At 38.7% G+C, this 288,358-nt stretch overlaps 5 protein-coding genes and 3 pseudogenes across 13 annotated transcripts; 4 read left to right on the plus strand and 4 right to left on the minus strand.

The window, feature by feature from the left end:
* Positions 1-19,586: 19,586 nt before the first annotated feature.
* On the minus strand, positions 19,587-20,095 carry LOC119542912 (annotated as a pseudogene).
* A 6,152-nt stretch (positions 20,096-26,247) lies between these two features.
* On the plus strand, positions 26,248-65,984 carry LOC119542452 (alpha-2-macroglobulin-like). Its single transcript, XM_037847214.1, has 36 exons — positions 26,248-26,392; positions 28,596-28,779; positions 29,593-29,752; positions 29,902-29,954; positions 31,280-31,300; positions 31,582-31,750; positions 32,207-32,291; positions 33,629-33,749; positions 34,544-34,658; positions 34,807-34,916; positions 36,665-36,826; positions 38,697-38,924; positions 39,170-39,233; positions 40,302-40,444; positions 42,085-42,234; positions 44,081-44,245; positions 44,698-44,806; positions 48,399-48,513; positions 49,168-49,396; positions 50,129-50,255; positions 50,567-50,688; positions 51,055-51,106; positions 53,552-53,635; positions 55,016-55,192; positions 55,475-55,562; positions 56,325-56,481; positions 56,762-56,836; positions 57,267-57,447; positions 59,728-59,951; positions 61,849-62,067; positions 62,232-62,359; positions 63,238-63,328; positions 63,999-64,067; positions 64,949-65,051; positions 65,454-65,495; positions 65,851-65,984. The coding sequence occupies exons 1-36, from the start codon at positions 26,307-26,309 to the stop codon at positions 65,865-65,867; spliced, it is 4,425 nt and encodes a 1,474-aa protein (XP_037703142.1). The 5' UTR covers positions 26,248-26,306; the 3' UTR covers positions 65,868-65,984.
* KLRG1 (killer cell lectin like receptor G1) lies at positions 41,891-155,921 on the minus strand. 2 transcript variants are annotated; one of them, XM_037847226.1, is made up of 9 exons: positions 155,647-155,921; positions 152,001-152,102; positions 148,918-149,087; positions 129,827-129,927; positions 129,383-129,482; positions 89,063-89,165; positions 88,267-88,308; positions 87,805-87,922; positions 41,891-42,275 (listed from the first exon to the last, which is right to left on the minus strand). In XM_037847226.1, exons 1-8 carry the CDS (start codon positions 155,726-155,728, stop codon positions 87,888-87,890), a joined length of 735 nt encoding a protein of 244 aa, XP_037703154.1. In that variant the 5' UTR covers positions 155,729-155,921; the 3' UTR covers positions 41,891-42,275; positions 87,805-87,887. The 2 variants fall into 2 exon arrangements, with proteins under 2 accessions (XP_037703154.1, XP_037703155.1); XM_037847227.1 differs by lacking the exons at positions 41,891-42,275; positions 87,805-87,922; positions 88,267-88,308; positions 89,063-89,165 and adding an exon at positions 127,528-128,928 and having other exon boundaries at positions 155,647-155,849.
* On the plus strand, positions 84,614-85,732 carry LOC119542913 (annotated as a pseudogene).
* A 26,846-nt stretch (positions 155,922-182,767) lies between the features above and the next one.
* Positions 182,768-192,714, plus strand: M6PR (mannose-6-phosphate receptor, cation dependent). 4 transcript variants are annotated; one of them, XM_037847223.1, is made up of 8 exons: positions 182,768-183,041; positions 183,884-184,006; positions 186,502-186,892; positions 187,607-187,773; positions 188,917-189,026; positions 189,305-189,435; positions 190,599-190,725; positions 191,190-192,714. In XM_037847223.1, exons 3-8 carry the CDS (start codon positions 186,651-186,653, stop codon positions 191,310-191,312), a joined length of 900 nt encoding a protein of 299 aa, XP_037703151.1. In that variant the 5' UTR covers positions 182,768-183,041; positions 183,884-184,006; positions 186,502-186,650; the 3' UTR covers positions 191,313-192,714. The 4 variants fall into 4 exon arrangements, with proteins under 4 accessions (XP_037703151.1, XP_037703153.1, XP_037703150.1 ...); XM_037847225.1 differs by having other exon boundaries at positions 182,771-183,041; positions 186,713-186,892; XM_037847222.1 differs by lacking the exon at positions 182,768-183,041 and adding an exon at positions 183,118-183,410.
* On the minus strand, positions 192,594-225,276 carry PHC1 (polyhomeotic homolog 1). Of its 5 annotated transcripts, none has more exons than XM_037847220.1 (15): positions 225,102-225,276; positions 211,371-211,528; positions 209,913-210,023; positions 209,005-209,085; positions 208,305-208,454; positions 207,549-207,704; positions 200,535-201,027; positions 198,352-199,154; positions 197,679-197,826; positions 197,230-197,441; positions 196,509-196,623; positions 195,689-195,794; positions 195,323-195,473; positions 194,641-194,872; positions 192,594-193,802 (listed from the first exon to the last, which is right to left on the minus strand). In XM_037847220.1, exons 2-15 carry the CDS (start codon positions 211,482-211,484, stop codon positions 193,648-193,650), a joined length of 3,027 nt encoding a protein of 1,008 aa, XP_037703148.1. In that variant the 5' UTR covers positions 211,485-211,528; positions 225,102-225,276; the 3' UTR covers positions 192,594-193,647. The 5 variants fall into 5 exon arrangements, with proteins under 5 accessions (XP_037703148.1, XP_037703147.1, XP_037703149.1 ...); XM_037847219.1 differs by lacking the exon at positions 225,102-225,276 and adding an exon at positions 214,879-215,235; XM_037847221.1 differs by lacking the exon at positions 225,102-225,276 and adding an exon at positions 213,600-214,849 and having other exon boundaries at positions 207,549-207,680; positions 208,404-208,454.
* LOC119542914 lies at positions 221,220-223,939 on the plus strand (annotated as a pseudogene).
* A 14,974-nt stretch (positions 225,277-240,250) lies between the features above and the next one.
* On the minus strand, positions 240,251-282,934 carry A2ML1 (alpha-2-macroglobulin like 1). The gene is given in 36 exon segments (XM_037847215.1): positions 240,251-240,345; positions 240,848-240,889; positions 241,378-241,480; positions 246,621-246,689; positions 246,987-247,077; positions 247,233-247,360; positions 247,534-247,749; positions 257,244-257,458; positions 258,909-259,071; positions 259,692-259,766; positions 261,465-261,621; positions 261,984-262,065; positions 262,248-262,423; positions 263,866-263,950; positions 264,317-264,368; positions 264,953-264,985; positions 264,987-265,075; positions 266,957-267,083; positions 267,281-267,509; positions 268,061-268,175; positions 268,559-268,652; positions 269,276-269,470; positions 269,882-270,031; positions 270,580-270,725; positions 271,090-271,150; positions 272,612-272,839; positions 274,083-274,250; positions 275,297-275,406; positions 275,741-275,855; positions 276,310-276,436; positions 276,932-277,016; positions 277,279-277,438; positions 278,250-278,270; positions 281,626-281,678; positions 282,246-282,408; positions 282,790-282,934. Coding segments are annotated over 35 exon segments (4,134 nt in total). The 5' UTR covers positions 282,802-282,934; the 3' UTR covers positions 240,251-240,345; position 240,848.
* Positions 282,935-288,358: the final 5,424 nt, after the last annotated feature.

Raw genomic sequence — 288,358 nt, forward strand, 5'->3', positions numbered from 1 at the left:
GCTTTCCATTTTTACTTGACAGAAATCTATCTACCTTTCATAACCCAGTTATCAATTGTGCCTCTGATCTCCCATAAACTTCAGTTTATTTCTCTATGATACCACATCATGTTATATTTAATTCCTGTTTTCCAAGTGCACCTCCCATGCAGGACTGAGTTCCTTGAGATGTTGTGTGACGGTTAGGTTCATGTGTCAATGTGGCCAGGTGATGGTGTCCAGGTGTCTGGTCAAGCAAGCACTGGCCTAACTGTTACTGCAAGGACGTTTGTGGCTGGGCAATTAACCAGAAGGCTGGTTTATTAAATCATCAGTCAATTGACTGCAGCTGTGACTGATTACATCAACAATCCACAATGAGAGAATTCAGTCAGTTGGATTTAATCCAATCAGTTGAAGACTTTTAACAGAGAAGAGAGAGAAATTTCACTTCTCCAGCTAGCCAGCCTCTCCTAGGGAGTTCATCAAGGAAATTCATTGGAGTTGCCAGCTTGCTGCCTGCCCTATGGAATTTGGACTTGTGCATCCTGCCCTACAGAATTTAGACTCACGTATCCCCACAGTTGCATAAGACACTTTTATAAAATCTCGTATTTACAGATATCTCCTGTTCATTCTGTTTCCCTAGAGAACCCTAACTAATACAGATTGTTTTTGGGATTTGTTATAAACAAACCTGCAATAAACATTCTTGGATATACAAAAAAAAAAAAAAAAAAAAAAAAAAGGCAAAGCAGGAGAGAACTGGCTTGTGGAGAACAGATGGCTCGTGGACGCCACCTGCTGGTTAGTTAAAGTGTACTCCACAAAGCTGTAGATCTGACAAATTAGAGATAAGGACTTCAAATGGTCTACAAATCCCAAAAGAACCCTATCAAGTTAAGCAAATGCCAAGAGGCCAAAAACAACAGAAAATTATAAAGCATGTGAAAAAACCAGACGATATGGATAACCCAAGCCCAACCACCCAAATCAAAAGACCAGAAGAGACACAGCACCTAGAGCAACTACTCAAACAACTAAAGATGAACAGTGAGACCATAGTACGGGATACAAAGGAAATCAAGAAGACCCTAGAAGAGCATAAAGAAGACATTGCAAGACTAAATAAAAAATAGATGATCTTATGGAAATTAAAGAAACTGTTGACCAAATTAAAAAGATTCTGGACACTCATAGTACAAGACTAGAGGAAGTTGAACAATGAATCAGTGACCTGGAAGATGACAAAATGGAAAATGAAAGCACGAAAGAAAGAATGGGGAAAAAAATCAAAACAATCGAAATGGACCTCAGGAATATGATAGATAATATAAAACGTCCAAATATAAGACTCATTGGTGTTCCAGAAGGGGAAGAAAAGGGTAAAGGTCTAGGAAGAGTATTCAAAGAAATTGTTGGGGTAAACTTTCCAAATCTTCTAAACACCATAAATACACAAATCATAAATGCCCAGTGAACTCCAAATAGAGTATATCCAAATAAACCCACTCCGAGACATATTCTGATCACACTGCCAAACACGGAAGGGAAGGAGCAAGTTCTGAAAGCAGCAAGAGAAAAGCAATTCACCACATACAAAGGAAACAGCGTAAGACTAAGTAGTGATTACTCAGCAGACACCATGGAGGTGAGAAGGCAGTGGCACAATATATTTAAAATTGTGAGCAAAAAAAATTTCCAACCAAGAATACTTTATCCAGCAAAGCTCTCCTTCAAATTTGAGGGAGAGCTTAAATTTTTCACAAACAAATGCTGAGAGAATTTGCTAACAAGAGACCCGCCCTACTGGAGATACTAAAGGGAGCCCTACAGACAGAGAAACAAAGAAAGGAGAGAGAGACTTGGAGAAAGGTTCAGTACTAAAGAGATTCAGTATGGGTACATTAAAGGATATTAATAGAGAGAGGGGAAAAATATATATGACAAACATAAACCAAAGGATAAGATGGCTGATTCAAGAAATGCCTTCACGGTTATAACATTGAATGTAAATGGATTAAACTCCCCAATTAAAAGATATAGATTCACAGAATGGATTTAAAAAAATGAACCATCAATATGTTGCATAAAAGAGACTCATCTTAGACGCAGGGACACAAAGAAATTGAAAGTGAAAGGATGGAAAAAAATATTTCATGCAAGCTACAGCCAAAAGAAAGCAGGTGTAGCAATATTAATCTCAGATAAAAAAGACTTTAAATGCAGGGATGTTTTGAGAGACAAAGAAGGCCACTACATACTAATAAAAGGGGGCAATTCAACAAGAAGAAATAACAATCATAAATGTTTATGCACCCAATCAAGGTGCCACAAAATACATGAGAGAAACACTGGCAAAACTAAAGGAAGCAATTGATGTTTCCACAATAATTGTGGGAGACTTCAACACATCACTCTCTCCTATAGATAGATCAACCAGACAGAAGACCAATAAGGAAATTGAAAACCTAAACAATCTGATAAATGAATTGGATTTAACAGACATATACAGAACATTACATCCCAAATCACCAGGATACACATACTTCTCTAGTGCTCATGGAACTTTCTCCAGAATAGATCATATGCTGGAACATAAAACAAGGCTCAATACATTTAAAAAGATTGAAATTATTCAAAGCACATTCTCTGACCACAATGGAATGCAATTAGAAGTCAATAACCATCAGAGACTTAGAAAATTCACAAATACCTGGAGGTTAAACAACACACTCCTAAACAATCAGTGGGTTAAAGAAGAAACAGCAAGAGAAATCGCTAAATATATAGAGACGAATGAAAATGAGAACACAACATACCAAAACCTATGGGATGCAGCAAAAGTGGTACTGAGGGGGAAATTTATAGCACTAAATGCATATATTAAAAAGGAAGAAAGAGCCAAAATCAAAGAACTAATGGATCAACTGAAGAAGCTAGAAAATGAACAGCAAACCAATCCTAAACCAAGTAGAAGAAAAGAGATAACAAGGATTAAAGCAGAAATAAATGACATAGAGAACAAAAAAACAATAGAAAGGATAAATATCACCAAAAGTTGGTTCTTTGAGAAGATCAACAAGATTGACAAGCCCCTAGCTAGACTGACAAAATCAAAAAGAGAGAAGACCCATATAAACAAAATAATGAATGAAAAAGGTGACATAACTGCAGATCCTGAAGAAATTAAAAAAATTATAAGAGGATACTATGAACAACTGTATGGCAACAAACTGGATAATGTAGAGGAAATGGACAATTTCCTGGAAACATATGAACAACCTAGACTGACCAGAGAAGAAATAGAGGACCTCAATCAACCCATCACAAGCAAAGAGATCCAATCAGTCATCAAAAATCTTCCCACAAATAAATGCCCAGGGCCAGATGGCTTCACAGGGGAATTCTACCAAACTTTCCAGAAAGAACTGACACCAATCTTACTCAAACTCTTTCAAAATATTGAAGAAAAGGGAACACTACCTAACTCATTTTATGAAGCTAACATCAATCTAATACCAAAACCAGGCAAAGATGCTACAAACAAGGAAAACTACTGGCCAATCTCCCTAATGAATATTGATGCAGAAATCCTCAACAAAATACTTGCAAATCGAATCCAAAGACAAATTAAAAAAATAAAACACCATGATCAAGTGGGGCTCATTCAAGGCATGCAAGGATGGTTCAACAGAAGAAAATCAATCAATGTATTATGACTCATTAACAATTTGAAAGGGAAAAATCAAATGATCATCTAAATAGATGCTGAAAAAGCATTTGACAAAATCCAACATCCGTTTTTGATAAAAACACTTCAAAAGATAGGAATTGAAGGAAACTTCCTCAATATGATAAAGACTATATATGAAAAACCCACAGCCAGCATAGTACTCAATAGTGAGAGACTGAAAGCCTTCCCTCTAAGATCAGGAACAAGACATGATGCCCGCTGTCACCACTGTTATTCAACATTGTGCTGGAAGTGCTAGCCAGGGCAATCCAGGAAGACAAAGAAATAAAAGGCATCCAAATCAAAAAAGAAGAAGTAAAACTGTCATTGTTTGCAGATGATATGATCTTATATCTGGAAAACCCTGAGAAATAGATGATACAACTACGAGAGCTAATAAAGAAATTTAGCAAAGTAGCGGGATACAAGATTAATGCACATAAGTCACTAATGTTTCTATATGCTAGAAATGAACAAAGTGAAGAGACACTCAAGAAAAAGATACCATTTTCAATAGCAACTAAAAAAATCAAGTACCTAGGAATAAACTTAACCAAAGATGTAAAAGACCTATACAAAGAAAACTGCATAACTCTACTAAAAGAAATAGAAGGGGACCTTAAAAGATGGAAAAATATTCCATGTTCATGGATAGGAAGGCTAAATGTCATTAAGATGTCAATTCTCCCCAAACTCATCTACAGATTCAATGCAATCCCAACCAAAATTCCAACAACCTACTTTGCAGACTTGGAAAAGCTAGTTATCAAATTTATTTGGAAAGCGAAGATGCCTCAAATTGCTAAAGACACTCTAAAAAAGAGAAACGAAGTGGGAGGACTTACACTCCCTGACTTTGAAGCTTATTATAAAGCCACAGTTGTCAAAACAGCATGGTACTGGCACAAAGACAGACATATAGGTCAATGGAATCGAATTGAGATTTTGGAGATAGGCTTCCAGATCTATGGCCGACTGATCTTTGATAAGGCCCCCAAAGCCACTGAACTGGGTCATAATGGTCTTTTCAACAAATGGGGCTGGGAGAGTTGGATATCCATATCCAAAAGAATGAAAGAGGATCCCTACCTCACACCCTACACAAAAATTAACTCAAAATGGACCAAAGATCTCAATATAAAAGAAAGTACCATAAAACTCCTAGAAGATAATGTAGGAAAACGTCTTCAAGACCTTGTATTAGGCGGAAACTTCCTAGACTTTACACCCAAAGCACAAGCAACAAAAGAAAAAATAGATAAATGGAAACTCCTCAAGCTTAGAAGTTTCTGTACCTCAAAGGAATTTCTCAAAAAGGTGAAGAGGCAGCCAACTCAATGGGAAAAAATTTTTGGAAACCATGTATCTGAGAAAAGACTGATATCTTGCATATATAAAGAAATCCTACAACTCAATGACAATAGTACAGACAGCCCAATTATAAAATGGGAAAAAGATATGAAAAGACAGTTCTCTGAAGAGGAAATACAAATGGCCAAGAAACACATGAAAAAATGTTCAGCTTCACTAGCTATTAGAGAGATGCAAATTAAGACCACAATGAGATACCATCTCACATCTATTAGAATGGCTGCCATTAAACAAGCAGGAAACTACAAATGCTGGAGAGGATGTGGAGAAATTGGAACTCTTATTCATTGTTGGTGGGACTGTATAATGTTTCAGCCACTCTGGAAGTCAGTCTGGCAGTTCCTTAGAAAACTAGATATAGAGTTACCATTCCATCCAGCAATTGCACCTCTCAGTATATACCCGGAAGATCGGGAAGCAGTGACATGAACAGATACCTGCACGCCAATGTTCATAGCAGCATTATCACAATTGCCAAGAGATGGAAACAACCCAAATGTCCTTCAACAGATGAGTGGATAAATAAAATGTGGTATATACACACGATGGAATACTACACGGCAGTAAGAAGGAACGATCTCGTGAAACATATGACAACATGGATAAACCTTGAAGACATAATGCTGAGCGAAATAAGCCAGGCAGAAAAAGAGAAATATTATATGCTGCCACTAATGTGAACTTTGAAAAATGTAAAACAAATGGTTTATAATGTAAAATGTAGGGGAACTAGCAATAAAGAGCAATTAAGGAAGGGGGAACAATAATCGAAGAACAGATAAGCTATTTAACATTCTGGGAATGCCCAGGAATGACTATGGTCTGTTAACTTCTGATGGGTATAGTAGGAACAAGTTCACAGAAATGTTGTTATATTAGGTAACTTTCTTGGGTTAGAGTAGGAACATGTTGGAAGTAAAGCAGTTATCTTAGGTTAGTTGTCTTTTTCTTGCTCCCTTGTTGTGGTCTCTTTGAAATGTTCTTTTATTGTATGTTTTTTTTTAACTATTTTTTTTATTTTTTTTTTTATTTTTCATACAGTTGATTTAAAAAAAAAAAAAGTTAAAAAAAAAAACAAGGAAAAAAATATGTAGAGCCCCCTTGAGGAGCCTGTGGAGAATGCAGGGGTATTGGCCTACCCCACCTCGATGGTTGCTAACATGACCACAGACATAGGGGACTGGTGGTTTGATGGGTTGAGCCCGCTACCACAGGATTTACCCTTGGGAAGACTGTTGCAGCAAAGGAGAGGCTAGGCCTCCCTATAATTGTGCCTAGAGCCTCCTCCCAAGTGCCTCTTTGCTGCTCAGATGTGGCCCTCTCTCTCTAGCTAAGCCAACTTGAAAGGTGAAATCACTGCCCTCCCCACTACGTGGGATCTGACACCCAAGGGAGTGAATCTCCCTAGCAACATGGAATATGACTCCCGGGGAGGAATGTAGACCCAGCATCATGGGATGGAGAACATCTTCTTGACCAAAAGGGGGATGTGAAAGGAAATGAAATAAGCTTCAGTGGCAGAGAGATTCCAAAAGAAGCCGAGAGGTCACTCTGGTGGGCACTCTTACATACAATTTAGACAACCCTTTTCAGGTTCTAAAGAATTGGGGTAGCTGGTGGTAGATACCTGAAACTATCAAACTACAACCCAGAACCCATGAATCTCAAAGACAATTGTATAAAAATGTAGCTTATGAGGGGTGACAATGGGATTGGGAAAGCCATAAGGACCACACGCCCCTTTGTCTAGTTTATGGATGGATGAGTAGAAAAATAGGGGAAGTAAACAAACAAACAAACAAACAGACAAAGGTATCCAGTGTTCTTTTTTACTTCAATTGCTCTTTTTCACTTTAATTATTATTCTTGTTATTTTTGTGTGTGTGCTAATGAAGGTGTCAGGGATTGATTTAGGTGATGAATGTACAACTATGTAATGGTACTGTGAACAATCGAATGTACGATTTGTTTTGTATGACTGCGTGGTATGTGAATATATCTCAATAAAATGAAGATTAAAAAAAAAAAGAAAAGATTCAAAGGTTCTGGGTTGTAATTTGATAGTTTCAGGTATTTACTGCTAGCTATTACAATCTATCAGAACCTAAAAAGGGTTGTCTGTTATATGTAAGAGTGCCCACCAGAGTGACCTCTCGGCCACTGACGCTTATTTCATTCCCTTTCACATCCCCCTTTTGGTCTAGAAGATGTTCTCTATCCCACAATGCCGAGTATACACTCTTCCCCGGGAGTCATATTCCATGTTGCTAGGGAGATTTACCCCTGGGTGTCAGATCCCATGTAGTGGGGAGGGCAGTGATTTCGCCTGCCAAGTTGGCTTAGCTGGAGACAGAGGGCTACATCTGAGCAAAGAAGAGGCATTCGGGAGGAGGCTCTTACGCACAATTACAGGGAGGCCTAGCCTCTCCTTTGCAGCAAGTCTTGACAAGGGCGAGTCCCATGGTAGACAGTTCAGCCCATCAAATTGCCAGTCCCCTATGTCTGTGAGCACATCAGCAACCATCAAGGTGGGGAAACCCAAAACCCCTACATTCTGTACCAGCTCCTCAGGGGGTCTCTGCATATTTTTTTCATTGTTTTTGTTTTTATTTTTTAAATTAATTCTTTTTTTTAATTAACTACATCAAAAAAATTTTTAAAACATACACTAAAAAAAATTTCAAACAAACCATAACAAGGGAGTAAGAAAAAGACAACTAACCTAAAATAACTACTTTACTTCCAATATGTTCCTATTCTACCCCAAGAAAATAACCTAATAAAGCAACATTTCTGTGAACTTGTTCCTACCATACCTGCCAGAACTTAACAAACCATAGTCATTCCTGGGCATTCCCAGAAATTTAAATTTACCCACAATAGCTTATCTGTTCTAATTGGGTTATCGTTCCCCCTTCATTAATTGCTTTCTATTGCTAGTTCCCTTACATTCTACATTATAAGCCATTTATTTTACATTTTTTAATGTTCACATTAGTGGCAGCATATAATATTTCTCTTTTTGTGCCTGGCTTATTTTGCTCAGCATTATGTCTTCAAGATTCATCCATGTTGTCATATGTTTCACGAGATCGTTCCTTCTTACTGCCGTGTAGTATTCCATCGTGTGTATATACCACATTTTATTTATCCACTCATCTGTTGAAGGACATTTGAGTTGTTTCTATCTCTTGGCAATTGTGAATAATGCTGCTATGAACATTGGCATGCAGATATCTGTTCATGCCACTGCTTTCAGAACTTCCAGGTATATACCAAGAAATGCAATCGCAGGATCGAAGGGTAACTCTATATCTAGTTTTCTAAGGAAGTGCCAGACTGACTTACAGAGTGGCTGAACAATTAAGCAGTCCCACCAACAATGAATAAGAGTTCCAATTTCTCCACATCCTCTCCAGCATTTGTAGTTTCCTGTTTGTTTAATGGTAGCCATTCTAATTGGTGTGAGATGGTATCTCGTTGTGCTCTTAATTTGCATCTCTCCAATAGCTAGTGAAGCTGAACATTTTTTCATGTGTTTCTTGGTCATTTGTATTTCCTCTTCAGAGAACTGTCTTTTCCTATCTTTTGCCCATTTTATAATTGGGCTGTCTGTACTATTGTCGTTGAGTTGTAGGATTTCTTTATATATGCAAGATATCAATCTTCTGTCAGATACATGGTTTCCAAAAATTTTTTCCCATTGAGTTGGCTGCCTCTTCACCTTTTTGAGAAATTCCTTTGAGGTACAGAAACTTCTAAGCTTGAGGAGTTTCCATTTATCTATTTTTTCTTTTGTTGCTTGTGCTTTGGGTGTAAAGTCTAGGAAGTTTCCGCCTAATACAAGGTCTTGAAGACGTTTTCCTACATTATCTTCTAGGAGTTTTATGGTACTTTCTTTTATATTGAGATCTTTGGTCCATTTTGAGTTAATTTTTGTGTAGGGTGTGAGGTAGGGATCCTCTTTCATTCTTTTGGATATGGATATCCAACTCTCCCAGCCCCATTTGTTGAAAAGACCATTATGACCCAGTTCAGTGGCTTTGGGGGCCTTATCAAAGATCAGTCGGCCATAGATCTGGAAGCCTATCTCCAAAATCTCAATTCGATTCCATTGACCTATATGTCTGTCTTTGTGCCAGTACCATGCTGTTTTGACAACTGTGGCTTTATAATAAGCTTCAAAGTCAGGGAGTGTAAGTCCTCCCACTTCGTTTCTCTTTTTTAGAGTGTCTTTAGCAATTTGAGGCATCTTCGCTTTCCAAATAAATTTGATAACTAGCTTTTCCAAGTCTGCAAAGTAGGTTGTTGGAATTTTGGTTGGGATTGCATTGAATCTGTAGATGAGTTTGGGGAGAATTGACATCTTAATGACATTTAGCCTTCCTATCCATGAACATGGAATATTTTTCCATCTTTTAAGGTCCCCTTCTATTTCTTTTAGTAGAGTTATGCAGTTTTCTTTGTATAGGTCTTTTACATCTTTGGTTAAGTTTATTCCTAGGTACTTGATTTTTTTAGTTGCTATTGAAAATGGTATCTTTTTCTTGAGTGTCTCTTCACTTTGTTCATTTCTAGCATATAGAAAATTACTGACGTATGTGCATTAATCTTATATCCCACTACTTTGTTAATTTGTTTATTAGCTCTAGTAGCTGTATCATTGATTTCTCAGGGTTTTCCAGATATAAGATCATATCATCTGGAAATAATGACAGTTTTACTTCTTCCTTTCCAATTTAGATGCCTTTTATTTCTTTGTCTTGCTGGATTGCCCAGTCTAAGACTTCTAGCACAATGTTGAATAACAGTGGTGACAGCGGGCATCCTTGTCTTGTTCCTGATCCTGGAGGGAAGGCTTTGAGTCTCTCACCATTGAGTACTATGCTGGCTGTGGGTTTTTCATATATGCTCTTTATCATATTGAGGAAGTTTCCTTCAACTCCTACCTTTTGAAGTGTTTTTATCAAAAACGGATGTTGGATTTTGTTGAATGCTTTTTCAGGATCTATTGAGATGATCATTTGATTTTTCTCTTTTGATTTGTTAATGTGTTGTAGCACTTTGATTGATTTTCTTATGTTGAACCATCCTTGCATGCCTGGAATGAACTCCACTTGGTCATGGTGTATGATCTTTTTAATGTGTCTTTGGATTTGATTTGCAAGTATTTTGTTGAGAATTTTTTCATCTATATTCATAAGGGAGGTTGGCCTATTGTTTTCCTTTTTTATAGCATCTTTGCCTGGTTATGGTATTAGATTGATGTTAGCTTCATAAAATATGTTAGGTAGTATTCCATTTTCTTCAATGTTTTGAAGGAGTTTAAGTAAGATTTGTGTCAGTTCTTTTTGGAAACTTTGGTAGAATTCCCCTGAAAAGCCATCTGGCCCCTGGGCATTTATTTGCGGGAAGCTTTTTGATGACTGATTGGATCTCTTTGCTTGTGATTGGTTGGTTGAGGTCTTCTGTTTCTTCTCTGGTCAGTCTAGGTTGTTCATATGTTTCCAGGAAATTGTCCATTTCCTCTACATTATCCAGTTTGTTGCCATACAGTTATTCATAGTATCCTCTTATAATTTTTTAAATTTCTTTGGGATCTGCAGTAATGTCACCTTTCTCACTCATTATTTTGTTTATATGGGTCTTCTCTCCTTTTGATTTTGTCAGTCTAGCTAGGGGCTTGTCAATCTTGTTGATCTCCTCAAAGAACCAACTTTTGGTTTTATTTATTCTCTCTATTTTTTTTTTGTTCTCTATGTCATTTATTTCTGCTTTATTGCTTGTTATTTCTTTTCTTCTACTTGGCTTAGGATTGGTTTGCTGTTCATTTTCTAGCTTCTTCAGTTTCTTCATTAGTTCTTTGATTTTAGCTCTTTCTTCCTTTTTGATGTATGCATTTAGTGCTATAAATTTCCCCCTCAATACCACTTTTGCTGTATTCCATAGATTTGGATATGTTGTGTTCTTATTTTCATTTGTCTCTATATATTTAGCAATTTCTCTCGCTATTTCTTCTTTAACCCACTGATTGTTTAGGAGCCTGTTTTTTAACCTCCAGGTATTTGTGAATTTTCTAAGTCTCTGATGGTTATTGACTTCTAATTGCATTCCATTGTGGTCAGAAAATGTGCTTTGAATAATTTCAGTTTTTTTAAATTTATTGAGGCTTGTTTTATGTCCCAGCATATGATCTGTTCTTGAGCAAGTTCCATGAGCCCTAGAGAAGAATGTGCATCCTGGTGATTTGGGATGTAATGTTCTATATGTCTGTTAAATCCAATTCATTTATCAGATTGTTTAGGTTTTCAATTTCCTTATTGGTCTTCTGTCTGGTTGATGTATCTGTAGGAGAGGGTCTATTATGGAAACATCAGTTGCATCCTTTAGTTTTGCCAGTGTTTGTCTCATGCATTTTGTGGCACCTGGATTGGGTGCATAATTTATGATTGTTATTTCTTCTTGTTGAACTGCCCCTTTTATTAGTATGTAGTGACCTTCTTTGTCTCTCATAACATCCTTGCATTTAAAGTCTATATTATCTGAGATTAATATTGCTCCTCCTGCTTTATTTTGGCTGTAGCTTGTAGGAAATATTTTTTCCATCCTTTCACTTTCAATTTCCTTGTGTCCCTGTGTCTAAGATGAGTCTCTTGTATGCAACATATTAATGGTTCATATTTTTTTATCCATTCTGCCAATCTTTATCTTTTAATTGGCGAGTTTAATCCATTTATATTCAACATTATTACTATGGAGCCATTTCTTGAATCAGCCATCCTGTCCTTTGGTTTATGTTTGTCAGATATATTTTTTCCCTCTCTCTCTTGATGTCCTTTAATGTACCCATACTGAATCTCTTTAGTACTGAATGTTTCTCCATCTCTCTCCTCTCTTTGTTTCTCTGTTGGTAGGACTCCCTTTAGTATCTCAAGTAGGGCAGGTCTCTTGTTAGCAAATTCTGTCAGAATTTGTTTGTCTGTGAAAAATTTAAGCTCTCCCTCAAATTTGAAGGAGAGCTTTGCTGGATAAAGAATTCTTGGTTGGCAATTTTTCTCTCTCAGGATTTTAAATATGTCATGCCACTGCTTTCTCACCTCCTTGGTGGCTGCTGAGTAGTCACTACTTAGTCTTATGCTGTTTCCTTTGTAAGTGGTGATTTGCTTTTCTCTTGCTGCTTTCAGAACTTTCTCATTCTCTTCAGTATTTGACAATTTGATCAGAATATGTCTCAGACTGGGTTTATTTAGATTTATTCTATTTGGAGTTCGCTGGACATTTATGCTTTTTGTATTTATGGTGTTTAGAAGATTTGGGAAGTTTTCCCCAACAATTTCTTTGAATACTCTTCCTAGACCTTTACCCTTCTCTTCCCCTTCTGGAACAACAATGAGTCTTATATTTGGACATTTTATATTATCTATCATATCCCTCAGGTCTATTTTGATTTCTTTGATTTTTTTCCTCATTCTTTCATTTTTCCATTTGGTCATCCATGAGGTCACTGATTTGCTATTCAGCTTCCTCTAGTCTTGTACTATGAGTATCCAAAATCTTTTTAATTTGGTCTACAGTTTCTTTTATTTCCATAAGATCATCTATTTTTTTTATTTACTCTTGCAATTTCTTCTTTATGCTCTTCTAGGGTCTTCTTCATGTCCTTTATATCCTGTGCCATGTTCTTATTGTTTGTCTGTAGTTCTTTGATTAATTGCTCCAAGTACTGTGTCTCCTCTGATCCTTTGATTTGGGTGTTTGGATTTGGGTTATCCATATCATCTGGTTTCTTCATATGTTTTAAAAATTTTTGTTGTTTTTGGTCTATTGGCATTTTCTTAACTTGATAGGGTTCTTTTAGGATATGTAGGCTGATTCAAACAGTTATCTCTAATTTGTCAGGTCTACAGCTTGGTGGACTACATTTTCTCTAGCTAACCAGCAGATGGTGTCCACGAGCCACCTTTTCCCCTCAAGCCAGCTCTCCCCAACTTTGTCTTTGTGGTAAGTGGGGGCATGAGTCTTATGGGGGTCCTTTTAGTGCACCAAGTTTGCATGTGTAGTTGGTGCTGCCCGCTCTGAATGTTAGGCGTGTGTCTGAAGAGTTAGGGAGGGAGGGCAGCTTTAATAATCAAATCTCCCAGGAGTTCCCAGAGATTTAAAGCTGCTGCAATGGTCTAATCCTTCAGTTCAGTCTTGCCACAGTTTGTCTCTGCCACTGACCCACAAGTCCTTGGTATTGGCATATGGCCCCTGGGACTTGCGAGTGGGTCCCTCTTCCAAGCTGTGCCCTCCTAGGGCCTCTGCTGAGGGGAGACTGTGCTATATCCCCCAAGGGATATTCTGGGCCACAGGGCTATGTAGGGGCATTCCCTGCCTACTGAAAGGATAGTTGAATGGGGCATGTTAATTTCCCCCTTTTCACACAGCTCCACCTTCCCAACTCTGGGACAATTAGCTGCAGGTGGGTGAAAGGCTATTGTCCATGTCAGATATTGTGACATGTGCACATGTTATTGGAAACACTTCCTGTCATGCTGGGTTGTTTGGGGCAGCTCTGGGCTGTGGCGCTAGCACCAGACAGGAGTGTTCCCAGCCTGCCAGGAAGATGGCTGTAAGGGGACACCCCCTTTTCTTAGGATGTTATGGTGTTTAGCAAATTTTCTCAGCCACTAGACTTATTGCTTTGTCTCTCAGAGCTATCTTTGCTCTGCTCTTACCTAGGCCCAAATTGTAAGTCTTTGAGGCTTTGTGTAATGGGCTTCTTACGGTAATTGTTTTAGAAAAAGAGAAAAAGATTTAAAAAAAAAAAGAAAAAGAAGAAAGAAAAAGAAGGGCCCACCTTGCAGATCTAATGTGCTATTGAAATGCTAAGAGACAAGGAGATTAGGGCCATTAAGGAACAATCAAGTAGGCAGAGAAACTGGCTCTTCAGACAAGGGTCCTTGCACTCTGGATTTGCATTTGTGCCTGATTCTGTTTGAGCCTTGCCCTTCTCCATTTTATGTTCACCAGAACTCCAAAAAGTCTCTGTTTTTATTTTTGGGTTTCTTTTGCTGTTTTTGCTAGCTCTATCTCTTCTCCACCAGGCTGACTGCTCCTGAATGCTCCAGTGTCTGGTCTCAGTCTATTATGTTTGGAGTTTTGATCAGCAGTCTGAGTTTTCAATCAGAGCCATAACTGCAGTTCTCCCTCCTCTTTCCCAGCACCAACAGCCCCTCCTCCCATGGGACTGAACCTGGCAGGGAGGGAAATGGGTCCCCTGACCATGAGAACTTATGGATTTCACTGATCCAAGCTGTTCCACATGCTCATGAGTGCTGTATGAAGTATGCCCAAAGTCAAATTGCTCTGTGGTGTCCGGTCCATGCAGTTCCTGGCTTTCTACCTACTGCCCTGGAGGAGTAACTAAAACCCACACCTCACCACTCCGTTATCTTGTCCCACCTCAAAAATCTAATAGATTTTAAATTTTCAAAGTTTTCTGTTTTATGAAGTAATATATGTCACTAACATTTTTTGTTATAAAAGCAACATATTTTCATAAAAATTCAAATAGTAGAGACATATATATAGTGTTAAGTAAAATAAAATGGCTGCCTATTTTGGACATGGCACTGTTCTAGGCACTAAGGATACTGTAATAAAACAGACAAGTTTCCTGCTTTCATGGAAGGAGACAGAGAGAGAGAGAGAGGAAGTTACGTAGTTATAGAGTTATTTATAATCTGGATTATATATAATATCATATAGTCTTACATATATACATAATGTCATACAGCATCATATAGTGAAACAATATCCTATAGTGAAATATGCTATGAAGAAAAAAGCAGACAGATAAAGAAAGGGAGGATACTGGACCAGGGTGACTTTATTTTAGATAAGGTGGTAAGGAGAGACCTTTGTGAGGAGGCATTAATGAAAGAAACTAATGAAATGAGGGAGAAAGTCATGTGCATATCTGGAGTATTACAAGAAGAGAAAACAGGCAGTGAAAAGGCACTGAGGGAAAAGAGGGATTCATGCATTCTAGGAACTGCGGCAGAGTGAGTGGGATCGGGTGAACTGTAAGAGATGACCTCACACCACGGAGGTAGTGGGAAAATCCTATAGGGTCTATAGGCTTTGGTCAGACTCTTGGCTTTTGTTTTATGGATAATGGGCAGCTGTTGGCAAGTTTTTCTAAGACATTACATGATTAGATTTTCATTTTTAAAGGATTTATTTTGGCTTTTCTAAGGAGAATGGATTGTAAGGGAGCAGAGATGGAAACAAGGAGACCACTTCTCAGGCTATTGCATTAATGCAAGCAGGGGATGATGGTGCTTTAGACTAGGATGATGGTACTTGAGACAGAGAAAATTGAATAGATTAAGGATATAGTTTGATTTCCCATTGATCTTCAGGTGGGTAGTAGTAGAAAGGCAGAAAGTAGAAAGATTAATGTATGGATTTTTGACCTGAGAAATTAGTTAATTGGAGTTGCCTTTTAATAAGGGGGAAAACACTGGGGAAAGGGGTGGAATCAAAAGTTTAGTTTTGGACATGCTAAGTTTGAGATGCCTATCAAACTTCTTAGTGGGGAGTCAGAGTCTGCAGCCATTAATACAATTTTAAATTTGGGGGCACCAATCAGAACTGGATACTTTGCAATGAGACATTGCTTGGAAATCATTAGCAATACCATATTTGGAGCCCTAGAACAACGAAAGATCCCTGAAGGGAGAGTATAGCTTGAGAAGAGGTGAAGTCAGAGGACTGAACTTTGAGATACAACAACATATAAACGTGAGGAAGATAAAGAGTCAGCAATGGATTCAGAAAATGACTGGTCACGAGGCAGGAAGAAAACCAGAGCAGTGTGGGGTACTGCCATGCAAGTGAAGAAATTCCTTTAGGAAGGACTTAAGGACAGAATGAGCAACTATGTCAGGTGCTCTTGAGAAATGGAATAAGATGAGGGCTGTGAACTGAACACTGAAATTGGCAACCTTATATCCAACCACCTACTGATTAGCTTCACTCTGGATATCTCAACATGTATGAAACTCTACCTCCTATTTTACCTATGTCTGTTAATAGCAAGACCATGAAGACGTTTGCCCCACTGAAAAACCTAAAATCATCCTCTACTTATCATCTCTAAAAGGGAAAAGAAATATCCATACCTATTTCATACAGCTTTATAGGCATTAAGCGAGATAATCAAGGTAAAGTACTTAACACAATACCTGGCAATAATATCTATAAATCTTAGGTATTACTTGTTTTCACTGATTCTAAGACACACATCTTTTCAGATCTCTGAAATCAGGGCATGTATTACAATCAATAGTGTATCATAATTTAATTAGACATATTTTTTAAGTAGAGCATTAGATAATGGTGTGCTTCATATTGATGGTGTCCTAAAGGTGATAAAATATGGTACTATAACATCTCTCTCCAATATGTCCATTGAAACTAAACTACTAATTAAGTCATGTCAACTATGCCTCAAATCCAGATTTTTCTCCCTCTCCTCACTGTTGCAGGCTTACTTCAGGCCCTCATTTTCTCTCACCTGAACAATTAAAAGAGTCTCCTGAATGGTCTCCCTGCCTCCAGCATTGCCCTTTTCAATGTGATCATTTCTGATAAGTTCCTCCTAACTCACTTCATTGTCTACACAATTGCCTACAGAATGAAATCCAAATTCCTTCTTATGGCACACAGGCTCAGATTCTCTCCTGACTTATTCCTAAATTCCAGCCAAGCTGAACTCCTTCCAGTACTTGTTACACAGCACCCAATGTCTTCGCTTCCGTTGCCCTATCTACCTAGAATATATTTCACATCTGCCTGTGTATGAGCTAGGAATACCTCTGACAATAAATAACAGAAAAAAAAAAAAACTGGCAGTTGGTTAAACAAATAGAGAAGGAGTCCATAGGTTGACATTGCAAGGCTGATGCACTTGCCCAATAATTCTAACATGAGCCAAGGTCCTTTCTATCTAGGTCTTGGCATTGCAGATCTTCATTCTACTGCTTGCTGCTTCCCCATCTAAGACGGTGATTGAAACTTCAAGTGCCACATCCATTTCCCATGCAGGAATAAGGAAGAAGGGCATTCAGTGATATTCCTACTGAAACTTTCTCTTTTTATCAAGAAAGCAAGTTTCCCCTGAGTCCCACCCAACCCTTTTCCACAAATCTCATTGGCCAGACTGTATCATATAGTCACCCCTAGTTTGAAAATGGCTAGAGAAAAAGATGTTGTGTGTGATAGGGGTCCATGCTAAGCCAACAAGCAGTGTCTACCATAGTCTGATTGGCAAATATCTTCTCATTTTTTTTTGAGACTCAGCTTAAGAGTCATATCTTAGAAATTTAGAAATATAAATTGAACTTTGATCCTCTAGGTCAAGAATGTTCACTGAAGCAACAGCTAGATTATTTTGTTTGAGATTATTTTACTTTAGACACACTAGGAAAACTATTTCAGAATCTACTAATTCATAGCAAGCAGCTCTATACAGATAACAAAAAAAGCAATGTCTTGTTACAGCTCAGCACATAGCATCCAAAGCAAATAAGCATGAGGCAATGCATATTTGTGCAGCACTAAACTATATGAAAAATATATTGCAATGGGCTGTGAGTGGAGGGTAAGGATGGAAGAAAAAATGGGAATAAAAGACCAATCTTTCCCAATTCTATCAAATTTCTCATTTGTTAGCCCAAAATATAGTGCATTGCAGTGAGAATGGAAAAGACGGAAGTATCTGTATTCCTGTCTAATATTAAGTTTGGTCAAAACATGTTTTCATAGGACTAAGTGGTAAGCCAGTTTGAGCATCTTTTGAATTTATTGTTTAATGATGTTATCAACTCAGAATTTATACTCTCTAGATATAAGCAATGAATTATTTGGTACTTTTATATTTGTAATAAAATATTTTATTAAAAGTATAAACAATTATGATCAATATTAAAGGCTTTAAAACCCTGAAATATAAAACTACAGTTAACAAAATGTTAAGTACTTAAATAAAGACTTAAGTATATTATAAAACTGTAAATAACAAAATATAAGTATTCAGTTATTTGAATATTGAAATTTTGCTCATATAAATAAAATCAGTACTAACATTTTAAAAAGGTTACTCATTATTGAGCAACAAATACTGCAGAAGACACTTTTATGATATAGCTTTCTGATAATTCTTAAAGGGATTATTTGAGATTATTATATAGTACAAATGTGACACAATAAATGTAGCAATGCAAAATTCCTAAAAAGTTGGGAATGTTTTACCCTAAACTTTACCTACCTGTATTATTCCCATTTATACTTTTATGTGATATAATAGGACACATTAGCTCATATAGAATGTGATAGATTCATACCAAATATAGTTTTAATTTTTTAAAAATATGTCAACATTTGAAGGCAAAACTACACTACATATTTTGACACTGCCTGTTTTGACCTCAGATTCCAGCTATATATTTTTTGGTAAGCATTTTAACAATTGCAAGGTTTTTCTTTAGAAGATTAATCTCAGACAGTGCATTACTGATAACACATATGTGTTTAAGATGAAATATTGTTCCAGTTTGCTAATGCTGCCATTATGCAAGATACCAGAAATGGATTGGCTTTTATGAAAGGGGGTTTATTTGGTTACAGATTTACACCATGAAGGCCTTGGAAATGTACAAATAAAGGAATCAACATGAATACCTTCACTGAAGGAAGGCCAATGGCTGGCATCTGCTGATCCCGGGTTGTGTTCCAGCTCCTCTCTCAGCTCGTGTTCATTCTTCAAAATGTTGCTCTTGGGGAATTTTGTCCTCTCTTAGCTTTTCTGGAGCAAACTCTGGGCTAGCATCTTTGAAGCATTAGCAAAAGTCTGCTTTCAACGACCACCTCCAAAATGTCTCTCTCAGCTGCTTTCCAAAATGTCACTCTCAGCTGCTCTGAGGTCTTTCTTCTTATGAGCTCTTTTATAGGACTCCAGTGATTAAATCAAGACTCACCCTGAATGGGCAGGGTCCATAACTCCATGGAAATAATTGAATCAAATGTTTCATGCACAGTTGATTGAGTCACATCTCCATGGAAACACTCAATCAAAGGATTCCAACATAATCAATACTAGTAAGTCTGCCCCCACAAGATTGCACTAAAGAATATGGCTTTTGGCAGGACATAATATATCCAAACTATCACAAATATTACTCAAAAATGTTTAAAGGTCATATTTTTTTTTTTCAGGAAGAGATTAAATAATCAGCTGTGGACAGGGATAAGCTATATCAAGATCACACATGGAATCAAAATATGAAAAGGGTTAGAGAACAGGAAAAATACAATTATAAAAGTATTGGTTCTGAAATATTCTGTTACTGTTCTACAAGATAACCAGTATCACCAAAATGAGGATATTTTCTTTCGTAAGTAAATCTGCTCTTTATTTTCTCTTTGAAATTCAGAATACACAAGGAATAGTCACTTAGAACACAGGAACGTTGAAATATTCATGATGTGGCTCCTGCAGTAGATCTGCCTGCTCAATTGCCTTCAAGGAATTATTCTTGGATGTTTCCTAAACTTCCCCACACAAGAGAAAGTCATCCAAAATAAAATAAGCCCTCTCAAAATTAAAGGAGATATAAGGTTCACACACACCCCAGATACATGTTAAGTACCTTCCCTTAATGATGAATTATTTCCAGGATAATTAGCTCATTGTCCTGATTCTCAATAGCACAGCAAGAATACCAGCTTAGCCTATCTCTTATAAACAATCTTCAGGATCTTGTTACTCAAGAAAGCTGCACATTTTAGGTTTGTGTGCTAAAACAGTTGGAACAAGTTCCCTTGTGATATTTTCTCTTCTTTGTCTGACAGTGGAACAAACCATTTCTGCAATCGAAGCAGCATACGCCCAGTGCAACATAAACTGCATTGTGGCCATTTGGGAAAACAGCCAACAGGGAGCTCCCAATGGGGAACAGCCATTTCGCCACAGGGAGGGGACTGACTCCAGTAACTGGAGGTATAAAAAGCTGACTGTACTTTAGTGTGGGATTGATTAATTAGATTACATACATACAATGTATACATCATATATATATAAAACCTATATATATAACTTGTATATAAAATGCAATTTAATTATTCAAAGAATTATATTTCAAGGAATTGTATACTCACACAGAAAATTATTTTCAATATATTTTTAAATGAAACAAAAATTACAGAGCAGAACATATAGTAAAATCTCACTTTTAAAATAAAAATCTATATCTTCATTATATTATTAAATGCAATAATATTTTAAAATTTGGGGGCTGTTCATATCTTTTCTATTTTCTTCACACCTATATATTTTACAAAAAGTGTGTTTTACTTTTATAATCAGAGAAATAGTTTTAAAACTTGAAAAAAATTAAAAGTTACTTTTCTCTCTCAAACTTTCTTCTTAAATAGTAATGAGCATTCTCTTATTTGTGTTTGCACTGTCACCTATAGAATTTTTGTTTATTGAATGAATTAATGAATTAATTATCATCACTTAATAATAATGAATAATGCCTTCACCAACAACTTATATTGGTCACCAAATTAAGATTAAAATTTAATATGTTTCTTCATTTAATAGATACCTATTGTTATTAAACGCCTACTCTGTGCCAGACTATGTAGGTTTTGAGAAACTAAACATTGTCATTTCTCACATCTGTCTTTTTTTCTTTAATTGAGATTGTTCACATACCGTACAACTATCCAAAGATCGAAAGTATACAATCAATTGCCCATGGTACCATCATACAGCTGTGCATCCATCATCACAATTAATTTTTTTTTCAATTTTTAGAACATTTTCATTACTCCAGAAAAAAACAATGACAAAAAAAAGGAAACTCAAATCCTCCCATATCCCTAACCAATCCCTTCTGTTATTGATTCATAGTTTTGGTATAGTACATTTGTTACTGTTGATGAAAGAATGTTAAAATACTTCTATCTGTAGCATATAGTTTGCAATAGGTATATATTTTTTTCCTATATGCCTCTGTATTATTAACTTCTAGTTATAGTGTCATACATTTGTTCTAGTTTGTGAGAGAGATTTCTAATATTCATACAGTTAATCATGGACTTTGTCCACCACAAGATTCACCATTTTATACATTCCCATCTTTTAACCTCCAGCTTTCCTTCTGGTGACATATGTGACTCTGAGCTTACCTTTTCTACCACCTTCACACACCTTTCAGCACTGTTAGTTATTCTCACAACATGCTACATCACCTCTGTCCATTTCCAAATGTTTACGTTCACCCTAGTTGAACATGGTGCCAATAAGCAACCACTCCCCATTCTTTAGCTTCATTCTATACCCTGGTAACTTATATTTCATGTCCATGAGTTTATATATTTTAATTAGTTCATATCAGTGAGACCCTGCAGTATTCATCTTGATGTTTCTGTCTTATTTCACTCAATATAGTGCCCTCAAGTTTTCTTCATCAAACCCTTTTTTTAAGATGGTTTTGTTCACACCCCATACATTCCAACCTAGGTAAACAATCACTGGTTCCCTGTATAGTCATGTATTTATGTATTCAGTGCCATCACCAGTATCTGTATAAGGACATCTCCATTTCTTCCACAAAGAAGGAGGAAGAGTCAAAGAAGGCAGAGAGGCAAAGGAAAAAGAAAAAAGAGAGAAAAAAAGTATGACAGCTAGAAAGCAACAAAAGGAAAGATAGCATTAACCTAAACTAGAATAAAGAGCCAAACAACATCACCAATGCCAAGAGAGTCCCATATCCTTGACCTATCCCCCCACCCCCAATGCATTTAGCTTTGGTATATTGCCTCTGTTACATTAAAGGAAGCATAATACAATGTTTCTCTTAATTATAGTCTCTAGTTTGCATTGATTGTATTTTCCCCCTAATCCCACCCTATTTTTAACACCTTGTGATGTTGACATTCATTTGTTCTACCTCATGTAAAAACATATTTGTACCTTTTATTGCAACAGTTGAGCACCCTAGGTTTCCCTGAGTTATACAGTCCCAGTCTTTATCTTTTATCTTTTGTTGGTGTCCCACATGGTCCTAACCTTCCTCTTTCAACCATATTCACAGTCATCTTTGTTCAGTGTACTTACATTGTTGTGCTACTATCTCCCAAAATTGTTTTCAAAACCTCTCACTCCTGTCTTTTCCTTTATGTCTGCAGTGCTTCCTTTAGTGTCTCCTGTAGAGCAGGTATCTTGTTCACAAACTCTGTCATTGTCTGCTTGTCAGAGAATATTTTAAGCTCTCCCTCATATTTGAAGGACAGTTTTGCTGGATATAAGATTCTTGGTTGGTGGTTTTTCACTTTCAGTATCTTAAATATATCACCCCACTTCCTTCTTGCCTCCATGGTTTCTATTGAGAAATCCGCACATAGTCTTATGAAGCTTCCTTTGTATGTGATGGATCACTTTTCTCTTGCTGCTTTCAGGATTCTCTCTTTAACTTTGACATCTGATAATCTGATTAAGTGTCTTGGCGTAGGCCTATTCAGATCTATTCTGTTTGTGGTATGCTATGCTTCTTGGATCCGTAATTTTATGTCTGTCATAAGAGATGGGAAATTTTCATTGATTATTTCCTCTATTATTTCTTCTGCCCCCTTTCCCTTCTCTTCTCCTTCAGGGACACCAATGACATGTACATTCCTGGTTTTCATTTTGTCCTTAAGTTCCTGGAGATGTTGCTCATATTTTTCCATTCTTTTCTCTATCTGTTCTTTCATGTGTAAACTTTCAGGTGCCTTGTTCTCCAGTTCCTGAGTGTTTTCTTCTGCTTCTTGAGATCTGCTGTTGTATGTTTCCATTGTGCCTTTCATCTCTTGTGTTGTGTCTTTCATTTCCATAGATTCTGCCAGTTGGTCTTTTGAACTTTCAATTTCTACCTTATGTAGGCCCAGTGTTTTCATTATATTGTTCATCTCTTTTGCCATATCTTCCCTAAACTTTTTAAATTGATTTAGTATTAGTTGTTTAAATTCCTGTATCTCAGTTGAAGTGTAAGTTTGTTCCTTTGACTGGGCCATAACTTTGTTTTTCTTAGTGTAGATTGTAGTTTTCTTTTCTCTAGGCATGGTTTCCTTGATTCCCCCAATCAGGTTTTCCCAGACCAAAACAGGCTCTGGTCCCAGAAGGAAGAAATATTCAGTATCCGGTTTCCCTTAAGGTGTGTCTCAGAAAATTGTGAGGCCTCAAGTCACTGTGCTTTTCTGCCCAGCAGGTGGCGTGTGTCAGCCTATAACTCCAAACTGATGGAAGGAGGTGTGGCCCGTGGCTGTTTTTGCCAAGGCTCTGGGGTCTGGTCCTGAATGGAAGGCAGGTAGTAGAGTTGGGCCCCACTCTCTTTCCTCTTAGGGAAGACAGACCCACTAAGGGCAGGTCATTAGCATTTTAACGGTCTCTCTCTGCCTGTGCTATCACCACCCTTGTCTGGGATAGAATGCTGGGAACTGAAAATGGCTGAGGCTTTCTCCACTGAGCCAAAATAGGGACAGAAAGCCCCCTCAGGGCCAGTCTGCAGCCACCTTCTGGCTCTCCAAGGTCAGTCATCACCAAAAGCCTCTGTCTGCTTGTTAGGGATTCATAGCTTGTATTGAGCAGTCCACATTTGTTAATTAAAACCCCAGTTGGAGCTAAGCTGAGCTGTATTCACTTGCTCGGAGAGAGCTGCTCTCCTGCACTGCGGGACACTGATTACGTGCTTCAACTTGGCGGGCCTGGGCTGGGGGACCTGATCAGCCCCTGGGGAGGGTGGTGGGCACGGGCGACAGCGCCCTCTGCAGCCCCCCGGGCCTGGGAAAGTGAGGCCGGAGGCAGGCCCCATTTCCTCACCCAAAATAACACTGTTAGGGGAGGCTTGCCGGAGGGAACTGCCTTTTCCCCACCCCCTTATCTTGCCCGGACACTCCCCGTTGCCAGTGCAACTCCCATTACCACCAGTGCGCATACATTGTTGCCAGACACCGTTACCGGAGCAACTCTCGCCCCTTTTCAATCAACCTCCGCGCCCTCTCAGAACCAATCCAAGCCTTTAACCTCTACAGCTACCCCGCCCTCTAAACGCCCGATATAAGCTTGTACTCTCCCCTAATAAACTCTCTCTCTTGGCTTCTTCACCCTAAAAGAACCGTGTCCCGCCTGTTCCTTTCTCGCCGCCCTCCATACTTTGCACGCCACCCCGCCGGGGACCTGGCCAAGTCCCCCGCCTCGCCCTCGCCTCCGGGAAAGAGCCCCCGCCGCCGGTACCCTCCGAGCAATCCTGGGAGCCTAGGATTTAGCAACCGGCCGCCACCTCCCCCCCCCCAGACGAATCAACTGCGACCGCACTGCACCACGAGGTCTATGGTGTTCCATGTTGGAGACAAGAACAGATACTTAAGGGAATACTTAAGGAAAACGTCTGATATTTGAGTTATATAATCTTTCATAGACATCACCCCCTTCAGTCAAGCTTCTGATGGGAGCTAGATAGCAGACTTTTGAAGATACCCAATAAGAACCTAGAGTCCCAATATTCTGAATTGCTAGGTGGGATGGATCCAATATTTAGAAATCAGATGTACAATGAATTTAAGGAGCGTACCCAGGCCTCTCACCTGGTTTTTATGCAGATGAACCACAAGAGAAGCAGCAGACAAACTAAAATTTTTCTCTAAAAGTTCCTGTGTACATGAAGAGCTGCTTCACAGAATAGATTTTATCTTAAATATGAAATTAAAGTAGCTGTTACTGCTTTGAAATAAATTTTTAATGAAGTATCATGTTTTATATAACATTTCTTTTGCTAAGACAAAAATGAATTATAGTAAAAACTCTCAATCATCTTTACTTAAGCAACTCACCAAGTGAAATTGCACTCTCCATTTCAGAAAATGAAATTAATGGAATATTAAATGCCTTTGATCAGTGATATTATCTAATATCCCCAAACACTTTTGCTCCTAGCAGTTGAGTTATATGCTTACCCAGAATCATTGTAGTATATTCCCAAATCTGTTATGTCAATTACATTATTATTATAATTACAAATTTTAACAATAAATTGAAAGTCTTTGGAAAGAGTCAATGGAAATGATTAATTTTTAAAATGTCATTTGATAATTTTGCAAACTAAGGTATGGAGCAAATAACTATAAATTTTAGGGGAAAGTTTGTCTGTTTCACCTCCCACAAGAATCTAAGACATTTTACTGCAGATCTGTTTATACTTCTTTGATCATTTTATCCCCAGGACATTGCATGGCACCTATCTCTTAATAGGTTCAATGAATACCTACTCATAAAACAACCAAATGGATGAGTGGATGGATGAAATAATTTACATGGCTCAATGATTGGAAAGGAGCACATATTCAGAAGGCAGTAAGGAGATTTGTCTGTAGAGCAGTAGATGGTGAAGGCAATTGGATCTTCGTCAGGCACAGTAGGACAGAGCTTGCTTTTGAGGTCCTGCTACTTCTCCTTTCATCTTTCATTTCCTCAAAAGAGGAAAATGGTGTCTATTCCTATTCTTTTAAGGCCTGGTGCTTTATCAGCAATCCAGTAATATCCCTAAAGTAAAACCCATTAGCTTAAGATATTACCCCAATCCAGACTAATACTTCCATAGAGGGCTACTGAATTCTGAAGTACCTTCAATATTTAAAGTAGGTGTATCTAATGGACAACTCGCAGGCACAGTGACTTGTGGTAAAACATCTATTTTGAGCTTGCCCAGTGCTGCTTAATCTGCAGCTTTCCCTGCCAACTATTCATGCAGGAGATCTGGGGAGAACCATAAAAAGCATTGGGGTTGTGGAGGAGGGGAGGGAAACTGTTGAAAAGCGCTGATTAGCTGCTTTACGGTAAAACCCAGAGAAAGTGAATACTAACGGGAATGTGGGTTTTATCCTCCAGGAATTCTATTTAGCTAGCCCGGAATTAACCTTGACTGTAACTTGGCTGTCACTGAGAGCAATGACCCCTCCAGAGAATGTTTAGAGACCTCAACTTTGTTTACAGACCTTGTGTGGGTGGAACTTCCTGTTTACACAAAGTGCAGCATAAAACCCAGTTGCTCTGGGGTGGTTGGGGCCGGACCAAGTGCTTGGAGTAGGGTGCAATACAATCTGGTTTCTTCAGGTCCCTGCTCCCTGCATCATGGGGAAGAACAAATTCCTTCATGCAAGTCTTGTTCTCCTCCTCCTGGTCCTCCTGTCCACAGATGCCTCAGTCTCTGGAAAACCGTGAGTTCCAGACAGAGTTTGAACTTTCCTGTATTCCAAATTGTCCTTCATAGGATTCATTTTTCTTTCCTATGAAACTGTCCTCTTCTTTTCTCTAAGGTCCCTTCCAACCATTAGATTTTGTCAGTCTGATTTGTCCATTCATTTATTCTTAATAATTTTTCTCTGGCTTTCTAGATTTCAGAACCTCTGAATTCCCCGGGAATATGCAGAGCCCTTCTAAGGAGCATAGAAAACTGACCCTTTTAAAGGAATCAGTTTCCAGATTCTTACATTCATATTGATCTGCTTGAGACCATGTTGTTTATCCTTTCATAACCCGCCCCCCCTTTCTTAATTACCCATCTTCCACTTTTTAAAAGAAAGATGAACTTCCCCCTCGACCAGATCTTACAATGGCACATTGTGCCAAATACAGGAACCATTTGAAATACTTATGTTGATATTGAGAAACTGAGGGACTCTGATGACAAGAGAGAAAATCCTTTTATAGATCAGGCAGTGACTGATTCTTTATTTAAATAAAATTGAAGGACCTAAAGGAAATATCCTTGATGGACTGATCATAGGATATTGGTGATTTGGGGCATGTAACACGGAAGTTGCGAAACATGGGTAATGGTGATGCATTTGTTTTACCTGTTATTTATTTACTTAATAATGTGAACAGCTTTTCTCAGCACCTCCATCCACACAACCCAAAAACAGGAACTGAATCAATGTTAAACTTTGTTTTATCCTTACAGTAAGGCATATTCATTGATGGATACATAAATTGGGGAAAAAAACCAGCTTTCATTATCATTAAAGATGTTGTTTCAAAAGTATATCTTATATGTAAGAATCAGAATTTGTAATGTTTATTTTGTTTTGATCAGCTATATACTAATAATACTTCTGACAATAACTCAACCCAGAAGAAAAATTTTAACATTTAGAACTTTATGGTCTCATTAAAGTTAAAAGAAGAATTAAAACTAAATTAATATATCCTCATATAATATTGCATATCCTGTATATATACATATGTGCATTTTGAAGCATAAAATCTTAAGGTAAACTTCTATGTGGTAAGTGACATGGAAATTCAAGTGTAAGGAGGGAAAAAAGGGAAAGATGTTAAACTTATAACCATTAAAAAGAACTTTTTAATGTACTTTAAAAATAGACAATATTGGATATCTTACTATGGTATAAAAAATTGCATGGAAACCTTGTAAAAGAGTAATGTAAATTCTAATTTAATTTTAATTTAAAATGTAAATTTTAATTTAAAATGTCATCAGAAATTTAATATCTTTTTCTATTATTTAAAGTTCTATTATTTCCATTATTTAAAGTTCTATTATTTAAAATTGTAATGAAAAAAATAAGATTTTTTTTGAAAATATGTAAGGGCAAACAATGCCCAAAATTACTTTAGGAGTTCTGTGAGCAAAATGTTTGAAAAACTGTAGGGTCAGTCTTAAATTATATATAAGGGTATATGTGTGTGTGTGCGTGTGTGTGTGTGTGTGTGTGTGTCTACTATATATATACACACACACACACACGCACGCACACACACACATACACATACACACATTTAGTTACTCTTTCCCACCATGAGTTATTAAAATCCTGCAGCCATTGTCTAGGCATGAGTTGAAAGGCAAATATTTGAAATGCAAACACCGATGGTTAGATAACACACAAAGACTTTATTAGTTATTTAACACATAAAAGTTTTATTTAAAACTTTTAACTGTTGACTCACTCTCTTTGGTCCTCAGATGGCCATATCATTTTCACAGGGTAGTTGAATATTTATAAACAATTAAAGTTATGTAAATTGATTGGCACTTACAGTATCCGCACCCCATACCCCAGCAATCTTCATGCAAAATAAATTTACAACATGAATAAATATAACTAACATTTTTTACTGGAATTCAGATGGTCCCATATTGGGGTTCCTTAAAGTGAGGTACATTTATGAAATGTGAGTAGGTTTAAGACCCACCTTAAGTAAAGTGCTCACTGCCATGGCACTGCTGGTGGGAGAGGGACATAATTCTCATGTGTGCTACTCAACAGAAGAGATCAATTTCATGCTTATCAGTCAGTCTTCTCTTGGTATAGAACTAATGATGGTAATAATTGCGATGGAAAACGGTGCTGTTATAACAATGCTGCTGCTCTTGCTGGACATCCCCCTTTCCAGGCAGTATATGGTGCTGGTGCCCTCCCTGCTCCACACCGAGACCCCTGAGAATGGCTGCCTCCTTCTGAGCCACCTGAACGAGACAGTGACTGTCAGTGCTTCCCTGGAGTCCGTCATGGGAAACCGAACGCTCTTCGCTGACCTCGTGGTGGACAAGGACTTATTTCGCTGTGTCTCCTTCACTGTGAGTATGGCTGCTTAACTTAATATACTGGATTCTACTGGTCAGTCAAGAAAAGGCTCTAGGAGGCTGGTAAAGACTTCGTGAAGGAATCTAAATGTGGCAACTGAGGGTAGCAATTAAAGAACTATGTGTGTATTTCCAATCATGTGGGACAGAAATATTTATAGGCATGTTAAAAACCATCTTAATGATCAAAGAAAAATCCTTTGACTGAAGGGGGAAAAAAAAACCACTGTGTGTACTAGACAAAAAGAGAATGTGACTTCTCCTTAAAATAAAAATGGAGAAATCATTAATAAAACAAACTAGGCCAAAGCTAAACATTTACAGGGGTGAGCTGACAGGAATATACTATCCCCTACTCTTTTCAAGGGTAAAAATTGTAGAAATTACTCTGAGCAAATGTCCAATATCTCCTCAAAGTTGCCCATACATGGGATATTTACAGCCTAGTGCTAATAAAATATTTGTAGTTTGCTTTTTCACAGCCTTAAGAGATGCTTCTATCCTGCCCTTTTAGCATATGTCAACTTGGTAAGTTTCAGGGTGTAACTGAATCAATAATACTCTATTGTCTGAGCTATATGGAGATGTGAGGCTCATTTGTGACCCCTCCTACTAAAGTATTTCCCTTCACCCTGTGTCCCATTTGTAAAATGGGAGAAGTAATTCCTGTCCCACCAAATTTCCCTGGTAAGAATGAGGAAGAGAAATTAAGTAAAAAGGGCAAGATCTCCAGGGAGAGGTGCACAGGGGATGAGGAAGGAGACTTGGAAGATTGAGTGGGTTCACACAATCTCTCTTATATTTGAGGTCCCAAGATCTTCATCTAATGAGGAAGTAATGTTCCTCACCATCCGAGTGAAAGGACCAACCCAAGATTTCAAGAGGAGAACCACTGTGCTGATTAAAAACGAAGAGAGTCTGGTCTTTATGCAGACTGACAAACCCGTCTACAAACCAAGTCAGACAGGTATGACAACTTCACAAAGGAAAGCTCTCCCTTCCCTCGTATTCCCCAGCCAAAATCCCTGTAATCCTGGTGGGTTAATATCTTGTCTTACTGGCTGTTTGGCCTGATTTAGGATTTGTGGGGACTCATGGAAATTATTTCTGTTTTAGTGAAGTTTCGTATTGTCTCATTGGATGAAAACTTTCACCCCCTGAATGAGTTGGTGAGTCTCCTGTTCACTACATAAATCATTATTATCTATATAAACAGATAGGAACCTGTTCTGGATGTTGGGGAGGAACTGGGAGAGGAAGAATCTGGTATCATTGATAGTAATTTCTGGCATCACAAGATCCTCATATAAAATATTATCCAGGGGTCAAGAAAGGAATTAATTCTGTCTTGGTACTGGTACTCAGTAAGCTGTCACACAATTAAACTTACTTTTTAGCTCTCAATTAGGCACATTATAAAGAGATACATTAAATAATGGTCTTGGTTAAAACCACCAAAGAATTTATGTTCAAATAACTCTTCAAAGATTTAGGCTTTTTGTAAATGACTTACCAAAACCTCTGCTGTAAGTGAGATGAGGTTAATCAATGTTTGTTCCTCAAGATTGATATTTACAATAAGAGATAACTCTTTATATTGTATTGCAGACATCAAACCGAAGTCTTAATTTTTATCTCCTAAATCTGGTCATTTCTTATCACAATGAGACAAAATTCTTCTCTTATAGTTCCTTAGGCAAAAAATTATGGCATGATCCTTGTTTCTTCTCTTTCATTCACACTCATATCCACTTCATCAGAAAATCATGTTGGCATTGCTACCAACTTGTGCTGGTCAGTTTCATCTCTAAATAAGACTACTGCAATAACCTTAAAACTGGTCTCCTTCCTTCTACTTTTACTCCTTGTTTAAGATAGAACACTTCATTCCTCACTCTATCCCCCTTAACTCTGCTTTATTTTCCTTTGTGGCACTTACTACTTCCTGATACATACATTCATGTTTTTTCTTGTCTGTGCATCTCTCCCTATTAGAATGTAAGCTCCTTTAGGGCAGAAATATTGTTCTTTTGTGTACTGCCATATTCCCAGTACCTAGAATGATATAAAGCACAAGGTAGGCACTTAGTAAATATTAGTTTTAAAAATTGAATAAATGAACATTGATAGCAGAGGAGCTATTCCTCCTCATTCTTAGAACTACCTAAGAATTCTTTGACCCATGTTGGATCTGAAGACGGTTACTTACACTCCAGTTAGTGTTAATTTCTCAATTTGTAAATTGCATTGCAAAAAGAAATGTTCTTCATTGGGATGCTATAAGCACTTAAGTAATGTTAGTATATTCCATTCCTAATAAATGGCATTCTTAACATTATTAATTGCTTAAAATGGATTAATTAAAATTTCTGTAAATTTAACCAGAAATGTCTGTGCTTTACTGCAGATAAGTTTATTCTACTTAAAGCTGTTTTGCTTATAAATCAGAGTTGGGAATATTTGAGAATATTTTTTCTTCTCTTTTGTCTTTCAGTTTCCACTAGTATACCTCGAGGTAAGCAACACAAAATATTCCATTATTGGAAGGAAAGCAATATATTTAAGGAAAATGTTCTTATTTGGGAGGCTCTTACAATATTTCAGAAACTTGTCATTAAGGGAAAAGCTGTCAAACTGTCACATAAGACTGGGTGATTATAACTCATCTCCCGCTCCCACCACCCTCCCCCATCCCATTTGTCCTCTTTGTGGATAACATAGGAGTTTTCACAGATTTATTTTATCACTACTAATGATTCTAGATCCTTTTGTAAATTATGACTAATTTATCCATAGGACCCCAAAGGAAATCGCATCGCACAATGGCAGAATATCAAGTTAAAGAATGGGCTCGAGCAGTTGTCCTTCCCCCTGTCATCAGAGCCTTTTCTGGGCTCCTACAAGGTGGTGGCAGAGAAGGAGTCAAAAACAAAAATACAGCGTGACTTCACTGTGGAGGAATCTGGTATGGCTTATGGAAAATCAAGGAACATACCTTCTTCATGTTTAAACTTCTAGGGCATAGAATTTGAACTCATTTGTAGTCCTTCTATTTCCCACAGGTGAGGTTGGGCTTGGAGTAGAACCAATTATATCTAACTCCTATGAGGAACATAAATGTTTTGTGAACAGAACTTCATATAGCTTGGTAATTTTGTGGCAATTTCTAATCTGCAAAAAAAAAAAATGTAAAACACCCTTACTTTAGTGGAGTCTGTCACAATTCATTAAGATTACAATGATCTGCCATAGTCCCTTAACCAGCGCCACCATTTGAGAGTAAAGTGGATATGTTGGCTAGTAGAGCTAACTTTTCAGAGCCCTAATGTATCATTATGGAATTGTTACAGAAAATCTGAAAATATTAATGCCCCCCCCAAACTGAAAATCATTCACCAACTTCCTTTATCTCCATCAACAGTGCTTCCCAAGTTTGAAGTTAAAGTAACAATGCCCAGGATAATCACTATCTTAGAAGAAGAGGTGAATGTGTCAGTGTGTGGCCTGTGAGTTCATCTTTTTTTAATCTGGAGGAGGAGGGTATTTAAAGGATACTCATAATTTGGATATTTTTGTTGGTTTCCCTGAGAGCAGAGACCTTTAAGTACATGGGGGCACCTTCACTTCCAGAACTTTCTTCTGATGCTTTTCTATATTTCCTTCCTTTTTTTCTTTCATGTCCTCATCAGCTAAATTACAATTATTATTGTGGGGTAGGGGAACTCTTCCTAAAGAGGCTATGCTACTAGGATGGATTCTGAAAGTGACAAACCTGCACAAAAATATGACACAGTACTGAAGGGTACATATTTTCCCTTCACCAAAAGTAATCAAACATATATTTGGTAGATAAGTAACACATGACTGTAGAGGAAATTCAGTCATCAAACAGATCCTTATTTGACCTAGAACTCACAGTGGAAAGATAACTTAGATTTGAAATTTGTAGAGATTGTCATATAATCCAAATCTCATCTAACTCATTGGTCTACCTAAAGCATATCACATACCTCTCTGTGCTGCCATTTTTACTGAGGAGATTGGACATAATCTCTCAGTATGATCCCTTCCAGCTTTGAAAATTCATGTTTCCAGGATCTTATGCTCCCATTCCCACAGCCCAGCAGTAGCACTAGCAGAAAGAGCAATCAGGGAAAAGAAACCAGTCCTGCCAAGAACCACATACTAAGGCACCTGCCTACTCAGCTAAGCCCCTACCCCAGCAATGTCTCACAGTGATGGCCACCAAGTTCTTGGTCTGTGTAACTGGTGAGCCAGTGCTCTTGCAAATGGAGACATAGAGGACATATCAAATAGGGAAGGGAAAAAATGCCCTTGAAATACACAGCAATCATCAGTAACACATGTATGGTGAAATCACATTTTTCTAGAGAGTAATTGAGTGAAACGGTATAAAGCTGGTTATTCATGGGGAAAGGGTGACAGAAGAAGAGGTACCATGGTATTAATAGTTTGTATTCCTAGGTAGAACTGATGGTGTTTGCTAATTCTTTTTTTGTATCATTTTTTCTTTTGATAACAGGTTTATCTTTTTAAATAAAAAAGGTATCATTTAAAGATGAAATTGAAAAGAAAGAAATTAAGGGAAAAAGACGTGATAAAGAAAGTGATGTCGTAAATTTTAGTACATGTCACTGGAGATTGCTAAAGGGTCATTGCTCAGTTCACTGTGCCCTCAAAACTGGGTGAGCCTAAACACTGTAGAGCTGAGAGGGAAGTACAGAAAAATAAATATATTATAGATAAAGGGGGAATACTAATAGGTAGAAAACAAGGACATTCAATGTCTGCATTGAGTCATTTGGCAACATTTTCATGACAGATACACATATGGAAAGCCAGTCCCAGGACATCTGACTGTGACCATTTGCAGAAAGTATAGCAACCCTTCTGACTGCTTTAAGGAAGAGTCACAGGCTCTCTGTGAGAAATTCAGTCAACAGGTAGGTGGAAAACTGTTCCTCCTAGGGGCTAACAATAGAGGAGTTGTTGATAAGCAGTGAGTTGCAACATGGTGCTAACACAGGAATAGGAACCATCTGAAAGAGAATTCTATGCTAGCTATTCAATTTTTTAAAAAAACAGTCAGATACTTTACGCAGTAGGAATTATTTATTTATTGTCACTATCCGTTGTGAGTGTTCTTGGTCCACCAAGCTCCAGAATGGTAGAAGCTCAGCGATCTCCAACACCTGGCATCCAAAGCCTCCTTGGATGTCCAATTCTTTGGAGGAAGGAAAAGAAACATTCACCTCTTAACCACTTTGGCGGGGAGGGGTGTAAGTTCTGCTCTCTTTCTATGAGCAAGAACCTGTCACATGGCCTCACCTAGATGCCAGGGAGCTAGATCACACAGTCCCTGGCTGGGCAGCCATTTCCCAGCCCCAGCTGTATACTGTGGGAGTGGGAGTCAAACCAGGGTGAAGAATTAGCTGCATGCTACGGTAAACTATTTTTTAAAGGCATTTCCATCTCACTTACTCTAGGGAATTTCAGGTATTGAGAAATATGCATGTCAACTATCAACTAGATATTGTTGTGAAATGAAATAATAATTAGTCCCTGGAGAATAGTTATTGTGTCCTCCTCATAGAAAAAAATCCTTAAGAGATGTTGTCCCCCCACCACAACACACACACACACGCACACACACACAAGCAAACAAAAAACCAGATTAACCACTGAGCTGTCCTATAATATGCGTTATGTTTTTGCTTTTTATTTTCTCCCATCTCAGCTAAACAGCAATGGCTGCTTCTCTCAGCAAGTAAGAACTAAGGTCTTCCAGATGAAGAGACAAGGGTATGAAATGAAACTTCGAGTAGAAGCCAAGATACGAGAAGAAGGAACAGGTTTGTGTACTGCGTGGGTATAGAGGAAAAACAATGGACAGTGTCTTACTTCCTTCACCAAATTATGAATTAAAATGGAGGAGTTAGTAAAGGAAGTTCAAGGAGATGATCCTTCCCAAAAAGAGGTAATTTTTTTCTTCTTTTTCAGAGGTAGAATTAACTGGAGAGGGATCCAGTGAAATCACAACAACCATAACCAAGCTCTCATTTGTGAAAGTGGATTCAAACTTTAGACGAGGGATCCCCTTCTTTGGTCAGGTGGAGTATTTCACAATTCACAGGTCAAACCATGGACCCGATAAGCTCAACGTATTCCGCCGGTACCATACCTGGTTGTTATCTGGTGGTTAATATAGCCAAAGGTATAAAATCACATAGAAATAAATCTGTCCCTCTCTAAATTTATATATTAAATCTATAAAAATCATTCTAAAGCACTATCAAAATTAGGTTTTTCGGAACAGTGTTGTGTGATGTCACCCAGTCTCCTTTTTTCATGGTTTACCAGGCAGGCTCAGATTTTCATGACATTTTCTCACAGGAATCTCAAAATTCATGGTGGTTGTTTGCACATTTTGATGTATTAAAGATTTTACTGTACCTAGTCTGTTTTTTGTAGATATGTTTATATTATTTTTTATAAAATAACAAATATATTTTTAAAAAAACTGTAAACAGAGGAGTAAAATACTGCTATTTAAGGTTCCCAGATTTAAAAATTAAAAATTATCTCACAGATCTGCCAAGAAATCTTCTATTGTGATTTTTCTATTGTAAGCAGATATACAAACATATCTTGCAGACTCCACAATTCTGAAATGGTAGTTGTACATACCTCAGTTTGTAATTACTGTGTATCATGTTCTTAATGAAAATGCTATAGGATTTCAGCTATGAAGAGTGTAAAAGACAGAGGGACTAGACTAGACTCAGGTGCGGTGGAGTAAACTTTAGAGTGTTTTGATTGTCTTACAACAGCAAAAGTGCCCAGAAATTTTGGCCACTTCCTGAAATGAAAGTGTAGTCCATTTTTAATTTCTCTGAGGTATATTGTACTTCTCTGATATTTTATTGCTGCCAAATAACTATCATATTAATCACAAAACTCTTTCATCAGAAGAGGAAGAATCAGAATTTTGCATCTGTCCTTGTTTTTGTACGTGCAGCCTACGTTTCATTGGCAAACAGATTTTTTTTAAGCAATTACAAATGCTGAGCCAAGTCTGCTTGCTGTGCTTCCTTCTACCAGAAGTAGCTTATACTGAAAAAGAATCACCATCTGCTGCGATCTGAATTGGACTGCTCATCTGCTGAGTTCAAATACTAGCAGTAATTTGGCTTTAGATCCTTATTTAGTATTGAATGTCTCTATAATTTGGCATTTTTCACATGGGAACTGCCCCATAAGATCTGTCTGCCTTCCAAAGGGTTGATATCTAGGTTAAGAAGTGGATGTCAAATATAAAACATCTAGACACGCACATGGGACAATGTATTAGCAACTGCTTACTTGTACATTTATTATACTTCATAACACAGCTCCGTAGGAAGTTAATGGTTTGCCTCAAAATAAGTGTCGGGGGCTCAAATAAATATCACTAATGGCTTACATAGTTTTCATTTCTATATGACTGTATGTTCTGTTACTCTCTAAGAGTTATTCATATTACACAGTGTTTCCAAAATATCCACAGAAATTGTTTTTCAAGCCACCCTTGTTATCATCACCATCACTTCCAATCTTTGCACTGCTTTGTTCTCCTTCATAGGATGGGTCACTACTAAATAAGTACATATTGTTTATAAGCTTATGTAGCATGTATATCTTTTTTGAGGCTGTAAGCTCTATGATGGCAGGGACTCTGTTTTTTTCACTGCTCTAGCCCTGGTGCCTGGAACTCTGACTGACATCTAAGAGGCACTCAAAAAATAGTATGGTAGAATGAGCGTGTTCTATCCCTTTTGGGTATTACCTATACAACTAATCCAAAGCTTTAAATCTGCAGGTACGCTTAGAGGATTGGAAAGGTGTCCCCATGCCAAATGAACTCATCTTCATCCAAGCAAATGAAGCCAACCATCAATCAAATGCAACCACGGATGAGCATGGCCTGGTGCAGTTTTCCATCAACACCGCCAATGTGATAGAGAACTTCCTCAATGTCAGAGTAAGTTCGGAAAGAAGTTACCAAGGACATGAATAACCTTGGAAAAAGGTTGCAACGTAAAAGTGATGACATTTCTAAATTGTGTTTTGTCCTAAGGAGAGAAAAATCTAGAAATTAGAAACCTATTTGAGGGCAACTTTGAAAAATAGGTTATAAGATGGAGGCCATATAGTGCAGTGGCTAGAAGTGTGGGTTCCAGAACCAGATAAACTGAATAAAAATCTGAGTCCAACCTCATATTAAGGGCAAATAACTAAAATTTTCTATGCTTCAGTTTACTATTCTGTAAAATAGGTGCAGTATTAGTACCTACCTCCTTACTGCTTGGGGTTGTTATGAGAATTAAATGAGATAGTGCATGTTAAAACTTCCTTTAACTATTAAATATTGCTACTATAAAAGCGCTTTTCACATCATTTAGGAATTAGTTTCAAAAAATATAAACACCATAAATTAGTATTCTTGCTTCATTTTTGTCCTGCTATTTTAATTATCTCCAAACAGTCTTTCCACATCCATAAAACTTGCTTTGTATAACATACAGCCCTCTACATATTGTTAATGATGTAGATATACATATACAGATATGTAGCTACACTGAATAGATATTAGGTAATAACAATGATGAAAAACTTCTGCTTTAGGAGGTTTCATGGTGGTATAAAGAAAAGATAAAGATTATATTTTATTGATCCAGTTTTAAATAGTTGGCCTAAAAGTCCATCCCTCTAAGACTTAAAATTGAATGTTCACTCATTTATGTCTTGAATGCGTTCTGTGTTCTGGGTGCTGTGCTAGTCTTGACAATCAAAATATCATTTTTAAATGCTCCCTCTTCTTTATGATGATGTATTTTTATCTGTGTCTATATCAATATCGATATTCATATTACATGTATAGAGATATAACAGGCATGTTTTGCTGGCACAGAAAGGACACATTCACGCTACTTGGGGATGATAGGGGAAGCCTGAAAAGTGTGAAGTAACAACTTCTACATGGGGAAAAGATGGGAATACAACCCAAATAGGACCTTTGAGGCTTAACAGTCCAGAACTGCAGGAAACATTAAAAATAATCGGCCCTGGAGAGGCACAATAAAATTAAAGAATTATTAATGGAATAATTTACAATTTGCTGATACATATGTAATTTGGATAACTTAATATAGAAAGGTCTGTCAGTATTAAATTCCATACATTGGTAATAATTGCCACCAAATTGTCATGCAACACATATAGTTAAAAAAAAATCTGTTGAAACTTTGTTTACAAATATATGAGAAAATGCCTCTTGTTAATATAACTAATTCTTTAATTAATTTATTAACATAAAAAAAAAACAGGATAGCCCAGGTTAGATAGACTTCAGCTTATTCAACAACTCAACACTTTGAATCAATTTTATAGAAAGTTTCTGTAGCCCCAAAAGTGCAATATTACATTTATTCATAATACACATTTGAAACCCATCAGAAAATTGGCAGCTATTTTCTGGAGATCAAATCTTTTATTTCTACAGATTATTTACTCTTCTCAATGAGGTTTCATAGCTCCAGTGTCTCTGTCTGCGTGGGTAGTGTTGCCAAAGAAACATTGAACAAGCCAGTCAGAGCAAAGAATGCCTCCTTTTATGCTCTTCAGAAATATAAACACCAACCCCAGGAGCCTCTGCAGTATAAAGGCACAAACCATTACTTTGTCTGATATTAATCAAAAATAAGGCACCCTTCTCCCTCACTTTTTACTCTGGAGCAAAAGATTTCTAGCTACTCATTAAGGTAGGACAGTAAACTGATGCTGTTTTCTGAGAACGTTGATTCTTTATGAAATACAATCCATAAAATAATATTGTTTTTCTAATTCATTAGGTCAAATACAAGGATCAAAGTCACTGTTATGGCTACCAGTGGCTGAAACAAGAAAACCTAGAAGCACATCACACTGCTAATCATGTATTCTCCTTAAGCAAGAGCTTTGTCCACCTTGAGCCGGTAGCTGGTGAACTGCCCTGTGGCCAAACTCAGACCATCCAGGCACATTATATTCTGAGTGAACAGGCAGTTGGGGAGCTGAAGGAGCTGGCTTTCCATTACCTGGTGAGAACCGGACCCACTGCATTGACTCATCTGTAGACTAAAGCTTTCTATGGAGCAAAGAATTATACAGCTCTTTAGACAGCACTGCTTTGATTTCTTATCCATGATCTTCTGGAAAGTTCGACTTCCCCTGGGGCTAATTATTGCCAGCAGGGGCTCAATAACAAGCATATCACATGGAGGGCAAATTTGGGGGTAAGACCTCTATCAGCAAATTAATTGCCTTTTTATATCCTTTTTTGCAGATAATGGCAAAGGGAGGCATTGTCCGGAATGGGACTCATAAACTGCCTGTGGAGCGGGGAGACAGTGAGTGTTTCCATAATCTCCACATTTCTGCCCTACCTTGACACATTCAATCTTACACTCCAGAAATACCAGGGATATTTTCAAATTTTTCTTTTTTTCTCTTCACATTTTCTGTTTCATTATTTAGATCATTAATGTTTTTTTTTAAATCTATGCTTATTCCAAATTTTCAAACAATAAATACTCATGGACCATCTCTTTCTCAGAATGAGAGAGATTTAAGAATTATTTTAGAGAATGGAGAGAAGAAAAAGTAAAATTGTGAGGTGCCTTCCATGTACTAGGTCTTGTGCTGAGTCAAATATATCTTTATATCTTATCTCCCATTTAAAGATAATTACAATTTAAGATAGTTAAATTGGGTATTTCCACCTTTGAACTGGACTCTCCCCATGAACAAGTATGGAACGCTATAAACATTTGACAGTTTCTCCTATTCTAATACTCTCTAAAAGATCACTTACTAGAAAACTATCAGAGAATTACTTTTTTTTTGCCCCGTCATAGCAACATGCAGGCACCAGAGTAGACTTACAAAAGTTGAATGAAACTCTAAAGAATCTGTGTAGGCATCAAAATAACTTCCAAAGAGCATAGTATTCCTCTCAGGGAGAAAAGAATGGAACATTTGGTTCATAGAAAATTGAAGAAGATATATACATAAATACAATGTTTTAAAGTCTTACTTTTATATTTCACAACTTCAGGATCTATTTCCCTTCTCCAGTATGAGATCTAGATGGAAAAACAGCTAAGTGAATGTCTCCATACTCTTAGATAGCATCAGAACCTTATGGATGAACTAAAGCTTAAAGTGGGTGAGAAATCAGTATATGATTAATGAAAAGAGAGAGTGCTTTGATAAAATTTTTCAAAAGCTAGCTTAGAGGTAGTAATCCTTTTATTACATCTATTGTTTACTGTATCTACTATTCTCATCCACTAACGGCAATAGTCATTGACCACAGCAGGCTTCTAAAATGGCTTTGTTCAGTAGACTAATTTTATTTCAGCCCTGGGGAATTCTCTAACCTACGATCACTTCCTCTCATTCTCCCTGTGTTCCAGTGAAAGGCCATTTTTCTGTGTCAATTCCTGTGAAGTCAGATATTGCTCCCATTGCCCGCTTGCTCATCTATGCCATTTTACCTGATGGGGAAGTAGTTGGGGATACTGCAACATACAAGGTTGAAAACTGTCTGGTCAACAAGGTGAGTGTTTCATATAATAAAATTTTCAACATTTCAAAATAGAAGTTACTATCAATATCAATTATTTTATACACGAGGGCACTGAGACCAAAAGGGTTAATAGAATTCCCCAGAGACAGTCAGCATGGTAATGGTGGAATCACACTGAGAATCCATGCCACTGGACTCCTAGTGCAAAATTCTCATGTATATAGCATTGTGCTCCTACTGTATGATCCAGTTCAGAGTAACTTGCTCCCTTTGCTATGATGAAGTGTTGGAAACGATGTAAGCAAGATTATTTAACACATTTTTTATTGTGGACTTGAGCAAGTGTACATAACAGCAATAACTTTTAAAGTACAATTTAACAAGTAGTTAGAGAGCAAATTTCAAAGAATGTCATGAGTCACAGTTCCACAACTTCAGCCATTACCATTATTGTAAAATATAACATACATACAGAAAGGTGTTAGCTTTCGATATACAGCTCAACAAGTAGTTATATAGGTAATTTCAAAAATTGTTATGGGTTACAGTTCCACAGTTTCAGTTCTTTCCTTATTATGTAATATAGGGTATATACAAAAAGGAAAAGACTTTCAAAGCAAATTCAACGAGTAGCTATAGAGTAAACTTCAAAGGATGTTATAGGTTACAGTTCCACCATGCCATTTACCTCCTTCCAGCTATTTCAACACCCCAGCGTCTAATATATATATATATATATGTAAAGTTTCAGTATTCATAGACCTTTGTTAAATTGTATTTGGTTTGTTGCTGCCCCTTCCTCTCACTTAATCTCCTTCTCCATCTTCAGGGGTGTCCAGGCAGTGAGCACCCTGACCTGTTCACATTGAAAGGGGGTGTCGACAGTATGGGAAGGGGGCTGCATCTGATTGTTGTTCTTAAAGAGGCTGTTGCCTCTGGGTTTTAGGACTTGTCTGGCATAGGAACACTCTGGTGGATTTAAGTTTCTGAGAGAGAAAACTTCATGAGTGAATCTCTTATAGAATCTCGGGTAGGGACCTAGGTATTTGGGGACTACCGTTGGTAAGGGCATGGCAGGCTGTGGCCATTTGGGATGTCTAGCTGGAGCTTGCATAAGAGAAACCTCCAGGATAGGCTCTAGACTCTATTTAGGATCTCTCAGCCACTGTGCCCTCAGCTAGTTACATTTCTTTCTTCCTCCTTTTGGTCAAGCAGGCATTTTCAATCCCTCATTCCTAGGAGTCTTGTCCCACATCGCCAGGGAGATTCATTCCCCTGAGAGTCAAGTCCCTCATGGTGGGAAGGTTAATGAATTTATTTGTTAGCAAGATTTTAAGACTGCTAAAGAGCCAAAAGAAAAAAAGCACGTAGAGCCATTTGCATTCCACCTGCAGCTAAATAGCACCTCACCCAGTATCAAAGGCATCTCAAAACTAAACATTTATAAAAATAACTAGATATCATTGAAAATAAGGCTCAACCGATTGTTGAAAATCAGAGTGAAATGTTGCATTTTGCCTGCTCTAGAAAACTTGATAGAGGGAAGTGGACAAAAGCCTCAGCACTGATACGAAGTCAAATGCATTCAATGTGAGGAACACTCAGGAAATGCGGGTGAATGCATCACGAAATCAGATTTATTTTTCCGCCCTTTTCTCCCAATTCCACAGGTGGATTTGAGCTTCAGCCCAGCACGAAGTCTTCCGGCCTCGCACGCCCACCTGAGAGTCGCAGCTTCCCCTGCGTCTCTCTGCGCCCTCCGCGCCGTGGACCAAAGCGTGCTGCTCCTGAAGCCCGAGGCTGAGCTCTCCGCGTCCTCGGTGAGTTCCCGTCAGCCTCGGGAGGCAGCAAGGAGAAAGGCCTATCAGAGTAGGGTAGAAGCTATTGAAATTTTGTTTATCCAAGAGTTAATAGGTTTGAGCCTTTTTGTGTACACTTTTTTTTAATGAGGGAGATATTACATATGAATATATATATTTACATTTATGTATATAAATATAGACAGGTAATGTAAAGGCCCAGAAATCCTAGAGCTCTACAAAACAATTAATAGTTTTCAAATTAGTTTGAATGTTTCAAAAGCCTAACAAAAAAGGTACATTTACCTACACAAAGACTGCGTAGGCTAAATAGAATATCAAATTTCAGGTTTTTATAAGAATTATATCAACACAGTACAGAAACACTGGAACATAATTTCTAAAGGAAGATATATGTTGTCTCTGATGAATAAGAATTGGGAAAAATTAATCACTATATAAATCTTTAAAATATTAGGTGTGCTGGAGTAGAACAAAGAGAAACTACTTAGCAACATGTACTAATACTATATGCTCATATCTTCAAATTCTCAGTGATTCCAATTGGAGTAACTTTTTATTGAAGTTGCACTATTAAAATTTTACATTGGCCAATTTTATATTTATATTTCCCTAAAATAGAAACTTAAAAGAAGGGTTTTATTATTTGTCAGGCCTGCTAAGACTAAAAAGTAGTAGTTTGTACATTCCAATGATGGGAGCAAGGGGATCTGTGAAAAACTAACATTAATTTTTATATTTGTATAACATAATTTTATAGTCCCCAAGGTTTTGTTTTGTTTTGTTTTTTCAGTGATCTTCTAACAACCCTAGTGGATCAATAAGGAAGGAAAACTGATTTAATTTGCTAATACTAAAACAGAAGCTTTCAGGTATTTAGTAGTAGACCTGGGTTAGAACACTAGTTCCTTTCAATTCTCGTCAGTATTTCACTAATGAAACACTTTGCTGGGAATCTAGTAGTGAGCTACTGGAAAAGACAAAATCTATGCTGTCTTGAAACTTTCAGTTTACTAGCTGAAGTTGAAACAGACAGTAAATGTGCAATACATGTTGGAGAAAACTAAAGCAGAGAGGGGAAATGGGGAAGGTTAAGAGGGAATTGCCTTTGAGAAAGTGTCTAATATCATCACACAACTAAATTTTGCTAATCTATTCTGTCAATAGATTTTAATTGTAGGCTTTTATGAATCCATTACAGTGCACTTGTCAGTATTTTTATGTCTGTCTTACTCTCCTCCTTCAAATGTATTTGAAAGCATCATTTCCAGTATTTTACAGTTAAAATTTTATGTATTCAGTGAAGATTTAGTGCATTCTCTTCTCATAAATAATTCCTAAGAACAAACTATTCTATCCCATACAGAGGGACATGGACCTGTTTAGAACATTGTGTCCAATAGTTTATTATACACTGAGTCAGTTGCTACCTGTGAGATGGAATTGAAACTATTATTTCATTCTATGGTGACAAAACTTTGTACAATGTTTCTAATAAAGCAGACCTCAATTTCTCAATTAACAAAGCTTTATTTCATTCTAGTATGGAGTCTGTTGTCTGCCTCTGAACCGTGTAACAAAGTGTTATGACCCTTGAGGACCTAGATGTGTGTATTGTTATCGTTTTGTTACTACAATTGTTAAACATCTGCAAAATGAAAACACTGTTCAGAGAAAATGTTCCATATAAATGTTCTATATAAAATGTTCTGTAGCTTCTCTATAAATCATCATGGCAAAGAGAGCACTCAAGAAAAGACTGATGGTGATTATCATTCTTCTTTTCTATTTGTGCTTAAGAAAAATAAACTACAAGTTGGTCCTTTTGTCCTTTGCATTTGTCCAGGTGTATGACCTGCTACCAATAAAGGACCTCTCTGGCTTCCCAGAGAGCTTGAATGAAGAGGAGGAAGACAACATCTGTGTCAAGCCACACAATGTCTATATTAATGGAATCACGTATTCCCCAGTACCAAATACAAATGAAAAAGATATGTATAGCTTCCTACAGGTAAATTCCTTATATTATAGATGATCAGTTCTTAAAGTTAGTAAAATATTATATATAGAATGCTTTATTTATTTTAATACCTTCATATCATTATAATATAGTTGAAGGTAACAAGACATGGAGAGGTCAAGTGATTTTTCCAAGGCCAGGCAAAGTAGCATGTCTATTAATAATGACAGAGCCAGGACTGGATCTTTTTGGACTATTAATCAAGTTCTTTTAAATTGAGATTCATTTCTTTGTGATATCAAAATAATTACTGTTGTAAGACTTTAAAGAACATAATGAAATTTTCTTTATAAGTATGCTAATATCCCTTCAACAGATGTAAACATTCAATGTTTAATATTAAGCCAATTGAATGGTGTATGTTAAATTCAATGAAAAGAATTATATGTTGATATATATTTTATAATATCTATGTACTGATTAGGTGATTATTCCCTTTACAGGACATGAGCTTAAAGGCATTCACTAACTCAAAGATTCATAAACCCAAAGTATGTTTACAGCCTCGAAAGTATGAAGTACAGGAATCCCACATGCGATTAGCTCCATCAGGTAAAAATTAATAAAATTTAATTGCCTAATATATTGAATCAAAAAAAAAGTGTTTTTTTTTTTGTGTTAAAGGAGATGACATACAGTAAGATTTTTTTAAAAAGGACTTGTGATTCAGGTTCTTGATCAAGGTCACACAGCAATACAAACCCAAGTCTTTTGATTGCATTGAGCAAACACTCACTTATGCAAAGATGGAGGGAATACAGAATAAATTATGAAAAGTACTACAAAAAAAGTGCAAATATGCAGAATAAAAGAAAGGATTAATTCTCATCATGGAACCAGGGTAGTCATTCATAAAGAATCTATATCTGGTAGATGAGATGAAAAGGGAAGGTAAAATTTCCAGGCATAAGATCATTGTGAACAAAAATAGAAATTTTCACAAATCAGGACTACAATCTTACCAGTCAAGTAAAGAAGTTCTTGAAATTCCCTTTATACTTATAGTCTTGCTCCCATCAAGATATATTAAGAGCTCACCAGTAAACATATTTGTTCCATGGCTTGACCTCCTGGTAAAGATGGTTTTGTTAGGGCCCATGATTGGAAACCATAAAGGAATAACAGTGCTGAGTCCAGCCAAGGTCCAAAGATGTTTGTATTAGTCAGTGATTGAAAAGTTCATAACATTGAATGGACATAACATTGAATGAAGAAGCAGCTTCAGATATGAGAAATATCATAAAGGAAGAAGAGCAGAATGCAGCTATTTTTTTCTATAAATAGAAAGCAATGGGCAAAAAAGTCATACAATGAAAGCAAAATGAATGGCTCATCTGCATATCCAAAGTATCAAATTGATACTGTATTGTAGATGGCACGTAACTGAACTTACGTAAGTAATTTTGGAAAGCAAACTTTTAAAATTTAGTTTAATTTTTATTTAAATTTAATGAGTGGAAAAGAAGCAAAGAAATCTCCTTATGGGGAAAAGGATTAAAAATCATTATTATGTGAGTTTGTTTATATAGTAAAAGAATTAAGGAAGATATGATTACAGTCTAGAAGTGGCAGAAGTATTATATCAAATGGTCAAAAGGATATTGATAGTGGAGAAAGGGAAAGAAGAGACATTAGTCACCAATGAAGGAAAATTGTTTGATTGCAGAAGAGTTCTAAGAGAGGGTGAAGTGAAGATGTATTACAATATGATTAAAAACAGCCATCTGGAAGAGTTAGAGTATAGTTAAAGGGATGACAGGTAGAAATGGTAAATGACCTCATTGGATGTGTGATCCTAGCAAATGCTTAATTTGCTGAGAACAAGGTCAGGGAATTGAACAACTATCCAATGAGGAATTTTTAAGTCAGAGGTGCAACTGGAGATTGAGTTATAAAGCAGAACGAAAGACATGTAAAAATTGAGCTACATGACTCCCGGGGAGGAATGTAGACCTGGCATCGTGGGACGGAGAACATCTTCTTGACCAAAAGGGGGATGTGAAAGGAAATGAAATAAGCTTCAGTGGCAGAGAGATTCCAAAAGGAGCCGAGAGGTCACTCTGGTGGGCACTCTTATGCACACTTTAGACAACCCTTTTTAGGTTCTAAAGAATTGGGGTAGCTGGTGGTGGATACCTGAAACTATCAAACTACAACCCAGAACCCATGAATCTCGAAGACAGTTGTATAAAAATGTAGCTTATGAGGGGTGACAATGGGATTGGGAAAGCCATAAGGACCACACTCCACTTTGTCTAGTTTATGGATGGATGAGTAGAAAAATAGGGGAAGGAAACAAACAGACAAAGGTACCCAGTGTTCTTTTTTACTTCAATTGCTCTTTTTCACTCTAATTATTATTCTTGTTATTTTTGTGTGTGTGCTAATGAAGGTGTCAGGGATTGATTTGGGTGATGAATGTACCACTATGTAATGGTACTGTAAACAATCAAAAGTACAATTTGTTTTGTATGACTGCGTGGTATGTGAATATATCTCAATAAAATGAAGATTAAAAAAATGATACAGGAGAATAAAAAAAATCAAATTAATTAGGGGAAAAAGACAAGTTGGTAGCCCTCCTTAAAAAAAAAAAAAAAATTGAGCTGCAGGACATAATTCCCATCCTCCACCCCCTAAACACAGAAGACACCTCGTTTGAAAGAGGTGTAGAAGAAGGATTTACAGAAATGTGGCCCTACTAGCACATTTTTTGCAAGATATTTCTTAAATTGAGTAAAGAAGATTGGGGTGTTCTAGAACTGGTTAATGCAGGCTCATAAAAGCCAATTGTTAAATTTACAGGAATTTTGCAAACCAGTTATTAAACACAGCCATCATTTAAAACCAAATTATGTAAAGTAACAAGTAAATAAGTTATATTAAAAACAAGGGCAATAATTACCCCCAAACTCTTCACTTCCTAATTATTTTACTGTAACCATTGTTCATATTTATTAACATCACATCAGTAGTTTGAAGTATGTCATGATTGGAGTATTTATAACACGAAATCAGCAAATGTTACAAAATCAGGACTTGATTTATTGGTGATTGTTTAAACTTAATGATTAAGTGAATATTAATGCAGATTAAACTTAATAGTGTGTCGTCAGTCACCTTTACATTGTCAATAGCAAAAAAAATTGAGAGAATATTCTTTCCAGTATTCAAAAACTATAAATCAATTCAGCAAAGAAGTCATTCACACCATTGATGAACTAATGAAGTTCTGAAATACATCTTCATTGTTTCAGTTTCTTTTTAGCCATTAAGACAAAAAAAAAAAAAAACAAACAATATCCATGTTGGAACTGCACTCATTCATCAGTGAGGCATGCTTCTTTGATGAATCAGATACCAATCAAGCATTTATTTATAGTCTGATTTTGTCAAGTCATGATTGAAAGACAACAAGAGGTTGTTTATGGACAAGAGTTTGTTAAGAATCGAGGAACTCATTCAGTGAGATTTAATTGGCTATATGGACTTCACTATAAAAATGTATGGTATATTTTTATTACTATTTGTACATTATGTTCTGAAAATTATCTATTTCAGTAATAGTTATAGTAAACTTACTTAAGCATATATATATACATAATTTTTTTCTGTTGTAAATCATTTACCAGCGCACCCTAACAGAAAATAGGGTGAGAAATCCTAACTCTGATCTCCTGACACAATATGGAATAAAGAGCCTTCTTTGTATCCTAGATCCTTTCACTACTATCAACTGTTTCTCAAAGCCTCTATTATAAAGGCTGTGGCCAGGATTTTTCCTTGCTCCCACAAAGGAACACACAAATGGAAATACCGACTCCTGCCTACCTCCCTACCCCATGTCAAAGCCCTCTCCTCTCACCAGTGTTCAGTGACCACATCCAATGTCTTTCTGCTCCACAGACAATCCAAGTCCCATTCTGCGTCTGGGTCTCTACAGTCTCTCCTAGTGATTCCCTTTCCTCCTCGGCCCCCATCCCCACCCCAGCTTATTAAAATGCTTCAGGGTTCTGCTAAGCTATCATCTCCTTGAAGAAACTTTCCCTGGCCACCCTGCCCAAGTTCCTTCCCCTGGATCCTCTCTTAATCTCTAATTAGCTTTATTTTTATATTTTATGTCCCTTCCCTCCCCCATTCATAGGAGTACGACTACACCATGCTTTGTCACATGATACGGTAGATCATTCAGAGCCTCCCACAGAAACTGTGAGACACTACTTCCCTGAGACATGGATCTGGGACATTGTGGCGGTGGAGTAAGTAACTTCCTTTATAGAAGATGTAAATTTAATTGTTAGCTAACATTCAAGTATTTCTTTTAAACATTCTCTGTTCTCAGGAAAGGTTTAGCATAAATATATCTGTGACAAAGTTTCACTGATCTAGTTATATCAGAGCTAAGAAAAAATTTGCTCAGATTCATTCTAAGACTTCCAGAAAAAGGATACAAGGACTAAATGCAACCAAGCATTGCACAGATTAACAACTGTAAGAGATCCTTCATTGATCAGCAGTCTTGGGTTAAGCACAGAATCAATCAGACCAACTGTACACAGTAGGAGTAGAATTAAAATTTATTAACCTGCCTTCAGTGGAAATGCAATTTAGAGAGAGGAATTTCAGGAGAATCTTAAATTACGTATTTAGTTTATAATTACATTGTTTATAATAGTTTGTAACTGCACCTACTCATCTACAGATTTTGAAACAGACTAGAATTGAAAACAATCAAAGTTGGAAGAAACAGACTTACATTTTCTCATCTCAAGGCTTGGTTTTACTCTCCATTATTGGCATTTCTAGTGAGCACATTCAAGGCATGACATTAGGATAATGTGTAGGGGTTCTCTTTCTAAAAAGGATTTATTTAGCTGCTTACTTCCTCCTTTTCACATTGCCATCCTCCCCAGCAAATCAGGTGTGGCCGAAGTAGGAGTAATTGTCCCTGATACCATCACTGAGTGGAAGGCGGGGGCCTTCTGCCTGTCTGAGGACACTGGACTTGGTCTCTCTCCAACTGCCTCTCTCCAAGCCTTCCAGCCGTTCTTTGTGGAGCTCACAATGCCCTACTCTGTGATCCGTGGAGAGGACTTCACACTCAAGGCCACTGTCATAAACTACCTTCCCACATGCATCCGGGTAAGGACCTCTCCCAACTTAAATACAAGGTAATAAGTCAAGTAAATTAAAAGTCGCATTCCCAGGAGTACTAACCAACTCCTATCTATAGTATGCTCACCACAGGAAGAGTACTATCAGAGATAGATAGTCATATGTTCTAGCAGTTATAGCTGCTGATGTCTCCAAATACCAAGTAGCAACTTTAAAAAAGTTTCTGACCCTTATCAGAACACTTTATAATGATGTAGTTTGTGTATTACGAAGATTTCTGACATGCACAACAAAATTCAGGACTCGTTAGTCACATGTCCTGGATTCCCAAAATTTTAACCACTACATTCCCATTGTTTAACTTCCCTTTTAGCATTCGTTATATTAAGCCTTATTTTAAAAGTTGTTCGTGCACATCTTACCTATGCTGAAATGATAACTGTTTATACATCTTGTACACTCCACTGTGAGCGCTAGAAGAACAGTCAAAATCCCAGGCCAAGCAAGTAGAGCTCCTACAGGCAACATGTCATCGTTACCTTTCCTCTCCTTTGGTCCCATGAAAGAGCACATTACCACAAAATGCTGAGATTTAGATGTTAGATTGACCTCTAAGATACTCAGTCTTCATTTATATCTTCAATGTTAAACAAACCAAAATCTAACCAGTCCCACAACATGCTTTATTTCAAATTCATTCTCCCTCCAGCCTCCTTCTCCCTCTGATCCCTCTGTTCTTTGTCTCCTGCATGGTTTCAGGCCAGAGTGCAGCTGGAAGCCTCTTCTGCATTCCTAACTGATCCACTGGAGAAAAACCAAGATTCTCATTGCATCTTTGGGAATGGGCGGCAAACCGTGTCCTGGGCAATAACGCCGAAGACATTAGGTGAGGGACAGTCTCCTAGAGACAATTCTTTACTCAAGGATTATATACATCAGTGGGATCCTTGTATCCAATGCTACTCATTGCTTCCTCCAGGCAGAAACCACACATGGTATGATTTTTTTTTCTTTGTCTTTCATTCTACAATGTCTAGAAGAACATCCCCACCTCCTTCAGGTTTATGCTTCTTCCATCCCTGCTCCTGTGTTCTTTTAGATAAAAAGGTTACAGAGCATTGAACCTTTATAAATCTTAATGTTTAGAGATGGATGCAGAGGGAGATGGTACTCATTCATCTCTTTGGCTCTGTTCAGGGAAGGTGAACTTCACCGTGAGTGCAGAGGCAATTGAGTCTCAAGAGCTGTGTGGGACTGAGAGGGCTGTGGTGCCTGAATTTGGAAAGAAAGACACAATCATCAAGCACTTGTTGGTTGAAGTAAGTAAGCCTGTGCATTTGATAGGTCACACTGAATTGAGAAAAGCAATGGCCAATTGGACTGAGGTTCCTTTTAGGGCTAAATAATAAATGGTCATTAGCTATTTCATGGACCTGCTCCTGCCTCATGGTGTTATTCTTTCATTTGTGCTCTCTCTTTCTCTCTCAATTTGTTTTCTGAACTTTCTTCTCCCTTTCTCCTTTGTCAGCCTGTCTCCTTCTTAGTTCTTACACTTGTAAAATTTGTTAATATTATAGATTTGAAAATCATTTCAAATCCTTCTCTTCACTATGAAGATATCAACACACATGCCCTGAATGTTCAATCCATTCTCATCCCTAATTTTTCCTTCTTTCCCTCTAAAGCCTGAAGGACTAGAGAAGGAAGTGACGTTCAACTACCTGTTCTGTCCATCAGGTAGGAGTCAGCCATAATAATTAAAATAACAAATAATAAATAAAATAATAAATATTTTGCTTAACATTTGAAGTTCAAAGTACTTTTATATATTATTCCTGCACCCTCCCTATGAGTTAAGACCAGAAGTACCATCAACACATTTGACAAATGAGAAAACCAGTTCTCACAGAGGCCGATTAATTTGATCAGGAAAATAACCCTGACCCATGCATTCTGAGCCTTTATCTCTTGAAGCACTTATGCAAACACCAGAGTGTCTTTCTGATGAGTGCATGACATGGGTATAAGTAGAAATTGGATAGAATCAACATAAATATGTACTAAAGAAGTATTTCCTTGAACATATAGCATATAATATGGATATCTGAATTCAGGCCATTCCAACACTGAGTTTTGCATAGCTAACAGCATTTGATAATGGGACTGTGCTATTTCCTGAAGAAAGAGTTGTCATGGCCTTTATCATTACTGTCCTAAGAATATTTGTTTGATGCCAGTCCTATACCTAATGCCTTAGCAGTCATTTGAGAGGTGACTAAACAAGCTTGTAGTAAAAGACAACTTTATGTTGGTGATTTTCTAGACTAAAGCCAAAACATTTACAGAAATTTAGCGCACTAAGAAATTTTTCAACACAATGTGTTCTCATCCAAAACCAATGTCAAACAAACATCGTTCTTTATCTTTCTCTACCTTCTAATTTATGTTTATTGTTTTTTTATATTATCAAGGTTTAAAATTTGTAAAATGCATTCTAAAACTATAATTGCCCATTTGTTTAGACTTATTTCCACATTTAAGTGAACTTAGTGTTTATCACTCAGCCCTTCCTGAATTCTTCAATTTGATGTATCTTATAGGTTCTTAGGACTATTCACCAAGTCATTTCATTAAATTAATTTTAATTACCCATGTAATACAAAAGCACATTCTCCTTTAAAAACCAAAGCAGAACATTCCATTAAAGGCTAAAGTAACTCTCCTACAATCTTTTTCCATACTTCAATGATCATCCATGTAGCTTTAGAAATTAAATGATGTAGGTAAATGTATCTAATATATGTGATTTACATATAGGATTATTTTACTTTTTTTCTATAGCTTCCTATTTTCTGCTCAGCAACCTATCTTAGAGATCTAGCCATGCTATATTGTAGATCTAGTTCTTTGCTTTCAATTGCTGAGTGGTATTCCACGCTATCAATATACCACAGTTTTTTACTTTGTTTTTAAGCCATCCTTACATTGGCTTTTCCAAATATTTGCTAGTAAAACCATCGTTATCATCATCATAATTAACAATAATAATAATAGCCTCTTGGAAACATATGCAGGTATAATTAGGGTGACACCATACGGCAAAATTGCTGAGTCAATGGCAGTATGCATGGCCTTAGTTGTAATAGAACTAAAATGTCCCTCTCCTTATTTACCTAAACAAATTTATACTTTCACCAATATAACCAATATACATTTCTCTGTACACATCATTTGCTACCATCAAAGCTTTTAATTTTTGCCAAAAATTTGGATGAAAAATATATTGTTTTAATTTGTATTTCCCTAATCACAAAATAAGGATGAGCTTATTTTTGTATGTTTATGAATTGCCTTCGTATCCTTTGCTCATTCATTTTATGGTATTTTTTCTTCCTTTACTGAGTTGTATGATGCTGTTTCTTTATCTGTGAAATATGTTGCAATATTTTCTTTCACTTGGTCATTTGTCTTTGCTTCAACTTTGCTTGTGCCATCAGTTTTCTTATAAAGATTTTAATATTAATCTTATGAGAGAGGCGTGCAGTATGAAGATATATATTACATTTCTCTCTTTTTCATCTTCATGTAATTCACCAAGATTAAAAGGGCAGTAAATGTGTGTTCAGCAGCAATTATTTTATTTTCTACATGTCAGCTACTGCCCATCTTCACCTGCCACCACTATAGCTAAAGCTTTCATAAAAATACTTTTTTTCATATCTGGTGAAATTTGATAGAAAGGAAGACATCGCATTATTACAGAATTCAGGACCTTTTTGGAGATTTTTCATCTGCTTATTCTTACATTCAGATTTTTGTTCCTGCATCTGTTGAGTAAGGAGATTGGTGATGGGCACTAAATGGATCATCTTGTGATAGTGATCTGGTGACAGCCATAGCGTGACTGCAACAGAATCACATTATGGGCCTTGTCAATTTGTAGTCTTCTTTTGGAGCATAACTCTACATACAGGGGGAAGAATGGTTGGGGAAGGAGATGTGGTTCCGGAAGTAACAGAATCACAATCATCCAAGTTTAAGATGCAAAAAGCTGAAATAAGGGACAAATTTTCAGGAGAAATTTAGTTCTAAAGCATATCTTAGCTTCTGGGTCTTGGAGCTCTTCAGGAAGAAAAATAGCAGAAATAATTTTCATTATGACTGATTTGTTCCTTTCTCAAGATGCTGAGGTGTCTGAAAAATTGTCCCTGAAACTGCCACCAAATGTGGTAGAAGGATCTGCCCGAGCCTCTGTCTCAGTTTTGGGTGAGTCTCTAGGGGAGACTTGGGCATTAACAGCTTCCACTGTGTCTTTTCTATAAATATTCAAAATAACAACTGCACCTTTAACTTTCTTCATTCCTACTTGGGCTTGTTTATTGTTTCTAATCATACTTCTGTTACTAGAAGACTTACCCTACCTAAAAATCCTCATTTTTTTACTTCAGTTTATTATTCATTTATTCTGTTTTTAATGCAATTTTATTGAGATATATTCACAAACCAGATAATCACCCAAAGTGCACAATTAATGGTTCACAGTATCATCATATAGTTGTGCATTCATTACCATAATCAATTTTTGAACATTTTCATTACTCAAAAAAAAATAAAAATAAAAATTTTTTAAAAACACCCAAAATATCCCATACCCCTTATCCCCCGCCCCCATTATCTATTTATTTTTTGTCTTTGTTTTCTTACTTATCAGTCCACACAGTAGATAAAGGGAGTGTCAGTCACAAGGTTTTCACAATTACACAGTCACCTTAAGAGCTATATAACTATACAGTCATCTTCAAGAATCAAGGCTACTGGGCTGCAGTTTGACAGTTTCAGGTATTTCCTTCTAGCTATTCCAAAACACTAAAAGCCAAAAAAGAACATCTGTATAATGCATAAGAATAGCCTCCAGAATGACCTCTTGACACCATTTGAAATCTCTCAGTCATCGTAACTTTATTTTGTTTCATTTCTCTTCCCACTTTTGGTCAAGAAGGCTTTCTCAATCTCACAATGCCGGGTCCAGGCTCATCCCTGCGAGTTATCTCCCATGTTGCCAGAAGATTTACACTCCTGGGGGGAGTCATGTCCCACATAGCGGGGAGGGCAGTGAGTTTACCTGCCGAGCTGACTTACAGAGAGAGAGACCACATCTGAGCAACAAAAGAGGTTACTGGGGGGTGACTTTTAGGCATAATTATAAGTAAACTTAGCTTCTCCTTTGCAGGAATAAGTTTAATAAGGGCAAGCCCAAAAATGGAGGGCTTGGCCTATTAAATTGGTAGTTCCCAGGGCTTGTGAGAATATCAGGAAATCCCCAAGTGGGTAAGTTTAATATTTCCACATTTTTCCCCAGTATCTCAAGGGGGCTTTGCAAATACTTTTTTCATTCTTTTCCCAAATTACTCTTGGATGTATAGGTGCATCACATGAACCTGTACAAACCAACAAAACCTCACTCCCTATTCAAGGTTCCATGTAATTTTAGGGCTTAAAGAAACTAACCTTACAAGTTAAATTAGATAGTGTGCCACAGAAGATATAAATTTTGCTCCAAATAAACATCTCTATTCATTTATTCTTAATGATTCTGATAGGTTATAAACTCTACATTTTATTACTTCCTTTCTCTCTCATTTCTAGGAGACATATTAGGCTCTGCCATGCAGAACATACAGAATCTCCTCCGGATGCCCTTTGGCTGTGGAGAGCAGAATATGGTTCTCTTTGCGCCTAATATCTATGTTCTGGATTATCTGAATAAAACACAGCAGCTGACTGAGGAGACCAAGTCCAAGGCCATTAACTACCTCAACACTGGTGAGTGACTGAATGAGTGAGTGGAAACTTCACAGTGATATTTTAACTAGATTTTCCAAAAGGCTTGAGTTAATTATCCTTCACTAACATTACTATGACAGTTAATTTCATGGTCATTATTCACTGTCCAGCCTCCAATAACCTGTTTACAACTCAGAACCTTCTAACTTATGAAAGCAAAATATAGAAAAGGTCACAAGAGAGGCTGAGGCATTTCAGTATTATCTCCAGCCTTAGCACACACTGATTTGCCATGTTCTTTCCATTAACCCTCCATTCCAGGTTACCAGAGAGAGCTAAACTACAAGCACCACGATGGCTCCTACAGCACCTTTGGGGAGCAACGTGGCAGGAGTCAGGGCAACACCTGGTAAGGGAATGGCAGTTTTTTATCTTATTTTTGTACCAATTCTTTTACATACATTAAAAACAATTATACTCACAGTAACCATATTAGATATACATTATAAGACTTATAGTTTATTATACTAGATAAATATTCCACAATTAATGAAGTAACAAGCAGAAAATTTGAGATTCGAATACATATATGTCAGCCTTCTTCCAAAATAATAATAATTATGTTAATAATACACCAAGCTATTCTTTCTAAAATAGCTCCCATAACCATGTTTTTGTTTTTGTTTTTTTTTTTTATGATATGGCAGTGAGTATATGGTCAACTTCTAGATAAGTCAGAAGAGTAACTTCAGCTTTTATGCTTTTTAGATCATGCACATCTTTATTGAGAATAGATAAAAGGTTATAGATGAAGCTATTAGAAGAAGCTATTTCATGTAAGAACAGTATATGGGATGATTCTATCATCTACAGAAGCAAATCTCTCTTTGGAGATGTAAAACATTGCTAAAAAACTGAGGAAACTAAGTAAAATTAGAAGTACTTAGACTCCCTATAGCAGTGAGAAAGTGAGTCAGAAATAAAATACTAGAGCTAGTGGATTAAGCAAATGTTCTAAGGGAGTTGCAAACTCTTAAGTACAAAAGAATTCCTGTTAGGTAACTCACATCAGTGTAAGAAACATCATACGAAGCCTGTTGCTGTGAAGTGGTTAGAGAACCATTGTAGCAATGTAAATATCATCATCACCTCACTTTTCCTCCCTGCTCAGGCTCACGGCCTTTGTACTGAAGACCTTCGCCCAGGCTCGAGCCTACATCTTCATCGACGAAGCACACATTAAGAAAGCCCTCACCTGGCTCTCCCAGAAGCAGAAGGACAATGGCTGCTTCAGGAGCTCTGGGTCACTGATCAACAATGCCATTAAGGTGAACTCCTGAAGCTAGTTCTGATTTATTCATGGTGATGTCTACAAGAATGAGGGGAAGAAGTAATGACATAAAATTCCTAAGGGAAGATATCAAGGGAAAATCAAACCTGGATAGCATCAAGAAGGGGGGGATGGATTTAGTTTGGTTGTGATATCTTGCCCCATGAGGAAGGATATGGGTATGGACAAATTCCATAACCCAGCAGAATAGAAAGACCGGGTTAAGAGCATTTTTAGAAGTTGAATTACTCAAATATTTCCCTCTTTCATATTTACAGGGTGGAGTAGAAGACGAATTGACCCTTTCTGCCTATATCGCCATTGCCCTTCTGGAGATTCCTCTCTCAGTTGCAGTAGGTACCAACTCATTCCCCCTCCGGAAGCACAGTTCTGGATGCTGTCTGAAATGCCACCCTACTAAAAAAACCAAGTGTCAGCTTCCCTCCTGTGCAAATACAGTGCTTCCTCGATGGATAGAGAGTTCCATCAATCCATCAGGAAAAGATGTACACTTTCCCAGTGATGCCCTGAGGGTAGTTCTCCACCCCACCCCCATCCTCAAAAAGAAAATGACTCCTAAAAACGTGGCCTCTATCGTGGCCTTTCAAATGTAAAAATAGCATATTAAAAAATGCTATTCTCTGTATGCATAAGGATGAGGCTAAGAGGACAAATGCCTTTGAAAAGCATCCTTCCCTCATGTGCTGTGATCTGAGTGTTTACCTAGGAATGCCAGCATCCCTATTCACATGGCCTGTTTCCCTCCTCGTTCCCCCTTCACAGCACCCCGTTGTCAGCAGTGCCCTGTTCTGCCTGGAGTCAGCCTGGAAACAAGCAAAGGACGGAGCCCATGGCAGCCATGTCTACACCAAGGCTTTGTTGGCTTACGCTTTTGCCCTGGCGGACAAGCAGGACAAGAAGGGAGAAGTACTCAAGTCACTTAATGAAGAAGCTGTGAAGGAAGGTGAGAACGGAAGCTGAGATCTTTCTCCCATCCCACATCCTCTGTATTAAGAACTGCACAGCAAAAATCCCTTACTCCTACCTCCTGTGATCACTTTTGCCCTCTTCTTTTGGTTATATCATTATAAGATTTAGAATTTCTTAATTGAATCACATCAAGATACGAGGTATGAGAGGTAGTGTAGTATAGTAGTTGGGAGCTCAGTCTCTGGACAGTCCCTGGGTATGAAGCCTATCTCCAAAACTTAGCTACTTACATGACCTTGAGCAAGTCACTTAATTTGTCTGTCGGTGTCTCAATTCCTTTAATCAGTAAAATGGGGATAATAGTATTTTTTCATAAGGTTGCTATAATAAATGATACATGTAAGGCACTAAAAGATATATATATAGTAAATGCTTAAAAGTACTAGTTGTTACTACTAAGTACCAGTACCAAATTACTAGTACTAAAAGTACTAGTTGTTATTACTAAGATATCAGGCCTTAATCCAACCCTTACCTGATAATATCATATCATCTTAAAAAAAGGAAGGATTGATGGGAGTAACCTCATGGATGAAATCTAGTATTTTATACTCATTTCACAAGACCAATAATGTTGACAAATCTGTTCATACTCATATAATACTTCTCTTATACCATGGTCACTATAAGGGATCAGAGAAATAGAAAATAAAATGTAAATGATAATATGCCCAATAAAACATATTTCTACCTATCTTCTTTTGCCAGTACCATTAGTTACTCATTTTTAAAATTTATTGGGAAATATTTCAAATAATCAAAGAGCTATAAAGAATCAATTAGCAAACACTAGTATATCTCTCTCTCAGATTAAGAATTAAAATATTACCAAGGCAGTACAAGTTCCCTGTGTTCTCCTCCCATCCCAGAAGTAACCATTATCCTGAATTTGTCATTATTATTTCCATGGGTTTCTTTATATTTTTACTACCTATGTATCCCTAAATAATATTCAGAATTTATGTGTTCTTAATGTTTAGATAAGCAGTATCATACTTTTGATACTCTGCATCTTGTTTTTTTGTTTGTTTGTTTGCCATTTGTTTTTTAAGTTCAACAATATAGGGGACTCATAAGAGTTCCCTGTAATACAGATGCCTGTAGCTCTGGTTCATTCATTTTCACTTCTGGACAGTGTAATATTATAGTGTGTAAATATGTCATCATTTATATATTGATTCTCTCCTCATGGATCTTTTCTTATTTCCAATTTTTTGCCATTGCAAACAGTCCTATAGTGAATACATATACATGTCTCCTTGTGCATGAATGTGAGTCCCTCTAAGTTGACTTCTAGAAGTGTAATTGCTGATTAGTAGGCTAAGCACATCTTCATCTTAGGCTATCTTAGTTTGCCAAGGCCGCTATGACATATACCACACAATGAGTCGGCTTAAGCAACAGGAATTTACTTGCCCAAAGTTGCAGAGGCAAACATCCAAAACCAGGATGTAAGAAAGGCCATGCTTTCTCCTGGAATCGTTAGTGTCTGGTGATGGCGGATCTTTGCCACATAGCAAGCTCTGTCTGCCCTTGGTCTCTTCCCGTGGCTTTCTCTGACTGACTGCATCTAAATTTCCTTTTTTTATAAGGCCTTTAGTAATGGAGATTAAGACCCATCCTGATTCAATTTGGCAACAACAGAACTAATAATAACATCTTCAAAAGGTCCTATTTACAAATGGGTTCACCCCCCACCCCACCCCCCAGGATCACAGATTAAGATTTGAGCATGTCTTTTGTGGGATACACAATTCAATCCCCAATACTAGCTATTGCCAAATTATTCTCCAAAGAGCAATTCACTAACCAATACGGGATATAGGATTCCCCATTGTTTCACACCATTGTCATCCATTATCTAATGTGATCAGTGATCCTTGCAAGAAACCACTTGATGACAGGTTTTATAGGAAATTTAACAAACCCCAGATAAGGTCTGGATAACATTAGAAATAGGAAATATCCACAACCAGTGAGAGCAGTTTCTCACCGTTTCTCTCTTTCATCAGCCCCACTATAGCTATCATTTGAAAACACAGATGAGTTATAGGTTTCTGACTCCACCAACATTACCTACCTGCCTTATCCTGGAAACACACCAAGATCAGATGTACATAGAAGGAAAAGTATCTATATAAGGTCCAAGAGATTATAATTAGAATGTGACCCTCACTTTAGCTCTAGCTTTGGCACTTTCACCTTAAATTAATGACTATGTAGCTACTTAGTAGTCTCTTTTTCTTACCCCCAGATAATTCTGTGCACTGGACACGACCTCAGAAACCCAGGGCACCAGTGGGGCTTCTTTACCAGCCCCAGGCTCCCTCTGCGGAGGTGGAGATGACATCCTATGTGCTCCTGGCTTACCTCACGGCCCAGCCTGCCCCATCCCCAGATGACCTGACTACTGCATCGCACATCGTGAAGTGGATCATAAAGCAACAGAATTCCCAGGGCGGGTTCTCCTCCACCCAGGTCCGCGGTTTGCCAGATACTTTTATTTCACTGTCAGATAGAAAAGGGCTTGAACGATTTATAAACACAACTTGGAATTGGGAAGAGGTTATGACTATTCAGATACAGAGAGAAATAATGGAAAATGAAAGTCAGCAAGGGCAAAAAAAAGAAAATGCCTAGAATTTTGGTACTCTGTCTGTCCTAGTTTGTTGGGTCTGCTATGACAAATAACACACACTGGTTGGCTTAACAACAGGAATTAATTGTCTCATGGTTTCAGAGGCCAGGAATCTAATACCTAGGCATAGGCACAGCAGTGCTTGCTCTGCAAAATCTGTAGCATTCTGGTGCCGGCTTGCCAAAAACTTGGGGCACTGTGGCTTTTATCTCTGCCTCCCATGGCATGGCAAACTCTCTCTCCTTAGGTCTGTTCTTCTGGTTTCCACCGACTTCCGGCCTCTTCCTTTGGCTTTCTCTTTGTAAGGCCTCAGTAACATGGATTAAGGCCTACCCTCTTCAGTTTGGCTACACCTAAGTAGGATCTTAGGAGATCCTATTCACAAATGAGTCCACACCTTAACTGATAACACACCTTCAAAGGGTCCTATGTACAAACAGGTCCAAATTCACAGAAATGCAGATGAAGACTAAGAACACACCTTTTACTGGGAGCACAATTCCATCTACCACACTGTCCCTGCATTATTACCATAGTCTCCTATTTCCAGTAAGAACTCTACCTGCCTAAAGCATATTGGGGCACCAGGACCTTATGCTCAGTGGCCACAGCAGAGTGAATAAGAAAACCTCCTACATTCTTTTGGAAGTTCTAAGAGTTGCTTTCCAACTGTTTCCTGGAAATCCATGCCAAACCTAACAAGCTCTCCTTGCAAATCTCTCCATTCTTGGGTCCCCTTTAACTGGCTTCTTTTAAAGCTGACACATTGCATGCTTCCCCTGTCCACTTCTTAATATACAACCATTTGTTCATCCAGAACATAAAAAAAAACTGTCTATTTATCCAGCCTCCCAAGCATAACTATATAATCCTGTATCTAAAAACTTAATCAGTTTCCATAAGTACATGACAGGAATTTAATTGTAAGCATATATACCCTAAAAGGGAAAAAAAATTTTGGCAAAATGTCCACAAATCCTCTTTTAGCTGCATTTAATCTCTCTTTTTTCCATATGAATGGAAGAAATTGAATAGTTCTTTTAAAACAGCTACCGTTCATTTCTTAGGAATCTGCTATGTGGAGGCTGTCATTCAGACTCAGTGTTGAGGCGAACTGAGAATAAGACATAAGACAGAGCAAATCCACTGAGCACAGGAAGTATTCCAATAAAAAGGGAGAGCCAAACTTAAAATGTCAATAAATCAAAAGGACAATTATAATTACTCATCTTGTATTCCCTTTGGAGAAACTGAAGCATGACTCTGATCAAGGATGCAAAGAATCCTAGATTTTCTTGAGGCACTAACATCAGCAGCAAAAGAGTCTAATTTGGGGGGACAGCCAGACCCAACTTTAGTTGGGTAATGACAGATATTACCATAGTTGTTAAGTAAGACATTGTAGGCAAGTAGCTAATGCCAGAAAATGATCCTCATTCACATGTATTTCCCACATTCCATATCCCATATATATTTATAGAGGGCAGAAGGTCAATTTTCTGAGAAATAAAATTAACTTCTAGGGCATATAGTCTGAAGTAGATATGTGAATGTTATGTTCTGCCATTTGTCTAAAGATTATAATCAGTCTTGAAATTAGAACTCCAAAATTTAAGTAGCGATGGAAAAAGGAAATCAAAGCTCCTGTGTATGGCAGCTAACCTGGGCCTTTGGAAAACAGTCTTAGCCTCAAAGGTTTATCACACCTGAGCGGGTTCCCTTACTTGTCTCCTTCAGGACACAGTGGTGGCTCTTCAGGCCCTGTCCAGGTACGGAGCAGCCACTTTCGCCAGAACTGAGAAAACCGCACAGGTGGTCATTAAGGATTCGGAGAGCTTTTCCACAGATTTCCAAGTGAGCAACACCAACCGCCTGTTGCTAAAGCAGGTCTCATTGCCCAAGGTGCCTGGGGAGTATACCATCAGTGCATCTGGAGACAGATGTGTGTATATTCAGGTAAGAATCTTAAGCCAGGTGAGAACAAAAGACCCACAATAACTATTCTTAGTGAAAAGTCCTACTGGGCAAATGATGGGTCAAATCAGAAAAAAGAGTTAACAAAGTTGAAAAGAATTCTGCAGAAAGGAGAAAAACAAATTTTTGTCTTTGATGTTCCACAGACATCCTTGAAATACAATATTTTCCCAAAGAAGGAGGTGTTCCCCTTTGCCTTGGAGGTGCAGACTCTGCCCCAAACTTGTGATGGACCCAAAGCCCACACCAGCTTCCAGATCACACTGCGTGTCAGGTAAGACCTTCTAACTGCATCACCTAATTCTGAGAAAAGCAGCTACCTACTAGAATTCCTCAGGACGTAGAGCAGTGTGGCAGTAAACATTTGCTCCGTATTTATTGAGAAGCAATGTCTTCTCTTATGTTGATGCAATAGAATTTCTCAGTGATGGGGTTTACATTGTTCATCCACTGCCTCCAAGATCGATTCCTGTCCCTCCTCATTATTTAAAGGTTAGTGATTCCCCTCAGTAATAACTAAATAAAGAACAGTATCTACTACCTTTGACCTGGATATCTTCTAATGTAATGAAATCCTCTATTATTCTTGCTCTGTCCAGGACATGGAAAATCATTGAAAAGCTTGGCTAGAAGGAAATAGTCTCTGGTTATAACTCCCATTGGCAATAAATATATCTCAGATTATATATAAAATATTCATATTTGGGGAGAAATACATATATAAACAGCAATATTCAAGTAGCTACAGGGTTTACAAAAAATTATCTGCCCACCAAGGGTAGTATAACTTGGTTATGGGTAATATTCAGGAACTATGTTAAAATATAGTACAAGTAAAACCTAACCGGCAGAGATTAGAGGTCTCAAGCCCAGGATGTGCCTCACTGGTAAAGCTTTCTTAAAATAAAATTGCTCAGCATTCATACGCTTGAAATACTGATTTAATTGGTCCAGAAAATGGCTTGGTCTCTGAGCTGTAACAAGCTTCCTGACAATTCTGATGTACAGTCAGATTTCTGAACTACCATGGTAGGGTATCTAAGAAGACTTTTATGTAGTCTTCAGAGCTTTTGAGTGCTTACTGTGGATATAGAAAAAGAGAATGTTTAGTAAAACTGAAAACCCCAATTCCTTTTGTCCTTGGCTCTTCAGTTACACAGGGATCCGGCCTGTCTCCAACATGGCGATTGTTGATGTGAAGATGGTATCGGGCTTCATTCCCCTGAAACCAACAGTGAAGACGGTAGGAGATCCTATGTTAATTAATGTTTTATGTATCCCCAGACTAAGACTATACTAATATTAATACCCTTAAATCAATCTCAGTCATGGACTTATAATTTCTTCAAACTCATAAATATTATTTAAGATGTTTGTATGGCCATCCACCTTGTGCATAGCACTCTGCTAGGAGCTGTGACTACTGGAAAAAATATTAAAATGCTTTCACAAAGCTTAGAATCTTGTGACAAAGGTAAAGTATATGCACATTGACCGGTGAAAACACAAATATGACAGTAACAGATTGGCATAAACTATGAATATTACAGAAGTTCAGAGGAAAATGAGATCATTGTAAGTTAAAGCAGGTAAAGAAAAAAATTCCTTCAAAAGAATAGAATGTGAATTAAACTTTGAAATATGGGCAATTCCCAAGTTTAGGATATTTAGTTCCCTTTTTTTCAGATAAATCAACTTTATGAATAGCCCATGTGTTATGCTAATATTAAACCCTGAATCGAAATTACAGTTATCTTAAATTTTATCACATTACTGACTTCACTTATAAAAAAAAATTGAAAAAAAAATTCTACCCTCGTGCTTATTTTGGGAATAAAAAACTCTTTTTTCCCCTGGGTCCCCCAGAGATTTCATTTGTTTAATAACATTTGTGACTTATTAATTTTCTTCAGCTTGAAAAAACTAAACATGTGAACCGGACAGAAGTTAGCACCAACCATGTCCTGATTTATCTGGATAAGGTGAGAGCCCTGCCAGCAAAAAAGTGTAAATAATAAATGCTCTAGCGGATGGGGGAAGTAAGCAGGATGGTGAAAACAATCATGAAAAATGCATTTTGGCGAACACTTCCATACTAGAAACTTGAGTATTCTAATGTTAATTCCAGTGAGTGTTCTCCTCTCTTATATTTCACATGGAACTATAGGTAGAAGTGGTTTTCATAATATTGGGGTATGAATATTTCTGTGACTCCATAAGCAAGAAATTCTCCACAAAATGTGTTTATGTCCACAAGTATTGTAGGAAAGGAACCATTGGGATTAGTCAATTATTATATCAACATCACCATAACAATCCATATAAGAAGGGAAAATGCTGTCAATCTGAGAAAGGACTTAGACCATAAAATAATGAGACTAGCCCCACCAATAAACCCATCTGATTTTATAGCTATATGTTCTAGCCTAGTTTATTCATTCCTATGTTGATGGATATTATAGTTTACATAGTATATGAAACATAAGGCTGCAGTGATCAATCCTTTACATGCCTCGTTAAGTTAGCACAAGTATTTCTATAAGATAAAGTGAAACTGTACCATATCTCTTAAAAATGAACTTAGCTAGTCAACCAATAAAAACAGATTTTCATTTACGCCCTACAAACAGAGCCATGTTCTGGCATCCATGGATGTTTTCAAGTGGTTTTAGTTATTTAAGAAATAATTTGGGCAATTTCACATTCACTCACAGGGCTCTCTGCAAAATTTAAGGACCCTCTAGTGTGTTCCTAGTTGATAAAAAGGGTTTTTCCCTCCTAAAATAGATGAGTGCTTAAACTTATCCAAAGAATGGAGTAGAAACTTCTCTGGAAAGTGGTTTAATTTCCGTTTTCTTTCTAGGTAACAAATCAGACACTGAGCTTGTCCTTCAACGTTCTACAAGACGTCCAAGTAAGAGAACTAAAACCAGCCATAGTGAAAGTCTATGATTACTATGAGACAGGTGAGTGTGAGAGACTTTGACATGAAAACTAAGTCCTAAATTTAGATCTAAGAAATGTGTTGGGGTATTTACTACATTAAATGTTCTTCATTTTGTCTAATTCTCATCTCTTTTCTGCTATAGAAACATTATAGAAACTACCTATAGTATAAATATATCAAAAAATACAAGACACTTGTAGGATAAAATGAGTTTTAAACAAGTATAGTATCTGAACTGTCCTCAGGGAGCTTAGAGATATTTGAAAAGATAACAACATATGGCAGCATGCAATGTGTTGAATGATGCTGACGTTTTTGATATGCAGTTCTTCCCACAATAAAGATCCCTTCACTAACCTGTATCCCACAGATGTTTGCTTTCCCTCTCCCTTCACCTAATGTTTTTCTTTATTTTTTTCAGATGAGTTCGCAGTTGCTGAGTACAATGCTCCTTGCAGCAAAGGTAAGCAATTCACTCTCCTTCCAAATGCAGTCAGAACTCCTTTGGCTTGACCTCCAAATCTTTCTCCATAAAATTCTGGCTAAATATTTTTCATAGAAATCATACTGATCATACTGTAAATTATTATAAAAAGATGCATTGATTGGGAGATGGCCAATGACCCTGCTGAAGCTTTACCCAATTCTCAGACAGTTTGTTGGGTTGCTGATTGGGTAGGGATCTGTAAGGGATCTGATTTCCTACTGTGTTAATTGGGTTTCCTCAGGCATTATGACATCCAGAGTTAAGGAAAGGAATGCTCACTACTCAGGAAACCCTACCCCATCTTAATTTACTTTTCTTTCCCCTGTCACAGATCAAGGAAATGCCTGAGGACCATATGGATGAAAACTGCTTTGCTAGAATCCCTATTCCACACACTCAGGATTCCATAGAGAAAGCGTTTTTGTGTCTCCAGAGATTGATGAATAAACCCCTTTTCTGATCAGACTCTTCCACTGTTTCCTCATTCATTCAATAAGTATTGGTTACATTTCTATATGTTTCCCAATAGAATCCTGAAATAAAAATGCATTGCAATTAAGGCTGAGGGACTTGAGAATACAAAAAACATTACAATGATGTTGAGTGTGAATAAGCTCCGTGTAGAGGTGATGGGAATATAAGAAAGCATTGGATTATGTACCAGCAGGGTGTAAAGTGGTTTGGTTATAGGAAAACCCTAGAAAAAACTTGAGAAGTGGGTTTAGGAGAAAATAAAAGACTGACTTGACTAGAAAAGACTTAACCACATTAAAGGGAAGTAATCAGTTAACCTTATGTCTCAAATTAAATAAAGGATGAGAGATGAATATATCAAAAGGATGATACATATAGAAGCATGTCTTCTCAGAAGAAAGAATATATGGAACTCAACCCAAATAGAAGTATTATTTCTCAGAAACTTAAATCCACTAGAGTGTTCCTATGCCAAACAAGTCCTAAAACCCAGAGGTAATAGCCTCTTTAAGTTCAACAATCAGATGCAGTCACCTTCCCCATACTGTCGACACCCTCTTTCAATATGAACAAGTTAAGGTGCTCACTGCCGGGACACACCTGAAGATGGAGAAAGAGATTAAGTGAGAGGAGGGAGTAGCAGAAAAACAGATAAGATTTAACAAAAGTCTATGAATACTGAAACTTTATATATATATATGTTTAGATGCTGGGGTGTTGGAATAGCTGGAAGGAAGTAAATGACTTGGTAGAACTGTAGCCTGTAACATCCTTTGAAATTTTGCTCTATAGCTGCTCATTGACTTGTGCTTTGAAAGTTTTCACCTTTCTGTATATACCTTATATTGCATAATGGAGAAGGAACTGAGACTGGAACTGTAACCCATAACAATTTTTGAAATTACCAATATAACTGCTTGTTTAGCTACACATCATAAGTTAACACCTTTTTGAATGTATGGTATACTTTACAATAATGGAAATAGCTGAAGTTGTGGAACTGTGACCCATAACATGCTTTGAAATTTGCTCTCTAACTACTTGCTGAATAGTACTTTGAAAGTTATCACTATTATGTATATATGTTAAAGTTCATAATTTAAAAAGGACCTAAATGGGTGGAAAAATAGTCCACAAGAAGCTAAGTATGTGGGTGCCATAGGGTTCTGCAACTTCATTATGGGGTATATGTTTGGAAGATCTGAGAGCAGAGACATGAATGGACATTTGCACACTGGTGTTTATGGAATGAGTATTCATGATTTGCAATGGGTGGAGGTGGCCTAAGGGTACATAGACTGAGGAACAGAATGGTGAACTGTGATGTATGCATACAGTGGAATATTGAGCAACTACAAGAAGGAGTGAAGCTGTGAAACACTCAAGGAGGTGAATGGATTCTATAGACAGCATTTTGAGTAAAGTACACCAGAAACAAAAGCAAACACTATAATGCCTCTCCAACATGGACTAACTACAATGTGTAAACTAGAATTCAATCTTAGAGCACAGCCTATCAGGGGAATGATTACTGTAATGGTCCCTAGATTGTAAGCTCTTACAGCAGTCACGTCTGTCCCTGAATTGTAATGGCTATCCCCAAACTCTGATATGCTGATCCCTTTGTGTATAACCTGATCAGTCTCTGGAACTTTGGGTATCTGTGTGACACCTGAGACTCAGAGCTAAAGCTCGGCAAAAATGAATGTCAGTATTAGCACATACAGCAATGTTAACAAAACAAAACATAACAAAAGCAGCTGAAAAAGAGCCCAGACTTCAATTATAGGACTAGGGCAAATCAGGCCAAAGGGACAAGGTCGATACTGACAGTGTTTTAAAACTTCAAATTCCATGTGAGACCAAGGGAAGAGATGTCTATTTGGTGCAGGATCTATATTTTGTAAACAATTTAACTTGTACAGTCAGTTTGTTCAAACACCATAATTACATGGAACTTTGAATAGGAACTGAGATCTGGTAGGTTTGTGTAGGTTAGTGTGAAATAGTGACACATCCCAAAGTAATTTGGGCAGAGAATAGAAATATATATGCAGGCCCCCCCTGAGGAGCTGGGGCAGGGGGTGAAATATGGAAGTGTTGGGCTTCCCCACCTGGATTGTTGCTGATGTTCTCACAAACTTTGAGGGCTGAGGGCTTGGTATGCTGAGCCCTCTATCTTGGGGCTTGCCCTTCTGAAGCTTGTTACTACAAAGAAGAGGCTAAACCTGCTGATAATTGTGCCTAAGAGTCTCCCCCTGAGTACCTCTTTGTTGCTCAGATGTGGCCCTCCCTCTCTAGCTAAGCCAACTCAGCAGGTGAACTCACTGCCCTCCCCCTTACATGGGACCTGACTCCCAGAGGTGTAAATCTCCCTGGCAATGCACAATCTGACCCAGCATCATGGGATTGAGAACATCTTCTTGACCAAAAGAGGGATGCAAAATGAAACAAAATTAAGTTTCAATGGGTGAGTGATTTCAAACGGAGTCGAGAGGCCACTCTGGTGGACATTCTTGTGCACTATGTAGATAATCCTTTTTAGGTTTTAATGTGTTGGGAAATTGAAAATATCAATTTCCAACCCAGTAGCCTTGACTCTTGAAGATGATTGTATAACAATGTAGCTTACAAGGCGTGACAGTGTGGTTGTGAAAACCTTGTAGATCACACTCCCTTTATCCAGGGTACAAATGGGGACAAAAACTAAATGAAAAACAGGGTCAGATGATAGGAATAATTTGGATGTTCTTTTTTACTTTTATTTTTTATTCTTATTCTTTCTGGTGTAAGGAAAATGTTCAAAAATAATTTGGGGTTATGAATGCATAACTATAAGGTGGTAATGTGAACAGTTGATTGCACACCATGGATGATTGTATGGTATGTGAATATATCTCAATAAAACTGAATTTAATTTAAAAAAAAAAAAACATGGAACTACCCTACACAAACAGTGAACTTAAGTTAAACCATGGACTATAGTTGATAGTACAGTTATAAAAATGTGTTATCATCAATTGTAACAAATATTCCACACCAAGGTAAAGTGTTAATAATAGGGTTGTATATGGTAACCCAGTATTTTATTCAGGATTGTTCTGTAAACCGACAACAAAGAAAGAAAGGAAAGAATCACTCCTGGAAGTTTAGAGCCTAAAAATTTACTATATGTAAGGGTTGAAAAGAATTCAGGATATGACATTAGAAAAACATCTAAACAATAGCAAAATATGTGGCTAAAAATTGAATGAGAAAGCACTCTATGTATTGATATAGAATTACCTCCAGGAATATATTAAGTGACAAAAAGCAAAGCACAAAACAGTGAACATATCATGTGTGTCCATATTTTTTGCATTTGCATAAAGAAATACTAGACAAATACCAACACACAAAAAAGAAAAATAACTACTAAAAGTATTTGCCTACCTAAAGAAAGAGGGAGAATTAGGCAAAAGCCTTCAGGGTGGGAAGAACACCACTTAGTGAATACCATTTTAAATTATTTGTTTATTGAACCATGTGTATGTGTTTGCCATTTTAAAAGTTAAGTTTAAAACCAAAAACTAGAGAGGAGGGACAAGATGGTGAAGTGGTGAGGTGTGGAATTTAGTCACTCCTCTAGGGCAGCTGGTAATTAGCCAGGAACTGTATGAAACAGCATTCTCGGGGTCTTCAGTGACCAGTCACACATTGTACACAAGTTTGGAATGGGTGGAAAAGCTGAGATCACAGAGAAATTTGTAAGTTCCCCAGGCCAGTGGTCTGGCACCCCTCTCTGCCCAGACACCATGGACTGGAAAAAAAAAAACAATCTGCAGAGAACGAGAAGGGGGGCTAAACCCAGACTCAACTACAGAATTAATTAACAAATTAATTAATTAACTTTTGAAGATGGGGGTGCTAGATAGAGAAGGGCTGGGCTCCAGGAAGGGGAGGCACCCAGATGCTGGCTACAAGAAATACTAAAGGGAGTGCTACAGGCTGATAGGAAAAGACAGGAGAGAGAGGTTTGGAGAAGAGTGTAGAAATGAAGATTATCAGGAAGGGTAAAAGGACACAGAGGGAAAAAATAAGATATGACATATAAAATCCAACAGACAAAATGATAGAAGAAAGTACTGCCCATACAGTAATAACACTAAATGTTAATGGATTAAACTCCCCAATAAAAAGACACAGACTGGCAGAATGGATTAAAACACAGGACCCAACTCTATGCTGTCTACAAGAAACTCATTTTAGACACAAGGACAAAAATAGGCTGAAAAGTGAAAGGTTGGAAAAAGATGTTTCACAGAAACAACAATCAGAAAAAAAGCAAGAGTAGCTATATTAATATCAGACAAATTAGACTTCAAAAGTAAAATAATTAAAAGAGACAAAGAAGGACACGATATATTAATAAAAGGGTCAATTCATCAAGAAAACAAAACAATCATAAATATTTATGCACCAAGCCAGAGTGCCCCAAAATTCATGAGGCAGACACTGAGAACACTGAAAGGAGTAGATAACTTCACAATAATAGTTGGAGACTTCAATACACTGCTCTCATCAATGGGTAGAACATCTAGACAGAGGATCAACAAGGAAATGGAGATGTTGAATTGTATGACAAATGAGCTAAACAGTCATTTATAGGACACTACACCCCACAACAGGATACGCTTTTTCCTCAAGTGCTCATGGAACATTCTCTAGAATAAACCACATGTTGGGTCACAAAGCAAGTATCAACAAATTTAAAAATATTGATACTATACAAAACACTTCCTTGAACCATAGTGGAATGAAGTTGGAAATAAGTAACAGGCAGAAGGTCATAAAATTCACAAGTACATGGAGGCTAAACAACACACTCTTAGAAAACCAGTGGGTAAAGGAAGAAATTACAAGAGAAATTAGTAAATACCTCAAGGCAAATGACAATGAAAACACAATGTATCAAAACTTATGGGATGCAGCAAAGGCAGTGCTGCAAGGGAAATTTATTGCCCTAAACACCAATATTAAAAGAGAAAAGAGAACAAAAATTGAAGAATTAACTGCTCACCTGGAAGAACTAGAGAAAAAACAACAAAACTAACCCCAAAGCAAACAGGAGGAAAGAAATACCAAAGATTACAGCAGAAATAAATGAAACTGAGAACAGGAAAACAATAGAGAGAATCAACAAAACCAGAAGTTGGTTCTTTGAGAAAATCAATAAAACTGATGGACCCCTAGCTAGGCTAACAAAAAGGGGGGATGGGGGGAGGAGAGGATGCAAATAAATACAATCAGAAATGGGAAAGGAGATATAACTAACTAACCCTGCAGAAGTAAAGGAGATGAGAAGATACGATGAGCAACCATGTGCTAATAAACTAGACAACTTAGATGAAATGGACAACTTCCTAGAAAAGCATAAACAGCCAACATTGACTTGAGAAGAAATAGACAACCTCAATAAACCAATCACACCTAAAAGGATTGAATCAGCCATCAAAAAGCTCCCCAAAAAGAAAAACCCGGGACCAGATGGCTTCACATGTGAATTCTACCAATCATTCAAGAAAGAATCCTGCTCAAAATCTTCAAAAAAATTGAAGAGGAGGAAAAGATACCTAACTCATTCTATGAAGGCAACGTCATCCTAATATCAAAATCAGACAAAGGTACTACAAAAAAAGAAAACTATAGACCAATCTCTTTAATGAATACAGATGTAAAAATCCTCAACAAAATACTTGTAAATTGAATCCAGCTGCACATTAAAAGAATTATGCACCAAGACCAGGTGGGATTTATTCCAGGTATGCAAGGCTGGTTCAACACTAGAAAATCAATTAATGTAATACCCCACATCAATAAATCAAAGTGGAAGAACCACATGATCATCTTGATCAATGCAGGAAAGGCATTTGACAAAATTCAACATCCTTTCTTGATGAAAATACTTCAAAGGATAGGAATAGAAGGTAACTTTCTCAATATGATAAAGGCAATGTATAAAAAACCCACAGCTAACATCATACTCAATGAGGAGACACTGAAAGCTTTCCCCCTAAGATCAGGAACAAGACAGGGATGCCCACTATCATCATTGTTATTAAACATTGTGCTGGAAGTTCTAGCTAGAGCAATTAGGCAAGAAAAAGAAATAAAATGCATCCAAATTGGAGAGGAAGAAGTAAAACTTTCACTGTTTGCAGATGACATTATTCTATATGTATAAAATCTGGAAAAATCTACAGCAAAGCTATTAGAGCTAATCAATGAATACAGCAAAGTGGCAGGCTGCAAGATCAACATGCAACAAAATGTAGTGTTCCTATACACAAGTTATGTGCAACAAGAGGAGAAAATCAAGAAAAATTTCCATTTACAACAGCAGCCAAAAGAATCAAGTATTTAGGAATAAACTTAACCGAGGCCACAAAAGACCTATATTGAGAAAACCACAAGAAACTGCTAAAAGAAATTGAACAGAACCTAAAAATATGGAAGAACATACTGTGTTCATGGATTGGAAGACTAAATATAGTTAAGAAGTCAATTCTACCTAAACTGATTTATAGATTCAATGCAATACCAATTAAAATCCCAGCAAATCACTTTGTAGTAACAGAATAAACAATAACCAAATTTATTTGAAAGGGCAAGTTGCCCCAAATAGCCAAAATATTTTGAGAAAGAGAAATGAAGTGGGAGGTCTCACACTACATGACTTTGAAACATATTACAGAGCTACAGTGGTCAAAACAGCATGGTGCTGGCATAAGGATAGATATACTGACTAATGGAATCAAATTGAGTGTTCAGAAATAGACCCTCACATCTACAGACAATTGATCTTTGATAAGGCAGTCAAGTCAAAGCAACTGGGACAGAGCAGCTTTTTCAATAAATGGTGTTTGGAGAACTAGATATCCATTTCCAAAACAATGAAAGAGGACTCCTATCTCACACCTTACACAAAAATTAGCTCAAAATGGATCAAAGACCTAAACATTAATGCTAAGACCATAAGACTCTTAGAAGAAAAAGTAGAACACTATCTTAAAGAGCTTGTGATAGGAGGTGGTTTCCTAGACCTCACACCCACAGCACAAGCAACCAAAGAAAAATAGACAAATGGGATCTCCTCAAAATTAAACACTTTTGTACATCAAAGGACTTTGTCAGAAAAGTAAAAAGGCAGCCTACACAACAGGAGACAATATTTGGAAACCACATATCAGATAAGGGTTTAATATCCTGAATATATAAAAGGATCCTACAACTCAACAACAGAAGGACAAACACCCCAATTAAAAAATGGGCAAAAGACATGAACAGACACTTTTCTGAAGAAGAAATACAAATGGTTCAAAAACGTGAAAAAATGCTCAACTTCACCTTCTATTAGGGAAATGCAAATCAAAACCACAATGAGATATCATCTCATACCTACCAGAATGGCCATTATCCAAAAAACAGAAAATTACAAGTGCTGGAGAGGATGTGGAGAAAGAGGCACACTTATTCATTGTTGGTGGGAATGTAGAATGGGCAACCACTCTGGAAGACAGTGTGGCAGTTCCTCAGGAAGCTAAGTATAGATTTTCCATATGGCCCAGCTATTCCATTACTAGGTATATACTCAAAGGAACTGAAAGTTAAGACATGAATGGACATTTGTAAACGGATGTTTATTGCGCCATTATTCACAATTGCCAAGAGACAGAAACAGCCAAAATGTCCATCAACAAAAGAGTGGATAAACAAACTGTGGTACATACACACAATGGATTACACAGCTGTAAGACAGAACAAAGACACAGAACGTAATAACGTGGATGAACATTGAGGACATTATGTTGAGCAAAGTTAGCCAGAAACAAAAGAACAAATATTGTATGGTCTCACTAATATGAACTAACATTAATGAGCAAACTTTGATAGTTAAAAGATGATAACACTGGCTACCAGGAGATAGAAAGAGGATAGAGATCAGGCATTTGATGCAGAAAGACTACAGAATGTTCAGCAGGATTGATTGTATAGATCCAGAAATTGATAGCATACTACTGTGTGATGGTAGCACAATATTGTAAGTACACTGAACAAAGATATGTGTGAGTAAAGCTGAAAGAAGTGAGATAGGAGCATGTATGACACCAGAGGAAAAGATAGACGATAAAGACTGGGACTATATAACTTAGCAAAACCTGCAGTGGTCAATGATTGTGACTAAATGTACAATAATAAAAATGTTTTTACATGTGGGAGAACAAATGAATGTCAACCATGCAGAGTCGAAAAAGGTATGGTATTGAGGAAAAAAATATATAATCAAAGTGAACTGGAATCTGTGGTCAAACAGTAACATTGTAATATGCTTCCATTAAATGTAACAAAGGCAATATACCAAAACTGAATGTGTATGAGAGGGATAAAGGGAGGGATATGGGATTCTTGGTAGTGGTGTTGTTGTCTGTTCTTACTATTATGTTGTATGTATGACATTTTATTTTTCTTTTTATTATCTTTTTATTGTTCATTAAAAAAACTTTTTGTAGTAATAAATATGTTCAAGTGCTGACTTAGGTGATAATGCATAACTACATGATGATACCATGAACAAATGATTATACACTGTGGATAATTGTATGGTATGTAAATATATCTCTATAAAATTGTAGGAAAAAATATAAATAGGGATAAAAGTGCTGGAGAAAACGTGGAGAGAGGAATGTACCTATTTACTGCTGGTGAGGAGGCAGAATGCTACAGCCTTTCTGGAGGACAGTGTGGTGGTACCACAAGAAGCTAAATATGTGGGTGCCATAACCTTCTGCAACCTCATTATGGGGTATATGCTTGGAAGACCTGAGCGCAGAGACATGAATGGACATTTGCACGCTGGTGTTTATGGAATGAGAATTCATGATTTGCAATGGGTTGAGGTGGCCTAAGGGTACATCAGCTGAGGAACAGAATGGTGTTGTGGTGTATGCATACAGTGGAATATTGAGCAACTATGAGAAGGAGTAGAAGCTGTGAGACACTCAAGGAGGTGAATGGATCCTGTAGACAGCATTTTGAGTGAAACAAAGGCAAATGCTATATATAGCGTATAACCTGATTGGTCTCTGGAACTTCGGGTATCTGTGTGACACCTGAAACTCAGAGCTAGAGCTTGGCAGATATGAATAGTAGTATTAGTGCATACAGCAACTGTTTAAGAAAAAAAGCTGAAAAAGAGTCCAGACTTCAATTAGAGGACTAGGGCAAATCAGGCCAAAGGGAAAAGGTCGATACTGACAGTGTTTTAAAACTTCAACTTCCATGTGAGACCAAGGGAAGAGATGTTTATTTGGTGCAGGATCTATATTTTCTAAACAATTTAACTTGTCTAGTCAGTTTGTTCAAACACCATAATTATACAGAACTTTGAATAGGAAGTGAGATCTTGTAGGTCTGTATAGGTTACTGTGAAATAAAGACACACACCCCAAAGTAATTTGGGCAGAGAATAGAACTATGTATGCATGGCTCCCCTGATTAGCTGGGGGAAGATGCAGAAGTGTTGGACTTCCCCACCTGGATTGTTGCTGATGTTCTCACAAACATTGAGGATAACAGCTTGGTATGCTGTGCCCTCTATCTTGGGGCTTGCCCTTATGCAAAGGAGAGGCTAAACCTGCTTATAATTGTGCCTAAAGATCTCCTCCTGAGTGCCTCTTTGTTGCTCAGATGTGGTCTTCTCTCTCTCTCTCTAACTAAGCCAACTCAGCAGGTGAACTCACTGCCCTCCCCCTTATATGGACCTGACTCCCAGGGGTGTAAATCTCCCTGGTAATGCAGGATATGACTCCTGGAGATGAATCTGGACCTGGCATCGTGGGATTGAGAACATCTTCTTGACCAAAAGAGGGATGCAAAATGAAACAAAAAAGTTTTACTGGCTGAGAGATTTCAAATGGAATCAAGAGGTCACTCTGGTGGACATTCTTGTGCACTATATAGATAACCCTTTTTAGGTTTTAATGTATTGGGATAGCCAGAAGTAAATACCTGAAAATATCAAATTCCAACCCAGTAGCCTTGACTCTTGAAGACAATTGTATAACAAGGGGTGACAGTGTGGTTGTGAAAACCTTGTGGATCACAATCCCTTTATCCAGGGTATGGATGGATGAGTAGAAAAATGGGGACAAAAACTAAATGAAAAATAGGGTGGGATGGTGGGAATGATTTGGGTGTTCTTTTTTACTATTATTTTTTATTCTTATTCTTATTCTTTCTGGTATAAGGAAAATGTTCAGAAATAGTTTGGGGTGATGAATGCACAAATATATGATGGTATTATGACAGTTGATTGTACACCATGGATGATTGTATGGTAGGTGAATATATCTTAATAAAACTGAATTTAAAAAAAACAAATCCTGTATGATTAATGCATAATTCAGAGATGTAGTGAAACACTTGCCTTTTATATACATAACTTGGATAAAAAGAGATTGTATAAAATATCAGTAAATACATCTTTAAAAAAAACAAAAACTAAAAGTTAAGAATGAATATTGAATTTTTATGAGAAAGAATACTTGCTTTATAAAGTATAATTAAAGATACCTTTCTTTATAATATTCATTTCATCTTAAATCCTGAATACTCTTTATATCTTGTTTTATGAAATGTATTTTCCTGCTCTGGCTCCCCTTTCCTTCCTCTTCTTTGATCTCCCTTCCTGCTTCAAATCTCATGAACAGTAAGTACAAGACCAGAACTCAGATATTCTAACTCGCAATCCAATGTTGTTTACAACTCATTTTACTTGCTGAACTAAGGCAGAGAGGGATTGGCCTCCACTGAGAGACATTTTAGGCCGGGAGCCATTCCTCCTTCATTCCGGATACAATGAAAGTGGTGAGGGGCATCCCTCCATCCTTGTCACTGATATACCATCCAGCACCTCTCATTCTCCTTTTCTCATTCCTGTATTATCAGCCTCTCTTCTCTATTAGCTCCTTTTCTTCAGTATTTAAAAATCTTTGTCTCCTAATTAAAACACAAGAAAACAAAACTCCCTTCAACCACTCATCCCCCTCAAAATACCAACAAATCTTTGAAACAGTTATCTCACAATCTGTGATCACTTCCTCACATCCCTTTTTTGACTTCTTAGCCCATTGAAAACTGGATTATGACAATGTGACTGCCATGAAAATTCTGCCTTGTTACTGCTAAACCCAAAGGATTCTTTTCAATTCATTATATTCCTTGCCCTCTCTGTTGACTCTGTTGACCAGAGCTTTGAAGAGCAATGCTCGCTGTTCTCTACTCAGAATACATAAGACCTTTCTTTCTCCCTGCATTAAATACCCCAAAGAGATACACGATATTAGTTTGAAGTATTTCTCCACCCCAGAGGTTTTTTTCATTTCCCAAAAGGACCCTTAGGGACTAAAGAGACTTTACCATGTAGGGAAAAAATAGCCAACAGAGGCTAAGTTCCCTTCTCCTAATCTACCTACTCAAAAAAACAGATCTTAGAGGCAGCCATGTAAGGGTCTGGAAAGAATGCTCAAAATCCCCAACTAGGATTTTCAATGTGAAAGATAGTGAAAATGTGTTCTAACTGAAATAGAGACTCTAGGAACTTCCCAAACCTGATGGGATATAGCCTTAGTCAAAATTCGGTGACCATTGAAAGCAATGTCCCTTCCATGGAATCTGTGCCCCAACTTGCTCAGTTAAGAGATGTTGGGGCTGGAGCTGGTTAATCTGAGGAGCTTCTGGGGTCAGCTGAAAGAAGACTTACTTTCTCCATGGAGAACAGACAGAATTGTCTTTGTTTGCCACGGCTGCTATGACAAATAACACCAAATGGCTGGCATAAGCATCAAAAATTTATTGTTTCATGGTTTTGGAGATAAGATGTACAAAATCAAGGGCTCACCAGGCCATGCTTTCTCCTGCACTCTGTAGTATTCTGGTGCTGGCTTGATGCAATCTTTGGGGTTCCTTGATTTGCATCTCTAATTTCATCACATGGTCATCTGCTTCATTCTCTAGTTCTTTGACTTGTGGCTTCTGCAGACTGCATCCAAATTTCCTTTTTTTATGAGGACTCTGGTAATATGGGTTAAGACCCATCTTGATGCAATTTGACTTCATCTAAATAGAGCCTTTGAAGATCCTATTTACAAATGAGTGCAACCCTGACTCACCTTATCATATTCAAAGTCACTATTTACAAATGGGTTCACACCCACAGGAATGCAGATTAGGACTTAAAAATGTCTTTTAAGGGGTACACAATTCAATCCCCAATAAAATTCTTCACGTAATATCAGTTCTCCTTGGAATTCTGCCTGAATATTTCTCAGGCACGGGAAAATTTAAGTTCCGCACAACTTCCTTTTTTTCTGCATTTCAGTCTCTACCTTATAGAATTTCTTCTATTCTCTCAACCTCACCCTCCCCACCCATCCCAACACAATTGCTACCACAATCTCAGTGACCTCTTCAGACCTTACAAATGTGTAATTCTAGCTCATTTACTTGTTTATTTTCACATCCCTTTATTTCAGGCTCCCAAGGTTAATTAACAAAATTTGAAGAGAGGGAGTTAAGAAAGTCCCCATCCTACAAAACAATCCCAAAGGCCTAAATTTCCACCTTTGTATAAACACTCCTTTGGGTTAAAGCCATTGCTTCTCCAAGAATTTTAAAAGGTAAATGTTTAACATGTAAACATCATTATTGGGAAACTTGGCCAATTGCTTACAAAGAATGACAACTTGAGCAAGTTACTCAATTTCTTGGAGCCTGTTTCCACATCTTATAAGAGAGAAGTAAAAACCATAATTTTCATAGGGTATTGGTAGTGTTCAAATATATGTGACACTGCTTTTAAGCTATATATTAGAATACCAAGAGTACTACTTCTTAGAGATTATAATGATCCTTATGGACTCTTATCTGTAGATTGCTTTTTACGTTTATAATTAAAAAGAGGAAAATAAAAGTGAAGAGCATTTTTTAGGGCAGAGAGGGAGAAATTATAATTTGCAACAGTAAGCATATCTTGGAGAGGACAGATCAGACACATAGCTGAGCATAATGACAGCAAAAGAAAAAGGATGGCAGGAAAGGGAAGATAAAGGGGCACTAAAAACAATAATGCCTTATGTTAGCCTTTGCTCTTTGGATTTTTGTTGTTGTTGTGAAATCATCCCTGGGCTTCATCATTTAGAAACAATAAGATGTGGAGCCTAATAAGAGCACAAAGGATTGCTAAAAGAAATTAAAACCATGTTCAGGGGTTGGAAAGCTCAATATTAGAAAGAAGTCTCCAAATTGACCTATAGAATCAATGAAATTCCAATCAAAATCCCAGCAGGCTTTTTCATAAAAGCTGATAAACTGATTGTAAAGGTGACATGGAAATGTAAAGAATCTAGGCTTACATATAATAAGAACAGTGTTATAAGTCCTTCACTACCTGATTTTAGGACTACAATTATCAAGATAGTGTGGTACTGGTTTAAAGACAGACATATAGATAAAAGGAACAGAGTAGAAAGTCCAGAAATAGACCCACACAAAGAGAATACATCATTTTTGACAAAGGGGCCAATAAAATTCAATGGGGAAAGAACAGTCTTTTCAACAAATTGGACCAGCTGGTAGTAAATAATAATATAAAATAAAACAATTTTCTTCTCATTGTTCAACAGAATTATCTAATATTCAAGTTTTCTTGTTAAGTATCTTACAATTGCCACTCATTAAATCCTTCTATCTAATCCTCATTCAATATAGAAATAAACCAGTAAATGTTTTTAGTCTGAAACATTGATGAACCTAGTGTTTCTTTCATGGGTATGATTTTATGCTATGGACATTTCTCCTATCACATAACAGCTCTCATTCTACACAAAATGCACACTAAAAATAATAAGGCTTCTAAGAAAACAGGGTTACATTCAGACAACTAAAAAATATACACAATTTTGAAACCAAAGCATTAAAAAAAACAAGAGCAAACCTAATATAAATTTTAGCACAGTTAAATCTAAACTGTTATTTATTCACATCTAGCATTAATGTCAATTGATGCTTTGCAGATTTAAATTCCAGGGCTGGTGTTTTCTCCTTCAAGATGTAGGTCCTTGAAATTATATGTTTTGACTAGAGATCATTTTCATCAACATCAAAAATCTTATCCAAGATGTGGCCTTCCTCATCAATCTTTTATTTTTGCAGCTTTTTCACCTGCACTCACTACTTCTCCAGAGAGATTGATGTTAGAAAAGCATCAGACATTCCTAAAGCCGCTAAGTCAGTAATTATTTATACTAAAAGAAAGAGGTTATCAGAATTTTCAGCTCTTTTCTTAATATATTGCTAGCATTTTCTCTTTAATTAAGAGAAGGCTTTCTCCTGATATCTTCAAAACATTAACGTATGAGGTAAAATCCCACAGGAAATAACAAAATTCTTTATACTAACATAATTCCCCTATTTACTAATCATGTGTGAATCAATTTGTGTTATGTAATATACATTGTAGCATAAGAAACTTGAAGGTTTGTTTAGGAAATATATTTTTAACACAGGAAATAGAAAAAAACAGTCTGATTTATTGAAACCTATATATTTGTTAAATAAAATGTGAAACAAACACAGAAAAATGAGCTACTGCGAATTTTCTGGGTTATTTGTCACTCGTTAGATGGGAAGGGCCATGGCTTAGGATCTTTTCTAAAACTTTACTTTTGTAATTTTGATTCTATGAACAAGTCAAGTAGATTCAAAATGAAATGTGATTAATCTCCTTGATCTTAATGCAAATATAAGATTATTTCAAAGTGATGTCAGCAAGATGGTGGGATAGTCAGTAGCCAGCACCCAGGAACATCAAAAACAAGCAGAAACTGTCAGAACAAACTTTGCCAGAACTCTGGAAAATAGTCAAAGTTTTATAGCAACAAAGCAAATGCTGAATCCAGAAAAAGGCAACTTTAAAATGGTAGGAAATCTCTGTGGTATTTTTTTTCCCCTTCCCTTGCCCCCTCCCCTTCTTAGCTCATGTTGGTCTTGAAGATGGTAGCCCATATTCCCAGTGTGGGATCCTGAGCCCTGGTTCTGAAGAGGGCAGAACAAACCTTATTGACACATGAGAGTGTATGTTCAAACCTGTCTGGAGGTTTCCTTATGGTGCTTCTCTCTGTTTTTCCTATCTTGGAACTCTCTCAGGGTGGAAAAGTGACAGACATTGCTCAAATCACTAGAAAGTGAACAAACAACCTTCAGTCACCAAGGGCAAAAGGTTATGGTCGAGACATACAATATACTACCTAAAGCCTGGGAGGAAAAGATGAGGAGAGCTTCCTTGGGAAATTAGGGCAGTCAAAAGTAACTGTGTATACAGAGGAATTTCAAAAATCACATGCATACCCAAAGCAAGATACATGTTCAGAAGACCCTAAATTTTCATGATGACCTCTAGGCTCAGTGAAAGCCTTGATAAGTGTCAAAGGGCTACCCCAATACAGAGTTGATTTGCAAAGACTGGGAGGGTTGTATTTTGCTGTTATTGCTGTTTTGTTGGTGTTTGCTTCTTTTAGCTCATGGCATGCAAGGAAATCTCTGTCAAAACAGTAACTGAAGACAAGCTAAAGAAATATAGATTTTAGTAACCACACATGACAAGGAATACAGTCTTTGCAAAAAGGGTTTGGAAAAAGCACTAAACAAACAGACAATTACAGCCATCAACAATAAAAAAAAACAGCCAACCCTAGGGAGGGAAAGAATCTGATTTCCAGAGTTACTGTATTATAATATTCAAATGTCCAGATTTTGATAAAAAGTCATAAGGCAAACAAAGAGATATGAAATGATGGCCCATTTAAAGGAATAAAATAAAGTGACAGAAACCATCCTTGAGGAAGACTAGACATTGAACTTCTAGCCAAAGAATTTAAAACAGCTGCCTTAAACATGGTCAAAGAGCTAAAGGAAAACATGGACAACTGATTTTCTACAAGGGTGCCAAGTTTTATTCAATAAGGAAAGAAAAGTGTCTTCTTCAAATGATGCTGGGACACCTGGATTTCTCCATGCAAAACAATAAAGTTGGACCCCTAGCTCACACCCTGTATGAAACTAAACTTGAAATGGATCAATGAACTAAATATGAGAGCTAAAAAAATAAAACTCTTAGAAGAAAACATAAGAATAAATCTTCATGACCTAAGATTGGTAATGGATTCTTAGATATGACACCAAAAACACAAGCAACAAAAGAAAAAATGGATAAATGGGTTTCATCAAAATTTTTTAAATTTATACTTCAAAGGTTATTATTAAGAAAGGGGAAACACAAATGACACAATGGGAGAAAATATTTGCAAATCATATATCTGATAAGGGTTTAATATCCAGAATACATAAAGAAATCCTACAATTCAACAACAAAAAACACAGCACAATTTTTAAAATCGGCAAAGAATTGAATAGACATTTTTTAAAGAAGATATATAAATAGCCAATAGGCACATGAAAAGATACTAAACATCATTAGACACTAAGGGAATTCATGTTGAACCACAATGAGTTGCCACTTCACACCCACTAGGATGGCTATTTTTTAAAAATACAGAAAATGAGCGTTGGTAAGGATGTGGAGAAATTAGAACGCTTGAGTATTGCTGGTGGGAAGGTAAAATGGTGCAGCTGTATGGAAAAAAGTTAGGCAGTTCCTCAAAAGGTTAAACAGAATTATCATCTGACCCAACAATTCCACTCTTAGGTATATACTCCAAAGAATTGAAAACAGGGACACAAACAGATACTTGTACACCAATATTCATAGCAGCATTTTTGAAATGCCAAAAGATAGAAACAACTTAGGGTCTATCAACAGATGAATGAGAAACAAAATGTAGTATTTACATTAAATGAAATATCATTCAGCCATAAAAAGGAATGAAGTTTGATACATTCTGTAATGTGGATGAACCTTGAAAACATTATACTAAGAAATAAACCAGACACAAAAGGACAAATATTGTATGACTCCACTTATATGAAATATCTTGAATAGGCAAATTAATAGAGAAAGAATAAAGATTAAGGTTATCAGGGCTCAGAGGAAGGAGGAATGGAGAGTTACTGCTTAACACATACAGGTTTCTGTTTGGGGTAACGTAAATATTTTGGAAATATTTAGAAATATTGTGGTGGCGGTTGCAGAGCCCTGTGAATTTAATTAATACCACTAAATTTGAATTATATACTTAAAAATGTTTAAAATGGCAAATTTTGTGTTATATAAATTTCACCACAATAAAATGAAATACACGTTTTTGTGTGTGCATGAATATTTCAACCATGGTCATTTGTAAGACAGAAGGTCCCAGACTAAATGATGCAATGTTAGAGTAAAAATGGAAGCATTTGCCTCTTAGATTATGGCGGTTCCATACAATCATTCAACAGTTTTGATTCTTTAGGTGCGCTCAATGTGGAGGGCACAATCTGACTTCCTCCTCATCATCAAACCTGGCCTGCTGAGGTTTTCCTGCACTGCCACCAACAACACAGTTCCTTCTGTCATCGCCAGGGCTGGTTTGGAAAGAAGACACTCTGGACTTGTAGAAAGCTGACTCACAAGATTCAAACCCCAAACTACTGAAACCCACATATTGTGTTTGAATTTCATAAAAATAAGTTGTCTAACTTTAGGATCACTTTTTAAAAAAATTTGTGACACATTAAAAAAACTATATAGAGTAACATCTAAAAACATGAAACAATAAATTTAACAAAATATATATAAGATAAGTAAAACAAAAACTACAAAAATTCCTAAGAGGAATTTTTAAATACCTAAATAAGTGAATATATATATTTATTTATATATAAATTCATGAAATGTGAAGACTCCGTGGTAAGAGGTCAGTTCTCTCCAAATTGGTCTTCACATTCTGTGTATTCCCAGTCAAAACTCCAGCAGGGATTTTTTGTAGAAATTAATAAGGTAATTCCAAAATTTATATAGGAATACAAAAGACTTAGCAGGGCAAAGTTAGAGGCTAACAGTATTATAATTCATGACACTATAAATCAGTATTAATCAAAACAATGTGATATTGGCACAAGAATAGACTTATAGAGCAACAGTGCAGAACAGAGTCCAGAAAAGTCATATACATATATTATCAGTTGATATTTATATTTTTAAAAATAATTTGTAATAAGTTTTTAAATGTCAATAGGGAAAGGAAAGATATGTCTCCGTTTCACCTGGCATTCAAAATAAGAAATAACAATCTGTTCTGAGAGTGGAAGAAAAATTGACTGCATTGCACTAATTAACGAATAGAATTACAAAGCCTTAAGGGATTTTCAAAGTGATTTTTAAAGTATTTTTGACTATATGCTTTAGGCAGCAGTTTTAGAACCTACTGAGTTCCCTAACCCCCATCATGAGATGTGATTCCACAGTGCCTCTCTTTTCTGCCAGTATATCCCATCACGAACTTCATTTTTAAAGCAATGGGACTCCTTCCACATATGGCGTCCCTGCTACTTGTCTTCTGGGCCCCCAGACCCCACCACCTGCTGCCATGGCACTCAGCCAGCTCACTTTATTTAGCATCTCAAACAAAACTGGCCTTGTGGAATTTGCCAGAAATTTAACTTCTGTTGGTTTGAATCTGGTCACTTCTGGAGAGACTGCAAAAGTTCTGAGGGATGCTGGTCTGTCTTTCAGAGATGTCTCTGAGCTGACAGGATTTCCTGAAATGTTAGGGGGGCATGTGAAAACCTTGCATCCTGTAGTCCATTTTGGAATCTTGGCTCCTAATACCACAGAAGATAATGCTGACATGGCCAGGCTTGATTTCAACCCTGTAAGAGTTGTTGTTTGCAGTCTGTATCCATTTGTGAAGACGGTGGCTTCTCCAGATGTAACTGTTGAGAAAGCTGTTGAGCAAGTTGATTTTGGTGGAGTGACGTTACTGAGCGCAGCAGCCAAAAACCAGTTGAGTGACAGTAGTGTGTGACCCAGAGGACTATTCTGCAGTGTCCATAGAGTCGCAGAGTTCTGATAAGACACCTCTTTCAAGATGAGACTCTAGTTAGCCTTGAAGGCTTTCACTAATATAGCACAGTATGATGAAGCAATTTCAGATTACTTCTGCAAACAGTGCAGTAGAGGAACATCTCAGATGTCCTTGAGGTATGGAATGAACCCTCATCAAACTCCTGCCCAGTTATGCACCCTGCAGCCCAAGCTTCCCATCACAGTTCTAAATGGAGCCCCTGGATTTATAAACTTGTGTGATGCTTTGAATGCCTGAAACTTGGTAAAGGAACTGAGAGAAGCTTTAGGCATTCCAGTTGCTGCCTCTTTCAAACACGTCAGTCCAGCAGGTGCTGCCGGAGGAATTCCACTTGAAGATGAGACCAAAGTCTGTGTAGTCCATGATCTCTATAAAACCCTTACACAAGTAGCAACGGCATATGCAAGAGCAAGAGGGGTTGGTAGGATGTCTTCATTTGGTGATTTTGTTGCATTATCTGATGTTTGTAATGTCCCTACCAAAAAAATTATCGCCAGAGAGGTATCTGATGGTATTGTTGCCCCAGGATACAAACAAGAAGCCTTGAAATTCCTTTTAAGGGTCAAGGTTGAGATGCCTATTGGACAGTTGTTGAGTAGGCAGTTGGATACACAAGTTTAGGGGAGAAGTTTCAGAGTGGAGGGGATATAGATAGAGATAGAATTTAATAATCACATGATTAGACAAGATATCTAGACAAGGGGCAGAAAAAAAAAAAAAACTTCAAGGACCAACCCCTTAGGCACTCCAATATTAAGAGTTGGAGAGATGAGGAAAAACTGAGCAAAACTGACTGATAAGGAACAATCAATGACACAGATGGAAAACCAAGAGACCACAGTGTCCCAGAAGTAAAGGAATGTTGTCACAACTAGAGTGGCCCTTCCAGAAATGCTAAATGGAGTTCTGCAGGTTGAAAGGAAAGGACACTAGACATTTGAAGAAGCCACATGAAGAAATAAAGATCTTCAGTAAAAACAATGACATGGGCAAATGCAAATACCAGTATTATTGTGTTTTGGGGTTTGTCATTCTTTCTTACATCTAAAGGAAAGTCTTCCTGGTCTTAGCAAATTCCATTTTCGCAGATAGAAATAATTCAAAATTCAATAACATTCTTTAAAAGCTTGACTTCAAATAGTACCAGTGACTCTGCTGACAAGTGCAACATCTAATGGGTCTTGATAAAAAAGAGAAGATAATATTCACAGATTTGATCCATCATCAATAGACAAATAAGTTAAATATGTTTAATAAAAGCAAGACATTAATTAAGCAAAATTATATTCAAGTAGCTACAGGGAATATAAAAACAGACACAGTCTCTTACCTAAAGGAATCTTAGAGTCTAGTTGTAAAGATAAAATTTCATGAATTTAAAAATAAGCATTGATCTGAAGTGTATAAGCAACAAGGAAGAGGCATATACCAGAGAATCTAAAATCTGGTTAGCCAGGTCTCACCCTCAGAGATTCTGATTCATTGTGTCTGGGGTTGTGCCCAAGTATCCATGTTTTTAATGAACTCCACAGGTGATTGTGTTATATGGTCAGGTTCAGAACTACTCATATTGACAATAAAGGCTATATATTTCCAGGAAGGGAAAGGTCAGTGCTCCTCCTGCTCCCACATAACTTTGTTTTCATTTGAACGCATCTCTCTCTCCACATTCAGCCTCTCACCAGCAAACGAAATCTCAAAGAAAGAGACAAGCCTCTCCTTCCCCATAGCTAAGTAGCAAAGGGGAGTAGTAAGTGAATGGACTGTGGAGCTAGAAGGCCCAGGCTCCAATCTTTCCTCCTTGGAGCTTGGGAAAGACTCCTCTATACCTCTGTTTTCTCATTTAAAAACTGGGATGAATCATAATGTCATATGTCATAGTGAGGATGAATTACATAATTCAAAGAAAATCCTTAGAGCAGTGCCTGGCAGATGATAGACACTCAGTATCAGTATTCCTTTTCTTTTTAAATTAAGCTAACCCTTCTGCTCCTTTTTGTGCTCCTACATTTTCTTATCTCTTCAGAAACGTTTTATCTATCACTCTTCCAATACCTTCAGACTCTCTCACACCTGAAATTGATATCGAAGGTGAGTTGATTGGCCCCAAGTTATACACATGGTCAGTGGTATATTTTGGACTAGAAGTCAGGCTACTAATTCTTAATTCATTGAAATTTTCATATTATTCTGCCTCCCACTTTATCATAATTTCTCTCTCTCTCTCTGTCTGTCTCTCTCTGTCTCTCCTTTCCTCCCTTCCTCCCTCCCTCCCTCGCTCCCTCCCTCTCTCTCTTTTCTTCTACCATTCTGCAAGACGGAACACCTATCTAGCCAGGCCACTCTTGTTATGTGGCAAAAAGTCTACTCCTTCTGCCTTTGCAAAAAGTGTTTCCACCCAGACATACTTTATACCCTTGTTGTCACTAATCTACCCATTAAAATTTTCTTTTTAAAACGTTTTCTCAGATTGCTACTACATTACTATTCATATTCTGAGATTCCACAGTATTGAGGCTGCTTTCAATTGTTCCCTATTTTACACTATATGCTATTACCTCAATTATACTGACATTATTTGTTCATTGCAAATACAGGATATGATGCAAGGCAATAAGTGAGTATGGAGAAATTTGCATTGAATGAAGAAGGAATCAGCTATACAGACTATCTGGAAATATATATTTACTTACCAAGCTTGTTCAGGGTCTGCATTGCAGAGACAAAGCAATCCTTTTAAAGAGTCCTGGGTCTTGAGAACCTAGCAAAGCCCAGTTTATAGATATGGCCTCAAACATTTCCTTGCTCTGTCTGTGGAGAGAAGAGGAAAGTAAGCAGGATGATTTAGGGATTGCCAAGGAGTGAGTATCATTCTAATTGGATATGGATAGCAGTGTTTGCTAAAGGAAACCAAACTGGGTGTGATTTAGATGGGATCCATCAGATATCCATCCTATAATAAATAAGACTCTTCTGATAATGGGTGTAAACTGGAATTAAGGCTCTTCTGCCAAGACATCTGTTTCTTTGATGCCATTCAGTAAAAGAATCTGAGATCAACTAAAAAAAAAGCTGAAGATGATTTTGTATTTTGGAAGAGTGGCTTTGAAGGCAAAATGAAGGCTTGGGACGTCTTACCTGTCCCAGTTGCTTACCTGTCTTGCAGGGGGCACTGTATTCAGCAAAAGCTGCTTCATCTGAAAGACACAATGGGAGAAATTTTCAAGAATGGGGGCTTCCATAGGCAGGGTTTTGTGGAGAGGCTTTGACATACTAGGACCACAAACTTGACTGAATCAGGAATTGCATCTTGCAGAAATGCCAGCTCTCGAGGGAAACAGACCAAATATGGTCAAGGAATTTCCACTCTTGATACCATTGACATAATTCTCTTCTCTGGGGGAAAGTTGAAGCCTGCCCAGATGTGTTTCCTTTCAGTTCTCCTTCCATATTTACTTCTTTTTTCCTTCATGATATTTCTTACATTTTTCTCCTGGCCTGAAATACTCTGCATGTTCTTCTCCACTAATCAGAATAATTCCCACCCCTTTATCCTCCAACTCAAATTTTACTTTGTTTGTCCTTCAATCACGACCTAGGTGACAGTTCTCTCGCAATCTCTTATTTCTTACTATCGTTATTTGTACAATTCACCAGACTCTTATTTATTGCTTTGCATTGTTATATTGAGATTTGTGATTCTCTTTATCTGTAAACACTTCTTTGTAAAACTCCTAGCACCTTGTGATATTTTGCAGTACTCAAGTATTTACCGATAGGCTTATGTCATGGGTAGTTTTTTACACTGTAGTTCTGGAGGCCAAAATGTCAGGAACAAGTTATGGGTGCCAGAATAAATTGACAATAGGACTTAGTCACAAATGAGTCCACCGCATTCTTAATTTATTATGGATTTAGTTTATTTAGGGTCCTTTGTCCTCTCTTACTCACCTGTCTCATAGTAATCATAGACTTTCATGATGGCCAGTTTCAGGTCTCTTACAGGCATGTCCTGAAGGACAGTGAAGGAAAAGCTCAGTGTCTGACTGGTAACCTGAAAAAGAAAAGAGGGAATAATCCAGAACCAGGAAGGCTTCATCTCTTTTTTCCTTTGACACAGCTCAGTCTCTATCCTTTGAGGAATAATTCGTAGTTGGCTGATAACATTTAATTTCAAACTAACTGTGCTCCCTAACTGGTCATATCTGTGGATGATGATATGGATTTTACAATAAGAACCCAAGGAACTAGAGCAGATGGTCCTTAAAGTAGATGAGAAATTTACCAACCTTTTAAATAATTAAAACAATCTATATTTCTCCATAATGTCCAATACATGGTTCTGCCCAAAGTTAGATATAAATAGTTTTTGCTGGCAGACAGACTATCCATAGTGATAGTTCCAAATATCCAGGGAATAAATGTCCAAAATCAGAGTGGTGTTTCTGGTTTACTAATAATCAGTTGCATTACTCTGTGGTAAAACTGATTATATACTCAGAGTGATAGCATCTATCTATCCATTATCTTTATCATCATCATCATCTGTTTTTCTCATACATGCATGTTAAGGTGTGACTGATAAAATCACTGACCAACTTCTGTGAACATTCCCTATCTTTAATCATCAACTTTCAACATGGCTTCTGGATGATCAGGCCTGTTTGTGGAAAAGAATGTTTACCTGTAGTAAACAGAAATACTCTTATCCCCATTTTAGTATAAACAAATCCTTAACCACTGGCCTCCCCACCTCTCCTCCCTCCCCACTTCCCTTTACACACACACTGTCAACTCTTGACATTCCTAGTCCCAGGGAAGCCCGCGATGAGGAAAGAGAATTTAAAATAGGAATTCTCCAATGCAAACAGACAGGATATGCTTTTCCAGAAGGCCTTCCTTGTAATGGCTCTTCTCACACCATGTGTTTCTCAGGTCCTGGCATCTCCAGTTTGCTTTTCTAACTCCTTCCTTGTCCTCAGTGACCTTTCCCTTACTGGGAATACATAGCCTTTATTGTCAGTATGAGTAGTTCTGAACCTGACTGTATAACACACTCATCTGGAGAGTTCATTAAAAACATAGATACCTGGGCACAACCCCAGACACAATGAATCAGAAGAGCAGAAAAGGCGGAAGTTAGTGTTCCTGGAAGACTTTCCGAGACCATCTGGCATCACCATGTAGCAATTGTCCCTTTCATGTGTGAAGCCTATAGGATCAGTAGATTGCAACCAGTGCTGCCCAGAACTTGAATACACCTTTCCCAAAAGTCAAACCATATCAAAGGAGGAGAAAATGTAACACCTATACAATCTCCTGCTTAGAACCTTTTTATTTGAAGATTATGTTGGCTTATTTTTTTTGTTTCTACAATATAGAAGGAAATAAGCCCCTCGGTGTCCTGAAAAAGCGAATAGACTTATGATTGGGTAATATCATAGGGCGTATGATTCCTTCTCTGAGTGATCACAATAAAAGAGCCAGAAAATCCCTGCCCTCACAACTGGAGCCAGCCATGCCCAGAGACACTCTTATACAGGGCACATGCCACCCTTCTGCTGTTCACCCCAATCACAAGAGAGCTACATTAGCTTGGAGCCCAGATCTGTCTGAATAAATGGAGAATCCAACCTTTAGGCGATGGGCTCGATGCAGTGCAACCAGATACCACTAACATTGTATTTGATGGAAAAGAAAGGAACTGGAAAACCCTATGATTGCTCTCTGGCTCTGGATGCTGTGAAATTTTTATCATACTGCAGTGAAAACAGTAAGGCCTAGGACAGAAAGTGGATGTGGCCCCTGATTTGGGCCCATGCTGAGAGAGTTAGCCCAGGTAGAATGTTGGAATGGCGTGGCATCCTGGAGGTTTCTCTTATGCAAGCTCCAGCGAGACATCCCAAATGGCCACAGTATGCCATGCCTTTACCAACAGTAGTCCCAAAATACCTAGGTCCCTATCTGGGATTCTATAAAAGTTTCACTCACTAAGTTTTATCTCTCAAAAACTTAAATCCACCAGAGTGTTCCTATACCAGACAAGTCCTAAAACCCAGAAGGCAACAGACTCTTTAGAAACAATGATCAGATATAGCCTCCTCCCCCATAATGTCAATTCCCCTCTTCAGTATGAACAAGTTAGGGTGCTCGCTGCCTAGACACCCCTGAAGATAAAGAAAGTGGTTAAATGAGAGGAGGGTACACTAACAGACAAAATAGGATGTAACAAAGGATTACGAATACTGAAACTTGATGTCTATTTTTAAATGCTAAAGGTATTAGAATAGCTTGAAGGAAATAACTGAAATGGTGGAACTGTAACCTATAACATTCTTTGAAATTTGCTCTGTAGCTATTCGTTGAATTTTGCTTTGAAAGTTATCACCTTTCTGCAAATATATCCCACAAAAAGGAAAGAACTGAAACTGTGGAACTATAACCATAACATTTTTTTTTAATTACCTGTATAACTGCTTATTGAGCAGTACTTTGAAACTTAACACCTTTCTATATATATGCTATATTTACAATAATGGAAATAACTGAAATTGTGGAACTGTAACCCATAACACTCTTTGAAATTTATTCTCTACTTGTTAAATTGTACTTTGAAAGTTGTCACTGTTGTGTATATATGTTAAAGTTTACAGTTAAAAATGCATAAAAATAAAAGAAAGTAAAAAGAAAAGGCATGGCAGTATGTATGACTATGATAAAAAAGTGAAGCTTAAGAGACTATCAGTTGGGAATGATTTATGAAGGGTCTTAAAAGAAGTCTGCATTTTATCCTATAAGTATTGGGAAGCCAACGGAATCTTTTATAAAGGGGATAGCAGCATGATCAGATTTCGGTTAAAATGGTAACAAGTGGTAGAAAGTTGGTTAGAGTGGGGAAGGATGGGTAGCAATACTGTTGCAGTTGTCTTTATTTGTCATGACAAATATGCCTAGAAAATGGGCTCTGAGAATACTCTACCCTGAAAACCGTATTCTTTAATTCTTACCATTTAGGGAAAGCCAAAATGCCTTGTACCAGTATGGCAAGCTCTAGGCAAAAATGACAGTCTACAGAGATTTTAGGCCTTGGACCTGCTATAGACATCAGGTTCAACTGCCTAAGCAATTTTTTCCAGAGTCCATTAAAACAAAGCCATAAACTGACACTATGTAACAAGCCAGGATCAACAACTAGTGCACTCTCAGGGTAACTATATATACTAGTCTGAATTGGGATGAGGGATGGGGACTACTAAAATAAGGTTAGACACACCCAATAGGATTTTAGAGGACAGATATTACATATAAGAGACATGTCTAACATATGCCAGCTTCACATCGCACATCCTGAGCATTGTGGTGACAGACCATCTTGAATGTCTGCAGAAGTTTCTGAAATATGCACTTCCCCTACACTTATCCCCCTTCTAATGGCTTAGCAGAAGTTTGGCAATGTCCTTTTCATGTACAGTAATAAAAGATAGCCACAGGGTGGCACCAAAGGCTTAAAAAATATGAGAATCACAACATTAATTACAAAAATCTTGCAAAAAATAAAGGATTTGTACAAAGGAACAAAGGAAGAAGAGAAGGGAAAAAGTAAAATAATCATGAAAACTTAAAATTAGATGATAAAATAAGATACCTAGCCACATTGTCTTTGCCTATGGATATATAGAATTGTATTCACAATTCTGGGAATTGTTAGCTGAGATAATCTTTTGTTTTCTTAGAATCAATGTAGGCTTTCAATGTGCAAGAAATAGTGCATTTCTCTGACTTCTGTAAATGAAATGTGATTGTGACTCTAAACCCCAGGCCCATTGAACTGACTGGAAATTTTACTCAGACATTCTTGGGTCTTCCCACCTGGCTATCTAATGAAGGATCAGCCATCCATCTGTGGTCCACATAGTCACTTTAAGTCTCCCACTCATGGCTCTTTGCATTCTTGACAATAGGACTCTTTAACGAAAAAAACCAAGCACCTAGGCCTAGAACCCAGCATTCCAGGTAAACCATGCAGACCTTCCCTCTAAAGACCCAACAATGACTCAAAGAGTGCCAAGAAACTGGACTTAGGTCCCCACTTCTCAAAGGACCCATAGACCTCTTTCTACCCAGCCTAGAGGAATCTCCTTTTAGTGGGTGTAACAAATTACCACACCCTGGGTAAAGCTTAAAAAAAACAGAAATTTATTCTCACAATTCTGGAGGCCAAAAGTCCAAAATCAAGATGTAAGCTGAGCCTCACTCCCTCCAGAGGTTCTGGGGGAGAATCCAGTCCATGCCGCTCTCCTAGTTTCTGCTGGCTGCTGTCATCCCTGACATTCCTCAGCTTGTAGCCACATCACTCCAGTCTCTCTCCCTATCTTCACATTGCCTTCTCCCCCATGTATGTCATCTTCTCTGTGTGCATGTCCCAAAACTCCCTCCACCTTTCTAAGGATGCATGTGATTGCACTCGGGGCCCATCAGGGTAATCCAGGATAAGTTCCTCCTCTCAAGATCCTTAATTTAATCACATCTTTTATCATATAAGGCACTGTTCACAGGTTCCAGGTATGAGGACATGGACATAAACTTTGGAAGATATGAACCAAAAAATTTACCCACTAGGTTAGGAATCCAAGTGTTTTTCCATATGGCTATTCAGTTGTCCCACTACCATTTATTTTACAGCTTGTTTTGTCCCCACTTATTTGAGAAGCCATCTTTGTCCCAACGTAAATTGTCTGATTTTGTGTATTTGGGTGTGTTTTAGTTTGCTAAAGCTAATGAAATGCAATATACCAGAAAAGGGTTGGCTTTTATAATGGGAATTTATTAACTTACAATTTACAGTTCTGAGGCCATGAAAATGTTCAAATCAAGGCATCAACAGGATGATACCTTCTCCCTGAATACCAGCTACAAGCCATCCTCTACTCCCCCATCGCATGGGCAGGCACATGGTGTCATCTGCTGGTCTCTCCCTTCTCTCCCAGGTTTCGTTGCTTCTGGCTTCTGCTTCAGTGGTTTCCTCTCTGAGCTTCTGTGTGTGTCCTTGTCTCTGTTTCTCCAGCTTTTCTCTCTGAGCTTCTCTGGCTTTTTCTTTGTCTTTTATCCTCTTATAATAGACTCTAGTGAGAGGATTAAGACCAACCCTAAATGAGGTGGGTCATATCTCAATTTAAGTTAAGATCCCACTCACCAAAAGATCCTACTTATAATGGGTCCACACCCACAGGAATGGATTAGCTTTAAGAACATGGTTTTCTGTGATACCTACAGCTTCATACTACCACAGGGTGCATTTATAGATTTTCTACTCTGATCAATCATTTATTCTTGTTATTCGCACTCCAGGACTACATTAGTTTAATTCATGAGGCTTTACAGTATATTTCAATATCGGATAAGGCTGTTGTGTATTTTAATACCATAATCCTTTGTTAAATTTTGTCAAATGCCTTTTCGGAGTCTAAGGTGATGGTCATGCTACTTTTGCCTTATAAATTATGTTAATGGATTCCCTGGCATTGACCCTTTCATTTCTGAAATAAACCACAATCAGTTATTATATATAATTCCCTTATCATGCATGTTTATCATGGTGTTTGCCAATAGTTTATTTAGGATTTTGTATCAGTGTTATTAGTGATATTGGTCTCTAGTTTTCTTTTTGTTTATTTTCTGTCTGATTTCGGTATCAGTTTACAACAACTTCGTGAAAAGAATTTGGAAGTGATGTTTGCTGGTGCTTTCTGAAGTCCACATTGCTGGGATTCTCATCACTACCAGTGCTTCTCCTTTTTCACGTCCTTCTCTATGGCTTCTTTCCAATCTCAACTGCTTTTGACAGCCTTTATGTATATTTTTAAAATCTGCTCATATCTGCTTCTTATTATAGCAGGAAGAAATTATTTGTGGGAGGTTTTTTTTTTGTTGTTGTTATTATTGTCCTTGATGCTTTTAAGTGATTCCCAGAAGAACAAAGAACATATGCAGACATGTTGAAACTAGTAGCCTTATTACTTTTTTTTAAACTTCTTTCCATGTTGTTGCTTGTACATCTTGTTTAGTGCTCCTAACTTTGGTGTAGTATTCCACTAAAACAGCATGCATCCACCAAATTATTTTATTTATTGCTTTAGTGCTGGATAACTATGATGCCTCTAATTTTGACTATTATAAATACAGTGCTCCAGAGTTGTCACCTTATTGACTTCTGTGATCATTTTTCTTGGTTATAGAGCCAGATGAAAGGATATACACAAAATTAGTTTCAGTATTCCATCAGAATGTATTCCAGAATGGCTGTCTACTGTAGGGAATCTATACTCCCTACAGTAGTACATAAGGGGGTCCCATTTCCCCTATATTTTGCCCATACCTATCATAATCTTTCTAAATTTTTACACTCTTTGGGTAAAAATTCTTGTTTTTTTAAATTGTCTTAATTTTTATTTCTCTGACTAGTACAGACTGGTATCTCTTTGTATTAGCCATTGGGATTTCCCCTTCTACAACTTACCTATTCCTGTAATTTGCATGTTTTTCTACTATTGTATTTCATCAATTCTAAATTGCGCATTTTTTTTACATTTTAACCTCCCTGAAATTGGGATGCATCTTACAATTGATCACATCTTTTTCATTCATCTATTACTGCATAACAAACCACCACAAACTTAGAATCTTAAAATAACAATGATTTTTATTGTATCTCATAATTCCACGGGTTGGCTGGGCTCAACTGGGCGGTTCTTCTACTGGTTTGCCTGGGGTATCTCATGCAATTGCAGCCTGATGGCAGCTGGGACTGGAATCATCTGAAGGTTCTACTAGGAGGCTGAGTCAGCTCGGCCTCTCTCCCTCTCCATATTGTCCCCTTGTGCTCGCTCCAACAGGGTGGCTAGACTTGTTACATGGCATTTCAGGGCCCCTAACAGCAAGGGTTCCTAGAAACTGAGGCAGAAGCTGCAAGGCTTCTTAGGAACCAGCCCCAGAAGCCATGTGGTATCACTTTCATCACATTCGATTGGTCACTTGTATCAAAGAGTCAGCTCAGATTCAAGGGAACGTGAAACAGACTTCACCTCTTGAAGGGGGAGTGGCAAGATCACATACAAGGGAACTGGAGATACTGTTGTAGCCATATTTGGAAACAATTTCTACAGTCTGCATTTGGCCACAAAATTCACCCATATAAAAAAATTATCCCACATACAAAAAAACACTAATTATCCTCTCCCTAAAACACCTTATCCCTTTGTGGATGAGTCCAGGATTTCATCCTTAAAACCAGGTGTGAATGAGACTTCCTTGGTAAAGCACATTGGGTGCCACTTCTCAAGTACAGTTCCTCTCAAACTGAAGACACTTGAACGAAAGATACAAGATATCTTCCCCACACACACACGAACACAATATACAAGGGTGAGACAAGAAAAGAATACGTGCAATAAATATTCCCATTATTTGTTGAGAGAATAGGAGGCGCAGAGCAATCACTTGTCATAGTAATTCTGAAATCCAGCAGGATGCACATCACCGTTCCTCCACAAGGGCTCATTCCTGCCCTCTGGGAATTGTTCTCGGTATGTCTTCCTCTGTCCTCTGGTCTCTAAGCTAAACTCTTTGAGTCATCTTTCTTTTTCCATAAGAAATGGCCTATGTTTGCAGTTGAGTAGCTTTCCTAGCCTCCTTCCTACCTATAAAAATTGAGGCTCAGAGGTTTGTTTGCCCCTCTTAGGCCAAGGTGATATAATTAGTTTGAAAACCATGTGGACTTCCTCTATAGCAGTTTATGATCCATTGCATCAGAAAAATGCCACTCTGGCAAATCTGTTCAAAATAGATCCCTCTCTAGCTGGGCCCAGAATAAAGATGCTGGGTAACAATGCCCTTAAATTTCATAGATGCCCTCTAATCTAACAGAAAAGATCTAAGAAGCATGACATTAGGGTTTTTAGAAGACTTTGCCTAGCTGAGAGGGTCTAGGAGACACCCCCTTAAAAGGTGTCTTGAAATCTTGACTTTGGATACATTTTTAGAGATGGTGTCCTAGATTTGATCTTTGCCCTAAGGTCATTTATTACTATGATAGTTTTTTTACTAGGAGAGATTGGGATAAGAAACAATTTTATTTTCAAATACAGCAAGTCTGGCACAGAAATGTTTCCTCTAGTTCCTCTTGAAACCAAGCAGCTCCTTCTTCAGTTCACTCTATCAACCAAGAAATCAGTTGATACATTCAACATTCTATCCAGATAATGCCTTAGACCCCTTTGTATAAGCTAAAACCACTACATCCACAAGTTGCTTTTTTTCCACCTCCCAATAAAAATATCCTTCCTGTCTTCCCAGCCTAAAGTAGCAGTCTATTAGAGATTCCTCCAGCTTCTTACCACCTGGTCCCAAAGTCAACGCCACTGTTTTAAGTGTTTATTAAATCAGCACCCCAATCACAGTACCATTCTGTTTTTGATGATTTATTGCTGCATACAAACCACTCCAAAACCTAACTGTTTAAAACAACCACCATTTTATTGTCTCTTACTGGACAATGGTGGGTGGTCTCCCATGGGGCACCTCAAACATTTAGATAGCAACTGGAGCTGGAATCATCTGGAGGCCTGATTAGGAAACTGGGATAGCTTGACTTCTATCCCTACATCTCAGAGGGTTGCCACTTAGTTTCTCCAGCAAAGTAGCTGGACATTTTTACATAGCCAATCAAGAGTGAAGGTTCTAAGAGATGAAAGTGAAAGCTGCAAGGCTGCTTTCGACCTAACTTCAGAAAATACAGAGTATCAATCTCGCAGCACTCTATTGATCAAGGGAGTCATACAGCCCATCTGGATTCAAGAAAGGGGAAAATAGACTCCATTTTGGTGATGTGGGAGTGGCAAGGTCACATAGCAAAAGAGCACATGGCTGAACAAATTGTGCATTTTAAATAGGTACAGTTTATGGTGGATCAATTATACCTCAATAAAGTGCATTTGTTTGTAAGGAGCATGTTTGATGGGAGGCAGGCAGCCACCTTGGGAAACACAGTGCCCTTTTACGGTTACTGACAAGTGGGCAGGGGTTATGACATAGTTGTCATTTCCTCTCATACATGACCTCAGTTGTTTTTCCACTGACATTTCCATTGAACAACTGTGATCGCCAATATTTCAGCTAATAAGTGATTATAAAAACACTTGAAAAAAGAATCAGAATTCTGATTGTTGTTTAAAACCTTCATTAACAACTTCTAGTACATCAAAAATGTGTCAGCCAGAGGGAGAACTGGAAAATTCACAAATACGTAGAAATTAAACAATATACTTTTAAACAGAAATTGATGAAAGAAGAAATCATAAGGGAAATTAGGAAAAATCTTGAGGCAATTGAAAAGGAAAATACAACATACCGAAACTTGGGATGCAGCAAAGGCAGTGCTGAAAGGGAAATTTATAGCTTTAAATGCTTACATTAAAAAAGAAGACCTTGCCTCACAACTAGAGGAAATAGAAAAGGAAGATTAAACTAAATACAAAGCAAGCAGAAGGAAGGAAATAACACAGATTAAAGCTGAAATAAATGAAATAAAATAAAAAATCAATAAAGAGAATAAACAAAACCAAAAGATGGTTCTGTGAAAAGATCAATAAAATCACCAAACCTTTAGCTAGACTGGCAAAGAAAAAAAGAGAGGACACAATAACTAAATTTATAAATGAGAGAGAGGACATTCCTATCAACCCCACAGAAATAAAACTGATTATAAGAGAAAATACCAACAAATTAGATAACCTAGATGAAATGAACAAATTACTAGAAACACACAAACTACCTACACTGACTCAAGAAGAAACAAAAGATCTCAACAGACCAAAATCAAGTAAAGAGATTGAATCAGTAATCCAAAACCCCCCAGCAAAGAAAAGCCCAGGACCAGATGGCTTCACAGGGGAATTTTACCAAACATTCCACGAAGAATGGACACCAATCCTGCTCAAATTATTCCAAAAAAATTGAAGAGGGAATACTTCCGAACTCATTTAATGTGGCCACCACTATAATACCAAAGCCAGGTAAAGGTTCTACAAGAAAAGAAAATAAAAGACCAATATCCCCTGTGAATATAGATGCAAAAATCCTCAGCAAAATACCAGCAAACCAAATCCAACGTCACATTAAAATAATTATACATGATGATCGGGTATGATTTATCCCAGGTTTGCAAGGATAGCGCAACATAAAAAAAAAGAATTAATGTAATACACTGCATTAATACAACTAAGGAAAAAAAAATGATCATCTCAATTAGCGCAGAAAAGGCATTTGACAAAATACAGCACCCCTTCTTGATAAAAACACTTAGAAAACTAGGAATAGAAGGAAACTTCCCAAACATGATAAAGGGCATATGTGAAAAATGCACAACTAACATCATACTCAGTGGCAAAAGAGTAAATGCTTTCCCTAAGATTAAGAACAAGACAAGGATGCCCAATGTCACCACAGCTACTCATCATTGTATTGGAAGTTCTAGCCAGAGCAAATGGGCAAGGGAAAGAGATAAAAGGCATGCAAGTTAGAAAAGAAGAAGTAAAACTTACCCTATTTGCAGAAGACATGACCCTACATATAGAAAATCCTGAAAAATTCACAACAAAAACTACTAGAGCTAATAAATGAATTCAGCAAAGTGGCAGGGTACATAACCTGCAAAAATCAGTAGTGTTGCCATGTACTAGTAATGAACAATCTGAAGAGGAGAGCAAGAAAACAATTCACTTACAGTAGGAACTAAAACAATCAAATATCTAGGAATAAATTTAATCAAACACGTAAAGGACTTGTACACGGAAAACTACAAAACATTGCTGAAAAACTCAGAGAAGACCTAAATAAATAGAAGGACACCACATGTTCATAGATTGGAAGATTAAATATTATTAAGATGTCAATTCTACCCAAAGAGACCTACAAATTCAGTGCAATCCCAATCAAAATTCTAATAGCTTTCTTTGCAGAAATGGAGAAACCAAACAAAGGGGCCCCTAATAGCCAAAAACATCTTGAAAAAGGAGAACAAAATCAGAGGACTCACACTTCCCTAACTTAAAACTTATAACAAAGTTCCAGTAATCAAAACAGCATGGTACTGGTACAAAGACAGACACAGACCAATGGAATCAAATTGAGAGTTCCAAAGTAAACCCTGAAATCTATGGCCAATTGACTTTGACAAGTGTGCCAATTTCACTCAATTTGCGAAAGAAGAGTCTCTTGTGCAAATGATTCTGGGAAAAGTGGATATCCACATGTAAAGAATGAAGTTGGACTCCTACCACATAGCATATACAAAAATTAACTCAAAACGGATCAAAGACCTGAATATAAGAGCACAATCTATGAAATTCCCAGAAGAAAACATAGGAAAGCATCTTCAGGACTTTGTGGTAAAAATAGTTTCTTAGATTACACCAAAAGCACAAACAAAAAAAAACTAAGTAAATGGGATTTCATAAAAATTAAAAACATTTGTGCATCAAAGGACTTCATCATGAAAGTAAAAAGACAACCTATAGAAAGGAAGAAAATATTTGGAAATCACATGTCTGATAAGTGTTTAATGTCCAGAATGTATAAAGAAATACTACAACTTAACAACAAAAAGACAAGCCCATTTTAAAAACGGATACTGGGATTGAATCATGTCCTCCACAAAAGGCATGTTCAGCTCCCAACCCCTAGTCCTGTGGGTGTGAAGACACTTGTAAATAGGACCTTTGGAAGTGTTATTAATTAAGGTGTGCCAAACTGAATAAAGTGGGCCTTAATCCAATGTGGCTGAAGTCCTTATAAGCAAAGGAAATTAGACACTGAAGAAGAAGCTACAGGGAGCAGTTAGAAGCTAGAAGTCAGTGGACCATGGAAGGGAAAGAAGATGCCTCCGTGTGCATTGCCATGTGACAAAAAAAAAGAAGCCAAGGAACCCAAAGATTGCTGGCCAGCCAGAAGATACTGACCCTGGGAGGAAGCAAGTCTTCTAGTCTCTGAGCCAAAAAAATTCCCATTGTTAAGCCAACCCAGTGTAAGGTATTTGTTTTATCAGCCTGGAAATGAAAACTCCTGGCTAATAGAACAATCTCACTTGACTAGCTGAAAGTTTAATCCAGTTGAAATCAAAATGTCCTTCTTACAACCAGTTCAGCGTCTCCCCTGCATTGGTCTCAGTTCTGATCCTGGTTTCTAAACACCAGTAGCGGGGAAGTGAGGCAGCCCTCCAGCTTCAAGAGATAGGGGAATCATGGGGTAAAAATAGATGAAGTCTTGCTAGACTGGCACTGTGGTTATCTGGCCATCATTTTGTGTGGAAGATACTGTGGTGGTCTTTTTTTTTATGTAATTTGATTTTATTGAGATATATTCACACCCCATGCAATCATCCAAAGTGTACAGTCAATTGTTCATGGTACCATCATATAGTTGCACATTCATCACCACAATAAATTTTTGAACATTTTCATTACTCCAAAAAAAGATAAAAATAAGAATAAAAATAAAAGTAAAAAACACCCCATCTCTCCTATTCCCCCCTATTATTCATTTAATTTTTGTCCCCATTTTTCTGTTCATCTGTCCATACATTGGGTAAAGGGAGTGTGGGCCACAAGGTTTTCACACACAGTCACACCATGTAAGCTACATTGTTATATAATCATCTTCAGGAATCAAAGCTACTAGATTGCAGTTCAACAGCTTAATACACTAAAAACTAAAAGGGATAATCACACATAAGCATAACCTCCAGAATCTCATCAACTCTATTTGAAATCTCTCAGCCACTGAAACTTTATTTTGTTTCATTTCTCTTCCCCCTTTTGCTTAAGAAGGCCCTAAATAATTCTCCCAGAATGCATCCTACAATGTCAAGGGAAACAAACAAGAGTAAAAGAATATCAAAAGTGGAGTAACATATCAAAAGTCACTATTCCAAAAAAGACTAGCAGGAAACAAAAACAAACTGTCCTAGAAGAGCAAAAGGAAAAACGCATATCTTATCAACAGTTAATTATTTTTGTTAATAAAAATAATAAGCCCTCCCCAAAATTCATAATTTTTATACCTTATTTAAAAAAATTTGAAAGCCAGGAATAATAAAGAAATACAATAACCAAATACAATGGATAAACCTTGATTGACTCTTGGATCAAACATAAAAAAAGAGCTACTAAGGACATGCTTGAGGCAATTGAGAACATTTACGTGTGGACTGCATGTAGGATGATACTGATTTAATGTGGATTTCTTAAGTGTGGTGAAGGTGTTATGGTGAATGTCTTTGCTACCAGAGTTTGGGAGTTTTTATGCTAAAGTATTTAGAGATTAAATAAGATGTGATTTTTGCAACCACTATCAGATGGTTTGGTAAAAGTTTGATAAAAGAAGAGAGAAGAGGGAGAAAAGAAGGAGAGAAGGAGAGAGAAGGAGAGAGGAGAGGGAGACATAAAGGATAAGAGATGAGAGGTGGAGCAGATGCATAAGGGAGGGGATTCTGATGTTCACTGCATTGTTCTTTCAACTTATCTGTGGGTTTGAAGGTTTTCTAAACAAATACACTAGCTATAGTTGTTACCATATATTGAGCACCTATTAAGGGTCAAATTATTGGGAAGAAAATATATTAAATATATCCCCCTAACAACTCTGAAATCAGTATTATTTACACACTCAGTCATCCATCCACTCACTCAAATACTTGGGAGTTTTCTCAAGCAAGCATTGTGCCTGCTGCTGGGAAACAAAGCAGTGAACAAGACAGACAAGATACATCCCTTCATGAGATTTACATTCTGATAAAAGAAAGAGATAATGAGGAAATAAGGAAGAATCAACTGAAAAACTATTCTACTCAAGTAATAAGAAAGGTCAGTTGGGCAGCTGATACAAAATTAATATTAGGAATCAATAGCCTTTACATATACAAACAAAAACAAACAGGAAATATAATTTTTTAAATTATGCTATTGACAATGGAAACAAATTTTCTAAAAGATAAAATATGTTCGAATGGAAGACATCATGTTGCATGAAATAAGCCAGACTCAAAAGGACAAATATCGTATGATCTCACTGATATGAACTAATTAGAGTAAGAAAACTCATAACCTATATTCAGAATCTAGAATACGGGTTGCCAAGGGACAGGAATGGGGATATGAAATGGGAAGTTGGGCTTAAAATGTACAGGGTTCCTATTTGGAATGATGGAAATGTTTTGATACTGGATGGTGGTGATAGTAGCACAACATTGTGAACATAATTAACAGCACTGAGATGTATATCTGAATGTGGTTAAAAGGGGAAATGTTAGGTTGTATATATGGTAATAGAATAAAAAAAAATTTTTTTAATCCATGGACTGCACAACACTGACAGTGAACCACAAGTTAAACCACGGACTATAGTTAACAGTACAATTATTAAAATGTGCTATCTTCAGTTGTAATGAATGTTCCACACCAATGCAAGATGTTAAGAATAGGGCAGTATAAGAGAATACTGTATTTTATCCACGATTGTTCTTCTCTAAGAAAAATAAAATTTTTTAAATACCTTCAAATAAACCTTAAGGAATTGAAACATCTTTATGAAAAATATTTTAAAAGACTATGGAGAACACAAAGAATAATGTAAACAAATAGAAAGAAGTAGCAAATCCTTGGCTATGAAGAATCAACATCATAAAGATGTCAATTCTACCAATTTGAATCCAACATGTTTATAGAAAAATAAGCAAAATGATCTAGGAAATTTCTGAAAAAGAAAAATATTGAAAAGTCCTATTAGGCATTAAAATGTAATATAAAGTGATAAGTAAACAGTATTGTTTGGGTACATGAATACACAGATTGTTTAATGGAACTCAATAGAAACCAAGAAATAAGCCTACAGAATTACAGGAATTTAATACATGATGAAGGCAGCATTTCAAATTAATGGAAATGAATTACTTCTTATTAATAGAAATGGATTATTTCTAATTAATAGAAATGTGGATTATTCAATAAATGGTGTAGTGACAACTGAATAATCATTAGTGGAAAAATCAAATTGGATCCTATATCATACTTTACAAAATAAATTCCTAAGTCTTCCAATATTTAAACAAGAAAAATGAAACTATAAATGTATTAAAAGAAAACATGGGCATTTTTAAAATGTAATCTTAGAATAGACAAGGACTTTAGAATGCTATAAAACCCAGAATTCAAAAAAGAAACAATCAATAAATTTGATATGAAAAATCCAAACTTACTAGTAGGAAAAAAAAATCCATCATAAACAAAGTTAAGAGAAAAAAAAATGGCCTACTTTATTTACAAATCATTAAGAAAAAGATCAATCACCAAATTTTCAAAAGAGGATGAGGGCTATGAACCATAAGTTCACAGAAAAGGAAATACAAATGGATCTTAAAAATGTGGAAAGATGCTCAATGTCACTCTTAATAAGAGAAAAATGCAAATTAAAACCGCAATGAGAACCCATTTTTTAACATCTCTGATTGTCAAACATTGAAACATTGATGAAAAACTGTGTCAGTGAAGATGTAGGTAAAATGCAACTTTCATACATTGCTGAAAGGAGAGTAAATTCATAGAAATAATAAGGCAATTTGGCAATGTCTACAAACATTTAAAATGTACAAAATTACATCTGTAGAAATACAGTCATTGCAGCATAATTTGCAAAGACAAAAGATAAGAAATAAACTAAACTTCCATTAATAGATTACCTGAATAAATTGTTATATCCATAAAATAGAATTCTATCTACACATTCAAAAGAATGAGGTACCCAACAACTTACTTTGCATAAATAGAAACACAAATAACCAAATTTATTTTGAAGGGCAGAATGCCCCAAATAGCCAAAAATATCTTAAGAAAGAACGAAGTAGGAGGTCTCACACTACCTGACTTTAAAGCATACTACAAAGGTACAGTGATCAAAACAGCATGGTACTGACATGAAGACAGATATACTGACCAATGGAATTTAATTGAGTGTTCAGAAATAGAACCTCTCATCTATGGACAATTGATCTTTGATAAGTCCATCAAGCCAAAACAACTGAGACAGAGCAGCCTCTTCAATAAGTGGTGTTTGGAGAACTGGATATCCAAATCTAAAAGAATAAAAGAGGACTCCTATCTCACAACTTACACAAAAATTGACTCGAAATGGATCAAAGACCTAAACATTAGCACTAAGACCATAGACTTTTAGAAGAAAATGTAGGGAAATATCACAAAGATCTTGTGATAGGAGGTGGTTTCCTAGACCTTACACCCAAATGTGAGCAACCAAAGAAGAAATAGATAAGTGGGAATGCCTCAAAATTAAACACTTTTGTACATCAAAGTACTTTGTCAGAAAAGTAAAAAGGCAGCCTACACAATGAGAGACAATAGTTAGAAACCACATGTCAGATAAGGGTTTAATATCAAGGATACATAAAGGGATCCTACAACTCAACAACAGGAAGACAAGCAACCCAGTTAAAAAATGGGCAAAAGACATGGATAGACACTTTTCTGAAGAGGAAATACAAATGGCTCAAAAACATATGAAAAGATGCTCAACTTCACTGGCTATTAGGGAAATGCAAATCAAAACCACAATGAGATATCATCTCACACCTACTAGAATGGCCATTATCCGTAAAACAGAAAATTACAAATACTAGAGAAGATGTAGAGAAAGAGGCACACTTACTCACTGTTGGTGGGAATGTAGAATGGTGCAGCCACTCTGGAAGGCAGTGTGGTGGTTCCTCAGGAAGCTAAGTATAGAATTGCCATATGACCCAGCAATTCCATTACTATGTATATACTCAGAAGAACTGAAAACTAGGACATGAATGGACATTCATAAACTGATGTTTATAGCAGCATTGTTCATCAATGGATGAGTGGATAAACAAATTATGGCATATGCACACAATGGAATACTATGCAGCTGTAAGACAGAACAAAGTTATGAAACATATAATATATGGATGAACCTTGAGGATGTTATGTTGTGCAAAGTCAGCCAGAAACAAAAGGACAAATACTTTATGGTCTCACTAATATGAACTAACATTAATGAACAAACTTTGAGAATCAAAAGCTGAGAACATGAAAATGTCCCAATTAAGGCATCAAGAATAAGATAACTTCTGTGAGGATAGGCCAATAGTATTTGGGATTCCTCTATGACATGGGAAGGCACATGGCCAGAGTCTGCTGGTCTACTCCCAGGTTTAGCTTCTGGTTTCTGTAACTTTCTCCAAAATGTCTCTGGGTTTCTGTCTTAACTTCTCTCTCAGCTTCTCCCGGGGGCAAACTCTGGATTCATATCTTAGATTCTTTCCAAAATGTCTCTCTCAGCTTCTCTGAGCTCTCTTCCTCTGTGAGTTCTCTTAAAGGACTCGAGTAAAGGATGTACACCCACCTTGAATGGGCAGAGTCCCATCTCCATGGGAACAATCTAATCAAAAGATCCCACACACAACTGGGTCTGCTCCAACAAGAGTGGGTTAAAAGAACACAGGGGTGCATAACAGATTCAAACCACACATTACCCTCTAATCAGAACATCGCCTACACCACTTTGCTTTGATGGCAACCCAACTATATTTTTAAAACAATGTCCTTTCAAAATGAGGCTGCTACCTTTCCCACAAGGCTGGAAGGGGAGTGGAGGTGGTGAGAAGAGGAGAGTCTGCACTTTTGTTGTTGTTGATGGTGGCGGGGTGGTGGTGTTCCCTTTTGCTGATTCCAGACAATTATTTCTCCATCATATCAAAATGGCTCCTTTGAGGCACCTGCCATCTGCCCACACCATTCTCTACCTCTTCTTGTCACTATTATCCTCAGTGCCCTTTTCCCTCCTTCACAATGATCCAGGACTTTGAATCAGTGCTCAATTTCCTTCTCTTTTCCAAGTTAGACCAAAACTCACAACAGCAAAAAGTGAATTTCAAGTGTATTAAAAATTAAAATATAAAACAAAATAATAAAGCTATAAACTTATTAGAAAAAAAATTGGAAAAAAAATGTGTTTAATCCCAGGTAAGCTTCTAGGTGGAAAAGTAGAATCCACAATGGAAAAAAAAAATAGAAACATGACCTTACTAAAATTTAAAATGCAAGAATAGGAAAAAAAAATAGTAATTGACAGAAAGAAAATATTTGCACACATGATGACAAAGGGTTATTATCCCTAATATATGAAAAGTGCCTAGATTAATAAGAATATGACAAAAATCCCTATAGAATAGTCAAAGGATATAAACAGATAATTCAGAGGAAAGATAAATAACTGATGAACTTGAGAAGATGTTCAAAGACTAATTGTCAGGAAAATATTAACTATAACAGAGTGTATTAGGTTCTCCAGGAAAATAGAACCAACAGGAGATGTGTACATATACAATGTAATATCATGTAAATATGTAATAATATGTAAATATTATGAGGTTTATTACAAGAATTGGTTCACATGACTGTGGGGACTGGCAAGTCCAAATTCTGTAATGCAGGCTGCAAGCTGGGAACTCGGAAGAAACTTTCAGTGAATTCCCCATGAGAAGCTGGCTGGCTGAAGTAGAGGCAGAATTACTTCTTTCTGCCTACTGAAATCATCAGCTCTCCCTTTAAGGTTTTCACCTGATGGGATGAGACTTCTCTCATTGCTGAAGACAATCCTCTTTGTTGACTGCATAGATGCAATCAATTGACTGATTATTTAAATCCACAGAATATCCTCACAGTGACTACCAGACCAGTGCTTGCTTGACAAAGCAACTGGACACCATATCCTAGCCAAGCTGGCACATGAATGTAACCATAATACAGAGATATGCCACTTCTGCACCTCCATAATAATAATAATAATGATTAGCCAAAACTTAAACATTGGGAACACGTAGAGCTGAGAAAGGGGGAGGACCAGCGCTCTCATCCTTTGCTAGGGGAAGTAGAATTGCTTCAGCCTTTTTGAAAAGTCATCTTGTGTTACCTGTTAAAATTTTAATTGGGAATTCATTTTGGCCCAGGACTCCCACTTTCAGGAATCTGTTATACAGAAATAGTATATATGTACAAAAATGTTTACTGTAATCTTTATTTCATCTCCTAAACCATTACTCCCAAATCCTCTCCTATTCAGCGTGTTCCCTCACCCCCACTCTGGACCTCCCACTCTTTGACTGGCTTTCATTACATTTCCTTCCTTCCCCTGAAACCACCCTGCAAAATCTCCACCCTCATCATTCCTACCATTTGACTTCTCTGTTATTACAACTAGTTCGGCATGAGCTACTGCCAGAAATCATGCAATGGTGCACTGAAGCCACTAAAAATGTATGGCCTCCCACCTCACCTGAGCTCTCAGTGTTGCCCATCAATGTTGGTCTATAGACAGATGTCTCACTTTTCCCTTTGTGGTTGTTCCAAAATTCTACCTTCCATAGGCTCCCAAATCCATTACTTCCTCCCTCATTCTTAGCACATGACCTTTTCTTGTTTTACTGAGAAAATTGAGCTCATAAAACAAGACCAGACATTTTCTTTCCCATCACTTACAAACAGAATTCTCACCCATCCTTCCCCCTCCCATTGGAAAAGGGACACACCTCCCAAAACAACCTCACTTCCAGTTGTGCTTTGGGTCTTATATTCATCCATGGCCCCAAGGAACTTGGTCTACTAAACATCCTCTCTCCTCCATGCATTCTTTACACAGTTTTAGTCACACACCATACAATCCATCCAAAGTGAACAATCAATGGCTTTTGGTATAATCACATAGTTATGCATTCACCATCACAACCAATTTGAAAACATTGTCATTTCTCAAAAAAAAAAAAAAAAAAATCCAACCCCCTATTATTGACACTTAGCTTTGGTATAGTACCTATGTTACAATTGATGAAAGAATATTGCAATATTACTGTTAACAATCATCCATAGTTTGAATTAACTGTATTTTTCCCACATACCACCCTTTTATTAACACCTTGCAATAATGATGTGCATTTGTTCTAATTCATGTAAGAACTTTCTTATATTTGTACAATTAACCACAGTCATCATCCACAATAGGTTTCACTATGTTACACATTCCCATGATTTACCCTCTAGCTTTCCTTCTAGTGACATATATGACCCTTGTGTTGGTTTGGGTATATTATGTCCCCCAGAAAAAGCCATATTCTTTAATGCAATCTTGTGGGGGAAGATTGATTAATCTTTTTGATTAGGTTGTGACCTCTTGATTGAATGTTCCCAAGGAGATGTGACTCACCCAACTGTACGTGATACTTTTGATTAGATTATTTCCATGGAGGCATGGCTCTGCCCATTCAGCATGGGTCTTGATTAGTTCCCTGGAGTCCTTTAAAAAGAGCCATCACAGGACATGGAAGAAGATGGTGGCATAGAGAAGAGTGGAAGCCAGTGAGTTCCCCTGGAACAACTAATAAACAACCAGGAACAACTAGAAAACAATCTGGAATAACTGCTGGGGGACAAACATGACTGTCCACACATCATACACCAACCTGGATTAGGAGAAATGCCTGAGATCGCAGCATAAAATCTGTAAGTAAAAACCGTGGACCCATACTGAGAGCCCCTCCCCCACAGCAGCCCAAACTGCAAAGCCTCGCTGTTATAGAGAGCAGCACTCTCTGAACAAGTGAATATACCTCAGCCCAGTGCCAACTGAGGTTTTAATTAACAACTGTTGACTGCTCAATGCAAGCTATGAATCCCCAACAAGCAGACAGAGGTTTTTGGTGATGACTGACTTTAGAGAGCTTGAGGACCCCTCTGGGAGGGAGGGGGAGCCCAGAGGACCAGGTGCTATATCTGGCCAATGGGTGAAACTGAGGGTGGCCATGGACTGGCCCTGAAAAGGGGCTTTCTGTTCCTTTTTTGGCTCAGTGGAGAAAGCCTCAGCCATTTTCAGTTCCCAGTGCTATGACCCAGACAAGGGTGGAGATAGCAGAGTCAGAGAGATAATTCAAATGCAAATGATATCTCCCTAGGGGATATATCTTCCCTAAGAGGAAAAAAGTGGTGCCAAGCTCTACTACCCACCTTCCATTCAGAACCAGACCCCAGAGCCTTGGAGGAAACAGCCATGGGCCACATCTCCTTACACAAATCTGGACTGACAGACTGACAGGCGCCACCTGCTGGGCAGAAAAGCACAGTGTATTGAAGCCTCACAATCTTCTAAGACACACCCTCAGGGAAACCTGATAATATTGTCTCCTGAGACCTGAGCCCATTCTGGTCTGGGAAAACTTGACTGGGGTAATCAAGGAAACCAGATGCCTAGATAACAGAAAACTACAATCTACACTAAGAAAACTTACACTTCAACTGAGATACAGGAATTGAAACAACTAATGCTAAATCAATTCAAAAAGTTTAGGGAAGACATGGCAAAAGAGAAGAAGTGTATAATGAAAACACTGGGCATACATAAGGTAGAAATCAAAATAATCAGTTGCTTACTATGAGCAGAATGTTCAACTATGGTGAACTTAAATGTCTGAAAATAGACAGGGGTGATGGTAGCACATTGTGAGAATAACTAAAAGTGCTGAATGGTGTGTGAATGTGGTGGAAAGGGAAAGCTCAGAGTCATGTATGACATCCCAAGGAAAGTTGGAGGTTAAAAGATGGGAATGTATAAAACTGTGAATCTTGTGGTGGGCAATGTCCATGATTAACTGTACAAATATTAGAAATCTCTCTCATGAACTAGAACAAATGTATGACACTACAACTAGAAGTTACTAATAGAGGGGCATATAGGAAAAGAATATACCTATTGCAAACTATAAATTACAGTTAGTAGTATTTCAACATTCTTTCATCAACAGTAATGAATGTACTATACCAATACTATGAATCAATAATGGAGGGGGGCATTTAGGGGTATGGGAGAATTTGAGTTTCCTTTTTTTGTCTTTATTTCTTTTCTAGAGTAATGAAAATGTTCTAAAAGTTGAAAAAAAATAATTGTGGTGATGGATGCACAGCTGTATGATGATACCATGGGCAATTGATTGAACACTTTGGATCTTTGGATAATTGTGTGGTATGTGAACAATCTCAATTAAAAAAAAGAGCCATCACAGGCCCAGACTGATGCTGACACTTTGGAGATGCTAGCCCAGAGTTTGCTCCAGAGAAGATAAGAGAAACAAGCCCACAGACATTTTAGAGAAAGCCATTTTGAAACCAGAACTCTGGAGCAAACACCAGCCACATACCTTCCCAGCTAATAGAGGTTTTCTGGATGCCAATGGCATTCTTCAGTGAAGGTATCATATTGTTGATGCCTTAGTTTGGACATTTTATGGCCTTAGGACTGTAACTTTGTAGCCAAATAAACCCCCTTTATAAAAGCCAATCCATTTCTGGTATTTTGCATAATGGCAGCATTAGCAAACCAAAACAACACTAGACTTCCCCTTTCAACCATACTTACACTCAGCACTGTTGATTACATTTACAGTATTGCTCTACCATCACCTCATCCAATTCTGAACATTTACAATCAATCTTATTAAACATTTTGTACAACATAAGCATCATCTGCCCATTCTGTATCCTCTTTCTATCTCCTGGTAACCTATACTCTTGATTTTAACTCCCAGAGCTTGACCATTATAATTATTTCATATTAATGAGACCATAAAATATGTGCCCTATTGTATCTATTGGCAATTGTGAATAATGTCACTATAAACATTGATGTGCAAATGTTTATTCACATCCCTGCTTTCAGTTCTTCTGAGTATGCACCTAATAACAGGATATGCATGTGTTTTTAATCTCCCTTTCAACTGAATTTTTCACCTTGAGTTACAAAATGTGCTGCTGTCTCCTATCTATGTTTTTAAGTATATTGACCCTACACGTAACCTGTATCTAGATAAGATATTATCTCTTTCCTTCCTGTCATAACCAAACTTCTTAAAAGAACCTTTTGAACTCATATTTTCCACATCTTTACATCCTACTCATTTGTCAGTTCACTAAAATATCACATTTGTCACCAGCATACCAATTAATCATGAACAATGACCTCCATATTGACAATTTCATTGAATATTGACTTCTCTCATTATGCTACTTTACATCTCTTTAGCATTTGATACTGACGAGTGATCCCTCCACCTTTAAAACTGCTCTTTCCTTAGCTTTTACCACATCCCTTTCATACCCTTTCTTCTGCACTAGAACAGTTTTCTGTCCCCAACTCCCACTTCTTTCCTATCTCAATATGAATAAGAAAATACTGTTACCATCAAAGTTGTGCAATGAGAGGAGATCATTACTAACTGGAGAAATATTTCTCTCATATATGTTCCATTCTGAAGAATTGGAAAGACCTCCCTCTAAGTAAAAACTTATCATTACCCTTCCACCTGGAGCCCAGAGTGAAAAGTCACCATTGCCACGAGGAACCTGAAGTTCACCTCAACGTTGAAATGACCATGTCATTTTCCTGTGTACATCCCTTCAGTGACTTTTTGTACACCTAAAATAGAGATAAAATCTTTAACATAACCTACCAAGCCTTACATGGAATGGCCCCTGTCTCCCCCTCCAGCCTCATCTCAGCCTTTTATGTATATCATACTTCTTGCCTCACTGCCTTTGAACATGCTATTCCTACGCCTGCTATCTTCCTCACTTACTTACCTAGGGTTCTGGTTTGCTAATGATGCCGATATGCAAAATACCAGGAATGGATTGGCTTTTATAAAAGGGGTTTATTTGGTTACAAAGTTACAGTCTTAAGGCCATAAAGTGTCCAAAATAAGGCATCATCAATCAGGTACCTTCACTGGAGAAAGGCCATTGGCATCCAGAAACTCTCTGTTAGCTGGGAAGGCACATGGCTGCCATCTGCTTGCTCCCAGACTGTGTTTCAAAATGGCATTCTACAAAATATCAGCATCAGCTTTCATTGACCATCTTCAAAATGTGTCTCTCAGCTGCAGCACTGAGTTCCTTCTGTTTGTCTGCTCTTTTATACGGCTCCAGTGATTTAATTAACACCCACCCTGAATGGGTGGGGTAATACCTCCATGGAAATTATCCAATCAAAGGTCTTGCCCACAGTTGATTGAGTCACATCTCCATGGAAACAATCAAAAGGTTCCAACCCAATCAACACTAATATATCTGCCCCCACAAGATTGCATTAAAGATAATGGCATTTGGGGGGACATAATACATCCAAGCTGGCACACCTAGTTAGTCCTGTTCATCTGTCAAATACCAGTTCCAAGGACTCTTCTTCAGGGAGATCACATATACCAAGTCAGGTCTTTTTGTATAGCATTTAACTACAACTAACACTTTTCTTTCATAGCACTTATCACAATTTGCAATTACCATAATTCATTAATTTAAGACACACATTTTTTTTCACATTTTAACATCTCTAAAATCAAGATGCATGTTCCTACTGATATTCTTAAATTTGATGAAATATAGAATATATTATTTGGTGTGATTATTTATTAAATGACAACCTTACATACTTGACTATAAACTTCACCAAAGTGTCAGTTTCACTCTCCCTTATTTTCCCCTTGCCCACCACAGTCCTTGGCATATAGTAAATGCTCAAAAAGTATTGGTAGAATAAATAATGATTGAAAGAATGAATCCTATGAACAACAAAAATCTGGACCCAACTAACTCCAGAAATCTCCCCAGAATGGCTATACAATTGGCACCCCAACAAGTTGTGTTATTCAAGTGTAATTCTGCTGAGGATTGTAATTTGTCAGTAATGTAAAGATCTTAAACTGCTCTTAAATTTCAAATAGAGTTAAGAGGTCATTCTGGGGGTTACTCTTATGCAAGCTTCTGCCAGATATTGCAATTTGCCACAGTATCCCAAACCCCAACCAAAAGTATTCCTGAAAACCCTAAAGAATATCCGAGGCTCTATCTAAGACTCTATAAAAGTTTTACTTATCAAGTTTATTTTGTTAGAACCTTAAAGCTTCTAGATTATTCCTATGCCAGATAAGTCCTGAAACCCAGAGGTACCAATGTGTCCAAGAACATCAACCAGTTTCATTCCTCTACCCCATAATGTCAACACCCCTTTTCAGCCTGAAAAAGTTAGAATAGTCAATTGCAAGAAATCCCTGAAGATTGAGAGAATGACCAATGGAAAAGTTAGGATTTAACAAATGATTATGGCTACAGACTGATTATATAGATATTTCTTTTTAGTTTCTTGTGTATTAGAGTAGCCAGAGGAAATACCTGAAAATGTTGAACTGTAATCCAATAGCCTTGATCTTTGATAATCATTGCATAACTATATAGCTTTTATCTTGTGACTGTGTGATTATAAAAACCTTAGAACTGACATCCCTTTATCCAGTGTATGAGTAGATGAGTAAAAAAATAAATACATGCATTAAAATAATAATAATAATAGGTTGGGAATATGGAGGAAAATACCCCTATGTAAACTATGCACAGTAGTTAATAATACTACTTTAACAATCTTTCATCAATTGTAACAAATGTAACTACTGTTAAAAAAACAGAATTACAAAAAAAGTGCTATGATCAATTGTAACAAATTTTCCACACTACTGCAAGTGTTGGTGGTAGGGTGGTGTATGGGAATCCTGTATTTTATGCATGATTGTTCGTAAACCCATAACTTTTCTAATTAAAAAAAAAAAAAAACTGCCCTCTTTCTGGTGTAAGGAAAATGTTCAAAAATAGATTGCTGTGATGAATGCATAACTATATAATGATATCATGAACAGTTGATTGTACACCATGGGTGATTGTATGGTATGTGAATATATCTCAATAAAACTAAATTTAATTGAAAAAAAAAAGATTGCCCTTAGTTGAGTAAAAACAAATTCAATAAAAATTTAAGCAAATTAAAGAAAAGAAAAAGAATAATTGTAACTGTTAGGACTACTTTGTGTCAGGTTAGCAGCAAAAAATAACACATTTTTAATACCCCTTATAAACTTAGTTATGAACTTGTATAGCTAGAAAATTCAAAGCTGGTTGTTATACTGTATCCAAAGGGCAGATTAAGGATGAATGTCAAATTGAAAGGAATTCTTTCACGGAGTATGTCAGGATTAAGTACATGGTCCTACTGATTGTTCAAAACTTTATCAGTGATTAAACACCTGGATGACAGACTTATCAAATGACACTGCATTGAGAGGAACAACTGATGAACTAAATGTTGGAATTGAGATTACAATTTGGAGCTTGAAAGGTAACAAGACAAAACATGATAGTAACAGACTGTAATCATGACTTAGTTTCAGAAATCATTTGCACAAAAACAGAGCAAGGATCATTTTTGTGTGAAAATCTCAATAAAACCAGTGGCATTAGCAAATCAACAATCACATAGGCTGAAGTTCTAAAAAGCAAATGGCTTAACTTTTTCCTAACTCTGATGATGTTAGAATCTCACTTTTAAAAAATCTGAATTGTGGCAGTGTACAGAAAAAAAAAAAAAAAAAGTCAGATTGCAACAGGCCAGCTTCATTATCTCCATGTTAAATATCATTTTTTACAAAGTACCTATGTTTTTCCAAAATGTTCTGAGAGCTAAGGCAAGGAAAAGTTAATCAGCCTGACTTTAGTGTACATCAAGGAGCCATTTTATAAGTTATCTTGTAACTATGAGTATCCCTTTCTCTAAAATTGGCTTCAGACTTTCTCATAAAACCAATTTTCTATATCCTAAAACATCTGCCTCCCATCTATGAATGCCACCACACTAATACAAATAAGACTCCTCAAATATCTCACTCAGTTTCAACAGACTTTTGAACTCTGTGCATCCAAATATCCATTAGTTGGGTTAATTAATCTAGAATATTAGAATGCTAGAACTGCCAAAGATTCTGCTAATAACTTATTTGAAAATAAACTGGATTGAGAGCATTTTTCCCTTAGGTCATTTCTTCAAAGGTATTTGCCTTTATAAATGAAATAGTTAACCAAACTTACTTTTAATCATAATCTAGAATGGATATATCTGTCCATGCGATAAATTTAGGAAGAATTCTACTTCCATCTCCAAACAAAGGAAACCAGTCTGAAGAAGTACTGGGCTGGGAGTTTGGCTCTGGCCTTGGGCAAGTATTTAATTGCTCCAAAATTTTCATTTTTCACATTGGAAAACTGCAAAGATGATGATCTGCCTTACTACTTCATCTTGTGAGGACTGCATGAGCTAATGTGTATGAAAGAATTTTTAAACTCTACAGGACTTTATAATAGCATTATGTTATATGATATTACAATCAACCTTACCTTTTTCATTTATATCATTCATTTGCATCGAGATGAATATTGTGAGTGAGGTAGAAGATAATCATTTCCTCCTCCCACTCATATTCTTACTGTGGCTCTTAATATTTCTGTCCAAGGTCACAAAAAAGGTAACTAGAATGGTCAACTGACATAAAAAAATTTTAAGATATGCAAGGGTCTTTTCCAAATATAGAAAAATCATTTATCCTGTTCTTCCTTTTTAAATCAACTGTATGGAAAAAAAAATTAAAAACAAACAAACAAACAAAAAAACAAAAAAAAAACAAAAAAGAAAAACCAGGAAAAAAATATATAGTGCCCCCTTGAGGAGCCTGTGGAGAATGCAGGGGTATTGGCCTACCCCACCTCGATGTGCTAACATGACTACAGACACAGGGACTGGTGGTTGGATGGGTTGAGCCCTCTACCGTAGGTTTTACCCTTGGGAAGACGGTTGCTGCAAAGGAGAGGCTAGGCCTCCCTATAATTGTGCCTAAGAGCCTCCTCCCGAATGCCTCTTTGTTGCTCAGATGTGGCCCTCTCTCTCTAGCTAAGCCAACTTGAAAGGTGAAATCACTGCCCTCCCCACTACGTGGGATCAGACACCCAGGGGAGTGAATCTCCCTGGCAACGTGGAATATGACTCCCGGGGAGGAATGTAGACCTGGCATCATGGGATGGAGAACATCTTCTTGACCAAAAGGGGGATGTGAAAGGAAATGAAATAAGCTTCAGTGGCAGAGAGATTCCAAAAGGAGCCGAGAGGTCACTCTGGTGGGCACTCTTACGCACACTTTAGACAGCCCTTTTTAGGTTCTAAAGAATTGGGGTAGCTGGTGGTGGATACCTGAAACTATCAAACTACAACCCAGAACCCATGAATCTCGAAGACAGTTGTATAAAAATGTAGCTGATGAGGAGTGACAATGGGATTGGGAAAACCATAAGGACCACACTCCACTTTGTCTAGTTTATGGATGGATGAGTAGAAAAATAGGGGAAGGAAACAAACAAACAAACAGACAAAGGTACCCAGTGTTCTTTTTTACTTCAATTGCTCTTTTTCACTTTAATTATTATTCTTATTATTTTTGTGTGTGTGCTAATGAAGGTATCAGGGATTGATTTAGGTGATGAATGTACAACTATGTAATGGTACTGTGAACAATCAAATGTACGATTTGTTTTGTATGACTGTGTGGTATGTGAATATATCTCAATAAAATGAAGATTAAAAAAAAAAAAAGTATACAACCTGCTCTGCAGCACAATAAAATGAGAATAGCTCCTTAAAAAAAAAAAAAAAAGAAAAGAAAAATCATTTAGAATTCTAATAATTCATAGCTCTCTACTCCAACTCTTTTTAGAGGCTTCCTCACAAAGGCACACATAGAGATTAGATAGGCTAAAAATCATGCTGTTTGCCCTGTACCTGAACAGTAACCCTCCTCTACTTCCGGTCTTACATCTCATGCAGACTACATCTGGGTTCAGATGCCAGAGCAAATTTGTATAGATTTGGGGATGTAGATGCCTAAAACCCAGCACCTTTAAGATGTGGGAGCCTAAATTTATTTTGATGATTTGATAAACTATAGCATTTGAATTGAAAGACTTAAGATGAACTCATTACATTTGAAGACTCTAGAGTTTTCCCAAACTGAGACTAGGGAATCTTATCTCCATAAAAACATCTAATCCCTGAGGGAATACGTTTCATCTTCAGAATCATTTAAATTTTGATTTAAGGATTAACCTTACAACTCTACAAGCATCACTTTCTCATGAAGATGTAAAAGTGGCATATAAGTCAGAAAAAATGTTGTAAGTGTTAACAATGCAGAAGTATGAGAAATAGATACTTACTGTTTAGTGGAAGGAGACAAACAATGTATTAGGTGGTTATGAAGATTATGAGTAAATAAAAGCAAGATTAGGGAGAAAGAGAAAGATGGAGGGAGAAAGGAGGAGGGGAAGAATTCTGAGTTAAATTTGCTAGTCATTAAAAGACAGTTCTGCTAAAGTGACATTGGAGCAGAGTCCTGAAGGAAGTATGTTCAAGACCTAACCTCCAGTACCTCAGAATGTGACCTCATTTGGAAATAGCATAGTTGCAGGTAGAATTAGTTAAATTAAGATACTGGAACAGGGTGGACTCCTAATCCAGTACAACTGGAGTTCTTACAAGAAGAGAAAAATTTAGATACAGGACAGACAGACTTAGAAGAGAATGCCATGTGATGACAGAAGCTCAGAAGTGTGCAGCTACAAGCCAATGAATGCCAAGGATTGCCAGCAAACCATCAGAAGCCAGAAGAGACAAAGAAGGATTCTCCTCTACAGGCTTGAGAGGGAACATGGCTGTCAGGAAACCTTCATTTTGGAATTCTACCTTCTAGATCTGTCAGATAATACATTTCTGTTGTTTTAAGCACCAAATTTGTCATACAAGCAAACCCTGGAGATATTGTGGGTGCAGTTCCTGACCACCACAATAAAGCAAAGATAGCAACAAAGCAAGTCACATGAATGTTTGTTTCCCAGTGCATATAAAAGTAATGTTTATACTGTACTATATTGTATTTAATGTGCAATAGCATTTTGTCTACAAGAATAATGTACATACTTTAATATAAAAAGTACTTTATTGCTGAAAACCATCATCTGAGCAGTCAGCAAGTCACAATATTTTTACTGGTGGAGGGCCTTCTCTCAATTTTGGTGGCTGCGGACTGAGCAAGGTGGTGGTTGCTTAAGGTTGGGGTGGTTGTGGTAATTCCTTAAAATAAGACAACAGTGAAGTTTGCTGCATTGGTTGACTCTTTCTTTCTTGAAAGATTTCTTCATAGCAAGTGAAGCTGTTTGATAGCATTTTACACATTGTACAACTTCCTTCAAAACTGGAGTCAATCCTCTCAAACCCTGCTGCTGCTTTATCAACTAAGTTTGGTTAATATTCTAAATCCCTTGCTCTTATTTCAACAATGTTCAGAGCATCTTCACCAGGAGTAGATTCCATCTCAAGAAACCACATTTTGGCCCATGCTTAAGGACCTCCTCTCTTAAAAGTTTTATCATGAGATTGAAGCAATTTGGTCACATCTTCAGGCTCCACTTCTAATTCTAGTTCTTTGGCTATTTCTACCACATCTGCAGTTTCATCCACTTAAGTCTTGAACCCATCAAAATCATCCATAACTTCTTCCAAACTTCTGTGAATGCTGATATTTTGAACTCCTCCCATGAATTGCAAATATTAATCACTTGGAGAATGGTGAATCCTTTCCTGAAAGTTTTCAATTTACTTTTCCCAGATCCATCAGAGGAATCAGTATCTGTGGCAGCTATATCCTTATGAATGTAATTCTTAAATAATAAGACTTGAAAGTCAAAATGACCCTTGATCCATGGGCTGCAGAATGGATGCAAAATGAATGTTAGCAGGCATTCCAGTTTGCTAAAGCTGCCATTATGCAAAATACTAGAAATGGATTGGCTTTTATAAAGGGGATTTATTAGGATACAAAGTTATAGTTCAAAGGCCATAGAAGTGTCCAGACTAAGGCATCCACAAGATGATACCTTCACTGAAGAATGGCTGATTGCATCCAGAACATCTCTGTCAGCTGGGAAGGCATGTGGCTGGTATCTACTGGACCTTTGCTCTTGGGCTGTGTTTCAAAATGGCTTTCTCCAAAATGTCTCTGCACTTCTGTCTTTTCTCCTATTCTCAGTTCCTGTGTGTCCTTGCTTCTTTCTCCCAGGGTGTTTCTCTCTAAGAATCTGGGGAGAAGGGTCCTCTCTTAGCTTCTCCAAGGCAAACTTTGTGCTTCATCTCTTAGCTTAGCATCTCCAAACATCCTTCTGCCTGCATCTCCAAGCATCTCCAAGCATCTCTGTCTTGTCAACTCTTAGCTCTCTTAAATACTCCAGTGAAACAATCAAGCCCCACCCTGAATGGGTGAGGTCCACACCTCTATAGAAATAATTTAATCAGAGTTCTCACCCACAGTTGACTGGGTAACATCTCCATAGACACATTCAATCAAAAGAATCCACTCAACAGATTGGGTTAAAAGATCATGGCTCGAAGAACCTAAGACAACGGCTAGGTGAGACAAGGCAAAAAAACACCTCCGTGAAAAATGCTAGATAAAAAAACAGAAAGTGACCTAGAACACCACTGCCAGCGATGCACCAGCCGGATAAGGTCTGCTAAATCCACAGGGAATGTGCATTTGGTGAAACCAGGAACCTGCATTCTGAAACGAGTGAGTCAGTCGGCTGAAAATCCCATGGCCGCGCTGCGGTGTGGGGAAATGGTAGGCTGGCATTTGGAGAAGGACTAGTTCTTTAAAAAAAAAAAGCCCGGGAGTGGCTGCAGATATGACAGGGAGAGCCGTGCAGTGAAGCATGGTGGGAGTGGGCTGGGCTAACACCTCGGTATCTGGCGTGGAGGATACCCCTTCCCACACCCGCTGCTGATTGTCTTGAGACCAGAGGAGCAGAGGGGAACCAAAAGGAGAAAAAATACTGCATTCCTTGCAGCCATCTACCAGTGGGCAGGGGACACTCCTGCCCAGGGCCAGACCCACAGCCCAGAGCCGCGCCAAGAAACCCAGTGTGATGGGGAATCTTTCCCACAGCACTACACACAAGCCGCAATATCGGCCATGGACAGTGGCCTTTAATACACCCATGGCTGATTGTCCCGGAGCTGGGAGGGCGGAGCTGTGTGAAAAGGGGGAAGTTAACGTGTCCCATTCAACCATCTTTGAAGCAGGCTGGGAGCGCCCCTGCATGGCTCAGCGACCCAGGGCTTCCCTGGCAGGCTGGGGCACACTAGTGACGTGGCATGGCCCTCCCTCAGCAGAGGTCCTGGAAGAGCACAGCCGGGAAGGGGGAACTGCTCGGAAATCCCAGGGACCCTACACGAATACCAAGGACTTGTGGGTCAGCGGCAGAGACAATTTGTGGCAAGACTGATATGAAGGCTTAGGCTCCTGCAACAGCCTTAAATCTCCGGGAACACCTGGGAGGTTTGATTATTAAAGCTGCCCTGCCTGCCTAACCACCCAGACACATGCCCCACATTCAGGGTGGACAGCACCAACAACACACCCAAACTTAGTGCACCAATTGAATCCCACAAGAATCAGACCTCCACACACCACAAAGACAAAGTTGGAGAGAACTGACTTGAGGGGAACAGGTGACTCACGGACACCATCTGCTGGTTAGTTAGAGAAAGAGCATGCCACCAAACTGCAGTTCTTTCAAATTAGGGATCGAGTAAAGCAAATGCCAAGAGGCCAAAAACAACAGAAAATCTTAAAGCATATGACAAAACCAGACGATATGGAGAACCCAAACCAAAACACCCAAATCAGAAGATCAGACGACCCACAGTACTTGGCACAATTAATCAAAGAATTACAGACAGGCAACAAGACCATGGCTCAGGATATAAAGGACATGAAGAACAGCATGGCACCGGATATAAAGGACATAAAGAAGACCCTAGAAGAGCATAAAGAAGAAATTGCAAGAGTAAATAAAAAAAAATAGAAGATCCTATGGAAATAAAAGAAACTGTTGGCCAAATTAAAATGACTCTGGATACCCATAATACAAGATTAGAGGAAGTTGAACAACAACTCAGCCTCCTCGAGGACCACAGAACAGAAAATGAAAGAACAAAAGAAAGAATGGGGAAAAAAATTGAAAAAATCAAAATGGATCTCAGGGATATGATAGATAAAATAAAATGTCCAAATTTAAGACTTACTGGGGTCCCAGAAGGGGAAAAAAAGGGTGAAGGTCTAGAAAGAATATTTAAAGAAATTGTTGGGGAAAACTTCCCCAACCTTCTACACAATATAAATACACAAAGCATAAATGCCCAGCGAACTCCAAATAGAATAAATACAAATAAACCCACTCCAAGACATATTCTGATCAGACTGTCAAATACTGAAGAAAAGGAGCAAGTTCTGAAAGCAGCAAGAGAAAAGCAATTCACCACATACAGAGGAAACAACATAAGACTAAGTAGTGACTACTCGGTGGCCACCATGGAGGTGAGAAGGCAGTGGCATGACATATTTAAAACTCTGAGAGAGAAAAATTTCCAACCAAAAATACTTTATCCAGCAAAACTCTCCTTCAAATTTGAGGGAGAGCTTAAATTTTTCACAGACAAACAAATGCTGAGAGATTTTGCTAATAAAAGACCTGCCCTACTTCAGATACTAAAGGGAGCCCTACCGACAGAGAAAAAAGCTGAGGGACTTCACCACCAGTAGATCAGTCCTATAAGAAATGCTAAAGGGAGCTGAGCAGGCTGAAAGGAAGGGACATTAAACAATTGACTGAAACTACATGAAGAAATAAAGTGTACCACTAAAGATCACATGGTAAATATAAATACCAATACTACTGTATTTTTGATTTGTAAATCCACAATTCACTTCTTACAGGATCTAAAATACATAAACTGTAATGATAAATCAGTGGTTTTGGACTCAATGTAAAATATGTAATTTTTGACAAGAACTACATAAAAGTGGGGGAATGAGGGAGTATAGGAACATAGTTTATGTGTCATATTGAAGTTAAGTTGGTATCAAAGAAAAACAAGATTGTCATAGATTTAAGATGTTAAATTTAAGCCCCATGGTAAACACAAAGAAAGTATCAGAGAGTATGACCATAGAGATGAAAAGTAGACTAGGGGTTCCAAGAAGTGGGGGAAGGGGCAATGGGGAGTTAAGAAATGAGTGTAGGGTTTCTGTTTGGGGTGAAGGGAAACTTCTAGAAAGGGATGGTGGGAAGGTGATAGCATTGCAACATTCTAAATGTGATTAATCCCACTAATGGAATGCTAGGGAGGGGGTGGAATGGGAAGATTTAGGCTGTATATATGTTTCCACAATTGAAAAAAAAAAAAAAAAGACAGTCTAAATAGATGACAATTAAATGTCAAGGATGATCCTGGATGAGATCTGTGGATGGAGGACAGGAGGCTCAAAGGAACACAGATGGGACATAAGGGGGAAAAAAATGGTAATATAGAATGTAAGCTTTGTATCAAGGTTGAATTTCTTGAACTTCTTAGCTGCGTTTAATGGGATTGCATAAAAGAATGTTCTTGTTCATGGGAAATGTATATGTGAATTATAGTGTTTTTTCAAGGATGTGTGCAGCTTGCTCTCATATGTTCAGAAGACAGAGCAATAGTTGATGGATGATAGGGAGGGAGGAAAGAAAGAAAGAAATGGTGGTGTGACAGGATGTTAAAGGTGGTGGACCGGGGTATCAGGGGAGGGGGATCGGGGTATGGTGGAGTTCTATGTATGGGGTTTGTACTGTTTTTGCAACTGTTCCTGTAAGTTTGAATTTATCTCAAAATAAAATTTCTTATAAAAAAAAAAAAGATCATGGCTCTTCTGGGGTCCATAACAGCTTCAAACCGGCACAGCAGGCATGAAAACAATACTAATCTTGTTGCACATCTCCATCAGAGCTCTTGGTTGATCAGGTGCATTGTCAATGAGCAGTAATATTTTAAAAGGGATCTTTTTTTCTGAGCAGTAGATCTCAACAGTGGGCTTAAAATATTCAGTAAGCCTGTTGTAAAGAGATGTGCTGTCATTCAGGCTTTGTTGTTCCAATTACAGAAAACAGGTAGAGTAGATTTAGCATAATTCATAAGGGCCCTAGGATTTTTTTGAATGGTAATTAAGCATTGGCTTCAACTTAACATCACCAGCTGCATTAGCCCCTAACAAGAGAATGAGCCTGTACTTTGACACTTTGAAGCCAGGCATTGACTTCTCTCTAGCTATGAAAATCCTAGATGACATCTTTTTTCCAATATAAGGCTGTTTTTTCTACATAGAAAATCTGTTGTTTAGTTTAGCCACACCTTCATCAACTGTCTCAGCTAGATCTTTTGGATAACATGCTGCAGCTTCTATATCAGCACTTGCTGCTTTACCTTGCAATTTTATGTTATGAAGAAGACTTCTTTTCTTAAACCTCATGAACCAACCTCTGTTAGCTCCAAACTTTTCTTCTGCAGCTTCTTCGTGTTTCTTGGCCTGCACAGAATTGAAGAGTTAGGACCTTGCTCTGGATTCGGCTTGGCTTAAAGGAATATTGAAGCTGGCTTGATCTTCTCTCCAGACCACTAAAACTTTTTCCATTTCAGCAATAAGTCTGTCTCACTTTCTTATCATCCGTGTGTTCACTTGAGCAGCAATTTTAATTTCCCTCAAGAACTTTTCCTTTGCATTCACAGCTTGGCTAACTTTTGGCACAAGAGTCCTAGTTTTCAGCCTATCCCAGTCTTTAGTATACCCTTCTCACTAAGCTTAATCATTTCTAGTTTTTGATTTAAAATGAGAGATGTGTAACTCTTCCTTTCACTTGAACACTGAGAGGCCACTGTACAGTTAATAATTGGCCTAATTTTTGTGTCTCAAGGCACAGGGAAGCCCGAGGAGAGGGACAGAGATGGGGAATGGCCAGCGGGTTGAACAATAAGCACACACACAACATTTATCAATTAAGTTCATCATTTTATACGGGCACAGTTCACGGCACCACAAAACAATTACAATAGTAACATCAAAGATCACTGATGACAGATCACCATAAGAGATAAAGGCTTCACTTTATTGCACTTCACAGATATTGTGTTTTCTATAAATTGAAGGTTTGTGGCAATCCTGTGTCAAGCAAGTCTGTTGGTGCCATTTCTCCAAATAGCATGTGCTCACTCTATGTCTCTGTGCCACGTTTTGGTAATTACCACAATATTTCAAACTTTTTCATTATTATCATATCCGTACCTTACAAGGATTATACAATCCCATTCCTTTCACATTTCCTCAGATAACATGTAGATGTGGTCTCTAAGGAGGGTTTTCCCCTCTCTGGGTTCTCTACCATTCTCATTTTTTTAGTGTTTTGTTATAAACTTCAGTAAATGCCTTATTCCAAACACAGCATGTCTTAGATGAGCTTATTGTATAAAGTTAATCAGAAGAATCAGCCATGAAATCAGGAGTGCTGGTGATGATAAAAATAAAATATTTCACTATACAAGGTAAAATATTTGTCAAAACTGATCCTATGGTTTTACCCTTGGGAAGATGGTTGCTGCAAACGAGAGGCTAGGCCTCCCTATAATTGTGCCTAAGAGCCTCCTCCCGAACGCCTCTTTGTTGCTCAGATGTGGCCCTCTCTCTCTAGCTAAGCCAACTTGAAAGGTGAAATCACTGCCCTCCCCCCTACGTGGGATCAGACACCCAGGGGAGTGAATCTCCCTGGCAACGTGGAATATGACTCCCGGGGAGGAATGTAGACCTGGCATCATGGGATGGAGAACATCTTCTTGACCAAAAGGGGGATGTGAAAGGAAATGAAATAAGCTTCAGTGGCAGAGAGATTCCAAAAGGAGCCGAGAGGTCACTCTGGTGGGCACTCTTACGCACACTTTAGACAACCCTTTTTAGGTTCCAAAGAATTGGGGTAGCTGGTGGTGGATACCTGAAACTATCAAACTACAACCCAGAACCCATGAATCTCGAAGACAATTGTATAAAAATGTAGCTTATGAGGGGTGACAATGGGATTGGGAAAGCCATAAGGACTACACTCCACTTTGTCTAGTTTATGGATGGATGAGTAGAAAAATAGGGGAAGGAAACAAACAAACAGACAAAGGTACCCAGTGTTCTTTTTTGCTTCAATTGCTGTTTTTCACTTCAATTATTGTTCTTGTTGTTTTTGTGTGTGTGCTGGTGAGGGTGTCGGGGATTGATTTGGGTGATGAATGTACAGCTATGTGGTCATATGGACAATCGAATGTACAATTTGTTTTGTATGACTGCGAGGTATGTGAATATATCTCAATAAAATGAAGATAAAAAAAAACTGATCCTATGGTGATGAATGCACAACTATATGATGATACTATGAACAACTGCTTATACACTTTGGATGATTATATGGTATGTGACTATATCTCAATAAAATTGCAAGGAAAAAAGAAACAATACATACACATGCTAAAATAAAACCTTGCTAAACAGCAATAATAGAACATTTAAAACAATTAAAAAAAAAAGACTGATCCTAGCCCTAACAAAAATGTCCAGGCAATAAATACGTAACTGGGAAATAAGCTGCCATTTCTAATGTAACATCCTTAAAAGAGACAAAGCAATGAAGAATTAGACCTAATTCGGACAGCAGGTTGCAAAAATCCTCATAAGAGGACTGACCCCTGTCCAGAGTGGAGCCACACACATCTGGCTCGTTCAGATGATAATTTAAGAACTTACTGTGCTGGTTTGAATGTACTATATCCCCCAAAATACCATTATCTTTTTGAGTGTTTCTGTGGAAACACTCAAAGAGGATTTACAAAGAGGATTTATAAATGGGTGGGTGATGACTCTGATTGGATAGTTTCTGTGGAAGTGTGGCCCTGTCCATTCAGCATGGGCCTTGATGAGTTTACTGGGGCACTATATAAGCTCAGACAGAAGGAGCGAGCTTGCTACAGCCAAGAGGGACACTTTGAAGAATGCACAGGAGCTGAGAGAGGAACTGCAGATGAGAGACAGTTTGAAGATGGCCATTGAAAGCAGACTTTTGCTCCAGAGAAGCCAAGAGAGGACAAATGCCCCAAGAGCAACTGAAAGTGACATTTCTGAGGAACTGCAGCCTAGAGAGGAACATTCTGAGAGAAAGCCATTTTGAACCCAGAACTTTGGAGCAGACGCCAGCCATGTGACTTCCCAGCTAACAGAGGTTTTCCAGACACCATTGGCCATCCTCCAGTGAAGATACCCAATTGCTGATGTGTTTCCTTGGACACTTTATGGCTTTAAGACTGTAACAGTCTTAAACAGTAAACAAATAAACCCCTTTTATAAAAGCCAATCCATTTCTGGTGTTTTGCATTCTGGCAGCATTAGCAAACTAGAACATGTACTGTACTCCTTAATTTCTCTTTGAATAAATAAATGAGATTGTCTATCCTGTAGCAGCCAAGCCATGGCCCAAGAGTAATCCCTATCATTACATATTCAACCAACTGGGGAGTCACTCCCATCAAAACCAAGAGACAACCCAAAACCTCCCACTCCCACAGCAATGTAAGAATGTTTTACTACAGAGCCAAAGGTAAGAGATGATAGGGAATGAGAACCTGTTTCCACTACTCTCTCCTATAAGCTTTACCTACAGATCAATCTGGTCCTCTGTCTTTTTAGAATCAGGTACTGAGTGCTCCTGTGGGTAGGTTAGGGAAGATTAGGATATATCATTTTTCTTGCCTTTAATCCCTCTAACCAACTTAAGCTAACTGAAACAACTAAAATAAAAACAAAAAGTTCTTATTTTTTGTTCATTTATTCATTTATCTAATATTTGCTGAATGCAAACACTCTCATAGATCTTGAGATACAGTGGTGGATACGATACAGTTCATGCCCTAAAAGAACTATGAAAGAAAGACAAATAAACAGAATACAATCTTCTGTCATCAGCATTACAGGATTGTCCACTCCATTACAGCCTCCTAGATCCTAAAAAATTACCTTCCCTCCTTGTCTATATCCAAACCCTATTAAACAGAAATAATAAAGCCATTCTCAATCATTTGGGGGCTGTTTTAGTTTCTAGGCTGCTAAAAGAAACACCATACAGTGGATTGGCTTAACAACAGGAATGTATTGGCTCAGAGGCTAGATGGCTCACTTCCTCCCCTTCTGGCTGATCGGCAATCTTTGGGGTTCCTTGGCTTTTCTGGCACATGGCAATGCACATGGCAGTGTCTTCTTTCCCTTCCGGATTCTGTTGGCGTCCAGCTTCTGGCTTTCTCCTTCTGTGTCCAATTTCCTTTGCTTAGAAGGACTTCAGCCATATTGGATTAAGGCTCCATTCTCACTCAGTTTGGACACATCTTTAATAACATCTTTAAGGCCCTATTCACAAATGGGCTCACATCCACAGGACCACGGGGTGAGGCCTGAACATGCCTTTTGTGGAGGACAGAATTCAATCTCCAACAGGAGCCCAAATGTGTAAACGGCTTCTGTAAACTTTCCCCTATGAAAATGCCTTGTAAAGATTGACCACTGTGGTGGAATTAATATGCAAATAACACATTTACAACATAGAAAAAGTATGCTCACACATTGGTTTATTCAACCATAATTATGTATACTCAGAGAAACCAAATCCAGTCAAGGCTAGGTCTCTATGATGTAAAGAGGAGAGAACAGGAAAACACTTCCTGCCCTCACTCACTTCCTACAATTTAGATTCTCACCATTAGCATTATTCTTTGGAGTAAAAGTTTATCTTCAAAGGGCCACTGTATGAATTAAATCATATTACCTGGAAGAAGAAATAGGATAACATAATAGTACACATGAAAACCATCTAGTACATTAGCAATTATATGTATTTGAACAGATTTCATCAAATCACTTGAGATTCTAATACAGAAAAGGAACATTTTGACAGAGATGGTGGCGGTGGGGATGAGGGAAGCAGCATTAGTTGCTAGAGTGAGAAATACTAAAAACAAACATTATCTATCTCACAAATTTGCCTAGATGTTGCCTTTAAATCATTAACATAATATCTAAATAATCTCAAAGAGAATCCAGTGGGAAAGCATCAATTCAGAGAAGCTGTATTAATCTTACATCTAATAACATATCAGGAAGTTTCTGCATTCATATGTACTCATAGCTGTCCCAACACTCAGTGGCCCACTCCCTCTTTTTAGGGAGCTAAATGACAGATTTGAGGATCAGGACAGAGTGACCATCCATCAAACTCTGACCTTCTTACAGATCCATCGTAAAGAAGCTTCACAGCTAGAGGCTTGGAGACCCTCTTTGTTGATGGTCCCACACATCTGTACCAAACTGTTAGAAATAATCCTAGAAGAAAACAGAAAAGTTCATTCCTTAACGTGAAACGGAGAATGAAGAAGTTAAAAGGCATGAAGGGATAAACTAGGAAAATTCTCCTTCTTCAGGACCCTACTTATCTCAGCTCCCAGAACAGCAGAATAAGAACTGCTCATTGCCCTGTCCCTAAAATGTCATCCTTTTTTTGCTCCTTACCCACTTTACATTCTCTGCCTTGCCCCCTAATTCCTGTCCTTCCCACACTTTCCTCTCCTCTCCATCTGCTAACCTTGATCTATTTCCCCAGACATATTTTCTTCCTCTTTTCCTCTTTTTTTTTTTTTTTTTTTTACCCCTCCTTTGAAGCCTCTTACCTTGTGAAGTTTAGGGCTGATCCATCTTCCCACCTCCAACCAGAATTATTCCTCAGACCAACCCAGTAAAAGTCATTACTGAGGAAATCTTTGCACAGGTTCTAAGGGAGAAATTGAAGATGATGAAAAACAAAACAAAAAGCTAAAAGAGATTCAGAAAACCAAAGAAGAATCTCAGGATCATAGTCAAATAATTATTCTTTATATCCTCCCTCATTACCACCCACTCCAAATAACTAGTTCCTTTTTTAATTACTAATTCTAGAGAGCTGTTGAATTACAGCGGAGAGCAGTTTCCTAGAATTGAACTTTTTGTCTATAATTGCATGCTTATGACTTGACAGATAAGATAATATTACATCTCTTTCTTCCATCCCAACTTTCTCCATGATTTGAAGGAGCACCTGATAGATATTCAGATCATTTCAAAATAAAGAGCTAAATACTGTTGAGGAAGCAGTCATCTTTCTCATCATTACTGAATACATAGATTATCATTGAACTATGGCAATATGCTTTGTTTTTTCCTACTAAACTCCCATTTTTCAAGTCCTAAACAATCTGGTATATGACAAGAAAAAAAACATCACACGTAGTTCTTAAGGGAACCAGTTTCAGACAATGTTAAGTTAGCTTCACCCTTTATATGCCCCATGTTACCCACTAGAATAGAGGTAATTCTTTGCTTTGTATGGTCTGACATTCAAAGAAAGGAGTTTATTCCAAAGGGATGAGATTCTCATTGTAATGTTGAATATAATGTTAAATTTTCAATGTGACGCTGATGTTGACAAGTATTAAGTTTGTTCATAAGCAAGAAGGATAAACTTTTAAGTCTGAAGACAAAAAGACTGACAGAAAATAGTTACATATAAAATAAGAAGCAATATTTGTATATGTTTTAGAGTACGGATGTATATTCAAAGGTATTCATATTTGTCTTAGATACTGTGCTGGTATGGATGTATTTTGCCCCCCAAAACGCCATTATCTTTGATGCAGTCTTGTTTGGGCAGGAAATGTATTGGTGTTGATTGGGTTGGAGACTTCTGATTGGATGTTTCCATGGAGACGTGATCACTCAACTGTGGGCGAGATCTATCATTGGATAATTTTCATGGAGGTGTGGCCCCGCCCATTCAGCATGGGCCTTGTTTAGTTTACTGGTCAGACAAAAGGAGCAAGCTTGCTACAGCCAAGAGGGACACTTTGAAGAATGCACGGAAGCTGAGAGAGTAGCTGCAGATGAGAGACAGTTGGAAGATGGCTGCTGAAAGCAGACTCTTGCTCCGGAGAAGCTAAGAGAGGACAAACACCCCAAGAGCAACTGAGAGTGACATTTTGAAGAGGATCTGTGGCCTAGAGAGGAAAATCCTGGGAGAAAGCCATTTTGAAACCAGAACTTGGAGCAGACGCCAGCCACGTACCTTCCCAGCTAACAGAGGTTTTCTGGACACCATTGGCCATCCTCCAGTGAAGGTACCTGACTGTTGATGTGTTACCTTGGACACTTTATGGCCTTAAAATTGTAACTGTGTAACCAAATAAACCCCCTTTATAAAAGCCAATCCATTTCTGGTGTTTTGCATTCTGGCAGCATTAGCAAATAAGAACAGACACCAAAGCCTATGGGTTAAATGTGGTAGGCAAGAACAATGCGTACAGTAGTGTTCATATACATTAATAGCTGATGTCTTTGTGTGTCCAGCAAATACTATGTATATAATTAATGAAAAACTGTTTGGCTTCCTCTCTTTCCTCAACTTCTTATTTTAATTCCTTGAAGTCACGGCAAACTCCTTGTGAAATAAAATGGAAAGCATTCAGATTGTTTCTCTATTTCTTCTTCTAATTTCTTCCCAAGAAGCTTGTTTCTGTGATTTTGCTTGGTTGATTGGTTGGGTTGGGTTGGTTTTCCCTGAATTAGAGTTTGAATATAGTAAAATATGTTTTGAATATGTTTGAATATGTTAAACATATTGTCTGAATATGTTAAAGAAAAAGACCATATCTTGGTCCCATGATCATATATTCCCTGGTTGATCATTTGTCTCAAGCCTCCTTCCTGTATTAATGCTTTGAGATGATCTTCCATTTTGTCTGGCTGCAGCCATTACACAGAGCATCACATTTTCAAATTTGATGAATTAGCTCTTACCTCTCTCATCCCTCTGTAAATTTCTCTCCTTTGGAGGAACAGAAACTCAAAAAAGGGCAATGACATATGTTATTTCATGGTAACTTAGTGGTAAGATTTAGACTAGAACCCAAGACCTCAGCATGTCTTCCAACTACTGAGATAGTTCATCTGTCTGTAACGCACCTCTGTCTTTAAACTGCACTCTCACTAGCCCTGAAGAAATCACTGAAACTCACTCCCAAGCTGTGCCAAGTAACATCATCTTTCAGCAAGTGAAGAAACTACATTCTTTTCTGTGAAACAGGCCAAGATGACGGCTTGAGTATGTATTATAACATTAGATTCCAGTATCAGTCAGTTACTTGTTGGAGTCTCTGCATCAGTGAGAGTTCCAATATTACCCAGAATAGTCACTGATTGTTCCAGTTTGCTAATGCTGCTGTTTTGCAAAACACCAGAAATGGATTGGCTTTTATAAAAGGAGTTTATTTGTTTACAAAGTTACAATCTTAAGGCCATAAATTGTCCATGGTAAGGCATCAATAATAGGTATCTTCACTGGAGAAAGGCCATTGGCATCTGGTAAACCTCTGTAAACTCGGAAGTCACGTGGCTGGTATCTGATGATCCCAGATTGTGTTCCAGCTTCTGTCTCAGCTCCTGTGCATTCTTCAGTATGTTGCTCTTGGGGCATTCTGTCCTCTCTTAGCTTCTCCAGAGCAAAAGTCTGCTTTCAACAGCTATCTTCAAAATGTATCTCTAAGTTGCAGCTCTCTTCAAAGTGTCACTCTCAGTTGCTCAGGTCCCTCTGTCTGTGAACTCCTTTATATGACTCCAATGATCCAATTAACACCCACCCTGATGGGGTGGGATAAAACCACCATGGAAATTATCCAATCAAACATTTCACTTGCAGTTTATTGAGTCACATCTCCACGGAAACATTCAATCAAAGAATTCCAATCTAATCAACACTAATACATCTGCCCCCACAAGACTGCATCAAAGAACATGGTGTTTGGGGGGACTAATACATCCAAACTGGCACACTGATGTATACAAAAACTAACACATCTTGTTTTTTGTTACACCCCAGGTCAGATTCCTTAAACCTGGGAATTTTGCTAGAAGAGAGAGACCTAAGATGTTAGGGTATTACTGGATTTCTTTCATGCATTATTTTTCCTCTAGAAGTTTTTGAAAATCAAAAAGACTTGCTTGCATCTTAAACTTTCAGAAAAAAAAAAATTAACTTTCAAATTTTGCTCCAAAGTTATATTTTTGTTCATTTAAAAATATAGACATTAATTGAACAGCTTTGGAATCAAATATCCTTTTTTATTCAGATACTACCAAGAAAGCAGTGGAATTTCAACTCTCTACAGTTATAACGATACCACCAGATGTCCTATTTTGATGTTATAATTTTTATAGCACTCTAGGAAGATGGTTGCTGAATAGTAAGAATTTACAGTCTCTGCTCTTCACTGTCTCTCTGTACTAATTCCCTTTACCTACTCGGATCTGTATTCCTTTCACTGGCATGAATGAAGAGCTTCTCTCCTAACTTTAAGGGAGGCATAAACCTTCTTTATACTCATAGTAAAGAAGCTAAGGGAGGTAAAAGGAGTCTTTTGTGTTGTTTCCCACGGTTAGAATAATCTCTCTTTTCTCTTCATTGGGTTTTAGTCGTAGCTCTATTCAGGACACATGATTCTGGTGAAGCATTTGAAAAATCAGTACAACCTGTTCAACAGCACTCCATTCCCAAAAATCCACCTCCTGTAATAGCTTTGTTCTCTCAGTGTAGGCTATCCTGAGAATAATTATTTCTTACATTTGTATGGTACCTGAAGACTTACAAAACTCCTTTGCCTTCATTCATAATTTCATTTGAAATGCCAGTAGACAATGTGGCATTTAGGAAAACAAGCAAAATACTAGACTGAGAGTCAAGAAGCCTAGAATCTACCATTAGCTTTATTCCTGGCTAAGATTAAGTCACTTAGCCCGACTGAGCCTCAGTTTCCTTATGAGGATTTAGCCTGTATATTCTCTAGGATTCTTTCCAGTTATAAAATTATCGACCACCCTGGAAAGAAGTCAAATATTATTATTCTCATCTTTACAGGTGAGGAATGGCTCCCTAATAAGCATCCAAGTTTTCTCTCCTAGTGCTAAATATATACATTATATCTTGCTTTCCCCTCTTAGTAATAAACAAGATCACATTGTGTTCATGATTAATGACCTCCAACAGTTTCCCTTTACACAAAGAATAAAATCTAAAATCCTTACAATATATTACAAGGCCCTCCATGAACTAGCCTCTGCCAACCATTTACTCACTGGGCTCCAGCCATGTGAGCCTTCTTTCTGTTCCTTTAATATGCCAGTGTCATTCTTGTTTTAAGTTCTTTGTTCTAGCTTTTCCCTCTGCCTAGAATACTCTTCCTCTAGATTTTTACATGGTTGTCATTCAGTTTAGCTCTCAACTCAAATGTCACCTCCACAGAGAGGTCTTCTTTGATTGGCCATTCTAAAGTAGTATCCACATTCACTATTATACCATGCTGTTTCATTTTCTTCAAAGCACATATCACCATATATATTTGGGTTTTTTTTTGTTTACTGTCAGTTTCCTCTGACTAAAAAGTATGGATCATAAGAGCAAGTACTCTGTCTATCTTAATTACTTTTGTACCCCCATCATGTAGAAAAATATACGGAACTATGTTCAATAGATGTTTAAAAAAATAATGAACATAGAATCAGCTATTATGTTGCAAGAGATTAAAACCTTTTAAATATAACTTGTGTATTTTGTCCTTACCCCCATCAAGTACATAAATGTGTGGGTTGGGGAAAAGAGTGAAGGAGAAGAAAGACAGATAACATTCTAATTTTCAGGATAGATTGAAACCATTCATGTATTTCTTAACCAACTTGCTTAAAAGGATACTCATGTTAGGAAAAAAATAGGTTTTCTCATTTCTGCACTGGATTTATAAGCAAAACATTCCATTTCCATTTTATCTCCTCATTTCAAGGGAAGAAATGGCACCTATTAAAGAACAGAAATGGATAAACATTTGTTCAAAACCTCAGTTAGAGTCTGAACAGCTGGGATTAAATAATGTTCTACTTAACAAACCCCAGTCTTGCCGTTACTTACCACTCTCAAGATGCATACCATTCTAAGTCACTAGATGAGAATGGTTTACTATTTCTTGCTGGTGAGACTGAATATTGAAATTTTTACTGTGTCACTTACATTTGAAAGCCTTCTATTACATCTGTTCACTTCCTTTTTTTTAATTTTGAAGTTCTCTTTCCTTTTTTTTTAAATGCAGTTTTATTGAGATATATTCACATACCAATCATCCAAAGTGTACAATCAGTGGTTCACAATATCGTATACTTGTGCATTCATCACCACTATCAATTTTTGAACACTTTCATTACTCCAAAATAAATGAAATTAAAATAAGAATAAAAATTTAAAAGAGAGGATCTAAGATGGCAGCATAGAGAAGAGTGGAAGCTAAGTAGTCCCCCTGGAACAACTAAAAAAAAACCCAGAAACACTAGTAAATAATCTGGAATAACTGCAGGGGGACAAACGAGACCGTCCACTCACCATACACTAACTTGAATTGGGAGGAATGCCTGAGATCACAGCATAAAATCTGTAAGTAAAAACTGCGGATCCAAATCGGAAGGCCCCTCCCCCACAGCCTGAGCTACAAAGCCTCATAGTGCCCGAGAGAAGCTTTCTCCCCGCAAGCTAATATAGCTCAGCTGAGCTCCAACTGGGGTTTTAATTAGCGAGTGTGAACTGCTCACAACAAGGTACGAATCCCCAACAAGTAGACAGAGGTTTTGGGTGACGACTGACCTTGGAGAGCCAGAAGGTCGCCTCGGACTAGCTCTGTTCCTTTTTCGACTCAGTGGAGAAAGCCTCAGCCATTTTCAGTTCCCAGCTCTGTGACCCAGACAAGGCTATAGCACAGGCAGAGAGAGATCATTGAAATGCTAATGACCTCTCCTAAGGCGTCCATCTTCTCTAAGAGGAAAGGGGCAGGGCCCAGCTCTACTACCTGCATTTCATTCAGAACTTACACCAGTCAAGAATTATAGGCTAATCTTTGCATCAGGCTGGGAGAGCCCCTGCAAGGCCAGGCAGCCCGGGGCTTCCCTTGAGGGATGACGTGCACTAGTGACGTAGCACAGCCTTCCCTCAGCAGAGGTCCTGGAAGATCACAGCTGAGAAAGGGGGCCCGCTTGGAAAACCCAGGGACGCTATGTCAATGCCGGTGGTTTGTGGGTCAGCGACGAGAAAATCTGGGGCAAAACCGAAACGAAGGCTTAGACTCTTGCAACAGCCTTGAATCTCTAGGAAAACCTGGGAGGTTTGAATATTAAAGCTGCCCTGCCTCCCTGACCACCCAGACACAAGCCCCACGTAAAGGGTGGACAGCTCCATCAACAAACACAAACTGAGTTCACCAACTGAACCCCACAAAAATCATTTCCCCACACACCACAGAGACAAAGTTGGGGAGAACTGACTTGAGGGGTATAGGTGACTCGCAGACACCATCTGCTGGTTAGTTGGAGAAAGTGTATGCCACCAACTTGTATTTCTAAAAAATTAGATTGGTATTTTTTTTACAGTTTGAAAGAACCCTATCAAGCAAATCAAATGCCAAGAGGCCAAAAACAACAGAAAATCTTAATGCATATGATAAAACCAGATGATATAGAGAACCCAATCCCAAACACCCAAATCAAAATATCAGAAGAGACACAGTACTTGGCACAATTAATCAAACGACTACAATCGAAGAATGAAAACATGGCACAGGATATAAAAGACATGAAGAAGACCATGGAACAGGATAAAAGGGACATAAAGAAGACCCTAGAAGAGCATAAATAAGAAATTGCAAGATTAAATTAAAAAAATAGAAGATCTTATGGAAATAAAAGAAATTGTTGGCCAAATTAAAAAGACTCTGGATACTCATAATACAAGATTAGAGGAAGCTGAACAATGACTCAGAGTCCTAGAGGTCCACAGAACAGAAAATGAAAGAACAAAAGAAAGAATGGAGAAAAAAATTTAAAAAAAATCAAAAAGGATCTCTGGGATATGATAGATAAAATAAAACATCCAAATGTAAGACTCATTGGTGTCCCAGAAGAGGAAGAGAAGGGTAAAGGTCTAGAAAGCATATTCAAAGAAATTGTAGGGGAAAATTTCCCAAACCTTCTACACAATATAAATACACAAAGCATAAATGCCCAGCGAACTCCAAATAGAATAAATCCAAATAAACCCACTCCAAACATATTCTGATCAGACTCTCAGATACTGAAGAGAAGGAGCAAGTTGTGAAAGCAGCAAGAGAAAAGCAATTCACCACATACAAAGGAAACAAAATAAGACTAAGTTGTGACTACTCAGTAGCCACCATGGAGGCAAGAAGGCAGTGGCATGACATATTTAAAACTCTGAGAGAGAAAAATTTCCAACCAAGAATACTTTATCCAGCAAAACTCTCCTTCAAATTTGAGGGAGAGCTTAAATTTTTCACAGATAAACAAATGCTGAGAGAGTTTGCCAGTAAAAGAACTGCCCTACTTCAGATACTAAAGGGAGCTGTTCTGACAGAGAAATAAAGAAAGGAGAAAGAGATATAGAGAATTTTAACAGACATACATAGAACCTTACATCCCAAATCACCAGGACACTCATTTTTCTCTAGTGATCATGGATCTTTCTCCAGAATGGACCATATGCTGGGACATAAAACAAGCCTCAATAAATTAAAAAAAAAAAAAAAAACTGAACATATTTAAAGCACAATCTCTGACCACAGTGGAATACAAATAGAAGTCAATAATTTTTGAATTGTAACTCCACTATTTACTTCCTACATGATATAAAATACACAAACTCTAATGACAAATCAGTGGTTTTGAACTCAATGTAAAATATGTAATTTTTGACAAGAACTATATAAAGTGGGGGAATGGAGGAGTATAGGTACATAGTTTATGTGTCCTATTGAAATTAAGTTGGTATCAAAGAAAAACAAGATTGTTATGGATTTAAAAGTTTAATTTTAAGCCCCACAGTAAACACAAAGAAATTATCAGAGAATATGACCGTAGAGATGAAAAGTAGAGTATGGGTTAAGAGAAATGGGGGAAGGGGCAATGGGGAGTTAAGAAATGAGTGTAGGGTTGTTGTTTGAGGTGAAGGGAAGTTTCTAGTAATGGATGGTGGGAAGGTGATAGCATTACAACATTCTAAATGTGATTAATCCCACTAATGGAATGCTAGGGAGGGGGTGGAATGGGAAGATTTAGGCTGTATGTATGTTTCCTCAATTGAGGAGGAAAAAAAAAAAAAGGACAGTCTAAATAGATGACAATTGAATGCCAAGGATGACCCTGGATGGGATCTGAGGATGGAGGACAGGAGGCTCAAAGGGACACAGTTGAGACATAAGGAAAAGGAAATAGAGAATGTAAGCTTTGTATCATTGTTGAATCTCTTGTACTTCTTAGCTGTGCTTAATGGGATCGCATAAAAGAATGTTCTTGTTCATGGGAATTATATACGTGAATTACAATGTTTGTTCAAGGATGTGTGCAGCTAGCTCTCATGTGTTCAGAAGACAGAGCAATAGATGATGGATGATAGGTAGGGAGAGAGGGAGGGAGGAAGGGAGGGAAAGAAATAGCAGTGTGACAACATGTTAAAGTTAGTGGATCGGGGTGTCGGGGGAGGGGGGTCAGGGAATGCTGGAGTTCTGTGTATGGGGTGTGTATTGCTTTTGCAACTGTTCCTATAACTTTGAATTTATTTCAAAATAAAATTAAAAAAAAAATTTAAAAGAACACCCAAAACATCCCCTACCCCTTATCGCCCACTATTATTTATTTTTTGTCTATATTTTCTTACTCATCTGTCCATACACTAAATAAAGGGAGTGCTAGTCACAAGGTTTTCACAATTACACAGTCACACCATAAAAGCTATATAGTCATACAATCATCTTCAAGAAGCAAGGCTACTGGATTACAGTTCAACAGTTTCAGGTATTTCCTTCCAGCTACTCTATACACTAAAAACTAAAATGGTATATCTATATAATGCATAAGAATAACCTCCAGAATGACTGCTTGACTCCATTTGAAATCTCTCACCCACTAAAACTTTATTTTGTTTCATTTCTCTTCCCCACTTTTGTCCAAGAAGGCATTCTCAATCCCACAATGCCATGGCCAGGTTCATCACTGGGAGTCATGTTCCATGTTGCCACAGAGATTTATACCCCTGGGAGTCATGTCCTACGTAGCAGGGAGAGCAGTGAGTTTACCTGCAGAGTTGGCTTACAGAGAAGAGCAACATCTGAGCAACAAAAGAGGTTCTCTGGGGGTGACTCTTAGGCATGAGTATAAGCAGACTTAACTTCTTTGCAGAAATAGGTTTCATAAGGACAAGCCCCAAGATTGAGGGCTTGGCTTATTAAATTGGTAGTCCCCTGTGCTTGTGAGAATATCAGGGATTCCCCAGGTGGGGAAGGTTAATATTTCCACATTTTCCCCCAGTCCCTCCAGGGGGCTTTGCAAATAATTTTTTATTCTTTGCCCAAATTACTCTGGGATTTATCAGGGCATCACACTAACCTGTACAAACCAACAAGATCTCACTCCTTATTCAAGGTTCCATGTAATTATGGTATTTGAATAAACTGACTATACAAGTTAAATTGGATAGTGTGCTACAGAAAATATAGATTTTGCACCAAATAAACACCTCTTCCTTTGTTCTCACACAGAAATTGAAGTTTTAAAACACAGTCAATATTGTCCTTTACACTTTAGTCTGATTTGCCTTCATCTTAACCAGGTCAGCTCCATTCATATCTTTAATTGAAGTCTCAGCTCTTTTTCAGCTTTTTTAACAGTTGCTTTATGGGTTATTGCTGCCTTTCATAGCTGCAGAATTCTAGCTCTGAGTCTCAGGTGTCACACAGATACCCAAAGGGAACAACCAGGTTATACACAAAGAACTCAGCATCTCAGAACTTAGAAATAACTGTAACAACTCAGGAATAGATGTGACTGCTGTAAGAGCTTGCAATAGGAACCTTTACAATAAGCCTCCCCCTGATAACCTATGCTCTTGAATTTGATTCTCAAGGTTTGCACGTTATATTTAGTCCATATTAGTGAGGTGTTATAATATTCGTCTTTTTGTTTCTGACTTATTTCATTCAACATACTGTCCTCAAGGTTCATTCAACTTAGTTGAATACTCATAACTTCATTCCTTCTTGCAGCTACTCAATATTCCATTGTATGCATACACCACAATTCTCCCTTTTGCTTATCAGTTGTACCCTTATGTTACCTCCACCCATTGAAACTCATGAATACTGCTGCCATAAACACCGGTGTGCAAACATCTATTCATGTCCCTGCTTTCAGTTCTTCTGAGTATATACCTAATAAAAGAGTTGCAGGATCATATGGCAACCCTATACTTAGCCTCCTGTGGAACCACCACACTGCCCTCCAGGTGGGCTACACCATTCACTTATTTTTTATATTGGTGTATCCTCAACATGTACAAGTGAATCTGACATGATTCACTCCTGAGATAGGAGGGACAGACTGTACTAGAGATTTCCTCCTCCATCCTCCCACCTTCCACTTGGAAGAGTTCCATATGGTGTGTATTCATATATATATGTATAGGAATGACTGTAGAAGCAGCAATGAAAATATAAGCAACGGTGTTAACTCAGCCCTCCTGTTCCCCAAAGAGGATGTGGACCAGAGCACTTGAGGTGTTATGTCGCTTTAGCTTGTAATGTTTGATTGCATTTTAGAGAGAAAAATGCAAAACCTAAAAACTAGATAAAGATAGAACTCAAACAAATGAAGTCAGGTACTCTTTTATTAGTCAATACTTACGCCTTATATGTACACCCCCATAAGTCTTTGCAGGTAATCTTTAAAATTTTAATTAGAATATTATTAGGGCAAAACAACATGTTTTATGGCTAAGTTACTTCAATCCATATGGAAAACAACTAAAAATATTATCGAAGCTACTAAGCTAGTCAAATCTTTTGATTGGCTAAATTAATTCTAGAAACAGATCTTAAAGGAATGACCCCAAAGAAAAATAATTTACATAAATATGATCATAGCTGCATAAAAATTGTAAGTAAGTGAAATTTTGCCTAAGAATGTGCAAATAGTTAAGCAATAATGGAATAATACAGAATTCTGAAAAATAAATACTTAAAATAATTTGATGCTTAGAAAAACAGGAAGGAAATAATGCTGCATGACAAAAACAGAACACAAAATACAGGGTGCCAAAAAAGTCTAGGAACAATAAGGATAAACACATATTTTTAAACAGAATGTCTACTATATTTTCAAATAATATCATTAATGTGTTTTTCTTCAATCTACAAATAACTTTTCAAGTGAATTATTTAAAGCAATGGGAGTAAATATTAATCTGAAAAGACTACAAAATAAAGCATCCATAAAGTCTAAAAACATGAGGAAAAATAATATATTTATTATACTTTTTTTCAGATTAGTAATTAGATCCCTGGCTTTAAATTTAGAAGTACTTCACCTGAAAAGGTGTCTGGATTTGAATAACAACGCATTGAGCATACTGCTTAAAAATGTAAGTAACATAATATTTAGAAATAAGCTTAGCCTATATTTCCAGACTTTTCAGATATCCTGTAATATGCACACATTGATTCCCAATCATACAAAAACATGCAAATACTTAAGAGATTACAAAGAAAAATTTGACAGATTACAAACTAATAGAGCTTAATATTAAGAATTTTCCCATATTGCATAAGTGCACAGTATTAAAAGTAAAAAGGCCTTGCTCTGTAAACCACCATTTGCTTCTTTTTAAAAGAGAGAGAGAGATAGCCTAGCTTACCACACCTTGCTGTGAAGTTCATGCTGGCTGCTTGATCTGATTGTGAAGGAAAGGTGACAAAAAACACAGGCACTATTAGACTATAAAGATCTCCAGGGTAAAACAATTCTTCTACCATTTACCTTGTACTTCCATCCATGTCTTTCAATCTCCTGATCCCTCCTCTCAGACTTCCTTATAAACGAAACACTCGGTTCAACAAGTCGTAATTTATTTGTGATACATATTTTAATAAAATTTCATGTCTTAGACAGAAGAGCAGAATGAAAGTTATTTTGACTCTGGGCTTTATTTTGAGCAGCAAGGAGAATTAGTTGAAGTAGAAGAGAAGAAAAACTAAAATTAAGTACCTCCTCCTACATGCAATGAGTTTTCACATAGATTTTCTCATTCAATATTCATCACAATTCTGGAAAATTTTATCTTCACTATATATATGAAGAAATTGAGGGCCGAAGAGGTTAAAAAAATTGTGAAGGTCACATAGCTAATAAGCAGTGTAGCAAAAATAAACCCATGACTGTCTGAAAGAAAACATTCTATTGAAAAATATGGGGGAGTGTGACCATGTTGTCATAGTATTTGCATTGCAATATTCAAAGAAGGAAACCTTGGATATTATTAAATGTATACCCAGAGAACCTAAGATGGCGGCTAGGTGAGACAGGGCAAAAAAACAACTCTGTGAAAAATACTAGATAAAAATCAGAAAGTGACCCAGAATACCACTTCCAGCAATGTACCAGCCGGACAAGTTCTGCTAAATCCACAGGGAACGTGCATCTGGTGAAACCAGGAGCCTGCATTCTGAAACGAGTGAGTGAGTCAGCTGAAAGTCCCATGGCTGCGCAGCGGTGTGGAGAAACGGTGAGCTGGCATTTGGAGATGGACTAGTTCTTTAAAAAAAAAGCCTGGGAGTGGCTGCAGATACAACAGGGAGAGCCACGCAGTGAAGCACGGTGGGAGTGGGCTGGGCTAACACCTCGGTGTCTGGTGTGGAGGATACCCCTTCCCATACCTGCTGCTGATTGTGTCGAGACCAGAGGAGCAGAGAGGAGCCAAAAGGAGAAAAAAAACCGCATTCCTTGCACCCATCTCCCCAGCGGGCAGGGGACGCTCCTGCCCGGGGCCAGACCCACAGCCCAGAGCCACGCCAAGGAACCCAGAGTGATGGGGAATCTTTCTGGCAGCACTACACACAAGCCACAATATCGGCCATGGACAGTGACCTTTAAAACACCCACGGCTGATTGTCCCGGAGCAGGGAGAGCAAAGCTGTGCGAAAAGGGGGAAGTAAACACTTCCCATTCAACCATCTTTCAAGTGGCTGGAAGCGCCCCTGCATGGCCCAGCGACCCAGGGTTTCCCTGGCGGGCCAGTGCGCACTAGTGATGTGGCACGGCCCTCACTCAGCAGAGGTTCTGGAAGAGCACAGCTGGGAAGGGGGAACCGCTCGGAAATCCCAGGGACCCTACGCGAATACTAAGGACTTGTGGGTCAGCGGCAGAGACAATCGGTGGAAAGACTGAAATGAAGGCTTAGGCTCCTGCAACAGCCTTAAATCTCCGGGAACACCTGGGAGGCTTGATTATTAAAGCTGCCCTGCCTGCCTAACCACCCAGACACACGCCCCACATTCAGGGTGGACAGCACCAACAACACACCTAAACTTGGTGCACCAATTGGACCCCACAAGAATCAGACCCCCACACACCACAAAGACAAAGTGGGGGAGAACTGACTTGAGGGGAACAGGTGACTCACGGATGCCATCTGCTGGTTAGTCAGAGAAAGAGTACGCCACCAAGCTGCAGTTCTGTCAAATTAGGGATCAAGTAAAGCAAATGCCAAGAGGCCAAAAACAACAGAAAATCTTTTAAAACCAGACAATACGGAGAACCCAAACCAAAACACCCAAATAAAAAAATCAGAAGACACACAGTACTTGGCACAATTAATCAAAGAATTACAGACAGACAACAAGAGCATGGCTCAGGATATAAAGGACATGAAGAAGAGCATGGCACAGGATATAAAGGACATAAAGAAGACCCTAGAAGAGTATAAAGAAGAAATTGCAAGAGTAAATAAAAAAATAGAAGAACTTATAGAAATAAAAGAAACTGTTGGCCAAATTAAAATGACTCTAGATACTCATAATAAAGATTAGAGGAAGTTGAACAACAACTCAGCCTCCTCGAGAACCACAGAACAGAAAATGAATGAACAAAAGAAAGAATGGAGAAAAAAATCGAAAAAATCAAAATGGATCTCAGGGATATGATAGATAAAATAAAATGTCCAAATTTAAGACTCATTGGTGTCCCAGAAGGGGAAGAGAAGGGTAAAGGTCTAGAAAGAGTATTCAAAGAAATTGTTGGGGAAAACTTCCCAAACCTTCTACACAATATAAATACACAAAACCTAAATGCCCAGCGAACTCCAAATAGAATAAATCCAAATAAACCCACTCCAAACATATTCTGATCAGACTGTCAAATACTGAAGAAAAGGAGCAAGTTCTGAAAGCAGCAAGAGAAAAGCAATTCACCACATACAAAGGAAACAACATAAGACTAAATAGTGACTACTCAGCGGCCACCATGGAGGCGAAAAGGCAGTGGCATGACATATTTAAAACTCTGAGAGAGAAAAATTTCCAACCAAGAATACTTTATCCAGCAAAACTCTCCTTCAAATTTCATGGAGAGCTTAAATTTTTCATAGACAAACAAATGCTGAGAGAGTTTGCCAATAAAAGACCTGCCCTACTTCGGATACTAAAGGGAGCCCTACCGACAGAGAAAAAAGCTGAGGGACTTCACCACCAGTAGATGAGTCCTATAAGAAATGCTAAAGGGAGTTGAGCAGGCTGAAAGGAAGAGACACTAAACAATTGACTGAAACTACATGAAGAAATAAAGGGTACCACTAAAGATCACATGGTAAATATAAATACCAATATTACTGTATTTTTGATTTGTAACTCCACTATTTACTTCCTACAGGATCTAAAATACATAAACTGTAATGATAAATCAGTGGTTTCGGACTCAATATAAAATATGTAATTTTTGACAAGAACTACATAAAAGTGGGGAATGAGGGAGTATAGGAACATAGTGGCATATTGAAGTCAAGTTGGTATCAAAGAAAAACAAGATTGTTACAGATTTAAGATGTTAAATTGAAGCCCCACAGTAAACACAAAAAAAAGTATCAGAGAATATGACCATAGGGATGAAAAGTAGAGTAGGGGTTCCGAGAAGTGGGGGAAGGGGCAATGGGTAGTTAAGAAATGAGTGTAGGGTTTCTGTTTGGGGTGAAGGGAAACTTCTAGAAAGGAATGGTGGGAAGGTGATAGCATTGCAACATTCTAAATGTGATTAATCCCACTAATGGAATGCTAGGGAGGGGGTGGAATGGGAAGATTTAGGCTGTATATATGTTTCCACAATTGAAAAAAAACAGTCTAAATAGATGACAATTAAATATCAAGGATGATCCTGGATGGGATCTGTGGATGGAGGAGAGGAGGCTCAAAGGGACAAAGATGGGACATAACAAAAAAAAACAAAAAGGAAATATAGAATGTTAGCTTTGTATCAAGGTTGAATTTCTTGAACTTCTTAGCTGCATTTAATGGGATTACATAAAAGAATGTTCTTGTTCATGGGAAATGTATATGTGAATTATAGTGTTTTTTCAAGGATGTGTGCAGCTTGCTCTCATATGTTCAGAAGACAGAGCAATAGATGATGGATGATACGGAGGGAGAGAGGGAGGGAGGGAGGGAAAGAAAGAAATGGTGGTGTGACAGGATGTTAAAGGTGGTAGATTGAGGTATCAGGCAAGGGGGGTCGTGGTATGCTGGAGTTCTATGTACGGGGTTTGTACTGTTTTTGCAACTATTCCTGTAAGTTTGAATTTATCGCAAAACAAAATTTATTAAAATATATATATATATACCCTAAATATAAGAAAAGCCAATATCAAAAAGTTCAGTGATTTTTAAGGACAATCCAAAGGCCACAGATTCTAACAGAGAAGATGGTTAAAGAACCTCAAATAATAAGGTTCTAACAATATAATCTCAAATGATGCTAATGAGGAAGAAAGATGCTATAGGGATGAAAAGTGTCAGAACAGACTTAAAGAAACAAAAGTAGTTCCATGGGAATCTCTCTAGTGAATGTATGTATTAAAATAACTCACCAATAACCATAACAATGCAAGTGCTATTATCCAAAATGAAATGAGCCTTGTGAAGAAGTGACAAGAAAAATCAAGAGTTTGAATCAAGAGCAAGAACAACAACAAAGAGCAGATGCTAAATGCTAACAGAAAACTGAGGAAATAACTGAGCAACAAAATTTCAATTTTGTTTTTATTTTCTCTCTCTAGAATAATCTTTACTTGAAGTCCACAGAAAAAAAGGGATAGGTGAACACCTTGCTATTTTAAGTATATCCAAATCTAAAGTGTCAGGTAATATACATTCCATATTTCAAATTCAAATAATTTTTAAAACATGTATAGAAAATAAAAGGCACCAGCAAACAATTAATAGGAAAAGGTTACCTCGTTTTTCAAAGTGCACAACATGCATTCTAGAAGATGTCAAATGTAATATTTCTATAAATGACTTTCAAGGTGGGCTGATATGCAGTTTAAAAACTGTAGTCTGGTTTTAAGACATATAATGTGGGACATGTCCATTAATTCCTGAATTATATTCACTCATCAATAAAATGGAGATGATGAACTCTACTTTGTAGGATTGCTCTGCAGGTTAAGAATAATATAAAACACTCAGCACACAGTAGGTACTCAATACATAATTGTTTTATTATAATTGAATACATGGCTATAATAGATCTAAGATAGGAGGGTGACAATATTTATGTATCTTACTGAAAGATGACTATCTAACAGCATGAGATGGGTACTTCTTGTAGCCTGTAGCCTCTAACATAGAGCAATCTAATTTTTGAGCAAAAATATTCTCCATCAGTGGAATGCCAGTTTGAGAAACTTCAGTTTTAATAGTTCGGTAGCTGCTCAGACCCAAGTATGAGGCTGGGAATATCACGTACACCTCAAAAAGTACATAAATCTTGCCTTGAAAAAGAAAGAATAACAAAAGTACAAGAGGTTCAATAGATCAGAAATGTCAAGTTGGTTCTGCAGAATTTGACAAAAGCTGCAGGAAAAAGAATTAGGCCAGAGAATCAAGCAACATTCCACAGCAACATCAGAAGCAAGAGTTGTCTATAGTTGCTATTAAAGCTAACAGGGATATTTTACCCCCTCCAGTACTGACTTAAACCAAGGGACCATAAGAGAAAATAAACCAGTTTTAGAAATGCAGCCAAACTAACTCTGTCAGCTTAGTCAACAGTAGAGGCATGATTCCACGGAGAGTAAAGGAAATAAAGGAAGTACAAAATCCTTCAACATCTAGACCCTCTAAGACCCCTCCCTTCCTCTGGGTACCTCACAGAAACAGAAATATCCCCAACCCCTAGATATTCTGTGCCTTATTCCTTTCCCTTCTAGACCAGCTCATCTCTCATTTTCACACTGTGTAATCTATAGTAACCACACCACAATTTTCTGTCTTGTATTATGACTCATTGTGCCTATTTATCAGTATCTCCCCTGCTCTGTTTTGAGCTCTTTCCTCACTTCTGCTATTGACTTCAGTCAGCTTGAATCTCCAGAAGCAGCTACATCAGAGTGAGAATAGTTGCTACAGCGAGGTCCAGAAAGCAAAGCTACTATTAGCAGAAGCAATAAAACAAGATTTCATATGTCTACAGAATAAACCTCAACACGTTCTACCATTTAACTTAGGAAAAGCACAAATGAAATGTTTAATTCTATGCAGAATTTCAAAGGAATACTCAGAAAACAAGTATCTCAATGCTTTAATCTCTTCTTAAAATGGGAAGTTGAAGAATTTAGGGGCTATGTGTTCTCCCTGGTTGCTCTAGAGTTATTTGGATTTCCCCAAGATATGTTAATACAGTTGAATTCCTAATAAACTCTTTCCCATGAGTCAATTCTACCCAAAACCGAAAACTATCAAATACAAAAATCAGCATGATATTAGCACTAAAAACCAAACTGGTATTTATCTTATTTGCATATGTGATTTATGGTGATGAATTAATTTTATTTTTGTACCAGGTTAGCTCAGGATGGCAGCTCCTTGTGTCACCTTGAGATGCCCTAGCATTAATAGACAGTTCTCCAAGAGACTGCTAGGTGGAGAGAAAAGATATGAGTGGCCTATAGGAAGCAGAGCCCCACCAGCTGAGCTCTGCATGGAGTTTAAGATCACACACACACACACACACACACACACACACACACACACACAGTTTCCCTCCTTCTTCTCTCCTCATGTGCACTCTCTTTTCCCCATCGTCTAATGAAGGGAAAACATTAAAAAACAAAGAAACAAAACAAAAAACAATAACAACAAAAGAAGGCATTTAAGCCTTTGCCACAGTCAGTCTTTGTCTCCATGTCTTTGTCTCTCTTCCCCTTCCTCCCAAGTCCCACTGGGCCTTGTATAGGGATTTGCTACCTGTATGTTTCTGGACCTGATGTTTCTTTTCATTAGACCTGTATTTAAGGTCGAATTCCTTTCTGTAATCCTCCCCACCCTTCCACGTCTAACACACACACATACGCACACATATACTGAGGGTTGTTTGGGGTAGGTAGTGAAAGGGTAAGAAGTGGGGGAAGAGGGAGAAGAAGGCAGTAGTAGAATAAGGAAGAAATATGGGAGAGAAAGAGGAGAGAGAGGGAGAGGAAAAGAATACAGCATTCTCCAAATCAGATTCCTTTTGTTCCTCAAAAAGGATACATGTTATGCATATTTGAACAGCATTCACCAACAAACCAACTACATTTCTAAATGCTTGCACTTACCATTTCCCGATTGTCCCTAAACATAAGGAGCTGTGAGTCTTTAGCTAAGCAGAATTCCAGGCTAGAATTCCAGTCCTTTTTCTCCACTGAGAAGTAGTAACAATGGTCACCATGCCTCATCCAGAGGTCTGGACAGCTGGGACAGCTGGCACAAGTGGAATAGCTAGAGCCTAGAAAGAAAGAGCACCTGGTTCACATCTTTCTGGACCACTAAGTCTTGGAAATGAAATGGGAGAGAGAATGGAATATGGCTGTTCCATCATCTCCCTGCCCACCCCACACCGCACATCTTTTGGGTTAAGGTTTAGAGAAACACACAACAATGCACGGTCTCAAAATGAACACCTCACAATGTCCAACTCCATCACTACTACCGTATATACCATTAAGAAAGATGTGACTATGACTGAAGGAGCAGGGAAGGAAATGTGACAATCTGGCTAAGAACTGTAGAGAGTGTTCATTACTCTTACAGAGTTCTTTTTACATGTGTGATATATACGTGTCAGATAAAATAACTGCACATTTGCAAGATATCTAATGGTGTACTGTCTGCATCCATTCAATGCATAAGTTGTTTAAATGCATAATGCACATTGCTTAAAATGAACAGAATCTTACAGAATGCTCTGCTGCAACCTGATACCTCATGATGGTGCATAAGAAAAGGAAAGAAACTAGATAGAGCAACCTTAACTAGAATGAAAGTGTTTACCATTTTATTATCACAGATGCAATCATCTGTTGCCATTGGGGATTGGACAGAATTTATTTTATGTGGAAGTTTTGGACTTCCTCACCTGGATTGTTGCTGATGTTCTCATAAACATTGAGGACTGGTGTTTTGGTATATTGAGCCCTCTATCTTGGCGCTTGCCCTTATGGAACTTGTTACTGCAAAGGAGAGACTAAAACTGCTTATAATTGTGCCTACAAGTCTCCCCCTGAGTACCTCTTTGTTACTCAAATGTGGGCCTCTCTCTCCAGCTAACCCAACTTGGCAGGTGAACTCACTGCCCACCTCCCTGCATGGGACCTGACACCGAGGGGCATAAATCTCCCTGGCAACGCACAATATGACGCCCAAGGATGAATCTGGACCTAACATCGTGGGATTGAGAACTTCTTCTTGACCAAAAGGGGGGTGTGAAATGAAACAAAATAAAGTTTCAGTGGCTGAGAGATTCCAAATGGAGTTGAGAGGTCACTCTGGTAGGCACTCTTGTGCACTATATAAATAACCCTTTTTAGGTTTTAAAGTATTAGAATAGCTAGAAGTAAATACCTAAAACTATCAAACCGCAATCCAGTAGCCTTGATTCTTGAAGATGATTGTATAGCAATGTAGCTTACAAGGGGTGACAGTGTGATTGTGAAAACCTTGTGGATCACACTCTCTTTATCCAGTATATGGATGGATGAATAGAAAAATGGGGACAAAAACTAAATGAAAAATAGGGTGGGGGTGGTGATTTGGGTGTTCTTTTTTACTTTTAATTTTATTCTTATTTTTACTTTTCCTGGTATAAGGAAAATGTTCAAAAAATAGATTGGGGTGATGAATGTACAACTATATGATGGTACTGTGAACAGTTGATTGTACACCATGGATGACTGTATGATATGTGAATATATCTCAATAAAACTGAATTTTAAAAAAGAATTTATTTTAGATATTAAAAAACATATATTTTCTGACAGAGAAGGATTATCAGATACTACAGTAGAAAATGACAGAATCCTCCTGCTTTGAAATAGACAGATTCTCAACTCTTTAAAACGGCTTGATTATAGTTCTGTTTAATGAAAGGGACAACATTGTAAATGCAATTAACGCTACTGAATTATATACTTCAAATGGTTAAAATGGCAAATTTTACGTTATGTATGTGGTATCACAATAAAAAAATAAAGCAGGGCATGGAGCATTTATAATTTAAAAAATGAAAGGAAACGGAAGGTTTCAAGGTAATTTCAACCAAGATTTTATCATTCTATTGATTTTCCACTTTAATGAAACACAGTTTCATAAATTTACCATTAGCATAAATCCACAGTGAGCATGTAGGAGATATTATACAATGTGAATACATCTATAGACACATAATTGCTGAACAGCTTATATATCTATTCTAGCTTATATATCTGTATCTATTCTATCTATATATCTATTCTTATATAGCTGAATAGCTTATACATCAAAAAGTGGGAAAAGCTCTTTTTATGTAAAGATTGGACAACTTTTCAATGGGAAAGCATGGCATGGATTCCAGGCTAGAGCTGTAAAATTGGCTGATAGATTTGTGCCTTTTCCGTACTACTGTGACATTACACAGCCTGCATCAGAAATTCCCGCTTCCCTCAGAGTCTCTTTCAGTCAGGGTAGGATGTGGGTCTGAGGTAGACATCCTGGGACTGAACCTTAGAATATTAATGAGTAAATGCTGGGTAACCTGACACTAACAATAATCCCCAGGAAATGAAAACACAACTTAGAACTCTGAATTGTTAAACAGTGAATTGAGGATCCTCTGGATCATCAGATTTAAGAAGCTAGAAGAACTAAACCTAGAAAGTTAACTTTACAAAATGTGAAAGCTTCTTAAATGGCAAAAATAACTTAATCAGAATATGTCTAATTAAATTATTATATATCCATTAGGTGAAAAGTTAAACAGTATTAATATTATAATTGTAATGTTTAGTTTATCATGACAAATATGGTAGTAAGCAGGAAAGTGTTTATGACACAATATAAAATTTTTAAATACAATATTATAAGCATACTATGATGTATGTGAACTCTAAGAACTAAACCTAGCCTTGCGTTAAAGAAAAAAAAAAACTGTTGGGCGGGGGGCGGGGGGTGGATTTTAGAAGATTTGATTGCACTTCTGTTAAGAAAATAAGTACTTATGTAAATCATGTGGTCAGATACAAGGAGACCATAACCCAAAACAAGAAATAATTGTATAGCAGCAGTGTGCTGCTTTTGTTTGAATTATTTTTCATTTTTCAAATTTTCTGTTACATTATATTGCTTTTATAATACAAAATGGAGATAATCTTTGATTAGCACTTACCCTGGCTCACAATCCACTGGTATAGCAGCAAACTCACAAGAATTACAGTCAAAAGCCCCAAAATTATTGCCACGTAGCAAGAAAGAGAGGGTCTGGAAGAAGCTGCAAGAACAGAAACCAAAGGAAAATCCTGCATCAGAGGAAAAGTTGAGGGAAAAGAACAGGTCAGGGAAGGATAGATATGAGGAATCTGAAAGTTATTTGACCCAGCGGGACTGAGATCCAGACCCTAGAGATTCCTTGCTCAATCTGTCAGGGACTTGCTCTCAAGACCAGGGTAACCACCCATACCTTTACCACGGACCACACTATATTTATCAACTTAAACAAGTTCTTTCTCTTTGAAATTGTGGACCACACAGTCTTGCACTTTGCTGGTGGGAATATAAATCTGTACAACCTCTTTGGAGGACAATTTGGCAAAGCCTACGAAAAATATAAAGACATTTACCCTCTGATCCATCACCTTCTCCTTAGGAAATTTTTTCTACATATGCAAAATGTCATATTTATAAGGCTATTCATGCCAGCAAAATTTGTAGAAGGAAAAAATTACACAACTTTAAATGTCTATCAATAAAAGGACCATAAACACATTTTGATACATCACATCCAGAAAGTAGAATAATATGCAGCTTCTAACAAAAGGATAGAGACACACTTTTTATGCTGATGTGGAGTGATTTTCCAGATGTGTGGTTAAGGGAAAGAAACACTCTGCAGAACAGTGTATGCTAATATCTCCGAAAGCATGACAAGAATCTGATAATATTGCTTGCCTCTGGGGAGAGGAATTGGGTAACGGAGGACAGAGATAAGAGGGAGATTTTTATTTTATTTTCTTTTCTACCTTTTGAATTTTGAACCAAGTGAATGTATTATCTATTCTAATTTTTTTTAAATTTAAATGAAAAAAAAAAATGACCTGCATATCTCAGAAGTGCTTTGTAAACTGTCCTTATTGGAAGGCCAGTATGTTTAGGTTGATGTCATGCTTAAAGATGGTACAATTGTGTGTTCAACTGATATCTGGGAATGCTAGTTTTTTATTGGAAAAAGGCAAATATTTTTCCAAACTACTATTTCAAAATCGTAGAGGTAATAATATAGGAGACGTGCATAAGAGCAAAATACTGTTAAGTAGGATATTTAAGTTCTAGTTTTGACACCTTCTTCACTTAGGAATCTTTAATTAGGAAATTAACTTTGCCTATTTGGCCCTCATTTTCCTATTTAATTTCTATATAAATTATCTTGTAGATCTGTGTTTATCTATAAAACATCTTAAGAGAAAGGAAATAATGAGAGATGTCTTCATAAAGCACTGATCTTGAACTTCTAATAAAACAGTAAAAAGAAAATTCTGCATGACAAATATTGGACTGATGTATCCAAAAACACTAGGTTTCTAGTGACATTTAAAAAAAATACATTTGCACCTTAAAAGAATAATGAAATGGACAAAGTTTCACCAACTACTAAGCTAAATGAAAAAAAAAATGGCATCAAAAAATAATTGTATTTTTGTAGTCACCATCCCAATCAAACAATCGCGTAAAATAAGAAATATTTTTAAAATATGTATATTAAAAGTCTCTTAGTAGAATACATGTGGTGGAGTCAGCATTGAAAGAAAGGCAAAAATATACCAGAATAGTGAGTAAAGATCTCTATGTCACAGAATTATTAGTGATTTTTATCTTCTTATTTTTGCTTTCTCACATTTTCCATATTTTCTATAATGAACATGAAATAACTTTGTAAAAAGATTTTTAATGCTATTTTTAAAGTTCTTAATCTATTTTTCCATTCCCAAGTAGTGTACCCAGGCAGAAATGAACATTCTAGCAATAAACAAGAATGTGCAGTGTGCCCTGCATGTAAGTAAAAAAACCACTGGCCTAAAAATAAAAATTATTATTTTCAAGTTCCAACTTATCACCAGCTCACCAGTCGTGTGACCTTAAACTTATACTTTAAAATGTACATGCCGTTTGTCTTAATATTTCCATTCCTTAGAAATTAGCAAGACATAAATATATACAAATAAAAATATCCAATGTTGTACTATTTATAGCAATAGAAATAAACCTATTTTATTTAGGTTTAGCAAATTATGTCAATGCTTTCAAAGGAACAGTATTAAAAACTGTAATAGTAAGACTATATAGCAACAACAGAGAAAACTTATGCAAATGATTATAGAATGCACATGATTAATAAAATTATATAAAATAATTATACAAAACCATTTAGGCATAAAAACCAAAAGTAAATGAGAACATGGAAAAATGAAAATAATTTAACTATTGGTGGTAGAATCGGGATAATAATTTTCATTTCCCTTGTTTTTTAAAGATGTTTGTAAAATAAACTTCATGAATCTTTCTGTTACTCACACTGCTTTTAGAAAGGCAAAGTCTCTACTTAAAGTTGAGCCTACGAAAAAAGCAGATCCTTGACTATTGAACAGATTTCGAAGAAAGTGAAGATTGAGGAGGTAGCACTGGCTAGCAAATTAGCTTACATTTTGCTCTGTGGAACATCCACTTTATAGGACGGCAGAGTATTGAATACATGTTGTGAGATTTGATCTCGGAAGGCCCTCCATCCACCTCCCAAGCTAAAGTTTTCTATACTAGTACCTGAAAATACATTCAAGGAAATTAGTCAATAAGTAAGGAAAGCTTCACTAGAAAAGTATGAGAGAAAACCAACCACAAATTTCGCAACTTTTAATGCCGCCCTACTTTAGTAGCTAACTGACTTTTTATTGTTGTTGTTGCTAATTTTTACTACTAACAATACTATGAACTTGGAGTTGCAAGGAGCCTTCTAATGCACTTAATCTGTTCTGCTTTTCCATAATCTGTGATCAGTCATATATCTATCTTGTTCTTTAAAGTGTTTTAGGAAAGGGAACTATAGAACTTTCATGTATAACAATGTCTTTTTTAATCTGAAGACTAAAGAATATATCTTCTGAGTTCATTACTATATGCCTGTCTCATATAGTGTTCTTTCCTGGATCCATGCAAAAATGTTTTTTTTTTTCCATCTTCAAATCCCCAGAGTCACAGGTACTTCTTAACTGTAGTAGTCTTGATACCTTCTTCCTCCCCATCACCATTCTGGTCCAACACTGGGGGTGAGGATGGGGGAACCTAGATATCTGAATTGGTCTCTTTCCTGACAAAATCTTAAATCTAGATATGTGAATCAGTTTCTTTCCTGACAAAATCTTGATCACCCATTAGCAAAATTATTGACAGCCTTCTCCTTACTTCATGGTCAAAAAGACAGAGATGCTTATCATTTAAACAGCTGATCCAAGGTCACTCCAAACATGACTAAAAGGATATAGTTCTTGCAACAAAGTTCTTGCTTTAGTTTGGGAACAATAAAGAATAATGGCATCGCCCTACCTTCAGTTCCACAGATGGGAAGATAGAATTGAATGGTTAGAAAAGAACTTACCTGAGACCTAATTTTCATATTCCAACACCGGACTCCCAACCGAACAAAAAGAATTTCCTCAAATTATCCTGGAAGTTTTTCCACCCTCAACTCCAAAGTTATTCTACCCCATTCATCACTAGCCTATGGTCAGTATACGTAGTTTCACATACTAATTTGATCGACTTACCTTTTTGCTGTTGTCTAAAGTCATTCTGGGCTTGGGGTGCAGTAGGCAACTCTAATACAGAATAAATGGCACTGTCAGTCATCTTCACCTAAAATCTTTCACATTCAGTTGAGAGAGTAAGATTATAGAAGTGTGGTGAGACATGCATCAGTGAAGAAACAGGCCAATCTCTAAACTGCTAGCAGGAAATTTGAAGGTTCATTTAAAAAAAAAAGTAGACACCTCTCTGATCCAGCATGACAAAAGCAGAAGTAATTATTCAGGAAATGATTCAACTTCTGGCGCTGCAGATAGAAATTAATATTCTAAATTGTGATTTTTTTTTTTGCCCCTACCACACTCTCGAATTACTCATTAAATTGATTCCCCTTCTCACCAAATTCTATTGAGCAAGGAAAAGTTACTCTTAAGTCCAACAATTTTGATTATATAAACTGGAAAGAAAATGAGAGTGGTTTCTAGCTATGAACTTATCTTGGATTTTGTCTCTGTTTTGTTTTCTTCTGAGACAATAGATGATAACAAATGGGACAGATTTCATTGTTTCTTGGATCTTTTAGATAGTGATAAGTGACAAAGAAATGGACTGTTGGCAGTATGTGGCTGGAATCATTGGAGAAATGGACAATTACCCAGATACATATTTTGTGAATATGACATATCCCTGTCTTCCCCAAATATTTTGTCAATTGTGCCCCAATCTTTACCCTGCACAGTGTCAGAAATTACATTATGCTTTCCCTCCTTTTTGTCTTATTTTCATATGCAAAAATAACTATAAAGGGGAACAAGTGTTTAAAATACATACTAAAGTGCTGGCAATTTATTTCTAGTAGAAAGAAGGTTAATAAAAAGTTAAGGAAAGAAAAACAGTAAAGAAAATAAATTGAAACCCTAAGAACAAATGGTCACCAAGACAGGGTGTATAGAGATAGAAGAGAGGACAGAGAAGAGAAAGAGGGAGAGCATAATAAAAAATAAAGAAAAAAGAGTTCTTACATTACTTTGCCAGTCTGCTAAGACAAATACCACACAATGAGTTAGCTTAAACAACAGAATTTATTGTCTTGCAGTTTCAGAAACTATAACACTTGTTTCCTCCCAGGATCAGTAGCTTTCTGGTGCTGGCTTGCCAAAATCCTTGGTGTTCCTTGGCTTAAATCTCTTCCCTCTGTCATATAGCTATGTCCACTCCTTTCTCATGTCTGTCCTTCTGGGTTTGGCTGACTTCTGGCTTCCAGCTCTTAATACAGCCTCCAGTAACCCAGATTAAGACCCAAACTCATTCAGTTGGGCCATACCTTAACTAAGAACAGCATCTTCAAGAGTTCCTATTTACAGTGGGTTCACACCCAGAGGAATGTGGATTAAGACTTACACATGACTTTTCTGGAGTACATGATTTAATCCCCATCAATTCTGCCTCCAGCGGTGACAGAGACTTGCTCTCTAGCCAGAATACTATGCATGTCAAAATATATGAGGGGAATGTCTTCAGATCTAGAACAATAAGCAGCTCTGTGATCTTTCAGAGAACAGAAGCACACAAAGGTAACTCCTATTGTTACCAGACCAAGGCGGTAGCTTCTTTTGTCCAATGCACTCAATTGACAAATTCCTGAGACACTGGGGTTTCAAAGAGAAAGTTTTACTGCTAGGCACGAAGCAGAAGATCAGATGGCCTATCAGTCCAAAATCTGTCTCCCTGAACTTCAGTAATTCTGATAGTTTTAAAGCATCAGAAGATGGGCAGGTTTTAGGTAATGAGTACAGTGATCTAATGGGAGATGATCTAATTATTGAGCATGCACAGATTGATTACATGCTTAGTCACAGAACGTATGTAAGAAAACAGGGGCCTTAATGTGATGATGGGTGTGATTTTTAGTATTATAATGAGGTAAAGGTGACTTGTAGGTTAAAGTCTAAGCTACTGCGCATGTCAGGTGGGCCCATTTTGGCTAGGTCCAACTTTGGTTATCAAAATTACTCGGACTTAGGGTGGGTTAGTTCTGGGCTGATCCAAGACCCTTCATTAATAAACATTAATAAATAGGGGCTGTCTTTACTAATCATAAGACTTTGAAGTCGAAAAACTAGATAAATGGGTAAAAGTGAAGGTTAGTCATAAGGTTTTTACAATCACAAGGGCACAACATAAAAACTATACAATCATTATGAGAGATCAAGGCAGCTGGATTACAATTCAGGTTTCAGGTATTTCCCTCTGTCCACTCTAATATAGCAGAAAATAAAAAGGAATATCTATATAATGATTCAGTAATCATAATCAGTCCTTAAATCCTAATTTCTCAGTTACACTATGATCACCCTGGCCTTCTACCTAGGGCTGCTTTCTGACAAATAGTAGAAAAATGAATCCTAAACAGAGTAATAGTCTCACTAAGCTGAGGAGGCAGAGATCAGAGTTTTGAGCTGCATATGCGGCAGGAATCTGCAGAACAGGATAATGGACAAGAGAGTTACACAGAGAGAGGTCCCAAAAGACTGCATGGGAATTCACCACAGGCCCTTGGGTAAAAGCTAGACTGCACAGGCATAGGATGAGACTGTAAGTCCCTAGCTGAGATGGTCTCCTGCAGGCCTGAGAGCTGAGTACCAGAAGCCATTTAATGTCTAGCATACAAATAAAGTTTAGAATGCAAAGAAATAAGAAAATGTGGGCCATGGTCCAGGAAATATTATGAAGTAGGGGAAAAGAAACCTTAAGATGACACAGATGTTGAAATTTAGCAGATAAGGGCTTTAATACCTATATAAATATGTTCAAGGAAAATATGGTTACAATGAATGAAAAGATGAAGAATATCAGCAGAGAAATGGAAACCACAGAAAAGAATCAAGTGGCTATTCTAGAAGAGAAAAGCACAATATCTGAAATGTACAACTAACTGGATGGGCTTAACAGCAACTTGGAGAAGGCAGATGAAGGGTCAGTGAATGTGGGGATAAATTGCTAGAAAACATCCAATGTAAAAAACAGAGGGAAAAAATGGGGAAAATAAGATGAACATAGCCTCAGCAACCTGTAGGACAATATCAACAGTTATAACAAAAGTGTAACCAAAGTCCCAGCAATACAGGAGAGATACAATGGAGCAGAAACAGACTCTGAAGAATTAATTGTCAAATATTTCCCAAATTTTGTGAGAAGCTTAAAGATATGAGAAACAAAATGAACCCCAATCAGGATAAATACAAAGAAAATCACATCTAAGAACATCATATCGAAGCTGCTGAAAACCAAAGGTAAAAAGAAAACATTGAAAGCAGTCAGAGAAGAAATCATGCATTAATAAAGGGGAACAATGGAAAGGATGGTAGCTGAATTCTCATGAAACCAAGGAGGAAAAAGATAATGGAATGCCATCTTTAAAATGGTAAAAGATCAGGACTGCCAACCCAAAATTCTATAACCAGCAAAAGAGATTCATCATAAATGAAGAGGAAATAAAGATATTTTTGGAGCAAAGGAAACAGAATTTTTCATAAGAAAACCAATACAAGAAATGCTAAAGGAAGTCCTTCATACTAAAAGGAAACGGCATCAGATGAAAGCTTAGATCTACATGAAAGACTGAAGAGTGACAGAAATGGTAAATATGTAGATACATAAAATGATATTTGTTTTCTCTTTTCCTCTCAACTTCTTTGAAAGAAAGAACAAAGGAAAATAAAACATGTAAGAGTCTGCTTCTGCTCCATTGTATCTCTCCTGTTTCTATTGACATTTCTCTTGATTACGGGTCATATTTACCTCCTATGCATGCCTGCTAACTTTTTACTGGATGCCAGACACTGTGAATTTTCATTGTTTGGTTCCAGATTTTACTGTATTCTTTTAAAAACTGTTGGCTTTTGTTATGGGACACAGGTTATTTGGAGGCAATTTGATCCTTAGAGGTTTGCTTTTTCTCAAGAATTGTGAAGAGTCTGAGATTTTATGCTACTTCAAAAGTAATACAACCTGTCACAATTTCATGGATACTTGCTAAAGACACAGAGCTGCTGGGTCAAAGGTAAAGGACATCACTATTCACAGCACAGCAAGCATCAAGTGATTCAAGTTTGCATTTCTTCCTTGTCCCCACCCTCAGCAAGTGTCACAAGAGTGATGTGGATCTGCATCAAGCCAGTGGATCAGCACAGCAGAGTAACTCTGAGCTTAGGGGATCTGAATTCTTTATAATGTGCTGCAAGCAATATCGTCCTTTGCCCCGGTGGAGACATTATCTATATTATACCGGACAGTAAACAAATCTGCCCTTGGCTCCAGAAAGAGATATTATTTCTACCTTCCAAGGCAGTTAACCATACAAACATCCTTGAAAAGATAGTCTAGAACAAAAGAGCAGTTAGTGTTCCTGTTCACAAGACATGCAGAAATGTGACAGATCCATGGAGAATTGTTTGCCACCATTCTAAAGCCTTGGGATGTTTAGGCTCATGTGTCAACTTGGCCAGGTGATGGTGCCCAGGTATCTGATGAAGCAAGCACTGACCTAACCTTTACTGCAAGGACATTTGTGGCTGTTTACTAAATCATCAGTCAATTGACTGCATCTGTGGCTGAATACATCAATGAAGTGTGAGAGAATTCAATCAACTGGATTTAATCCAATCAGCTGAAGACTTTTAAGGGACAAGAGAGATAATTTTCACTTCTTCTTCTGCCAGCCACCCTCTCCTGGGGGTCAATCAAAGACCTTCATCGGAGTTGCCAAATTGCTTCCTACCCTATGGAATTTGGACTCACGCATTCTGCCCTACAGAATTTGGACTCATGCATCACCACAGTTGCATGAGACACTTTTATAAAATCTCATATTTACAGATATCTCCTGTTAGTTCTGTTTCCCTAGAGAACCCTAATACAGCTCAGTACTGGGAGTGGTTCTTGAGAAACAGAATCTTAAAATGGGCTTTTACAATTGGTTTTCTACTCTGATTAGATTCAAAGGCACTAATGACTTGATTTCCAATAATCAAGATGGCACTGACAGCCCATTACATGAGTTGGCAATGGAGAGATGCAAAATATCACCATTTGATTCTCCTAATCATACTCTTGTACAAAGCAAGGCTCTGGGTGACAGTGTTTTTGACACATTAACAGAGTTTTGCAGAGTTAAGAGGTATAATGATGTTGGCTGATGGCTCTTAGATATGCTGGATAAAGTTATAAGAGAAAGGGATGAGCTAAAGTCTTCAAATTTGAAACTTAAACACCATATGACAGATGTAAAGGCTTCTATGTGTGCCCTGAAAGAAAATCTTATTTCCTGTGGCCACAGACTTGAGATTTCTGAAAACCAGATCCAGTCTCATTTGGTGAGTAGCAGATTTACAATGTAAACTAAAATCTCAACCTCACAGGGAGCCTGCTGTTAAAGTAAAGGCATTGATTGGAAAAGAATGGAATCCTGAAACTTGGGATGGGGATATATGGATTGATAATAATGGCAGTGAGGACATTGAAATCCTAGTTTCTGCTCAGTCTTTGATAGATATCCCTGTAGTGGTCTGCTCTGAGGAAACAGCCTCCACACCTCCAGTCTGCCCTGAGGAGACAGCTACCCAACCTCCAGCCTGCTTTGAGGAAAGAGGTTCCTGACCTCCAGTCTGCCCTGAAGAGTCACCTAAGGAGATTAATCCCTCAGTGCCTGCTAAACCTGTAATCACCTCCCCTGAGTAAGCAGCCCTCATCCTTTGTCTGGAGAGATTAATACTGTTTCACCAGGTGAAACTACAACAGAATGTCCTGAGGTATTTGGCTTGAAGGATACTTATAATTCTTCTCATGACCCATCCCCACCACCATTCTTTGCTTCAAGACCTATAATTAAAGTCCCAACAGGCCCTGAAGGGTAAGGTACAAAGTGTGACCCATGAGGAAGTATGCTATACTCCAAAAGAACTGCATGAGTTTTCCAATTTATACAGACAGAAATCAGGGGAATATGTTTGGGAATGGATATTAAGGATGGAAAGAATATAAAGTTGGATCAGACTGAATTTACTGATATGGCCCACTAAGCAGAGATTCTGCATTCAATGTTGTAGCTGGAAGGGTTAGAAAGTGTGTTAAGTTTGCTTGGGTGGCTGACTGAAACATGGATCAAAAGGTGGCCGACATAACCTGAGGTCAAAATTCCAGAACTTCCCTGGTATAATATAGAGGAAGGGATACAAAGGCTTAAAGAGATTGGAATGTTAGAGTGGATTTATCATGGAAAACCTGCTCACACACCCCTAGAGTGTCCAGAGGACACACCATTTACCAGGACTGTAAGGAATAAATTTGTGAGACTAGCCCCATCATCCCTGAAGAGCTCTGTAGTCACCCTTCTCTACAGATCAGCTATTACTTTGGGAACCTCTGTCACTGAGCTGGAATCTTTAAACATAAAGGGGTTAATCAGATCCTGAGTTGGCAGAAGCCATGTGGCAGCAGTTAATCACCAAAGACAAGGTGGGTGTGACTACCATAATGGAAAACAGGCTTAAAGGAACAGTTAAAATAATCTGACTCACAGAGACTTATGGCATTGGTTAGTAGATCATGGAGTACCTAGAAGTAAAATAGATGGGCAATCTACTAAATACTTGTTTGATCTGTATAAGCAGAAGAATTCTAGGTCAAGTGAACAAAAGTCTAACTTTATTTACAAAAACAGAGTCACAGCCCCTTAATCAATTCCCAGACTTGAGACAGGTTACAGATCCAGAGCCCCTTGAATGAAGGGAAGACCAGGTAGCCTTGGGGAAGGACCCTGTTACACTGCCAGAAATTTATACTGTTAATCTTCTTCCCAGCCTTCCCCAAGGGGACCTAAGGCCTTTTAACAGGGTAACTGTGGATTGGGGAAAAGGCAATGATCAGATACTTCAGGGATTATTAGACACTGTCTCAGAAGTGATGTTAATTACAGGAGACCGAAAATGTCACTCTGGTCCACCAGTCAAGAGTTGGGGCTTATGGAGGTCAGGTGATCAATGACATTTTAGCTCAGGTCCATCACACTATGGGTCCAGTGTGTCCCCAGACCCATTCTTTGGTTATTTCCCCAGTTCCAGAATGCATATTTGGAATAGAAATACTCAGCAACTGGCAGAATCCCCACACTGGTTCCCAGACTCATGGAGTGGGGGCTATTATGGTAGGAAAGGCCAAGTGGAAGCCACTAGAACTGCCCCTGCCTAGCAAAATAGTAAACCAGAAGCAATATTGGGTTTCTGGAGGGATTGCAGAGATTAATGCCACTCTTAAGGACTTGAAAGACATGGGGGTGGTGATTCCGACCACATCCCCATTCAACTCTCCTATTTGGCCTGTGCAGAAAACAGGTCTTGGAGGATGACAGTGGATTATTGTAAGCTTAATCAGGTGGTGACTCCAATTGCAGCTGTTGTTCCAGATGTGGTATCATTGCTTGAACAAACCAACACATCTCCTGGTAACTAGTATGCACCTATTGATCTGGCAAATGCTTTTTTTCTCAATAGCTGTTAGTAAGAACCACCAGAAACAGCTTGCATTCAGCTGGCAAGGCCAGCAGTATATTCATTGTCCTACCTCAGGGCTATATCGACTCTCCAACCTTATGTCATAATATTGTCCACAGGGAACTTGATCGTTTCTCCCTCCCACAAGACATCACACTGGTTGTTTGGGTCTAGCAAGCAAGAAGTAGCATCTACTCTAGACTTACTGGTAAGGTATTTGCCTGTCAGAGGATGGGAAGTCAACAAAAATACAGGGGTCTTCCACCTCAGTAAAATTTCTAAGTGTCCAGTGGTGTGAGACATGTCGAGATATCCCTTCTAAGGTGAAGGATAAGCTGTTGCATTTGGCCCCTCCTACAACCAAAAAAGAGGCACAATACCTAGTTGGTCTCTTTGGATTTTGGAGACAACATATTCCTCCTCTGGTTGTGCTACTCTGGCCCATTTATCGAGGGACCATAAAAGCTTCTAATTTTGAGTGGGGCCCAGAACAAGCAGCTTCAGGTTGCTGTGCAAGCTGCTCTGCCACTTGGACCATATGATCCAGCTGATCCAATGGTGCTGGAAGTGTCAGTGGCAAATAGAGATGCTGTTTGGAGCCTTTGGCAGGCTCCTACAGGAGAATCACAAGGCAGGCCTTTAGGATTTTGGAATAAAGCCTAACCATTCTCTGCAGATAACTACTCTCCTTTTGAGAAACAGCTTTTGGCCTGTTATTGGGCCTTAGTAGAGATGGAACACGTAACCATGGGCCACCAAGTTATCATGAGACCTGAGTTGCCTATCATGAGCTGGTTGCTGTCTGACCTGCCAAGCCATAAAGTTGGCCATGCACAGCATCATAAAATGGAAATGATATATACGAGATAGGGCTTCAGCGGGTCCTGAAGGCACAAATAAGTTGCATGAGGAAGTGGCCAAAATGCCAATGGCCCCCACTCCTGCCACATTACCTTCTCTTTCCCAGCCCACAGCTATGGCCTCTTGGAGACTTCCTCACAAACTGTTGACTGAGGAAGAGAAAATGGGAGCCTACTTTACAGATGGTTCTGCATGATATGCAGGCACCGTCTGAAAGTGGTCACCTTCAGTACTGCAGCCCCTTTCTGGGATGTCCCTGAAGGAAAGTGGTGAGGGGAAATCCTCCCAGTGGGAAGAACTACAAGTAGTGCACCTGGTTGTTCATTTTGCTTGGAAGGAGAACTGGTCAGAAGTGCATTTGTATACTGATTCATGAACTGTTGCTAATGGTTTGACTGGATGGTCAGGGACTTGGAAGGAACATGATTGGAAAATTGGTGACGAAGTCTGGGGAAGGGATATGTGGATAGACCTTTCTGAGTGGGCAAAAAACATGAAGATATTTGTGTCCCACATGAATGTTCACCAAAGGGTGACTTCAGCAGAGGAAGATTTTAAAAATCAAGTGGATAAGATGACCCGTTTGGTGGATATCAGTCAGCCTCTTTCCCCGGCCACTCCTGTCATCGCCCAATGGGCTCATGAACAAAGTGGTCACGGTGGTAGAGGTGGAGGTTATGCATGGGCTTAGCAACATGGACTTCTACTCACCAAGGTCAACCTGGCCACAGCCACTGCTGAATGCCCAATCTGTCAGCAGCAGAGACCCACACTCAGTCTCTGATATGGCACCATTCCGCAAGGTGATCAGCCTGCTACCTGGTGGCAAGTAGATTGGACTGGACCACTTCCATCATGGAAGGGGCAGCAGTTTGTTCTAACCAGAATGGACACATATTCCGGATATGGGTTTGCCTTCCCTGCATGCAATCCTTCTGCCAAAACTACCATCCATGGATCTACAGAATGCCTTATCCACCATCATGGTATTCAACACAGCATTGCTTCTGATCAAGGAACCTACTTCATAGCAAATGAAGTGAGGGAATGGGCATATGCTCATGGAATTCTCTAGTCTTACCATGTTCCCCATCATCCAGAGGCAGCTGGGTTGATATAACAGTGGAATGGCCTGTTGAAGACTCAATTACATCATCAACTAGCGGCAATACCTTGCAGAGCTGGGCCAGTGTTCTCCAGGAGGCTGTGTATGCTTTAAATCAGTATCCACTCCATGGCACTGTTTCTCTCATAGCCAGGATTCAAGGGTCCAGGAATCAAGGGGTGGAAATGTGAGTGGCATCACTTACTATTACTCCCCGTGATCCACTAGGAAAATTTCTGCTTCCTGTCCCTGCAAATTTAAGATCTGCTGGTCTACAAGTCTTAGTTATGAAAGGAGGAGTGCTTCCACTAGGAGACACAACAATAATTCCATTGAACTGAAAGTTAAGACTGCCACCTGGCTACTTTGGGCTTCCCATGCCTCTGAATCAATAGGCAAGGAAGGGGGTTACTGTACTGGCTGGGGTGATTGATCCTGATTATCAAGGGGAAATAGGACTGCAACTACACAAAGGAGAAGAGTTTTCCTGGAATATAGTAAATCTCCTATGGCATCTCTTAGTACTACCATGCCCTGTTATTAAAATCGATGAAAAACTGCAATAAGCCAATCCAGGCAGGACTACCAATGGCCAGAAACTTCAGGAATGAAGGTTTGGGTCACCCCACCAGGCAAAGAACCATGGCCAGCTGAAGTGCTTGCTGAGGGTAAAGGGAACATGGAATGGATAGTGGAAGAAGGTACTGATAAATAGGAACTACAACCATGTGACCAGTTACAGAAACAAAGACTATGATGGCATGAATATTTCCTCCTTGTTTTGTTATATGAGTATTTTTGAATTTGTCCATAATGCAAATATCTTTGTTTCCTTCTCTATCATATCCCCTTATTGTATGACATAATCGGTATTGTTCATTTCATAGTGTTCTTGTTATAGGGTAACAAGTGTAAAAGTAAATGTTACACAAGGACTTGTACCCTATTGTGGAGAGATTTAGTGAGTTTCCTGTTGTATGAAGGACAGCTCAATATTGTTAGGCAAAACATATGTCTGTTATTGCACTCTATTTAGAAATTAATTATGGTTTAAGGTGATGTGTATAGCTGACAGGTTGACAAGGGATGGACTGTGATGGTTAGGTTCACGTGTCAACTTGGCCAGGTGATTATGCCCAGTTGTCTGGTCAAGTAAGCACTGGCCTAACCATTACTGCAACGGCATTTGAAATCTGGTTTATTAAATCATCATTCAATTGACTGCTTCTGTGGCTAATTACATCAATGAAGGGTGTGTCTTCTGCAATGGGAGAATTCAATCAGCTGGATTTAATCAAGTCAGTTGAAGACTTTTAAGAGACAAGAGAGAGAACTTTCACTTCTTCTTCTTTGGCCAGCCTTTCCTGGGGAGTCCATCAAAGACCTTCATCAGAGTTGCCAGCTTGTTGCCTGCCCTAGGGAATTTGGACTCATGCATCCCCACAGTTGCAGGAGACATTTTTATAAAATCTCATATTTATAGATATCTCCTGCTAGTTCTGTTTCCCTGGAGAACCCTAATATAGGCTTATAATGGTTTTATATAAATCTAGAGCTAATTTACTCCCACTACTGAGAAAATAATCTTCTTAAAATGCTACCTATATAATGAACAAACTTTAAGAGTTACAAGCTGATAACACAGGAGATAGAAAGAGGGTAGAGATTGGGCATTTGATGCTGAAGGACTACAGAATGTTCAGCACGATTGACTGTATAGATCCAGAAATAGATAGCATAATACTGTGTGTTGGTAGCACAATATCGTAACTACACTGAACAAAGATGTCCATGAGTAAAGCTGAAAGAAGTGGGCTAGGGGCATGTATGACATCTGAGGCAAAGACAGAAGATAAAGAATGGAACTGTTTAACTTAGCAAAAACTGGAAAAGTCAATGATTGTGACTAAGCATACGAATATAAAAATATTCTTGCATGTGGGAGAACAAATGAATGTCAACTATACAGAGTGTTGAAAAGGGGAAGGTATGGGGGAAAAATATAATCAAAGCAAACTGGAGTCTATGGTCAACAGTAACATTGTAATATGCTTCCATTAAATGTAACAAAGGCAATATACCAAAACTAAATGTGTATGAGAGGGGGATATAAGGGAGGGATACGGAATTCTTGGTAGTGGTGTTCTTGTCTGACCCTACTATTATATTGTATTACATGATATTTTCTTTTCCTTTTTTATTACTCATTTAAAAAAAACTTTTTTGTAGTAATCAATACATTCAAGTGCTGATTGTGGTAATAAATGCACAACTATACGATGATACCATGAACAAATAATTGTACACTGTTGATAATTGTATGGTATGTGAATATAGGTCTATAAAATTATAGGAAAAATATAAGTAGGGATAAAAGTGCTGGAGAAAACATGGAGAGAGGGATCTACATAGTTACTGTTGGTTAGGAGGCAAAATGGTGTAGCCTTTCTGGAGGACAGTGTGGTGGTTCCACAAGAAGCTAAGTATGTGGGTGCCATAAGGTCCTGCAACCTCATTAGGGAGCATCTACTTGGAAGATCTGAGAGCAGGGAAATGAATAGGCCTCTGCACACTGTTGTTTATGGAGAGAGTATACATGATTTGCAATGGGTTGAGGTGGCCTAAGGGTACATCAACTGAGGAAAAGAATTGTGAATTTTGGTGTGTGCATACAATGGAATATTGAGCAACCTCAAGGAGGAGTGAAGCTGTGAGACACGCAGAGGGGAATAGATCCTGCATACAGCATTTTGAGTGAACTACACCAGAAACAAAAGCAAACACTATAATGCCTCACCAATGTGGACTCACTACAACATGTAAACCCATAATTGAATCTTAGAGCACAGCTTATCAAGGGAACACTTATTGTAATGGTCCCTAGATTGTAAGCTCTTAACAGCAGTCACATCTATTCCTGAACTGTAATGGCTATCTCCAGATTCCAAGATGCTGATTCCTTTGTGTATAACCTGATTGATCCCTGGAACTTTGGGCGTCTGTGTGACACCTGAAACTCAGAGCTAGAGCTCCACAGATATGAATGGCAGTATTAACGCATACAGCAACTGTTAAAAAAGATGAAAAAGAGTCCAGACTTCAATTAGAGATATGAATGAAGCAGATCTAGTTAGGACTAGAGCAAATTGGGCCAAAGGGTAAAGGACAACACTACTTGTGTTTTAAAACTTCAACTTCCATGTAAGACAAAGGGAAAAGACCTTTATTTAATGCAGGGTCTATATTTCCTAAACAATTTAACTTGTACAGTTTGTTCAAATATCATAATTACATGAACTTTGAATAGAAGTGAGACCTGGTATGTTTGTACAGGTTAGTGTGAAATAGTGACACATCCCAAAGTAATTTGGGCAGAGAATAAAAATATATATGCAGGTTCCCCCTGAAGAGCCGGGGGAAAATGTAGAAGTGTTGGGCTTCCTCACCTGGATTGTTGTTGATGTTCTCACAAACATCAAGGACTGGCGGTTTGGTATACCAAGCCCTCTATCTTGGCGCTTGCCCTTATGGAGAGCATTACTGCAAAGGAGAGACTAAACTTACTTATAATTGTGCCTAAGTGTCTCCCCCTGAGTAACTCCTTGTTGCTCAGATGTAGCCCTCTCTCTCTCTAGCTAACCCAACTTGGTGGGTGAACTCACTACCCTCCCCCCTACATGAGACCTGACTACCAGGGGTGTAAATCTCCCTGGCAATGCAGGATACAACTCTCAAGAATGAATCTGGACCTGGGATCATGGGATTGAGAACATCTTCTTGACCAAAAGGGGGATGTGAAATGAAACAAAATAAAGTTTCAGTGGCTGAGAGATTTCAAATGGAGTCAAGAGGTTACTCCAGTGGGCATTCTGACACACTATATAGATAACCCTTTTTAGGTTTTAATGTATTGGAATAGCTAGAAGTAAATACCTGAAACTGTCGAACCGCAACCCAGTGGCCTTGACTCTTGAAGATGATTGTATAACAATGTAGCTTACAAGGGGTGACAGTGTGATTGTGAAAGACTTATGGATCACACTCCCTTTATCCAGTGTATGGATGGATGAACAGAAAAATGGAGACAAAAACTAAATGAAAAATAGGATGGGAGGATGATTTTGGTGTTCTTTTTTACTTTATTTTTACTTTTTCTGGTATAAGGAAAATGTTCAAAAAACAGATTGGGGTGATGAATGCACAACTATATGATGGTACTGTGAACAGTTGATTTTACATCATGGATGACTGTATGATATGTGAATATATCTCAATAAAACTGAATTTTTTTAAAAAATGCTACCTAAAACACCATGTATTAGGAGATCTTTCCATTTTGACAGGTGGGAACACTATTCCCAGTCCTGTTTTAGTTCTAGGTTTTGTTTTGCCTACTCCTTTGCAGTGGCAAAGATCAGTAAACAACAAAAGACTTGAGGGGATCCCTCTGTAGATATGTGGAGCTCTCTGTCCAGCTCCCTTCTATTACTCTGACCCACAAATTGTAACCATCTTAATCTTTCCATACTCAAAACTCTCTCTTCTTAGCTCAGTGAAACTGCTGGGCTCTGTTTGGCCTCCCCTTTCCTATACTGCACTCTGGAAATTCTCCCCATACAATAAGCAAAGACAATTCTAGATTTCACCTTATTTATTTTCCTTCTCTCAAAAATCAATGTCGATAGGGGACTGGTGGTTTGATGGGTTGAGCCCTCTACCATAAGTTTTACCCTTGGAAAGACGGTTGCTGCAAAGGAGAGGCTAGGCCCCCCTATGGTTGTGCCTAAGAGCCTCCTCCCGAATGCCTCTGTTGCTCAGATGTGGCCCTCTCTCTCTGGCTAAGCCAACTTGAAAGGTGAAATCACTGCCCTCCCCACTACGTGGGATCAGACACCCAGGGGAGTGAATCTCCCTGGCAACGTGGAATATGACTCCCGGGGAGGAATGTAGACCTGGCATCATGGGATGGAGAACATCTTCTTGACCAAAAGGGGGATGTGAAAGGAAATGAAATAAGCTTCAGTGGCAGAGAGATTCCAAAAGGAGCCGAGAGGTCACTCTGGTGGGCACTCTTACGCACACTTTAGACAACCCTTTTTAGGTTCCAAAGAATTGGGGTAGCTGGTGGTGGATACCTGAAACTATCAAACTACAACCCAGAACCCATGAATCTCGAAGACAGTTGTATAAAAATGTAGCTTATGAGGAGTGACAATGGGATTTGGGAAAGCCATAAGGACCACACTCCACTTTGTCTAGTTTATGGATGGATGAGTAGAAAAATAGGGGAAGGAAACAAACAGACAAAGGTACCCAGTGTTCTTTTTTACTTCAATTGCTCTTTTTCACTCTAATTATTATTCTTGTTATTTTTGTGTGTGTGCTAATGAAGGTGTCAGGGATTGATTTAGGTGATGAATGTACAACTATGTAATGGTACTGTAAACAATCGAAAGTACGATTTGTTTTGTATGACTGCGTGGTATGTGAATATATCTCAATAAAATGAAGATTAAAAAAAAAAAAATCAATGTCGAGAGGAGTGGGGCCTATGGTGGCATAGGGAGGTGTGGAATTCAGTTAGTCCCCTATAAGAACTAGCAAATAGCCAGGAATAAACTAGTAAATAATCTGGAATAACTGTCTGGGGGACTTCTATGACCGGAAACATATCGTACACCAGTCTGAAATGTGTGGAACAGCTGAGATCACATAATTATAATTATATGATTATACCAGGAATCACTGAACATTTACTTAGGATGAATTGTATGGTATGTAAATAAAACTGTTCAAAAAGTAAACAGAGGGATACAAGAGCTGGAGAAAATGTGGTAAGAGGGATGTTCCTATTCACTGTTGGTAGGGAAGTAGAATGGCGCAGTCCATCTAGAGGGCAGTGTGGTGGTTCCATAGGAAGCTAACTATGGGGTTGCCATACGGTCCTGCAACCCCGTTACTGGGTATATACTTGGAAGAACTAAGAGCAGAGACATGAATGGAAATTACACACTGGTGTTTACGGCAGCAGTATTCACAATTCATAATGGATGGAGGTGGCCTAAGGGTACATCAACTGATAAACAGAATGGTGAGCCGTGGTCTATACATACAATGGACTATTGAGTGGCAAGAAGGAATGAAGTTGTGAGGTTTGCAACTAGGTAAATGGACCTTGAAGACAGTACGTTGAGTGAAATAAGCCACAATAGAAGAGACAAACATTATAACACCTCTCTAACGTGAACTTACAATAATGTGCAAACTCGGAGTATTGAATCTGAGAGCACAGTTTACCAGGGGAAGGCTTACAGTAAAGGTTGCTATATTGTAAGGTCTTGCAGCAGTCACATCTATTTATGAGTTGTAATGGTTCTTCCTCAATTCTGAGATGCTAAGCTCTTTGTGTATAACCTGGTTGGTCCCTGGAACTTCAGGTATCTGTGTGACACTTGAGACTCAGAGCCAGAGTTTGGCAGCTATGAAAGTCAGCATTACCCCATACAACAACTGTTAAAGAAGCTGAAAAAGAAATCAGACTTTAATTAGTGATATGAACGAAATGGACTTGCCTAGGACTAAGGTAAACCAGACTAAAGGGAAAGGATGATATTAACTGTGTTTTAAAACTTCAACTTCTGTGTGAGACCAAAGGAAGAGATGTTTATTTGGTGCAAAATCTATATTTTCTGTAGCACACTATATAATTTAACTTGTATGGTCAGTTTATTCAAATGTGATAATTACATGGAACCTCAAATAGGGGGTGAGACCTGATTGGTTTGTCCAGGTTAGCATGAAACTCTGATATATTCCGAAGTAATCTGGCCAGAGAATAAAAAGTATTAGCAAAGCCCCCTTGAGGTACTGGGGAAAATGTGGAAATATTAACCTTCCCCACCTGGGGAATTCCTGATATTCTTGCAAGCATTGGGGACTACCAATTTAGTAGGCCAAGCCCTCAATCCTGGGGCTTCCCCTTATGAAACTTGTTACTGCCAACAGAGAGGCTAAGCCTACTTACAATTGTGCTGAAGAGTTACCCCCAGAGAACCTCATTTGTTGCTCAGATGTGGCCTCTATCTCTAAGCCAACACTGCATGTAAACTCACTGCCCTCCCCTCTGTGTGGGACATGACTCCCAGGGGTGTAAATCTCCCTGGCAATGTAGGACATGACTCTCAGGGATGAATCTGGACAGAGCATAGAAGGATTGAGAAAGCCTTCCGTTCCAGTTTGCTAATGTTGCCATTTTGCAAAACACCAGAAATGAATTGGCTTTTATAAAGGGAGTTTATTTGGTTCCAAAGTTACAATCTTAAGGCCATGAAGTACTGAAGGTAAGGCATCAACAATTGGGTACCTTCACTGAAGGATGGCCATTGGCATCTGGAAAACCTCTGTTAACTCGGAAGGCACGTGGCTGGTGTCTGCTTGCTCCCAGGTTGTTTCAAAATGGCATTCTCCAAAATGTTGCTCTTGGGGCATTTTGTCCTCTCTTAGCTGCAGCTCCTCTTCAAAATGTCACTCTCAGTTGCTCTGAGGTCCCTCTGTTGTGAGCTCTTTTTATAGGACTCCAGTGAACTAATCAAGACCCACCCTGAATGCGTGAGGCCACATTTCCATGGAAACATTCAATCAAGAGGTCACACCCTAATCAAAGGTGTCACTCACAGTTGGGTGGATCACATCTCCATGGAAACACTCAATCAGAAGGTTCCAACCTAATCGACAGTAGTATGTCTGCCCCCACAAGATTGCATTAAAGAATATGGCTTTTTCTGGGGGACATAATATATACAAACCAGCACACCTTCTAGACCAAAAGGGGAAAGAGAAATGAAACAAAATAAAGTTTCAGTGCCTGAGAGATTTCAAATGGAGTCAAGAGGTCATTCTGGAAGGTATTCTTATGCATTATATAGAGATTCCTTTTTAGTTTTTAGTGTATTGGAATAGCTAGAAGGAAATACCTGAAACTGTTGAACTGCAATCCAGTATCCTTGATTCTTGAAGATGATCGTATAACTATATAGCTTGTATAATGCGACTGTGAATATGAAAACCTTACGGCTCACACTCTCTGTATCCAGTGTAGGACAGGCGAGTAGAAAAAGAGGGACAAAAAGTAAATGAATAATGGGGGGGGGAAGGAGTATGAGATGTTTTGGGTGTTCTTGTTTACTTTTATTTTCATTCTTATTTTTATTTTTAGGAATAATGAAAACATTCAAAAAAATTGATTATGGTGGTGAGTGCACAACTTTATGATAATACCGTGAACAAATAACTGTACATTTTGGATGACTGTATGGTATGTGAATATATCTCAATAAAATTGCATTAAAGAAAATCAATGTCATATGCTGCCTGTCGTCCAACATCTAAAAACCACTGTTGCGTATATTTTGCCAGTCTTCTAGTTGTTTAAGATTGGACAATAAATCCAATCCCAGCTAATATCATCATGCCTAAAAGCAAAAGTCTGAAAGAAAGAAGTTAAGCTAGCAGGCTGTTATTGTCTATGTATCAGATTCTAAAGCAACTACAAAGCAACTGCTAAAACTAATAAACATATTTAGCAATGTCAATATACAAAAATCAATTGTATTTCTTGATGCAATCACTGTGGAAATCAGTTTTGTGGTTCCTCAGAAAGTTGAAGACAGAATTACCATATGATCCAGCAATCTCATTTCTTGGCATGTTTCCAAAATAAATGAATGCTGGGATTCTAACAGATATTTGTACACTAACATTGATAGCCAGCATTATTCACAATACTGAAAAGGTGGAAGCAACCTAAATGTCACTCAAGGGATAAATGGATAAACAAAATGTGCTAAATACATACTATGTGTATTAGTTAGGGTTCTCTAGGGAAACAGAATCAACAAGAGATATATGTAAATATAAGATTTTATAAAAAGTGTCTCACACAATGGTGGGGATGCACAAGTCCAAATTCCATATGGCAGGCAGCAAACTTGCAACTCTGATGAAGGTGTTCGATGAACTCCTCAGGAAATGTTTCGCTGGCTAGCCAAAGAAGAAGTGAAGGTCCTCTCTCCCTCTTCCTTAAAAGTCTTCAACTGATTGGATTAAATCCAGCTGACTGAATTCTCTCATTGCAGAAGACACCATAACCCGGCCAAGGTGACACACAAACCTAATCATCACACTATGAAATATTATTCAGACACAAAAAATGAAATTATGATACCTACAATAACATGGATGAACCTTGAAAACATCATGTTGAGTGAAATAGCCAGATACAAAAAGACAAATATTGTATGATCTCATTTATATGAAATACCTAGGATAGACAAATTCACAGAGACTGAAAGTAGATTACCAGGGGCTGGAGGTAAGGGGAAGGATGTTATTGCCTAGTGGGTGCAAAGTTTCTGTTTGAGGTGATGAAAAAGTTTGAGTAATGAATATTGGCAATGGTAGCTCAACATTGTGAATGTAATTAACACCACTGGACTGTATATTTGAAAGTGGTTAAAATGAGAAACTGAGTTGGATATACATTACAATGATAAAAAAAATTTTTAAGTGGCTGAAGGTAGTATGCGATTTAGAAGTTTTCTTAAAAGTAAATTGACTATTACCAACTGCAATATACCAACAGAGAATACTTGTAAAATAAATTTTTCAAAGTAATTCTATTTATAAGAGCATCAAAAAATAAATAAAGTACTTGGGAATAAATATGACAAAAGATATGCAAGACCTCTAGTCTGAAAACTACAAAAAAAATTGCTGAAATAAATTAAATAAGACTTAAATAAGAGTAGGCAAAACTAATCTATGGTGAAAAAATCAGTGCAATGGCTGCCTCTAGGCTTGGGGGCAAATGATTAGAAAAAAGTACATGAGGAAATTTTCCTGGGTGATGAAAACCTTCTAAACTTTCATTGCAAGGTGGTTATGGTTATGATGCATATGTTAAAACTCACTGAAATGTACATTTAAGACATGTGCATTTCACAATTTATAAATTTTACCTCGGGATGTGGGGCAAGATGGCAGAATGATGAGGTGTGGGTTTTAGTTACTCCTCCAGGGCAGTAGGTGGAAAGCCAGGAACTGCATGGATCAGACACCGCCGAGCAATTTGACTTTGGGCATACTTCATACAACACTCACGAATATGTGGAACAGCTGAGATCAGCAAAATCTGTAAGTTCTCGTGGCCAGGGGACTCATGCCCTTCCCTGCCAGGCTCAGTCCCATGGGAGGAGGGGCCATCAGTGCTGGGAACGAGGAAAGAGAACTACAGTTGCAGCTCTGATTGAAAACTCAGACTGCTGATCAAAAACTCCAAACATACATAGACTGAGACAGACACCAGAGAATCTGAAAGCAGTCAGCCTGGTGGAGAGGAGATAGGGTTAACAAAAATAGAAAAAAAAAGCCCAAAAATAAAAACAGAGACTTTTTGGAGTTCCAGTGAACATAAAACGGAGAAGGGCAAGGCTCAAACAGAATCAGGCGCATATGCAAATCCAGAGGGTGAGGACCCTTGTCTGAAGAGCCAGTTTCTCTGCTTTCTTGATTGTTCCTTAATGGCCCTAAACTCCTTGTCTCTTAGCATTTCAATAGCCCATTAGATCTGTAAGGAGGGCCCTTCTTCTTTTTTTTTTTTTTTTTATCTTTTTCTCTTTTTCTCAATCACTCTAAGAAGCCCATTACAGAAAGCCTCAAAGACATGCAATTTGGGCCCAGGCAAGAGCAGAGCTAAGACAGCTCTGAGAGACAAAACAATAAGTCTAGTGGCTGAGAAAATTCGCTAAACACCATAACTTCCCAAGAAAATGGGGGCACCCCCTTACAGCCATCTTCCCGGCAGGCCGGAAACGCTCCTGCCCAGTGCCAGCACCACAGCCCAGAGCTGCCCCAAACAACCCAGTGTGACAGGAAGTGTTTCCAGCAAAATGTGCACACCCCACAGTATCTGGCCTGGACAATATTCGCGCACCCACAGCTAACTGTCCCAGAGCTAGGAAGGCAGAGCTGTGTGAAAAGGGGGAAATTAACATGCCCCATTTAGCCATCCTTTTAGCAGGCAGGGAACGCCCCTACACGGCCCTGTGGCCCAGAACTTCCCTTGGGGGATGGTGCTCACCTGTGACGTAGCACAGTCTTCCCTCAACAGAGGCCCTAGGAGGGCACAGGTTAGAAGAGGGACCCACTTGCAAGTCCCAAGGACCATACACCAATACCAAGGACTTGTGGGTCAGCGGCATAGACAAACTGTGGCAAGACTGAACTGAAGGATTAGACTATTGCAACAGCTTTAAATCTCCAGGAACACCTGGGAGATTTGATTATTAAAGCTGCCCTCCCTCCCTAACCACTCAGACAAACGCCCCACTTTCAGGGCGGGCAGCACCAACTACACACGCAAACTTGGTGCACCAATTGGACTCCAAAAGACTCACACCCCCACTCACCATAAAGACAAAGTTGGGGAGAACTCACTTGAGGGGACTAGGTGGCTCACAGACACCACTTGCTGGTTAGTAAGAGAAAGTGTACTCCACAAAGCTGTAGATCTGACAAATTATAAATAAGTGTTTGAATCAGTCTACATATCCTAAAAGTACCCTATCAAGTTAAGCAAATGCCAAGAGGCCAAAAACAACAGAAAATTTTAAAGTATACGAAAAAAACAGACAATATAGATAACCCAAACTCAAACAGCCAAATCAAAAGATCAGAGGAGACACAGTACTTGGAGCAATTAATCAAAGAACTAAAGACAAACAATGAGAGCATGGCACAGGATATAAAGGACATGAAGAAGACCCTAGAAGAGCATAAAGAAGAAATTTCAAGAGTAAATAATAAAACAGATGATCCTATGGAAATAAAAGAAATTGTTGACCAAATTAAAAAGATTCTGGATACTTATAGTACAAGACTAGAGGAAGCTGAACAGCAAATCAGTGACCTTCAGGATGACAGAACAGAAAATGGAAGAACAAAAGAAGGAATGAGGGAAAAAAAAGAAAAAATCAAAATGGACCGCAGGGATATGATAGATAATATAAAATGTCCAAATATAAGAGTCATTGGTGTTCCAGACGCGGAAGAGAAGGGTAAAGGTCTAGGAAGAGTATTAAAAGAAATTGTTGGGGAAAACTTCCTAAACCTTCTACACAATATAAATACACAAAGCATAAATGCCCAGCGAACTCCAAATAGAATAAATACAAATAAACCCTCTCCGAGACATATTCTGATCAGATTGTCAAATACTGAAGAGAAGGAGCAAGTTCTGAAAGCAGCAAGAGAAAAGCAAATCACCACATACAAAGGAAACAACATAACACTAAGTAGTGACTACTCAGCGGCCACCATGGAGGCAAGAAGGCAGTGGCATGACATATTTAAAACTCTGAGAGAGAAAAATTTCCAACCAAGAATTCTTTATCCAGCAAAGCTCTCTTCAAATTTGAGGGAGAGCTTAAATTTTTCACAGACAAACAAATGCTAAGAGAATATGCTAACAGGATACCTGCCCTACTAGAGATACTGAAGGGAGCCCTACCAACAGAGAAACAAAGAAAGGAGAGAGAGACATGGAGAAAGGTTCAGTACTAAAGAGATTCAGTATGGGTATATTAAAGGACCTTAAGAGAGAGAGGAAAAAAATATATCTGACAAACATAAACCAATGGATAGGATGGCTGATTCAAGAAATGCCTTCACAGTAATAATGTTGAATGTAAATGGGTTAAACTCCCCAATTAAATTTTACCTCAACAAGAAAAGAAAATACTTTAAACAAACATTGAACTCTAACTAGTAGGTTTGCTTTACCTAATGGTATGGTTTATCAGTTATAACAACGACATATTTTTTATGAGTGAACAAATACATTGAGTACAATGGGAACCTGGTTTCTCATTCTTCAGGGAAAAAATAAATATATGGATTTATGTAGGATGTGTGTATGTGTGTGTGTGTATTCTTCCCCCTAGCTCTGTCTCTGAGAGGGACTAGAAGCAATGACAGAGTGGCAATAAACCCACCTTGTAAGCAAACCTTGGTTTCAAAACACCATTCTCCACTAAAAGAAACCAGGTTCTCCTGAGAAATGAATGACTCCAGGGCCGGGATAGAAAAAGTACAAGACAAACTTGGAACATTTTATGTGCCCCAAAATATAGACATGCTCAAAAAATGATGGCAACATGTCAAAAGGACAAAGGAGCCACCTTAAAGAGGCTGCTGCATGCAATTCAACAGTGGCCTACAACCTCCAACAACTTGTCTGCTACCAATGGGTGGATTGCAGGTTCCTGTGGCAGGAACCACACCCTCTCCACAGAGGTGTGAATCTCTATCACTGCGGTTGGGGGAAGGAGCTCATCCTCTGAGTTTCTAAGTTCCTTGTTAACTCTTCTTCAGCCCTAGAGGTAGTAGCTGCTTTTTGTAGCTGTTACTTTTGTATAATTTAGAATTCTCTTCTACCTCTTTAGTAATTGATCATTTTTTTACTAGTAAATCATTCTTGATATTAATTTTTCCTATTCAAATCACAGGTGTGGCATTTCTCCTATAACTGGACCCTGATTGATTCTAGGACACATCACTTCTCTCATATCTCTCTGTATGATCTAAACATAAACATGAGGAAACATCGCACAATCTCAAAATTAGAGAAATTCTAAAAAATAAGTGGCCTGTATGCTTCAAAATTTCAAGTTCAAGTAAGACAAAGAAAATTACAACCAATTCCAACATGTGATTCTGGCTTGGCCATTCTGGGTGGGGGAAGAGGAAATAGATATAAAGAACATGTATTGGGATAAATGATGAAATTTGAATATGGACTACAGATTAGATAATAATAGTATGTGAATGTTATAACTCCTAATTTTGAGAAGCATGTAACCAAGAAGTTAGGAATTAACAATTGATTATGATTATTGAATCATTATATATTTTTTACTTTCTTTTTACTTTCTGAGTGTATCAGAGTAGCCAAAAAGAAATACCCAAAATTGTCGAACTATAATCTAGTTGCTTTGATCTTTGATAATGATTGTATAACAATAACGTCTCTATCTTGTGCCCTTGTGATTTTAAAAACCTTGTGACTGACCCTCATTTGTACACCTTTTATCTGGTTTTTCAACTTTAGAGTCTTATAGTCACTAAAGACAGCTCCTAATGTTAATTAATGAAGGGCCTTGAGTCAGCACAGAACTAACCCACCCTAATTCCAAAGTTATCTTGATAAACAAAGCTGGATCTAACCAAAATGGGCCTGCCTGACGTGCAGTAGCTTCAACTTTAACCTATAAGTGACTATACTTCATTATAACATTAAAAATCATGTCCATCATCCTATTAAAGCCACCATTTTCTTACATACATTCTATGACTAAGCATGTAATCAACCTGCACATGCTCAACAATTAGATCACCTCTAATTACATCATCTGGAGCCACTATGCTCATTATCCTATAACCTTCCCAACTTTTGATACTGTGGGAGCCCAGGACCTTCCCCAAGTGCCTTGAAGACTGCATACAGCAGCTTGCTTGACCTAGGACAGTTAAGGTTTGACCTACTCTTCTTGTAAAATCAGGCCTCTGGTGCTAAATGTAATCTATAGCTTGCCTCCCTCCTGAAACTACCTCCTCCCTGAAACTCCCTGAGGTACTATTATCTACAAGATAATCTACAATCCTCCCCTCTTTGCTGTTGACTACAATTGATCCCTCCCTATGTCACAAGCCCCGGTGCTCCTCTCATATCTGTTTGAATGTCTTTGCCCTAACCCTTATAAACCACTCCCTGGCACCCCCTGCTTTTGCAGAGGACCTTACACACCAAGCTCCGAACCCGCCGCCATTCAGAACAGCTGACTTCCCACCATAGGTAAGCCCCAAAAATAAAAGGTCATTTCTCAGAGGTGTCTGGTGCTATCTTGAGTCCTTCGGCTGCAAAAGCCCTCTTGGGCCGTGACAAATACTATAAAACTATAAGAATTATTGCAGTTTGGAGAGATATATTTTTAGACCAATAGGCCATCTGTTCTCTGGCTTCATGCCTAGCAATAAACTCCCTGTCTCTTTGAAACCCTGGTGTCTCAGGAATTGGTCATTTGAGTGCATCAGGCAGAGAACCCATGCTTTTGATCAGTATCAAGTATACTGTCTTATGTAAGAGCAAATCCTCGTTCTTAGGATATACGCACTAATATAATTAATCGTAATGAAGAACTTCCTTTGAAATTGATCAAAATAAGCATGTGTGTGTGTGTGTGGAATGTGTATACAGAGTTCTTTGTACTATTCTTACATCTTTTCTGAAAATGTTAAATTACATTAAAATTGAAAGTTGCCAAAAACGAAAGCAAAAATTTATATGGTTCTTGAAATCAAAGTGATCATTTTGAAAGGCATCAAGAAAAGTTCAAAATTGAAGTCTGGTTCAAGATGGCAAATTGCATATATGCATAATAGCACTGAGAAAACATTAAACAAATTTAAAAAGATCCCTAAGCGGGTCAGGAATTGTGAGCAGGTAGGATGTTATTGACAGCAAAACCCGTAACACAAAACTCACGCAGGAGGAAGCTGTTGAGAGATTTAAAAAGCCATTCCCAACAAAATCCCAGAGAAGTCCCCAGATCAGAGTCAACAAATACAAAGCAAGAGCAGGTCTGAGACAGTTACAAAAGCAATGACTGGACCTGGACCTCTCTGGTCCCTTCCCCTGTTCTGCTTACACTGAACAAGACCATCCTCGACATTTGATTTCAGGACAAAACTTCTAGAACTGCTTTCTAAACAAAGTGAACAATTTACCTAGTGTGGGGCAGGGGAGTGTGTATGGAGAGCAGAGGGGCTGGGGGCAGGGAGGGTGCTCTCCCAGTTAATAATGAGGCTAGAGAGAGGCAAAGTAGAAACTGAAAAATGAAGTGCTAATTTCAACTTTTACCCCTAGCAAGAATCTTCGCTCTTTGAAGTGGGAGTTCTGACACAGAAAGCTCCCAGAATAGGCGCTGAGGCCTGAGAAGTAGGGAAGTGGCCCAGATTACTTACAACCAGAAGGAAAGAAGAGCCACCCTCACTCCACCCCACAGAAGACAAGCTATCATTCAACTCACTCAATTGCATTTCTGGCCCTTTCCCCACTTCCAACCAGCACTCTTCCCCCCAACTCCAGCCCAATGGTACGCTAGGCAGTAATCAAGAGGCAAGATTTCTGAATCAAACCTTGAATTCAACAACTAATGAACATCAATTCTAGAATGGAAGCCCATTATAACAGGGATTTTTGTCTTTGCTCTCTAATGTATCCTCAGTACTTACTCTCAATACAGTCCTTAACACATAGTAGTTGCTTAGTAAAAATTTGTTGACTGACTTGATAAAAGCAAAACAGTATTATCCTAAATGCCCAACACTAGTGGAATGATTAAGTAGCAATCTTACTCATTTAGTCTTAATCTTAATTTAACAATGCAACTAAATATTATACAGCCATTAAAAAATTTCTTTGTAAAGTTAGTGATATTGAGAAATATCTGATAAAATGTTAACGGAGAAAAAGGAAATAAATAATACATACAAATATGAAGGAAATGAATACAATCTCTTGGTGGAATTATGGATGATTTTTGAGAAAACATTTGGTATGATTTTTGTTCTCTGTTTTCTGATCCCAAATTACTTTTATTATCAAAAAGAAAATTATTTTTTAAATATTTGAATCTATTTTTTTTTCTTAAGGCCACATTCAACAGCCAAACCGATGTGATTACTACCAGTCCTGAACTAAATTATACCAATGAACAATCAAATGCAGGATCACGTGCAATCGGTATAATGTAGTGCTGAGAGCATGTACTCCGGAGACCATATGCCTAAATTTGAATACAGGCTCCATAACTTGTAGCTGTTTGACCCACGGCCAATTACTTAGTCTTTCTCTACTTTAGCTCTCTCATCTGTAAAACTGGGATAAAACACTTCCTCTTAGGTTGGTGTTATGATCAACTGAATCAATACTTGATTCAAGCACGTACAACAGTGCGGAGAGCACAGCGCCATCGGAGTGCTAGCTTCTATTATTGAGCTCAGAGCACAATACTAGCTCTGGTGGAGAGACACGTGAACCAAATTCCAGTCTCTTTCCGCAAAGAGCTAGGGAGTCACACACAAAAGCAACTTACGGGTCAGAGCAGAATGAAATCTGGATAAAGCCGGGTACAAACAACAAGCAGGCATTCTGAGGAAGATAGGATTAATTCTGAAGAGAGAGAATCCAGGAAGTCACAGGACCAGTAGGATTTTAGCCGAGTTCTAAAAACGAGTAGGACTTCAACAGGTGGCTCATAGAAAAAACTTGAGGGAATGTGCGAAGGATATTAGCAGAGGCACAAAAACGAAAATTGTGTTGCTCATTTCTCAGGACGCCAGAAACGCTGGACAAAATGAAGCGATCAGAGGATGCAGAAGAATCTTCTGGCGCAGAGAGGTAGTTGCAGACTGTTTATCAAGCAAAATGCCAGGAGGCAGGAGAGGCATGATAATAATATTGACAATGATAATAATTAACATAACGCCCTAAGGTATTGAAATAAACAAAGAACAAAAGGGTTATTAAGAAAGCCGGGACGACCACGACTCAGTCATTCCACTATCTTCTAAGTTGCCCACATTACACACAACGAGATTCGTTGCCAGAAGAGAGCGACAGATCAGCGACTCTTGCAGACTGCGAACAATCTGAAGCAAGCGCGCTGATCAGAAGACCTGGCGTGAGGACTACAATTCCCAGAAGGCTGGGCGGCCGTTCGTAACTTCCGCTTCCGCCACCTGCCTCACGTACTCTTTCCATCGAGCCTACCACGAAGTGGACCTGGTATGTGATCCCGCGTGATTGAGGAGCTTGAGCCTAGTGGCCCCGATAGGCGGGACTCTGGGACCCTCGATAGTGGCCAATCAGCGTTTAGGAAAAGCAGGAGCCCGGGAATGAGAGAGGGGCGAACTGATTCTGTGGTCACATGCCGCGGGGTCTAGTGGGAGGAGCAGTTGCCCAGCGGCCACTAGGAGTTTCCTGTTTCCGGTTCCCGGAGCGGTCTGCAGCGAGGCGCCTCGGGGAACGCTGCCCTCTGTCACGAGCTCTGGGACCGGGGTCCGCGGCTGGTCCCTCGCTGGCCCCGACTCCCAGCCCCGGACAGATATTCACTGGGGGATTCTGAGCAGTAGCTACGCTCTTGGACCGTGGCAAGTGAGTTGAGGGGGCGCGGAGGAGGAGGGCTGGGGAGCGCTCGCACCCCGGCATGTGTGACAAGAGCTGGGATAGCCAGTCACTCTTGGCCATGGGTCTAGCCGAAGGTCCTGCTAGGGAGCCCTAGGGCAGATTGGAGGCGGAGGCGTGGGGACGGGGAGTCAGACTCGAAGGGCGTAAAGGAGAAAGGACCCCCAAAGATCAGAGAGGGAATTTACGCACATTTGGAAGACAGGGAAAGGAAGGTACCAGATATGAAGTCTGTTTGAGGTGTTACTGGATACTTGTAGAAATAAGTTTGGCCTGCATCGTGGAGGGAGGTAAAGTGGTATCATTTGGAGAGGATATGGCTCTGAGCAGTTGGAAAGTCAGTAGACTAGGAAAAGTGAGAATTGCAGAGCCCTGGAAGAGAGGATGTGTGTATGGTGGGAAGAAGAGCTAATAGAGGGATTATCTTGTGTTCCTCTTTGTAGAGAGTTTCCGCTCTTGGAACGTGGAACTACATCTCCAAGGCTCTTTCTGAGGTCAACGTTGGGGCTTTCAGCTAATTGCGGCTGCTCTTCTAAAAGTGTAGGCTGCTGGAGACAAGAAAAAGGGTAAGGGCTTCCATATCAGAAATGAGCCAGCAAGAAGGTAGAAATGACACTCAAAAATGGAAAATGGCTATGGCTGTACTTGAGGGATGGGGAAGTGAATGGTACAAAGGCCCAGTGATGTGCACTGCTTCCCATTTCCTGACTTAGTACTTGGCCATCCCACTAAAGGAGAATTTTTTAGCATTACCAGATAGTCTCTGGTTGTAGAATAAGAAAATTGGAGGTGCTCTTTCAAGATCATAAAATCCTGCTCCTTATTTCCAAGGTATCCAGACAAACTCTGTACCTTGAGAAATAAAGCCCTTACATTTCATATTCTCTCTAATACATTGTTACACCTTAAATTTGTTATCAGAAGTTTTCCAGACAAATATCTTCATACCATGAATAGCCCAGGTTGCCCCAGTAATTTCACACATTTGATACTTATGTAACCTAGAGCAAATAACTAAACCTATGTAAACCTCGATTTCCTCATGTGTGAAGTGGGAAAAATGATACCTACTTTTCTGAGTTGTCGGGATTAACAAAGAGATTCCAGGTAAAGCACTTAATGCATATGCCACTGGATCAAAGAGAAACAGCTCACACATATAGCCAAACCTTTAAAAATATATAACCAAACCTTAAGCAAGAAAGAAAGAAGAAAAGGTTTAAGTGCTGTGCATTCTCTCCTACCTTTTTTGAACTAATAAGCAAATAGAAGCTATTTTACCTCAACTGTTCTTGATGGCAGGATGATTAACCCATTGTCCCTTCCCCATTTTATGAGTTTCTTTGTTCTAATTTGGGAAAATAAATCAACTGTTAACAGATAAGGAACTAACTATGAGGCCGAAGAACACAGCCTTGGTGTGAGCATCCCTCCAGAAAACTGCTTCTGGCAAGAAAAAAAACTTGAGAGTCCAGAGTGTTGAAATTTTAAATTAGGTGCTGAGTGAATATAAGGAAAATGACATGCCAAATTAATCCAACAAAAAGGCTTCTTTGTAGTGAATCAGCTGGTTATGTGTTGAGCAATAGGTTAATTTAGGAAGGGGGTAGTTTGAGGTTTGGGTTCTTTTTTCCACCTCTTAGTCAGTCAACTGTGTGACGGTGGCTTGCCCTTGACTTCTTGTTTTGTCAAAAAGAAAGCATAGCTTTGGCTGTCTACTCTCGTACCCGAGAAATTAGTGTGAAAGGAATTACATACAGTGGTTGAGATGGACCATGAGCTCTAGAGCCAGACCAGTTCATTCCACTAGCTGTGTCTCAGTTTTCTCATATGCAAAAAAGAAACAATAATTTTATTTACTACATAGGATTTTTGTAAGGATTAATTAGTTAGTATATGATACATGCTTTGAACACTGGCAGAAAGCAAGCACTCTATTAAGTGTTTGCTATTGTCGTGGTTGTGTTTTTGGGTGCTTTAAATGTGCTATGGGGACCTCAGACCTCATGATTATTCTGTGAAGATGCTTAATTAATATTACTGTACTAGACTGATATTTGTTTTTGGTACACAAAGCCAAGGAAACAATTTCCCAAGCATTTATTGGCCTAGTGGAATGTGGGAAAGTGGGGGTCAGATATAAGTTTTAGTGGAATGGGAAGGATACACTCAGGGATCAGGGTTGGTGCTTCCATTTTCCTATCTTTAAACCTTTAGTACTCATTCAATTCTGCATATTTCAAGTTTTATATTCTAGAACTGCAATGGTGTTAGCGATCAGCATATAAAAAGAGTTTAGGATTTTAAAGAGTATCCAAACCAAAGTTCAGACTTGGTGTTTAGAAGCTTTTTATTATTATAAGTGAGAAGAGTTTGGAAGAATTAAGTCATTGTATCAGGAAAATTAGTGATTCTCTTATGAACTTGTACTAGAGTAGCACAAGCCAGCAAGTGAATTAAATTTTCTAAATAGTAAAGTGGCTTGGTGATTCCCAAAGGTTGTCAGCAATTTGGAGTGTAGAAAGACACGCTACTTACTGGAAATCTAGAACCCTTTGAGACTGGTGAGTTGTACGGCCTGAGAAGGTGGGTTTGGACAGACTAAGTCATTTTGACCTGGTGAATTTTTTTCTTCCTATAACTTATATTATTGAATGATTTTTTGGGGAGAAAATGAGTCATTAAAATAGACAAATGTCAAGTTTAAGGTGCTGTGTTTATCTCTATTCAGCATTCTTAGGATGAATATGGATAAAGACTGTTGGATGCTCCTGAATATTGATGTGAGAAGTTAGGGCCCAAAGAATTCACGTTTCTTTCTCTATCTTATATGTTCCTTAATAACTTCCAACCTAACTTTATCAAGTGTCTTTTTAAGTTATAATTTGTGTGTTTTCTTAGGGAGGGCCTCTAGGTTAAGCAGTATTTAAGAACTGTATCATATAAACTCTGAATGGTGAGATAAGTCAATCTAACATTTTACTGAATAGTAGAGAGGCCAGAATGTCTCTACTCAGGCTATAATAATTAAATAATTCATTTTTGTTCTTTTTCTCTGAAGGATTCACCTATGAATTATACTGAAAGCTGTATATATGAATTTCCTGATACAGGTGCTCTTGGCACAGAGATATTAAAATTTGTTGCGTTTGCCAAAGAATCTTATACTTTCTGCAAAATTAAAAAACCATTCATTCATTACACATTCATATGCTCTTTCCCTTCTCCCCTGATCCCTCCCTTCCCAACACACACACACTGTCTCGCAAAAGGATGTTCCCCTTCCACAGCTGCTGGAGGACTGGACTGATACTCCTGATACTCCTGACTGTGGCAGTGAGAGAAACCTGGCAGACAGAAGAAAAAACCTGCGACCTGGTAGGAGAAAAGGGTAAAGAGTCAGAGACAGAATTGGCTCTACTGAAGAGGCTGAAACCACTGTTTAACAAAAGGTAAATGAGGAAAACTTTAAAGGCCTTGAGAAAATGTATTAAAGAGTCTTTTCCACTTCTTACAGGTTTTACTTCCGTATTACTCTGGAAGAAGTGCATGTATAATAACCTCTGGAACACAGTTTTAATTCAAACTTTAGCAATATTGGTCTTATTTAGCCATTGATACCTTGCATTCTTTTATGATAAAGAGCAGATTCCCAGCCCAGTTGTAGCATTAATGTGAAATTCTCTCCATTCGTGAAGAAGAGTAGCTGCTTCCAAGACTAGATCCAGAAGACCAATGTATAGGAATTCATGTACTATTCAATATCAGATAAACACGTTTAAGCCTATACATCGCATCATAAGTGTCAGGAATCTTCAGATACATAAATCTGAAGATGATCCTTAAGAATGAGGGAGTACCTCATGAACATAGACCCTTATTCGTGGGAAATACAGCTAACATTTTCACATAGCTTAGAGCAGATATTCTAGAAATATGTAACTATCTTGAGTGGCATATTTTTATCAGTCATCATCAACAGTTAGGATGGTTCTGGGTCATGATGTCTCACAAATCAACAAATAATACTACTATATTTAGTCGTAACGTCAGATGAGTAAATCACATGCACTTTTATTTTCATGAAAGGAAAGGGAGGCTGCTCTTCCTGCGGTTGATCATCAGTAACTGTCTTCTTCAGTCTTTCTTCTCTCTTCTCCTTCCAGCTTTGCGAGCACTGTGGGCCAGGGCCCAGACACATACATCTATGTGTTCCGGGTTTGTCGGGAAGCTGGCAACCATTCCTCTGGGGCAGGCCTGGTGCAGATCGATCAAAATAAAGGGAAGGAAACAGTGGTGGGGAGACTCAACGAGACTCACATCTTCAATGGAAGTAAGACTTTCCCTGTCAATTGATTAATTGATCCCAGCTCAATCCCTTTGACATTTCTGTACATCTCGACCTTTCCCAGACCCTGTAGGATATCATAGGTCATGTCTGGTTTAGCATGTCTGAGACTGTAAGGCACAGACTGTCTATTTCCATAGCTGCTCTGGAGCCAAGTTTGGGACATAATGTGTTTATTTTAAAGTTAGTGAAAAGTTTATGCAGAAGAATATAGTCTGCATTCTATAGCCTGAACTTCTATTTTTCACCCAAATACTTGGATTCTCATCAGAGTAATCAAACATTAAATTTTTAATAGTTTTAGGGTTTTTTTTTTTTTTTTTGTAAACCATTCAGGCTACAAAAATTTCCAAACTAACTTGTGCTTTGGTGGTGATATTTCTCAAAAGTCATAAAATTATACTGCTGGAAAAGACTATGTGTCTAATTCCCTTCCTTAAGCAAACAAATAACTAAATTATCCAGTGAAGATGATTTGTTCTTTAGCATAATGCAGAATTTGGGACTAGGGGTCAGAAGACCTCGGTTCTTGACCTGGCTAATCATAATTAGTAGCCCTATGACTTTGAAACATCATTTTACCTTTACCTTGTCTTTTCAAATGCAGATTTACCTCATTCTTTTCACTGATTGTTGAGAGAAGAAATGAGATATTTTGCAAAAGAACATAGTAAATACGAAAGAAGAAGAAATGCAGTTGAGGTTTAAGAATTATCCACTTTGAATTCATGCATGGCTAATTTCAAATCTTAGACAGGCTTCCCCTGCTATCCACTGGTTGTATGGACCTTCTTTTGCTGTTAGCGGGTATTCAGAAAATGTGAATCAGTGTTAAGTAAAGGTATGAGTTGTAGTTTTTGTACTATCATTTGCCTGTCTTTAATGTGGAAAATTAAGATTATTCTTATATTAGTATCTGATTCTTATTTGTCTTAAACAAGGGAAAACAAGGCTGCTGTAAGGAAGCAAGTTTTAGCTTGTATTTCTGGTATATAGCACTCTTAACCAATGAGGATTATTTTAATTAAAACCAATTTTACTAAACTCAATTCCGGTTCTGCCATACTACCCAAATCTGCCTGTGCTTTTCCCCCACCCCAAAGCTCCATTTTCCTTGTCCCTTTTCAGGCAATTGGATCATGCTGATCTATAAAGGGGGTGATGAATATGACAATCACTGTGGCAAGGAGCAACGCCGTGCAGTGGTGATGATCTCCTGCAATCGACATACCCTCGCGGTGAGGCATCGGGGTGTACAAGCCTTGGAGGAACTAAAAGGACTGCCCTGAAGTGGGAGAGAATTTCCGGATGGGAGGGTAGATTGGGATGGAGCAAGAAAACCAGGAGTTCAGTTTTTCCGTGTGTCATAGACACCCATCTTCCATCAAATACAGAAAATAGGTTATTTAACTAGTAGGAAGCAGATATTTTTGGGTTTTGTGAGTCTTTTCTTTTTTGGAATAGACGTCAAAAGAAAACATTTTATCTCATATATGTTATGTCCTCTCATCATCAGGACAATTTTAACCCTGTGTCTGAGGAACGAGGCAAAGTCCAAGATTGTTTCTACCTCTTTGAGTTGGATAGCAGCCTGGCCTGTTCCCCAGAAGTCTCTCACCTCAGTGTGGGTTCTATCTTACTTGTCACGTGAGTACTCTCTTTACCTTGTCAGTTCAAATCTTCCTTTCTTTTCTTTTTTTTTAGGTCAAAAATGGTAGTATATGGACACAAATTGTGTGTGTTTGTGTTATCACTGTAATTGGAGGGAAGGGTGACAGCTTTGGGTAAAAATCTTCTTTAAACTCTAACTGTGCAAGTCAAAATGAGGAGGTTTAATGTTTTGTCCCTAATAAACATTTACATTTGGAAGTGCTTTATTCTACTGGAGGGCTAGTCAGTTTTTAATACCATCCCATTAGATTATTAGGACTTCTAGAGTAATGAAACCATATATTTGAAACAGTGATTATGCTCACCTGTGAGTCAGAATCACACACTATGTCTCATTTTTTTCCTGAGCCTTTTGCTTTTCTCAGACTAATAGCATTTTTTTAATTCATTTTTACTGAGATATATTCACATACCATGCAGTCATACAAAGTGTACATTTAGTTCACGGTACCATTATATAGTTGTGCATTCACCAAAATTAATTTTTGAACATTTTCATTGCCACACACACTAAAATAATAAGAATAAAAATTAAAGTGAAAAAGAACAATTAAAGTAAAAGAGAACACTTTTTTTTGGCTCCCATTTTTCTACTCACCCATCCATACACTGGACAAAGGGGAGTGTGGTCCATATGGCTTTCCCAATCATGTTGTCACCCCTCATAGGCTACATTTTTATACAATTGTCTTCAAGATTCATGGGTTCTGGGTTGTAGTTTGATAGTTTCAGGTATTTACTGCTAGCTATTCCAATTCATTAGAACCTAAAAAGGGTTGTCGATATTGTGTGTAAGAGTGCCCACCAGAGTGATCTCTCAGCTCCTTTTGGAATCTCTCAGCCACTGAAACTTCTTTCATTTCCTTTCATATCCCCTTTTTGGTCAAGAAGATGTTCTCCATCCCACAATGCCAGGTCTAGATTCCTCCCTGGGACAGACTGATAGCACTTTAATTGGTTATTTAAGGGAAGCTCCCAGCCCCCTTTTTCATTCAGCATCACTAGCCTTTTTTTTCTTTTTCATTTTTTACAGAACATAGCCTAGGAAACAGCTAGCAATGAATATAGAGATTATTCCTTAGTATCCGAGTTTTACTGTTCATCAATTTTTAAGTATAGATTTCTTTCTTCCTTTACAGGTTTGCATCACTTGTTGCAGTCTATATCATTGGAGGGTTCTTATACCAGCGACTGGTGGTAGGAGCCAAAGGAATGGAGCAGTTTCCCCACTTAGCCTTCTGGCAGGATCTTGGCAACCTAGTAGCAGTAAGTAACAGGAAAGCTGGCTGAGTCTGTAGCTTGCATGCAAGGTTGGATGATCAACCATTCTGTTTTGCCTGGAACACAGGGGACTTTCAGTGCTAAAACCATGGAAGCCCCAGGCAAGATAGTTGATTGCCCTAGGACAAGGTATTAAGTGGTGTAGTGTCAGTTTCTGGCTTTGCCAAGACTGAAGATCAACACTGTTGATGGTTGGAAAAGTGATCTCTTCTCCAGGTTCTGATTTAGCTATTTAAGGGCATCTAGATGGCAAGATGAGGGAACTTGAAGCCTAACTGGAAGAAACGTTTTCTCCCTTTTCCCTAAATTTAAGCTGATCTTGGATCTTTTTTCTCTTCTTTATCCCTGGAGAGAACCAGTTCTTGCCACATTCTTAGATCATAAATATACTTTGCCTTATGCTGAAGTTGAATATTCCAAATCATCTTCCTTTGCTTTTTTCCCTACAGGATGGTTGTGACTTTGTATGCCGTTCTAAACCCCGAAATGCGCCTGCTGCATATCGTGGTGTGGGGGATGACCAGCTGGGGGAGGAGTCAGAAGAAAGGGATGACCATTTGTTACCAATGTGATTGCACTTTGAATGTTTTGCTGCTTCTTCAGTCCCCAAACCAGAGCATACTCAGCCAGATTTCTCATGCAGTCTCCATTCCAGTCTCTCTTCTCACCCTTAATATTGCTCTCTGCTTTCCAATTTGCTTTTGATTTGCATCCTTGTCTATTAGAACTGCTTTCCCTTTGTTCCATATTTTCTGTAGAGGTACAGTTGTAGAAGAGAGATAATAACAGAGGCTTAATATCAAAAGGTACAAGTAGGATAGTTACAGTGGGCAAAAGGGTGTGGTTGGCTCCCTGGCCCTTTTTTTTTAAACATTTTTCACAAGTTTTTATGACACTGGATTTATTAAAAAAAAAAAAAAAAAGCAAAGATATATTATTTATACAAGGTTTGATTGCTTTCACGCTATTACTCTGTGCCCTACAGTAGTCTCCATGAGAATATGGATGTAATTTTTTGCTGCTTGGTACTACTTTGCAGTGATTACTTGGTTGCATTACAAGTATTACTATTTGCTCTGAGCCTGAAGAGGTTCTGGACTTGCTTTTCCCACCTTTGAGATTCAGATGGAAAAAGTGTGTATTTTCCCAATTATAGGATTGTAAGATACTGTTTGTTGGCATTGGGGTGACTTTTTATAGCTGGATTGTGGTCTTGTGGTTTCAGTCTGTTTGTAGCAAAAATGCCTAATCCAGAAATCCAGTCAGTGGGAAAATGAAATGGAAATGACCTCCTATGCTTCAGAGGTCCCAGAAAAGGGAAGTCAGCTTACCTTGTGATGGTGAGATTGATGGTTTTTTTCTCCCACTTGTGGTAAAAGCTGGCAAAGCTTTTTTTATTCTTAAGACCTTCCCTATCCCAGTATTTCTAAACATACTGCACTTCCTTCACAGGCATGTCATTTTGACCTATTTTCCCTCCATATAATCTGGAAAGGGAATGGAAGCAAATGTGGGACATCTAGGGCTCTGCTGTCCTCTGGTGTGGAATGCTGTTGCACCTGTCCCTTATGCTGGCTCAGGGAAATGTCTTCTTGCCCACATTTCTGTGGTGAATGGTCTTTAATCCTCTTATGGTTCTGCCTTTCTGCTTAGGCCACATGCCCAGAAACCTGGGCTGATATTTCTGTTACAATGAACCTCCTGGGCCACTGAAGAGTGGCATGGCTCCAATGGACACAAGGGATGAAATCATAGGCAGGGGGCTTCTTAGAAGCTTTTTAAAGGAAATTATTTCCTCTTTGACTTTCAGTACTATTAGAATGATTTTTTTTATTTCTAAACAGGGAAAAAAATGATGTTATAAAAGCATCTTTTATTTGTTTGCCTCCCTCCCCCAAACCCTGGTGTTTTACAATGCAAAAAAACTACACTTTTTGTACAGAAACACTGAAAAATTAAAAACAAACAAACCATGTTGGCCTGGTTATTTGTGTGAAAGAAAGTAGATACTGGAGAGAGTAAGACAACTGAGACCAATTTTCATCCATTTACTAAGGAAGAAAAAAATATTTAATATTTTTGTTGTACAAGGAGTAGCACCTAAGGCAGGTACTTATATTCCTGACCTCAGCCGCACCCACGCACTCCTGTTTTATAAAGCTATAGGACAGCAGAGTTAGAATTGAAAAGAAAGAGTAGAAGATGATAACAGATAAATTGGACAGGAGCAGGAGATACAGAAAGAATAAGAGCCACACCATATGCCAAACACTTTTAGTCCCTGCAGCAAGTCTGAAAGATGCCAACCAGGTCTACACTGGCTTGGTGACCCTGCCGTGGATGCAGGTGAAAATGTTCAATACTAAGGGAGTTGAGTGACAAGAGAAATCTCTGGCCATAGCTACAGTGGGACAATCCAGAGGGAAGAGGGGAAGTACCCGATTTTGCTACTTACGCCAAACAAGCTAGAAAACCCTACCTCTCTTGGGCAGGGGGTGGCGACCCACATCCCACCCATCTCCTTGCCTGATCATATTGTTCATTCCTCTCTTTAGAAAAGTGAGACCTGGCTAGATGCTCCACTTCAGGATAAGGCTGAGCAGCTCTAGATATCTAAGAGACTGCCTCTTTTACAAATGTACAAACATTGGGTTAGGGTAAATGGAGATTGTGAGACTTGTAAAGATTTTCAAAAATAAAACAGAACTCGGAGAAAATTTCGAAGCTGCTGCCTTGTAGCACCAGCAATCTCTTTCATTTCTCTTCCTTGTCTCAGTAATCCCCTCTACAGAAGATTTACATAATTGGAACAGCTCTTTCTTCCCTGCAAAGTTTCTGCCAGTACCAGGTTATAACCTGGAGAGTGGGTAGTGTCTGCCTTAGGCTGGTTTGTGCATGAGGCCACAGTTAGGTCTCCTTGAGGATGTTTATCTTGGCGCAGATCTTTAGGGCAGGGCCCAGCTTGATGTTCATGGCACTCATAAGATGTTCTTCTTTAAGTAATAAGAGGGCCTGTCCATCAATCTCCTGGGAACGAAATTCCTCTGCAATCTCCTGGCAGCCTAGAAGGAAATCGTGAGAATGTCTTAAGAAACTGCATGGGGCCACCAGGGGAAAGGGGGAAACTAAAGATGAAACCGACCTAGCAATTGTTAATCCCAAAGTGGAACTCGCTTGTCCTAAAATTCAATAATACCAAAGTCTGAGCTTTGGAAGCAAAATGAAATTAAGAGAGCAACTGGCTACTAAAAAAAAATAAGATCCAAGTTCAAGAAAGGAAGACTAAGTTGTTCAACCATAGAAACAACTTCATCCAAATGGCTTGGGGTAAGAGGCAAAAATATATACATATTTTCTTTTACCTAGGGGAAAAAAAAATCAAAGCTAGGGGCCTTTATGTCATATTTAAGGGCCCAGAATTCAGAAAAGACTGAAGGGTAGCAAGGTTTTCTTTTCTGCAGAAAACTATCCCTTTGTCAAGAACAGCTTAAAAATATTCTTGCCTTGAAGGGAGTGAGGCAACAATAGTCCCTTTGCTCCTAATTCCTTCTCCATTTAAAAAGGTCTTTTATCCATGGATATCACATTTAATTACACATTAAATATCTCTTATCCAAGTTTTTGGTGAGAAATCTAACTGAATCATAGAAATGAGAAACAAACATTACAAATCTGCTGGCATGGTAGAGGACAATGTCAAACCAGAAATGAGGAAACCAGGCTGTGGACACAATTTGAATGACTATCAGAGTAGAGCCTTTCTATGTTACCACACTCCTATTACTTAAAAGTTAGTTCTGTTCCTGATTACAAAGGTCCATGTGGGCTGGCCTAAGGAAGATAGTGTTGGAACACTAAGCTCAGAGATGACCAAGGTTCTGTTGGAAAGGCCCTAACTACCTTGTAGAGAAGCGATGAACTCATACACCTCCTCTACACTCCAACGGCTAGGGTTACTAGACAGGAACACAGGATTGATGCCATGTAATTCTGGTGTAGGTGGAGCTGTATTGGGGTTGCCCAGGTCACGTTCTCCATGCCCAGCTCTCACTGACAAAGGCCCAGGAGATGTAGGGGAGAGTGCTTCATCATAACTGGAATTATCTGAACCCCGGCTAGAGTCCTCTTGACCCTATAGAAAAAAGAGTGAAACTAGAGTCATGAATAACTCAGTGTCATGAGTTCCCCCGTCCCCAACCACCCTGCAATGGCATTAATATTGGGCACCAAGGAAAAACGAATCCTTACCACATGTGAAATTTGCAAATGCCTGAAGATACTACTCACGTGTCAAGTATAAATTATCACTCTTGATTTTCCTCTTTCTTACCTATACTACCAATGATTAATCTAGATTTTCTCTCTTCAGGTAGTGTAAAGTGTAGGGATTAATGGGTACGTGAACCCATGCTCAAGAGAGGAGACAAAGGACAAAGTCTCTTGGAATTTGGAGTAATGCAATCCATGTGAAACCAGATTTCTATTCTCACACCCCTTTACCTGGGTAAAAGTATTGCCCTGTAGGGGAAGAGGAAAAGAAAAGGCCCATTATAAGCATAGCTGGCTCTGCAACAGAGCTTACCCGATGGCGCTTGCCCTGGATCTTGGCACGGGCAATGTCAGAGGAGCTGCGACGTGGTCCACGCCGGCGCACTCGAGCATAGTTGGCTTCTTGAAACTCTTTCATTTTCTTCCTCTTCAGCCGGAATTGGTGGCTACAGCTCACGTTGTACCTTCAGGTCAGGGCATATACAGATATGAGAGGTGCTACAGAAAACTATCTACTACCTGCCCTAAATGTGAAATGGTATTTTAAGACCTGATTTGGGGAATAGAATGAAAGCAAATAGGGAGACAAAACATCAGCTGTGCAATGATCCTAGGGAAGGGGTGTGACATAAGCTGTAGGAACCAGTGCTGAGGGCAAAGAGAGGGATGCCTACAGTACCTCTTAGCGCAAGTCATGGAGCAAAACCTCTTGGAGCCACGGAACTGCTCTGCAGGGGCATACTTCCCACAGTACTCGCACTTCAGGAGATTCTTCTTATCTAGCTCTGAAAAACAAGGGGTCCCTGGAGAGTTGCCACTGGTTTCTGTGGCTCTCAGGCCATCATTATGCCCAGAGCTAGATTCTCATCACTCTCAGAGACATACTGAGATATTTACCCTCCAAAGACCTACACAACCTAATTGGGAATCCCTAAAACACAGTTCAAAATCCAAAATCATGAAGACTTGTCCCTCAAGAACATCACGAAATCTTTAAAGTCTTCCTAACCTTAAGTCTGACTATTTCCAGTTTGGATGTTTCTTACTAATATTATCCTAATTCATATTGTCAGATTTTAGACATGATTGGTTTCTGAATGGGAAGGGGAACTAACTTACTGATGACTACAAAGATTTAAGATTCTCTGCCCCACCAAAAAGATTTCCAAAAGCAGGAGGAGAATGTAAATAAGAAACCTTAATAGAGATTACAAAATCTAGAATAAGGAGAACTGGACATGAAGGCTATAAATGTCCTATGTATTTATCTCTTGAAAAATATATCCTTAGAGTAAAAAGTAATTCAATAGGTTACATTAGTTTGATAAAATTTTCCTAATCCTACATAACTCCTTCTGTGTGATTTCCATATACACTGTATGGTTTCTGTGTGTAGATGACCACGTCTTTCCCATTTCAAATGAAAAGCTATTTTACACCAAGTCCTCAAAAATGTCTCCAATCATCTCCTTCCCCCAGAAAGGCCTCTAAATACTCACCAGTAGATGGGTTGTCCCCTCCCAAGGGGCCACCTGACTGATTCTCATTCAGCGCTGTTGGAAGGCCAGTTTGCAATGGTTTCTCAGACTCTTTCAGTAACTGAGAACAACCCACCTGTCCCAGAAAAAGTTTACGGTTAATTAGCCTAATTTCTTTCTGCCCTTATATAGCTCTCTCCAACATTCCTCACCATCATGTCTTTGCCAGGATCTATGAGTTAATGGCCAGGTCTGGTTCAGAGACAGTTCATTTTCAGCCTGGCAATCAAGGGTCTCTTAACTGGCTTTTTTCAGACAGGCCATTGGAGGACATGTTCCTGCCCTGGCTCCCTATTTTGTCCTTTTCCTTCCTAGTGCAGGGAATACACTTAGGAGTCAAGATACTTGAATTCTTGTCCTGGTTCTGCAACTAGAAGAGTCCCATAACTTCACTACCACAATTTTCTTCACTACAAAACAATCTATCTCACTAAACATTAAAGCTTTAACACTTAAATAGTGTTACTTTCTTTCTTCCCCCCCTTTCCAACATTTTCACTTTTTGATCCACATATTCTATCCTTTTCTCTTCCTTTCCTTCTTATAACTAACCAAATAAACAACATGAAGCATTCTCTAATAGTTAAATAGTTCAGTGCCTTTTGATTTTAGTGGAATTTGAAAACACAACAATCAGACCAAGCCCCCACTTTAAAGTCCCACCTTATGGCCCTGCCCTCACCGGGAAAGGTTCTGCTCCTTCCTGGATAACAAAGCCTTCGATGATGTGGGTAAGAATCTGGGGCTTCACAATGGCCTGTGGGGGTTTTGAATCACCCATCTGTCTGGATACCATGGCTAGTGAAGGAGGTGGTGCTGCTGGGGCGGGGGTCAAGGCTACTAGTTCACTGCTTGGAGCATTAGCATTCCCACTGGCCACTGGATCAGCTTTCTCTGGAAAACAAACACAGATTAACATAACTGTTAATAACTGATCCATCTATTAGCCTAGACATCCTGACTGTTCACAATCATACATCTTCACCCTTGATCCTTCACCCTGAATTCTGTTTCTGGATCTAATCATTTGTCCTCCAAGTTCAGGCCCATTTTCTACTGAATCAGATTTTGACTCATTCAGAACAATTTATTCTCTGTGTACCCCAATAGCATTTTAGAACCATTATTCACCTCCAAGACTGCTCCTCTCCTCCATGGCCTTTGGGCTCTCTGCTACTGGAGATGCCTTGGCAGGAAGTATTGAACCCAATGTAGAGACATCTTCTCTCTCCTCCTCAGACTCAGCCTTGCGTTTGACAGACAAGGTCTGGGGTTTGCCCTATATAATGAAAAGGAAAAAAAGAAACCAAAATTTATGAATGAAGGATAATAAGGAACCACAATTACTCCCATTACTTTCAGAGATTTTAATTCCAAATTTCGTTTTCCAAATTTCCCATTTGAATGCTTCCCATGGTACACTAAAATTCCTGGTCATTCCCAAGAAGTATAACTTCTCTATCAAGACAAAAGGAAATGGAACATTATTTAGTCCTGACCTAGACCTCAAGACCCTGGATTCATTATAGACAAGAACTCTTGTTTTTCTAAACATGGATTTAGTCAAGGCTATCTTCACCTAACTTAGTACAGATCCAAAAATCCAGATTTCAGCAGAAAATTCAGGAATATAAAGCTCAGATATTATGTACATTAATATATCTCTTTCTTACAAAAAGAGCAGATAAATACCAGTATCTTAACTTTCTCAACTCTTTTTTCCCCTATTAAGCCCTACTTCCACTGACCCTTAGGTCCACTCTTAAGAGTGACAGTGTCTTCAAAACCATCAGATATTACTCACCGGCAGGTGCACAGACTGCATGTAGAAGGCAGCAGGGACCTGGGCTACAACAGGTGAGGAGGCAGTGGCCCCACCCTTTACTACATGTGCTGTTCCCTGCACAGGGGCAAGGGTCATCCCAGGGCCCACTGTGGGAGGGCACTCCTGTAGTGCACCAGGCGTCTGGGATGAAGGTGGCGAGGAGGCCAAATGGGCCTGACCAGCTGGTTGCACTGTACCTGGCATCCCCCGGGAAGCAGGTACAGCAGCTGCCAGTTGTGCCAATCCCAATGCCTGTGCCTGGGCTGCACCCGGCTGTCGGGTACCCACAACTTGTACAGGGATATGGGGTGGTGGTTGCTGGGTAGCTGACATCTTAGCAGCCCCTAACTGTGGAGGCTTGATAGGTGCTACAGTTGGTTTGGACTGGATGGGGATGGGTGCCTTAGGGGTTGGGTCAGGTGGGAGTGACAAGGGTGAAGACTGAAGCATGGGTTGAACGACCAGGGTTTGGGCTTGCTGCTGGGACTGGGAAGGTGGGACATGCTGAGTAGGTGGGACCTGTGGTGGCTGAGGGGCAGTGAGGGTTGTGGCTTGCTGCTGCTGCTGCTGCTGCTGTTGTTGCTGCTGCTGCTGCTGCTGCTGCTGCTGCTGCTGGGCCAACTGGAGGTGGGTAGCTGTGTGGAGCAGCTGGGATTGACGGTGCTGGAACTGCTGCTGGTGGTGGATGGCAATCTGCTGCTGGATCACCACCTGTTTCTGCTGAAGGTGGATCTGTTGCTGTTGCTGAATCAGTGAATGAGGCTGGATCTGTGTGTAGGTGGCTATAGGAACAAGCCCAGAATGGAACAAAGAGAAAGAAGAGCAGAAAATAATTATTAATTAAAAGCAAACTCAACTTTCCAAGGTGTACCTAGTTTTGAATCATACAGTGAATAAAAATCTAGCCTGCAAGGAACTTCAAGATCAGCTCACCCATACTCTTTCCTCATTGTCAACTATCTCTAGTCTCAGAAATCTCAAGGAAAATAATTCTCTTGTTCAATTATTTAACAATCCTCAGAAACTCCTTGCATTTATCTAACTTTTAATTTCTTCGCTATGGTTAAATATCATATCCTTTTGCTCTGTACTCTGCAAAGAGAATGGCTGGCTCATCCTCCATATGACTGGACTAAGTCCATGTTTTATTCATTTTGCATAAATGATCCCAGCCCCAGTACCTGGCACTTGAGAAGCCCTTAATATCTGCTGAAAGTAAAAATACCCACAAAGGTAAAGATACCAACTTTTCCCTGTGAATGCCTCAGTTGTAAAAAATTCATTTTAGGTCACCACCTATTAAATGTCTTAAGACTTTTTTCCTTAAGAGTCAGCAGTTGGAAGCTCCGACCTTACTTAGTTTCCTCTGCTGTAAACTAGGATTGACAATCTACACTCCTCCATGCTTTACTAGAATACCCAGAGAATACACAAGGTATGTGATATGAAAGTATTTTGGAAGTAGAAGTGCTATGGTATGTGCATGCCAGATTTTGGTAATACAACTGATAATTTTTGTGACAACAACTAAGGTGCTAAAAACAAGACAAAAATAAACATAACTAGGTAAGCTACACACAGCTAACTATAGCTAACCATAGTCTGAAAGCAAGTATAAAAACCATTTTATTTTTTTTATTTATTCCTTTTTTTCTTATCACTGATACAGATGATTACAAACTGATTATAGAAAACCATGGTTTTATTTGCAGGTCCTATGTGCTTTAATACATTTATACCATCCCTGCTCTACATTAGGCCAACTAACCATTAAACACATTCCTTATGCAAATTGTAAACTCCATGAGGACAGGCAGTTTGTTTTTCAAAGATGTATCCCTCAACACCTCCTAGAACATAGTAGGTGATCCAATAAGAGCTTGGTGAATGCATGGGTAGAGTGAGCAAACTGAAGAGTTCAGGGCCTAAGGAAGGGAGTATAAGGCAACTTGTAAGCTGACTGCTGCCCACTGGAAATAGACCAGATTTATTCCTGTTATCTGTCCTCCTGTCTCCCTGGACTACTATGTTTAAGGCTGATGGGATTCTCTTTCCTTCTATCGTAGGGCCAAGAGAAGTAGGAAGAAAAGATAAAAAAATGTACTCTGAAGATTTCAAATAAGTTTAAGAGAATAATGACATTATGAGAGGTGACAGCTCACCTGAGCTAATAAGTGTCTGGCTGGGAGCAGGTGTAGCTGTCCGGGTCAGGTTCATGCCCACATTCTGACCACTCCCCTCTGCGTCGGCCTTCTTGGCTGCTGCACTTTCTGCCTCTGTCTGGCTGCCCTGGCTCACAGTCACTGTTTGGGCTGCGGGTAACGGCTGCACCACTCCTGTGCCCTTCCTGGGACAACTCCCACCACCACCCATTCCTGAGGAAGGCAACTGACCCAAGCCCCCAGGTGCCTGGACACCTCCTCCTGGACCCATGGACCCTGGGATGTTATTCCCACTGCTTCCACTAGCTTGACTAAGGTTGAGGGACTGGCCTGCAGCCCCAGAGGAAGCCTGAGCCACAGCTAGGGCCTGGCTTGAGGCCTGGGAAAGGCTAGAGGTGGCAGATGCTCCAGGAGGAATGGCCTTCTGAGTTGAGCCTTGCATTTGGGGTCCTTGGGCTGAGGCCTGTTGGTTCCTCACTGCCAAGTTCTGCACCTGAAAGATATTTAAAAAAAAGAAAAGAAAAAGAAAAAAAGATTGAAAAAAGGGAGATAAAAGGTTCTAAGGTCAAAGACTTCTCTGACTGAATCAGAAGTAGCAAAGATAGCTACAGTGCCATATTCCACAGCCCACCTCAACTTGTACCCCAACCTTTACAACAATATACATTAAAGGGCTTCCAGTTTCCTATAGAGGAAGTTTGGAATCATTTGATTTTTCAGTCTCCTTCATTCACTATCAAGTCTGTCATCAAAATTTCCCTTAGATTTTTCCCTTTCCTCTCCTTTCACTCATTCAACATCTATCAAATGCCTACTATGTTTCAGGTACTATAATGGTTACTGGGAATGCAGGATACTGGCAAAGACACAGCCCCGACTCTTAATGAATACATTCAATTACAAAATCGCCAGATACAAATAGTGTGCATAGGTATACACAAAGTGCTGCGGGAGCACAGAAGAGGAAGATCAACTCAAGACTAGGTCAAGCAGGGAAGTGTTCCTGGAAGAGGTGATGTTCGATCTGAGACTCAGGAGATAATAGTGAAGGCCAGTGTTGGAAAGATTAGGTAACAGCATCTGCAGGGCCACAGAGGCCAGGAAAGAGCACAGTATTTTGGGTAATTATAAACAGTTCATTATATTTGGGGCAAGTCACAGAGAGTAGCAAGAAATGAAGGTTGGAAGGTAATCAGAGGCTAGGAGATGGAAAGATGCCAGATCCTGAATAGGGCCTGTATGTTAAAATAAGGAGAGTCTGAACTTAGTTTGGAAACAAAAAGTATATCCATCAGATTCACTGCTATATTTCCAGCACCTAGCACAGTGTCTGGCACATAGAAAGTACTCCAACGTTTGAATAGAGGGAAGGAATCATCTTAATTGATTATAGGAAGCCACTGAAGAATAGTAATCAGAATAAAAATGATCAAAATCTATAGTTGAAACCATTTTCTTATATACTACTGATAGAAGTATAAATCAGTAAAACTACTTTGGAAAGCAGTTTGACATCATATCCTAAAATTAAACATTCACATATCCTATAACCCAGGAATTCCACAAGAGAAGCTCTTGCCCATGTACCCCAGGAGGCAAATTTAAGAATGTTCACAGCAGCACTGTTTGCAGCAAAAGCCTGGAAACAACCCAAATGCCATCAACAGAGGAGAAGATGAACAAACTGTAGAATCTTCACACAATGGAATATGTTGTGGTTTGGGGCAGTATGTACCCCTGAAAAACATGTTCTTAAACGTAATCCATTCCTGTGGCTGTGAACCTTCTGATGAGGTTAAGTAGGACCTTTTGATGAGGTTACTTCAGTTAAGGTGTGGCCCATTTCCATCAAGATAGGTCTTAATCCTATTACTAGAGTCCTCTGTAGTTGAATGAAATTCAGACAGACAAAGAGAAAGCTATAGGGAGCAGACAGAAGCTGAAATTCAACCGAATCTGAACTCGGGAAGAGAAGAGAAAAGCCAGAAGCTGCCATGTGCATTACCACATGACAGAGGAGCTAAGGACTAAGGATCACTAGCAGTCAGTCTTGATGATTCCTTGATGTGAACATTTTCCCAGACTCAAAACCATGACCTAATAAATTCCCATTGTTTAACCCAACTCATTTCATGGTACTTGCTTGAGCAGCCAAGGAAACTAAAACAATATTATATAGAAGTCAAAATATTTTTACTTCAATTGCTCTTTTTCACTTTAATTATTATTCTTGTTATTTTTGTGTGTGTGCTAATGAAGGTGTCAGGGATTGATTTAGGTTATGAATGTACAACTATGTAATGGTACTGTGAACAATCGAATGTACGATTTGTTTTGTATGACTGCGTGGAATATGAATATATCTCAATAAAATGAAGATTAAAAAAAAAGAACAACAACAACAACAACAACAAAATTTAAATGGGTTAAATTCACCAGTTAAAAAGTAGAGATTGGCAGAATGGATATAAAAAATCATGACCCTCCTAGGGATGAACCTGGACCTGGCATTGATGGAGAACATCTTCTTGACCAAAAGGGGTAAGCAAAATGAAATAAAATAGTTTCAGTGGCAGAGAGATTTCAAATGGAGTCGAGAGGTCACTCTGGTGGGTATTCTTATGCACTATATAGATATACCTTTTTAGGTTTTAGTGTATTTGGATAGCTAGAAGTAAATACCTGAAACTATCAAACTCCAACCCAGCAGCCTTGATTCTTGAAAATGGTTGTATAACTATGTAGCTTACAAGGTTGTGAAAACCTTGTGGATCACACTCCCTTTATCCAGTGAATGGATAGATGAGTAGAAAAATTGGGACAAAAACTAAATGAAAAATAGGGTGGGGGAGTGGTTTGGGTGTTCTTTTTTACTTTTATTTTTTATTCTTTCTAGTATAAAGAAAGTGTTCAAAAATAGATTGAGTGATGAATGCACAACTATAAGATGGCACTGTGAACTGATTGTACACCATGAATGATTGTATGGTATGTGAATATATCTCAATAAAACTGAATTTTAAAAAATCAAAAAAAAAAAAAAGAAGTCAAAATAAATAAACTACAATGACATGCAACAATATGGACGGATCTTGACCATATATGTTATTAAGAAACTATTCCCAAAAAGATTGCATATATCATAAGAATCTTACAAATTCAAATGCAAATAAAATATATATGTATATAACAACATGGTATCCAGGATATGCTTCAAAATAATCTGTGGAGGGGCATGGATATAGAATGGCCACGTGTTGACAATGATTGAAAATGGATAAAATGTACATAGAGATCATTCACTTTATTTTTCTATTTTTATATGTTTGAAATTTTTCAAAACAAAAAGTACTTTTTAGAAAAATGTAGATGTAATAAAACTATATAAAAGGGGACACAAGGAAAGAAAGAAACCTAGGAATCAAAATGACTGTTACCATGGGTAAGGGCAAACAGGGAATGGAACTGAAGATTGTTTACTATATTATTAAAAATTAGTGAATAAAGTGAGCCATAAATGGACCAATGATGAGTATGTATAAGGAGGCAAGGATTATGATTTATCAAGTTCTGTGAACCAGAGATACAACTAAAAATAATACTAGGAACATTTTAAGTAATATGTATTTCCTATTTACAAAAAAAAAAAAAAAAAACTTACTCCAAAAGTAATATGGAAGAGAATTAGAATAGATGAGATGGAAGTCAAGGAGACCAGTTAGAAAACTAGTACAGTAATCCAGGTGAAAAATAATAACTGAATTCAGGCAGTAGCAGTAAAGAAATGATACTTTTGAGAGACACTGGGACACACATTAATAGCTGGCAATTACACCGTTTTCCAATCAGCTTCCTTTCCATAATGGTAACTTCAAACTTTCCTGTTCTCCCTATAATACCTCAGAACTACTACCTCCTCTTTCCCTTCTCTTCTTCCTCCTATCAAAGGCCAATCCTTTTCAATGCTCTGGATTTCATCCCCTCTTGCCTTCTCAAGAAGCTCTCCAGTCTCCTCTGCTGGCTCCCTCACATTACCAGGCTTTCACCCCACGTTCCCTTCCTTGAGCCTCACTGCTAAACTCTTAACTTGTTTACATTCACTGTATCCATTCTCACTATCCATTCACTCAACTCATACTACTTTGGCCTCAACCCCCACCACTCCACAGAAACAGCTCTTCCTCTCCATGTTACTAAATCCATCTTTCTTGCCCTCCCTGATGCACTCAACAGATCAACAGAGATGAGGACCCCTCCTTGGCCACTTCTTGTAACACTGTTCCCTTGTCTTCATGACAACACACAACCCAGATTTTCTTGTCTCTCTGACCGCTCTGATTCCCTTTTGCCAGCCATGACCCTCTATCCAACCTTGAACTGCTCTATTTTCTAAAGGCTCATCCTAAACCCCAAGGTCTCCTTCTTAAAGGTTCTTCTCTTCCCTTATTATCATCTACCTGCCTCCTCTTAAACGTTTATCTCCAACTCAGACATCTCATTTGAGCTCTAGAACCATATACATAGAACTGCTGACTTAACATCTCCTGTGGATGGTTCCCAGACACTTCTAAGTCAGCATGTCCAAAACTGAACTTCACCCTAAATCCATTTCTCCTAAGTTCTTCATATTGTAAATAGCACCACCAGCCACCACACCACTAGTGTCATCTCTGCTCTTCCTGAACTCCCCCAACCAGTGAACAACTGACTCATTCACCTGCTTCAGTTTTACATCTTTCCAGATTTCTCTCACATCTATTCATTTCTCTCCATCTTCACTGATACCCACCTAATAAAAAACATCATCTTTCCCCTAACCTGTTGTAACATACTTCTTATCCCTATATTTTCACTCACACCCTCTCCATTTTTTCTCCAGAGGAGCCAGTATGATCTTTAAAAACATAAACACTCAAATATCTCTATGTTTAAATTCCTTCCTTAAACTGCATGTATATGGAGAAGGTTGGGGGAATATGGGAACTCTATTTTCTGTATGATTTTCCTAATAAACTTACAACTGCTCTAATGGGGGGAAAAAAAAAAACCTTCCATCGTTTCCCACTGCCCTTCACATCAAGCCCAAAATCCTAAATATAGTCCCCAAGGCCCTGCAAGAATGGGGTTCCTCCTACCTCTCACCATCTCCAGCCTCATCTGTCAACCTCTAGGAACACAGGCTTTCTTTTAACCCCTCATATCCATCAAGCTTCTTCCCTTCTTGCAGCCTTTGGACACACTGCTCCCTGACTTAAACACTCTCATCTCCTGGCTAACTTCTACAGGCCCCAGTTTAAATGTTACCTCCTCAGGAAGGCTTTTCTTTATTTTTACCTATACCACAAGGTCCCTTTCTATGTTCTTAAAGTTACCCTGTACTTTCCAAAAAGCAATTATTTACACCATTCCGGTGAATATTTGTTTGGTGAATCTCCATCATTGTAAGGATTATGACTTTCTTGGGGATTCCAGGCTAAGGAATGTGTAGTACATCCTAATAATAGCTAATGTTCTTACACATTCATTATGTCCAGGCACTGTTCCAAGCACTTACACATATCACTTAGTCCTCACAACACACCCTTAGGTAGTTATATTTAAATACCTATTTTATAAATGAAGAAAATGTGGCAGATGTTGGGTCATTTGTTCAAGATCAAATAATAAGTAAGCAGCAGAGGTGGAATCTAATGCAAACATCAGGCTCACATTTTTAACTGCTACTGTCCTTCCATATATTGATACTCAAATATTCGATAAACGAATAGATGGATAAATAAATGAATTGGACAGGGAAGCAGTCCCAACTTTATCCTTGGCTCCCACTGCTATTTCCATAGTCAAAAACAAAAGTCTTATTTTATAACTAGCTGACCTCCAAGAGGTAACAGGTTCGCCTAACTTCTCTATCTTCTCCAGGTACATGCTCCTTGATGATTCTTTCTAAAATGCTTTCCTGCCCCTGTTAATCTGCAGTTCAATAACCAGCAATGGCCCTTGCTGCCTATGAAGTTAACTACAAACTCCTTTACTTAGCCTTCCGGCTGCTCCCTTACAATGGCCTCTTCTACCATTAGGCCCGTCCTCCCACATTACCCACCTAATCCCCAACTCCCATCACACACACTCATGTTTACAGTTAAAACTATGCCTTTCTACTTGCTGTTCTCTTCAGTTATCTTCTCACCCCAGAGCAAATCCTACCCATTCTTCAAGACACTGTTCAAGTGGTCCACAAAGCCATTGCAAAGTAATGCAGCCAACTCTTCTCTAAACTCACATGCCACTCAAAGTTAGCACCACTTAGTTTAGCACTTTGTTCTTTAAGCTCTCTGAAGACTCTTATTTCTTTCTTAATCATCCCATTAAACCTTTTTAATAATTCTAGGACATAGCTGAGCATATACATAAAAAATCTTAATATTTTCTGGCCTATGGATAAATCAAAAGGATAAAATATTTATTATAAGATCCTGGTTTATAATCCATTTTTAGAAGTTAAAGATTCAGACAAAAAATATATATATTGTGAGAACAAGGCATAAGAAGTAATAGTGAAGAAAACTTTTATGGGGAACAACAGTGAGCAGGAACTCAAGTTGAGAACGACAGTAACTCATAAGCAAAAGGAAACAAACATTCCTACAGGAAATCAGTCAGGTCTGCTTCACAGCTATCTAATACTAGAAATCCCTCACCATTCCTTATCTTCAGGAGACAGCACTGTGAAGAGAGAAAGACCTCCTGAATAAAACTGAGCTACAGAAGGCGAGGATGGTCAGGAAATCTGCCCTATTGTGGGAGTCAGATCTTTCAGATCCAGATCAGTGTTTTCAATCAAATCTACTTCTCTTACTACGTCAAAAGTTGTAGAGCATTGAATTCTATAGCAATTTAAAAATAAATAAATAAGAATTCTGTAAAATAGAAATGGGGCAGAAGGGAGGCACTGGTCCATCAATATTCTTTCATCCTCCCCAACACCCATCCACAGGTAATGTGGATGCCACTGACCTGATCTGCATCTGCATGAACTCCAGGAGACTGGGCAGATGGTACCTCCTGCTGGACTGCAGCCACTGCCCCATTAGGCATCAGGATGAGTTGGGAGGCTAGAGGCACGTTCCGGCCCAGGGTCCGGTTTACCTGCAACAGGTTTCCCAGCTGTGGCTGGCAGGGAGAGCAGGGAAAGGAAGAGCAGAGAAAAAGAAGACAAGAGGGAAAGAAGAAAGAGACAGAAAAAATGAAAAGGAAGGACCACAAGAGAAAATAAACAGAAGATATTAAACAGCTAAGCCCTGTCCCTTTCCACACCAACCCAGGAGATTCATTCTCTATATGCGATGAAGCATCCAGAAAGAATACCTAGAACTTGTAGAAAACTATGGAGTGATAACAAAAAGTCAAACATCAAAGAAGTTGAGACAATGAGGATTTTAGAACAAGAACTTATATACAGTAGGTAGATGGGCTGAAAGATAACAATTAGAATTTGTGTATTTGAGCCACAGGTTTAAAGGTTAGACTATGTCTGACACAAATTTGGTCAAATGTGAAGGCCAAGATCTTCTAACTCATGATCTCAGTGTAATCTGCAGGCTACCTGGGAATACTGAGCATCATTTCTAGGGGTAAGTTAAGCATGAGAAGTAGATGAGCTCGTCACAAAACATCTGGGTAATCACAGTCAATTAAAACAGCTTTCACTCAAGTCCTTGCCAAGGACAGAACTATGCCCCTGGCACAACGGAGGCTATATCCATGGCTTACCCGTAGATACATCTGGGCCTGGGATTGGTTGAGGGGAGGGGAGGTGGTGTTCCCCAGTAGCACAGATTGGGTCAAGGTGGTGGCACTGGGAGAGCTTACACTCTGGGATCGGCTGATGAGCTGGGCGGCTGACGTGGTAGCCAGATTGATCTGTGTGTTGAAAAGAACCATGATTAGCTCAGTGGATTTGGACAAGATAAAAGGAAATGTACAAGTTTCCCTAGTGACAAATTCAGAGTGATACAATCAAGAACAGAATATATCACTTCCATGGAATCAGGGGGAAATAATAACTTCTACCCTTAACTCTCATCCCAGCTACTTTAGGGTATTACCAAAGTTTAAACACACACATACACACACACACACACACACTTTCTAACCATTAGCATAACACTTGGAAGGCAAAAGAATTAAATGGAACAAACTTTGCTTCTCATTGAAGAGCCAGTGGTAAGTCTTATCCTTTGTTATCTCCCCTCCTTTCCCAGGATGTCCTTCCTCCTTTCATAGACCACCTCATTAAGACTCCTACATAGATCCAGGTTACTTTCCCTTTTACTAATATTCCCTGGATAAAGGACAATAAATCTCCACTGATGGCTCAACAACCACTCTGAGATTAGCTGCACACAGTAGGATAATGCAGGGACAAATACCCAGGGCAAGAAGCCTGTCAGTGGGGAGAAGTGGTACTCACCGAGGCCTGGGTGGTGGTAGTCTGCTGCTGTGTTGTGCTGGTGTTTGGGGAGCTGGCCTGCCGACTGGCAGCAATTGTGGCCTATTAGAGGCAAAGGGACACAGGAACAGAGACAATGAAGGAAAAAACTCTGAATCTTCCAATAATAAATCACAGGCACAAGACATACAGAGATTTCAGGTAAGAACAGGGAGACTCTACTCTCGAATAAGGCAGAGTATATTCACTATTCCACTAACTGCACATTACCATCTATGCTAACCCAAACCGACATAAACCTCCTTGGACAAGCAGGCAACCTTTCCTCCTCCACCCACTTTCAAGGGGTAGAACCTTTCGTCGGGTCCCACCATGAGTTGCTGATAAGTCTAGCCCAGATCTGTCCAATAGAAATACAAGGCATGCCACATATATAATTATCCAGTATGCACATTTTAAAGAAAAAGTTAAAAGAAACAGGTGATAGTAACTCGAACAAGTTATTTTATTTATCTCAATATATCTAAAATAGTATCATTTCAACATGTAATCAATATAAAAAAATTACTAATGAGATATTTTACTTTTTTTTTCATACTAAGTCTTCAAAATCCAAAATCTCTGCAACATATCTCAATTCAGACTAGCCACATTTCAGTGCTCAATAGCTGCATGGAGCTAGTGGAAACCATACTGGATAGTACAGGTCCAGAACAGAGACATTCTACCTCTAAAAGGTAGCTCTCCCACAGTTCTTACTGCAACCCCAAAAGCTAAGGTCCACCCATCCTCCTACAGGAAAACAGAAAGCAGAGGAGAGACTGTCACCAGCATGGCTTAGTGCAGGATGCAGAATCCTGCAAGTCTCCCCTACACACCTGTAGTGCCGGTCCCCTCCCTCTCTGGCCAGCTGGCTGCTGACCTCTCACCTGCTGGACAGCAGCCAGACTATGCAGCTGGGCATTGCTGAGCTGCTGCTGGAGCATGAACTGGTGAAAATACTGAGCCGCATTGGGCTGCCTCTGCAGGGCTTGCAGAGCCTAGAAGGAGAAAAGAGCATCAAACCACTTAGAATGCATCACTCCTATCTCCTGTTCTATGCAAATTGCTATGATCCTGTGAAAGTGACCCATGGGAAGGAGAGAAACCAAGGGAGATGGGAGACTGGACTGTATCATCAACATGTGAAATGTCCGTTTTTACCTTAGAACCAGTAAGTTCACATAGTCCTCTAAAAACTGAGGAAGCAATTGATTCCGCTATGGTCTATCTGGTATGTAAACAAAAGTAAAGCAGTGCAGGATAAAAACTAAAGGACAAATGGGGTGGGATGGGGGGATGATTTGGGTGTTCTTTTTTCACTTTTATTTTTTATTCTTGTTCTGGTTCTTTCTGATGTAAGGAAAATGTTCAGAGATAGATTGTGGTGATGAACGCAAAACTATGTTATTATATTGTGGACAGTGGATTGTATACCATGGATGATTGTATGGTGTGTGAATGTATTTCAATAAAACTGAATAATAAAAAAAAAAAAAAAAAAAAGCATCTGACAAAATAGGAAAAAAAAAAAGTAAAGCAGTGCAACTCAAATGGACCCTATTTCTCAATGTGAGACCTGAAAATATATGGTATAGCAAGGAAAAAGAAGTGGGTCTAGACAAGTGAAAATAATGCAACGTTGATTAATGTAAAAAGAAGAAAATGAAAAACTATATTCTAGGGGCATAGCAAGGATGGTAGAGCCCTAAGGGATTGGAAATGATGAAAAAAATAGAGCAAATAATGGCTTTTGAAGGATTCCATCGAGTAAATTTTCAATTAGCTGGTATTCTCAAATATGGACCATATAATGCTAATTGATATTTATACAAATGATAACTGGATGTTCAGTTTTAGTGTCAATTGGGTTCTACTGTATTCTTTAGTAATTAGAACTCCTCTTGTGATATGCATAGTTATTCCACTAACCAAATATTTTCTTAAATAAAAGGCCCCATTTCCAAAGAGAATAAAAAAACATGGAATTTACTATTTGTCTAAAAATATGAAAGGTGGTACATTATACTTCCATTATTCCAGGTGATCTGCAAGAAAGGCTAAAGATTTAAAACCTGACACAATCCATGAAGGGCAATGGTTCGAGTTAGAATCTAGTTAGATGGACTAACAGTATAAGAAACCTTACTTGCAAGACTGAATCTCATTCTATGTGCTTGCCCAAACTTCTGTAAATTCAGATTCTCTGAACTAGATGGGACCTTAGTAATCATTTATTTCAGCTCGCCCACTTTGCTTGGAAAGGAATGAGGACAATTATTTTCCAGCATCCTTACCTATTCCAAGCCAAAACTCACATACCACAACCTCTCAGAGTTCGGTCTCACCTGTACTGCTTGCCGTTCATACAGTGACATTTGAGCTATCTGGGGCCGAGAGCTGCCTCCCGAGCTGGAACTCCCATTGGTGGAGTTGGAGTTCTGCTCGCTCTCAGTCTCCATGATAATGGTCCAGGGTTCACGAGGCTGGTGCTCTGACTCAAGACCTAGACGGAAGCAGCAAAGGATTAAAATTTACACCTTGATCCCGAACTGTTATTTCACATTATTATTCAAGACCACAATAAATCCATAAATTATCTAAGAATCCTCTTCTTCCAAAAGCTATGATTTCTCTGGTCTTAGAACTCCCACATCTCTTACAACCATAGCTCCCCCACACCATCTTTTGAAGCTATGCAGTGTCTAAATGCAACAACCTTTACAAGTTCCCTCATGGCTGTCATTAAATGAAAAGACCAGAAAGTAAAACAGCACCTCACAGTACTAAAACCACCTTACATTCCAACAGTATTTTAACGGTTTAAAGCCTTCTCATTTAAAACTTACTATTATATCATTTTGTCTCCCTCTGCACTGTCTCCCTCCCTAGCCTAACCTGCACTCCCTCCCTAGCCTGTCACTGTGCTAGGCTCTTTACCTGAGTTATCTCTCACAATGCTGTGAGGTAAATATTAACCCCATTTTACAAGTGTAGAAATTGAGGTTTTTCTGAAGCTAAAGAAGTTATGCATGGCCACACTAGTAAGATCAGAGATATTATACACTAACACACGCTTCTTGAAAATAAAATACCTGTGATTTGCTATTGTGAGAATAATTAACAGTACTAAATGGTGTGTGAGTGTGGTGGAAAGGGGAAGTTGAGCCATGTATATCACCAGAAGGAAAGTTGGAGGTTAATACTTGGGAATGTATAACACAGTAAATCTTGTGGTGGACAATGTCCATGATTAACTGTACAAATATCAAAAAGTTCTTTCATGAACTAGAGCAGATGTACAACACTATTATCAGGTATTAATAGAGGAGTATATGGGGGGAAAATGTACCTATCATAAACTATGGACTATAGTTAAAAGCAATATTTTAATACTCTTTCATCAACAGTAAGAAATGTACCACACCAATGCTATGGATCAATAATATGGGGGTATAAGGAGTATGGGAGGATTAGGGTTTTCTTTTTTGTTTTTATCTCTTTTCTAGGGTAATGAAAATGTTCTAAATTTGATCATGGAGCTGTATGCACAACTATGTGATATACTGTGAACAGTAATTGTATACTTCAGATTGTTTCTATGCTGTGTGAATATATCTCAATAAAACTGCATTTAAAAAAATACCTGTGATTAAGGTAGTGTCAGTATGAGTACTTAACTATCCTCATTTTTTGGAGAAGGGCTTTAAGAGACAGAAGCATCAAATGGATCATCAAAGGTCATAAAACTAGGATCTAGAAGAGCTAGCCTACAACCCATATAGCCCATATACTTGCCTAGTTCCAGTTCATGTTACTAATAACACCTCGGGCATATCACTACCCCCCCTTATAGCACAGTTGCTCCTTTTGCAAAGAAGGCTTCACACGTGATGTGTAATACATCATTTTAACAAATGACTCCTAGGTATGAAACAGACATTAAGTATATAGCAATGAATATCGTCAAGAAACAAAAGTAAGATTCAACTTTATTTAGTCTACTAAAGCGTGCTACACTAAAATTTGCAAAAGACATAAAAACATTGCTAAGAACCAGGAAAAGAGACAGGAGAAAAGAAGCGAGAGGAGGTATACCCCCAAAGTAATACTAAATGACAATACTTTTCGTGTTTGTTCTCTTATTTTTTGTCTTTTTTGTTACACCCATCAACCACATTCTCTACTTTTCAGGTAGCAGGCCACTAAGTTTCAGGTCAGCAAAGCACTATTTGGTTTAGGAATGTAGACATCAAACCAGAATTTCTGCTAATGGCTGCCAACAGTTTGATTAGGGTGAGTGGAATTATCTTAGGATTGCATCCAAAAAAACAAAGTAAATAAAATCAAACTGCCAGCTTGGCCACGACAATAAGGTTGAGAGGGTCTCCCGTTCCATTCTCAGTACCATCAGATCATATCATTATCCCCCAAGAACTCTACCCATCTCTTCAGTTTCACTGCAAACATGGAAATAACCCAAAAAGTACATAGGAGAAATCATATCAGCTTTGACTCTAGTCTATCTTTTCCCCATATCTTTTGCCAAAATATCAAAGCACTAAATAGATACAGACCCATGAATCCTCATTATCAGCATGTGAAGAAAAAAAGTGGGTAAGGATTAGAGGTAGCACGGCATAGTTGTACAGATCACTGGACTTAGTTCCCTGGACTCAGATACCAAGACCCCTTTACTCATAACCCTTTACTAGCTATATCAGTGACTTAATACCTACATTCATATGTGAAAATGCTCATTCCCTCCATGACCCCTCATCTCCAGAAAGGAAGTCTTATTTTATTAATAATTGTTTTTCAGATTGTGAAATGGAAATAGAGATGGAAAGGGACTGGCTTAAATTCTCCCCACAAAATCAGGGGAAATGGTCCTCAAAACCTGGATTCCTGAATCCTGGGCACATAAATCTATTCATTTGTGATCAACATTGGAACTGTAAAATTAAATACAGAAAATGAAGACCACAAAAAGTTGCAGAGGCACTGTGAATTTAAATTTTCAGAATTAAACTGGAAGAGTTAGAGTGAACAGCAGATGCAGACGTCCCAGGGTAACTAAGCCATGGTCCCGAAAGGTACCATTTGAGCGTTTATGGGTTGGGCTGGGTAGGAGCACAGACTCTATGCAAGAGAGCTAGAAAACGTTACTGAAGGGAAAGTGGTACTGGGCCTACTGAGTCAAGAACTGGAGACAATCAATTTCCCTGAGCATAAAATAAAACTCTGTCTTGGAGAAAAGATGGGACATGGGGGAGGAGGGCGGAGGGAGACTGTGCCGAAGAAATGGAAGTAATCTGAAGAATAGTTATAGTAGATGCCCGGAGGGAGTGGGGGGCGGTTCTCGTTCTATATGGAATTTCGATGAAAATGAGGTTCCAAAGAGAAATCAAATACAACTGGGGAAGGGGCAAACAGTGGTGTCCCAAGAATGAAATGACCCAAGTGAGCAGGAAAATGTGCATACGGAAAGCAGGGAGACCGAGAAGTCAAGGAATAGAAGGCTGAGAACCCCGCGGACCATGAAAAGCAGGGAAATAACTAGACAGCATGCTCGTATAGGAGAACCAAAGTCAGAGAAGGAAAAATGAATGAGGAAATGAGCAGTCAGAGGCAACTAGGGTGACGGACAGATAGCATTAAGCACAGCGGAATGAATAGCAAGACTTGGACAGGCAGAGCCGAAGGACCGCAGAGCTAAGCACTGGAGGTAGGCAGGGAAAGAAACTGGGGGAGGTACCTGGGGCGTTACACAGACAGAGGTGGCTGAAGAAACATCCCCGCGCAGCCAAGCCCCCAAAGGTCCTGCCCCTCCCCAGCCCGCGGTGGCCCGGTTACCTTCGCTCCTGCCTCTGCACCGGAGTCCTCCCGGGGGGCGTCCACCTCATGTGCCGGGGGACCCCAGTCGCCAGGCTGGGGCGGGGGGCTCGCTCGGCCTCCGCGGCGGGCTCCCCTCACCTCCTCCCCTTCCTGGAGGGGCGGGGGCGCCGAGGGCGGGGTAGGAGGTGCCCGGCGCGGCCGCGGCTCCCCGCCCCTCCCGCCACTCCGGGTGCGGGCCCGGCCGCGGCTCTGCCAGGCCTTGGGGGCTTGCTCCGGGCCTGTCACTTCCTGCCGGGCCGGGTGGGTGGGGGCTGCTAGCCAGGGGCTGCGGGCCGGGCTGGAGGAGGGGGCTGGCGGGGAGGTGCTTCCGGGGCAGCCGGACCCCTCCCCCCGTCCCTCCCCCTCCCCTCGGCGCCCTCCTCCCCCTCCCTCCCGCGCGTCCCTCGTTTCCTGCCGGCGCCCGTTGCCATGGCGACGCCGCTCCCGGCCTCTGCGCTCCAGGCCGCGGGGCTTTTTCCCCCTTTCTCGCTCTCTTGCTCTTTCTCCTCTTTTTTTCCCTTCTTTCTCTCCGGGTTCTGCCCGCGGGTTGGAGGGACGAAGGTGAGAAAGTGCTGGCCTCTAGTGGGGAACTCGCCTCTCACAGCGAAGGAGAGGAATGGCAGAAGGGAGGGAAGTGACGTGTAAAGGGGGAAAAGAAATTTTCTGGAGCTTCTGGGGAATGAGATAGAAAGAAAGGATCAAAAGAACGAACAGGCAGAGAGGCAAAGCAAGCGACGACCCTACCGAAACGACTGACTGGGAAAGGAAATAAGATAGAGGAAAGGAAAGGAAAGAGCGCAGGAAAGAACAACAGAGATTGAGGGAAAAGAGAAAATATTGATTGTTTCATATATATTTTTCGTCTCTCGCTTCAATTCCAGGAAGGCGGGAAAGGATGCTGCACAGAAACAGTGAACTCATTGGAAACTGACATTCATTTAAAAGCAGCAACCTAATATAACTTACTTTGAATAACACTTATTAAGGTTTATAATTTCAGGGATGTTTAAGAGTTCTTTTCTCAGAAATGAAAAACTGTATGTAAAAGTGAGTGAAAACGACAAAAACGAGGGAAGAGGCAGGGGTATAAAGAAATGTGGAACAATGGGGCGGTATTTGGAAACAGTAAACATTTGATGAGGAGGATAGCGTTTGTCTTTTTTTTATGGTACCGATTTATCAGTTTTTAATCATTCTTTCATTCAACATTCAGCAAACATTTATAGAACACTTTTACTTCATGTCTTTCTCCAACCTCTGTTCTACCCAGTTATTTTCTCTCCCTTCTCTCTTAAAAGCCAATGCATAATTTGTTTTTAGAGAAAAAAATACAAGTGTTCTCATTGTTTATAAATTAGATCCCTTTAGAATTGCACTGAGTGGGGAGTGTTTGGACTCCAGGCTCTTAATTTGTGGTGGCTAGATTTATGTCAGAAAAATCTCTGCCAGGTTTTTAGGAACCAGTCAGGCAAGTATGTGAGGGAAGAAACTGGAGGGTAGCCAAAGAACTAGAATAGCTAAGACGGGAGGTGTGGGGAGGTTAAAGGGTATGTTGCCAGGCCATGGATAACAGGCTTTGGCTGAGGATGAATTGAAAAAAAAATTTGGCAGGGAAACTAGTGGTAAAAACTAGGTAAAGATTTAAGTAGTTTAATTCAAACCTGGGTTTTTGGTATGTCAGAGAAGCTTAAAATTTCCTTGTGGAGGCTTAGAAATGCATATATTGCTGAATATCCTGACAACAATGAAAAAGTTGTATCCACAGATAATGATCAGGGTTTGTGACACTCAGGCCAAGAATCATCATTCATGTACTTCCAAGGGAGAATTCTCACTATGTGTCTAAAGAAGATCTGTAATACATTTTCCAAAGATAGAGAATCTAGATATCAGAGGGAACCCGCTTATTTTTCCAATAGCCTATGGAACAAGGGGTACCTGGAGAGTACCTGGCCGTTTGAGACCCATTAGAAGTGGAGCAGAATAACTAGTACGACATATAGTTACACTCCTATTCGAAGATTTTTCCTACTTCCTGAGTCACATGCCCCTACGTCTGCTAAAAGCTACACATCTAGATGATGTTGGGGGATAAGATAGTGATTTATACAATTTTGTTCAATGTCCGATACATATCTAGCCTGGGAATAATCTATCACTAAAGAAACAATTCACAGAGCATGCTATTCTGATTGTGGGCCAGTTTAATTTTCATATGTAAAGGCTTGTACCCCATATTTCACAGTAATTCTTTTCAAGTTTGTCTCTCTCTAAGACTGGCCTGTCTTCCAAGGTCATACATGGGTCTAAGCAGTTTCCCAAAGAAAAATTCAGCATAAAAAGGAAATGTATCAACAGCAAAGTGAAAAATTAGGGAACCTCCACCCACAGGAAAATCATTTTCATAGACTACCCCAGTTTGGGATTCGGCACTGAAGAGCTCTTCTCAGTCTAAACAGATTACAACTATTTGTGACCCCTAGAGAATCCTCAACTGACTTCTTTTTCTGGATTTTTGCTACTTTCTCGTGTCCACTGAATGATTCTGCTGGAATAGTCTTTTCTTTTTCAAACCAAATAGTTCTTCTGAAGGTAGGCTAGATAATTTCTTTACTCTGCATAACACTGATGGCCATTAGTGTAAATACGTGAAAAGGAAATGCATTCAATCTGGTATGTAGAAATCTAAGCCCTCCCTGCTGCAAAGCTTATCTAAAGAAAGAAAGATCAAAATTTGAAAGGAAGTCAGCTAGATAGCACCAACTAAAGCAAATACAGGGTTAGCCAATATAATTTTGCACATCAATTGAACATTGAATAGGCATTCTTCAAGCTTCTCTAAGTCCAGCATTGTCCAGTGAATTGTAAAGGAAGATGGCCCTTAACGCAGAGGTCTACAAATAATTGTCTAAGTATGCCTGTATGATCACGTTTTAAGCAAACATGGATGGGATGAAGTAGAGAAAAAAGGAAAGCATAACCTTTATTCTGACCACTGCCAGTGTGAACCACCATACACATCCCACACAATTCTAGATTCCACTTTAAGGTCTATTCGGGAGAAAAGGAAATGGAGATTTAGGAGGATGTACAGTCTTAAATTTTGAAAGCAAGAGAAGAACTTTAAAATTATATAAGACCCTTAATTTGCAGTGGAGAAAATGGAAACCTAATGGACAAATGGGGAAGAGGGGCATTTCACAGATGATAGCTAATAAATATTAACTGAATTAATTACCTAGATGCTTGCCTTTCTTTTAACTAGAAAGAAAGAAAGAAAAGAAAAGAAAAAAGAAGAGATGTGAGACTTCTCCTTCCTCATCACTAATTCCCACCATTGTGCCTTTCTTTAAAAGCAGAAGTTTATCATAGTGATTGGTTCAACCCAGTATTCTATTCCTCCATCATCACACTAAAAAATACAGGCATACTGTACTCCCACATACTTGAGTAGCATAAAGTTTATGTTAACACAGGCTTCTCCAGTTTACACAATTACTGTATGCTTGAGGACAAATCTCTCTGTTTTGGTTTCCCTTCAGGAAAATGGGTACAATATATAGAGAGTAGTTTTGGGAAATTAATGTTTATAGTACTTCATTCAGTACCTGACACGTAGGCATGAGGTTTTATTATTAATTTCATTCAGTAACCTAATGTATTTTCATTATCACCAAATTTATCTAAACCATTCTTTATTTTTCATTTTGACTACATCATAACTTTATTAATTAGGAATTTAGCTAATAACTTCCTTCAATTTACTATCATTTTCCTGTTGTACTAAATTTACCTCTTTCAGGTTTCAAATGTATCTTCTGGTCTACTATTCCAGGATTTGAGGTACAAATTCATGTTGAGACTAAAGCAGAAAGGAACACTAGATTTATACCCTCTGGGGTTGCGTTCCCTGGGTCAAGAAGAGTCAAGGGCCTGGAAAGAAATCTAAAGGGAGAAAGGATTTAACGTATACTGAGAGCCTCTGCTAGTAGCTTCAACAAGCATTATTGATTTGGTCTTCTCAATAACCTTTCCTGCTAGCTATGATTAATTCTTAATTAACAGATGAGGAAATTAATGATCAGAAAGATTAAGTAAATTGCTCAAGGTTCATGGGGATAATAAGTCAGAATTTGAATCCAGGTCTGGCTGACACCAAAGCTCATGATTAGAATTCTTCACAGTGTGAAAATAAAGAAATGCAAAAGATCTATGTAAAACGATTAGCGCACACATAAAAGTGAACACAAAGAAGCCTGGCATTTCCATTGTAAATACTTACCATGGAAGCTCCACACTGTATTTGTTAACATGAGAAATAGCTCTGATTATCAGTAATAAAAGATACTGTGGAGACGCCTCTACAAAAAAATAAATATATATTTTTTCCCCTGAATTCTCTGTTTTCTCCCCAGTCTGCTTGTAAACTGTAGAAAGCAGAATAATTAGGACAAAAATTCTTGTCCTAATCCCCAGAAACTTCTGTATGTTATGTTACATGGCAAAGGGGAATTAAGGTTACTAATCAAGTGACTTTAGAACAGGGAGATTATCCTGGATAATCTGGATGAGGCTAATGTAATCACCAGAGTCCTTAAAGTGGAAGCAGTAGGCAGAAAAAAAAGACAGGTTAAGTGATGCAATGTGAGAACTCAACCCACTATTGCTGGCTTTGAAGATGGAAGGGAACCAGGAACCAAGGAATGCAGATAGTCTCTACAAGCAACACAAAGCAAGGAAACAGATTCTCCCTGAGAGCCTCTAAAAAGGAAAGAAACCCTGTAGACACCTTGATTTTAGCCCAGTGAGATGTAGGTCAAACTTCTGATCTACAGAACTATAAGATAATACATTTGTGTGATTTTAAGACACTAAGACACTAAATTTGTGGTAAATTATTACAGCAGCAATAGACAACTAATACATAAATTAACTGATATTTTGAAAAGCAACAGCTAATTTTAGACATTCTCTACTGCCTAAAAGCCAGCCAATTGCCAACTTCACTGCTCCTTTGCTACCACCAAGGGAATCTTGTATCACGTACTTGGGCTGATCAATGAGCAAGTGCTTAGGACCATTCTGAGTAGCATAATTCTGGGAAAACTATGTTAAAATATAATTTTCAAAAAAAGGTAGAATCAGAATTTTCATGGCAAATGTAAAATAAATACATGTGAAAATTTTTAATATAAGTAATTATTAATGAGCCAGTAAGCGATTAAAATCAGTTCAAAGTGCATTTGAGGAGTTGGATGTTTACAGACAACTTAATAAAGGAATGTTAAGGTAAGACTGCTTTGTTGGATGCAAAATTGGTTAATGTCCAATAGGACCATGAACCATAATCTTCGGGATTATCTTTTCCATCACCAGACAGAAATTAATTTGCATCTACAGAGTTGCAAAATAATGCAGTTAATAGGAAGTCAAGGGTACAAGCCCAGCACTGAACTGAAAAAAAAAAAAAACACCTAGTAACCTCTTTCTTCTATGACAACCATAAATCTGAATAAAGAAATGTTAGATTTGCCAGAGTCAGGGACAATAGCTCCCCCCATCAGAGCACTTTGCCTTTTTCTCAGCTGTGCTCTGAAGATGTGGACAGCAGATCAACAACAATCTCAGAAAACCTGCTCACCCCTCACCTCAAATCCAGAATATATATAAAAAGAACTAGACATCAAAAAGAAAAAAGATCAGTCAACCCAAAAGAAAACTAGGCAAAGGACTTGAATAGGTGCAATGAACAACAGGATAGCCAAAGAGTAAAAAACATGCAAAAACTCCTCAACCTAAGAAGTTATCAAATTAGAAAGGCGAATAAAAACTTTAGTGAGATACCATGATACATCCACCAAATTAGCTGAAATTTAAAACCTGATAGTACCAAGTCTTGACACAGAGCAGAGCAGCCTCTCTTGCTCTAATGGTGGTAGAGTGGTAGTATAAATTGCTAAACATTTCGTAGTTTGGCATTATCTAGTAAAATTAATGATTCAAATATTTGTGACCTAGATATCCCACTCTTAAGTATGTGTTTAGAAGTACATCCAGTCATGTACAAAAATGTTCACAGCAGCAAATGCCCATCAACAATAAAATGAATAAATTGTGGCCTACGCATAAAATGGGGAAAAAAACTACAATGGATATTAATGCAACAAGATGGACAAATCTTAAAAACCTAACTTAAATAAGCCCACACAAAAGAATACATGCTGTTGATTCCATTTATATATCAAGTTCAAACCAGGCAGAACTAAACTGTGATGTTTAGAAATGCATATTTGGGTATTATAACTATAAAGCAAAGCAACATGAAGATAGTGGCTACCTCTGGGGGCCAGGAGAAGATTGTGGTAAAAGGCACACTAAGGCTTCCGAGTTATTGGCAATGGTCTGTTTTTAGATACAGAATGTCTTTATGAGGATGTTCTCTTTACATTAAGCTAAATTAATGTTTAGGCCCTCCTCTTTTTAATAAAACTTTCTAGAAAAGTAAAACAAAACAAAATGCTTCCTCACAAAGAAAGCCACAATTAGAAACTATGGTTGTGAGTGATGAATCTGCTGCTTATCACGGGCTTTTGTAACATAGGTTTTTTTGTCTGATTCTTGACATTTTTGTGGTCATAATGGGAGAGGGAAAGAGGGAGCCAAATAAATAGTCATCTACTTCTATAGGATCTCTATGTTTTAAGATGAAGTTTTGTGGTTTGCAATGTATCCCTAAAGGAATAAAATTTTAAAGAATTAATTAACATGAGAATTCAGAGAATTGCCATATGCAAGATAATCTTTTTAATCTTACAGTAAAATATGTATCAAACCAAAAAAATTATTTATGTTCTCCTTTGCATATTTTTAAGTTGAAATCTAAAATTTGTCACCATAAATAAACAGTTTAAATAGTTGCAAACATGTGATTTCTGGAAACATTGTAAAAATTGACATTTAAATTAAACTTTCACATCATTCTTTTAAATACATCCAATAGAATGCATTTAAAAGACACAAACCATCACCTAATGAAAAAAATACATGAAAATGTCTCTTTTTTTCCATGGAAATATCTTTAAGGTTGGAATTTTATATCATTTTCTCCTCCTTGATCTTGTATTTATATTCTATTTCCTCCACAAAATTTTATCTTAATAATTTTATGCTTTATATTGACCACCTTATCACACCTCTCTGAACCAAAAATATGTTCATAAAATCTATCTTTTTAAAACCACTTGTCACCAAAAGGGTCTAAGTGTTTTGAAAGTGCATTCCAGATTAAATTATCAGTACAATGATTAGTAATACATAATAGATCAAATGAAGAATATTGTAAATTTTGAGAAATCATTGTTAAACAAAAAAGGAAATTGTCTCAATTTAATGGATGGGGCTGTTTTCCTTTTTAAATTAGCTCATATATCAGAGGTTGACTAGTAAATATTTATTGCTAGAATACAATAGAGTTCAACATCGATTCTAGCCTATTTTTTGTTTGATAGATCTAAGTAGTTCACATAAATAAATAGATAGTGTTCTGGTTTGCTAATGCTGCCGGAATGCAAAACACCAGAGATGGACTGGCTTTTATAAAAGGGGGTTTATTTGGTTACACAGTTACAGTCTTAAGGCCATTAAAGTGTCCATAAACAAAGGGTACCTTCACTGGAGGACGGCCAATGACATCCAGAAAATCTCTGTTAGCTGGAAGGCACATGGATGGCGTTCTCCAAAATGTCTGCATCAGCTTCCAACAGCCATCTTCAAAATGTCTGTCTCATGTGAATGGACATTTGCACACTGGTGTTTATGGAGGCAGTGTTTATGATTTGCAGTGGGTGGAGGTGGCCTAGGGTTGCACTGACTGAGGAACAGAATGGTGAACTGTGGTGTATGCATGCAATGGAATATTGAGCGACTGCAAGAAGGAGTGAAGTTGTGAGACACACAAGGAGACGAATGGATCCTGTAGAAGCATTTTAAGTGAAGTGTGCTGGAGACAAAGGCAAACACTATAATGCCTCACCAGTATGGACTAACTACAATGCGTACACTAAGAATTGAATCTTAGACCACAGCCTAACAGGGAAATGATTATTGTAATGGTCCCTAGACTGTAAGCAATCAAATCTATTCCTGAAGCTCAAAAAGCACAAGAAGGAGAAAACGGCCCAGCATACCACAGCCCTCCCAGCCCAGAACCCTTGGTTTTGTGAGGCCAGGGATGCCCTCTGCATGGGCTCCACGAGGAGCCTTGGGGAGGAGCAGGCGGCATTGGGGCAGAAACGGAAGCAGGGGAGCTCCAGGGAGCACAGCATCAAGATGAAGAAAAAAGAAAACCCACCAGGAGAGAGATGCCGCCCCCGGGCACCCCCAGGGCTCCAGGTCAATGGAGAGCAGCCTTATGAAAGGAAGTAAAAAGAAACTAAAGGCGAGGCTCCAGAATACATCCCGATAGGAGATGGACCCCAGGCCCCCGTGAAGAAGATGAAGTCCAAGAAACCGGAAAAGCAGCCAAGCATTGAGGAGCTGGCTCTGAAGAGAAAGAAAAAGAAAATGAAAGAGAGTGAGGTCGTGGAGGAAACTCGTGAGGAGGAACCAGACCCAGTCTTGGAGGTGGTTTTGGAAAAGAAAGGCAACATGGATGAGGCGCACACAGACCGGATGAGCCAAAAGGCCTTGCAAGAAGAGACTGACCATGAGTTGGGCAAAACGGAAGATTTGAAACCAGGAATGGACAGGAACCCAGTTTGGCCAGTGGGATACTGCTGGTTTCGAAAACGAGCAACAGAAACTGGGTGGCTTTAAAAACCTGTCCCCTTCATTCAGCCGTCCCCCGAGCGTGATGGGGAGGCCCAACATGGCCCTCAACAAGAAAGCGGCAGACACCCTGCAGCAGAACCTGCAGCAAGACTACAACTGGGCCATGAGCTGGTAGTACAACAGACGCAGTGGCCTCGGCTCCTCTGCTGCTCCCACCAAAATCTTTTATATTGACAGGAACGCTTCCAGGTCCATCAAGTATGAAGATTAAACTCTCATGTCTTGTTTAGAAAACCTGCCGAAATGGCTTTTATTATTCGTTTATGCAGATGACAGCCATATGCCAGTTGTCTCAAATCAAACTGCTGTGAAGTTGCAGAAAACTCTCTTGATGTACTTAGAGGAAATGGGTTGGGGGAAGCTCATGTTTCAGGATCCAAGAGAGCATCTCAGTGGGTAAAACCTACTGTTTTCTGCGCTAAACATTCCATCCCTGTTTGAAGACATCAGGGTGTGTAAATAATAGTAGCTAACACTTATTGAATGTTTAGTATGTGCCAGGCATTGCTAAGTGTTTTCCTCACATTATTGTATTTAATGGTCATAATTCTATAACATAGATGCTATTATTACTCCCATCTTATAGATGAGGAGACTGAGATTCAGGGAGGAAGTAATAAAATTGCCCAGGCTCACCCACAGGCCCTAAGTCACCGTCCAATACTGTGACATCCCTTCTAGGGAGTTTTATTCAGATACTTGGAATGAAAATATTTTTTGGTTTAAGAAATTGAAGCTTTATTACATGTCCAAATCTCAGTCAGGAAGTGGGATGAATGATTAAAAGGGATTAGGAAGCTCCCTTCCCTCTCCCCTGGATTGGGATAGCTGCCACTTGTGAAATGTCACCCAGTAGATGTGGCCAAGCTTCCTGTGCTAGGGAAGTGCTTAGACCAGTCTGGCCTTTTCCAGCCACCTGGCTTACATCCGAAGTGCTGGGCTCAGATTTAATAATTTTGTGCTTTAAGGGGATGCTGAGCAAAGCATTTTGGAGAGGAATGAACTGCTGGCAGATTCCCAGGTGCATGTTTTATTTGGTCCTTTGTGATCACCATGAAGCACAGGTTACTTATGTGGTAGAGGAAGGTAAGAAGTCACAGGTACAGGGCGATGACACAGGAAGTTGCCTCATTAGCTGTGGGGACAAGTTCCATTGCTCTCAAGCATGTATAGGCCCAAGTATAATGGCCTAAATGACACATGACTACCTTCTTGCTGCCCACCTAGCATCCATTCTGCATCCCCAAACACAGGTTCTCCTTGGATCAGTTTTGCATCACCTAGCATGAACACCCCTAAAGACATCTCTGCTTTGGGCTAAGCAGTCAGGAAATTCAGAAGTCCTTAGGTAGAGCACTGATGGAGCAGCTCACCAAAGAAACAGTCTCTTCCTCCCTGTTACATCATCCTCAGTGCTGGCATCATCACACCGGTGGAAGTAGGGCTGTAGCAATTGCAGGCAGCATGTCAAGATGAGAACATTCCAGAAGAAGAAGAAAAACCTTATTAAGTTGGCTAGAAAAGCCATTTATTCTTGGCCCTAAACTATTAAATAAAAAGATAGGTTTATTTAAATTTATTTAGAAAATTATTTTTAGCTCTTTTTATTTTCTGAGGTTAACTATGTTCATTGTGATCCTGTGATTTGCACACAAGGGATAAAATGATGCAATATCTCTGTCCAGTGTATATCTTCCAAAAGCACGATAGTCTGGGGGATTTTAATCCACAACTGGGAGGCATTTGCATGGGGAATGGGTGATAGGCCATGGATCACCAATATTAATGCTCTTACTGACTCAAAAACTTGGGGGTGAAGAGGGAACTTTTTGCTTAGTGGGTTATCGTGCTTGCAAAAAAAAGTTTTTGGTTTTTTTTAAAGGAGAAAAAATAAATAAATATGCTAGTGGGGAAAAAATATATATTCCTGAATTGTAATGGCTGTCTCCAAACTCTGAGATGTTGATTTCTTGGTGTATAACCTGATTGGTTTCTGGAACATTGGGTATCTGCGTGACAACTGAAACTCAGAGCTAGAGCTCAGCAAATATGAGTGTCAGTTTTAACTCATACAGCAACTGTTAAAAAAAAAAAAAAAAAAAGCTGAAAAGAGCCCAGACTTCAATTAGAGATATGAATGAAGCAGATCTGGTTAAGATTAGGGCAAATCAGGCCAAAGGGTAAAGGTTGAAATGACTGTGTTAAAACTTCAACTTCCATGTGAGACCAAGGGAATTAATGTTTATTTGGTGTAGGATCTATATTTTCTAAATGATATAACTTCTACAGTCAGTTTGTTCAAACACCACAATTACACAGAACTTTGAATAGGAAGTGAGATATGGCAGGTCTGTATAGGTTAGAGTGAAATAGCAACACATCCCAAAGTAATTTGGGTGGAGAATAAAAATATATATTCGGGGCCCCCCTAAGGAGCTGGGAGAGGATGCGGAGGTGTTGGACTTCCTCACCTGGATTGTTGCTGATGTTCTCACAAACACTGGGGACTGATGGCTTGACATGCTGAGCCGTCTGTCTTGGGGCTTGCCCCTATGAAGCTTGTTACTGCAAAGGAGAGGCTAAAACTCCTTATAATTTTCCCCCTGATTGCCTCTTTGTTGCTCAGATGTGGCCCTCTCTCTCTAACTAAGCCACCTTGGCAGGTGATCTCACTGCCCTCCCCGCTATGTAGGACCTGACTCCCAGGGGTGTAAATCCCCCTGGCAATGCAGGATATGACCCTGGGGATGAATCTGGACCTGGCATTGTGGGATTGAAAACATCTTCTTGACCAAAAGGGCAATGCAAAATGAAACAAAATAAAGCTTCAGTGGCTGAGAGATTTCAAATGGAGTTGAGAGGTCACTCTGGTGGACATTCTTACGCACTATATAGATAATACTTTTTAGGTTTTAATGTGTTGGAATATCTAGAAGTAAATACCTGAAGCTACCAAACATCAACCCAATATCCTTAACTCCTGAAGATGATTGTATAACAATGTAGATTACAAGGGGTGACACTGTGATTGTGAAAACCTTGCGGATCGCACTCTCTTTATCCAGTGTATAGATGGATGAGTAGATAAACGGGGACAAAAACTAAATGAAAAATAGGGTGGGATGGGGGGATGATTTGGGTGTTCTTTTTTATTTTTATTTTTTATTCTTATTCTGATTCTTTCTGGTGTAAGGAAAATGTTCAAAAATAGATTGGGGTGATGAATGTGTAACTATATGATGGACTGTGAACAGTTGATTGCACACCATGGATGACTGTATGGTGTGTGAACATATCTCAATAAAACTGAATTTAAGGAAGAAAAGAAAAGAGCTGATACATCTTTGTTCCAGTTTGCTAGAGCTGCCATTTTGCAAAATACCAGAAATGGATTGGCTTTTATAAAGGGGATGTATTAGGCTACAAATTAACAGTTCTAAGGCCACAAAAGTGTCCAATCTAAGGCATCAACAAGAGGATACCTTCACTGAAGAAAGGCCGATGGTGTCTGGAATGCCTCTGTTAGCTGCAAAAGCACATGGCTGGTGTCTGCTGGTCCTTTGCTCCCAGGTTCTGGTTTTGTCAAATACCTTTACTGCATCAACTGAGATGATCATGTAATTTTCTTCTTTCATTTTATTAATGTAGTGTATTATATTGGTTGATTTTCTTATGTTGAACCACCTTTGCATTGCTGGAATAAATCCTTTTTGGTTGTGGTGCATAATCCTTTTAATGTGCCATTGGATTGGATTTGCTAATCATTTGTTGAGGATTTTTGCATCTATATTCATAAGGGATATTGGTCTGTCATTTTCTTCCTGTGATATCTTTATCTGGCTTTTTGTATCAAGGTAAAACTGGACTCATAGAATGAGTTATGAAGTGTTCCCTCCTGTTCAGTTTTTAAAATAGCTTGAGAAGAATTGGTGTTAATTCTTCTTTGAATGTTTAGTAAAATTTACTAGTGAAGCCATCTGGTCCTGGGTTTTTCTTTTTGTGGAGGTTTTTGATTACTGATTTAATTTCTTTACTTGTTATTGGTCTGTTGAGATCTTCTATTTTTTCTTGAGTCACTTTAGGTAATTTGTGTATTGTCTACTTCATCTAGGTTATCTAATTTGTAGGTGTACATTTCTCATAGTATCCTCTTACAATACTTTTTATTTCTTTAATGTCAGTAGTAATGTCTACCTTTCATTTCTGATTTTGTTATTTGTGACTTTCCTTTTCACTTTGTCAGTCTAGTTACAGATTTGTCAATATTATTGATTTTTTCCAAAAAGAAACCAACTTTTAATTTCATTGATTCTCTCAATTGTTTTTGTATTCTCTATTACATTTATCTCCACTCTCATCTTTATTACTTCCTTCCTTCTTCTCCCTTCAGTTTTAGTTTGTGCTTCTTTTTCTAGTTTTTCCAGTTTTGAGGTTATGTCTTTGATTTAAAAACTTTTTTTTTTTTAATGTAATCATTTAGAGCTATAAGTTTCCCTCTCAGCAGTGCCTTTGTTGCATCCCATATGTTTTGGTATGTTGTGTGCTCATTTCCAATCATATCAACATATATCCTAAGTGCCCTTGTGATACCTTCTTTGACCCATTCACTGTTTGAGTATATTGTTTAATTCCCACATATTTGTGAATTTTCTGGTTCTCCCTCTGTAGAACTCTTGGTTGGCATTTTTTTTCTTTCAGCACTTAAAAATATCATCCCCACTACCTTCTTGCCTCCATGGTCTCTAAAGAGAAATCAGTACTCAATCTTATTGAGGAAGATTGATGATTCCCTTGTACATGATATGTTGCTTCTCTCTTGCAGCTTTCTCTCTTTGTCTTCGGTATTCAACAGTTTGACGCTATTGTGTCTGAGTGTGGATGGTTAAGTTCATGTATCATCTTTTTTTCTTAATTCAATTTTTTTTGAGATATATTCACATACCACACAATCATCCACAGTGTACAATCAATTGTTCACAGTACCACCATGTAGTTGTGCATTCATCACCACAATCAATTTTGGGGCATTTTCATTATTCCAAAAAAATAAAAATAAAAATAAAAGTACTAGTAAAAACGAACATCCAAAACATTCCATCTCCCCCCATCCTCCCCTATTTTTCATTTAATTTTTGTCCCATTTTTCTACTCATCTGTCCATACATAGAAAAAAGGGAGGGTGAGCCACAAGGTTTTCACGTTCACATGTTCATACCATGTAAGCTATATAGTTATACAATCATCTTCAAGAACCAAGGCTACTGGGTTGCAGCTTGACAGTTTCAGGCATTTCCTTCTAGCTATTCCAAAACACTAAAAATCAAAAAGGAATATCTTTATAATGCATAAGAATAGCCTCCAGAGTGACCTCTCGACACCATTTGAAATCTCTCAGTCACTGAAACTTTATTTTGTTTCATTTCTCTTCCCACTTTTGGTCAAGAAGTTTTTCTCAGTCCCACAAGTCTGGGTCCAGGCTCATCCCTGGGAGTTACCTCCCATGTTGCCAGAAGATTTACACCCCTGGGAGTCATGTCCCACATGGGGGGAGGCCAATGAGTTTACCTGCCCAGCTGACTTAGACAGATCATATCTGGGCAACCTAAGAGGTTCTCTGGGGGTGACTCTTAGGTACAATCATAAGTAGGCTTACCCTCTCCTTTGCAGTAACAAACTTCATAATGGGAAGCCCCAAGACCAAGGGCTCAGACTTCTAAATTGGTAGTCCCCAATGCTTGCAAGAACATCAGGAATTCCCCAGGTGAGGAAGTTTAATATATCCACATTTTTCCCCAATCCCTCAAGGGGACTTTGCAAATACATTTTTATTCTTTGCAAATACATTTTTTATTACTCTGGAATGTATTGGGGCTTCGTACTAACCTGTACAAACCAACTAGTTCTCACTCCCTATTCAAAGTTCCATGTAATTATCATGTTTGAAAAACTGACCATACAAGTTAAATTATAGTGTGCTACAAAAACTATAGATTTTGCACCAAATAATCATCTCTTCCTTTCATCCCGCACAGAAGTTGAAGTTTTAAAATGCCGCCAGTATCATCCTTTACCCTTTGGTGTGATTTGCCCTAGTTCTAACCAGATCAGCTTCATTCATATCTCTAATTGAAGTCTGAACTCTTTTTCAGCTTTTTCAACTGTCGTCGTATGGGGTAATACTGATGTTCATAGCTGTTGAACTCTAGCTCTGAGTCTCAGGTGTCACACAGAAACCCAAAGTTCCAGAGACTGACCAGGTTATACACAAAGAGCTCAGCATCTCAGAATTCAGAGATAACCATTACAACTCAGGGATAAATGTGACTGCTGTAAGAGCTTATAATCTATGGACCTTTACAGTAAGCCTTCCCCTGATATCCTATGCTCTAAGAGTCAATTCTCAGAGTTTGCACATTATAGTTAGTCCATATTAGTGAGACATTATAAGGTTTGTTGTATTAGTTAGAGTTCTCTAGGGAAACAGAATCAACAAGAGATATCTATAAATATAAGATTTATAAAATTGTCTCACACAACTGTGGGGATGCATGAGTCCAAATCCCACAGGGCAGGCAGCAAACTGGCAACTCCAATGAAGATGTTCAATGAGCTCCTCAGGCAGCGAACTGGCACCTTTGATGAACATTTTCGATGAACTCCTCAGAAACAAACTGGCAACTTCAATGAATTCCTCAGGAAATGCTTCATTGGTTAGCTGAAGAAGTGAAGGTCCTCTATCTGTCTCGCTTAAAAGTCTTCAACCGATTGGATTAAATCCAGCTGACTGCATTCTCTTGTTGTAGAAGACATGCCCTTCATTGAATGTAATCAGTCACAGCTGCAGCCAATTGACTGATGATTTAATAAACCAGCCTTCTGACTTATTAACCAGCCACAAATATCCTTGCAGTAATGGTTAGTGCTTGCTTGACCAGATACCTGGGCACCATCACATGGCTAAGTTGACAGATGAACCTAACCATTACACTTGTCTTTTTGTTTCTGGCTTATTTCACACAAAATGCTGTCCTCAAGGACCATTCACTTAGGTGCACACCACACAACTTCGTTTTTTCTTGTAGCCATTTAATATTCTATTGTATGCTGTGCCAGTTTTGAATGTATTGTGTCCCTCAAACACCATTATCTTTGATGTAGTCTTGTGGGGCAGACGTTTTGGTGCTGATTAGATTTGCTTGGAATGTGCCCCACCCAGCTGTGGGTGACGACTCTGATGAGATATTCCCATGGAGGCATGGACCCACCCATTCAGGGTGGGCCTTGATCAGTGGAGCCATATAAATGAGCTGACTCAAAGAGAAGGAACTCAGTGCAACTGTGAGTGACATTCTGAAGAGGAGCAAGCTTGCTAGAGAGGAACATCCTGGGAGAAAGCCATTTTGAAACCAGAACTTTGGAGCAGACGCCAGCCACATGCCTTCCCAGCTAACAGAGGTTTTCCAGACACCATTGGCCATCCTCCAGTGAAGGTACCCGATTACTGATGTGTTACCTTGGACACTTTATGGCCTTAAGACTGTAACTGTGTAGCCAAATAAACCCCCTTTTATAAAAGCCAATCAGTCTCTGGTGTTTGCATTCTGCAGCATTAGCAAACTAGAACAGATTTTGGTACCAGAGAAGTGGGGTGCTTTTGCTGCTGTGTTTGCAAATACCAAACATGTTGGAACGGCTTTTTAAATGGATAAGGGGAAGATTCTGGAAGAATTGGGAGGAGCTTGATAGGAAAGGCCTAAACTGCTTTGAAGAGACTGTTTGTGGAAATATGGACTCTAAAGATACTTCTGACGAGGACTTGAGCAGAAATGATGAATGTGTTGTTGCAAATTGGAAGAAAGGCGATCCTTGTTTTAAAGTGGCAGAGAATTTGGCAAAATTGAGTCCTGGTGTCGGATGGAAGGAAGAATTTGAAAGTGACAACCTGGAATACTTAGCTGAGGAGATCTCCAGACTACCTGTGGAGGATGTACCCTGGCTTCTCCTTGCAGCTTATAGTAAAATGTGAGCAGAGAGAGATAAACTTAGAACTAAACTCTTGGGTTCAAAGAAACCAGAAGCTGATGGCTTGGAAAATGATGGGTTTCCAGGGGGTGGAATCCCAGAAGTTACAACCCAATGTGAAGATGTAACCAAACATGGAACCCAGCCGCCATTTCAGTACAAGCCAAGATTGGAGATGGAATTATCCAGAAAGGATTTGTGGAAAGTCTTATTGTCTGATGGCTTTGACCCCTGCATGCTTCATGCGACGCCAACAGAATTTTTGCGAGATCTTTACAGACAGAGCCATTGCTGGTCTGGACTGGAGGAGACAGACAAGGAACAAACTGAAGGAAAAATTTCTTCAAAGACAGAGCCATGGAGGTTGAGGTCTGGAGTCAAGAGGTCTCGGGCTGGGAGAGCGGAGCAGCCCACATGCATGGAAAGGGTGAGTTTGCCCTGGAGGTCGAGGGTGGGCATTCCACCTCGATGCTCTGGAAGAGTTTTGCCACCTGAGGTCCCAAAGAGGGTGGAACACATTCCCAGGGAATTGGGGAGAGCCTGGCTGCCACCACACTGTTCTGAAGGGGTTGAGCGTGTGCCCCGGAGATGGAAGGGAATCTGGGAGCTGCCCCAATGTTTGAGGAGGGTGGGGCCGAGAAGGTGGTCTCCCCAATGTGTGGATATGTTGGAGCACTCACCTAAGCGTTTGGAGAGGAAAGGGCTGCCACAAAGGCCCTTAGGAAGGGTTAGACTCCCGCTCTCTCAAGCCCCAAGGATGCAACATCATTCTGTTAATGACTCTCAGACTTCGAAATCTAATGGAGTTTGTCCTGCGGGTTTTAGGAACTGTTTCGGTCCTGTTAACCCTGTTTTCCTTACTCTTTCTCCTTATGGCAATGGAAATGTTTATCCTATAAATGTCCCTCCTTTGTATACTGGAAGCATATAACTTGTTCTACGTCCACAGATCCAAAGCTAAAGGAGAATTATGCCTTAGGACTGAGCACGCCTAAATTGATTTTGATGGGATTTTGTACTTAACTATTGTTGCTGAAACGATGTAAGTTTCTGTGATATTGTTGTGGGATGAATGTATTGTGTATATGGAAAGATAATGTCATTTTGGGGTCCAGGGGGTGGAATGTGCTGGTTTGAATGTATTCTGTCCCCCAAACACCATTATCTTTGATGTAGTCTTGTGGGGCAGATGTATTGGTGCTGATTAGATTTGCTTGGAATGTACCCCACCCAGCTGTGGGTGATGACTCTGATGAGATATTCCCATGGAGGCATGGACCCACCCATTCAGGGTGGGCCTTGATCAGTGGAGCCATATAAATGAGCTGACTCAAAGAGAAGGAACTCAGTGCAACTGTGAGTGACATTCTGAAGAGGAGCAAGCTTGCTAGAGAGGAACATCCTGGGAGAAAGCCATTTTGAAGCCAGAACTTTGGAGCAGATGCCAGCCACATGCCTTCCCAGCTAACAGAGGTTTTCCAGATGCCATTGGCCATCCTCCAGTGAAGGTACCCGATTACTGATGTGTTACCTTGGATACTTTATGGCCTTAAGACTGTAACTGTGTAGCCAAATAAACCCCCTTTTATAAAAGCCAGTCCATCTCTGGTGTTTTGCATTCTGCAGCATTAGCAAACTAGAACATATGCATACAACACAATTCACCATTCTGTTCATCAGTCGATGTACCCTTAGGCCACTTACATCCTTTGCAAATTGTGAATACTGTCATCATAAACACCAGTGTGCAAATGTGCATTCATATCCCTGCCTTCAGTTCTTCCAAATATATATATACCCAATAATGGGGTTGCAGGACCTTATGGTAACCACATTCTTAGCTTCTTGTGGAACCACCACACTGCCCTCCAGATGAACTGCACCATTCTACTTCCCCACTGACACTGAATTGGTATATCCCTCTCTCCATATTTTCTCCAGCACTTGTATCCCTCTATTTATTTTTTCCCTGTGATTTTACGGAGATATATTCACAGTATCATCATATAGTCATGCATTCATCACCACAATCAGCCCTTGAACACATTCAGTAATCCAAAAAAAATTAAAATAGCAATAACAAAAAACTAAAAGAAAAAAATAAAAATAAAATAAAAAGGTCAGACAACATGACCACCACCAAGAATCCCATATGCCTTGCTTATATCCCCATCTCATGTGTCATCTGACCAGGTATTGGTGTTCAGTTGTTTGGTCAAGCAAGTACTAGCCTGATAAGTTACTGAGAGGATATTTCATGGATTTACATAATTAGTCAGTTGATTGCATCTATGGCTGATCTGCAGTCAACTAAGGAGATTGCCTTCAAAAATGAGACAAGTCCCATTTAGACATTTGAAGACCTTACAAGGAGAACTGATGATTTTGGCAGTCAGAAGGAAGAATATCGATCTCTACTTTAGCCAGCCAGCTAGTTTCTCCTGGGGAGTTCATCAAATTTCCTAGCTTGTGACCTGCCTTGCAGAATTTGGACTTGCCCATCCCCATAATTGTGTGGGCCAGTTCCTGTAATATATCTCTTAATGTTTACATAATATACATATCTTTCATTGGTTCTGTTTCCCTGGAGAACCCTGATTAATACTGGGTATGGATTTCTTTGAGTTCGCTGAGCTTCTTAGATGTGTATATTCATGTCTTTCATTAAATTTGGCAAGTTTTTAGCCATTATCTTTCAAATGTTCTCTCTGACTCTCTCTGTTTCTTCTTCTGGGACTTCCACAATGTGTACATTGGTATACTTGATGGTATCACAGAGGTCTTTTAGGTTCTATTCACTTTTTTTTTTTTTTTTTTCATTTTTATTGAGATTGTTCAGATACCATACAATTATCCAAAGATCCAAAGTGTACAATCACTTGCCCCTGGGCACCCTCATACAGCTGTGCATCCATCACACTTAATTTTTGTTCAATTTTTAGAAACTTTTCATTACTCCAGACAAGAAATAAAGTGAAAGATGAAAAAAGAAAAAAAGAAAAGGAAACTCTAATCCTCCCCTATCCCTAACCAACCCCCCTCAATTGTTGACTCCTAGTATTGATATAGTACGTTTGTTACTGTTTATGAAAAAATGTTGAAATACTACTAACTGTAGTATATAGTTTGTAATAGGTATATAGTTCTTTCCTATATGCCCCTCTATTATTAACTTCTAATTGTATTGTCATACATTTGTTCTGGTTCATGAAGTGATTTCCAGTATTTGTACAGTTGATCATGGACATTACCCACCATAAAGAATCAGACAATACCACCAATGTCAAGTGTCTAACATGCCTCTCCTATCCCCCCCTCTTATCTGCATTTACCTTAGTATATCACCTTTGTTACATTAAAGGAAGCATAATACAATGATTCTATTAGTTACAGTCTCTAGTTTATGCTGATTGCATCCCTCCCCCAATGCCTCCCCATTTTTAACACCTTGCAAGGTTGACATTTGCTTGCTCTCCCTCGTAAAAGAACATATTTGTACATTTTATCACAATTGTTGAATACTCTAGATTTCACCAAGTTACACAGTCCCAGTCATTATCTTTCCTCCTTTCTTGTGGTGTCTCACGTGCTCCCCATCTTCCTCTCTCAACCGTATTCATAGTTACCTTTGTTCAGTGTACTTCCATTGTTGTGCTACCATCTCCCAAAATTGTGTTCCAAACCACACACTCCTGTCTTCTATCACCCTGTAGTGCTCCCTTTAGTATTTCCTGTAGGGCAGGTATCTTGTTCACAAAGTCTCTCATTGTCTGTTTGTCAGAAAATATTTTGAGCTCTCCCTCATATTTGAAGGACAGCTTTGCTGGATACAGGATTCTTGGTTGGTGGTTTTTCTCTTTCAGTATCTTAAACATATCACACCACTTCCTTCTTGCCTCCATGGTTTCTACTGAGAGATCCGCACATAGTCTTATTAAGCTTCCTTTGTATGTAATGGATTGCTTTTCTCTTGCTGCTTTCAGGATTCTCTCTTTGTCTTTGACATTTGATAATCTGATTATTAAGTGACTTGGCGTAGGCCTATTCATATCTCTTCTGTTTGGAGTACGCTGCGCTTCTTGGATCTGTAATTTTATGTCTTTCTTAAGAGATGGGAAATTTTCATGAATTATTTCCTCTATTATTGCTTCTGCCCCCCTTTCCCCTCTCTTCTCCTTCTGGGACACCAATGATACGTACATTATTGTACTTTGTTTCATCTTTGAGTTCCCGGAGACGTTGCTCATATTTTTTCATTCTTTTCTCCATCTGCTCCTTTGTGTGTAGGCTTTCAGGTGTTTTGTTCTCCAGTTCCTGAGTGTTTTCTTCTGCCTCTTGAGATCTGTTGTTGTATGTTTCCATTGTGTCTTTCATCTCTTGTGTTGTGCCTTTCATTTCCATAGATTCTACCAGTAGGTTTTTTGAACTTTTGATTTCTGCCGTATACAGGTCCAGTGCTTCCTTTACAGCCTCTATCTCTTTTGCAATATCTTCTCTAAACTTTTTGAATTGATTTAGCATTAGTTGTTCAAATTCCTGTATCTCAGTTGAAGTGTACGTTTGTTCCTTTGACTGGGCCATAACTTTGTTTTTCTTAGTGTAGGTTGTAATTTTCTGTTGTCTAGGCATGGTTTCCTTGTTTATCCAAATCAGGTTTTCCCAGACCAGAACAGAGGGAAGAAATATTCAGTATCTGGTTTCCCTGAGGGTGTGTCTTAGAAAATTGCTCCACCCTTTGATGCCTCGGGTCACTGTGCTTTTCTGCCCAGCAGGTGACGCCTGTTAGCCTATAATTCTTGACTGGTGTGAGGAGGTATGGCCGTGTTCCCCCAGGCTCTGGGGTCTGGTTCTGAATGGAAAGGGCCCCACCCCTTTCCTCCTAGAGAAGACAGAGCCCCCAGGTGGAGGTCATTAGCATTTCAGTGGTCTCGCTCTCTGCTTGTGCTGTCTCCGCCCTTCCCCGAGTCACAGCCCTGGAAACTTAAAATGACTGGGGCTTTCTCCACTGAGCCGAAAAAGAAACAGATAGTCCCCTTCAGACCCAGTCAAGGTGACCCTCCGGCTCTACCAGGTCAGTCGTCACCCAAAGCCTCTGTCTGTTTTTTGGAGCTGCGTACCTGTATTGAGCAGTTCACACTCGCTACTTAAAACCCCAGTTGGAGCTCAGCTGAGCTGTATTCGCTTGGTGGGAGAGAGCTTCTCTCTGGCACCACGCGGCTCTGCAGCTCGGGCTATGGGGGAGGGGGTCTCACGACTTGGTTCCACTGGTTTTACTTACAGATTTTATGCTGTGTTCTCGGGCATTCCTCCCAATTCAGGTTGGTGTATGATGAGTGGATGGTCTCGTTTGTCCCCCCGCAGTTATTCTGGATTATTTACTAGTTGTTTCTGGTTTTTTGTAGTTGTTCCAGGGGGACTGCTTAGCTTCCACTCCTCTCTATGCCGCCATCTTGCCTCCCAAAAAAAAAAAAAAAAAAAAAAATCTCTATTCACTTTTCTTCATTATTTTTTTACTTTTGCTCCACAGACAGAATAATTTTTTGTCTTATCTTCAGGTTCACTTATTCCTTCTTCTGTCAACTCCAATATGCTAATGGACCCCTCTGGGGAATTTTAAATTTCAGTTATTGTAGTCTTCAGATCCATTGTTTCTGTTTGGTTCTTTTGCATGATTTCTATCTCTGTAGTGAAACTCTCTTTTTTATCTATCATTTTCCTGTTTTCCATTAATTCTTTGTCCATGTTTTCCTTTAACTCTTTAAGTAGATTTAAGACAATTTTTAAAAATCCTTTTCTGGTATGTACAGAGTCTGGTCTTCCTTTTGACAGTTTCTAATGTTTTTTTTTTTTCTCTTTTGAATGGGCCATTGTTTCCTGTTTCTTTGCATGCCTGTAGTCTTTTGTTGCACACTGGACATTTTAATATTTTAATGTGTTACCCTTGGAATTTAGTCACTGAAATGTCTGTTCCTTAAGTTTGTATCCAGCTATTGTTATGACTGAGATTTCCTTGAATGTTACACACAAAAAAGAAATAAATAAAAGAAAATACCTTTCCCAGTCTTTGCAGTTTGGCTTGTGTGAGTGTTCTCTTGCAGAACTTGGCCATTCTAACAATGAGTCTAACAAGCAGCCTGCAGTGAAACTGTAGGGTCCTCCTGGTCTTTCTTGTCTTGGGCTGCGAGTATGGCCTTAGAAATTCCCGTTTACACAGATCTGAATATTCTCTTTTCCCTAAAAAATAGTCTTTCCTCCTGATCCTGGGGACCATATTGTATGTTTAAAGTCAGTAATCTTTTGCTTCATTCAGTTGCAATTTGATTGCTTCTTACAGTGTATTAACTGCCCTGTGGGTCACTTCTACATGGCAAGCAAGTTCTGGGGTAGTGAGTTTGTAACAAGTATCCTGGTTCAATCCTCCATGCTTCCACCAGACAGATTGGTACAGACATACATGTAACCAGTATGCACATAAGGGTCACTCTGCTTCCTCTGGAACCTGAACCAGGCATCTCCACTAGGAGCACGGCCTGGCTCTGCACTGTGCTAGGGTGGGATGGGAGAAGGGCCAGCAACAGTGCCACAAGGTTTTCCTACCATTTTTAAGTTTCTTGTTTCTTGATTCAGTGCTTACCCAATTACTGCAACTCTTTAACCCTTTTCTGGGACTCTGAGTAGGATGGTTCTACCTATTTTTACTTGTTTAAAATTTCTGTGGGGGTAGGCAGGCTGGAGTATCTCACTCCACCATGTAGGTGACATCATTCCCTGGTAACATTTTAGTAACATCTTGTAGGATGCTTGCCCATATGTAAAAACCTATATCCTGAGAAAATGCTCCCATATTGACAAACTATCCCTTATCTAGCTTTATGTTCTAGATCTCTTGATTTAGCACCTGAGAATTCAACCCATGGATGCTTTTCTGACTCTTATTGGCATATGTTGGTTCAGTCTTGCAGCTTCTGGGCATAGTCTCTGTAGTGGGTGATCTCTGCCTCCTGTCACATGGTGATGCCTCTCTCCTGGTGTCAGCTCTCTTTATAAGGCCTCCAGCAGTATGGATTAAGACTCAGCCTCATTCTGTTGGGCCAGACCTTTACTAAAATTAACATCTTCAAGAGGTCCTATTTACAATGGGTTCACACCCACAAGAATGCAGATGAAGATTAAGAACATGTGTTTGTTGGGGTACATAATTCAACCTACCACAATATCCTTCTATTCAAGGTAGTTGGTAATTTAAGTCATAAGAATATTCTTTTCTCCCATCTGAAACCCCAAAAGGTACAAGAATTACATTTTTGTAATCATTTAAAACATGTTTTGCACAGATAATAACTCTTTAGTCTTGAGAATCACCACCTCTTATCATTCCAAAACAGGGGATGCTCTAAGAACCACAGACCCAAAATGTAAGGGGGGTGGAGTTTCAGTAAGAGGAAGAGCTTTCATAATTGCCCTATTTTCATTAGAGTGCTTCTTTCTTGACACCTGAGGGGTAAGGCAGGCTGGAGACAACCTCCTTTGGGTATCTTCCCATCTTCCATCATTTGGGAATTCCTAGCAGGACCAGGGCAGGGTCCAGGGTGGAAGGGGCAGGGAATGAACAATTCATGCAAGTGTGGGTCTGGGTTTAGGCATATATTCTCTTCAGCATGGATTTACTCTTCCCTGCCTCTTTCTGTCAGAGTTTAAGATCCAGAGGACTGAGATCATAATGTGGATATCCTGGGTAAAAGGAGGCAATTGTCTAGAGAATCTGCTCTGTTTAAATACAACTCACCCTTCTCCTCCCATTCCTTGTCCTCCCAACCTCTATTTCCAAATCAAAAACATTCCTTCAAGGAAAAAGGTACACAATGATAGGTATACCAGGTGGGAAAAGGCTGAGAGAATCATGCAGCAAAGAAGCAAAGATGGAGAGGGAATCCTGGGCAGCCACTTTTCTTGTTACCCATCACTGTTTGCCCTGTGGTGTTGGCAGTTGGATGAACACAGCCCCTTAATTAGGATTCTCTTCTCTGACCCTGTCCTGTATCTTTAAATGATTCTTTGAGTGCTCTGAGTCAAAAGGTTAAAGGAACAAGCCAGATTATGAGCTTTTGTTAAAGGATGATCATCTTTAAACAGAATCTTTGGTATCAATGTAAATATACTATAGAGCAAAGTGCAGAGATTTTCTTTTCAAACTTTATCTTTTCAGCCTTGCAAAGCCCTAATTCGTATCTTTCCTTAGATTCAAACTCCAGGAAGGTATTCTTACTGTTCCTGGATCACCTCTACCACCATCTCTTCACTGGAGAGTCTTCTGAATGGCTAAACAACATCTCCTCCCATGATCTTTCCCATATAATGCCTCCCTTTTGTGATTATTCCCATTCCATCTTCCCCAGCCACTTATCTGGGCATCTATGCATCTGTGAGGTAGTAGAAAGTAGCTGAAGTTCAGGCTTGTTCAGCTGTTACCCATCACTTGTCAATCAGAGAAATCAAATTATTTGATTGAATGAGTTGTGCTTTAATAGTTAGAAGAAAGCTGCACCCTCCAGTAATGCTGAAGAGGATTGATTTCATTTCTTTCCAGCTTCTAACCTGAAAAAAAAAACAAGAAGAACATCATGATATTCAGAAGGTCTTTACATTTATAGAGGGGCTTCTTCCTACAACAGAAGTCCTGACATCTCTGTATAGAAAAAATCTCACAAAAGCATGGTGAGAATATTGTGTTATCTCAGAGGAGTAGCCTCAAGTAACCTTTACTTTCTTCTTAGTATTTTTATATTATGAAGATGTTGTATGTAAAAAGAATTAGGAAAAAAAATCAATCTCTTTCCAATGTATAGGAAAAGTTATTGTTTTCAAAAATCACATAGAACCCCTCAGACAAATATCACTATTAGCTTTTTCTAATGTGAGTTATGGAGATTACTATTCTCTCTTAAAGAGTTTAGGACAAAAAGGGAAAGTACATTCTATTTCTATTCTATAAAAAATAAGCTTCCAACAGACAGTAACAGTAACTAAAAGGGGGTTCCCTTAACTTCTGAATACCACCACCCTACCCCAATACCCCACCCTTCCCTATCAGGCTCACCTCATTCACAGGGATCAGAATACTGAATTGTTGCCTGCTCGTCTGTAAAATGAAATGATGCATACTATTACATCGAGGGACTCATACATGCAGAGAAATGCTTTGTAAAACACACTGCTTTTGCTCGTTCCAGAGGATCCTTACAGTTTATGAGCATATTCAGAATTACAATGAGGTTTTGATCACTAATATTTGCATGCTTGTGATAAATCAGAAATAAAATGATCCAGCAAGTTATTAATCACAGCAAAAATATTAAGAATAGTCTGCCCTCAGAGAAAGACTCAGATGGTCCACATTGTTCTTCTGGTCTATGGACTGTATCATATAAAGTGTCTCTAGTGTGGAAGATTATTTTAAAATGGCATTAAATTGTATTAAAATGTTGTAGAAGATCAGATAATGTAGTTATGTGTTGCTTTGTTTAGGAAGGAGTGTTAGTGAAATTAAGAGAGATATCATGGAGAATGAGGCAGAAATACATTGGGAGATGCATGTAATGTCTCAGCTGGTGGTGACTCAGCCCTCACCTGGCAGATAGTAGTCATAGACTTTGATGGCTGCTGGTTTCAAGTTGGTGACCAACACATTTTGGCTGATGGTGAAAGTATATGTCTGAGTCTCCTTACTAAGCTGTGGGGAAGAAAGAAGATACATCACATTAAAACCAAAATGAAAATAATGTTATATGTAACGTGGAGACTAAAAGACCCTGCTTTCTTTACACAGATTTTCTGAAACCCTTCTATAAAACCCTTCTGCCCATGCCAGTCTTAAAGATATTGCCTCCTGCTGGCTTCCTGACTCTTTCTTCTTACCCTACAGCTCCCTAGTGCTCCTGCAAAAAGGTTACCTCTGTCCATGGTCCTCTCCTTAACCCACGGTTCCTCCATCAATTTAGTCGAAGTATCCAAAGGAATAGAGACTTCTATTTCACTTAAAAGTTTCTGTCTCCTTATTGGTTCTCTCTCCCTTCATTCAGGTCTCTGATCAAATGATACCTCCTCAGAGAGACCTTCCCTGATCATCTTATTTTAAATAGCTACATTTCTGACTTACCCCCACCATCACTTTGATTCCCCTTATCCTGCCTCCTGCATAGTACTTATTACTAAAGAGTGTATGTGTGTGTATATGTATGTGTATAATATTTTTCAACTTGCATGTTGTCTGTCTCTCCACTAGAATATCAGCTCCATGAGAGTAGGAACCATGTCTATCTTTTTTACTATCGCAACTCCATCCCTTAGAAGAGTGCCTGGCATATACTGATTGCTCAACAAATATTTGTTGAATAAATGAGTAAATGGAGAATCTAAGAAAATTGCATAAATTAATCAAATATAACAAGAAAATAAGATTCATGATTTAAATTTAGGTATTGGGTTTTAAACACCCAATTGGAAGGAATTTCCAAAGTTCTCCAGGTACATTGGTTCTCAAAGTGTGGTCTGGGAACTCCTAGGGATCCCTGAGACTGTGTCAGGAGGTCTGTAAGGTCAAAATTACTTTCAGAGTAATACTAAATATTATTTGTTTTTGTCCACTCTGATTCTCTTACGAATGTACAAAGGAGTTATTCAGAGGCTATTTAATGGGTGGTATTGCAACATGTCGAATGCACAATCAGAAAGGAGAATTCAATTCTCTTCTATCAAGCCAAATACCAGAGACTTGCAAAAATGTATGATAATGTTGCCATTCTAATAAAAATATAGTTATTTTCCTAAAATATATTACTTGTATTAAGATTTAATGAGTTTATGGTTGTTGTTATAAAATAAATTAATAAATATTTATATGTTTTCAATTTTAATTTCTACTGTGATAAATGTTAAATGATATAATCGACATAACCAAAAGCTCATTGAGATCTTCAGTAATTTAAGAACATAAAGGGTCCTGAAACCAAAAATTTTAGAACCACAGTTATTGTTTATCATTTGGTTATCATAAAGATTTGACATAATGACATTTTTTCTTAAAAAAAAAAAGTTGATGCCAGTATTCAGCATCTAGTTATGTTTTACTATGAAAATGCTTTATCAAAATCTGAATTTAGTGCCTTCATGTCAATGCCTCCAAGATCCCTCTCTCCCCTCCTCAACTTCCCCCCAAGAAATATTTTCCTTCTGAACACATACTTTGGAAAAATAAAATGGTTGAGAAATAAGGAAACAGAAAGAAGTTTATTAAGAGTCAAGGTGGATGTGATAAAAAAGAAAAGAATGAGGAAATATATGCATGGAGATGAGAAGGGCAGAGCAAAGGAGATAAGACACAAAAGGAGAAAAGTTGAAAGATTGGAGACACTATTCAGCATGATTTTATAAACACAGTTTTGAAGATTAGAATAACTGGTTTCTGTTATAGGAAGTATTCAACATGAGAAAGAAATTTAGAATATATCACAAGAGATATGAGATGCAAGGGTAACAAACTCTTTTGGTAACATTTGTTGTTACCAAAGTGCCAAAAGAAAACAAGAACTAAAGGGGAGACTTTGGGGAAGACGGCGGAGTAGATAGTTCCAGGACACAGTCCTCCCAACAAAACAACTTTTAAACAGGCAGGAACTGTCTGAAACAACTATTTTGAAACTCCAGAGTCCAGAAGAACACTGTACAGCATCCAGAGAAGAGCAGGAGGAAAAGGCTGATAAATTATGGTAAATAACTGGAAATTGTTCTCTCTGCACAGCGGCTACCAGCACTATCCCCCACTCTCACTGCAGGCCACCAGAAGGTCCAGTCCCTGCTAGCTGCTGCTGACAAAAAGAGGCATAAAAATACTCTTTCCCAAGAATAGGGGTGGGCATGGCTGATCACTGAACACGGCTTTTGGTGATCACAGCTTTTGATAAGAATTCGGATCACTGGGTCCCAGCTCTGAGGGCAGCTATTATTTTAAACTGTCCCAGAAAAAGGTGGCAGCAGCAATTGCTTCAATCTGCCCTGGACAAAAAGGTGGTGGCAGCCATTGTATCCACCCTCCCAGACAGGGTGGAGGTAGTAGAGATTTGAAGATGCAGGGCCTCTTTAGGGGCTGCAGGGGACAGTTAGCTGAAGGGCTGCATTTGCTGGGCAGACCAGGAAAGCTCAGCTTTGGGGAGCCCGAGAAGCTTTTGGTGCCCTTCTGGACCCCCTCCACAGGGCAACTTGGAGCCAGTCTGCAACCCCTTCATAGGTCCCTTGCCCTTTTTGACTGGGAAAGACTGAAATGTGAAAGTCGTCCCCAGGATGGCACTCCTCCCAGAATTTGCATTCCAGGCAAAAGCAGCAGAGACAATGAAAGGAGTGTAAAAAACTATATAGGTGTACAGTCTGGGACAAAAGCCTTCCAGCTGCAGATACCTGGGAAACAGAGGGGACAACCAAACTTCTGTAAACAGGAGAATACCAAAACAAACAACAATCAAAAGCCCAGGACCAGACAGAGGCCCAGAAAGACAAAGAAAACCTTGCACAGTGCATTCACCTTGGGTGCAGCCACTGTGGAGGACAGTTTGGTGGTTCCCCAGAAAGCTCAGTATAGAACTACCATATGACCAGAAATCCCACTACTAGGTATATACCCAAAAGAATTGAAAGCAGGGACTTGAACAGTCATTTGCACACCAATGTTCATAGCAACATTATTCTCAATTGCCAGAAATGGAAGCAACCCAAGTGTCCATCAACTGATAAATGGATAAGCAAAATGTGGTATATACACACAGTGGAATATTATCCAGCTGTAAAAAGGAATGAAGTCCTGATACATGTAAGAACATGGATGAACCTTGAAGACATCATTTTGAGTGACACAAGCCAGACAAAAGGACAAATACTGTATGATCTCACTGATTTGAAACAATTAGAATAAGCAAACTCAAAGAGTCAGAATTTAGTATAAAGGTTACCAGGGGATGGGGTTGGTATAAGGAACAAGAAGTTAAGGGTTAAAATATACAGGGTTCCTATTTGGAATGATGGAAATGTCTTGGTAATGGATGGTGGTGATGGTAACACAATACTGTGAATGCTATTAACAGCAGTGAACTACATATCTGAATGCGATTCAAGGGGGATATGTTAGATTGTATATACGGTAACAGAATACAAATTTTTTTTAAAAAATCCATGGAACTACACTACAAAAACAGTGAACCTAAGTAAAACCATGGACTTTATTTAATAGCATAATTACAAAAATATGTTATCATCAGTTATAGTAAATGTTGCACACCAAAGCAGTGTGTGGGTGGTGAGGGAGTATATGAGGTTCCAGTGTTTTATGTGTAATTGTTCTGTAAATCCAAAACTTCTCTAATAAAGGGGGAAAACAAAGAACTGAAGGAAACCAGGAAGATGATAGATGAGCACAAAGAGACTATCAACAGAGAGATGGAAATTGTGAAAAAGAACCAAACAAAGCTGAAGACCATAGTAACAGAAATTAAAAATTCCCTGGGGTCAGAGGGAGTCAACAGCAGATTGGAGCTGGCAGAAGAGTCAATGAATTGGAAGATGACTATCGAAATCAGCCAGTCTGAGGACCAGAGGGAAGAAAGAATGAAGAAAACTGAATAGAACCTGAGGAATCTGTGGGACACCATCAAGCATAACAATCAAGCAAGCCTCAGTCACCTTATCTATAAGGACTGTTATTGTGAGCCTCCAATGAGATGGCTGCCCAGAAACTTTGCAAAGTTCTAAACCGCAATATCATGATTATAAACTTGTTCTTGATGGGCTTACCAGAGTTATCTCAAAAGAAACCGTAAGGGATCACGCAAAATAAGAAACCCCTTGATCCCTGAGAGATAAGAATCCACAGTGAGATGAATGGACTGATATTAGGCAGGGGGATGGAAATGGTCGTTACTAACAATACTAATGGTAGTAAATTTTAATTTGGGATACTGATGTTTGTTGGTTATAAAATAAGGTTACTTTAGTTCCTTGTGTTGAGTAGAACATGATGTAAATAGGCATTGTAATAACTTTTAGAACCTTAACTAGTCTTTGAAAAATGTCTTTTTCTATAAACAATAAATCTAATTAATATTAACATTAACATACTATCAATAGCTAATGTTTATTGAGGGCTTGCTCTGTACCAGGCACATTTTGAAATATTTTACACATTTTAAAACATTTAATTCTTTTAATAACTCTATGAGATAGATATTAGTTTTACCACTATCCATCCCCATCCTGAGGAAACAGACTTTCAACAAGTCCAGGTTTATATAGGCAATGGTAGAACCAAGATTTTAGCCCAGCAGTCCAGCTTCAGAGCCTCTGCTGTTAACCACTATGTTACGCTCTCTAAACCTGCACTATCTCACAAGGCTATTGAGCATCTGAGATGTGGCCAGTCAAAACTGAGATGTGCTATAAGTGTACAATACATACCAAATTTTGAATATATAGCACAGAAAAAGATATCTCATTAATACACAGTGAAATGAAAATATTTTGGTTACATAAGGTTAAATAAAATAAAACACTAAAATTACTTTCACTTTGTCTCTTTTTTACTTTTTTTAATGTGGCTACAAGAAACCTTTAAATGACACAAATGGCTTGCATTAGAAATCCATTGGACAGTGCTGCTCTAGCGGTATGCCAGGGTGTTTTATGTTATACCAGCATGGAGGTAGCACGAAGGGATCTCTCAGATCCCTCATCCCTGTGTATGTGACACTAGTGCACATACTATACATTTGGAGGGAGTGGCAAAGATACAGAAACAATCAAGCTCTTTGGTCCAGTTCCTGAATACCTACCTCTTCCAAATAAATGTTAAGTGTGTCAGTTCCAGTTTCAACCTTCTTCACCAATGGTTGCTGAAGGAGCTGAATAAGAAAGGGAAAAAAAGGAGACTAAGAGCCAGATCCTTCCCTGGATAATCTTCCAAATCTCTGTCATGATCAAGGAAACAATATATACTGTTAAAAAATATATCTGATATACCTTTGCAGCCCATTTAAATCATCCAGCTGTGAGTTGTACATATATACATACATATATTTATTTATTTATTTATTTATTTATTTATTTATTTATTTAATGATGCCTATTTCACAAGCTTTTCGATGATAATGTTAGGTCCCATGGGGGCTAGTTAAAAAACGACAACAGAAGCAACTTACTAACTTGCTGGTGCCCTCCACAGGACTGAATCCGGATAGCATCTTCACCTCCACAATGGCCATATTGGAAGAGGTGCGACTCCCCACATAACTAGCACAGGAAGAAGCAAATCTGTGAGAGCCAATATTTCCTCTCTCAGCACACACAATACACACACACACATACATATGCACATCCCAGCTAAGTTCCTATATCCAGATGCCCTGCCCCCTCAATCCCAGCTTCCCACCACTCTACTTCCTCACCTGGTGTGGATAGTGAGAGTCAAGGATCGAGGTGGGGTAGGTTCGTCACATCTAGTTTTTCCCACTTCCACACTAAGATCAAAAGTCTCCAGATTTTTAGGAGGGAGAATGTTGTATCTGAGCACTGTCTGGTAGGAGGAAATGGATAACCATATCAGAGTTGGAAAGAACTTTAGAGACTGTACGCTTCAAACCACTTTCCTAACAAATAAGATACAGCGATGGAAGGTTCTGCTTGAGGTGAAGATGTCCTCAGGTTCTTCTTCTCAACCTACACCCTTTCTCATGTATCTCTGCTTACCTGCACATAGACACAGCCCTGGCCTGAAGCTTCCAAGGTATACACTCCAGGAATATTGGGAAGAGTCTTCTGCTGAAATAACAACCGGTTGGCAGCCTGCACACTGAAAGTATGCTGGAAATTCTCAGTTGATTTTACAACCAGACTGACATCCTCAGACAGCACGTAGGCAATAGTGGCATATTTGGCAAGAGCTTGGAGAGCCACTACAGTATCCTGTGGGGGAAAAAAGCATGTGCATAACACTTTGTGAGACATTGGAATTAACCTCAAACAAACCTAAAACTCCCACATCTGGTTGTTGTTAACTGGTTTGGATTTTACTCCTTATAAGTATCTAAAGAACCACATTCATCTCTCCTGGGGAAACTGACATAGAAATCATAATGTCTTGCTTGTATAGTAAATCACCATCAGCAAGTTAATGTTGAACATCCATAGGTCACTTGGCTAATGTTTTCATTTTCAGAAACCAAGCCTAACTTCATATTGGGCTATTGCTAGAAGCAAATGGATAACTAACTGTTCAGTATATATGTTCAGCTTCCTTATTTGGGGGAGAAAATAGCAGTAACTCTATTGCCCTAGAAACTGTACAATCTATGAAGTTATTTAAGTGTGTAATGATCTTCTCTGTCACAGTTGGGGTGAATATCAAGGGCTCTGTGAAAAAGCCTTCCTTTGCAGGCCAAGGCTTTTTAGGCATTATTCCATGTGGCAATTTTTCTTCATCTGGGAATAAGACAGCTCACAAAATGTTCACATAACTTGAACCTCTGCATTCTGAAAGCATGATTTATATAAATTACAATTAGGAGACAGAAAAAAAGAATGAGCTATTCAGCAAAATTATCATATCTTGCTGTGTGTACTGAGAATTTCTACATACTTAACACTTTGTAAAATATCAATTACAGAATAAAGGAACTCCACTTCTTTTCATCCAAAAGGAAAAAGAACAGTTGTATTTAGATGTCACCATTGTCATACAAAATAGGAAGACAGGTCACCCGCTCTGGGAAGTTCTGTGCTAGTTATATCTGTGCAGCTCAACCACCTACAAACAACTTTTTTTTTAGAGAGAAGTTGTAGGTTTTACAGAAGTATCATGCATAAAATAAAGGGTTACCATATACCACCCTATTATTAACACCTTGCATTTGTGTGGTACATTTGTTACAATTGATGAAAGCACATTTTTATAATTGTACTATTAACTATAGCCCATGGTTTAACTTACGGTTCACTATTTGTGTTGTGAAGTTCCATGGACTTTTAAAAAATTTTTATTCTATTAAAATATATATAACCTAAAGTTTTCCCTTTTAACCACATTCAAATATACAATTCAATGTTGTTAATTATGTTCACAATGTTGTGCTATCATCACCACCATCCATTACCAAAACTTTCCATCATCCCAAATAGAAACTGTGTACATTTTAATTCCCTGTTCCCTATCCCCACCCTGTCCCCTGGTAACCTATATTCTAGATTCTGACTTTATGAGTTTTCCTATTCTAATTATTTCACATCAGTGAGATTATACAATATTTGCACTTTTGTGTCTGGCTTATTTCATTCAACATGATGTCTTCAAATTTCATCCATGTTTTCGCATTTATCAGAACTTTATTCTTTTTATGGCTGAGTAACATTCCATTGTGTGTATATACAACATTTTGTTTATCCATTCATTGGTTGATGGACACTTGGGTTGCTTCCATCTTTTGGCAATAGTGAATAACTTCAGTGTACAAACATCTGTTCGAGCCCCTGCTTTCAATTCTTTTGGGTATATACAGGAAGTAGGATTGCTGGGCCATATGTTAATTCTGTACTTAACTTTCTGAGGAACTGCCAAACTGTCTTCCACAGTGACTGCACCATTTTACACTCCCACCAGCAAGGAATGAGTGTTTCTATTTCTCCACATCTTCTCCAAACACCTGTAATGTTGTTTTTTAAATAGTAGACATTCTAGTGTGTGTGAAATGGTATCTCATTGTGGTTTTGATTTGTATTTTCCTAAGACTAATGATTTTGAGCATCTCTTCATGTGATTTTTGGTCATTTGTATATCATTGGAGAAATGTTTATTCAAGTCTTTTGCCAATGTTTAAATTGGGTTGTTTGTCTTTTTGCTGTTGATTTAAGGAATTTCTTTATATATTCCAGACATTAAATCCTTTCATATATGTGTTTTCCAAATATTTTCTCCCATTGTGTAGGTTTTCATTTTACTTTCATGAAAAAGACCTTTGAGGAACAAAAGTTTTAAATTTTGATGAGGTCTCATTTGTCTATTTTTTTCCTTTGTTACTTGTGCTTTGTGTGTAAGGTCTAAGAAACCACTGCCTAATACAATGTTCTGGAGATGCCTCCCTACATTTTCTTCTAAGAGCTTTTATTGCTTTGGTTCTTATAGTTATATTTGATCCATTTTGAGTTGATTTCTTTATATGACATGAGGTAAGAGTCTATCTTCATTCTTTTACAAGTGGAGAGGCAATTTCCCCAGAATCATTTGTTGAAGAAACTATTCTTTCTAAATTCAGTGGTTTTTGCCACTTTGTAAAAAATCAACTTGCCATAAGTGTGAGGGTTGATTTCTGAACTCTCAATTCAATTCCATTGGTCTATATCGCCGCCCTTGGGCTAGTACCATGCTGTTTTTATTACTGTGGCTTTGTAATAAGTTTTAAGATCAGCAAGTGTGAGTCCTCCAACTTCATTCTTCTTTTTCAAGATGGCTTTGGCTATTCAGGGTCCCTTATCCTGCCATATAAATTTGATGGTTGGCTTTACCGTTTGTGCAAAGAATGTTGTTGGAATTTTTATTGAGATTATGTTGAATCTGTAAATCACTTTGGGTAGAACTGACATCTTAACAACATTTACGAACATGGAACTTCCTTCCATTTATTTGGGTCTTCTTTAATTTCTTTTAGCAATGTTTTACAGTTTTCTGTGTGCAAGTCCTTGACATCCTTGGTTAGATCTATTCCTAGACATTTGATTTTTTTAGTTGCTATTATTAATAGAATTTTTTTCTTGATTTCTTCTTCATTACTCTTGGGTTTTGATCTTGTTCCTGCCACTTTATTGAACTCATTTAATAGCTCTAGGAGCTTTTTTTTTCCCCCCAGAATTTTCCGTATATAGAATCATGTCATATGCAAATAGGGAATGTTTTACTTATTCCTTTCCAATTTGGATGCCTTTTATTTCTTTTTCTTGCCCAATTACTCTGGCTAGAACTTCCAGTACAATGTTAAAAACCAGTGGTGACAGTGGGAATCCTTGTCTTATTCTTGATCTTAGAGGAAAAGCTTTTAGTCTTTCACCATTAAGTAGGATGTTGCCTGTGAGCTTTTCATATATGCCCTTTATGTTGAGGAAGTTTCCTTCTATTCCTAATGTTCTAAGTGTTTTTATCAAGAAGGGGTGCTGGATTTTGTCAAATGCCTTTTCTGCATCAATTGAGATGATCTTCTGATTTTTTTCCTTCATTCTGTTAATGTGGTATATTACATTGATTGATATTACATCAATTGATTTTCTTATGTTGAACCAATCCTGAATATCAGGGATAAATCGCACTTTATCATGGTGTATAATTCTCTTAATATGCTGTTGGATTTGGCTTGGTAGTATTTTGTTAAGGATTTTTGCATCATATTCATAAGAGATATTTGTCTGTAATTTTCTTTTCTTGTGGTATCTTTATCTGGCTTTGGTATGAGGATGATGTTGGCCTTGTAGAATGAATTGTGGAGTGTTCCCTCCTCTTCAATTTTTTGAAAGAGTTTGAGCAAAATTGAGCAGAAGCTTCTTGGAACGTTTGGTAGAATTCACCAGTGAAGCCATCTGGTCCTGGGCTTTCTTTTTTGAGAGGCTTTTGATTACTGATTCAATTTCTTTACTAGTAATTGGTCTGTTGAGATCTTCTATTTTTTCTTGAGTCAGTATAGGTTCTATGCCAATTTAATTTATTGGCATACAGTTGGTTGTAGTATCCTCTTACTGTCCTTTTTATTTCAGTGGGGTCAGTAGTAATGTCCCCTTTTTCATTTCTGATTTTCATTATATGTATCCTGTCCCTTTTTCTATTTGTCAGTCTAGCTAAAGTTTTGTTAATTTTATTCATTTTTCCAAAGAACCAACTTTTGGTTTTGTTGAGTCTCTCTAGTTTCTTTTTTTTCTCTATTTCATTTATCTCCACTCTAATCTTTGTTATTTCCTTCCTTCTGCTCACTTGGGGTATAGTTTGTTCTTCACTTTCTAGTTCTTCCAGTTTTTAAGTTAAGTCTCTGGTTTGAAATCTTTCTTCTTTATAAATGTAGGCATTTAGAGCTATAAATTTCCTTCTCAGCCCTATCTTTGCCGCATTCTATAAATTTTGGTATGTTGTATACCCTTTTCATTTGCCTCAAGATATTTCCTAATTTTGCTTCTGATTTCCTCTTCAAATCATTGGTTGTTTAATTTCCACTTATTTATTTATTTATTAATAATTGTTTATTTATTTAATAATTAAATACTTTATTAATATAATTATTATATATAATAATATATAATGTTATATATCAATTATATAATTAAGTAATATAATTAATTATAATAAATATATAATTAAATATATAATAAATAATAAATATACAATTAATTAATATAATTATTTAATTACTATAATATGCTAAAATTACTATAATTATTTAAGCAATTGTTTTATTAATTAATTATTAATTATTTGATTAATAAATAATTTAATTATTTATTGATAATTCTATATTTAATTCCACTTATTTATTAAACAACCCATTGGTTGTTTAATTTCCACTTATTTTCCATTGTTTAATTTCCACTTATATGTGAATTTTCCATTTTTCCCTCTGTTATTGATATCTAGCTTCATTCTATTGTGGTTAGAGAAGATACATTGTATGAATTAATATTTTTTAATTTATTAAGATTTGTTTTGTGACCTAATATATAGTTAATCCTGGACAATGATCCATGTACACTCGAGAAGAATGTGTATTTTCTTGTTGTTGGGTGAAATGTTCTACAGAGTATTGTTCAAGTTTTATAGCTCCTTATTGAAATTCTGACTAGATGTTCTACCCATTATTTAAAGTGGTATATTAAAGTCTCCTACTATTAATGTAGAACTATGTCTCCCTTCAGATTGGTCAGTATTTGCTTCAGATATTTTGAGATCCTGTTGTTAGGTGCATGTATATTTATAATTGTTACATCTTCTTGTTGAAATGACCCCTTTATCAGTATATGACTGTTTTTGTCCTTCATAACAGTTTTTTACTTAAAGTCTATTTTATCTGATATTATTATAGCTACCCCAGCTCTCCTTTGATTACCAGTTGCATCCTTTCACTTTTAAAGTACTTATGTCTTAGAATTTAAGGTGAGTCTTTTGTAAATAGCATACGATTGGGTTATTCTTTTTAAATTCATTCTGCCAATCTCTGCCTTTTGACTAGAGAGTTTAATCCATTTACATTTAGTCATTACTGATAATGCTGAACTTTCTTTTGCCATTTTGCTGTTTATTCTTTGTCAGTCTTGTACCTTTTTTGTCCCTCAATTCTTCTGCTCATGCCTGCATTCATATTTATTTTATTTTTCGTACTGTACCATATTGAGTCCTTTATCATTTCTTATTGGGTATATTTTTCATGTATTTTCCTTGTGGTTACCATGGGGTTAAAATTTAACATCCTAAATATGTAACACTCCTATTTGATTTGCTACCAACTTGACTTCAATAGCACACATACACTGTTCCTGTACCCCTCACTAATCCCCACCTTTTTTTGTACTTGTTACAAATTATAACTTTGTATATTGTACATCCCAAACCACAGAATTATCAACACTTTTTATTCACTTGCATTTTAGCATCTGTAGGAAGAGGTGGAGTTACATACCAAAAAAATACAATACAATAGTACTGGCATTCATATTTACCCAAAAGTCTACTTTTACTGAAGGTCTTCATTTCTTTATGCCATTTGGAACCCTGTCTAGTGTCCTTTCCTTTCAGTCTGAAGAACTCCCTTTAGCATTATCTGTAGGGCAGATCTCATGGTGATAAACTCCCTCAGCTTTTGTTTTTCTAGAAATGCCTTAATATCCCATTCATTTTTTGAAAGAAAGTCTTGCTGGTTATAAAATTCTTGGTTGGTGATTGTTTTCTTTCAACACTTTAACTGTTTCAACCCACTGCATTCTTTCCTTCATGGTTTCTGATGAGAAGTCAGCACTTAATTTAATTGGTGCTCCCTTGTCCATAGTATGTTGCTTTTCTCTTGGAGCTTTCAGAACTCTCTTCTTGTCCTTTGCATTTGACAGTTTGATCAGTATGTGACAGGGAATATTTTTGTTCAAGTTTATACTTTTGATGTTCTCTGGTCTTCTTGGATGTGCATATTCATGTCTTTTGCTAAGTGTAGGCAGTTTTCTGTCATTATTTCTTTGAATATTCATTCTACCCCTTTCTCTCTTCTTCTGGAACTCCCCATAATTGCTTACATTGGTAAGCTTAATAATGTCCCAGAGGTCTCTTAGGCTATTTTTGCTATCTATAATTCTTTTTTTTTTACCTTGCTCCTCAGCCTGACTCATTTCAAGTGTCTTGTCTTCATGTTTGATGATTCTTTCTTCTGGCAGCTCCAATCTGTTATTGAAACCCTGGGAATTTTTCATTTAATTTACTGTGGTCTACAACTCCAGTTTTGTTTTCTTCCTTTTAAAAGTTCTGTCTTTATTGAGATTCTCATATCATTCATTCAGTGTTTTCCTGATATCCCTTACTTCTTCTTCTGTATTTTCCTTCATGTCCTTGAGCATATTGGAGATTCTTTCTTTAAGTCTTTGTCCAGTATATCCACAATCTGGTCTTCTTCATTGATATTTTCTAGATTTTTATCCTCATCCTTTGGATGGGCAATCATTTTCTGTTTCTTTGTCCTGTAATCTTTCGTTGCATATTGTACATTTTAATATTTTAAAATGTTAACTCTGGGATTTACTCCCTGAGATGTCTGTTTCTTGAGCTTGTAACCAGCTGGTGATATGAGAGAGATTTTCTTGAGTGTCAGGCCTCCTATCAGGAAGGTCCACCCAAGGTGAATGTGAAGTTCAGGGTCCTCCCTGTCTTTTCAGTGCCTGGGTCTTGCCCTGAGTTTGTGCTTGCTAGTGGTCTTAGGAGTTCTCCTGTTTATAGGAGTTTGAATGTCCCCTCTACTTCCCAGAAAACAGAACTTCTTCCTCCACTGGGTGTTCCACTGCCAGAGTTAAAACATGTAAGGCTTTACCCCAGGCCATCTGCCCCAAATGTTTCTTACACTGCTTCCTTGTCTCAAGCTGCTTTTGTCTGGCAGGCAAATTCTGGTAAGGGGAACATGCTGAGTGGAGTTTCCCAAATCAGTCTTTTCCAAGCCAGAACAAGGCCATGGACCCACAAGGAAAGTGCCGGCCAGCTCCCAAATTGTTCTGGGGAGAACACGAGAGGGACCAAGAAGGGTTCCAGGAGCCTCATTCGTAGCTCCCCAAAGCTGTGCTTTCTTGACTCAGCCCCTGCCCAGGAAATGCAGCACTTCAACTGTCCTCTGCAGCTCTGAGGGACTGTATTGTTTTTAAGTCTCCTACCCTACCTTTTTTCAGGGTGGGTTGGAACAATGGCCACCCTCAGAGCCAGGACCCTAGTGATCTGAAGTAGCTAATCAAAAGCAGTGCTCAGTGATTGGCCTGCAGCCCCCCACACCTGATCTCAGGGAAATGGAACTTTATATCCCTTTCTGGCACCAGCAACCTATGCCAGAGACTAGACCCCACTGCTACCTGCTGTGAGAGTGGGAGCTGAGTGACAGTAACTGCAGTGTGAAGAAAACAATTTACTGGTATTTACCATAATATACAAGCCTCTTCCATCCACTCTTACCTGGATGCTCTACAGCATTCTACTGGACTGTGGAGTTTAGAAATAGTTGATTCAGTTGTTGCCTGTTTAATAGTTGTTCTGGTGGAGGGACTAATTCCTGGAGCTTCCTACTGCACCATCTTCCCACAATTCCCCTACAAACAACTTTTTGTCTACTCTTTGGGTAATGGAGTTGGGGAAGTCTTTATTGTTTGGACATATGGAAACAATTCAAGGACAGGGACCTCACCATCAGCTGAAAACCACTGTGGATGATATATGATATGTGCCTTCTTGAACTGGCTACGGATTTTGTTGAAAAATAATTCTAATATATCTCTCTCACTGAGAGTTCTAAACTTTCACCAAATGCCTTCTAGAAATATTATTATCTATTATAATTATTTAAGGCTCAGCAAGAAGAAGGGAGTCTCTCTTCATCTTTGGACAAAAGTTTCCCTGAAACAGGGAGGCACAGTACCATATATTTTTTAAAAATCCCAACTAGGTAATTCCCATATTCAAGCTCAGTGCTCCTAACACCCTTTGGATACTCCATCTATTAAAATCTGTTCATTCTCCCAGATCTAATTAACATGTCATATCCTTAGTTAAAGGGGCCTTAAATTTAGCAAATCAGATATAAGCTCCGTGAAGATAAGAAAAATGTTGTCTTGTTTACTTGTGTGTCCCCATCACAGTGACTTGGACATAGTAGGTATTTAATAACATTTGCAAGGCAAATGAATGATTTTCTCTTTATGATAATCTAAGAGAATTTTATTTATGACAGTATTTGAATTTTATTATACAATCCTACTCCTCTTTTTTTCCTACTGCCACCACACTAATTTGACTCATCTTTACCACTAACCTAAACATATGAAAATCTTCCAATCTCTTCATGTCCACTGTCTCCCTCCTCTAAATTATCCTATAATATACTAATTATCAGATTAATCTTTCTGATATAAAGTTTAAAAAAAATTAACAGCTCCCCAGAATTAGATACAAAACTGAGTCTGACCCATAAGGCCTTTGCCATATGATCCTACTCAACTTAAGTTCCATTATGCTTCAGCCAAACCAGTTTTCCCAACAGCCATCCTATACTTTTGCAAATTGGTGTCTCTACTCACATCATTCCCTCCTCCTATCAACAGCTGGCTATCAAAATTTTACCTGTCCTTTTAGATCTACCTCAAATAACATTCCCTGTGAAGACTTTTCTTGTGCCTCAAACGGAAGTGTGTTCTCTTTTGAAAGTCAGTAGCATTTTATACCTTTCTTATGTTATTTAACTAGATCCTGCATTGCAATATAAAGAACTTGTCTTAGCTTTCCTTCTTGAGCATAAGCTTTTTAGGTTAGGGTCTATAACTTTCTTGCATTCCAATCTCTGGAATAGTAGAAGGAGGTATGTCCATGATATATGACTTTATGTTTACAGACAAAAATTGGCTTTATGATTTGTTAATATATAAATTTGGCTATAATTACATATGTCTTATTTACATCTAAAATATGAATCTAATAATGTTTTATACTCTACAAGGACAGAGCATTAAATACATCTGATACTATCTATGTACTCATAGGACCTAATTTTATGAATCCTTCTGTGTATTTTTCACATGCTTTTTCTGCCTCTCTATAGAACTGTAAGGTCTTGGATCTAGAGGGCAAGGGAAATATTTTTTTCTCCATTTCCACAAAGAATCTAATCCTACCTTATAGGTGGTGGTGAGAAGAGTAGACTGTTTACCTGAGTAGATGAGAAGCCTCCATATGCATTTCGTTGCTTGGCCAACCAAGCCACTATGCCAGTGGCCTTGGCTATCTCTGCTTGAGTCAGGCTGGCCTTGATAAGGTGGGCCAACAATACATATGCTGTCAGTTCCACATCTACAGCCTCCGGCTCAGACCAAGGACTGGCATTGGATGACCGAGTAGGTTTCTGGCTCCAGTGAATGGATTCTCCTATGGAGAAAGAAGCATAACCAGAAAGGTCTTGAAAGTAACTGACTTTCCCCTATTCATTTTGTAGATGCTACAACTTAGAGCAGAGAAAGTACCAACCAAGAATAATCACGGGTTAGAAACAAGTATTCCTCAGAATTAGCCGATTTATTAGCCATGGAATATATGAGTATATGCAGGGATATGTGTGTGTGTATGTGTATGTAGACAGATAAATAGAGAGATAGAAAGATAGAATATATATAGATAGATATGTATAGATACACATACATACACACATATATATTTCCTCAAAGTATAAGTGGGAGTGGTTCTCACAATGCTTCACCAATAAATGCTCCAGATTCCAGCAATTACATGAAAACCACACTTACTAATTTATAAATTCTGATGCTAACAGAGATAAGTTAGTAGCAACTCCCTATAAGAATCTTATGTGTTTGGAGGTATTTTTTGGCTTATGGAATTTTATGAAATTCTCAGCATCTTTTACTTAATCAAAGGTTTAAAATTTTAAGAAGAATAAAAATGACAGAATAAATATAAGAACTCTGAGAAATTTTTATCATAGAAAAGGGCTAATGAAATGTTAGAGGGCAATCAAATAGAATATGAGTCCAAAACAAAACTCTATGACAGCCAAGATGACAGATAACTTGAAGAAAGAGAACAAATGGAAATGAGAAGAGAGGAAGCTAAAATTCTAATTAAATAGAAGTACCAAGAATAAATAACCCACTGGAAGTAATAGTAATTGGAAAAACGACAGAAAACAAGTTAGCCTAAAATGCAAGATAAAGGAGAAGAGATAATTAAATGATATCAATATACAGTTGAAAGAGTTTACTTGATCTACTGTCTGAAACATCCATTCCGTGATTAGAGTTGTTTATACACAAGGCAAAAAAAACTACCAAGAAGTCATACGAGAGAAGATCTAATTCAGCAACGACATTCATATAAATGAGAACTGTGATTAAATATCTGCTTAGGAGAACAGTTTCAACTACACAGATAAATAAAATGTGTTAATATTTTATTTATATGATCTGCTAGAACTTCAAGTATTACTTTAAGTACCTACAAAAAGTACTTAAAGGGCCTTGCAAACCTCTAACTTTGACTCTCACCCCATCTTAAGACACAACCTCAGTGATCCCACACCAAAGAATTCTTAAAGAAATCCAAAAAGATGATTCTACAATGCCAAAAAACATATGATTAGCTTCTACCATATGGTTTCTCTTCCTGTTAAAGTATAACATTGCCCACCGAGGCCATACATGGGCTTTCCCACAAAGCTCCCAATAGTCATTTCATGACTTGACAACTTTTACTGAAATGAATCCTAGAATTGAATATATGTGGGACTGAGCAGACTGGGGAAAATGATAGATAACTCTAAGTATATTTTCACAATTCCAAAGAACTCCCAACCTGACCACCATACCTGAGATAATTGCCTGTTGATCTAACTTTTCAAGAATGGTGTTCCTGATGTCCATTTCCCCAGCCAGAGAAAAAGTATAAGCTAGGAGAGCCTGTGTGTAGAGGTTGGTGGTAGAGGTTATGGAATTCTTGAGACATTGCAGCCCCTGACTCACCATTGGGTCCTGAAAAGTAAAGATAATGAACTGAATTTATAAGGCATTCCTTGTAAAATGCTAAGTGATGATGGAAATCACCACATTTTCCTTCTGCTTTGTTGAGGGCTGAATTATGCCTTGCAAAAAGATATTCTAAGTCCTCAATCCTGGTATCTGTGTATGTGACCTTATTTGGAAACAGAATCTTTGCAGATGTAATTAGTTAAGATGAGGTCATACTGGATTAGAGTGGGTCCTAATACAATATAACTGTTGTCTTTATAAGAAAATGGAAATTTGGACACAGACATACAGGGGAGAAGGTCATGTGAAGACGGAAGCAGAGATTAGAGTGATGCATCTAAAAGCTAAGAAACACTAAGGGTTGCTGGAAAACACCAAAAGCTAGAATAGGCAGAGGAAGATTCTCCCCTTCAGCTTTCAGAGGGAGGCTGGCCCTGCAGATATCAGAACTGTAAGACATTAAATTTCTGTCACTTTAAGTCACCCAGTTTGTGTTACTTTGGATGGCATCCCTAGGAAACAAATACATATTTAAAAGAGTGAATAGGGACAAAGATAGGTAAATTTCTGTAAGAACAGACATGATAGGAAGAGTATAAAGAAGAGGAGCTAGAAAAACTCACATCTATGGTCTTTCCCATCTCCAGCAATGCAGCTGTGATGTATGCAGTCAAGGAGATCTCATCATCAACACCACCCTAGAGGATAAAAGTAAGACAGTTAGGGCAGCAGCCAGTACAGACAAACACTGTGTGCAAATTGTAAAAAGGCACCCCCTCTAATTGGATGAATTATGAAACGGCACTCCTTTCCACAGCTGCTTGTAACCCAAAGCCTCCAGAACAGATAACCAAGGAGAACAGATTGGACTTCAGTAATTGAATAGTTTTAAAGAGGAGGTAGCAGGAGATGTTCAACTTTAAAGCAGTACTTAGGGAACCCAAGGGAAGGGGTTAAGTAGGATGAGAGATTTAAAAACAAACAAACAAACACCAAAAAAAAGGGAGCTCATGTTAACCATTTCACTGAATCTGAGCCTCCTCAAATGAATTTCCACTCTGCTTAAAACTTTAAAGAAAGATATTAGCAAGTTTTAAAAATACTAATCTAAATTGTTATTTATAATTGGGAAACAAATACTTTTAAAGTTTAAAAAGTTTTTACACAGCTAGAAAGCAACAGGACTGGGATTTGAACACAGGGAGTTGACCGCTGAAGCTCATGAACTGAACTACTAAGCTTGACCATACAAGTGACGAGTTACTTAATGGACTCCTCTAAGAAAGTGGGAGGGAAAACCTCCCTGGGTCTTGTGGTCAAGTGCTGCCTTGTACTACTCCCAGGTCTGTTTCACACAGTGTAAAAGGGAAGAAAATATCTTGGGGAAGACTAATGGGACTGTGCATAAGGAATACTAATACATTATATAGAGAGGGTTTTTATCTTTTCTGTTTGTTTTTGTTTGTTTGTTTTGGGTTTTTTGTTGTTGTTGTTGTTTTTTGATGCCTCAAGATTTTTAATCCAGGCTCTGGAACAGCAATGTCAATGAGTTTTCCAGAAAAGCTCATACAAACCTTTTTTTCACTGGATATATTCTGAATTGAACCAGTTATCCTCCAGCATCTATGTCTCACTCCGTGTCAGGGAGGAGCACTACTGATACAGTGAATGGGTGAGAGCAGTGCCTCTGGAGTTAGGCTCCCACTGTTTAAATCTCAGTTCTGCTGCTTATTATCAGTGACCCTGGACAATTTAGTTAATCTTTGTGCCTCAGTTTCTTTGTCTGAAACAGAGGATTAATAATGGTATATCTGTACCTATCTCAGTGATTTGTTGTAAGCATTAAATTATATCAAATGAACATAAAGTTGCTAGAACAGTGCCTAGCACTCAATTAATGTTCATTTTATCATAGGCACGATTCCAGAAGACCCAGGCTGCCTATTAGTCACCACCAGAGGAAATGTCTTTTCTTCAGATTTGGGGAGATAGTAAAACACCCAGAGATTTTCTAATCCGGTAGTTCTCAAATATCAGCAATACAAGAATCACCTGGAGGGCTAGTTAAAGCACAGGTTGCTGGCTCATACTCCCAAGGCATCTCATGCATTAGGTCTGGAGTGGGGGCTGCATTTGTATTTCACACAAGTTCCCAGGTGATGCTGCTGCTGCCGATCTGGGGAGCACACTTTAAGAACCATGTTCCAGTCTGTATTCTCATTCTACAGACAAGGAAGCTGAGGCCTAGGCTGGTTAAATATATTGGCCAAGGTCACCAAGAGCCAAGGCTAAGAATGCTGACTACCAGGCCAGCCCTCTTTTTCTACTGCTCCATCAGAAGTGCAAGTTCCTCCCAGACACAGTGAGCCGGCTGCAGGTTCTCGGTACATCCTCACCTTCATAGCTGTGTGAAGGAGCTTCCCCACATTGGCATAGCAGCCACTGGTGAGCTGGTTTCCCATCAACCACTTGAGAGCATCGTGGATGTTCTTGTCATCAATGAAGATGAATTCCTGAGCCTGACCAAAGCATTTGGTGACAAAGGCTGTCAGCCTACATGGGTAAAGATGGAAACATGGTATGGAGGGGGATTTCCTGCTGAGGGGTCAGTAGCCCCTTAGCCTATGCTGATGTATGTTTCCAGAAGGGGAGTTAAGGAAACATAATGCCAGAGGAGGCCTGGAAAGGGGAAGCATTAAAATGTGTGTTAATGGGGACAAGAACTGGGGAGAACACAAGGTCAGGGAGAAGGGTGAGGGAATTGACCTCACATGAGGCTGAAATAAACAGTATAGAGAGGTAGAGAGCTGAACACAAGAAGGAATGGAATTAAGGGGGAGGTAAAGAAATATTCCCAGGGGACTCAGGAATTATGCTTTGGGTATTAGGACTCATTGGGAATTTGGCAATATTACCATGTGTTTCCATTTCCATCCTGCTCCCCAAAGGCACTGTAGGAACCATTGCTGTGTTTGTACGTCAGCTCTTTCTGGTACCCTGGGAGGCCAGATGTGGCTTTAGATCACAGTGACAAGTTACCACCATCACCACCACCCCCACCCCCCAAACCCTTCAGGGACCTGGGAGACCTCAGGGCCTAGAATTTCCCTGTATCTTAACCTATCACAAGCCTAAAGGAAAATGGGAAAGTCCAAGAAAGAAAGATTGAACCAACTTACCTATCTCCAGGAAACCCACTGCCTGAGACCTGATTTCCTCAGTCAGCAGCCCAGCCTTCTCCAGGTACTGCAAGACATAGATGATGGGAGCAAAGAAGACCATGTTCTGCTCCCCACAGCCACTCGGCATCTGCACCAGACTGTCTAAGTTCTGCAGGGCTGTGCCCATGATGTCTCCTGGGATCCACAAGGAGAGAGAAAGAAGGAGGTGATAGGGAGAAGAAGTGATCTTTAAGAGTTATTATCATTCACTGAACAGACATATATTAGCTATCATTTAACAAGTGCTGACTATGTGCCCTGGGATACAACAACAAACCAAACACAGTCTACCCTCAAGGAGCTCACAATTAGAGGGTCAAGTACTTATAATATATTACAATTATAATTCATTATAAATAGTTACAAAATAGTACTCTAATACAAGATTGGGTATGTAAAAGTACCCAGAGAGGGACCAGTGAGGTCCACCAGCGGAGAGGGAGGTCAGGGCTTTCAGAAGGTGTGTCACTGGAATTGACGAGTGATGGAATGAAACTTGTAACACCTAGACCCAATCTCCAAGTTCCTCCATCACGGAGAAATACATCACCCTCCAAATCACTGAGTCCCTCCCAAACACATACAATCCTAAGGCCATTTTCCAAGTTATATCTACCAATATCTCCATACACTTCATAAATCAATAAGCCTGACATAAGTGACTCATTAACATCTGCATTTTGGTCACTGAGGTAAATGCAAATCTTTAAATAAGTACTGAATATCACTATGTTCCAGGAAGTATACTAGAAACAGAAATGAAAAGGTCATGGCCCTTGTCTTCAAGGGGCTCACAATGAAGTGTGGAAGACAGAATATACAGAGGACCACTATACCATAAAACCAGATGTATGAATAAAATATGGTTTAAACTGAGAAATTTTGACCTGGAAAAGACCTTGGCAGGGGGTAAGAGAGTAAAGAAAGAACCTAACATTTACAGGGCTCCTACTATGTGCTAGATATTGTGCTGGGAACTGTATCTGTATTGCATTTAATCTTCATAGCAATCTTGAGAGATAGGTTATAATCACTTTTACAGAAGGGGAAAGTAGGATCAGAATTATTAAGCAATTTCTTCAAGGTCACACAGCTAGTAAATGGCAGAATTGGGGTCTTAACCCAGTTTGATATGATTTTCAGTCTTTTACTTTTCTACTCACTTCTGCTTGTTGCCCAAAATAGAGAAGTGTCCTGCCTATGTAAGTGTGGTTTTAGTCCCCTAAAGCATACCCAGATAGAAAAATTCCTTATTCTTTAAATAACTGCTGCAGACATTGTCTCCCCTCCATCCAATTATAGACTATATAAGCCTAAATATATTCAAGCTTCAGTTATCTGTAACTTCTCCCAGCCCAGACTGTTTTCTGTTTTTAACTACAGTATACATCTAAATGCCATCACTACTGTTACCTACACTCAGTATTTCCCCTTTCTATAAAATAAACTCTTCTTCCTTCATCACTTCTAATCTACTGCACCTTCCTTCAAACAAGTCCACAACCCCTCCTCACTCTAACCTTAGCAGCCTCCAGCTCCAGTTTTCCTTTTTGAGCAAGAATCTCTAGCTGCTTACCCCAGAACAGTAACAAAGCCTTGGTTTGAATCAGGGACAACATCCGCAGGGAGCTCCAGGGAGATGGATTCTGAAGCCACCTTTCCTGAGAGAGGCAGAGAAAAGATGAGAAAAAAAAAAGGTAGAAATAGTGGGGCTTTGCAGAACCAAACCAAAGAAAAACTTTCCATAATCCAGAGTTTTCTGTGCCTGGCGCTTTCTGTAGGATGGATATATACCTATTCATGAAGATCTTTGCTGAAAATAAATTCCAAAGACAGCCATAATCATTCTGTTCATGAAGATATTCTTCATTCTGCCTCTAAGCTAACTGGCCCTATGAGGGATGGCACCCCTAAACTCCCCTAGCCTTCCTTGTCCTCTACATTCCTCTTTTTGCCTATGAAAATCTGTTGTTGACTAGGAGAGTTCTCACCACCAACTGCCCCACCCCTCACTCCAGTCCACCCACCTTTTGGGCACAGCAATGAGCTGCGTGTCTTCTCCACAAGGACTCCCTCAGGCTGGCAGGAAGGCAGACACAGATGAGTGAAGAAAAAAAAAATGAAGATGAATGTTAGGGCAAGTAGCAACAAAAGAACAGGAAAGGGGAGGGAAATGGAGAGAAGCCTTTGCCTCCAGGACTTTCCTCAGGATTGCAGAGAACAGAGCTACTCTTTGAAGTTCAGAAGGACTCCATTTTCAAGCTAGGTATGGGCCTCTCAGTAAAATTCTTTCTTGGCAAGGGCTAGAGGTAAGGACAAGATTAGGAAACTTGTAAGAGGCAGGATTGACAATGGGGTTCATAATGGGATAAAAAAAAAGTAGCTAATGACGAAGTTAGAGATTTTAGTAAGGGAAGTGAACATTCATGGAGTGCTATAATGTGCAGGCACTGTGCTAGACACTTTCAGAGTCCATATGTATGTGTCAGGCAGGTGGTTAAGGCGTAGAAAGGGGCCAGGAAAGGAGAAAGTTGAAGTTACCTGATTGGAGTTGGCATAAGACTTCTTATGAAAGACTAACTGGTATGGCTAGATACCGAGCATCCCTGGGTTGATGCTGTCCACCTTGTCTACCTATGAGGCCGGGCCTGCAGAAAACTCACCTTGACCAGAACTGGCTTGATGAGAGTGTCGCTCCAGCCCTTTTTTTGGAAGAAACCCCTTCTTGCCCCCACAGAGTTCACTGCCGTCCAGAATCTCAGTGCTAATAGTAAAGTTTACACGACCTGAGGAGAGAAGGAGAAAGGAAGGCATTAGCCCTCTGTCAAAGATACCAAGGTCTTTTTCCCTGCTAAACCAGCTCTTCTTAAGAATTAATGGCATACAAATTGCCTGGGGATCTTGTTACAACACAAACCCTGATTCAGTTGTCAGGGTTGGGGCCTATTGTCTTCATCCTTAACAAGTTCCGAGGTGAGGCCAGTGTTGTTGGTCCAGTGTGGTAGGCTGCCTCTAAAGGCCCCTAGTGATCCCTGCCCCCAGATGTTTACACCCCTGTGCAATCGTCACCCCTTGAGTGTGGGTTAGATTTAGTGACTCACTACTAAAGAAGAGGATAGGGCAGAAATAATGAGATGTCACTTCTGAGACTAGGTTATAAAAACGACTGCAGCTTCTGTCTCAGTGCACTACCACTTGCTCTGGGGGAAGGCAGTTGCCACGTTCTGGGGCAGCACTGTGAAGAAATTAATGTGATGAGGATATATGGGACAACAGCCAAGGTAGAGAACTGAGGCCTTTGGTCTAAGAGCTCATGAGAAACGCAGGCCTTGGGATGAGCTTGGCAGTGGATCCTCTCCTACTTGAGGCTTCAGATGAGACCACACCATTGGCTGACAGCTTGATTGCAACTTCCTGAGAGACCTTGAGTCACAGGCACCCAGCTAAGCTGTGTCCAGATTACTGCCCCACAGAAATTGTGAGATAATAAATGTTTGTTCTCTAAACTGCTAAGTTTTAGAGTAATTTGTTAAGCAGCTATAGATAACTAGTATATCCAGAGACTGCATGTGTATTGCAAGGATTCAATCCATGAGCAAATGGCATCTCACAGGGTTAGCATGAGGAGTAAATGAGTTCCCTCATGTAAAGCAGTGAGAACAGTTCCTAGCCTGGAGTAAGTGCCTGTTTAGTAAGGTGGCCATATGTCCCTTGTCCTGGCATAAATATTAAAGACTCCTCCTGTGCTGGTTTGACTGTATTATGTCCCCCAAAATGCCATTATCTTTGATGTAATCTTGTGTGGGCAGACATATCAGTGTTGATTAGATTGTAATTCTTTGAGTGTTTCTGTGGCGATGCAACCTACCCAACTGTGGGTGATGATTCTGATTGGATAATTTCCATGGAGGTGTTAGCCCACCCATTCAGGGTGGGTCTAAATTAAATCACTGGAGCCATATAAATGAGCTGACAAACAGAAGGAACTCAGTGCAGCTGAGAGTGACATTTTGAAGAGGAGCTACAGCCAAGAGGGACACTTTGAAGAATGCACAAGAGCTAAGAGACGAAGTGCAGTTTACAGAGACATTTTGGAGACGGCCTTTGAAAGCAGACTTTTGTTCCAGGGAAGCTAAGAGAAGACAAATGCCCCAAGAGCAACTAAGAGTGACATTTTGGAGAGAAGCCTAGAGAGGAACATCCTGGGAGAAAGCCATTTTGAAACCAGAACTCTGGAGCAGATGCCAGCCACGTGCCTTCCCAGCTAACAGAGGTTTTCCAGACACCATTGGCCATCCTCCACTGAAGGTACCCGATTGTTAATGCATTACCTTAGACGCTTTATGGCCTTAAGACTAACTGTGTAACCAAACAAACCCCCTTCTATAAAAGCCAATCCATTTCTGGTCTTTTGCATTCCGTCAGCATTAGCAAACTAGAACACCCCCTTTCACACACAAAGTATTCCAGTTTGGATAAATTTTTTTTGGCCACCAATCAAAAAGTATGTGCTTATTTATTTATAATATAGCTTTGGGAGGGAGGAAAATAGAGACAAATAAAAAGAAGAAAAACAAAGGAAATGCACTAAAGGAAAGGATAGCAGTCTTAAATCACTGAGCTTTCTCTCTAGGCTTTCTTTGCCATCTACCATGTCTCTCTCTTACCTAGTTTGATAGCTGTGATGTTCCAGTGATGGGTTTTTGCTTCATTAGCAGAGAGACAGCTGGAGGCAGCAGAATCTGACCATGATTCCACCTGGTACTGATCTGATTTAGCTAGGTTGGTCCGAACCTGAAGAAGATGTTTAAGAGATAAAGGGTATGAGCAAAGGAGACAGCAAACAGAGGCTCAGCACAACTTGAGAGCTGAGAAATGGACATCTCATTTCTTTCCCAGGGAAAGTTGCTGTGCTTCCAACTCAAGGGCAAACTTAGGGTGTAGGGGTGGCTCTGGGGCTGACACTTGTTCCCTGTATCCCCAGCTCTCACCCTGATGCTGTCCTTCAGATAATTGAAGATGGTGGCAGTTAGACGAAAGGATTCCCCACGAACTACTGAGTAAGGGAGACTCAGATCAACAAAGAATGGCTTGAAAGCAGTCAGTCCAACAGTGGGCGAAAGACCAAAGCCTCTGGACTGGGAGGTACAGAAAGTCATGGCCTTCCACTCGGTGATGGTATCAGGAACCGTGACATGGACAGCCTCCTTCCCTGAGTTTCTGTGGGAACACAAGAACCCAGGTGAGGTAGAGGGAAAGCAGCAGAAGGGGAGTATTTCTAAATCAAGCTACAAGTTTATCTGCAGAAGTGAATTTGTTGTATTGGGGAAAATGAAGAGGCAACACAATTGTGTATCCTGGGGTTAGTGAGGATGTACAAATGTGGGAGGGGGAAGAGTATGTGTGGGTGGGTACATGTGGGTGGGGATGTGTGTATAAGCCTATCTGAAAGAGAAGTTAGTGCCCTCTGAAATGGTGAGCATATGTGTTCTTGTGGTTTGTCAAAATGAGTGTGTAAGCAGACGGCAAGAACGAATGTCAATAAAGTCTGTGTGGGTCAGGAGTGAGAATGTACTGTAGGCACTGTGAGACTGTGAAGACATGTGAATTTGTTTTGAGTGATTGTATATCACTGTATAATAATTCAGGGAAAGGAATGGGTTCTTTGTTAGCTTTCTTGGCTTGGGACTTTGATATATTAGAAATTTGTTCTGAGTTCTCTGTTGTTTCCACACTGTATAATCTTGCTGTACATTTGAGGCATCACTTACCCGATAGGGAACAGATTCCAGAGCCAGGTCTCCGGAAAGAACTGGCGGACCTGAGAGTCCCCTGACTGAAGTGATGAGTGTGAAGAGGCAAAACCCTCTCGACTAATACCACTGCCTGCTGAGGAGACCAAGAAAAAAGAATTTTGGAAAACAGAAGACTTCTGTTGTGATATGAATTGAGATGGAGGGACTAAAAGAAAGAAATTCATAGGGAAGAAGAGAACATCCCTATAGACAAAAAGAAAGAACCATAGAGGAACTGATCAACAGAGAAGAAGAATGAATAGAATGACAAGGGAATGAATAGAAAAGGGCTTCAGGCTTCAAAAACCCTCCCCAGAGAGAGACCCTTGGGAAACTGCCTGTATCTATGGCCTACAATACATTATCATATTGAAGTTAGAGGCTTGGTGTAAGAACAGGAGGCAAAGAGGGAGATATCAGAGTTCCATGACTCTAAACATCCCAATAAATCCACAAGCCACAGAGGCAACTTACCTCCACCCATTGCAGTGCTGTATTTTGGAGACCAGTGATTGCAATCTACCAGCTTCTTGATCTTGGCATTGGAAAATATTTTCAGGCCAACATCCTAATAGGCACCAAAGAGACCAGAGAATAAAGTGAGTGTAAAATACTTTCAATTAAACTTATTTAATGCTTCCAAATGTTAGTGTCTGCATCCTCATTATGACTTAGATTCTGAAGTGCCTAAGCACAGGGACCATATCAGCTCATTCAATTCAACAAAACGCGTTGAGCTTTATTAAGGGTCAGGCATTAGAGAAAACACAAAAATGAGTAGGACATGGCTCCTGACGTCAGAGACCTCCTCCTCAGACTTGAGCCACACAACATCCCAAGCCTCTGCTCATAAAAATAGGTGTCGAATATTTTTATAATAATAATAAGAGATCTTGGGTCTATTTTCCCTCATTTTCCTTCTCAAGTGATCCAATGGAAACCAATATTTGGGGACCACAGAGAGATGAGAACTAGGTTATAGCTTTGTACAACAATCTTCCTTCCAAGGCAACTGGGCAACTTCTTCAAGCCTAAGGACCAAGAGCGGTTACCTTACATCTCAGAAGCTTCTTTCAGTATTTTGGCCCTGTCAGTTCTCACATGGGTCTCTGCTTTCTTAGATATGGACTTTCCTTTCCTCTCTCCCACCACCATTGTTTCTATAAGAACAAAAGGGGTAAGAACATCTACCTGGAAGAAACTGAAAAGGTCTGCACCTTCAGAGAACCAGGGTCTCCAGATAATAGACCGCCTACTCCAACGCTCTTTAGGCACTGGGTCAATGAGGGGTTGAGGCAAGTCCTGTGGGCCAAACACTGGACACTCATCATATTCAGCCACCTGATAGGGGTAGTGGCCATACCAGAAGGGGAACATCCCATAGACCTGAGATAAGAGAGGAAAGGAAGTGAAGTGCTGAAACGTGAAATAGTGCGGAATTTCACTCAGATTCTGAACCCAGTTCACTTCTGCATTATTTCTTTCCAGTACTCCAGAATTCTTCCCATATTTATTTCATGATAGCCACTTTCCTTCCTTTTTACATTTTAACTTCTTTTTCCATATTCCATCATCATCTCCTATTTCATTCTCTTTCCTATCTCCACTTCCATATTAACCATGCCCTTCACATAAATTATTTCTACCTTCATTTCCATACCAGCTTCTCTACCACTTTTTGGTACATGATTTCCCTAAGACTTTCTCTCCCATTACCTAAAATCCGTCTTTTGTTCTCTCTGCAGTCTAATTGTTTCCTGGGTTCACTCTCTTCATACGCATTTGTAGGCTACTCACAGAGCGGTTGCTCAGCTCTCTCTCTGGCCTTAGTAATAAGACACTCTCATCCACAGCCCGAACTGCACACAGGGACCCAGGAGCTGCCTGCAGTTGTAGTTCCACATCTGCCCCTGGAAGCTGCTGGGAAGGTGAGAAGCCCAGGGAAACCTAGAGAAGGGAAAGGCGTAACTAAGGGATCAGGTCAGCCTGGAGAGATGGAGGAACAATGTGATTTGGATCATCAGACAACATGCCCCAACTCTGGTGTACTGTCCACCCCTCACTTTTCACTTATTTTTCTTTGTAAAGTCTAGCTCTTCAGGACCAGTGTCCTATGATAGAGTTGGAAAAAAGTAAGCACAGCAGAATGACATAGAAAGTTTTAGAAGACAAACAGTAGGAAAAAGGAGAATATATGGAATAACTATATAGGAACTGTGATTTCCCAACATGGATTTTAAGAAGAAGTGAAAGACAGATTCAACAAAACTCACTAAATATATAAATATAAGATAATATCCAACTTCAATCTAATCTTTTTATTTTCCTGCCTCTACCTTCTCTCCCACCCCAGCACACCCAAGATCTTTCTCTATCCAACTCTTTTCTTCACCCTCCTTAATTGCCTTTTTTTAAAATTTTTTTTATTTTCTGTTACTGTTACAGTACCTGGCACCCATTTTTTATTAGCTTCCTAATCTAATTGCCTTTTTTACCTGATTGTCAAAGCACATCTCCACTGAGAACTGAATTTTGTCAGCGATAACACCTCCACTGGGAAAAATGGCATATATCACAAGGGAAGGATCAGGGGCTAGTCTGGAAGTAAAGGTCAGTGAGAGAGAGAAGGAGCCTTTCAGTCCTGAAAGAGAAGAGGGGATATACAGGGAAGTGAGAGTGCATACTCACCTACCAATGACACCATCCATATGTTTGCACTTCTTATGGGGCCAGACACAGGCATCAAGTTACCTATTACTTCTTATTTTTCTACTCTGAAAATTTGTGTTTTCTAACTCTCCTTCCCTGTCCATTCTCACTTGGAAACTAATTCATTGTAATAGTTTCCAGACAGGCTATCATCTCAGATTCCTGTCAAGGATTCCATGGCCAGTTCCTCAGGCTCTCCTTTGTTAGTGTTTGTCTTCATTGCTTCTACATATAAGAAATCTTTTCTGCAAGATTAAAATTTCCCTTTCTCTTCTAGGAGAAACCTGTATACTCACCTTTCTTCTTAGAGTTCAGGTGTTTCTGCCCTTCCAGCTCCAGACTCCCTTTCCCTATTAACTAAGGAAGAGAAAAAATCAACAACTAGAAGTTAAGGGAGTTTAGCCTTGACCTTAATTCTGGAGCATCCCTGCATCACTCCATGAGTTCCAGAGCCTGGGTTGATACTTCACTGAGAATCCCTTTGCTTATCAAATGCAGGATGCTGCCAACAGGCCCTGAAGTCTCTACCTCAAGTAGGAAGTCTGCCTGAAAACCACGGGGCAAGGAGTCGGGAGCAAGGGTCATTACTACCTCTGGGTTAGACAGCCCAGAAACCATTCCTCACAGTATTGACGCTTTCAAGGGAAATGCCTATCTGGATATAGGTTTTATCCTCTCATAATCCTCATAACATAAAGCTAGCTAAAATTCATCCTTGTAACCTTTTAATATTACCACTCAATCCAAAATACAATGAAAATGATTTACCTGAAACTGTCCTGAGCCCTTCTGCTACTTGACCCTGAGGAGGAAAATTTGCTTTTTCTAACTCTCCTTCCCTGTCCATTCTCACTTGGAACTCAATTCATTACAATCGCTTCTAGGCAGGCTATCATCTCAGATTCCTACAAAGGGCACAGAGCCCATTCCTCAGGCTCTGCTCTGACACTGAGCTCTTCCATACAGTTCAATCTCAACTTCACTTTCCTCCCAGGCCTCCCCACACCTCTGTCCTGGAGATGGTGCCTGTATTATCAGTCTGACTTGTTATTTTCTTTCCTAGGAAATAACCCACCCCTCCTCATTCCGTTGTGTCAGAATGACTGCCTTGGCTTGAGGTTCCCATAGTTACTTCTTACTATCTCCGAAGTTGACCAGTAGCACTGCTTATCTTTACACATTTCTTTCAGGCTGCAGGTTGTGACTTTATTTTCCCAACAAGGCTGCTATCAATGTTAATTTTAGCCTAACATCATTTATTTAAAAATATTGACCAAAGGAACACAGAATGAGATTAATCCCAAGTACTAAGCCCTCCTCTCTCACCCTGCCTTTTCGGTCTTGGCCAGCAACACTTTCTTATTCCCTTATATCTTTCCCCACACAATTTCCCTGGGCGCCTGCTCAAAATCTCTTTTAGTCCTAAATTTCCCCCATCCTCTGCACTTGCATAGTGTAGTATGGTAGCCACTAGCCACACGTAATGGTTGAGCACTTGAAATTAGCAAACTGAGATGTACTGTGTGTATAAAATACACACTGAATTTCAAACTTGGTTGAGAAAAGTAATGTAAAATATCTATTATTAATTATTTATATAGATTGTATGTTGAATGATAATATTTTAGATATATTGTAATTAAAACTAACTTTACCTGTTCCTTTTAATTTTTTTAATGTAGTACTAGAAAATTTGAAATTACATACATGGCTCACATTATCTCTTCTCTAGATGGCCTATGTACCTTCTCTGGCTGACTCTCCTCATTTCCTTTCCATCCCCACACACTTTCACCAATCCCCATTTTCCAGTCTCACAAAGTAGGAGAAGATGATTTCTTGGTCCAGGTTCACATCAGCTGGATCAATGTAATAATCCACCATTACTTCCTGGGGCTGACCACATTTCAAGATGCCATTTAGCTGGTGAATGCCAAGGAAGCTATGAGTTGTGTTGTAGAAGGGTCTCAGGTGCAAGTAGGCATTCTGGTAGTAGTGAGGCACCTGTTCTGGATTATATACCAAATCTTCCATTTGGAACCGGCCCTAAGAAAAAGAGAGAGAAACAGCATGTACTTCCAACCCCACTAACCTCATGGACTTTCAAATAAAGTTCTCTTTCAAATCTCCACTGCCTAAAAATGGCATGCGAAAATTTCTCTGGGGTCTGGCCAAGGATGGGTGAGCAATCCACAGCAGTGTTTGTGTGCAGTAACACTTCAACATGTAGGCGAGTGATATGATGTCTTAAGTATAGGGAAATTGTGGGATTTATACCTTCACAGACTGATGCCTAGGGGAAAGATAAACATGAGAAGGATTATATAGAACTTAAAGATTATATTTCAGGGATAAGAAAATTAGATATAGAGGACAATAAAATTGAAATATAATTATTTCTGCCTAGAGTGATCGAGTGATGCTTAGAGTAAAAAAACAGTCAAATTAGCCACAAGGCAAATAGTATATGTTTGCTTTTGTAGGATGGTTGAATGATTGCATTAATGTTTCCAATTCTGTACCCTTCCCTGTATTAACACCCTTTACCACATAATCTTGTAGAGCCCTCTTAGTCTGACTCTGGGCCAAGATATGTGAATTCCTGTTGGGAATGAGATGTTAGCATATGCAAGATAAGCAGAGGCTTAAAAAAGCCCTTGACATATTCACTTTTGTTCTTGTCCCTCTATCATTGCCGTGAGAGTCTGCTTGGCTAGCTTGCTGGAACATGAGAGACATGTGGAGCATCAGCCTATACCAGCTAACCCACAGACATGTCAGAAAGGCCACCAAGAGCTGCCGAGCTGCCTGTTTGACAACCACAGGTGCACGAGCGATAAATGTTTATTGTGTGATATTGAAGTTTTGTAGCTATTTGCTAGGCAGCATTGCTGTGGCAGTTGGTAACTGATACAAGCAGCCTTCTTTAAAGGTTATCTAAAACCTGGAGTCCTCTTACCTGCCATTTTTATGAGTAATGCAGGGAGATGACAGGGGAATAAGAGAAAGAAGAATTCGCTCTGAATCATTTTTTCCTTCTTACTCTGATTTCATATACAGGATCAGATAGCGATGAAAGACAAATTTGTAGAAATATCAGCTTTGATCTGAAGGGTTATTTAATTGACATTAAAAACAGAAAGGATATAAGAAAACGTTTTCAACTGGAGAGCAGGACAGTAGAGTAAGAGAGGCAGGATGACAAGGAGTGAGGTAGGAAATAGGAAATCTTGAAGTTTTCCTTCAGGGAAATCATCCTGCTAGGAAGCTAGTCTTCCCCAATGCTTACCTCCAGAGAAACGTCTGCCCCATTCCAACTGACTGTATCCAGCTTGAAGGGAGCAAGGCCATTCTTGTCAGTAATTAGGGTCTGGGTGATGGTTCCTTTTTTGCCATATATCACCAGAAACACTGCATGATTCCCGAGGAGGGAGCCATCATGGCCTCTAACTCTTATCTGGAGGTAAAGGTTATTATTAGGCCATTAGAGTTAGATTTAGAGCAGGCTCAAGTATGAGGTAAAGTGAGGTGATAAAAGAAACTCTAAGAATACATTTCAGGAGAGACTCCAGAGAAAGATATATGTGATTCAATGGTTGGACGCTAGAATCTATGAGGAACTGAGAAACAAACAGAAGTTCCTTTGCCTGAAACAGAGGCAGATTTACCAGGCAGCTAATAAAACTTAACCTTTAGGACCCCTCCCTTATATAGTCCCCTTTTCAGGCTATCTATATAATTTGACGTAATTTTTCTTAAAGAGAGCTGTTTCTCCTTTCTAATTGTAAAAACCTCAGGCTCTAAACTACCTGGATCTACCCTTAGGGTGGAGAAAAAATGACTAACGAATTATGGCCTCTAAATATGCACAATACCATTGTGTTGACCAAAAATTTGCCCAATGAAGTAAAGTGAGCTGGAAAGAGAGAGAGATTAAGTTAGATATCAGAAATAAGACACTAACAAAGGAAACTTTTAAATCTCTCTAAAAACCAAAAATGCTTAAGGAGCTATGAATAGCTCTCTGCCAAGGAAAGCCTGTTAATAACCTTGCCTAGATGTAGGAGCTCAGACCAGATGATTTCTCCAGAATCCTGAAGCCCTTGAATTCGAAGACTTGGACATTAGAAAATGAACCCATGACATTAGGAAGGGCAATGTAGTCATTTCAATATTCAAGGCACATCTGGTGGGATTAAGGACAGTGCAGCATAGAAATTAAGAGTGTCTATTCTGGATGCAGGCTGCCTGGGTTTGATTGTAGTTCCCACTTACTAGTTATATAACATTGGGAAAATCACTTAATCTCTCTATGTCTCAGTCTCCTCATCTGTAAAAATGGGGCCAATGACAGTGTCTGCCTCATTATGCTGTTGTAAATATTAAATAAGTGAATATATGCAAAACACTCAGAACAATGCTAAATTAGCAATTAAATGTCTACAAGGAGGCAAAATTTGTGGTTAAGCATTTTTTATCTGTGCAGACAAGCTTTCAACATACCTTCCCACTGAAGGGGAAATTGGGGTAATAAAAATTATTGGTGTCTTCAAAGGTCATTGATCCTATTTGTGAAGAAATGTGGATATCCTGAGTGGTGTTGGCCTCCACTCCTGCAGAGGGAAAACAGGTATGTGATGATCTAAATATCTGATATCTTCATCTTCATGTTGAATATGAAATCCCTGAGAGGATGATGCCATTGAAACTATGAAACTGAATGTATTTCTGGCCAAAGATCCAAACCAACTACTCTTCCCCAAACTTTTTGGGCAGTGGATGGCAGGATGGAATCTGGCATTTTCCCTTGACTGTGACCTAGGAGCAGGGTCACCCCCAAACACAAATGAGGGTAGGTCTGGAATTGTCTGTATAGCTCTGTCTCTGGGACAGAACTTTTCCATTCTCTTTCCTTTATTAAGGAGTGAAAGAGTATACCCAGCTTACCTGTCCCTTCCTCCACCACAGTTGCCACAATATTGATGCTGTGGCTATAGGCGGAACCAGTGAGGCTGAAGGTGGCCATGTCCACAGAGGCTGAGAAGCACCCTGCCTTGTCAGTCTGGAGAGGCAATCGGAGACAGAAAAGATGAGCAACCTAACCTCTGTTTCCATTTCATAATGCCCCACAGAAGGAAATAATTTCTTATCTCCATACTCTAGTTTCTCCATCTTTAAGATGGAAAAACTTTCCTGTATTCTAAACATGGAATACATACACACACATAGACAGGTACATATATAATCATAAAATGATTCTGAAGCTCCAGAATATGACAAGAGGAAAAGAACCAACTGCAGAACTGAAAATTGTAGCTCACAAGTGCTTAATTTTTTTATTCCAAGGCAGATTCTGAAAGACTTTATCTGTTTAGGAAGATACACCGCTTTGTTCTTTAGAAGGAGATAATAGTCCTATGAAATACTTTCTACTTTGGGCCTCTTACCACTTTTCTCTATTGGCCCTTACTCTCTGGGTCATGAATAAGATATCTTTCTACATCCCATTTACTCACCTGTCCAGAGAGGTTCTTGCATTTGTCAGGTAGCTGCTCCTGTTCCTTCTCTCGAATCCAGTAAGTATATGCCTTCTGACACACTGATACCCGCACTGCCCCAAGCATGGGCTTTCCATAGGTGTACCTGACCAAGAAAAGCATGAGGAGTCAGAGTTGGGAAATTCCCCTTGAGAGCCAACCTTCCTTCCCTAAAGCACCACTTTTCCTTCTTCCCCACACCCTCAACTTCTGAAGGTGCTCTAGTGATCCAACTGTTTTCCAGCTCTCGTTTCTCTCCCTCCTTTAATCAGCACCTTAGAATATTGCCATTACACAGTAAGCACCATCCTGAGGACAGAAACAATGTCCTTCTTTCTCCTTATTCCTGTTTCTCCATGAGATTCAGTACTGTGTTCTGCACAAAGTAGGAACTAAATTGAATATATTGACTGAGTGGCCAGTGGAAAGTAAGAGCAGAAACACAATTAGAAAATATGTTCGTGGACAAGTAATGACTCTGAAGTACGTAAAATATCCCAAGTTTAACCACCACCACCATAATCCCTCTCCCTATAATATCCCTCATCACTCCTTTCAATATAGCTTTACTCTTCACCAGATCCAGAGCTCTTACTCTTACCTACAACAAATTTTTACTGGGAAAGTTTCCTCCACTGTTGATAACTGCTTGGGTTCCACCACTTCCATGTCAAACTTAGGCAACACTGGAAAAAGTGAAAAGAGAAGTGGAAAAGGAATCGAAAGAGGACTTGGCCATGTAAGTAATGAACAGATGGGTATAAAAACACTAATAACTAAAGTTTAAGGAGAATGATTAAAGTAGAATGCTCCTGAAGGTATTAGTTGATTTAGCACTGATTCAAAAATGAATAAGTAATCCCTCCCCAGAGTAGATTTTACTTTACCTTTGCTGATTGTGAGACAAGATTATGCCCACCACTTTGAACTGGTAATTCCCCCACCTACCATATTCCTCCAAACTGAAGGTGCTAAAGGTCTTGTCCCCAGCCACTGCCAATGTGTAGGTGCCCAGCGTTGCCTCTGGTGCCAGTTGGAATGATAGGTCTACAATGCCTTGCTCAGGTACCACTTCCAGCCACTGTGCAATCCTGTTGCTATTTGGATCCTGTGTCCAGGGAAGAGATACTGAATGATATGCCTGCCTGCTGCCCATTCTGCACTGCACAGGTAAAGAATTCCACCTAGTTGTTCATGACCCCTGTAGTCTGTTGTCCAGGAAGAACAGCTCCCTATATTATTTATAATTTTCTTCAATACTGAATGAGATAAATTTTTCTATAGGACCAACTCCTATTTGGAAAGAAAAGGGTCCTTATGGGTTTCAATGATGAGACTGAGTTCCCTAAGGTATTAACACCAATTTTGGAAAATATGCTTTAGGATATTATTTACAAGGAAGGTTTACCTTATTCTTGGTTCCTATTAAAGGAGAAGGCTGAAGGAATTCACTGTGAGATATCTGAAGGATAGGTAATTTATTGGAAAAATGGAGGGGATTTTGTGGGATTTTGCCCTTCTGGTTCATCCCTTCAAAGAAATAAACATTTCTCATGGGTACTCATGTAATCATTCAACCAACAAGTGTCTATGACAAGAGCAGGGTCTCTTTTACAGTATCTATGACAAGTACAGAGCCAAGCCTGGTTGAATTGGCTTGGCCCAGAGAAGTTACAGGCATCAGAGAGGGGAATAGACACAGCAAAGGTGAGTGTCCTTGTTTATAGAAGTTTTTGTTCTAAGAGAGGAGTGCATAAACAGGAGAGCAGGCATGGCTTGGGTGGAATTGCAGGTACTAGGTGCTGGGGCAGAGTTTCTGAACTCTGGGCCAAGATCTCAGAGTTGTTCCTGGCTTTAAGGTTTAGCACCAAAATCTCACTCCTTCTGTACAACTGACAGAAAAGAAAATGTCTACCTACCTGCAGTTCCACCATGGAGTACTGCAAAGAAAAAACGGATAAGTTTGGTTAAATCAGCTTCCTAAAGGCAACAAGTTCACAAATGACTCTTCCTTTCTCTATTGCATACATCTTCATAAATGGCTCCTCGGGCCCTGATTATGAGTCCTATTGGGTGGAGGAGGAGAGAGAAGAGATTTCCTCAAAAGTGTCAGCAATGAGCACATCCTTCAGCACACCCAAGTGCTCTTGATGACTGAGTTTTCCCCAACATGCCCTAAAAGAAAATGTGGGCTCCCTAAAGTTTAAATCTCTTCTTGGTTTAACCAACCATCTCCTGGCCTCTTCCTCTGTTATCTGAATGAAACTGGCTGGAAACCAGTTCAAGCATTGCAAAACAATATTTAAAATTGTTTTTATTCAAAGGAATGCTGTCAGAGGATCATGTATAGTTTCTCAAAAAATGCTTGGGATAGATGCTAAAATGATTAGGTTGGCGAGGAACACATCTTTGTGCTTGGTGTCAAAATGTCACCCCAAAATGACTTGCTAATTTCAAAAGGGAAAAGACATACCTTTACAATGGAGAGATTAGGCTATTGCCACCTTAAGCAAGTAATCAAATTCATCATCACTAATAATCAGACAACCTGATAGTATTTGCCTCCTGATATGATATATATGAGGTTCACAGCATTAACTAAGAAATAATTTCACAAAAAGTTTTAGTCTGAATCTAATTAGGACTTCAGACCTGGCTTCCAGAGGATAGAGGAACAAGTTAGATTACCTGATAAGGAAATAATCAGACAAATAAAAAATGTGGAATATTCTTTAAAATAACTAGTCTTCTTCAAAAGTCAATGCCATGTTCCTCAATAGAGGATATCTTACAAGTCATCTAGCCTGATCTCTCCCCTTCCCCCCCAAAAAAAGGTCATTATAATGAAAAAAAATAGAAGGGATTATTTTAAATAAAGAGAAATTAAAACAACATAACAACTAAATGTAATGCATGAACTTTATTGGATCCTAGTCTGAAAAAAAAACCTCTAAATGTCATTTGGAAAAACCTGATTTTGGACTGGGTATTAAATGATATTAAATAATTATTGTGTATCTTCTTTGGTGTGATTATGATATTATGATTATTTAAAATATTCCTTTTAGAAGATGCATGCTGAAGTACTTAGGGGTGAGTGTATTTAGGGGTGAGGTGGAGTAGGGAGGAAGGAATGATGACTGCAACTTACTTTCAAATGATTCAGCAAAAAAAGATGAATAAGTAAAACCAATCTGGCAAAATGAAAGAAATGCTAACCAAAAGTGGTATATTTGTAAATTTTAATAACAAAAGCTGAAAACAAATAGCTACTGAAGAAAATCTTTCTATGTGACAATTATCTTCTTACTGTGTTGTTTCTCTTTAAAAGGTCTTGATATTTTAAAATTGTAATAGTTAGAATTCTACAAACTCATGACCAAGGAAATAGATAATTAGAATGTCTAAGATGTGAATATAATTAAAAACCTGATTTGACACTGTATATTTATTGTATTAACGGCATGCCAATCAATAATGCATTTTCTTAAAAGGACTATCAACTGGATGACATTGAAAGCTGGAATTTAGTTTTAGGGGGCTCAGAGAGGCTGCAAAATTCTTTACAAGAGTAGAAAACCAGTTTGGATGTCTTTTGGAAGGAAAAGAGAATGAAATAAAATGGTGCTTGCCTTTGATTCTTTGGCTAGGTACCACTACTGTTGACGTAATCCCAACTACTGAAGAAACTGAGCCTCACTAAATATAAGTAATATCAGCCTTAATATAAGGGATAATGGCAATTCTTCAGAATGGCCAAAAAATAAATGGAGATAAGAATCAAAATAAAATAGGACTTTCACAAACCAATGTTGTATGGACAATCAGAAGGCAAATATCACTGAGACTGCTATAGATTTGGTGTAAGAATCAGAAAAGAACACTTCCTTCAGATAACAAAGTTCTTTTCTCACACAGCAGGTCAAGAATCAGGGAGACATGAGCTAGCCAGAAGAAGGCTCAAGGAGGAAATAAGAGTTTAACAGGGAAAACAGCATTTCCAACTGAAAGCTGCCTGAGGTTTCCGGGTATAGCAACCAAACTAGATGGGGTCAATCAATCTAAATATATTTTAGTTGTTTGAGGATAAAATATTGTGTTCTGTTATTTTTGTCCCTCAATGTCTTAGTAAAATTCCTTTCAGTAATTTCAGTGACTCAACTGAACTTGAAGGGAAGGGCTGACTAGGGAAAAGGAGTAGGGAGGATGGAACAATTTTACAAGTGAATCAGAGCCCCTCCCAGTAATCCAGCATCATTTAAGCAGAGAGGAAAGATAATATAATAGAAGCAGTTAATGAAGTGAACCTCTAGGGGACAGTAGAGTCTACAATAGCTGGGACTGGGGCCACATTTTCACCCTAGTATTTCCTCTCTGCAGCACTCCAATTCAGAACCTATTAAGAAATAAGTACTCAGTATTATACCAAACTCCTGCTAAAGAAAGGATCCAGATGATGGGAAGGAGAAACTAAGATGAATTCTAATCGGAAAAGAAATCAGTGGTGGAGGAAGCTACCAATTAGTAACAAGCTCATATAATGTACTCAAAGTAAACAAGCTCTAAGAATATAGAGAAGGGGGAAAAACAGTGCTTTCCCTATGATTATCTTAAAAAGCTTCATTTCATTACATGGGTTGTGACTGAGCGAGAAAGAAGGCAACAGAAGTATCTAGGAGGTAAGTTAAATCAGAAGCATGTAGAAGTGACACAAGCCCCAAATTGAGGTCAAACCTATCACGAGGCTTATGATTCTAGGGATGAAATTGTTCAAGGAAAATTTAAGCATTCGCCAAATGTTGCCACATTTTTACCTTTGGCATTTATTTCTTTCTTGTTGCCCTAAGAGAATTGTCTGAACAAACAAGTGAAAAACAATTACAATAGTTACCTTATAGTAATATATGTGTGTGTGTGTGTGTGTGTGTTTATATATATATAATGGATGAGGATATTCTAATTTCTTCCTTTTATTAAATACACTCCTGAATTAGTTCTTAATATTTGAACTGCAAAGCCACTTGGCATCTCAGGAAGGCCAACCTAATTGATGTGTAGATACCAAAGCTGAGAACTAGTGGCCTCTGCTTGCTTTTCGGCAGACAGGGGCCAGGAGGATTTAGGTTAGTATCCCAGGGGCTCAATTCCCATGTCTCTTTTGCAATACACAGGGTTGGCCTTGACATACCCACAGGAGAGGATGTCCACTCGAGCAGAGAATCTCTACTTCTTTTCTCTATTTTCTCAGTCTGCTCTTACTCCCTTCCCTTTCCCTTCTCCCGACTAAATTCTCACCTTATCATTCACTGGAACAAAGTTGCTGTTTAAGGTGACAATGCGGAAGTACACTGAAAGGGGACAAGAATCATTAGTAAAGGGTTTTTTTTTCCCTCTCAGCATCTCCCTTTCCTTTACCCCTTCGACTTCCTCACACATATACTTCTGAGTCAGCAAAACCCCAACAGGTAGAAAACATACTTGTAAAATAAAAACCTAGACTGAGAGGTAGGTAAATCCCCAAAACAGTTTTCTCTTCAGGACTCCTGACTTTGAAACCTCAGAATGGAGTCCTCTAAAGAAGAAAGGCACAAATTCAAACACAGAAACTCAAGCCAAATGTCCTTAACGTTTTCTTATTCTCATACAAGCAGCTGGCTGGAAGACCCAGCAACCCCAACAACACTTGCCGAAGTCCAGGAGAAATGTGTACTTTTGTTTTCAGCACACATGCACAGTAGCAATGCCACCCTACTCTTGCATATATATTCAACACCCATAAACTTTATGCCTTCAGACATTGCTCTTTTCTGTACAGGCTGTTCCATAGAGCTACCACCCAAACCACAAATCCCCTCTTTACCATTGTGCACAGCTCTTTCCCTAGTCTTTTGCCAAATGCCACATGTGCCTCTTACCTTGCTGCCCTGGGGTATACACAGGTTTGTCCGTCTGTACAAATGTGCCACTCCCCTGCCTCTGAATTAGAACCTTCTTCTTCTCTTCAAAGCTGATGCTATTTCCAACTCCCGACACCCGGATTGTGGCCACTTCTTCTGTGCCACCAGCAGGAGGTGGTACCTGGCCAAGAGAAGGGAGCTCTGGGGAGGAGTAGGAGATTGGAGGAACAGAATCAACTGGTCTCAACCCAATGGTGGCAGAGCAAAAGGAAAGAACTCAGTTAGATGAGGGTTGCAAGGGACCACAAAACAATTTGCTAGGAGGGAGTAAGGAAGCAATAATATCAGAAGTTAAGGTCAGAAATTAAAAGTAGAAATCCAAGGTCAAGGAAATTGTAGGTGAGTTATGGCCAGGATTTGAAGTTAAGTTTAGGGGAGACAGCTTTTGGAGGCCATACCAAAGTAAGATAGCAGAAATCGTATTTAGTTAGATTATAGTCAATGCCTAGAGAGGAAAATAGGGAAAGTAAGGGATTAGATTTGGGGCTGAGTCTGTGCTTACCAAAAAGGACATGCAATGTAAGTGCCTCTTCCTTAATCCAGAGTGTTCTAGCAACTTCTGGGTCTTGTCCTTGGTCTCCAGAGTAACAGTGAATTTTACACCACAGTACCCGGGGCTTAGATCTAAACAAACCTTCTGAGTGGAAGGGAAGTTAAGCTGGGCTGGCAATGTCACCAGGTAGTTTCTGTTAAAGAACAAAAAGGATTTCAGAGCAGTAATGATTCATTCACTTAATGAAAAGCTAGGCACTATCCTAAGTATTCAACATACAGCAGTGAATTAAACAGATCAAGTCCTGCCCTGATGAACCTTATCTTCGTAAGGAAGAAGCAGACAAATAACAAATAACTCAGTGAACAGCCTAAACCTCCCACCATTAGGAGACCATCACTGAGAACTTATTCCTAGGGTACCAAGAAAGAAAACAGTGCTATTACAGAGAGCAGGGTATGAGGGGTCTCCCACATTTTAATATTTATCTTTTTTTAAAAAAACTCCCACTTAGAGCCTCAGATTTTCTCTCTGGGTAAAGTATCCATGGAACCAAGGGAGGGAAAAGATGTTAAGGAAATTAGGCCACCAGCTACTAAGTCAAAAGTTATCTCCTCAGATAAGGGACTGGGGGTCAGATGAGGGCAAGATTGCATCAGTTTCATGCTTGGTGGCCAGAAGGATGCAGAGAAAGAAACTGAAGCCTCAGCCCCCTCACTCCCACCCCACCGCCCCCAGCGCAAGTCCCCAGCAGCTCCGCCCAGGCCACAGCTGGTCATGGATCAGTCACTGTGTTGAGACGGTTTCATGACCTGGCACTTGGGGGCTACGTGTGGGATGGTTGCACTGCCCCCCTCCCACGCTGCTCTCCCTTGTCCCCACACCCTGCAGGAACAGAGCAGGCCCTGCCCTGCTCTTTCATACACACACAAAAAGTTATCTCCTCCTCCCCATATTTATGTTTGAGAAAGACAGGCAAGGAGCCTCCTGCCCTAAATCAATCCTGATGCCGAGCACTTACGGGTGAAGTTCTTCTGCAATGGCTGGCAATAGGGCCAATATTCCTAGCAGGAGTTGAGACCACATCTTTGCCGGTGAGCCGGATTCCTCAGGATCTGGCCCCCTGCTGTAGCTTATGTACGCCACACCCCAAAGAGGGTGTGGAGCTCTGACTGATGCTCCAGCCAATCACCTAGTAGGGCCTCAGGTGAAGGTGGTCGAACAGGGTAGGGCTTTTATTCAGTTCCTCAAGTTTGTTTCACTCTGGAACTTTCATACTGGCTCAGCCAGTTCATAATACCAGTTTTGGGCAAAAGCCAGGGTTGTGTATTCATAGTGGTAAAGCTCTCAGAGCACATTTTGGACTCCTCCCTGTTTTCTGATTTCATTAAAAGTTCATATTCCCATTTGATCTTCTTTTCTCCTTCTACTATTTTTCTCTGTTCTATTAACATATACTTGAGAACACATGTATGGGGACAATATCAATAGGAAAGCAGTAAACCTCTACCTAACTGGGAATTTTAAAAAAATTAATACTACTTAGTGTTGTTGTGACTGTATGGAAATAGGGACAGTCCTGCAGGAAATATGAATTGGACAAGTTTTCTGAGAGCAATTTCACAATACACATCAAAAGCCTTTAAGATTTGATTATTCTTTGATATGGCAACTCCTACTCTGGAAGTATATCTTAGCGGGGAAAATGATCATGCATGTATACAAAAATTTATCTACACTGAGCTTCTTCACAGTGTTCTTTATAACAGTGAGACTTGAAAGCCACCAAAAGTATAAATCAGTGAGGATACTTTCCTGGGCCAATGACCAACCCAAATCAAACCAGCTAAAGCACAAAGGGATTTTGATAACTGGGTGATCACAGATGTGAAAGAAGAACTGAAGGAACCAGAGGAACTCCAAAGACTTTATGGCCTGGGATTAGAGACTTGATGCTGTGAAGATTCACTTCTCCCAATCTCTCTCTCATACTGCCTATCTCTGGTAGGCCTCCTTTTCTCCTACTGCACACAGGCTTTCCTCCAAGGAGTGGGAAAAATGGCACCTGTGAGTCCTTAATTCATGTTCTTCCAGCTCTGTGATGCCACAGACAAAACTTTTTCACCGATGTGGTGGTCAGCAGGGCCTGGGTCATGCACTCACCCAGTGGTCAAGTGGATGGGTTGTTGTGATTGACAACACCCCTAGAACCACATGGAGTTGCAAGGGCCAGTTCTACAAAGGAAGAGAAGTTCTCTACCACATGAAGTGGGTTCGGAGAGTGATGCTGGGAAAATAAAACATTAAGTCTATTATAGTATCCAATTATACAAGTTTGTTTGAATAGACTGTCATATAAATATAAAAAAATAATATGCCTGCCATCAAAAATGTTTTCTAGACAAGGAATATTGTTTGCAAAACTAACTGAATTGGGGGGGTAGGAGGAACATAATACAAAACAATATGTAGGAAGGTCTGCTTCCACTTAGGCTGTAAAAGGCTAGAAAGAGTATTAGTCTCATCCTGACAAATTAGGGATAAGTCAGACAACAGAATCATGGCTTTTCTTGAACCAAAAAGTTGAATCTAATCTCTAAGCTGGGATTTCATCTCAAATAAGTAGTCTAAAGTCCAAGGGGGTACAGTTCCTCACAAGCAGAGACTGGATGCATGGATTGTTTCATTTGTGGCACAGCACAGAAGGAATTTGGGCCATCATAGAAGTGGGTAAGAAGAAATTAGTGCTGGAAGTGCTAGCCAGGGCAATCCAGCAAGACAAAGAAATAAAAGGCATCCAAATTGGAAAAGAAGAAGTAAAACTGTCATTGTTTGCAGATGATATGATCTTATATCTGGAAAACCCTGAGAAATCGACGATACAGCTACTAGAGCTAATAAACAAATTTAGCAAAGTAGCGGGATACAAGATTAATGCACGTAAGTCAGTAATGTTTCTATATGCTAGAAATGAACAAACTGAAGAGACACTCAAGAAAAAGATACCATTTTCAATAGCAACTAAAAAAATCAAGTACCTAGGAATAAACTTAACCAAAGATGTAAAAGACCTATACAAAGAAAACTACATAACTCTACTAAAAGAAATAGAAGGGGACCTTAAAAGATGGAAAAATATTCCATGTTCATGGATAGGAAGGCTAAATGTCATTAAGATGTCAATTCTACCCAAACTCATCTACAGATTCAATGCAATCCCAATCAAAATTCCAACAACCTACTTTGCAGACTTGGAAAAGCTAGTTATCAAATTTATTTGGAAAGGGAAGATGCCTCGAATTGCTAAAGACACTCTAAAAAAGAAAAACGAAGCGGGAGGACTTACACTCCCTGACTTTGAAGCTTATTATAAAGCCACAGTTGCCAAAACAGCATGGTACTGGCACAAAGATAGACATATAGATCAAGGGAATCGAATTGAGAATTCAGAGATAGACCCTCAGATCTATGGCCAACTGATCTTTGATAAGGCCCCCAAAGTCACTGAACTGAGTCATAATGGTCTTTTCAACAAATGGGGCTGGGAGAGTTGGATATCCATATCCAAAAGAATGAAAGAGGACCCCTACCTCACCCCCTACACAAAAATTAACTCAAAATGGACCAAAGATCTCAATATAAAAGAAAGTACCATAAAACTCCTAGAAGATAATGTAGGAAAACATCTGCAAGACCTTGTATTAGGCGGCCACTTCCTAGACTTTACACCCAAAGCACAAGCAACAAAAGAGAAAATAGATAAATGGGAACTCCTCAAGCTTAGAAGTTTCTGCACCTCAAAGGAATTTCTCAAAAAAGTAAAGAGGCAGCCAACTCAATGGGAAAAAATTTTTGGAAACCATGTATCTGACAAGAAGAAATTAGCTACAATTTTTAACGAATTACTAAAGGCCTAATATGGGCTAGACTGACTACAGAAAACCTCTGGGTGCTACAGAACCAAGGAGCATTTGTACTTATTCACGGGCTCTTTACCCTGACCTCTATCGTGTGTTCACAAGTAGGGGACAAAGTGGGAGACTGAGAAGAGTATCCTTCAGTGGTACAGGCATGGAGGAAAGTATTCACTACCAATGCAGGAAAGGCCCCACCTGCCCAGATCTTTCTCTCAAAAGGCTTAAGATTCTGGGGAGAAGCATAAAATATTGTTGACCCCAAGGCACAAGTAAAGACCCAGAACAACCAGGGAATGGATAAAGGGGCAGTGGGGGAGACTTTCTACCCCCATGGAAGGGACAAGAAACAGTCCTAAACCCAGGATTCTATAACAATAATTTTAGAGATTGCCTATAACTGGAGGGACAGGAAAATCTTTCTTACACAAGACCTGCCACAAATACAAGGCAGAGTTTGGCTGCCTGTGACAGGGGGAGGGGCAGAAAGACTGAGAAAACCCAACCTCCAAGGCCCAGGCATATAAGGCCTACCTTAGACTAAAGATGAAGAGGACAACAGAGACCCACCCTGCCCTCTCCACCAGCCTAGAAAAATACCAAGAGCATGGAGAAAGGCTGCAGAGATTACCTCTGTGTTGCCTACAAGGTATACAGGGAAGGCTGAAAGCTGAGGGCAGAGCACAAACATTGAGAAAACTCTCTGGCACTCCAGGCACCACCCTAGCATAAGGCATCCTCAGAGGAATTTGAAGCCTATGGTGCACTGAAAATAATCTTAGCATTAGCAAAACTTAAATCAAGCTCACCTTTTAACTAGATTAACTCAGTCCACCATGCTAATTGCCTGAGAAGAGGCATGTCCTTTTCCAGGTATAAATGCTATTTACCTAAATCTCTTCTGCTGCACCCAAGATGTCTGCAATTCAATAAAAAATTACAAAACAAATAAAACACACACACACACACAAAGATACAAAGCAATCATCAGAATCAGACTCAGAGATAACCCAGATGTTGGAACTATCACAGAGGAAGCTTAAAAAAGCTATATTGATATGTTAAAGCATCTAATGGAAAAGATAGACATTCTGCATGAACAGATGGGGAATTTCAGAAGAGACAGAAGTGATAAAAAAAAAAAAAAGAAATCAAATAGAAATACTGAAATAAGAAAAACAGTGTCAGATATGAACAATTCCTTTGGTGGGTTCATTAGTAAACTTTACACATCTGAGGAAATAATCAATTACCTTGAAGACAGAGAAAAAAGAAGGGAGTGGGTGGGAGTGGGGTAACTGAACGGGGTATCCAAGAGCTGAGGAATAATATCAAATGATATAACATAAACATATTGGAATCCTGTTAGGAAAAGAGAAAAACCTGTTAGAGAGAAGAGAGATAGTGGATTGAATTTTCCAAAAATAATAAAAGACTTAACAGATCCAAGAATCACAGAGAACCCCACACATGGTAAGGAAGTACCTCTCAGCAAAGACCTTACAGTTTGATGCTACAACCAGAAGAGGAACTGGGAAAGGGAACTCCAGGGGGAGAAGGGAATCAGAAGGGAGGCTTACAAGTCTAGGTGACGTCACTCAGCAGCCACGAGGGGAGTCTCTGGTCAGAGAGCTCCAGAGGGCAGCAGCAGTTTGGGGTCTTTT

The sequence above is a fragment of the Choloepus didactylus genome, chromosome 8, assembly GCF_015220235.1.
Source record: "Choloepus didactylus isolate mChoDid1 chromosome 8, mChoDid1.pri, whole genome shotgun sequence".
Classification (NCBI taxonomy): Eukaryota; Metazoa; Chordata; class Mammalia; order Pilosa; family Megalonychidae; genus Choloepus; species Choloepus didactylus.

Coding starts and splice junctions, on each gene's coding strand:
- LOC119542452 (XM_037847214.1), top strand. CDS start 26,307: ATGGGGAAGAACAAATTCCTTCATGCAAGTCTTGTTCTCCTCCTCCTG. Junction 34,917..36,664: donor GGATCCCCTTCTTTGGTCAG/GTGGAGTATTTC, acceptor TTAAATCTGCAG/GTACGCTTAGAGGATTGGAA. Junction 55,193..55,474: donor CATTAACTACCTCAACACTG/GTGAGTGACTGA, acceptor CCTCCATTCCAG/GTTACCAGAGAGAGCTAAAC.
- KLRG1 (XM_037847226.1), bottom strand. CDS start 155,728: ATGACTGACAGTGCCATTTATTCTGTATTAGAGTTGCCTACTGCACCC. Junction 149,088..152,000: donor CCAGTGGATTGTGAGCCAGG/GTAAGTGCTAAT, acceptor CTTTCTTTCTAG/GCTCTAGCTATTCCACTTGT. Junction 89,166..129,382: donor TACGATGGATCTGTAAGAAG/GTCAGAGTTTGA, acceptor TTTCTTTTTCAG/GTTACCAGTCAGACACTGAG.
- M6PR (XM_037847223.1), top strand. CDS start 186,651: ATGCTCTTTCCCTTCTCCCCTGATCCCTCCCTTCCCAACACACACACA. Junction 189,436..190,598: donor GGTTCTATCTTACTTGTCAC/GTGAGTACTCTC, acceptor CTTCCTTTACAG/GTTTGCATCACTTGTTGCAG. Junction 190,726..191,189: donor ATCTTGGCAACCTAGTAGCA/GTAAGTAACAGG, acceptor TTTTCCCTACAG/GATGGTTGTGACTTTGTATG.
- PHC1 (XM_037847216.1), bottom strand. Junction 208,455..209,004: donor CTACCACCACCCAGGCCTCG/GTGAGTACCACT, acceptor TTCAACACACAG/ATCAATCTGGCTACCACGTC. Junction 197,827..198,351: donor TGCAGTCTGTGCACCTGCCG/GTGAGTAATATC, acceptor TTCATTATATAG/GGCAAACCCCAGACCTTGTC.